General features: G+C 53.5%; 1 protein-coding gene across 1 annotated transcript; it reads right to left on the reverse strand.

Moving 5' to 3' along the window:
• Positions 1 to 33,981: 33,981 nt before the first annotated feature.
• TAFA5 (TAFA chemokine like family member 5) lies at positions 33,982 to 218,709 on the reverse strand. The gene is made up of 5 exons (XM_075552601.1): positions 218,598 to 218,709; positions 118,271 to 118,420; positions 72,232 to 72,359; positions 34,402 to 34,524; positions 33,982 to 34,086 (listed from the first exon to the last, which is right to left on the reverse strand). The coding sequence occupies exons 1-5, from the start codon at positions 218,707 to 218,709 to the stop codon at positions 33,982 to 33,984; spliced, it is 618 nt and encodes a 205-aa protein (XP_075408716.1).
• Positions 218,710 to 288,358: the final 69,649 nt, after the last annotated feature.

A 288,358-nucleotide genomic window follows, 5' to 3' on the forward strand; every position in this document is an offset into this window, starting at 1 on the left:
AGCCTGCTAACCACAAGGGCAGCAGTTTGAAACCACCAGCTGCTCCTTGGAAGAAAGGGGAGGCTTTCTCCTCCAGGAAAGAGCGAGAGTCTGAGGAATCCACAGAGCCATTCGACCCTGTCCTGCAGGGTCTCCATGGTAGAGTTTTGGTTTACAATGCCGTGCCAATGAAGTGTGCTGAAAGTGCGCTGGACTGCCAAACAGGCGAACAAATACTCCTTGAAACAAGCACAGCCAGAGTGCCCCCTGGAGGCAGGGATGGCGAGATCGCCCCTCAGTTACTCTGGGCATGTTGTCAGGAGAGCCCAGCCCCTGGAGAAGGACATCATGATTGCTACCGTCTAAGGTCAGCGAGAGAGGAGGGCCCTCGACGAGCCGGATGGTCACAGCGCTACACACGGGGCTCAGACGTAAGAACGATGGCGAGGACGGAGCACGAGCGGCTGTCGGGTTTGTTCTGTTGTGCTCGGGCTGCAGTGCATCAGAACGGACTCAACGGGGTCTAGCGCGGTGTCGAGGGTTACTGGTTGGGCTGCTCACCCCAAGATCAGCAACCTGAATCCACCAGGCACACTTGGCAGGAGCAGGTGAGGTGCTCTGCTCCCACACACAGAGATGTACAGTCTTGGGAACCCCGGAGCAGCTGGTCCCCATCGATGGGGCCGCTGTCCTCAGGAGGTAGTCAAGTACCAAGTACCGGTGAGCTTGGTTTATTCAGGTTTCTCCCCACTACACAATGCCTGGGTGAGGCTACACTAGAAAGCCAATGGAACTTGTGATGGCTAGCATCATGTGCCAACTTGGGGAGTAAGTGATTCCCAGCATCTGGGCTGCCCTCCATGATGTTCTTGGATGTAGTAATTATCCCCCAAATGACCCCCCATTTTGGAATGTGTTTAAATCCTAGCCCCTAGTCTCTAGGTCTGTTGGTCATGTTGGGGAGTGATTTCCCAGATATGTGAACGAGGCAGGGTAGGGTGGGATTTATCTTATGAGGAGCATGCCCTGAGCCTCCACGCGCTCCTTCACATTGATACCTTGACCCCTGACTGAAGGCAGGCCCTAGCTGGAGTGACACTCTTCTCTTGAAAGAGCTACGAGGAGAACAGAGGGACCTTTCCAAGCAAGAAAAACCAGGAGGGGAGTATATTCTTGGGACATGGGGTCCTGTACAGAGAATCTCCATGAACCAGGAGACAGACCCACACACAGAGGGCTGTGCATGGAGATGGGAGAGGCAGGGCGAAGCAGCATGAGACAGGAAGCAGAGGCCCAGGATCAGGAGGCCAGAAGGAGATGGCTTGGTGGCCTTCCCAAACCACCAAGTAATAAAGTCAAATGCCTCTGGGTGTGTGGCTTGCAGGGGAAGTTGGGTGCCTCCCGGAACTTTCTGATGGCACTAGGGAGCTTTGTAAAATTCGCTTTGGCAGGGTAGAGGCTGAGGGGACATGGGGCAGAAAAATCTAGGGCCAGAGTGAAGAGAGCATATGCATATAGTGGAGAAGAACCTGTCTTGACTGAAGAATTATATCCTGTTTATTCCTGATCCTGAGCTATAATCTGCCACCTCCCTAATCAACCCCACAACCATGAGCATGAGCATGCGTGGCCACTACAATGAATTATCAAAGCCAGCAGAGAGGCGGAGAGTGCCGGGGGAGGGGCAGCTCACCTCAGAGTGGATGCAAAGGTAGCAGAGAAGAGAGGCACGCCTGACCCTCACCTCATCAGAAATGACCTTGGGTCTGCGTTGACCTTGTTTCAGCTTCCTTCTTGTGGTTCAGAAGAGGTCCTCCATCAGTTATTACTTGATCCAAATGATTTCAGGAAGGATAAGCAATGGATATCAGAAAGAACATAAAAATAAACACATAACAATGCAAAGGAGCTGAAGCGTCATAAAAGGAGCCTCAACAAATCTCAAACAATGGAAACCATGCAGACTTATTTGGTGCACAGATACAATCGGCAGGATAACATTATGGAGAAAATGCCCACACCTTTAGGAAGGAAATAGCATGCTTCCCAACAGGTTGTTTGTCCAGGGAAACACTGAAATGGGAATTAGAAAGCATTTGCTCTAAATCACAATGAAGAGCAGACGCTATGCCACATGCAGGATGTTGGTCACATTTACAGGGGGTGTGGGGGGGTGGGGTTTACAGACTGAAGTGGATGTGTTAGCAAAACAGAGGCCGAAAATCCCCACGTCCTAAGCATCCTTCCCAAAGGGTCCTACAAGAAAAGCAACTTAAGCTCACACAGAGAAGAAAGGAAACAATATAATTGGGAAAATATCAGTGAGAAAGAAGACACGCACACGTGGCCAAGTGTTAGTTGTTCTGAAAACATGAGAAACCACCGATAGCCATCCAGCGAGACTGTTAAGGAAAGAGCATTGATAGGGGATGGATGCTGTATGCGGTGGAGTCCTCTTCCATTCAAAGCAAACCTCTGCCGCCGTCAAGCTCCCCCACAGGTGCCCCAAGATTGAAATCCTTATTATTATTTTAACTTCTTATTGGGAATTGTTTTGATGAAGGCTTACAGCGCAAATCCGCTTTCCATTAACAACCCATCCATGCTCCCCTTCACTGCCATCTCATGTCCATCTTCCCTGTGTTTCTCACCCCGAGTCTGCCTTTGTCAGTGGGCGAGTGCTGTCCTTTTGATCTCAGATGGTTGGCTGTTCGAAGGGAAGCGCTGTGTTCCCCTTACAACGCTGTCTACTGTGTGGCTGAAAAGTGAGCCATAGGGGGGATTCCGCTCTAGGCCCAAAGGTTGACGAGGGGCCGTGTCTCTGGGCTCCCATCAGTCTCTGCCGGCCAATAAGCCTGGCCTTCCATGTGACAGTGCACTGCGTTCCCACCTTCCTCCCACTCTATCCGGGAAAGTCTACCGAAGCCATTGCCAGGCACAGCCCGGCAGCCTTTAACTCTGCTGCACTCGGGTGTAGAGGCTGCTGCTGAGTGGGTCCATCGCTCACAGGACGAGTGGTTTGCGTGCATCGTACACTGTGGCCTTGGCAGAAGCGGGTCACCAGGTCTGCTCCCAGACAGACGTGCTGTGGGCTCAACTATGAGACCTTCTCGCCAGCAGGTGAGCGCTGCACTATTGCCTCCCCAGCCCTCGGGCATCACTAGTCAGTGATTACAGGAGAACCAGAGCGCACTGTTGAACCGCGCGGAGCAGTGTCATGTCGCCGATCCTAAGTGAGCTCGTTCAGGTCTGAAAGAGGAAACCACCACATAAGGACCAAAGTGTGACAGACTCGCCGTCACCTAGGAAGCACGCGGAAGCTCAGGAGTTCCTGAGGGAGACCAGAGAAGACTCGGTGCCTCGGGACTGAGGTGTTGGTGAAGAACACTGACCGTGCGTGGGCTGCAGGAAGAATGCAGAAAGCTCGGTGGGCAGCAATGCAGGTGGACTGCTCCCTAGGACGAGGACGACACGCCCTCGTGGCACGCACTTTGGGCACGGGATCAGGATGGACTAAGACCTGGAAGACATCACCACACTGCTCGAGAGTTGTTAAGAAAGAGGAAGACCTTCGGTGAGCTGTGTTGACACAGTGGCTGTGGAAGGATGACGTGACACGGGACGATCTCTGTTCTGTTGCCCACGAGATCGCGTGCAGTGGGGTGGAGTCCCTGGCACCCAACCACCACCACGACACACTCATAAACAAATTCCAGAATCTCTTCTGAAATATCTTTTGGTCTTTGTTTCTTGTTGTGATTTTCAGACTTGTTTCGATTTTCTTAGCTTGAACTTGGACTTGCATGCGAGCAATTGATGACCCATTCCATGGTAGATTATGCTTTCTCTGGTGCTATTGAGCTTCTCCGTAGTATCTTTGGGCGAATCACGGTGGATTAAATTTTTGTGTTACCTATGGTGAGGTCCACGGGCACAGTCGCCATATGATTTTTAGGAAAAGATATTTGCAGTGAATATGTCATTGGTCTTATGAAATTCTCAACTGCAGTGCAACACTGGTGGCCGTAAAACTAGGTATGCAACACTTTTTGAAAAACTCTCTATGAAAAACGAAAGGATGCTTACTTTGGACCCAACAGTTTCACACCTAGATATATGCTGGAGGAAACAAAATATAAATATGTTGACAAAAAGTGTTCAAAGCACTGATCTCCACACAATCCAAGTACCCATCAACAACAGGATAAATGGAAATTTTGGTTTGTTTATGCAATGGAGCACTGTGTGGGGGAGGAAAATGCAAATGATCATCACATACAACACACAAATAGATGGAACAACCATAGTTTCGAAAGACGGAAAATAAAGAAAAGGCTATTGACTAACTCCATGTTTATGAAGTGAAATGCAGACAGAATTAACTGAGCTGTTAGAGATTAGGGTTGACTGGCTCTCTGGGGTATAAAGGCTGGAGAAAGGGAGAAGGGACCATTGGGGGGCTGGAGAAATTCTATATTTTGATCTGGGTTGTGGTTGCAAGGGTGGTGTGTTGTGCTGAGTCTTCTGGAGAGGTACAACCTGTGGCACTTGTATGTGTGTGTTAGGAAGGGATTTCTATCAAGAAATGGATCACACAGCTATAGAAATGGATACATCCGAGCTAGTTCAAGTCTAAGGGTCAGATGCCAGCTGGAGGCTTCTTCTGGCTCCTGCAGTTGCAGGGGCTGATGGACAGGGAACCATCAGATGAAGCAGGAAGACAACAGGCTGGTGGATGCTGAGCTGAATTAATCCACTGATGGCTCCTGGATCATCAGGTGATATGACAGAAGATCTACAAGCCAGACGCAGAAATTCAGATCCAGCCAGAGGCATGAGCTCACTGCCACACACTGTCAAAGGGCACTGAGTCTGCCACACCCTGAATGAGGCCTCCCTCATTAGGCTGTGACCAGACTAAGGAGGTCTCTTCTCCCCACAATTCCACGTCTGCTGCTTCCCTTATGGAGTTGATCACTCTGTGTTAGATCACATCACAGGAGAATCCTGTCCCAGCCAACTTGGCATACAACCTAACCATCACAGGTGGATACACTTTCTTAACATCATGCTTTCTAAGGCATCTAGGGGTGGTTTGCATCACCAGTTAAAGTCTTGACCACGTGTACCTCTCAGCTACCAGAGGACTTGAAAGATATGAAGAACCTTGAACCCAAATGGTCCTCAAGGTCACTGGGGAGATTCATTGTTACCAGCAGGAGCTTCTGGTCCTGTGGACCAGTGGTTGAATCCAAATCTCCCCATGTGTCCATATCTGATTGCAATATGAAATAATTCCAAATTCACCTCTAGAAAAGTCCTGTCCAATACACTCTCATCCTGCCCCTTTTTTCTCACCTTAGCCACAGGTGCTGTCTGGCATAGCCTACCATGCCCACTGCCCAAGCCTGCCACAGATGACGAAGCTTTCCCTAGAATGCCCACCTGTGCCTCCAACAATGCGCACGCCACACCTCATATGGGTTTCTCTGGAGTCACTCGTGGCCAGATCCTCAGCCATGGATGCTCATTTTAGATGTTTCCTAACATCTGTCATCTGCAGTGCTCCACCCACACCTCCAAAGGCTGCCTAGCTCTTTCTCTCAAATAAATCACTGCACCTGGGCTCCGTGTGTCTTCAATGAGGAACCAAGTAGAGATGCCGGCTGCCTGGGCGACGGGCCCATGATGTCTACTCACCCTTCAGAACAGAAAGCTCGCTGCCAGGCCTATGCCTAGTGGGTGTGTATGTAGCAGAGAGCCCACGTCTTCTGACTCTGGAGCAGAACGGCACCCGTCCAGGTGGCCAGGCTCCCCCGCTGACAAGCTCTGTCCTCCGTGATCATCTGAGCTGCTAACATAAACAACTGTAAAGTCTCAGCCATGATCTGTGGTCCCCCACATGGAGCTGAAGGAGGGGGTCAGTTCCCAGCCACGCTCAGCACTGGTGGACCCTGTGTGTCTGGGTTTTGCCACGGAGGATAAGAACTCTTCCAAGGAGCCCTTGATCTCCATGCAGTGGGAGGCTTCCAGAAACCCCCTCCCAAAGTCCAGATGCTCCCGGGGCCCCAGAAGTCAACCCTAACGCTGCCATTGGAAAAGAAGGAAGGAGGCAGAAGCTAGGGGCCACATGACAAGCTAACCAGCAGGGACACTGGAAGTGGGCTGCAAGACCGGCCCCTCTGGGGGGAGACTGAGCTGGACACAGGTTTGGACGAGTCATGGCAGCACCCCAGCATCCCCTCCAGAGTGAGCTCAAGCCTTCCCATGTCTGCCGAGTCTGCCACTGGCTACGTCCGGAAGAGGCTGGTTCTCCTCTGAAGTAGCATGAGGTCTCTGATTTCTTGTTCGGGGCAGCAGATCCAGAGGCTGGAGGAGCTGGACCGGGTGGGTTGGGTGAATGTGTGCAAGCCAGAACCCTCCCCTCTCCCCTAAGCCTCAAACACGCAGGGGTCAGAGACCCTGGACTTCCAGGTCTCGTGCTCCTAACCCTGACCCTCCCTGTCTCTCTCTGGGTGGGGACCAGTCTCCACGGCCTGAAATCACAGGAGACCCACAGTTGGCTCAGTATCCAGAGAAGAGAGCTGCCGCTCTTACACACCGTCAGCAGAGTTGAGTTGAGTGGCCCGCGGCCATTAGCCCTCCTAGAAAACAAGTTCTGGGGCCACGTGTATGCTCCACGGTCCCAGACGAGCCTCTCCATCCAGGGGACACATTTCTGCCGATGGGTCCAAACGACCGAATGGCCACAACAGCAAAAACAACAGCTGGAGGACTGCCGAGGAGGACCGCGGAGCAGGCCGCCACCTGCCTCAGGCCTGTGCCTCTAAGGGGAAGCACTGTCCTTGGTCCTGGAGTAAGAGCTCCTCCCAGGCTAGTGCTTGGTCTGGAGGAGGAATTGATCTCCACCTTGCCCTTGGTCTTAGAGGAGGAGTTGGTAGCAACCCAGGACCCCATATATCCCATCCTCCTCCCAAGTACTGCAAAGGGGAAGGAAGCTGCCCCACTGGCCCCTCCAACCTTCCGGGACACTAGTGCCTCCCTGGGGGTCAAAAGCTAAGCACAGGAGGGCACTTTTCCAGAGTGTGCCTGCTGCCCGGGGGACAGAGGGCTGCTAGGCGGATGCATCCTGAGCACTGCTGGGCAGGAAGCTATCAGATTGAGGGGAGTGCAGGAGGCTGGGGCACTGCCAAGGAGGAACCCTGAGAAGGCAGAAGCCTCTGCTCAAGAGGTTTTGGAAAGGGCCCCTGGGGGAGACGAGCAGAAAGGATTCTGATGACTGCAAAATGCTCCCTGGTGTGGAGCAGAGGTCCTGTGTTCCGTGGCAGGGTGGCAGAACAGGTGGGACAAGTACCGGCCTCGGGAGACAGGAGGCAGGTGCTGTTGGGTCTTAGAGCCTCGCTCGGCACACCGCGTGGAGTCAGGGACCAGAACCAGGCCAGTGGAATGAACAAGGCAGAGGCCCTGGGAAGAAGCAGGGAGTTATAAAGGCAGGTGGGTGGGTGGGTGGCTGTCCGATCTGCAGGACCTGGGTTCCAATGGAAACAGGGACCCTGTGCCTTGAATGCGTGTGAACCAAGAGCAGAAGCCCCAGTCCCTGCACACTCAGTGGCCACTTACCCAGAGGAGGGGCAGGAGTCCTTGTTATCTGATGTCCATTCTCCGCCCTCTGAGGGCTGTCAGCCGGAAGGTGGCTTCACAGCGTTGCACGTCTTAAGATTCTTGGGAGGCAAAAACAGATCACCCAGATAAGAGGTCCTGAGAGTCTGCAAAAGTTTTACATGGAACATGGCAAGTGGGAAGGGGGATGGGAGGTTGACCCTACGTGGAGATGCAACATGGATACGGGGCTTTCTCTGGAAACCACAGTGCTCAGAATTAAAGTTCCCATTCATAGGACGTATTTAAGGCGCTCCACGGGCAAGAGTCCCGGGGACCGCGAGTCTTTGCAAGCCCAGTCGCCACTTACGCAGGTCTCCAGGATGGACCAGAGGCCAATGTGGGCACTGGGGTTTGCTGAGATCTTCAGCTCCGGAGATGTGGCCTGGGATCTCCGGGTTGTGAACCCACCATGGCCAGAGACTTGGCGAGTTATATGAATAGACTGCGTTTTTCATTATCAAGATATCAGTTTTTTTAATTTTGAAATTAATAATCCAATATTCCCCATGCATATTTTATGACAAACTCTATCGTCTGTTTAATGAAGTTCCATGTGGCTAATGAAAAATCAAAGCTTAAAAAGCAGGGCGACTTCGCTTGTAAAATGAAGAGCTGAGATGCAGACGGCCAAAGCAGAACTCTCTGGGTGGTGGTGGTGGTGGAGTAGGGGGTGTCAGTGGGGATGGTCTCTCAGCTACAGAGTTGGGTTGAAGAGAGATCTAGAGAGAACTTGGTCCAGCTGGAAGCTGGCTTCAAAGTCTGCAGGTCTTTAGAAACCTGGGAGACAAAAATGAATCACTCAGATAAGGGAGACTGGCAGCAAGAGGCCATCATGATGTCCAAAGGTTTCACAGCCACCTGGCCACTAACATAGAACAGGCCAGGTAGATGGTAGGGAGGGGGGCAGGGAGTGGTCACCACCAAATTGTGAATGGAAGTCTTAAGAGGTCTTCAGACGCCTGAGAGGCACCTGTGGGTTTACTGGCCAGAAGCTGGTGTGGGGCTCCTCGGGTGTCCACTGCAATGGCTCCAGGGGCGCATGACTCTAGTGTGCTCCCGTGGCTCCGTGGGCTGTCTGCAGCGCAGTACACGTTGGACCTCGAAGAGCAGAGGGCTGCCCTCCGCTCCCAGTGCAAGAATCGTGCTCATTTGTTGGCCGACTCTCTCCTACGTGTCCTGTTCACCCATCCCTGCCCTGCCCAGCAGGCACCCAGCAGTCAGGTGACCATGTCTCCACCTGCATTGGAGCTGCCCTCCGGTGTAGGGAACCAGGTGGGGGGCTTGTGTGGAAGTATGGGCCACCTGTTAGGCAGCAGCTTTGTTTGTTGTTGACTTCATTTTAAAGGCTCCTGAGCAGAGCGCCTGCTGTGCAGGCTGAAGTCTTTCATCTCTTGCCTGGAGCAGAGTTGCCTGTTAAAATGCAAATCTCCCTGAGTGGCGTCCTGGCCTAGCTCTGGTACTTCCTGTGGAGAGCTGTGCAGACCAGGGCTGGGCTCGGCTGAAGCTTGGCACTCAGCTGGCCAGCGCTAGACCCTGGGGCCTCACACGTCTTCCTGTCCCTCCCACCTGCTCCCCAACTATTGGAGGTGGCTGAGGCTTTCAGCGGCTGCATAAACACTAGGGAGGGATTTACATCCATGGCCAATAAACATATGAAAAGATGCTCAAACTCAACAGTAATCAGAGACGTGTGAATCAAAACAACAAAGGGGTTGATACCTTTTCCTGTTTAGCAAGTTGGCAGAGATGAAAAGGAAAGATAATCCCCTTCCCCAGTAGCAGTGTGGGAAACAGGCAGCCGCCCTCAGCCCCTGGGTCTTGGAAGCATCCTGAGTTTCCAGAGGGTAGTTTAGCAACAGGCAATGAATGTGACTCTGGACACACCTCTGCCCTCAGTTCCTCTGCCAAGGGTCCTTCGAAGGAAATGACCAAATGCCACCGCAAGGAGTTACGCACTAATGTAGTCACCACAGCCTTCATAACAGAACAGGGAGCCTTGAAGGAGTCCCTAAAGACCCAGGGCTCCCCACCACTAGGCACCCCGTCGCCATTTTCTGTCGGTGCTGCTGGATGCTGCCCCGTTGGTCCCCATTCATAACAACCCTGGGATCACAGAGCCCAGCCCTGCCCAGCCCAGCACCATCCTCATCCTCACTGATGCATCCTCTGGGTCCACCCAGCTTTTGGAGGGCCATCCCTTTTGTCCACTGACCCTCAGTTCTACCAAGCAAGATGTCCTTCTCCAGGGGCCACTCTCTCCTGGTAACCTGCCCAAAGTACCTCACTTCTCAGGAGATTCTGGCTGTACTTCTTCCGAGACAGATTTGTTGGCGCCCCTGGCACGACTTGAGGTAGCAGGGTGCACTTCTTTGTATTGAATGGAATGACGGCATCCTGATCGATGGTAAACGTAAGGGCATGAAACATTAGGGTAGGGCTTGCTCACTCGTGCTTGGGAAATTCAAGGTGCTGAGGTCACAGCCGAGAACAAGACAAATAAGGTCTTCTCCAGGAAGAACAAGTAAGGAGAAATGGTCATCATGTCTCATAATTTCTCATCTCCTATTAGCCAAGGTCGGTGGTTCAAACTCACCCATTGCTTCTCAGGAGAAAGATGAGGCCACCTGGTCCCCTCAAGATTTACGCTCTTGGAAACCCTATACAAGGTTGTTGGAGACAGAATTGAGTTGACCACAGTGGGTTTTCCCTTGGGTTGGCACCTAAAAGCAAGAATGCCTGTGAATGTACAGTAGGGTGACGAAATTGGTAAGAGGGTTAGGGTAGAAGTTAGGGGTTGGGGTTAGGGTTAGGATTGTTAGAGTTGGGGTTAATGTTAGGGTTAGAGTCAGGGTCAGGGTTAGAGTTAATGTTATGGTTAGGATAAGAGTCAGGGTTAATGATTAGGGTTAGGGTTAGGGTGAGGGTGAGGGTGAGGTTGAAAGTTAGGGTTAAGGTTAATGTTAGGGTTAGAGTCAGAGTCAGGGTCAGGGTCAGAGTTTGGTAAATGTTAGAATTAGTGGGTAGGGTTAGGGTAGAATTGGGTTAGGGTTAATGTTAGGGTTAGGGTTAGGGTGAGGGTGAGGGTTAGGGTTGGGATCAGTTTTAGGATCAGGGTGTGAATCTACCTGAAAGTGCCTCTGAAGAAAGACCTGGTGATCTACTCCCTGTGGAGCTAACATGTGTGGGTCCCATGAGTTCAAATGGACTCTTCGTGGAACTAGAAAAGCCCATGTTTCCCCCATAGAGATGCTGGTGGATTTGAACTGCCCACCTTATAATTTGAAGAGCCAAATGGGAACTGGTTTTCAAACCCAAATGTCTTGCTACAGAGGCAGGAGCAGGAGGGATGGCTGCCACATGGCAACCCTGGGGGAGCCCCTCTGCGAATCCCAGAGGGAAGGTGGCGGGCAGGCGGGAGCCTCTTGGATTCAAGCCCTTTTCCTGAGAGCGAAACACACCCAGGTGCTTTGTTTTCTTGTTTATTCGTTTCCCTTTCTTTCCTGGGAAACTCCGAGTTCAGGAACAGATGATGCGCCCTGCCTCCCCTGCCCTTGGTCACGCCTGGGCCACCTCAGGGAGCTGGTCAATCACAGGCAAGTCCCAGCCGAGCCGCTCAGGCCACTGCGTGGAGACAGTGTATGTGGACAGCCTGGGGAGGACTCCCTCACAGTCCAAGTCGTGAGATTTGACACTTTATGAGACGCCAGATCCCCTTCATCACTTTTCCTTTGCTGTCCCCCCATGCCTACCTCTCTCAGCACACACCTGGAGGAGGAGCCCCAGTTCCAATTGAGCCAAGTAGGGGGTGGCCTTCACCCAAATCATTGGCATTCTTTGCTCCTCGGCTTCCACATTCTACATTTGTTGGTTGGTTTAATTTTAATCATTTTATTGGGGGCTCATACAATTCTTATCACCATCCATACATCCATCCATTGTGTCAAGCACATTTGTACATTTGTAGCCATCATCATTCTCAAAGCATTTTCTTCCTACTTGAGCCCTTGGTATCAGCTCCTCATTTTTCCCTCCCTCCCTCCCATTCTACATTCATTTTATTGCAATTGATCTATATCCCTTTTGGGCTCCAGGACCTCTCTTCCAGGGGCCCCACTTCCCAGGCAGATGCAGGGAGACCACACGCAGCCCAGCCGGATTCCATTCTTTTTGGTTTGGTTTGTTTTGCTGGATTCCGTTCTTTTTGGTTTGGTTTGCTTTCTCCCATAATTGTTCATTTAAATGTGGCAAAATTACCCACAAGAAAGCGCTCTCCACTTCACCCACTTCTGCACGTGTGATCCAGTGCCATGAACCCTACTCTTCCTGCTGTGTAGCACTTCTCACGAAACTCAGCAGGATCTCCTGCCCTTACCACCGACTGGGGGCCCTGCCACCCCAGATTCTACCTCCCCCCTCCACCATGAGCAGGGTCATCCCAATTGACCCAGCCAAGGCCCCCATTGCTCACCTCGCCAGCCCCTGGATTTCCTGTGTCAAGGAAGCCTGGCATAGAGTCTCGCTTAGCAAACACAAAAACCAAACTCACCGCCAGTGATTTGATTCTGACTCTCACGCCAACCCTGTAGGACAGGTTACAGATACCCCCGTGTGATTTCAACATGATAGATAACTCTTTATGGGACTAGAAAGGCCCATGTTTCTCCCATAGAGATGCTGGTGGATTTGAACTACCCACCTTGCGATTTGAAGAGCCCAATCCATAACCATAATGGCACCACGGTCCCTCTGGAATCCCTCATCCCGGTGCCATTGAGTTGGTGCTGACTCATGGTGAGCCCCTGTGGCTTTCTGAGACTGAAACTGTTGATGGGAGTAGAAAGTCCAGTCTTTCTCCCTCAGAGCTGCTCGTGGTTTTGAACAGCTGACCAAAGGGATCGCAGCCCAACTCGTAACCACTATACCACCAGGGCTCCTCACAGGACATGCACACTCAGGCACCTAAGAACCGACCCATCCACTTTGACGCTCCCATTATAACAGAACTCCTCAGCCACAGTCCAGCTGTCTGGGAGGTGGTCCCCACCCAGTGCCTGGGTCTGGTTTGGCCTCTAGGCATTTACCTGCTACTTTTATTTTATTATAAACTAACCCACCTCCTGGATTTGCTTGCCAGGCCTCTCTTAACAGTGTCTTACTCTCCTACTGACTGTGTATGCCTCCCAGGTAGACAAGTCTAACCAAGTCAACCCAGCCAGATTTCTCTCTTTCATGCTGTAGTTCACCTCCCGTCCCCACCACTGATCAATGGCCATACCTGCTTCAGCCCCACACTTCCGCTGGCAAGAACACCACCACCCCAAACCCTGTCCAACACCACCCGGCCAAGCCCTTCCTGGGAGCACTTGGTGGGTGGTAGACTACTTGGGGAGTTGGCACAGGTCCCTGACAGCCCAAGCAAAAGCCTTCTGCCACTAGGGCAACTTCTCCTACACTTACTCTATCTCCTCTCTCTTTTGAGCCAGTGGTCTCACCCTCCTGCTGACAAATCACTTCCGGGACAGAATTGGACAAACTCAGGGAGGGGCCTCAGAGCACAGACTCGGCTGTGAGCATGCTCCCACAGCACGGGATTCCTTTACCACCCCAACCCAAAGACACAATCGCCCCTCCATTCCTCCTCCTTCTTCTCTGTTCTCCCCCATTTTCTCATTCTGACCCTCCCTGCCGGTCATCTTCCTTTCTCTGTCTCTTCCCTGATTCAGTCGTATGTCTTCTTATCCACAGACAAACAGATTTCTCTTCTTGCCGCTGGATTGTTTGCTTCCACTGTTTTCCTGCTCCACCCACCATTCCCCTCCTAGTGAAATGCACTTCCACATTCACTGTTAAGTCTGCTTAGTCCTCTGTCCCAATAGTTTGCAAACTTCCTGGCCTATGGAGAGGGCCACACCTGTTACACATAACGTGCTGCCTTGCTTCTCCACGACCCCTCACCCTGCCATGCACACACCTCCCGACTTCCCCAACCTCCCATCTCTCTTCCTCTGTCTTCATTTTCCATCGTAGCATTTCTGGTTCCCCAGGGGCCTCTCTCCCATAATTCAAAAGAGCCAGTGAGCCTACCCAACCCAGAAGCCCACACACCACTCGTAGCTGCACCACTGCCGAGGAAGCAGCAGTCAACTGCAGCGCCCCCAAATCTAGGAAAACAAAGTCACCCGACTGAAAAAGCACCCAAAGTCCATGGCATACTCTGGAAAAGAGGCCCCGGAGCTACTAAGAGTAGGTCAAAGCATGACGTTTGGGACACTTCCAGAGATGTAGGGAACAGCAAAACCTACTTAAGATAGGCTAGATGAACAGTCTGGAGGAGAAAACCATGGGACCAATGGCTCCGGGGGACATGGGAGAGAGGGAGGTGGGGGAAAGGAGGTGGTGTTGACCAACCCAGGGACAAGGTTGCAACAAGTGATCCAAAATCTGTGGCAAGGAGGGTGTGAGAGGCCTGGTAGGGATTCGGCAAGGGCAATGTTACCGAGAGAAATTACTGAAACCCAAATGAAGGCTGAGCATGATAGTGGGACAAGAGGAAAGTAAAAGGAAATAGAGGAAAGAACTAGGAGGCAAAGGGCATTTATGGAGGTCTAAATACAGGCATGTACATATTTAAATATATTTATATAGGATGCTGAGGAAATAGATCTACTTGCATATATTTATAGATTTAGTATTAGGGCAGTAGATGGACTTTGGGCCTCCACTCAAGTATTTACTCAACACAAAAACACTTTGTTCTATTAAATTGGCATTCCCTGATATACACCTTCCCAATATGATTACTGAATACAAATGTGTGTATAAGCAAATGTGGTGAAGAAAAGCTGTTGGTGCCTGGCTATCAAAAGATATAGCGTCTGGGGTCTTCAAGACTTGAAGATAGACAAGTGGCCATCTAGCTGAGAAGCAATAAAGCCCACACGGAAGAAGTACACCAGCCTGTGTGATCACGAGCTGTCGAATGGATGAGGTATCAGGCATCAAAGAATGAAAAATCATATCATTGTGAATGAGGGGAAGTATGGGGTGGGGACCCAAAGCCTATCTGTAGGCACCTGGACATCCTCTTACTGAAGGGTCGTGGGAGGAGACGAGCCATTCAGGGTGCAGTGTAGCAACAATGAAACATACAACTTTCCTCTAGTTCCTAAATGCTTCCTCCCCACCCATTATCATGATCCCAATTCTACCTTACAAATCTGGCTAGACCAGAGGATGTACACTGGTACAGATAGGAACTAGAAACACAGGGAATCCAGGGCAGATGATCCCTTCAGGACCAGTGACGAGAGTGGTGATACCGGGAGGGTGGAAGGAGTGGGATGGAAAGGGGGAACTGATTATAAGGATCTACATATAACCTCCTCCCTGAGGAACGGACACAGAAAAGTGGGTGAAGGGAGACGTGTAAGATATGACAAATTAATAATTTATAAATTATCAAGGGCTCATGAGGGAGGGGAAAAATGAGGAGCTGATGTCAAGGGCTTAAGTGGAGAGCAAATGGTTTTAGAATGGTGAGGGTAATGTTTGTACAAATGTACTTTATACAATAGATGTATGTATGGATTGTGATAAGAGTTTTATGAGCCCCCAATAAGATGATTTTTTAAAAATAAACAAAAAATAGAAAAAGGAACCTCAAACAAAAAATCCCTTCAGACTTCTTGGTTTCCCAAATTCAAAGAACATCCCAAGGGACCATGACTTGACTCCCTGAGTGTACCCAAACTGCCATTTGGACATAGTTTACATAAAAAAGCATGGAATTACTCAGGAAAAGGTTGACTTAAAACAGAAAGGCAAATCCACTTCTGTCCGTTCTATGGAAGCTCATATGCACCTTTCGGGACAGGGCAGAACTCCCCCTGTGGGTTCCTGAGACTGTGGCTCTTTAGGAGAATACAACACACCCTCTTTCTTCCTCAGAGGGGCTGGTGGTTTTGAACTGTTGACCTTGAAATTAGCAGAAGCCCAACTTGTAACCACCGGCCACAAAAAATGCTGTTTCAACAGGGGGCAAGTAAAAAAGTGTGGACTTTGGGGGGAACGTTAGATAGCTGTACATAAGCACTGCCCTCAGAGGCGGTAGAGACTCAGAGGCTATGGTGAGTTACAACAGCTTTAGGTTTGTGTATTTTTTGTTTAATAAAGCTTTCTATAGTTCTGTGGCTTTTAGAATCCCCAGACCAGGTCTTTATGTGAAACCATAGCTGTGTGAAGATGGAGGATGGTCACGTGGGATAAGGAACTGGAGCATGCGGGCGTCATTACACACCTGCCAAGCGGCATGGGCACCGCAGTGCAAAGCCCCTGGGAGCCGTGGCCCAGCCAACTGCTGCTTCGCAGCCAGCACGACTCTCCTCTACTCAGCATCGGCGACTGCCGGATCTAAGTCATTACTCTGCAAAGTAATGAGCTCTAGGGTTTTTCTTACTCTGTTCATAAAGATGAAGTGTCAGATGAGATCGCTGGTGCAGAGTGGGTGTAATCACATTTCGATAGTTGATGGGTTCGTCTTCAACATGCACTGATCTCTAGGACGGGCCCCTGGTAGAGTAGTGGATGTCCCGTTAGGCTTATACCTGCAAGGCTGGTGGTTCAAATCCACCAGCACCTCTGTGGGAGAAAGGTGAGTCTTTTGGATTCTGGAAAGATTTCCAACCTTGGAAACCCACAGGGGCCATTCTATTCAGTCCTATAATGTCTCGGTGAATCAAAACTGACTCACAGAAGGTGGGTTTATCTTGGTTTTGATCTCTTACAATAACAAAGGTGATGAGTTAGTTCATTGCTTATTCAACTTCCAGTTTTCTTTCCCCATTCTCCTTCTAGCCCAGGAATTAGGGAAGGGACTTACCTGTAGGTCTGACATTTCCGTGAAGTGTTCCCTCCTTTGACATGAGAGCAGAGCAATGGTCAGCCCCCCCCTCCCCACACATACACTGTGATGACTTGTTCCTGAATATTCTCAACTAAAGAAGAAATAGATGAGTAAAAAGGAGGAACAGATTAAAACATTTTAAATACAACCCTTACGGACAGAGCCCATTGAGACTAGAGAAACTGGTATCCATTGTCCTATGAAAATGCTTGACCTCTGAACCCCAAAAACTATGTCTTGAAGTCACCTTCAAACGAAGCCTGTAAGCAGAGATGGGATTATCAAGAGAAACATAAAGCCCAGCTGAGAAGGGTAGGGGCAGTTATTCCAATTAAATGGAAGAAAACATGGAAAGAACTAATGTGGAGGATGGCAGACGTGGGCAACACAGCTAATGCCGGTGGACAGTCGGGGTAAGAATTCTTGACTTCATGTATGATCTGCTGTGGGCATTTACACCCCCAAAATGAATATTAAGTGACAAAACACAACACAATACCCCCTCCAGCTGTTGATTCCGCCTGGTCGTACAGCAAAGGCAGCCAGTTAAGCAAGAGTCTGCTGTGGAATCTACTTGGAGTCATTTCCATTGGCTTGTTTTCAGCGGTTGGTCACCAGCCTTTCCTCCTTAAATTGTCCTCGTCTGGAAGCTCTCTGGACACCACGCTCCACAGGTGACCTTGCTGGTGTCTGGAAGGCCAAGGGCACCGTTTGCATTACCACCGCCTGGCACACTGACTACTGAGGAGAGGGGGGCCTGAAGCCACAGACCACGCTCTTGTCCCGGGAAGCTCGAGTTGTTAAGGAGGCTGGAGACACTGCGCAGTAGGCCATGGGTGGGAGGCAGTCCTGCAGTGCTGCGCCTTGGGGGAGCAGGGCTCCATTTCCAATGCAGAGCCAGGACCACCCTCACCAAGAAGGGGGTGTGCGTGTTTGGGTGTGTTTGTTTTTGTTGCCATTGTTGAGGGTCAACCAGCCCCTGGCACCCTCTTCATTCCATCTCACGGCTACCCTGCAAGACGGAGGAGACAGACCCCGGAGACTGGGCTTCCAACCGCTGCCCTTTCAGCTCTCAGCTGAGCACTTGACCCTGCGCCACTAGGGGCCCTTGATGTTAAGAATGTGCCCGTTCAACCATTTCCCCACGTGCAGCGCAACGACGACATTCTAGCTGCCCAACCACCTCCGCCTCCTTACAGAGCTCTCCTTCCCGTGAACATGAACTCGCTCAGGGTCTCCCAAATTGGTCTGGTCTGTCTAGGAGGCCGGGTGGCATCGTGGCTGTACGTTCAGTTGCTGATTGCAAGGTCCACAGCTGGAAACCACCAGCCTCCCTGGAGAAGAAAGACCAGATGTTCTACTCTCCAAAGAGGTACCGTCTCAGAAACGCACAGGTCAGCTCCATCCTGTCCTGGAGGATGGCCACGAGCCACCATCGACTGCACGGCCGCGTGTTGGGGCCTTGGGTTTTCCCGCCGCTCTGATCCCACACAGGTAGATCTTCAATGGGCGCACTGCTCAAGGCAGGCGGTTTTCCTTAGTGAAGCTAAACTATCGCTTGGCTTGGAGAAGTCTCCCGGGACACCTTTGGTTTAACGTTGAAGGATGATCCCAGAGCCATCGTTTTGGACTCTCATCTACTCTCCCTGTCTCCCAGGAGGCAGGAGTCCTGCGGATTTGAGGTGCTTTTCTGTGCTTCCCCTCTGGGGGATCAGGCTTGGCTATGGAAGAGACCTGTCGGAGATGAGGGAGGGAGACCTGAGGGCCTGAGGAGAGGGTGTAAGGAGCATCAGACTCGGCGGGTCTTCTGAGGGGTGCACAGGGTGTGTCTGGGGCTGGGGTTTGGGTAGGGGCCCAGGGGGAGTGGTTGGTGGTGATGTCTCAGGGGGCCTGGACCATTGTAGGACTGTGGCTGTCATTCTGCTGGACAGAAGCCAAGGTTCTGAGCAGAGCAGGGGCCCCCTTCTGCCTGGTGATCATGGGCTCACCCTGGCTACAGTGAGGTCCTCAGATCTCAGGGAGGCTGTGGCAGAGGAAGGGATCAGGGGAAGGTAATGGAGGCTAAGCCCTCAGTGGGTGGGGAGTACCAGCCAGGATACACAGACTAGGACACACAGCCTCACAAGAAACAGGGAGCCAGCCCCACCAAGGACAGGGTACCAGTCCCACAGGGACAGGCCACCAGCCTAACCAGAGGTGGTCCCAGGTCACCAGAAACAGAGCCCGCATGACCAGAAGTGGCCAGGGAGCCAGGATGCTCCCCAGGCCTGGAAAGGATGACATGGGTCCCTGGGGGAGATCAATCCACCCGTTTCCCCGGCAAGCTGCCCGCTCACCCTTGAGATGGTGGCTGATGGGGACATAAAATGGACCATTTGGCTTTATTTTCCTGTAACCTCGGACTTTGCAAAACTCTCTGAGTGACTGACTCAAAATCACGGAAAGATCAGCAAAGTGTCAGGCCCACACTGCCCATCCTCCCCACCCCTGCCTGGGGCAGGAGCTGGGTCTCCCCGCTAGGCAGAGGAGCACAGACTGGGTCCAGGCTGTTAGAGGGCCCCTTGGACATCAGGAGCAGGCTCAGAGGCCACTGTGTCACCAACACAGAGCAGGGGAGGATGGGCCAGCTTGGCTGGCCCTGTGGTCTGCTTTTTTACCCCTATCCCAACCCTCAAGGAGCCTTGGTGGTGCTGCGCGTTAGGTGGTGAGATGCAAAGTCAAGCCCCCAGCTGAAAGGTGAGACTGGGTGCCCCCAACAGATGTACCGTCTCGGAGACCCTGTGAAGGGGGGCTGCAAGTTGGGAATATCTCCATAGTCTGCACTCTGAGAGTCGGAATGCTCCCCAACCCCCTCCCCAGGGCTCCAGTTGGAAGTGGCCATTGGGAATCAGGGGTGGTTAAGGAGGAAAGAAAAACAGAAGATTGAGAATCAGGAAGCATTTTCTAGGAACCAGGCTGAGCTGGCGGGGAGAGGTCAGTGTGAGGGGCAGGTGCGTTGTCCTGGGTGTTCTGGGGTTCAGTAGAGACAAGCCTCTTCATTGAACCCCGACCTGCGAACTGGTGCCCCCCTCTTCATCCCATTTCTGGCATTTTTCCAGACTCTGAGCTATAGCTTGCAGTTACTTAACGCACGAAGGCAATGCCTGGTTACAGACCTCGCCTGGCCTAGGGCTGGATGTCCGAGGTGGGCAGTGTATGGGGGAAGGCATCACCTAAGAGAGGAGAGGAGCTGGGGAGGAGGGTGGACATGGGGTAGATGGAAACACGGGTTAGGGGACTGAGGAGGGTGGACATGGGGGTAGATGGACACAGGGGTTAGGGGACTGAGGAGGGTGGACATGGGGGTAGATGGGCAGGGGTTAAGGGACTGAGGAGGGTGGACATGGGGGTAGATGGACAGGGGTTAGGGGACTGAGGACGGTGGGCATGGGGGTAGATGGCATGCGGAGGTGGGTGCATGCTGGGTGCACTCAGGGGCTGGGACACCTGGGAGGGGACTCAGCTTTCTTCCTTAGCTATCCAGAGGAGTCCCTCCTTTGCATTGAGTTTGGATAATTTACTATGATTGTTTTCTGGACTCGGTCCTATCTGAAGTTCTCTCAGCCCCTTGAAGAGTCATGTTCTCCTCCTGTGTGACAGTGAGGAAATTCTCTTCCATCAACTCTGGTACTCTGGTTGTCTGTGCAATTTTGTCTGTCTGTTTTTTAGTGCTCTAGGGTCTCTGTCTCCTGACGGTGTCCCACCTCATTCTCAGCTTTCTTCGGGTTCCTTGGCTTTTGTGGTTAATTGCTGTCCTAGCTGGCTATAGTGGGAGGGATCTTCTCTGAGTTCACTAACTCCACTCCCCTTTCTTGCACCCTGTTGCTCCGTTCTCCTGATAGGTCTGCCACCTCATGGTTTATCTTCTTGGTTTCCTTTGGGTGTGGTGTTGTTCGCTTCTCAATTTATTCTGTCATTTTCTCTTTTTTTAAAGCATTTTATTGGGTGCATGTACAACTCTCATCACAATCCATACATAAATCCACTGTGTCAAGCACATTTGTACATTCGTTGCCATCATCATTCTCAAAACATTTGCTTTCTACTTGAGCTCTTAATATCAGCTCCTCATTCTGCCTCGCATCCCCGCTCCCTCCTCCCTCATGAACCCTGGATAATTTATAAATTATTAATTTGTCATATCTCACACTGCCCGACGTCTCCCTTCTTGCACTTTTCTGTTGTCAGTCCCCCCAAGGAGGAGGTTATATGTAGATCCTTGTAATCGGTTTCCCCTTTCTACCCCATCTTCCCGGTATCACCACTCTCACCACTGGTCCTGAAGGGAGCATCTGTCCTGCATTCCCTGTGTTTCCAGTTCCTCTCTGTACCAGTGTATATCCTCTGGTCTAGCCAGATTTGTAAGGTAGAATTGGGATCATGGTAGTGGGAGTTGGGGGGAAAAGCATTTAGGAACTAGAGGAACGTTGTATGCTTCATCATTGCTACCCTGCACTCTGACTGGCTTGTCTCCTCCTGGAGTCCTTTCTGTAAGGGGTGTCCAGTTATCTACAGATGGGCTTTGGGTCTCCACTCTGACCTCACCCTCATTTCCAATGATAGGATTTTTTTGTTCTTTGATACCTGATACCTCATCCCTTCTACACTTTGTGATCACACAGGCTGGTGTGATTCTGCCATGTTGGGCTTTGTTGCTTCTTTCTTCACCACATTTTCTTATGCACCCATTTGTCTTCAGTGATTGTATCAGGAAGGTGAGCACACAATGATACGATTTTTTATTCTTTGATACCTGATAACTGGTCCTTTTGTCACCTGTGGTGTGCTTCTTCCATGTGGGCTTTGTTGCTTCTGAGCTAGAAGGCCACTTGTTTACCTTCAAGCCTTTAAGACCCTAGATGCTATATCTTTTGATAGCCGGGCTCCATCAGTTTTCTTCACCACATTTGCTTATTCACCTGCTTTGTCTTCAGCAACCATGTCGGGAAGGTGAGCATCATGGAATGCCAGTTTAATAGAACAAAATATTCTTGCATTGAGGGAGTACTTGAGTGGAGGCCCAATGTTCATCTGCTACCTTAATACTAAACCTATAAATATATGCACATAACTCTATTTCCCCATCCTCATATATAAATATTTACATATATACATGCCTTTATTTAGACCTCTATAAATGCCCTTTGCCTCCTGGTTCTTTCCACCATTTCCTTTTACTTTCCTCTTGTCCCACTATCATGCTCAGTCTTCATTTGGGTTACATTAATTCCTCTCGGTTACATTACCCTTGATCATGCCCTACCAGGCCTCCTACACCCTCCTCACTACCGATTTGGATCACTTATTGGACCCTTGTCCCTGGGCTTGTTAACAACACTTCCTTTCCCCCAATGTCCTCCTCTCCCATGTCCCCCCCAGAACTGTTGGTCCCATTGTTTTCTCCTCCAGATTGTTCATCCAGTCTATCTTATTTAGCAGACCTGCAGAGATAATAGCTTGCACAAAAACAAGACAGAAAAAAAACCAAGCCACAAGAGAAAACAAAGCAACAAAAAGCCAATGACAGAAGAAAGCAAAACAAACACAACATAATAACAACAAAAAAGAGACGCTTGTGGATAGTTCAAGGACTGTCTGCTGGCCTTTAGGAGTGTTTTCCGGTCGAGTCTGATGGGGTGCCAAGACCTGGCACCCAAAGCCTATTTTTGGTATTCCCTAGACATTTTGTTGCTCGGTTCCCCTTGCTGCTCTGTTGCACACACTTAGTGTTTTGCCTCGGTGTGGCGTGATCAGATTGGGTGCAATTCCCACACAATGTCTCCAGTGTTGTCCCCTGTAGGGCTATGGGTCAGTGCGGGATATTTTATCTCATAGTGGGGCCGGCCATATGGTCTTCTCTGTGATTGGCTGCTCTAAGCAGGAATACGTCCTCAAGGATCGGTGGGCCAGAATGTGCTTCACTCTCTCTTCCTCCCCCTTCATTTGCTCCCATGTGCTCTGATCAGACATGGCCCTCTCCCTGAGTTGCAGCTTCAGTGCTGTCCTCTGAAATAAATTCTTCTGGGGGGAGGAACATCTGTCCACATAGTAGTTGGGATTGAGGCCGGCCCCTCAGACCTCTCCACTGGTTCCCTGCTTCATGTCGGTATGTTGCATTCACATCTTGGAGCACCGGGTTGACATCTGGTCTCTCTTTCCCTGTAGAGGTGTAAACAATACCCTCACCTTGGGTGAGTTAGTACCCTGTTCCCCTGCTACCCATTTCGTTTTTATATTTTTCCTCCCCTCCCCCTTTTTAGTTGGCTACATATGTATCCCTGGGTTTGGTCTGGCTCCTGCCATACTACCTGGTCCTCACCGGAGGAATGTTTGTGTACAGTAGTTTTTTCCCTATGTCCCTTTTGCATTTTTTTAAGCTTACCTCAGCGGGCTCATGTTATACTTGTCCTTTTGTGCTTGACTTAATTAACTTAGCATGATTCCCTCCATTTCTTCCCATGGGATGATGTGCTTCATAAGTTCATCGCTGTTTTTAGTGATGCATAGTACTCCATTGTATGTACATATCACCGTTTTTTAATCCACTCGTCAGTTGATGGAAATTTGGGTTGTTTCCAACTCCTTGCAATTGTGAACTGTGCCGCGATGAACATTGGAGCACAGATATCTGGCCTTGGTTTGTTTCTTGCCTCTTCTGGGTAAATGCACAGTAGGGGGATTGCTGGGTCATATGGTAGCTCGGCTGCCATTTGTTTTAGATATCGTCAGATTGATTTCCATAGTGGCTGTTCATACCTACAGGTCCACCAGCAGTGCATGAGAGTTCCTGTCTCCCCACAGCCTCTCCAACACTTGTTGATTTCTGATTTTTTTTGAATTGGGCTACCTTTGAGGGTATTAGGTGGTATCTCATTGTTTTAATTTGCATTTCTCTTATGGCTAAAGATCAGGAACATTTTCTCCTATGTTTATTAGCCATTCAGATATCTGTCCTTGTGAAACTTCTGTTCAGGTCCTTTGCACACCTTCTTAGTGGGCAATTCGTTTTTTGTTTTTCTTCTGGAAGCTAGCAGAGTATTATAGATTTTAGGCCTTTGTCTGGTGTGTCATTGCTAAAGATGTTTTTCCAGTCTGTGGCCTCTCTTATTACTCTCTTGGTGAATTCTTTTGATGTACACGGGTGTTTTATCTTCAGTATACCCCACTTGTCAATTTGTGCCTCCTCTGTGTTTGTGATTTCTGATGCCCCAATTTCTGTAGCCTATGTATTCCCTGAGCCAAAGTTTTCGATTTGGTCCCAATTCCCACATTGATGGCCCTAATAGTTTGGGGGTTAACTTCAAGGTCCACTTGAGCTCATTTTTGTGCATGGAGCGAGATAAGGGTCTTGCTTAATTTTTCTGCAGGTAGATATGCATTTTCTCCAGCACCACTTGTTGAGGAGGACATCTGCTTCCCATTGGATATTTTTTGGGGCCCTCATCAAAGATCAGTTGTCTGTATGCTGATGATTTTATCTCTGGGTTTTCAGTTCTTTTCCATTGATCTGAGCATCTGTCATTGTACCAATACCATGCGGCTTTGACAACTGTGGCTGTATAGTATGTGCCAAAGTCAAGTAAAGCAAGCCCTCCCACTCTGTCCTTCTTGAGGAGTTCTCTGCTAATTCTGGGCTTCTTCCCTCTCCTTATGAAGTTGGTAATCAATTTTTCCATTTCGTTGAAGAAAGATGACGGTAATTGTATGGGGATTGCATTAAACTTATATAGTGCCTTTGGCAGAACTGACATCTTGACTACATTGAGTCTTTCAATCCATGAACATGGGATATTCTTCCATTTGTTGAGGTCACTCTTGGTTTCTTGTAATAGTGTTCTATAGTTTTCCCCATATAGATCTTCTGTTCTTTTAGTCAGGTATATCCCTAGATATTTCTATTTGTGCTTGGCTATTGTGAAGGGTACCACCTTTTTGATCTTCTCTTCTGTGGTTTTATCCGATGTGTATAACAGTCCAATGGACTTCTGTTTGTTGATCTTGCATCCTGCCACTCTGCCAAACTCCTCTATTGCTTCCAGTACTCCCCTTGTGGAGCTTTTGTGATTTTCCATATGCAAAATCATATCATCTGCAAGTAATGATAGTTTCACCTCTTTCTTCCCCAGACGAATACCTTTGATGTCTTTTCTTTGCCTTATTCTGTTAGCCAAAACCTCAAATACGATATTAAATAGGAGTGGAGACAAGGGGCATCCTTGTCTGGTCCTCTTTTTCAGTGGGATTGTGTTAATCTTTTCCCCATTGACTACCACGTTGGCTGTTGGTTTTTCATCTATAGCTTGTATTGTCTTGAGGAACTTTCCTTCCATTCCTATCTTCTCAAGTGTCTTAAACAGGAGTTGGTGTTGGGTGTTTTCAAATGCTTTTTCAGCATCTGTCAATATCATCATGTGGTTCTTATTGTTTTCATGTCAATGTGGCAAATGACACTAATGGTCTTTTGTATGTTGGACCATCCCTGCGTCCCTGATATGAATCCCACTTGGTCATGGTGAATTATTTTTTAATATACTTCTGTATTCTATTGGCCAGTATTTTGTTAAGGATTTTTGCATCGATGTTTATTAGGGATCTTGGTCTGCAGTTCTCAATTCTTGTGGGATCCTTGCCGGGTTTTGGTATCAGAGTTATATCAGCTTCATAGAAGTGGTTCGGGAGTTTGCCGTCTTTTTCTAAGTTCTGGAAGAATTTGTGTAGGATTGGTGTTAGTTCTTCCCTAAATGCTTGGTCGAATTCTCCAGTGAAGCCATCTGGTCCAGGGGATTTTTTTGTGGGTAATCCCTTGATAACTTTGTCGATTTCTTCTATTGCTATGAGTCTGTTGAGATACTTGACATCCTTTGGGGATAGTCAAGGGAGGAAATGTTTTTCCAAGAATTTGTCCATGTCTTCCAGGTTGTTGAAGTCAATATAGTACAATCCTTCGTAGTAATGTGTAATTATCCTTTTGATTTCATTAGGGTCTGTTGTAATGTCCCCTCTTTCATCCCTCATTCTTGTCATTGAAATTTGTTCCCTCCTTTCTTTGGTTAGGTTTGCCAGTGGTCTGTGGATTCTGTTTATCCTTTCAAAGAACCAACTTTAAGCAGCATAAATTATTTCCATAGTTTTCTTATCTTCCCTCTCCCAAATCTCAGCCCTGATTTTTATTATTTCTTTTCTTTTGCTATTAGTAGGATTGTCCTGCTGACTCTGCTCTAGTTGTAAATTTGTGCCAGCATATCAATCATGAGTCTCTCTTCCTTTCTCGGGTGTTCATGTATTGCTATGAAACTTCCTCTGATCACTGCCTTTGCTCTGTCCCATAAGTTTCGGTACGTCGTGTTCTCATTCTCATTGGCTTCTAGAAATTTCCTAATTTCATCTCTGATCTGCTCCCGTACGCACACCTTTTGTAGTAGAGAGTCATTCATCCTCCAACTGTTTGCTCTTGCTAGCTTCTTCTTCCTTTTGTTGATTTCCAGCCTCCTTGCACAGTGGTCAGAGAGGCCTGTATGATATCAATGTGCTTACATTTATGTAGATTTGCCTTATGCCACTACATGGGGTCTATATTTGAAAATGTGCCATGCGGGCTTGAAATGAACGTTTTGATTTGTTTTGTCGTGTTTGTATTTGGGTAAAAAGCTGTGTAACTATCTATCAGGTCAAATTGTCTCATTGTAATGTTTAGATCTCTAGCCTCCTTTTTGAGTTTCTTTTTCTGTGATCTATCTTTCTCAGAAAGCAGTGTATTGAAGTCACCCACTATAATTGTTAGGGCTGTGGTTTCTTCCCCCCCCCCCCCCCATCTTTTGGAGTGTTTAGTTGATGTATTCAGCAGGGCTCTCATTTGAGGAATATATTTTTACAATGCTTAGTGGTTCTTTGTCTTCTGCTTCCTTGAGCATCATATGGTGTCCCTCCTTGTCTCTTTTTATTGATTCTACTTTGAAGTCAATTTTATCCAAGATTAGGATTGCAACCCTGCTCTTTTTAAATTGCTATTTGCTTGGATGCCTTTCTCCAGCCTTTGATTTGCAGCCTATTTTTGTCTGTAGACTCTAGGAAACAGGTTGATGGGTTGTGTTTTCTAAGCCAGTCTGCTACCCTCAGTCTTTCAATGCCTGAGTTAAGTCTATTGATATACAGGGTTATTATCTCCATCTATGGATGCTGTGATGTCATCTTATACCTTTTGTGTTGGGTGTTTTCCTATCTTCCTTTCTTATTAGTGTGTTTTGCATGTGAATGTGTGTGGCTCATTCTTGACTTCTTTCCATCCTTAAGCCAATGCTATTTTGAGGTCTGTTTTCATCTTTGTTGCTTTCTGGGTGAGGTTGTTCTATGTGGCGGTCTCTTATTTGTGCTTGGTGAGTGCTTTTCTTCTGCCCTTACTGGGTCAGCAGGGATCTTTTGTAGGACTGGGTTTCTTCTAACGTATGTTTTAAGGTTTTTTTTAAAAAAATATTTTACTAGGGGCTCATAAGGATTCTTTTCCCAATCTGTACATACATCATTTGTGTCCAGCACATTCGTACCTATATCTTACACCATCCAACGTCTCTCTCACCCACTTCTCCACAGTCCATCCCCCAGGGAGGAGGTTATATGTAGACCTTGTCATCTGTTCCCCCTTTCTCCCTCACCTTCCCTCCACCCTCCTGATATCGCCACTCTCATCATTGATCCTGAGGGGTTCATCTGTCCTGGATTCTCTGTATGTCCAGTTCCTATCTGTGCCAGTGTACATCCTCCAGTCCAGCTGGATATGTAAGGTGGAATTGGGATCGTGATAGTGGGGGGGAGGAAGCATTTAAGAACTAGAGGAAAATTGTATATTTCATCATTGAAACACTGCACTCTGACTGTCTCGTCTCCTCCCTGCTGTCCTTCTGCAAGGGGATATCCAATTTCCCCCAGATGGGCCCTGGGTCCCCACTCTGCACTCCCCCTCATTCACAATGCTATGTTTGTTTGTTTTTTGGTCTTTGATGCCTGATACCTGATCCTTTCAACACCTTGTCATCTCACAAGCAGGTGTGCTTCTTCCATGTGGGCTTTGTTATTTCATAGTTAAATGGCCCCTTGTTTATTATCCAGCCTATGGGACCCCAGATTCTATATATTTTGACAGCTGGGCACCATCATCTTTCTTCACTGTGTTTGCCTATGCACCTGCTTTGTCTTCAGTGCTTGTGTCAGGGTAGGATGATGTGCTTCTTCCATGTGCGCTTTGTTGTTTCTTAGCTAGATGGCCGCCTGATTGTCTTCAAGCCTTTAATACCACAGATGCTATATCATTTGATAGCTGGCACCATCAGCTTTCTTCATCACTTTTGCTATGCACCCACTTTGTCCTCAGCGATCGAGTCTGGGCAGGTTGGTGGGCTTCTTCCATGTGGGTTTTGTTGTCTCTCAGGTAGATGGCTGCTTGTTTATCTTCAGGTCTTTTAGACTTCAGGTGCTATGTCTTTTGGTAGCCGGGCATCATCAGCGTTCTTCACCACATTTGCTTGTGCACCCATTGTCTTCAGCGATCATGCCAGGCAGGTGAGCATCACAGACTGCCAAATTGTTAGAACAAAGTGTTCTTGTGTTGAGGGAGTACTTGTGCAGGGGCTCACTGTCTATCTGTTTTCTTAATTCTCAACCTATAAATTGCTCTGAGTTTTTCCTTGTCTGGAAAGACTCTTACTTCTTCATCTATCTTGATAGATACTTTGGCTGGGTAGGGTATTCTTGGGTTTGTGTTGCTTTCCTTCAGTTTTTGGAATATGTTACTCCACTCTCTCCTCTTCTTCATAGTTTCTGCTGATAGGTCTCAGCATATTCTTGTTTAGGAAACTATATGTGTGATTGTTTGTTTTTCCCTAGCTGCTCTCATGATTTTCGCCTTGTCCTCAAAATTGGCTAGGTTAGCTATTATGTAACTTGGTGACTTCTTCTTGGGATTCAGTCTAACTGGTACTCTTTTGGCCTCTTGATCTGAAGGGATTTGACCAGGGCTTCAAAGTGGATGGGATATGATTTTGCAAGGAACTTCCTTTCTGTCAGCCATGGCTACCCTGGAAGAGTGGGCAAACGCACTGTGGGAATAGAAAATGGGACATGTTCCTTGATGCCAACCTCCTGGGATTTTTCCTTACCAGTTCAGGTCTGAGTCTTACAACCTATTGTTCATAAAGGTGTGTGCCATTCTCCTGAATTCTTTGGGGAAAACCTATCATGATTACTCTTTTGGGGAGCTACCTCTGCCCCATAAAACCACCCACACCTTATGAATGTGCCCGTCTACTTTCAGTTTAACTGGTCTCACAGATCCCCTGGGAGCCTACTTTGGACCTTGCTCTGCGGGTTGTCTGGGAAAACCCCAGGTGTGTCCCCAGTTAGATTCATCTCATCATATTATTTTCATTAGCTCTGAGCTTGCTTCAGACATGCATGGAAAGAAGGGTGCTGGGAACTCGCTGATCTTCACAGGGACTTTTCATACCATTGACTCAGGAACTCGCAGAGACAGGATGTCTACTTAAAGTGGAAAACCCCAACCACGGGAGATTCCCAGCCTTGGTCACTGTTGCATCAATGGTGCCTCTCCAGTCTTCTTCCACCATGTCTGCACGTCGGCCACAGCCTCTTCATTCATGGAGATTAATCATCTTCCACCTCTTTGGTTCATCTTTGAGGCCTTCCCAACCTTCCTGAAAATGCTTGGTCCACCTAAAAGCTCTTGTTATTGTGAGGCCACATGCCCATAAATGTCTTTCAAAGCTTCGGTGCTTTGAGATGATGTCCACTTGAGTCTTATTAAAATGGAATTTTAACTCTGACCTCAACATTGTTCCCTCCTGTGGCCCCAAAGTATCCATTACTTGAAGGTGTACTAAGGGGATCATGGTCCGTGTACAGCTGAAGGAGCTTCTCTGTAGCCATCTCCTGAATGCAGAGACACGAGGCGCCATGTCTGGAGCAAGCCAGTGTGCATAGGCATGCATGCGCTGGTGCGCCAATCACCGTGCTTTTTGACTTGCCATCATATGTCTTCAGCTCAGCCCTCGTGCTCTGAGACTCATTGGCTTAGAATTTAATTTCCCACCATGAGTTAGTTAGTTTATTGTGCCAACCTGATAAACACATGTGGGGTTAATTGAAGGGCTGAAGGACAAATGGCTCGGTGAGCCTCACCTCTCTTGTTCTCAGGTCTTTTGTTTTCATGGTCGGATCAGGGTGCAGCTGCCTTAGCAGTTCCCAGCTTCAGCTTGCAAGGCTGACTTCCTGCAAGACATCCCCAAGGAGAAGCCACATGGACCTACCCCAATGCAGCTCTGGGTGCTGGAGCAGCCGTGTGGAGACCCCTGCCAGCACTGAGATACTTACACATTCACTGACTTGGCTTTCCTCTGTAGTTGGCGTCATTGCGTCTGCTTTGTGAGATGGAGGAGGACTTTGTGGATTGGTGTTGGACATATGGGTTAATGGGTTAATGTTGGATTTGTGGGCTTGGGCAGCACTGGGCTGAGATGTTTTCTTGATATGCACTTAACCTATATATAGAACCCTCTCTTATACATGGGTTTCTGTGAATGTGTTTCTCTAAAGTACCCCGACTGACACACAGCCATTAGGGAGACCAGTAAGACATCAGCTTGAGGCGGGGAGTGAGCATTAGGGAGATCAGTAAGACACCAGCTTGGGGATGGGGAGGGAGAGCACAGAGCTCATTGATTTGACAGGAGTCGCTCGTCTTCCCAGGGCACCCGGCCTTGCCCTCACTTGTCCTTTCGTCTCGATTTCAGGAATGCCTGCCTTTGGGGGCTGACTGCTAGTTCTCCATAGTTGTTGAAATTTGCACACACTTACACACACATCCATATACCTGCATTCACATATAGCACATCCATGCACACACACATATCCACACACACACACTTACGGCCATGTGCTCACATGCATAGACATGTACATATGTACACACAAGCACCCGAAATGCATGACATACATATGTGTAAACACACACACAAAGCTTTCTTCCAAAGGAAAGCAAATAAAGAGAGAAATAAATCAAAAGAACACAGTGAGCCTGTTTTTTTTAAATGGCACACCATGAAGTCAGAAAAGTCTTTAAATGTAGCAAGTTAGAGCAAATATAAAGATTTAATTTTAACCCAAATGCTAAATATGTGCGACGCTCCTACCATTTAAAAAGGCAATTTGCAACTGTCAAGGAGGCTAAAGCTCCAGAATCCTATGCATTTAAAATCGATAGTGGTATAACGAAACCAGGTGCCATCAGGCCATTCCCACTCACAGCCCGACCCTATAGAAGAAGGCAGAGTCAGGCCCCCTAGAAGGGCGAGCAGGACGCTATAGAAGAAGGCAGAACAGACCCCATAGAAGAGGGCAGTGCCAGATCCTATAGAAGAGGGCACAGCCTGGCCCTATAGAAGAAGGAAGAGCCAGGCCCCCTAGAGAGAGCAGAGCTGGACCCTATAGAAGAGGGCAGCACCAGATCCTATAGAAGAGGGTAAAGTTGGGCCCTATAGAAGAGGGCAGAGCCAGACCTCATAGATAGAAGAAGGCAGAGCCAGGTCCCCTAGAAGAGAGCAGAGCTGGACCGTATAGAGGAGGGCTGCACCAGACCCTATAGAGGAGGGCTGCACCAGACCCTATAGAAGAGGGCAGCATCAGATCCTATAGGAGAGGGCAGAGCATGTCCCCATAGAAGAGGGCAGAGCCTGGCCTTATAGAAGAGTGCAGAGCCTGGCCTTATAGAAGAAGGCAGAGCCTGGCCCTATAGAAGAGGGCAGAGCCTGGTCCTATAGAAGAGGGCAGAGCCTGGCCCTATAGAAGAGGGCAGAGCTGCTCCTGTGGGTTTCTGAGTTGCAGACCTTTGCCAGAGTTGCTGTGCTTGTGGTTACGTAACCCTGGGGGTGTTTCCTCCTCCCAGGGCCCCTTTCTACACCCGAACGAAACACCACCCACTCCTCCAGAATCCTCATCCGCTCCTCCAGCATCTTCACCCGCTCCTCCAGCATCCTCACCCTCTCCTCCAGCATCCTCACCCGCTCCTCCAGCATCCTCACCCGCTCCTCCAGCATCCTCACCCGCCCCTCCAGCATCCTCACCCTCTCCTCCAGCATCCTCACCCGCTCCTCCAGCATCCTCACCCACTCTTCCAACAGCCTCACAACAGCTGGCATGTTGGAGCCCACCATTGCGGGATCTTCCTCTTTGTTAACCCCCCACGATTCCTTTTCCAGGGACTGGGCTCTCTAGGTGAGGCATGGCTTCTTACGGGAGTAGGAAGTCCCACCTGGTGGTGAACTGGAATGGCTGATCGGGCAGCTCACAGCCTAAAGCACAGCCGCTAAGCCAGCTACAGACTAAGGAGACGAAAACTTATTAGAGACGAGGGGAATCACTGTTGTGTGAGAAAATTACACTCATCAGGGAGCATCTAATACTGAAACGCAGAAAGCATAACTTGGAGTTGCATAATGCTGACGTGAATGAGACTGGGAGGAGAAGGAGTGAGCTCCCGTGTCACCACGGGGGGGGGGGGGGAGGTTAATGGAGCTTGTTCAGTAAACCAAGAAAAACATGGCTATTTATAAGCATATAAAATACAGGAGCAACACGATTAGTAAATCAGATCAAATGAAAATATAGCGCGTCGGACTCTTCAGCTGCAGGGTTGCGGGGAACACTTTGTTTGCAAACGTGCCTTGGACACTTATAAGAATCCACGTGCATTAAGGCTATCAATGAAATCTTGACACAGTGTGAGACAACCTAAACAAACCACCCTGAGACGGAATATGTCTTCTGACGGTAATGAGTCCGGCTGCCTCGTGATGATAAAAGGCTCATTTAAGAGCCCATGCATCCAGCCCGGATCAGCGAGCACGGGCACTCAGGAAACATGGAATATTAATCACGATACAAAGAAACAAGCTACGGACACACTCAGCAAGTTGGCCAAATCCCCAGGGTGAGGCAGGGAGAGAACTGCGGAGGAGCACATACGGATAAGCACGAGTCTGTGTGTGTGAAACCTCTGTACGTGCAGAGATGTAGCCATGGAAGACAGATTGGCAGCTTCCTCGGGTTCTCAATGGGGAGGGAGAGAGGGAGGCGGTGGGGGGTACTCAGATGTGGGCTCTTGTGGCTTAGGAAGGGCTCAGGATACTGACTCTGGTGTTAGAACCCCGGGTCTCCTGCTGCAGCTGTGGCCGGGGCTGTCTGCGTGGGTCCGACTCACAGAAGCCCTGGGGGACAGGGTGGGACTGCCCCTGAGGGTGTCACACATTGCCATCTGTGCAGAAGCAGGGCACCAGAACTCCTCTGGCACAGACGCTGCATGCGTCCCAATCTCGAGTCTTTTGGTTACCAGCTGGCACTCATCCTGTGCCACCTCAATCCTTCCGCACGGCCCCACAAAGATGACAAGGACAGGGAGACAGACCAGAGAGAAATACATGCACGGGACACTGGGGACCCATGGCCGAGGCCAGTGGAGCTCTAGTTTTGCAAAACATTAGCCAGAGCGAAAATGAGGTAGAGCATGCAGGGGGTGTCTCTGTCCTGTTTCTTACAACCATGTGTGAGCGTCCCCATTAAAGTCTCAGGGAAAATCCCACACTTTTAGAATCAGCTGGAAGGCAGCCAGGGGAGCGGGCCGCAGGTTATCTTTGTGGGGGGCCGAGGGAGAGAAATCCGTGGAGGATTGGTGAACAACATACACGTGGGATTATCCAGCTGGTTAAAGGTGCATAATTGCAGGCATACTTGTTCTCCGGGTGCTTGTAGAATGGTCTGTAGTAAAGGTCTGCCAGGAATTCTGGCACGGAGACCCTGTGGGCCCAGGCTGTCCATCTTGCATCTGCCTGGCCCTCTGGGAGCAGGCTGCCATATCCTGCCTCTGCCGGATGGCAGAGGGAAGCAATTCCTTCATGCCCTGGGTTATTCACTCTGCGTGCCGCGCCAACAAACCCAGGAGCTGCCCTCCGCGAAGAAGGAGGGGACATCGGGTTGAAGGGAGGTGTGTGAACAACTTGAGGTGGACAGCTGGCATGGCAGCAAAGAGGAGGGGAAGCATGTACTGAGGAAGATCAAGGCCCACAGCCCACAGGATGGTTCACACCTCCACACGAAGGACGCGAGAATCCTCACGGCGCAACCGCCAATGCCACCGTAATAAAGGGAGCCGAGATCGACGTTGTCAGGATTTCATTGTCGTCTGCTCCACCGTGGACACTCACGAGAGCGGCAGTAGTGAGCCAAGCGACACGTTTCATTGGGCAAGTCTGCTACATAAACCCTCTTTGAGTTATTAGAGAACAAAGACAGCCCTTTGAAGACCAAGGTGCCCATGACCCACGTCGTGGTGTTTCCGGTCACCGGGTCTGCCCGTGGAAGCGGGGCGGCGCAGAAGAAAGACCTCCGAAGAACCGAGGCACCTTCATCGTGCTGCTGCAGGAGAGCTCGGAGGGCCCCGCGGGCTGCCAGCGGGCAGACACGCCTTCCAGAAGGGGTACGGCTAGAGGGGTCCCTTACATGCGAAGGTAGCAAGGCTTCATCTCGAGCACGTTGGACGCGTGCTCGGGAGAGACTAGTCCCTGGAAAAGGACATCGTGCTTCGTAAAGCGGCACGTCGGTGAGAAGAGGAACTGGCGCCATCGTTGAGCTGTGGCGTTGGCACAGGATTCCGAGCGTGGTGCGGCTGCCAGCAGAAGGAAGGCTTCTGTCTTGGAAGCAGCTGGATAATCCCAAAGCATGGTGCGGAGACTGTGTCTCACACACCCTGGGCATGTTACCGGACGCACCAGGCCTGGGAGAAGGGCGTCGTGGTTGGTAAAGGAGGGCTCGGGGTAAAGAGGGAACACGTTCAAAGAATGCACCTGTCCGGGGATGAAGCCAGGGACGCCCACGGGGCTGTGCTGCAGGAAGGGCCAGGGCTGGAGTCGATGGGACAGAGGGTTGCGGTGAGTGGAAAGAAACACCCTGTGGCCCGCCAGTGCGACCTCAACAACAGCAGCGCGGGTCTCGACACAGGAGCGGAAGGCTGCCGTGAGCAAAGGGAACTTTCCACCACACGTGGACTCCAGACCAGACACTCAGGCGACACGCACCTCGCGCCTCCCACAGCCCTGCGGGCCACGGCTCAACAACGCCACACAGGAGGTCACGGGGCCTCAGAGACAACTTTAAGGCCGCTGGTGGTTTGGGGCGAGAACTCAAAGAAAGACGGAAAGGGGTGGAAGAATCAAGGAGAAAGAAGCTGAGGGAGAGAGGCAAGTTGAAAGGAACCCAGGCCATGAGGGACCAGACCCATGGAGGACTGGGAGAGACAGGAAGGCGAAGTCGCAGGTCTGTGCGAGATGGTCTGAGATGGAGTAAGAGGTCTAGCTGCCCTGTTCCTCCTGGCCAAGGGAGAATGGACATGAAAGTTAGATTCTGTGTCACACTGATGGGACCAGGGTCCTCAGTGGTTAGGCAGTAAGCCCTCCCCACCATGTGACCTGGAAGAGAAAGATGTGGCCCCGAGGAGCAGGCAGGGCCGGATGACGTGTCCTTCCTAGCTATCCACAGAAAACTTGTTCTCTCTCTTCTTGCTGACGTGGGTACTACCTCTGCTGTATCAACCTCTGGTTCTCTGGACTTGAGCCAATGGTTTGCCACGTTGCCTGCCAATCCCAGGAGCTAACACACGCCGGCCACAACATCTGGTAGGCGCCCACCAGCTGCGTTCTTCCTGTGCCTTGGTTCGTCCTCCTGGTTCCCCAGCATCAGCAGCCTCATCGTGAGTCATGAAAGAACCCCAGCTTAACATCTGACCCACAGACTGGGACCAGACTGGACTGAACTGCGCCTACTGCAGTGTGTGTGAGCCACTTGTCTTGATGGCTCTCTCTTTGTACACATCTTCCAGGGTCATTGGTGTTGCTTTGTTGGAGAGCCCAGCCTAGCCCAATGGATATCCAAGGTCATGACTTGATTTTTAAGATGTTTTCCCTTACCCAGAAAATGTACTGTTACCTGAAAAGGATTCCTGACCACACATTAATCTTCCTACCAGCTGATTACATTGTCCCACTCAAATGAGTTACTCTTTGCTTTTTGGTTAGAAGCCAGACTTACTTAGTTTAAATCTGAAAAGGCTGTGTGGCTGCTGGTGGATGAAGTACCAGAGACCGCCTGGTGACATGCAGGCGGGTTATGTCGGTGAAAAGGAGAGGGCAGGTTTCCATCAGCATCCGACAAAGGGCCCATTCGCACGGCTGTTCCTCTCATTCTAAGCTCATTGTAATGAGTCTTCTTCCGGCCATCTGGTTTGTTTTCATTTTTCTCTTGGAACCAGCACGATCTCCCCTTCTGCATATAGAATCACTGCTCAGAATAAATGCCATCTTTCCATTGAGATAAGCTTTGATGGTCTGTAACGCACCTCCCAGCCGCTGCCCGCCCCCTGCTGAAGGCTGGAGCGGCACTGCCCACAGATGGCAAACTTGAGATGTGTGGGCTTTCACAAAGAAAGCACAAGACGCCAGGCACACCTTGACCTTTAAGCAAGAAGCCAGGGCACACTCTTTTGGGCTAGTTTCCACCATGACAAAGGGGTTGGGAGTCCCCACCGGATAGCCCATCCAAATCCCCCTGTGGTAAATTAAAATGCAGTAAGTTTCTCCCCTGTCCAAAGTGCCCCATAGAACTTCTGAGACCCGTCAATGCTCATCATCATGTCAGGACGGGGGCATTCTGGGGGATGTTGGACCATGGGAGAACAAAGCACACAGGGGAGAAGACCTTCCGAAGGGCCACGGAATCCCTGGGAGGAACGAGGAACTCTTGCGATCATAAGGCAGAAACAAGCAGTGCTTTCAAAGAACAATAACAAAATATCTGCTGGAAATTAAAACATGGCAGCCCAAATGAAAACGGGATCACAGTCCTCAAAGATAGCGTTGAGGCCACTTCGAAGGGAGACGAACTTAAAAAAAAAAAACGTTAGCAAAGACAAAGGCAAAAAGATGAAAACAGAAAGAATGAAGAACATGACAAGATATGTCCAGAATTTCCAGCACCCAGGCAGTGGAAGTTATGGAAGAGGAAATTGGAGGAGGAAGAGGAGGAAAGGGGAAGTGGGGGAAGAGGAAGGAGAGGGGAAGAGGATGGGTAGAAGAAGTGGAAAGTGGGAGGGGTTGGGGGAGGAGAGAGAGAAGAGGGAAATGGAGGAGGAAGAGGGGGAAGGGGTGGGGAACAGTGGGAGGGGGAGGAGGAGAAAGAGAAGAAATTCAAGATAATTTCCCAGAAGTCAAGCAGCTTAGCAGGAAGCAATTCTGTGAACTCATTTAGAGAAAAGACAGATGAGGTTAAATGATGGGGGGTGAAAACCATGTGGGCTCTCTCGGTAGTGATGTGGGCACGGCGGCATCAATGAGGCACCCGCGAAACCCGTAGGAAAAGTGCGTCCAGCCCCAAACCCTTCACCCAGGCAAATGCTTGAATCGGTCGACTTGGGATAGGACCGTCTTGAGATGCACGAGCTCTCGGCAGCTTGCCCCTCAGGTATGCGGCATCCACCGCAGCACTCTTCGCGGGGCCAGGGGCAGAAATGACCGAGATGCCATCAACACCCCAACCGATGCTCAACATGCGGTACACTCCCATCCACAAGGGGTGGCGTCAGGTAAGCACTGGACTGCTAACTGCAGGGCCCACGGTGCAAAGCTGCCAGCCATGTGAACCTCTCTGCTCCCATGAAGGTGTGCCGCCTTGGGGACCCTAGATGGCGTGGCTATGAGTCAGGATTGACTACGTGTCTGTGAGTTCTGTCTGGGGTGTAAAGAGGAATCAAGTCCGGGTGCCTGCCACAACCTTGAACCTGATGACGACTGGAGTAAGTTGCCTTTCAGGGCGTGGGGAACACTATGATCTCACTTGTATGAGAGAAGCAAGCCCATCGTGTGTGAGGCCGGCTGTCTGCAGAAACAAATCCGGGGGCACTCATCTGGGAATGAGAGAGAGCTTTAGAACAACTTATCATTGTGTGTCCAGAAGGAGTCCCAGCCCAGTCCAACTCGGGCCGGTCCCCAAGTCCCTCTTCAGAGCCACTCATGTAGCTGCAGGCTGGGGACACCGGAGGGTGAAGCAGGAAGATCACAGAGTCACGTGGATCCAAGGGCAGTGGGAACATGGCAGGGTGCCGACAGCTCTCAGGGTCTCATCAGGCAAGAAGGCTAGTAGGGTGGGGGTGGGGAGGGGAGGCTCCAACAGCTTCCCCAGGAAGCTGAAGTGAGGCTTCGAGTTGCTAATCAACATGCTTTCCTTGGATGTTTCATCCCCATCATAGCAAGACGATTCTTTCCTCATGGAGCTAGTTTTGCACTTAACGCTCATATTTCAAACTCAATGCTATCATGATGAAGGATGCATTCGCAGGTCATTAAGAAGTTTTTTAAAAATGTAAAACATTGCTTGTCTCCAAGTCAAGGCAATGCTAATCTGGGGAAGGGGCTGGGGAGAGGCCAATGACGATGCGAATGAGGGGTTTCAGGTTCTGTACCTTCACAGAGGTCTTCTCTGGAGAGCCTACGTTACTTGCCCATACCTAGACCCTTCCCAGGTTCCTGGGGGCAGGGGGAGCATGCGGGGCTGGGATGATGGTTGCTCTGCAATTGACCAGAATATGGGGGGCTTGAACCCCCACATTGGTACCTGGGAAGAGGGTCATCAGCTTCCAGAATATGACAGCTAGACCCCAGGAGACCCCAGGAAACTCCAGGAGTTCATTCTACTCAGGCAGACGCAGGGTCCCCATCCAGCTATGGGCACCCTGTTTGCGCGCAAGTCTGAATCAAGACACGCTCCATTCCACGGAAAAACAATAAAACTAGCAAAATGCTGTGGGGAAAAATGGTACGGAAAACCTGGAACAGATAAACCGGGACCAGAGACAAAGTGGTCTTTGATGTCAGCCCTGCCTTGTGCTGTGCTTATGGTTCCTGCACAATGAAAAGAAAGAGAAGACCACACTTAAAAAGGTTAACCAATACCCCCCCAGAAGCAAACTCGGAAACTACCTGGAACAGTGTAACCGCCCCCAAAGAAACAGCGAGCCTGAATAGACTCATAACCATTGCAGGAAGTGGGTCAGTGTCTGAAAGCCCACGCATACAGCGCTACACCACGTCTCCAACTTAAAATAGAGGCAAAGATGAGTTCATGGATGACTTCTACCAAACAGTCAATGAGCACATCATTGTGGTTTCATGAAGAGTGTTCCAGACAACAGCAATGAGCACCCTCGTTTGAGGAGGTGAGTATACTCTTGAACCCAGGCCAGGCAGGAGCCGTATAGGAAAAGGGCAGTGTCAGTCAATAGAGCCGATCAACACCGATTTTACAAAATCGATCAAATGTTAACAATGTCATGCAATACGCCATTCAGGATTACCCATGACCAAACTGAGCTTTCTTAGGAGTAAAAAGACCCTGTAACGCATTGCGCTACATCATCCACACATAAACATATATGCAATTCATGGGATCGTTACAGGAAAGAGTGCTTGGGGAAAAATCATTAGCCACGCTTTGCATAAAAAGTTCTGAGAAAATGCTCACTAAAAAACAACTTGCTGATCGCGGCAGACGCCATCATTAAAAAATCAATAGGAGGCATCCTACTTCAGGGAACAGGGCTCCACACACACTTCCAAATCTGAAACAAGTCAGGGACACGTCCCGCTCCATAAGACAAGAAGAAATAGCACCGATAAAGCTGGAATAGGAGGATGAAGATGAATTTCATCAACACCGTTTTTATTATATTCACAGGCAATTCATTCAAAAGAATTCCTCTGGGTTTGTGTATATATATTTTTAAATGTTGGAACGAACACTAAAGACACAAAAGAATTTGAAAGAAAAACAATACAGCATTATTAAGAGACCTCTCATTAGCTCTTGGCTCCTGGCGACCCCATGGATAACAGAAGTAAATGCTGTACATCCAACCCACACGCAGGGGAAGAGACAACATGAAGACATGGAGACCAGGGGGTCGGGGTCCTAAGAGGCCATCTTTGGGGTGGCCGACTGCAAAATATGAAGAGTTTCTTTGAGACCCTGCAGTAGGCAAAAGTCTTATGACATCTTCATAAGGAATAGCTACTAATTGGAAACAACTCTTAAATAGCCGTCAACAGGCAAATGAATTATGTACATCTATATCTATATATCTGTTACCTCTTCATTTCTATATATCTATGTATCTCTCCATCTCTGTATCTCATCTCTCTCTCTCTCTCTCTCTCTCTCTATTTATCTATCTATCCATCTATATCTGGCCCAGACAACAGAATGTTAAAAAAGCTCAAAACCAGACTCACTGCTCTGGAGTCTGTCCTCCCCACAGCACCCCCACGTACAACAGAAGGGAGCTCAGCTTGGTCTGGCATCAGATCCGCACTGTGCTCTTGGTTTGAGCTCACTGCTGCAGCCACCCTGTCAATCCGTCCTATCCAGGGAAGTCCACTTTTTCACTGCCCCTATACTTGACCAAGCATGATGGCCTTTCCCAGGGACTGGTCTTTCCTGACCATGTATCCAAGTGACATGAGACAGAATATTGACATCCTTGCTTCTGAGGAGCATTCTGACGGTCCTCCTTCTGAGACAGATGTGTTTTTCCGTCTGTCGGCCCCGGGCATATTCCATGTTTGTTGGCGGCACCACTGTTGAGGTGCATTTATGCCTCACTGGGCTTCCCTATTCCATGTCCGACGTTCCCACACGTAGGAGGGGTGCTCCTTAGTCTCGAAATAACCTCCATGCTCGCAACGCATCACGAGGTCTGTCCACCATCTGTCCCCATTGCGATCTGTCCTTGGATCCCTTGACTGCCGTTGCTGTGGGCATGCATTGGGGAGCCCTTGACAACGTCAATCTTTTCTCCATTTATCATGAGGAGCATAACCGTATTTTTTAAATGTGTTTTTGGAGAAATCAACTACAATTTTATATAGAACTGAAAAATGGATTAAACCAAGATAACCAAACTCACCGCCTTCAAGCAGATTCCAGCTCATGACAACACCGTAGGACCGTCACCACTGCCCCTTTCTGTTTGGAGGTTGTAAGTCCTTAGGGAGCAGAAAGCGTCCTTTTTCCACCACAGAGAAGCTGGTGGGTTTGAATTGCTGACTTTTCAGTTAGAATATCCAGGCAAAACTCACCATGCCACCAGACTGCGCAGTGCACACACATGAACTCAGTTCACCGTCACTGGGACCCTCCGGGGCAGGGTGGAAGTGTCCCGTGGGTTGTCATGACGACAGCTACTCCCAGGAGTGGACAGCTCACCTTTCTCCCGAGGCGCACACTCATCATAGGGTACTCTGAGCAGCCTTGCAGAAGAACAGCATGGCATGCCAGGGGCACGGTTTAGGGCAAAGCATCGGGAAGCAACATGTTGTCCATCGATCTGCCCCCAAGATGGACAAACAGACCCGTGAGACAGGACAGAAGTACAGAAACAGGTTCACCAACAAATGGCCAAGGGGTTTTTGTTTTACAACGATGCCAAGGCAATTTATGGAGCGCGTCTTTTCAAGACACAACTGTGGAACAATAGCACACACACGCCCATCCCTCTCACATGTGCCATGAGTCACACAAAGTGGGTCGTTGGCCTACATATAAAAATGAAGACGATGACACTTCTGGAGGAAGAAATCACAGTGAATGTCTACCCTGACCTCTTGTTAAGGCAAAGCTTTCTTATTTACAACACCCAGCCCAGGAAAGAAAAAAGACACAAGCCCCCAAACAAACAAACAAACAGTTGGCAACTTGGACTTCCTCAACATTAAAAATGTCTACTTTTTTCAGAAAACGTGCAAGACCGTGAAGTGACTGGCTATGAACTGGATGGCCAGAGACACCGTCCATAAAGAACGTAGGTACAGGGGGTCAGAACACTCAAAACTCAATTACTAAGAAACGGCGGGCTAAAACTCCGTTTGGATGGGCAACAGGCTGGGATGGGCATGACCTGGAGGAAGAGGCTCTGGGGACCAAGGGGCCATCCTGTAAAGATGTCCATTGCCACCAGGTCTCTTTGACAACATGTCAATGTAGGTAAGACGGAGTCTACCCATCCTCGCCTCTACGGAGCATTCCGCCCTGGTTTCTTCCAACTTAGATCGGTTGTCCTTTGAGCAGTCCATGGCACTATCAACATTCTTCTCCATCACCACGATTCAACTGCATCGAGTCTTCTGCCGTCTTCTTCAGTCAACGCACAGCTTTCCCGTGCACAGGAGGCAGTGGAGAACACCATGGCGTGGGTCCGGCGCACCCGAATCCTCAGAGTCACACCCTTGCTCGTCCACACCGGAAAGAGGTCTTTCGCAGTAGATCTCCCCAGTGCAGTGCGTCTTTGGATCTCTTGATGGAGGCTTCCACTGGGTATTAAGGAAATGCACATCAATGCACAACAAACACATCCCCACTCTTTCCACACGACGGAAAGTGACTTGAACGACTGAGATTCCAAAAACACGGATCAATCTCATTCTTCTTCTTGCTAAATGTCAGAAACTGCAAACTCATTTATTGTGACATGTGCCGTGGTTGCCTGGGGACCAGGGCAGAGAGGGAGAGCTTAGTGGGAAACAATGAGGGTGATGGATATGTTCATTATCTTAATTTAGCGATAATTGCAAGGATTTATGCCTATGTCAAAACTTATCAAAGTGTTCACTTTAAATATGTGCCATTCATTGCACGCCAGTATACCTCAGTAAGGTTGTTGTGTGTGTGTGTGTTTTAACCAGCTTTCCATTCCTGGGATCGCCTCTGCTGTTTGTTCCTTTACTACTACAGATCCTCGGACCCCCCTCCTCTTACCTTCGCTCATTCTGCTCCGCACTGCCTCGCTTCCCCAGGAAGACGCTTACGTCAACCAGGGCTAGTTATTCTTTTCTGGTTTCTGTTTCCAGCGCATGCTCTTGAAGAGCTCGATCCTCTGAAAGCATTGCGTTAGTACCACCACTCGGGTTTTTAATGTTGTGTTCCTCGCCAGCAGGACAAACAGACCCGTGTTGGACAAGGTACCTGCCGCCGGGTGGGCATGCTTTGTCTCCCGTGCTTCGGACATCTCGTCAGGAGGGGCTGGTCCCGGGGAAGACTTGGTGCTTTGCGGGGCCGGTGGAAGAGCGGAGGGCCTTGAGGAGAGGGCTGGCTGCAGCGGCTACTGCAGGGCATCCAGCACAGCTCCCGGAATGGTGCGGGTCTGGGCAGCATTGGCAGCACCGCCCGGCCCCGCTGCTCACAGGGTCCCCACGAGGCCGGAGGAGCAGGAAGGCACCTCGCCACAGCCACACTGCTATTTAGACACTGTCCACGGCCAATCCAATGACTTTGACAAATACTCGCGGACCCCTCCGCTTCTTTGCCTTAGCCATTCCTACTTCATTTCTATTGTGGTCAGAGTAAACACTCAGTAGGATTTTCATTCTTGAGGGAAAATCTGAAGATTTGTTTTGCTGTCCACATAGGGCCCATTCCAATCAATCTTCCCGACACACCTAGACGTCCGAAGTCAGGGCGAGGGCCACCACGGGACACGGATTGACACAGTGGCGGCCACAGCAGGCTCAAACATCACAGCTACCGGGAGGCTGGTGCAGGACCGGGAGGTGAGGTGTGTGCAGGTCCACATCGGGAGGCTGGTGCAGGACTGGGATGTGGCACTGGGCAGCGTTCCCTTTGGTGGCACATAGAGTGGCCATAAGTCAGAACAATAAGAGCAACAACATACCTCTCTACCCCACCTCCCATTGGCCCTAAGGGTCAGCTGGTGACCAAACGATGAAGAGTTCCCTTCCACCCAGCAGCTCCATAGAAGAGAGAGTGGGCCGACAGCCCCCAGGATTCCCATGGAGGAACCACTCTGGGTGGTTCTGCTCTGCCGTACCAAGCTGCTCCGAGTCAGAGCCAACCGTACAGGGCCCAGCCGCAGCAGCAACGACCACACAGACGGGTTCTCAGCTGCAAACCACTTAATGTCCATGATACGTCCTGGGAAATGGACACCACGGGACCTGGATGTGGTGTGAAACCTCAGGGGACCCCACTTCTGTCTGTCCCCCTGGCCAGTGCTGCCTTCCAGAAAACCCAGCGCTGGGTCAGGCACAGGGCAGTAGGGAAAGGCGAGTGGGCATGGTGGGTGTCCACGGCGTCCTGATGGTGCAGTGGGTTAGGCTTTGGCTTGGCAGTTCAGAGCAGCCCCCGGCTCTGCAGGAGAACGATGAGGCAGTTCTGTAAAAATGATGGCCCCGAAACAGCTGGTGCAGTTCCACTGTGATGACAGGGCTGACTGGGAATCGACTCCCTCGGAGTAGGTTTGAAGTATGTATTTGATATACCTAGATGTATATCATATGTATATCATGTATAATATCACATGTATTTACACACATACATGCATGCATACATACATACACAAGGCTCTAGCAATGGATGGAATACCAATAGAAATGTTTCAACAACCTGATGAAGCACCGGAAGCTTCCACTCGTTAATGCCAGGGAATGTGGGAGACAGCTACCTGGCCAAGTGACTGGAAAAGACCCATCTTTGTACCCCTTCCAAAGAAAGGGGCCCCAACCAGTGCTCAGACTACAGAACAATTTCCCAGACACCACGTGCTAATGAAGATCACGCAGCCAGAGGTTCCGGCTGGATTCAGACGGGGCCGTGGGAGAAGGGATGGCATTGCTGATGTCAGATGGATCTTGGCTGAAAGCGATGAACGCCAGACAGATGCTTCCTTGGGCATTCTACTGAGTGCATTGTCACAAGCAAGAGCATAGCCGCTATGGTCCTGCATGGTCCGCAGTTCAAAACCTCCAGCAGCTCCATGGGAGACAGACTGGATTTTCCACTCCTGTCGACAGTCACAGTCTCCGAGAACGAGGGAGTTGCCACGAGTCAGCATCCACTTGATGGAGGTGAGATTGGCTTGGGGATGGACAACCCAGAGAAGAAGGGGCATACAGACCACTTCTGCAGACACCTGTACACGAGTGCAGATCCTTACCCCGGGTGTTCTTCAGTCCCTGCATCTGCACGGGGAAGTTGGCCACGGAAGAAGGAAGATGGAGGGAAAATCAACGCATCTGAATGGGGGGTGGGGGGGCTTGGAGGAGAATCTTGAAAGTCCCACGGACTGCTGAAAGGCCACACTGACCTGTCCTGGAAGAAGCACGGCCAGAGTGCTCCTTAGAGGCCAGGGTGGCGAGACTGCATCTCACATGCTAGGACATGTTGTCAGGAGGGACCAGTCCCTGAAGAAGGAACTCCTGCTTGGTAGAGGGGTGGCCCCAAAGAGGAAGCCCTCAGGGGGCAGGACTGACATCATCGTGGCTGCAACAATGGGCTCAAACACAATGACTCTGAGGACGGTGCAGGACTGGGCAGTTTTCCAGTGTGCTGTGCATGAGGCTGCTATGGGTCAGAGCTGACTCAAAGGCACCAAACAACAGACACACACACACACACTCCTTACATTTGGATGCCACAGTTTTCTTTATATAAGCCACGGTTACTCTCTCTATACACACACACACACACACCACACACACATACACACCTATCAGATATACCTAATACAGATCTTCCACTATCCTTCTATCTCTGTCCATCCCTGCCATTGAAGACTCAGTGCTGGCTCACAGTGACCCACTCCCTGCCTGTTTCTGAGGCAGTAACTGTTGATGGGAGAACAAAGCCCAGTCCTCCTTCTGCCAAGCTGCTGGTGGTCTTGAACTGCCGACCTTGTGGGTCGCAGCCCAGCATGTAACCTAACCACTCCACCACCAGGGCTCCATATGCCTATGTTCATCTCCCTGGGCCTGCTTCTCTAGACGTTTCTCTCCCTGGTTCTCTTGGCAGCAGAGGCCGCGCCTTATTCCTGGTTGCTCTGACACCCCCAACCCCCTCGGATGCTCCTTAGGGAGAGCTCTTGGGAAAGGCATCAGCTTGATACCATGGAGTCCGTGCCAACTCACAGCGACCCTGCCAGACAGGGTGGACCTGCCCTGTGGGTTTCTGAGACTGTCCCTCTGGACGGCAGTCTAAAGCTGTGTCTTTCTCCCAAGGAACATCTGGTGGTTTCAAACTTCTGACCTTGTGATTCACTAAGATGTAGACCCTCTCAGCGCGCGTGTGCGCGCGCGCGCGCACACACACACACACACACACACATCAAAGTCTTTACAGAAGTAGAAAGCCTTCTCTTTCTCCCAAGGAGCTGCTCATGGTTTTGCAAGGTGCTAACTTTGCAGTCAGCAGCCCGATGCATAACCACTATGCCCCAGAGCACCTGAAAGCACCCTGCCATCCCCTCACCCCCATGCTCCGATAACCTCCTAGGAGAGATCAGGTGCAGACTCCCAACCTCGCTCACCTGTGCACTCCTGCTTACCCACGCCCCTCCTCTGGCATCCTGAGCTGCTCCAGGGACTGGGGACACCGTCATCTCTCCTCTCCATCTGGCAGGGCTGAGTCATTTTAAGACCAGCCTGGACAAGAAAGCCAGAGATGTGGCCATCCTGGAGACAGCAGGACCTCGCCCCATGGGCTCGCCCTTCCTGCCTTTTGTGAAGAGAAACCAAGGCCATGAGCACAGACTGGGAATCTGGAGGAGGCTGCTGGCCCTCGTGGGGGTCTGTACTCCATGCAGATGAAAGAGGCATCTTGAAGAGCCTGAAGTCACACAGATCCCCATGGCGACAAAGGCATTCTGAAGGAGCCCAGTGTTACCTTTTACAAGTACTGAACTCTCACAGACGGCTTCCTGACTCACCCAGCCGCCTTTATCTTCTGCACCCTGCATCTCAACAAGCTCTGCCCTCAGCTGCCGGGCCCACGCCACCCAGTGAGACTGAGGAGACCTGCCCCGCAGAGTTCTGAGGCTCCCGAGCCAGCATGGGCAGGAGGGCAGTGGGGGGAGTTTGCCCCATCGGGAAGCAGAGGGCTTGGATTTTTTTCTCACAGGCAGCTTGGGGACTCACCACTGACTGCTGGTTCTCAGTAAGCTCTTAACTATTATGTCTCCTGCAATCTAACAACCAGTTAACCAGTTCATAGCCACCATGGAGGACAGGCCAGAAAGATGAGGCTTTCTACTCCCATGGAGACTTACAGCCTCAGGAACCCACAGGGCAGTTCTACCCTGCCCGAGAGCTGTGTTAGGAATTGGCATTGACTCCAGGCAGTGAGTTGTGGGGGCGGAGCAGACCTGCCCCATCGAGCGCTGAGATGGCCATCCTGACAGAACAGACTGCCTCATTTCCGCCTGAGGAGCTACTGGCGGGTTCGACTGGCTGACCTTTTGATTAATCACCGATTGCTTTAACCACTGTGCCATCAGGGATCCTTAGACCCTACCCAAGGGTCTGTGCCAAGAAGTGTAGGCATGGCCAGACCACAAGGCCGCCGTGGGCCTTGTGTGCACTGGTCTGAGAAGAGGTGGGTGAGCCAATCAAGAAGCTCAGGCTGTGAGCTAGTCACTTCCCCCTCCTTCTCCTTAAAACTGGGTGTGCGGGCCTGGAAGGAGTCCCCGAATTGTTCCTGTATTCCAGTCCTGGTTTGCAGCAGGATGTGGATGACAGTGACAGCCCCAATCCAATTTCAGAGCCCCCACACAGAGTGCACTCCACCAACTTCCTTCTGACCACCATCTCCTGACCAGAGCTCCTGAGAGACAAGGATGGCAGGACTGCATGGGACGTGCTTTGGACAGGTGGTCAGGGGAGACCAGTCCCTGATGAAGGACATTGTGCTCGGTCCAGCTGAGGGGCAGTGGGAGAGAGGAAGGCCCTCAGGGAGGTGGCTGGACACTGGGGCTGCACCAGCAGGTTCACACCAAGGAACGGTTTTGAGGGTGACGTGGGACTGGACAGTGTGTCCTTCTCTTGTATGCAGGGTCACTGATGGCACCCAAGAACCTAGGGGTCAGACAACCGTGCCCTTAGGCAAAGGGTATTGGAAAGTGGGTTCCCTCCATCCATCCGGCCAGCCCAGGGAGGGCTAGTGTCTCCAAGAGCATTCTCTCTGCCTCTCCCAATGCGGGGTTCTTTGCCCACCGGCAGCGCAGGTGTCTTCCATGCTCTTCAGGGGCGCATTGCTCAAATGCATCCACCCCCGGTCTTCTTCCTCATGGCCTAGAGTTCACGTTCAATGGCTGGCACCTTAAAGAATGTCGCTGTGAGGTGCCGCCAAGTCCACTCCGACCTAGGGACCCTGTGGTGGACGACGGAAGGAGGCACCGCCCGGCCCTGCGCCAACCTCGCAGTCTTTGCTATGTGTTTGCCCGCTGTTGCCGCGGCGGCACCCGCTCACCAACTGGAGACTCTTGCTCTTTCTCGCAGGGCCTCTGCTTGACCATGGAGACGACAGCCCTGGACACTCTCTGCGACAAGGGGTCCCCGCGAGCTGAAATCGACTCGAGGGCACTCCCAACAGGGCCGTGAGTTAATGGCCCTTAAAGCATCCTTTCAGACGTGGGGGCGTCCTTCCCGTCCATATTCCACTGACCAATGCCAGCCCGTGCTGCCACCCAGCCAACGGGGGCAGTGGGGTGCTGCTCTCCAGGTGGGCAGGGGGTCCTCTGAGAGAGGCCATGGTCCCCAGTCTTCACGAGACAGGGGCTGGAGGAGAGAAAATCAGCCAGGGCACTGGTGTGGGCACGTGGCCTTTTCATTGCGCAACACGTGGGCTCTGACTGCTGACCTACGTGGAACAGAGGCCGCGTCGCTGGCCTTGCGCCAGCCTCACCACAGGTCTCAAACGAGCCCAAGTCCATTGTCGCTCGCAATGACCCTGCGTCTTGGGGCCGCGTGGCAGCCCTGCAGATTGTTTGATCACCACCTTCTCCTCCACAGCGAGTCAGTGCAGTGTCTGTGCTGCCACCGCCTGCCCCCCGGGACCCTCGCCATCTCTCCAGAGGTGATGAGCCCCTTGATTCTCAGCTTCACTACTGCCCGGGAATGCCCAGGTGCCCAGTTAGCAACAAGGACCTGCCCACCACCAGCCTTGTTCCGCGGGACTTTGGCTGCTGTCTCTTGAGCACGAGGGGTGATAACCAGAGGGAGGAGGCTGTGGAGAGTCAATGATAGGAATCTGGGGTCTCAAACAGGGGGAGCAGGTATGTAAACAAGGCTGAGGCCAGAAGGAGAGGCTGACCTTGGAGGACACCCCAGCACCACAGCCCACACCATGGCAGGTGGGCCCCCTCTGCCTCTGTGGTGAGGAGCACAGGGGCCCAAGGGTGGGGCTGCTTGGAGCGAGGAGTGCCAGGTTCGTTCCACTGGGGTGGGTTGGGCGACTGGGGTCCTGGGAAGTCCTCGGCAGCCAGCAGCCAGGCAATGTCCACGCAGGGCTCTCACGGCACTCTGCACAGAGGTGGGCTGTGTGGGTCAGCTCCTCAGCACCCACAGCCCGACGCCTGCAGCCACATGCCTATTGATCCTAGAAATGTAACCCCAGGAGGGCGATTTATCAGGTCAATGGGGGTCTTCTCAGAGCTCAGGGGGCTGCACGGCTCTCGGGAAGGCTCCCTCCACTCTGGACCAAGGTCCTTGTCTCTGTCAGTGGCTGATCCTGGGCTCCTGTGTCCTGAGATGAGACAGGACCATGATATGCTGCCCAGCCTCATCTCTGGCCAGGCGGCCTGTCTGTTGGAGCACATCTGCCCCATCCTCATGAAGCAGGTTCAGCTGGGCTGGCCCAGGTAGGGGGCAGGCACTCCCTCTGCTGCAGATTCCCAGCCCCATGGGAAGCTTGGGGGACACCAGCACCCCGTCAGTAAATACTGGTGGATGTGACTAGGCAGACCTTTCTCTGAATGTTGCGGCCGGCCTCAAGCTGGTCCTTGCCACTGGTTTCCCACCTACCTTTCCCAGACCTCACTCCCCTGGTGCTTCCTGTGTGCCTGCAACCAGCAGCGGCTACCTGCACTCCTCACCCCTACTTTGTGTGTTTAAAACAAACAAAGGAAAACAGAGTGCCTCTGTAGTAAAAGCACGTTGTCCCCCATTTAAAGATGAATGTCCAATGTGATGTCCCTAGAGAGAGCATGCAGGTAGCTCTATGACACTCTCCTGGGTGTGGCGGTGCCAGGTGCCCCCAGGGATGCAGGGGTGACACGAGGGGCTGCTCACCTTGAGGTCGGACGATTGAAACCACCAGCAGCACCGAGGGAGACAGAGGAGGCTTTCTACTCATGTCAAGAGTTACAATCGAGGATACCCACGAGGCTGTTCTGCCCGGCGCTAAGGGGTGGCTGCTGGGGAGAAAGGGACTCAGTGGCGGTGGATTTCCTTGTTTTGTGCCTTGTCCTGTAGTTGGTGGCCATTGGACTGCTAACTGGAAGGTCATCAGATCAAACCTGCCAGCCGCTCTATGAGAGAGATGAGGCTTTCTACTCCTGTCAAGGGTTACAGCCTGAGAAACCCATAGGAGCGGCTCTACCCTGATCTGTACGTTCGTCACGAGTCAGAATGGACCCGAGGACAGTGAGCATGGTTTTGGTTTGTGCAGACCTACGTATAGAGTACACACACACACACACACACACACACACACACACACACACACACGGTCACACTCACACACATACACTCAGAGAGCCCGTCTCAGGTGATCCTCACACCATGGTCTTCCTCAATCACAGCCCGTGCAGCAGGCAAAACTGCCTGTCGGACTCAAGACAGCTGCCTGGCCTGTCACCCCCGAGTCCGCGGTTGAGGCTCTGGGGCAGCAGGGTAGAAGTCAGGGCCCTGGGCAAAGGAGATTCTGAGGGCCTGGACAGCAGACAGACAGCTGACCACCGGGCCCAGAGCTGGGCGTGAAGGGGACTCCAGGATCCTGTGTCAGCCCTTACTGAGTGGAGACGCAGCACCTGTGTGGGCCAAGGCCTCATCCACCGTGCCCTGGCTTGGTGATGATCTGTGAGGGAGGAAGAGCACAGGAGGAGCGGCCCGTCCACATGGAGATGCCACCACCAGGTTGGGTTTCTGCACAACCCCTGGGCGATTAAGTCTGTGGCTCGTTCCCTGGGAGGTTCCCCTGAGAGTCAGTCCAGAGGTGCCCCAAGGGGACAGAGGGGGTCTATGTGCAGGCAGACAGGAGACCCACGGGACCAAGGAAGCTGTGCTGGGGGCTCTGGGGCTGGCTCTCAACTCCCATAAAGAGCTACGGTCTCAGAAACCCACATGGACAGGTCTACCTGTCCCCTAGGGTGGCTGTGAGTCAGCAACGGTGGGGAGTTTGATGTGGTTTGGAAGTGAGATGCAAGTCCTTCCCCAGACTGATTCCCTTCCATCTCCATTTCAGAGAGCCCTTAGATGGGCACCTGGGAGGCCAAGGTCCTGGCAGGACAAGGGACACAGGGTTGGGTTGACTGGTGTGGGACTGGGCACATGTCACACCATATGGGCCCAGTTGAGTCAGGGTAACCTGATGAGAAGAACTGGTCTGAAAAAGCTGTGTTTATTGTTCCTTTTGCCTCCCCCTCCTCAAAAGTCCCCCTGATGTCCCAGAGTCCTAGTATGTATCCTTCATTCCATCAGCTTTCTTTCTTTAAAAAAAAAGACTGGTGAAACTATGCAGAGTCACACATGACCCCTCAGGAGCATTGAGCACATGGGTCAAGCTGTGTGAATCTCCTCCTCGTCCTTCTGCAAATTTCCCTCACCACAGACCCCTCAGAGCAGCTCCTAAGCCCCTTATCTGCACCCCAAAATGGCTGCTGCAGATAATCTCTCTGGAAGAGCAGAGTGCTCAAGGCAGACGTCCTTGGCTCAGCAAGATGAGCACATCGCACCCTCAGCCCCACATTCCTGTTCGCTGCTCAAAGGACCTGGGAGGTCTTTTCCGTTCCAGGTCTGGAGATTCATTTCCCCTTGGGGTGATCATGTTGTGTGCACATCCAGGCTCTGAGGCTCCAGAGATGCTGGTTCCATTGAGCAATGCTGTCTGCGGTGGGACTCGGACCGGTGGTGTCTGTCCCCAAGGCGGTAATGGTCACCTTCCTTGCCGGATGCCGCTCCTTGGCAGCTTGTGAGAACCTTTGCCTATGTTCACAAGGGCCCTGGTGGCAGAGGGGGACTCTCCTTGGGCTGGTCACTGCAAAATCAGCAGGTTGAATTCACTAGCAGAACAGATGAGACTTTCACACGTCTCAGGTAGCCAGAAGGGCAGGTTCTACTCTGTCCTAAAAGGTTCTCAGAGTCAGAATTGACCCAAGGGCAACAAGCTTGATATTTCAGTTTTGTCTATTTTAATGGTGTCCCAAGCGATTTTTAATTTGACGAAGGGAAAGGGGGGTGGATGGGCACGGTTTCTTAAGGCTCTTTCTCCATGGAGTCACCTGACTGCCTCTGACTAGGGTGTTTTCCCTACAACTCCCCGTTGCTCACTGGAGGGAGCCCCCTCCCCAAACCTGAGTTACCATAAATATTTCCCAGCACCTCAAAGCCACCTGGACCGCAGTTGGGTTTCCGGGATGATTTAGGGGCCCTTACACTCTTAAATCTCACGAGGAATGGAAAGTGTATGAATTCAAAGCAGACAAGTCAGTCAAAGCCTTTGAATCTGAAAGCTCATCCCCTCTGGGGGAGCGATGGCTATTGACCTTGAGTCTCCGTGGCCAACGTGAGGACCAAGCGTGTTTCATTCTATGAGTTATATTCATAACTTGTTCAAATCGATCTCATTGGTGGATCTGTCATTTTCACTGACGCTGATGGCAAGGACAGACTGGAAAGTGACAATAGTCCTTGAAATGGGGCAGATCCGGGTGCTATGAGATGGGGGCTGTGAGTCTGAACGCTCCTTCCACAAGGGAGGAAGGAGAGCCAGAGAGTGGGAGGAGCAGGGGGCGGGGCTGGCTCTCCCACTTTCAGGATCCGGGAGAGGTTCTTTTGCCCCAAGCTTCCTTGAGGGCAGGCAGGGTCATGGGTGCCACCGCCTTCCCCCAGGACCCACTGAGGACCCAGGGAAGATGTGGAGGGACAGCAGGGTCTACTGTGTTCAAATGGTGGGTTCAAAGCAGCTCATAGAAGATTCCAGCAAGCCTGGTCTAGGTGCAGGGGACTAGAGAACCTTAAGAGAGGAATTCACCCAGGCCCCTCTGCCAGCCTCGTGATCACCAGCCCGAGCAGCTGGAACACGGACAGAGGATCCTACTCTGTCTGTATGTCCATTCTGGTGAGTCCTGCGGGCTGACTGGGACATCTGAGCTCATGGGCCCCATACTCCCTCCCCTCAGCCCGGCAGCCGTGCATGGCTCGCCTCACACTTCTCAGCTCAACAGAGACACGCAGGCTCCCTGGGGGTGCAAGACCGCTCACATTGGTCAGAATCTTCTGGAAGGTGTCCCAGCTATCCCATCTGCCCCGCTCCAGGAGACACTTTGTCCTGAGAGGTGCTTGCAAGCCGAGCCTGGGTGCTGGCAATGGGAGCCTGAGCAGATGGCGCCCCAGCTGTATGGCCAGGCCATCATGGGGGGTGGCCGTCCTGGAGGGTTCTGGGCTGCTGGCTCACCTGTTTCTGAGAGCCCCCTGCCCACAGCTGGGGGTGGCTCTCAAGGAAGGGGTCCTCCCTGGCCCCTTTTGGTGAACCCCTGTGGGGCCAGCGTCCACCCTTGTGGCCACCGGGTTCAGGGAGGTTGTGTCCAGGGTGGGGGAGTGTGGGGTCATGATGCTTCTCCCACTTTGGCGGTGACCCCCAGGTGTGGCTGGGCGGTAGGCGGAGCACAGACTAGCGGCCTGCTCTGTGGAAACTTATTCAGAAGATACCGCTTCAACTCTCTAGAGGCCTTGGGGACGGACAAGCTGGGTGGGCTGGAGTGGTGCTGCCCACCCTGCGGGGCTGATGCCCCTTCCTGAGGCCTTGGCCCTTCTGTGAGGTGATGGAGCAGGGGGTGCAGCTGGGGAGCAACCCCCATTCAATCTTTTTCCTGGAATCCCCTGGAGGGTCCATATGCTGGGGGTGTGTGTGTGAAGAGGGGTCCCATGCTCCAGCTGCCTCTCCTTAAACCTGCAGGCAGTCCCTTGGGGGCAGTGTTCTCAGGCGGAGAAAGAAGCAGGCAGTGGTCACGTGGGGGATGAATGAATGTGGTTACTACTTCAGACTGATTCCACGGCTCTGGGCAGAGAGGGGAGACTTACAGTTTCTACTTCAGATCAAGTCCATGGTCCTGGGCACATATGAGGCATTTAGGGTGGAGCAAACTCCCAAACCAGGTCACAGTGGGGGGGGGGGGGTGTGCATTAGCAGACCAGTCCCTGCTCAACCCTGGAGGTGCACAGTAGGGGGAGGAGGGGCACTCTAGTTCTACATTTCACGTCTAGTGACAGGGAAGGGGCTGAAGTGGGGCAACTCCCCTGAACCCGGAAAACAGTATGAGGGCCCTGGACACAGGCTGATCCTGAGCCAGTGAGAGGCCCCAGGGACAAGAAGGGGACCAGTCAGGCCAGGCCAGCTCCATGCCAGGCAGGTATCACAGTTGGGACCGCCCAGCACTGGTGCCCCCCGACTGTCCCCTTGGCAGGTCCAGGCTAGGCAGGCACAGGGTTGCTCTCTACAGAGCTATGGGGGCAGTTCAGGGTCCCAGGACTCACTGCCAGCGCCTGATGGGACGCTGATGAGCCTGGGCCCTGCCCCCACCTCTTTATTGCCTGCTCTGTTGGGCTGGGGCTGGTGACATGGGGGTGGGGGATGGGGAGGAGGTGTTGCAGGTATCCTCTTACCCCGGCTGACAGATACGCTCTGACATGCAAGTCACAATCTGTGCTACCGCGTGTCATCTCACCCCGCCTGACAGATACTCCGGCTGACATGAAGGTCGCCCTGTGGTTGCCGCGGCGAGAGCTCACCCTGGCTTCGAGCTACATCTGATTCGCAGGTGATTTCACAAAACCTGCTGGTTGGAGACCTTCCCCCCTTGCTCTCTGGCTCCTGGGACCTCACAGACATGCCAAGAATACTCTGGAACCGGGACACCTGGGGTCTCTGCGCATCATGCCAAGCCCCCCCTGGGGGATTTCCAGGAGCCAAGAAACCCTCCTCTATGGCTATGACCCCATGAAGCAAGGGGTGGTACCCCATACCTGGGAAGATACTCTGTCCCCCAAGGAGTACAGAGCAAGGCTGGCCCCAGGGGACCCAGGCTGGGTTCATTTCTATCCATTGCTCCACAGGGTGAAGAAGGATCCTTGAAATCCTGTGTGAGTCAGGGACCCCTCCAGCCCCTGTCCGCACTTTATGCAGAGCGCTAGTCTCTGCTGCCTACGTGCCCCTGGGACAAGGCCCTGCCTACTGGCCCCTGCAGGCAGGGGAGGGGTATTCTGGCCTCCAGCAGGCTCTGCTCTGGGAAGGGGCCCTGGAGGAGAGGAAGGCCCTGTGGGCGCTCCTGGGCTCGCGCTGAGGCCCTCTGCTACAGACAATAATAACCTAGAGCCCTCCAGTCTTCCCATGGCCACCCCTGGGCAGAACACTTGTGGTCTGTTGAGGCCACATGTACAGGAGACGGGCTGGCCTGACAGTCGGTCATCCCAGCATACTGGCATCAAAGCTGGTCCGAGACCATGGACAGACAGTTCACTCCACGACCCTGCCTGCGAGTGGGACAGACTGGGTGGCACTTACCCACAGCCGTGGACACTGGTGATCCTGGTGCACAGGAGGAGCCCACGCCCTGACCCGCTCTGGGCCCTGCTGCCCCAGGAGACCCAGGCTGTCCCTGAGCTCCTGAGAACCAGTTCCATTTGAGCAGCAAGTCGCTGTCCCCTGCCTTCTGTGTGGGACGTGCCAGTGACAGCCCAGGACACCACGGCCAGGGAACAAGAGCCATGCTTAGCAAAGGATTTTTTTCTTTATTTTCATAATTTAGCTGAATCAACACAAAATCGAATACTGTTTAAAACAAGAAAAAAAAATGCGGTAACATCTGAACTCTCCGGTCTCGGCCCACGAGGGTGCCCACTCTCCGCAGAGAGCCCAGCGAGGGAGAAGGGGCACTGACTGATCACGTGCCTGTTGGGGCCAGGGGCTGCCCCACCGGCCACCACACAGGCCCCCAGGAATGGCAGGGGATGGCCAGCGGCTGTCGGGGGCAGCCACGTCCCTGATCCCCTCCTCTGTGGTGGCAGACAGTGGGCACCTCAGCCCGTCTTCTGCTCGGGGGACAATTACCTGGCTCTCGGCGGGTGGTGGCTGGATGGCCAGGAAGTATTCATGGTTCCGGGAGGGTTTTAAATAAATGGGTCTTCGTTCCTATCTTTAGGCTACGGTTCAGGAACAGCATCTATATAGTTATTATGATGATTATTTTTTTTGTTTTTTCTGTGTTTTTTTTTAGTAGCATAGAACTAGCATAATACGCATGTTAATTGGACTCTTAGGTAGTTTACTTGGCAAAAACTCGGGGAGGTGGAGGGGCCGGGCCCCCGGGGGCCAGGATCGGGAGCAGGGCCAGAGGGCACCCCCTCTTTGGGGCCCCTCCTGGCAGGGAGGGTGGGCACACTTGTCTTCAGGAAGTGCTGCTTCTTCCCCTTTGGCTGCCACCTGCTTTCCCTCAACCTGTGGGCTCCAGGACAACAGAATTCTGGGGCCGAGGGGCAATGGACGCCCCAAGGCTGAGACAAGGCCCCCTGAGCGGCGCGGTTGGGACAGGGTGAGAGATGGCCAATCAGAGCCATGGGAAGAGGTGCCGTGAGGACACGCCCAGCTTTGACTGTGCACCCCCTGGGAAGCAGGGGCCAAGGCGCCCACAGGGACACAGGACTCGGCCCCACAGGCTGACTGGACATGGGCGTCCCGGCCCTCCACGTGCTTCTCCCAGTCAGGCCCCACACACCCGGCACCCTTAGGTCCGTCCTTACCCGCACATCCCCCGTCCTCCTGGCTGAAGCCAGGGGGCTCAGGGTAGCCAGCCCGCCCCCTTCTCCTGCTGGCCAGGGCTACCACATTAATTGTTAAATAGGATTTTCTACAAATATACAACATATAAAAACTGTTAAATATATAACTTTAGGCTTTGCAAAATACATTTAATGATCTCTTTCAAACAAGGGCTGCGTTCCTTTCCGTGATGAGCGTGTCTGGAGCGGAGTGGAGAGTCGGGCGGGCACAGGAGGCCCTGCATGCTCTTGGCATTGCTGGCGTGTCCGACTATCAAAAATGGGGTCGTAGAAGAGGCGTGTTTAACTGGTTAAAACAGAAGGTGATTTAGTACAATCAAGTCCATCCAACCAACACAGGGGAGACAGCGGCCACGGCGGGACCGGAGGGCGCTGTGGACGATGTCCTTGGGGCAGGCATTCTGCATGGGGTCCACAGGGGACAGGTCCTCAGGTCCCCAGCAGCTCCCTGCAGGGTCACTCACCACAGTGTTCGTGGGGCAGGTGTCCCCGCTGCCATGGGGACGAGGGCTCCTGCCTGCGCCCTCCCGCCCCACTGTCCGGCCCTGAGGGACGCTGACCATGGTGGGGGTGTGCCCACTCTAAAATAGATTTTTCTCTTTGGTCTATTGAATATACTGAAAGTATAAGAAAATAAAAGCGATTCGGACAGTCTGGGGCTCGGCCGGAGGCCCGCACTCATGCCGGAGTGTCCTTCCATCGGCAGGGGCTCCTGGGAGGCAGACTGGACCTCGGCCTCCCCTGGCCATTGGCTCGGCCCCTTCGCTCCTGCTGTGGCAGATGCCCGCCAAGCGGTGTCCGTCGGGCTGTGTATTGCTAACTCCGCTCTCGGCTCCTGGCCTGCGTGTCCCTCCCGACTCCTGGTGGTGGCCAGACGGTTGGGAGCTCGGATGCCTGGCGCTGTGCTGTCCAGGGTGGGCCCCGGGGCATCGGAGGAGGGGGACTGAGGGTGCAGGAGGGCACATCCACAGTGGAGGAGGGATGGTGATGGCCGTGGGGCCTCTCCACAGAGCCTAGCCCACCATGGGGCCCTCCCTTCTGGGGCGGCGTTTGTCAGGAGACCTGCCGAGACAAGAGAAGACACGCTGGTCAGCCTCTGTAGGGGATTCGAGATGGAGCTCACCAAGAGATGGAGGCCAGCCAGGAAGGCTCCACCCTGCCCCTGCTGTCCCACCCCTTCTGTGAATGCCCACCCCTCACTGCCCCCACTCCTCCTGTAAATGTCTACCCCTCACTGCCCCCACACTTTCTGTGAATGCCCACCCCTCACTGCCCCCACCCCTACTAGGAATATCCACACCTCACTAACCCTACAGCTCCTGTCAGTGGGCACCCCTCACTGTCCCCACAGCTCCGGTGTCTGTGCCACCAAGCTGCCCGACTCAAGGTGACCCTGAGCACGATGGGACACCAGGCCATCCCGTCCCCACGGTGACTTCCTCCATGGAGCTGCAACCACAGCATTTTCAGGGGCCGGTTTTAGGAAGCACATCACCAGCCTTCCTCTAGTCCAAGTCCGTCCTGTTCTGGATGCTGTGCAGAAAGCTGCTCAGAGCCCAACAAAGCCAGCGTCCATGGGCAGGAGGGTGGCTGTGCCAGGAGGTGCCCGAGTGGGCAATCCAGCCCCTTCTTCCATGGAGGTGAGGATGACAGCCCTGAGCCACCTCTGCCCCCAGGCCATTCACTCCAAACCACTCACTGGATGCCAACTTAGCCACCTCTGGGACAGAGGCGAACTGCCTGTCCTGGGGGCTTCCGAGGCTGGGACTCCACTGGAGTGGGAAACCTCATGTTTCCCTGCAGAGTGGTGGGTAGTTTTGAACCATTTACCTTGTGGTGAGCAGCACAGCCCTTAACCCACTGTGCCACCAGAGCCCCTCCCTGCTCCTTCAAATGCCCACCAAAGTGAGAACTGGGAACCAGAGTAGCAGGAGGCAAAACGCCTGCGGGATCCAGATAGTGCCTTCTGAGACTGCCACACGCTCCTTGCAGGAGGCCTGTAGTACGCACGGGGCTCCCGAAGGTGCAGGATGAGCCGTGAGCATCCCACTGCCCCAGGGCAAGACCACTAGCACATCCAGAGTGGGGGTCACCTCCAGGTTTGGTGCCAGGGGACCACACGGTGGCTGGGGATGGAGAAAGGACAGGGTCACCTCCAGGTCTGGTGCCAACAATGAAGAGCTCAGGGACCTTGTGACCAGACAGCAGGGCCTTCCAGCAGCCATGGCCTCGGCATCCGACGCTTGTCTCCAGCCCAGTCCCCTGCCCCGTCCCAGGAGTCCTTAGGCTCAGACTCTGGACTCAGACACTGAGAAGAGACAAAGTACCTAAGTGGTCACACGGTGCCCATGTCACCCGCCTTAGGCTTGGGAGCTCAGCTCTGGGGTTGCCCATCTGTAGGAGAACCAAGAAGCTAGCTATTTACCCGGATGCACAGGGAGTTCTTGGTGTGGGTACTGCAGTCATAGTCTTTGTGACTCCCCCCAAAAGGCCTTCCTCTTTCTGACGGGTGTGCGTGAGGAGGTGGGGAGGGTCCTGGTTCAACCTGATCCAGTAGTGGGCGATAGTGAACAGGATCCAGAGTGAGTGCCATCCCTTGGGGCATCAAATGAGCCAGTGCAACAGGGAATGGGGGCGTTCACTCACTGTCAGCTAGGAGAGGAGTACATCCTCTGGACCCCGGGATCCCTGCAGTGAGCCTTCTTGAATCAGGAGGCAGCTGTGACTCGAGAAGTGAGAGAGGAGCGGAGGACTTCCCAGTCCACAGACTACAGGAGCTGAGTGCTGGCTTGCAGAGTGGCATGCCTCTGGGCAGTGAATTGGGGGAGTTCTCTGACTCCCAGGGTTGGATTGAGTGCCTTTGGGTCGAGGTGTACAGGGGAGAGGTATGCCCTTGGGGCATTTATCTTTCTTGTTGGGTGCCCTCAGGTCAGTTCTGACTTGTAGCAACTCCAGGTACAGCCCGAGCAAACCACAGCCCCGCCCCGCCCCACTCACACAGTGGCTACATGGGAGCCCATTGCTGCAGCCACTGTGTCCATCAAACTCCTCAAAGGCCATCCTCACGGCCACTGCCCTTCTACTTGACCAAGGAGCCTGGCGGAACGGTGGTCACGTGCTGTGCTGCTCACTGCAAGGTCGGTGTGTGTGTGTGTGTCGGTGTGTGTGTGTGTGTGTATCTGTCTGTCTTCAGTGCATCCTCTCAGCTTTCTCTTGGTCAGGTCTATTTCCGATTTCAGAAAGTACCTACCCCTGAATGTCATGCCCTCCCCTCTCCTTCCGGGTCCTGTCCTTCCATCACGCCACCCTGTCGTTGCATGCTGGGCCCTACACTGGTCCAGTCTGCATGCCGACCTAGCCTGGGGCTGCCCTCTAACCACCACAGGTGACCCTGTTGCCACCTGAAAGACTGGCTGCAGCATGGGCGCCCATCTCAAAGCAAACTGTAAGCCACCACAGGGTGTGACTGAGACACAGACTGGGTGGTGCCTGCTCTGTTCTAAAGTCATTCAGGTGCTTCTACGGCTTGTTTGCTATTGTTGCTGATGTTGTTTTCTTGACCGGAATGTGGATTCAAGAGTTATGTTTCCATCTAAACCAAATATATTTCTGGTAATTAGATTCACTATGAATCGGATTGGCTCCTTAGCGACTATGCTATGCTGACAACTCCGTCTTTAGAGGTTTTTGTGATCGCCCACTTAACGTACACGCATGTGAAAGTGAGACATGGAAAAAGGAAGACAGAAGAACGGATGCATTTGGATGGTGGTGCCGGCCGAGACCGCCGACTGCTGAAGAACGGCTCTGTTTGGAAGTAAAGCCCGCACCGTCCTTAGAGGCAGGGCGGCACGACTTTGTCTCGAGTACCGTGCACATGTCGTCAGGAGAGACCCGGCCCTGGAGAGGGGCATCATGCCTGGTCACGTGGAGGGGCAGTGAGAACGCGGAAGGCCTGGATGAGCTGTAAGGACCGCGCAGGGGCGGCCAGGGTAGCGTTCTGTCCTGCACAAGGTCGCTGTGAACCGGGACTGACTTTCACCTCATTTCCTGTTTGTAGGAGACCACTTAGAAGACAGCACACACCTGGATAAGTAAAGCAAGTTGTCGGTAGTCTTTGCCTCCTAGGAATGCCATCACCACTGTTAACGCTTGGTCATAAGCAGGTCACAAAGCCCCACGCCCATCTTTTCCACCGTGCGCCCTGTGTGTGTTTCCCTACACACCTGCACGCGTTCATTTGCTGTCTCTCCACCTGTGCTCTAGCAATCCGGCCTGTCTTTCTATGGGCCCCTTTATGTTCACCGCACGCACCCTTCCTTAACCCTGAGCTGCCCTCCCCCACGCCCAGGCCTCTGTTCACTGCGCTCTTCACGAACGCATGGAAATTAAGGAGGGTTTGGAAAGGTTTGTGAAAGACCCCGTTATCCTTCAATTCCATTTTCCTACGGACTCCTTGAAGACCCCTTCGATTTGTCATCACATGAACAGAATGTGAAAGTTTCTGGATTGTGGGTTCGAGTTTGTCACCAGAGCTACCAACGTGACTTAGGCCCCGCCTCGAGTATGCCGTTGGTACCAAGGGTCACCACGACGTTCTTCCACACGACAACGTCCCAAACCCTCAGTTCCTGGTGTTTGCTTCTTCTTCCAAGATTGGTTCACTCTGTGTCGAACACACGTGGGCAGTGTGCTTTCAGAAACCTCGAAAACCGAAAGCCACTGTTTGATTCCTTTGGTCCAAAGCAACAGTGTGGATGCGGCATTCCTGAGGCACGCTATCTCCACAGTCCGTGCAGGTTAGCTGCTGGCTGGGCGTGGGGGAGCTTGTTGTGCCTGGGGCAGGCGCTGTGGGCGTTTGTCCTCTTGACTGTCCCTTCTGGATCGCAGGGATGCTTGTTAAATCTGCTCCTTTGTCCTTTCGAGCCAAAGATATGGCCCAGGAGTCCCCAGGCACCAGATGCTGTTGTTCTCTTTTAATTCGAGCGAGCTACACATCTACCTGTGATACCCACAGCTCTATATCCCCGTGCTCGCTCTGAGCCCCCACCTCACCTGCACGAGACAGCTGGACACTGGCTGCGGGAGACAGAAGAGGAATGCAGGCGCTGGAGTCAAGGGGAAGATACTGCCAGCGCCCGGGCTGCCCAGAGAACAGAGGCCTGTCTTGGAAGAGAGAAAGGAGGGACTTCATCTCCTGTAATTTGGAAGCCCTCATGAAGGAACGGTCCTGGGAAAGGCCCTCATAGTCGGGCAGGAGGAGGGTCAGCAAGAAGCAGGTAGGTGCTCGAGGAGCTGGACGACAGACAGAGGCAGCTACAGCGGGCTCAAACAGGAGAGCAGGGAAGGCCGAGTTCTCTTCTGTTGCACACAGCACACTGTGAGGCGCACTGAGTTGGAGCCAACTTGGAAGCACCTGACAACCAGGTGTCTGTCTGTTCAGAGAGAGGCTCGGGGCAAGTTTGGGCCTAGACCCTGTCGCACAGAAACCACCACCAGAACGTGCGTTGCACAAATAGGTTCGTTTCCCAGGGCGTGTAAGAGTTAGGGTTCCACTAGACTCCAGTCGACCCAGTGCACAACGCGGTGCTCAGGGGCCGAGCCCCTGCAGAACAGAGCAGAACACTGCCGGTCCTACCAGTTCCCACATGGGCCATGGTGGCAGCCACGACCTCAAGCCATCTTGTGGAAGGTTTAGGGCCTCCACGTTCCCCTCCTTATGAGCGCAGACTCCCAGCTCCCTCCCAAGTGTACCGCAGCCGGACCGACAAGTATTCAGTCCTGTGAGAGCGATCAAATGTGAGGCGGAAACAGGCAGTGGGCAGACGTCGTTGATGAAGGTGGTAGCCACAGGCCTTTCTGCCTCAGTCTCGTGACGCGCCCTATCACAAGGTGTGCATGTCTACACCTCCACTGACCGCCTGGGCTTTCTGTAGATTAAGGGAGGTCATTTCCCCCCAACACTAAGTGTTTTCACCCATATCTGTGTCTCTCCTTGTCTGCCCGATTCTTCCCTCGGGAGCACCCTTTGACTCTCAGGTGGGCCGTTTGCCCCCCTTTCTGTCCCCACAGACTCTCTCTCCTTGCTGTCTTGCTCTGGTCCCGCACCCGACTTCTCTCCTCCTTCAAGCCTGCCCTCCCCTACCGGCTTGGTTTTCTAGCATGGACAGCCCTGCTGTCTGCACCCGCCAAGGTGTCCTGCACCCGGCCTTGCTATTTGGGGTATCTTTGTGCACTTCTTTCATTGCAGCCCCAAACCTCTGGACCTCGGACGTCATCCCAGCATGCCTCTTCCTTCTGGTCCCTGGTCCCTAGATCACAGCTGCCAGCGCCTCTCCAATCCTTTGATGTTGACAGGGAGACATCTTCTGAAAGTCTTGCCTGCTTACTGGCGAAGCCTATTTTCAGAGCTGGCCCAGCCTTCCGGTCTCTGGGAGAACAGCTCCTTCCCAGACAGCACTTGCTTTTCCCCGGGAAGAGTCAGCGCTTGGGCTTTGAGGCTTTTACAGCCGCTTTGAAACCGACAGAGCTCCTCACTGGCCTGGAATGAGCCACAGGCCCGGGAGAGTGCCTCTGAGTCTCACACACACCACTCAGGTACCGGATGCCCTGTCCTGTCCGGGCTGGCCCAGAAGGTCTGGGTGTTGTAAGGGGAGTGGGTCATCATGGGGTGCCCCACCAGGTTCCAACCCACAGGAGGGGGCTCCCCAGCACTGGGGTCAGGTGGTCTGCCCACCACACTCATCTGGAGAGGAAGGGTCGAGTGGAAGGACTCAGACCGGGTGTGCTACACGGAGCTCCTCCCTGGGGGTTCAGTGCCTCCACCTCTCCCCCTGCTATGCTGAAGGCTTGGGGTCGAGTCCCCAGAAGAATTGGCAGGATCATAGCTGGGCCCGCTGGTTTGTCTGGTTCTCAGTGTCCCCATCCACTCAGCGTGGGCCTAGGAGTGGAGTTCGTCCTCGCTGCCCTGTCAGAGGCCGGGCCATCATTGGGCTTTGCATGGAACCCCCTAAAAGGTGTCTTCACCCAGTGGTCTTGAGTGGACCATTGAGTTGATTCTGACTTGCCGTCACCCAGTGGTACTACTTTGACTTGCCCATCGGGGTCTCCTGAGCGTCTTCTAGGAGAGCAGGTCCCCACGTCCCTCTCCTGCATCATCGCTGGACAGGCCAGCAGCTGAGGATACAAGCAGAGGGCACAGGGCTCCTAGGACAATGCTGCATGGGAATTTGTGTCAGTCCGGGTAGACGAGAGAAACAAATTCAGAGACACTCGTGTGTGTACAAGAAAGCTTTCTAGACAAGAGCAGTTGAAAAGTGAGAAAACACCCCAGCCCAGTCCAGATCAAGTCCGTAAGTCCGATATTAGCCCGTATGTCTGATACCAATTTATAAAGTCCTCTTCAGACTCACACAACACATGCGTGCAGGAAGATGACAGGCCAGTGGGTGGGGAGTCTTGTGGATCCAGTGGCGTTGTAAGCATCTCAGCACTGGCGGGGGTCTCTATGTGGTTCCTCCAGCTCAGGGCACTAGCATATGTCTTGTCAGCTACAATGTGTCTCGTCAGCTACATGTGTCTTGTCAGCTACAATGTCTCCCACAGAGTGAACTGAGAGAGAGAGCGTCTTCCGCCTTCAAGGAAGAAAACAAGAGTTCCCACAATCCTCAGGAGAAGACCATGCCCACACAGAGGCCTCAATGTTTATGCCCTGATTGACAGGCTAGACAGACTCCACCCCTCACTCTTCATCCTCTCATATGGACAAACGGTTGTAAGCGAGCACAGTAGTCTACCCCGAGAAGCACATAATGCCCAGCCCGGCGTTCTTATTTCCAAGAATATTTAAAACCGGGAGCTGGGCAGAGTGCTCCAGCATGGCCACTGGCCACCACACTGACTAGCACATTGGCCATTCCAAGAAGTCGGTGCTGGAAAAGCTGCCTTCCTCCCTGATCTGGAAAGATGATGTCACTGGGGGGTGACTTCAGGGTCTCATTACCTGGGACTACACTTCCCTGGACCATCTGTCCCACCTGCTGGGGCCACCATGACGGGTCTTGCAGAGAACCAGGTGGACCTTCTGAGAGATGCGGTAGTGTACCTGGTACATGGAAGTCATGCTTACTCCGGCAGGAAGCTTCCCAGAGGAGGCCGGGGGTCTGGCTTCATTCTGCTGCCCTGGTGGTCATGTGAGCGTGTGTGGATCCTCTCGAAGGTCAATGGGACATGGGGATTGACCTTTTCCACAAATGCATGCAGGAATGTGGGGCAGCATAGCAGGTCATGGAAAGTCTTAGACAACCAAACACCTTGACGGAATGAATGGCTGGGCCTTGGGGCTCGGGACTGTGGTCTGGGTGGACACCAAGGCCAGCTGGGATGACACGGTTCACAGGACAAGGTTCTACATCCTACTCTGGGGCGCAGTGACTGAGACCTTAAAAACTCATGAGCAGCCCTGTACGCCGCCACTGTCCACACCCAGAAGAAGACCAGGGATGGAAACAATCCGTCCAGTGGTCCAATGGGCCATGCAAATGGGAGTCTCACACAAGCCTGAGACCGGAAGGGCTAGATGGTGCCAAGCTACCTTGAGTGCCTGCTCTGAGGGAACCACGTTGGAAGGTCCCGGGTAGAGTGGGAGAAACCTGTGGAACCGAGCTCAGAGTCCTAAGAGGGACCATCCTGCTGGCCACATAGAAGCTGGGGGACCCTGGCCCTGAGTCCCCTCCCAAGTCTGGGACTGCACTCAAAGATCAGCCAGGAACTAGGTGTAGAAGGACAATCACACGGCGAGGTTCACACACTTTAGAACTAGTGGTCATCTGAGACGAAGGGGCAGCATCTCCCCAAGGGCAAAGTTCAGAAGGGCCCGGGCAGGAGACTCAGGGTAGGGGTGGGGTGCGCTACGTGAAGGTTCACCGAGGGATTGCCACGGGCGGTCTGAAGCAACGTGTGTGAGTGAGGTAAGATTGCAGGGCCACTTCACCATAACCTGTCACGGCCTGATGACATAGCCTTGCGGACATGACCTCCCTATAAGGAGGGCCCAGGCAACCTCCCTCTCCCCGCCTTCACCTCCTGCTCCAGAAACCATGAGCTCTGCCGCCCCAGATTTCCCCCATCCTGGGATCCACAGGACTTTGCACCCCCTGGCCTGTGATCTTCCTGCATTCTGTGCCATCACTGTGACTGCGTCAAGAGGGACTTGTGGACTAGCATCGGATTTGTGGTCTTGAGTTGGACCGGGCTGAGATGTTTTCTTGATATACGATTACTTCATGATATAAAGCTCTTTCTTACACCTTTTTAAAGTGCTTTTAGAAAGATTCTAGAAGGTGTCACATGACGTGCGATGTGTCTACATCGGGGGCCTCTCTGCATCATCCTAAAAGCCCATGAGGAGGGCAGCCTTGCTTCTTATAAGATGAGGAGATGCAGGCGCAGGGAGAGGAAGCGGCTCCTCCAAGGTCACCAGCCCAAATGTGCAGAGCAACCCCCCTTCCGGCCAGAGCGAGGTCCACACAGCAGTGCCTGCCTCTCCCACACATGCCTGAGAGCCACGGTGTCTGCCCCAACTCGGCGAGGGGACCGGGACAGCACGGCAGAGGTGGGGCGATGATGGCGTTGCCATAGAGAAGGTGGCAGAGATCCTGCCCAAGGATGCAAGCCAGCACTTTGCTCACCAGGTCTTTCATGGGCTTAATGGGGAGCTGACATTTGATGCCCTTTGTGTTGACGCCAATGTCCTGCCCTTCCACCCCAGCAGACTGCTGTCTACCACGCGGCATGTCCACTGCGGCCCATGGGAGCCTCTCCTGCCCGGGCCCCACCGCACTCACACAAGGCACGGACGGGGACAGGAGGAGTCTATGCCGTGTGACCAGAACCTGGCCCAGCGGGAGGTTGGGGGCCGTGCACCCAGCAGCGGGAGCTGGGCGCTGGGCTGGGCATCACAGGTCTTAAGACGTGGACGGCGCCGGGGCTTGTTTGCCGGCTTACACACAGGCTCTTCCTTCTCAGGGCTCAGCGAAGCTACTCGCATTTACCTCCGTCCTCTGGGGGTTGGGGGGGAACGCCCCAGGCAAACGTGTCCTGGAGAGCTGCGGGCCTTCCGAAAGACAAGGCTTCCCTTTCAAAGGGCTGAGCTTTGGAAGGGCACTCCTGCCGAGAAGAGAGAGGCCAGAGGCGCTTGGCTGCTCGTTGAAAGGCCAGCGGTCAAGCCTACCATCCGCTCTACAGCAGGACAATGAGGCAGCCTGCAGACGGAAAGGTGGCCGCCTGGGACAGCCTGTGGGGCAGCTCGACTCTGTCCTATGGGGTCACCAGGAGCTAGAATGGACTTGTTAGCAACGCATCTGCGTTGGGCGTGTGTTTGTAAGGAGCCCTCGTAGTTGAAGTGGGTGTTCGACAGCTCACCCACAGGTCCCTGGCCGGGTCCCTCTGTCTGTCCCACCCTATTTGTCTCCAGGCACCCATGACACTGTGGCCTTTGTCTTCATTGGGACATGGCATGTGAGAAGACTTGAATCCACCTCAAGGGTCAAGGGCCTTCCTGGGAGCCCATGAGGGGTTTGGCCTCTGTGTCGAGACAGGAAGGGCTGTCCCCTTGCCAGGTCGGCTCTCACAGCCTTTACCCAAGGGTCCATCCACCCTGGCTATGCTCAACAGCTGGGCTCCACTGGCTCAAATTCAAGATGGATGGTGCACGGAAGGCTACTCGGAGCCCTGCCCCAGGCTGCCGCTCTCCCCAAGCCCTGTCCTCACTGTGCGGCCCACTCCCCTGTCCAGGCCACCCGTGTGGCCACAGCCAAGTCAGCTGCCCGTGGCGCTTTACTTATCACAACAGGACCTTCTGGCTCACGGGACTGGGGCCCAGGAGGCCAGCCCAGGCGGGGCAGGCACTGGGCTGGGCGGCTTGCTCTCAGCGTCTCTCTTTCCTGTGCTCTGGACACCCCGGCCTGCTTGTTAACGACTCTCACAGCTGCCTGTCTTTCCCCACGGTGGCCTTGTCGCTGTCTCTCTGCTCTTGCTGGAAACTGCTGAGGCCCACAGAGGGAAGGAGGTGGCTACAACAGGCACTGTGAGGCCAGTGGGACCCATGTTTCCCACTGCAACCCCCAGGGACAAGTCAGCCCATGCTGAGTTATGTGCGTGTGTGTTGAGGATGTACATGCGTGTCTGTGGGTGAGTGTGTGTGTGAATGAATGTGCATGCGTGTCTGCGGATATGAGTGTGAAAGTGTGTGCGTGTGTGATGGCAGTGGATCTGTATGTCTATAGGTGCATTTATGTGTTTGTGTGTGAGTGTGCAACAGCAGTATATCTGTACATCTCTATATGTGCATACCTGTGTATTTGTGCGTCAGTATGCAAGTGGGTGAGAAAGGGGTGAGTCTATGTGTCTCTGTGTATGAGTGTATATACATGTTTGTGCACTCATGTATCAGTATATACCAGTATATGTGTGTCTCTGTGTGTTTGCATACATGAGTGTTTGTGATTTCACTATATATGATATTTATGCATGTCTGTGAGAGTTGGTGTTTCTCTGTGTATGTGTGTATATATAGTGTGTACATATATATGTCCATGTATGCATGTATATATGGTTATATGTGTGTTTGTGTGACATTTGGGTGCCATTGTAAACATGTACATATATGTTTATGTGTGTGCATACACATATGTGTGTATCTCAGAGTTTGTGTGTATACATCTGCGCATATCGCTGTGTGTGTGTGAGATTGTATGTCTCTTAGCCTATGTATGTCATGTGTGTGTCCATGTGCATGTGGGGGGGTATGTGTGTGTATCTGTGTGTGTATGTGAGTTGGTGTGTCTCCGAGCTTGTGTATGTCTGTGTGTGTCTATTGATTGTGTGTGAGCATGTGTGTATGTATCTGCGTGTGTCTGAACCTATGCATGTCTGTATGTTCTATGTGCCTGTGTGTGGGGTATGTGTGTATCTGTGTGTGTGAGCTTGTGTGTCTCTGAACCTCAATGTGTTTCTGCGTGTCTCTCTGTGCTTGTGTGACACTGTGTAGGAGCAGAATTGTCTTATGCACCTGCAGTGGGACCCTGAAAATCCAGACAGAGCTGTGGCCTGAGACTGGGATGGAGCTGGCATTCACAGGGCCAGGCTGGCAATAATCAGATTTCTGAGAGCCAGCCTCTGAGATAACCAATTCATGGCAAGGTGTGAATACCCATGGTGCTAATTCCCCGTCCATAAGAGAACAGACATGCAAACACAGGCTGGACATATAAGCTCCAATTATACAGGGCTTGGTTCCAGAGCTCAACTAACCTTTTACGAGAGCTTTGTACGCCGGTCGCCGCGGGCCACGGATTCTGTTAGGAGGCAGGCCGCACGCTGTTCCCAGAGAGGCCTCTGGAACTAGCTGGGGAGATTCCAGAGCCTGTGCAGGCCCTGGATGGAGCACGCAGCTCAGCCTGCCTAGCACCTCAGCTCCCGAGGACGTGACCTTGACGGTGGAAATGTCGCACCACAGGTCCACTCTTAGGAGCAGGGTTAGCAATCAGCCTGTGCCTCTGGGAGGAAGGTGGCGCCCCTCCAGGTGAACCACCACTCTGTCCAGAAAACCCCGACTGACAGTGACCCTGCAGGCCAGGCTGGAAAGGCCCTGTGGGTTTCTGAGATGCAAACTCCTTATGGGAGGAAAAGGACTCTGGAAACCCCAGCAAAGGCAGGGCCTTAATCTGCCCGGGTGCCGTCTTCCTCTCTTTGCTTCAACGACACCGTGCCCTGCTGCCCCTGGGCAAGGGCATGGGCTGCCAGGAAGTGGTCACAGCCGTGAGCACCCTGGGTTGGGCAGAGTTAAGACAAAGGTTTCAGGGAGTGGGCAGGTCTGCACGGCTCTGCCTCATGCCGAGGGTCTCAGGCGAAACTCAGGCCAGCTCTGGAGGTTGGCAGGTCCCATCTCAGTGACCATCAGGGTGGCCCAGCGAAACCCATGACTGTGGGAATCAAAGCCATGAAACCGGGACGAGAATGAGCCCTCAGGAGGTCAATGGAAACATGAGCACATTGCGTCAGTGCCAAGTAACTGCTAGGCAATGTGTCCCAGTTCCAAATGGCCCTGAAGACATGTAACCCTTCCAGGATCCTGGGGGCAGCGGGTAGCCCCGCCTCCCACACTGCTCCTCCGGAGCCCTCTGCCCCTGCTCCAGGCAAGCACCCACCTTGAACTGGGTTGGAGGTAAAGAGAAATGTTAGTTCTAGGGCTTCCACTGGCAAGATGTGGCAGACCTGCTGGGCAGGGAGAGCATGTCCTGCTCAGGGTGGGTGAGGGAGCCCCTTGATAAGAGGCTGGGAAGATTTGGGCCCCAAGGCCTAAACAGGAGGACGAGAACTTGGTGGCGTCAGAGGCGGGGCAAGTGGAGGCTGCAGGAGTGACTGGACTCTGAGTGTTGGACCAACAAGAACTTTAGAAGTGACACTACAGTCCCAACAGAGACAACAATAGAAGCAACATTATAGTAACAACAGAAGTAACAATGGAAGCAACATTATAGTAACAACAGAAGTAACAATAGAAGCAACATTATAGTAACAACAGAAGTAACAATAGAAGCAACATTATAGTGACAACAGAAGTAACAATAGATACACTCCCCGCCCCCCCCCAGGCTGCATCTTCCCCTCTGACTTGAGACGGGGGCTGGGGACACTACCTTGTCCCAGGGCTTGTCCGGTCTTGTGGGTGCTGCTTACTTGGGGGGTTTTCTGGTTGGTTTTGGAGCCCCTGGGCGGTGACATGTTGGGATGATAACCACAAGGTCAGCAATTTGAACCCCCTGCCGCCCTGTGGGAGAAGGCGAGGATCTCTTTTCCCACAAAGAGGTGCAGTTTTGGAACACCCCCCCCTCCCGGGGGGGATATTCTGTTGTGTCAGGTCGGACCGCTATGAGTAAGCATCAACTCAGTGGCAGCGAGGGAAGAGTCACGCACGGGGCACCTGTGCTCTAGGGGCCTCTCCCAATGTCCCATTCTTTCCAAAAGTGGTCACCATGGCTTTCTTTTGGAGCACCCAAGGATCTTGGGAGGAACCCTTCGGAGCACGGGTGCCCTGAGACACACACTTGTGGGGGCACCCTGCACTGGACTTCTTTTAGAAACCTTGTCTGAGGGAGCCCCTGAAAGCCTGGCCAGTGAAGAACCTCCAGGTGAGGACACATGCCAACCCCCTGCTCGCTTCCAGTCATAGCAGGGTGTGTGTGTGTGTGTGTGCGTGCTGGGGCTGGGGGTGCAGGTCTCCATGGGAGGGCAGCCTTGGCTAAGCCGCAAAGGCCAGCGGAGGTCCGGGTTCTCCCTACATCCCTCAACCCAGTTCCCAACCTCCAATGCCCAATTCAGGCCTCTCCCTACAAGGCCCCAAGTCGGGGCTACTCCATGGCCACCTGTCTGTGGTCCGGCTTGTGAGCTGGAGGCCGAGGAGCCTGGCCGGTCACATCTGGGCCCAGGGAGGGGCTCCAGGCCAAGCCCATGCAATCTGATTCATGGACACCCAGATGGGACCCCAACCCAGCTTCTTGGACACCCAGAGCAGGGAGGAGGCGACCCCCGCAGGGTGGGGACAATACTCCTTCCTGATGTGCTCAGACCCTAGTGACTACGTGCCAGCCAGGCCCTGCTCAGCTCACCAGTTGCAGACGGAACAAGGTGGCTTCTGCCACAGCCACCCCCCAACCCCCACCTCTCCTGCCAGGATTGTGCCCCAGGCAAGTGTACTCAACATGTTCCCTACCCCCTTATGCCAACCAGGGACCAAATCCTGTCTCTCAGCTTCCCAACAGGATGAGTAGGGTGCTAGAAGATGCGGGCCTATCCTGACACACCTTGAGAGATCCCACCCCTGTAAAGAAGACCAACGTGGGGGGCATTGCCCCCAACAAACTCTGCAGACCACCCCCAAAAGGAAACCAAGGTGGGAGAGTTCTCCCAACTAACCCTGTAGAGACAAGCTCCCAGAGGACTTGAGGGGAGGTCACACCCCCGACAACCACGGAGACCATCCCTCAGGGAAGGTGAGGTGCTAGAAGACCCTCCTGGGCCCTCCTCCAGGGCTAAGCAGCACTGCAGACTCTCAGCTACCTCTCCCAGGCTCCAGAGTCCCAGGTGGTGGTGGTGACAAGCCGGCACGGCCCCCCCACCCCTGCTCACAGGTGCCCCACACCTTTGCACGTGTGTTCACAAGCAGATGGCTCTGCTGTTACACATACAACAAATCAGCACTGTCTCTGATCCTCTGGCTGCACACAGCCAGGCTGCAGAGGTGTGCAGACCCAGCTGTGGGCCAGCGAGGGCCGATCCCCAGGAGGCAGCCTGGTGGGAAGTGCCTGAAACAGCCCCAGGTTCCTGAGAGGGCCCTGCCGGTCAGTGCCAGCACAGAGGGCTGTCTCTGTGCTCTGAGAAGGGCCGGCTGGGCTGCTCCCGGCTTCAGAAGAGTCCTATCTGACTCTGTGGCCGCGTCCAGCCCTCCGTCAGCAGTGCCAAACTGGCTGCTTTAGGAGGAGTAGGCCATGCACAGAGCCACTCAGCTCTCCCATCCCTCCGGGATGACCCATCCCTGGCACCTGCACCCTGCCCCTCCCGGCCTAGCATGCAGGTGAGCACCCCACTCACCGTGGTGGTCTTGATGCGCCCTCCGGGCTGCGTGCAGGTCCAGCCAGAGCGGTTGATGAGCAGGTCACAGCCCTCCCCCTCCAGGCACGGGAGCATGTCACACCACTGCTTCGTCTTGATGATGCGTGCTGTGGGCAGAGGACATGCACGGTCAGGGCTGCTCCCCTGGGGCCAGCATCAGGCCAACTCCTGCCCGGTGGGGGGTGGGGATGAACCTGCAGTCAGCGAGCCCAGCGTCCCCAGGGACAGGTGCTGACCACAGCTAGCGTGGCCCAGCCTGCCATCCCCCAGGTGGTCAGCACAGGGGCCAGGGAGACTCCGCTGTGGCGATCCCTGGTTCACCTGAATTCAGAATTGGGAACTCACCCTGACCAAAAATGAGAGAGTTTCCCATGTGAGGGTGGACACTCTCATTGCCTACCATACGGGGATGCCACTCACTACAGGCCATCAGGGTGGACGCCACCAACTGATGGCTACACACAGTGGACACCCCTCCCTGTAGGGCCATCTGGGTTTGAAACCACTCACTTCTGGCCATCAGGGTGGACGCCAACCGACGGTCATCCAGGATGGCCACTGTTCACGTCCGGGTCTGGTCTTCCCCGCCCCCATGCGTCCTGCTGCCTGTGGGTTGGGTCCCCAGGGTGTAGCAGTGATGCAAAGGGACTCGATGAGGTCAGGGAGCAGGGCTGGTGAGGGGCCAGACGCCAGGGGCCCAGGAAGGTGTTGAAGGGGCAGGCCCGGTTCAAACGCTGCCTCGGCCCCTTGGAACCTTAAAGAAGCTTTGTGCTCCCGGGGGCAGGGTGTGCAGTCAGGGGAGGCGAGAGGTCGGCCCACGCCGCACACAACAACACATATGTGCACATACACATACGTGTGCACAACCACACATGCAGACACGGCTATACGTGCACACATGGAAGTGTGGTGGGCACAGAGGTGCACACATCCCCCAGCACAGCCCCTCCCAGCATGCTAACCACAGGGCCTGGCACGCAGGAGCACGCAGTGGGCGCTCCTGGCACACAGACACCACGCACGCACACAAGCATGCATGCACACACACACGCACACACAACATGTCTGTGGAGCAGGCCGAGCACACTCCGCCTTTGTCTTCCACGGGCTCCTCCACTGGCCCAGCCCACTTCCTGCTGGGGGAGGGGCCGTGGGCTCAGGGTCCCAGGGACAAAGGGGCCTTTCATGCTGCCCTGACAACTTTATTTCGCCCTGGCATGGCCAGGGCGCGGCTTTGCCTGGGGTTTGCCTCCTGGGTGCCCAGCCTGCCCATGTCATAGCCAGGGGGCTCGTAGAGGGAAGGCAGCCAAGAGCAGGGCCCATTGCCTGCCAGGACCCCCGGCCTGGTAGACAGCTGACAGAGGATGGGAGCCGGCTGGGGGCCACGCCAGATGGGGATGCAGGACTAGGGGTCCTTAGGATCTCCACCCTGTTACCTTCCTGTCTCCCACACCCAGGCTGACCGAGACACACATGTGCACACTATTTCATTCAGGAGTGTGCAAACATGGTCCCTGCATACATGTGTGCATCTTCACACACACATACTCATGCGCACACAGTCACAGATGTGCGCAGACATGTAGGCCTCCCATATCCACACATGCAGACACAGGTTCACGCAGGTGTGCACGCGCACACACACAGACACACACTCACACAGGTGGGCATACACAGTCCCCGGGCACATGCTCACACGTCCATACATGCAGGTGAGAGGTGATGTGGAGGAGCTGCCCAGTCTAGTGCTCCCAAGTCACCTCCTCCTGTCCTTATACTCCTCCCTGCCCCGGGGCCCAAGGACCTGGAATACAAGAGCTGCTCAGCCTAGCCGGTGTGACAGGGGTGGGCACTAAGGTGGGAGGGCAGGGGATGAGGGCTCCCCGAGGGTGTGCGCAGAAAGGCAGTGAAGCACGGGAGGGAGGCCAACCCCGAGGCCTCTGCCACCCTGCCCAGCACTCCAGGGGCAACATGGGGATGGACCAAGCCAGTTCCAAGTCCCACGCCATCCGCAAGAGCTGCCTGCTGGCCAGGTGCTCCAACAGCTTCCGGCGAGCAATGCTCTCAGTCCCTGCTCTGAAGAGCGGGCTGCCCCCGTGGGTGGGCTGGAGGGTACGCAGCAGAGGGGACCCTGGGTGGGTGACAAGAACTGCGACAGAGTGGTCAGATGTGGGTGTGCACTGGAACTGAGTGAGGCTGGGTGCCTGAATGGTTGCTGACTGTGTGTCCATGCAAGAGGAGAGGACAGCTGACACCCAGAGGCCTGAGTGGTCACTCACGGTGTGCCCATAAGAGTTGGGGGAGAGCTGACCTCCTTGTGGGCACACCTGTGAGCTTGATGCCCCGGGGCTCCAGTATGGGGCAGGGACCGACCTGTTCCCCAAGCGTTCGAGTAACTTTCTCTGACCTCTCCTAGGAGCAGAGATGTGCCCACTGTCTGCAGAGTGACCACTCCCATGGCTGCAATAATCATGCCCATCAGCAGTAGGGTTTGTGGTACTCAAATGACAGGTTTCCAAGGGCGGGCAGCGCAGGCAGATGAGGACTTGACCCTGAGCGTCGGTCCTTTAGGCGCTTGCGAGAAAGGCCTATTGGCCAGCTCCCTCAGCTTCTCTGACCCCCCGCAGCTGTGAGTGCAGCTGATGGGGGCACCTGGGTCAAGCACCCCTATTATTAAGAGTGTAATCAGCAACTGGGGCTGCCCACAGAGGGGGCTCCCGCCAAGCCACCAGGCCCATCCCCTGACTCCCTGCCCTGCTGGCTACAGCGACCCTGGCAGCTAGGAAGGAGGAACCCTTCATATTGGGGGCCCCCACAGCAGGGCTCAGCTGTGCTCACCTGGAGGCTGAATGAGCACCCAGGCCCGCAGATAGCTCTCGCGACAGGCTGGGGACAGCATGGAGGCTGTTTTTCCACCCCGTGTGCCTAGAGCCAGGCTGAGAGCCCTCAAGACATATCAGTGCCTCATTGCCTGGTGGCATGGGGCCTCAGAAGCTGTATCTGAAGGAGGCGATGGGGAGGCAGGGCCAGGGAGAAGCCCCCAGGAGAAGCGGGTCTCTGGTGCTCAGGTGTGTGTGGGGGTGAGGCGGATGTATTTGGGTGTCTAAGCAGGGCTGGCCACTAAGGGGTGGGCAAGGGCAGGGGTAGGGGATGAAGGCAGCATCCGTGGGAGAAAGGCCATGCACCCCCAGACGTCTGTGAGGTGGGGTGGGGGACTCATGCTGGGGCACGGCTGCCTTTGGTTCCCATTTAAAGACCCTTTAAAATCAGGCTTCCTACCCAGCAAACCCTGGCAGGAGGAGAAGCTACAAAGGCAGCCAAGGTAAACCAACAACTGTGTGTCCCTCCTGTGCACACAGCAGCCACGACGTGCTGAGCCCAGTTCCTGGGGATGGACATCGTGCTGGGTAGCGTGCAGGGGTGGCGGCGTGACAATGGCTCAGGCAGAGAGGCCACTGTGAGTACGACACAGGGTTGGAAGGTATTGGTGCCGGGTACATGGTGCTGCTACAGGTTGGGACCGACTGAGTATCACCTTGCAACAAGGCCTACCCCCATGGGGCCAAAGCGACAGCTCCAAGGGCTGGATGGGACCCTAGGGTGTGGGTGAGGATTACCACTCAGAAAGGCAGTGTGGGGGGGTGGGGAGTGGTGGAGAGCAAGGCTCACACAGTGCCCCCACCCTGGGTCCCTGAATCGCACAAGTCGATGCTCTCCAACTGGTGTGTGTGTGCGTGTGGTTTGTTCTCCACAAGGGAAAAATATATAAAATACACGTTTGCTATGAAAGAGGAGAGCAGGATCCCCAGCCCCGTGTAGGACCAGTGCCTGGCATCCCTCTCTGGGCTGCAGCCCACTGCCCGGCCCCGGCTGGCACCTTGTATCTGCAGACTCTCCAGGTGCTCAATTAATTGAGATCTAATAAAAAGTCAAGCCCAGCGCGTGCGTCCAGTTCATTTACACTCCAGCGAGTTGATGGTCTTCGAACACAGTGCCCCGTTAATCTCCCACATCTCGGCCGCATGCACTGGTCGGTCACAGCAGCGGCCACTCCAACGAGGAGGCCCAAGGCATCTCTGCTCAGAAGCCTGTAGGACTGGTGTCGGACATGTCACGTGGACTTGCTGCAGTGCGTGTGCCTGGACAGTAGCTGGTGTGACCTGCAGGTCCACCCCGGTAAGGTCCAGTGGTCATCATGCCGGTACACATGCTGGAGAGGACGCTTCTGGGCCTTTCTGGGATGTGCTCCAAGTGACCACGCCCAGGCCATCCCTCTGCCTTCCCTGGCGATGTGTGCAAAGCGGTGAGACAGTACTCGCCATCTTTGCTTCTAAGGAGCCTCAGACTCTACTTCTTCCAAGAGAGATCGGTTTGTTCTGGAAATGCATGGTGCTCACAGCCTTCTTCTCCAGCTCCGTCATCCCAAGGCACGGATGCTTCCTTCAGGGGCACTTAGAGGACAACTTTCTCAGGCACAAGAGGGGCCGGAGTCACCGATCCAAGCCCCTGCAGGTGGGGTACTGGGTAGGGCACAGGGCTCCAGAGGGTGGTCTGAGATCTTGACACGCCCTTTTGTCTTCTGATCCTAGACTGGCCCCACCCTAGCAGAACCTTAGGGGGTTCTGATCCTCAGGGTTCCCATCCATAAGGAGGCTTGGTGCTTTGACCTGGAAGGAGGGCTGGGGGTGATGCCTAAGGTCATCTGTCAGGTCGAGGGGGTGCCATGGGGCAGGCAGGGCGTCAGGAGGGTCAGTTCTGCCGTATCTCTCCTTGCTGTTGCTCAGCATCCGGGACAGCTTGGAAAGCTTTGGTCCAGGAGAGAACAGAGGCAGCCTGCTGGCCCTGCCCAGGTGCCGCACTCAGCCAGCACGCACGCACATGGCGCTCTCCGCTGGACGCACCTGCTCTAAGCATCCCAGGACGAGGTCACCCCCCAGAAAATGAGGAGCTGGGAGGGGTCGCTCCTGCTGGGTCTGAATGCCAGGTCTGTGTCCTTGGTGTGCCCAGCCTCCCCTGGTCCTGACCATCTCGAGGACCCTGGTGACAGGTGGTGTTGCCCCATTCTCCAGGCTGCTCCTGCGGAATTACCACAAAGGGGGTGGGGTGGGTTTGCTGAATAGACCTGTGTTTTTTTCCCGTTTCAGGAGGTTGGCAGTCTGAGCTTCCAGAGCTGGCTCCGGGGTAGGTCCTGGTCTCCTTGGGCATCTGGGCCTCTGTTTCTCGGTGGTCTTCATGAGGTTGCTCCCATCCCCCCCTGTTTCTGTTGGTCCATCAAGGCCTACATCGATTGGATAGAGACCCCCGCTTTTGCGGACACAGCCCCTCATCCCAGGACGGTTGTTGGTGTAGAAGGTACCACCTAGGCGGGTCTGACTCAGAAACGCGGCCCAACCCTGAGCCAGCCTCACAGTCCTGGCGAGGCGAGCCCCTGGCCTCCCGGGATAGGGACTGGTGAGATCGATTGGAGAGCACAGTTCAACTTGTAACACACAGGAGGGCCAAGTCCTGTTGGCCTGCCTTATCTCCAGGGTGGTCCCCAGGACCCCAGCTTCTGTTCCTGTGGCTGTCAGCTGGGGGACATCCTGGGCTTGTGGTCCTGGCGAGGCTGCGTGTCTTTCCTCGCTGGTCTACAGATCATGAATTCCCCTTGCCTGACTTCATGGCAGGAAGTCCTTCGCTTGTCCCAAATTCTGCAGAGAAGGGGTCCCAGGTTTCTCCTGGGCACAGGGTAGCTGTCAGCAAGAAAGGTCCCCCGTCTACCACCTCGCCCGCTCCTGGACCATTTCCTCAGAGCTGGCCGTAAGAGCAGGCTTCCTGGTCTCCCCACCTGAGGGTTCTGAATCCATTCTGGTTTGCCTGTGCGCCTTGGGACTTGGCTCTGCTGTGGTCTGTTCTATGGAGTTGATTCCGACACACGGGGCCTCGCGGACAACAGCCAGGAGCGCTGCCTAGTCCTGTGCCACTTTGCTGACGCGGGAGGCGCTGCGGAGCCTGCAGTCGTGGCCCTCTGTGTGTCTGCTCTCCCCACGGAAGTGTCCTCATGTGGGGAGTGGTCCGTCCGTTCAGAAGCTGGTCCTGGATAAGCAAGCCCAAGACTCGGCACCAAGCCCACCAGCCTCACGCTCTCCACCTCTCGCCTTATTGTTGCTCAGAGTCCAGCTATGGCCCTGGTTCTGCTGTCGCTGCCTCTCGCACTGCCCTGGTGGAATTCTGTGTCCAGAACCAAGGAGGGTCACTGCCCAGGGCTCTCAGGTCCAGATGACATGCTCCACCCAGGCTCTACTCTGGGTGGTTGCGCTGGCTTTTGGCACGGCTAATTTGTCAAATGCACCCAGCAGGATGGGAACTGCACTGAACCCTGCTCAATCCCCTCACAGCTGATGGACCCTGTTCAGTCCCCTCACAGCTGATGGACCCTGTTCAATCCCCTCACAGCTGATGGACATTGTTCAATCCCCTCACAGCTGATGGACCCTGTTCAGTCCCCTCACAGCTGATGGACATTGTTCAATCCCCTCACAGCTGATGGACCCTGTTCAATCCCCTCACAGCTGATGGACATTGTTCAATCCCCTCACAGCTGATAGATACTGCTCAATCCCCTCACAGATGATGGACCCTGTTCAATCCCCTCACACCTGATGGACCCTGTTCATTCCCCTCACAGCTGATGGACATTGTTCAATCCCCTCACAGCTGATGGACCCTGTTCAATCCCCTCACAGCTGATGGACACTGCTCAATCCCCTCACAGCTGATGGACATTGTTCAGTCAACTCACAGCTGATGGACATTGTTCAATCCCCTCACACCTGATGAACATTGTTCAATCCCCTCACAGATGATGGACCCTGTTAAATCCCCTCACACCTGATGGACATTGTTCAATCCCTTCACAGCTGATGGACTTTGTTCAATCCCCTCACACCTGATGGACATTGTTCAATCCCCTCACAGCTGATGGACCCTGTTAAATCCCTTCACAGCTGATGGACTTTGTTCAATCCCCTCTCACCTGATGGACATTGTTCAATCCCCTCACAGCTGATGGACATTGTTCAATCCCCTCACAGCTGATGACCCTGTTCAATCCCCTCACACCTGATGGACATTGTTCAACCCCAACCCCACCCCCTTCGCAGTCCATCAGGACCTTTTCCACCCTCTCACCAAGCCCTGTCATGAACACTGTGGTCCTTCCAGAGGAGAAGCCAAGGCTGTGGCTCTGAAGGCCCCAGTAATTCTCTGCATTGCAAGCTGTGTGTGCGTGGTGTGTGCTAACATGTGTGTCCATACATGTATGTGTAAGTTCATGTTTGTGCGCCTGAGTACTTTTAGTCTTCTCAGGCACCTACATCCACTCCACACCAGGAGACCCTCCTTTGCTGGCACCAGGACCCTGTGAGCCCCTCTCTCTGGCATTTGCCCACTCAGAAAGACACCCAGCCCCCTTCATGCCCTGCGCCCCCCCGACCCACTGCCTCAGGCACATGGGGAGGGAGGAGCCTCTTGGAAAGCCAGCCTGTGCCAGGATGCACTTCCACAGCGCTGTGTCCACAGACGCTGCCCATGCTGAGCAGATGGACGGGGACACGGCAGTGCTAATGTGGCTGGGAATTGTGGAGTGTACAGAACTCCTCTCCACACGCAAGCACGTAGCTGCTCATCAACTTCACAGCTCCCTTTGGGGTAAACTGTTTCTTCATTTCCATTAACACATGGATCTGCTTACTTTACTCAACAGCATGGAAAAATGCGTCAGCCAGATCTAAGCCGTGGGGAGCCCTTCCCGAGAACTCTGACCACGCACTCAGCTGCAGTTGTGGAGGATCTTCTTTCTGGCAAAGCCTGACCAGAGAGGCAGGACATGACCCTAAAGGCCCCCAGCTCTGCCTGGGACGGAGGCATCAGCACATGCTACCCACAGTGACAGTGGGATTGGCGTGTGATACATGCCAAACAAAGAAACAACCTCACTTGCTGCCACCGAGGTCATGCCCAATTGCTGTGACCCCACAGGAGAGGATAGAACCACCCCTATGGGTTTCTGAGACGGTCATGCTTGACAGGAGTGGAAAGTCCTTTCACCCGAGGAGTGGCTGGCGGTTTCAAACTGCTGACCTTTAAGATCACAGCCCAATGAATAGCCATACAGGACCATGGCCCCATAATACATGAGAGGAAAAAAATATGTGCTCTAAGCTGAACCCATGCCATTAGATCTGTTCAGACTAAGCCTGCATATAAACACACACACACACACACACATACACACACACACACACACACACACACACACACACACACCTTGCAGTGACTGACATACAGGGGAGATATCCCACTGGCATTAATGACTAGCCGAGCCCCCACTGAGACCCATGCCCTTGACTCACGGCGCAGCCTCATAGGGCAGAGGAGTACTGCCCCACAAGGTTTCATGGCTACAGAGGGGACTGCCTCACCTTTCTGCAGGGGAGCGTCTGGTGGATTTGAAACCCTGGCTTTTTTGTTTACTGCCCATCGCTGACTCACTCTGCTCCGGAACCGGGCCCCTGACAGTTAGTGACAGCCAGGATCATGACAGAGCCCTGTAAGGACTCACACCCATCGCACGCACTGCAGGATTCCATGAAGGTGCATTCCCCCTTATGGTTTGGCAGGATCCACAGCCACGCTCCAGCCCGTGGTCTCCCACAAGCAAGCGGTCTGTTGAGAGGGAAGTTCCCCGGGGCTGTGGCCTGCATCTAATATACAGGGGTGTGCTGGCTAAGCTCTCACATGGGAGCCTGCCACAGACCACCACAGCTGACCTCTGCTTCCTGGGGGGTGAGCCAGAATGCTGCCTTGCCTTCTGAAGGGCTGTCACTGTGATGGTTACATAGGGCGTGACAGACACGCCTGGTGTGCTAAGGTCTCCATGTAGGAGACGGAGGGGCCTCGCCACTACTCTGGGAAGGGCCCCTGGAGGCTGCCTGGGTGCAGCTGGGGACACAAGTGCTGGTGACAAGGGGTGGTGTTGACAGGCCCCCCAGGAAGAAGCATGCCAGGGATGCTCTGGGACTGGGCATGGGGATACTAGCTGCCCCCTCTCAGTCATCTTATAAAACCTGCACGACATGAGCCCAGAGCCATCCCAGTACCCTCTCTTAGCCCCATCCCCACAGGGTGCACTAGAGAGGGTGACCAGGCATAAGAGGGGCTTCACTGATGGGCCTGAAGTGTCTGTATCAGGACGTCATGTGGCCACGTGATGACCCAGAGGGCCCCAGCCTCCACCCTATCCTGCATCTACTCTGGCTGCTCCTGGGCCCGGCTCAGGAGGGGCCTGCAGTCCATGCCCAGCACCAGGAGACCCCTGGGAATGGGCTCCATTGGTGCCATCTAAAGACTTGACAGTGACTCCTGACAAGACGCCTGTTTTCAGAGCTTCTCAATGCTTGGGGGTCTGGCATTCACGTCACTGTGCCGAGGTGTGGGGTGAGCCGGCTGACACCATTCCCATCGTCATATGTATGATTAACTTCCTTTCCTCAGTCTCCCCTCGAGTGGCAGGCTACGGTTGGCTCCCTTTTCAAAGACCAGATAAGCATTGCAGCAAGTGTCCACCATGAATTCAGTCCCTGCCCCTCCTGCCCAGCCACAGACCAGACGGAGGAAGTTACAGCAATGGACACACAAACTGACTTCCAGCCTGTGCTCTGGCCTGTGACATCGGCACGGTGGTCTCTCTCCTGGATGCTCAGGAGCAGGGTGGGAATTGACGTCTGGGGTTCACAGGCCTCCTGTCTCCCCCACCCCCCCACGAATGGTGCCCGTCCCTGGATTCAGAGCCTGACACATAGTTCCCACTTGGTGGGGCTGGGGCTGAGGCGCAGCCTGGTGAGTCAGAGTGTCAATTAGTGGTCACTGATAACAGGAGGGAAATGACATCGAGTGGGAAGGATCCTGAAAACTGGGACGAGGACACATGCGGAGAGACTGATGAATCTGGGGACACAGGTCCCCGATTCTGCTGAGTCTTCTGTCCGGGAGAAGCAGCGGGTCTTCTACCCCATCCAAGGTGACGGATGAATCCAGCTTCCCCCGAGGAGCCTCTGATGGCCACTTCTCTTGTGCCTGGTCCACTTCTGGACCCCCACCTCCCACCCTTCACGATGCTAGACCTAGAAACAGACTCAAGTCCCGCAGGATCTGACGGGTGAGGTACAGATTGTGTGTAGCTCACGGGGGATGTACTGCACCCCCAAAACACAACACTGCTTTTCTGATTTACATTGTCGGTCAGCACCGGTGAGTCATTTCTGACTCACAGTGATCCTGCTTACAACAAAGGAAACACAGCCCGGCCTTGCAATGTCCTCACCATGTGTCATCCACACAGACAGGAGCCCAGGGGGCTGTGCGGGGGCAGTAGCAGTCGGACTGCAGAGAGTCTGCTTGGTCTGAATTTATTGATATGGGGCAACTGAGCTGAGAGAGGTGCTCTGGTGGCCCAGTGGATAAGGCTTGGCTGCTAACCGAAAGGCTGGGGCGGTTGGAACCACCGGGCTCTCCACAGGAGACAGACACAGCAGCTTGCTCCCGTAGACATCACCGCCTTGGACACCCTGTAAGGCAGGTGTGGCAGTTGCACAATCTAGTGTCAACTTGAGACTATTAAGAGTGAAGGGGTGGAGTTTAATCTGTCAATCAGGTGGCAGCTTGATGATCTCATTTGGAGGCCCAATGTACATAAATAGCTCACTGGAGGCCAGACACATTCTCTCTGCTACACCTTCCCCTTGATAAGCCACATGGAACTGTGCTAATGGAGATAGAGCCCTGGAGCTGAAGGAGCCCCTTGGAGACCCACACCGGTGCTGAGATGCTTCCACTGCCACTGGATCACAAAACTCTCCACCCACTGGCCTGTGACCTTCCTGCAATCGGAGTCATTGCTTGTGTTGTGTGAATCTGAAGAGGAATTTACAGACTGGTATCAGACATATGGGCTAATATCAGACTTATGGACTTGATCTGGACAGGGTTGGAATGTTTTCTCAATATACAATTGCTCTTGGATCTAAAGCTCTTTCTTACACACACACACACACACACACACACACACACACACACACGAGTGTCTCTGGATTTATTTCTCTAGTCCACCCAGACTCACGCAGCAGGTCAGCTCTGTCGTACAAGACCGCTAAGAGCTGGGATCCACTCGATGCAAACAGCAGAAGTTCCGGATCCAATGCTGTGGCTCCAGCGGTTAGGAACGGATTTAAAAGTCTGTCCCTTTGGCTGAAGTAGGAGCCAAGGGGGACATGCACCAAGTGAAATCCAAATGCCAGGATTGTTGTGGCATGAGGCAGAAGACTAGAGTGTGTCTATCACATGGGCACCACCACCAACTCTCCCGGGGGTGTCCAGAGGACTGCACTCCCAGCGTGAGTGTGGGCAGTGCATTGCGAGGGGAGCCCTTGCTTCCCTGAAGTCAGCTGTCGCCTCTCTTCCCTGTAGGTCAGTGTGAGGTGCCATCACAGACCTGGGGAACCTCTTATGACGGGTGAGATTGAACCCCGGGGCACACAGCCCAGGAAGAGGTAGGTGTAGCTCTAGTTGTAAACTGCTGAGCCGGGGCAATAAAAAAGAAGTCTGACTCACATGGCCTTTAGTCACCTGGGCGAACAGCAGTGGCCATCCCAGGAGTGCCACCGAGGGGAGACCTACCAAACGGTCACTTGCTTTAGGCTTGTGCTTTATGCATGTGTCTGGCTCACATGAACAGAAGTGGGAGTGGAATCACCAAAACAGAGGCTCAGGGACCATCCAGAGGTCCCTGGACTTGGACCTGGGCTAGCTCACATACCAACAAGTTCTTTCAGGAAGGGATGGCGGGCAGGTCAAGGTCTCAGCCCACTGCCAGGGGTCATAGAGACAATCCTGCCCCACTTCCTCACTGGGACCTACAGCCTTGTGAATGCTCACTGTGGGAGAGGATGACCGGACTCTGGTACTAGATGGATTCCTGAAGATAGGAAACATCACCATGGTGTGCGGTCAGGCTGTTAATGGGATCCTGGCTCAGATCCGACTCCCAGTAGGCCCAGTGGGTCCCCAAGCCCATCACAGCGATTGCTTAGTCCCGGAATGCGTTATCAGGATGGACACACTGAACCAGCAGCAGAAGCTCCCCACCAGCTCCCTGAGCTGTGGAATGAAGGTGACGATGGCAGGAAAATCCAGTGGACACCACCAGGACTGTCTCTGTCCAGGAAAAGAAAAGGTGGCGCCAATCGACACCACGGTCTTAGAGAGACTGCAGAGGCTGGTGCTGCCAGCAGGGGTTTGAAGGAGGGCAGGGTGTCATCCCCACTGCACCCCCATCCAGCTTGCCTATTTGGCTCATGCAGAAAGCAGATGGGGAGCAGCAGAGGATTATCATCCACTTAACAAGGTGATGACTCCGATGGCAGCTGCAGATCCAGATGTGGCTTCTGTGCTTGAGCAAATTAAAGCCTCTCCTGCTACCTGGCAGACGACTGCTGGGCTGGCCGGTGCCCTGTCCTCTACCCCTGATTCAAAGCAAAACCAGAGGCACTTTGCCATCTGCAGGAAAGGCCAACAAGGAGCCCTGCTGGTGGAGGGAGCTAGGCCCTGAGCTGTTAACTACAGGTAACTACAGGTGTTAACTACAGGTGGAGCGCACCCGTTGCTCTGTGGGGAAAGAGGGGTCTGCCTCTTTGTGCAATGTGTTCAAAAAGGAGTCTCAGAAACCCAAAGGTTTCCGACAGAAGTTCACTCTGTCCCACAGGGGGCCTGTGAGTTGGATGGACTGACAGTGCTTATTTTCAGAGGGTGGGCGGGGCGTCAGCAAGGACATCAGTACCCCTTCCCTGTCCTCAAGGGTACATCCACTGTCCAACTCTGCGTCATGATTGAGCCCGAAGGGACTCTGGTTCCCTTCCCTTTCCGCAAGACCCTGTATTAGTCCACTAAGGGATGCCGTCACATTGAATGGAGCCGGAGAGACACAGCAATGACCCGGGGCTTAAGGGTAAGGCATTTGCCAGTTGTGTTTTGTGCTGCGGCTCCAGTCAATCTCGACTCACAGCACCCCTACGGAAGGTCGTAGAACTGCCACTGGGGCTTCCTTGGGCGGTGTCCACAGGAGCCATCGGTGGGTGCCAACCGCCAGCCTTCCGTGACCAGTAAACCATTTAACCTTGTGCCTCCAGGGTCCCTGGGATGCGTGTTGTGAGTGAGAAATGAATCAACAGACAACACAGGGACCTCCCACCTCTGGGAAAGGTATAGGGGTCCAGCGACATGAAATCCCCCTTCTAAAGTGGAGAGGCAGATCTTACAGCTAAAACTCAGGCGCACGACCCAGTGGGCCCTTCGGAGCTGAAGGCAGCACGGCTCCCCTTCGCATGCGCTACTCTAGCCCAGCTGCGGATGGACCGCAAAGGTGCTAGGGCACTAGTTCCGCACGGGCCACAGAACCCGAGAAGGCTCTGCACGGGGCCAGGCTGCTCTGCAGATCCAGTGATGCTCACCGTGGTCAGCGGCACAGAGAAAGGCTGCCTGGCGTCTGGCAGGCCCGTCGGTGGATCCCGGGGCAGACCCTTAGGGTCTTCAGGGAACGTCTGGCTTTTTGAGAAACACCTCTTGACTTGTGGCAACTGGGCTTTAGTGGAGACTGAACGCGTCGCCACGGACCAAGCCGGCGACTGTACCCCGTGGGCCGCCCATCACGAACTGGGTGTTGTTCGGCCCACGGCCATCATGCTGGGCGAGCGTAGAAGCAGCATTAAATGGGAGGGGTGGGTTCGAGATTGGACTTGAGAAGATAGCGGAAGGTACAAAGCAGTTGCATCAGGATGTGGCCCAAAGGCCCATGGTCTCCACTCGACGGCAGCACCCTCCTCCCAGCCTGCACCGATGGCCGCATGGGGAGTTCTGTAGGATCATCAGAGCGAGGAAGAGAAAACCTGTGCTTCGCTTACGGGGGGTTGTTGTCAACGGACAGCAGCAGCACTCCCTTCCGATCAGGGCACGTGGTGGTTTATTTTCCTCAGAAAGAGAAACAGCCAGGTGTGTGGCCTTCCATTGATTCATGGGCTGTGGATGAGGGTTAGGCCGGATGGTCAGGGACTTGGAAGGAGCGTGATTGGAAAATTGGCGACAAAGAGGTGTGGGAAGAGGACTGTGAATTTACCTCTCTGCATATGCACAGAATGCACAGATGTTTGTCTCGTCTGAATCCTCACCCAAAGTGACCTTGCAGAGGAAGATTATCATAATCAAGTACACGGAATGGTATGTCTGCAGATGCCACCGGCCCCTTCCCAGCCACTCCTGCCTTTGTCCAAGGAGCTCATGATCAAAGTCGCCATGGTGGCAGGGATGGACGTTACGCATGGGCTCAGCAACGTGGACTTCCACTCTTGGCATCCGCCATTGCTGAATGGCCAGTCTGCCAGCAGCAGAGACCAACGCTGTGTTCGTGAAAGGTCATCTTCCCTGGGCTGATCAGCCCACAACCTGGTGGCAGGTTGATTACATTGGACCACTTCCACTGTGGAAAGGGCAGCGTTTTGTTCTTACTGGAATACAGAGAAGCCTTCCCCTTTCACAATGCTTCTGGCAAAAGGGCCACAGCAGACGGTGGAAGAAGGTCCATGGAAACCAGAATGGCACAGGTGGAGGCACGCAGGTGCCTTCTCCTCCAATCCAGCTCACCTTGTTCCAAGACCCTCTGCTCAGCTGAGTCTGCTGCCCTTCTCTGCAGCCCCGTGCCCCCCCCCCCAGTGGCTGCCCCTCAATCCATGCCCTGAATGACAAGGGCAGTTCCTCCCCACCCTCCAGCGGGGCGAACGCTGTGCACACTCCTCATACATGTCCCTGTGGTTTGAAATGTCAGTACTGCAAAAATCACTCAGCCCGTGGGAGTGTCCCATTTTCAGCTGTAAAATGGGGTTCTTGACATTGATCACAGGCTCCAGGAGAGGGTGGGCTCTCACGGAGCTGTGTCAATCGTCAGGTCCCCGGAGTGAAGAGGCTCCACAGAGAAGCTGCCCCAAAGGACTCCACCACCAGTGCAGGTGGTCCCACTTCCCTCCCGTGGACCTGGGCTTCTCTGGACCCTGTGTGCGAAAACGCCACCCCTCTGGGAGTCTACAGAAGAGATGGGATCCGGGGAGTCACATCCGCACAGTGCTGCTGGCTAACAGCACCGCATAGATGGTGCAACTGCCGGACAGAACAGCTCGGTCTCAGAAGAAACACAACCCCGATGTCCCTTAGAAGCAAGTTGTAGAGATGTGGGGAAGACCAAGCTGCAAAGAAGCACATCACGTTTGGTGAAGCAGAGTGTTGGTGAACACCAGGAGACGCCCCCGTGAGATGTACTGACATGAACGGGGACTTCAACAAGGGCCCCAAACACACTGCAGGTCAACACAATACAATGGTACGGAACCAGGAGACGTGGCCCTTCTGTTTTCCCCAGGGTTTCTGGCGTGACACCCACACAGCGACACCCAGCCACAATAGCTGAGAGGCAGGGGGAGAGCTGGCCCGTGGTGGTAGGTCCCTGTGAAGGCTGAGCTCCAGACTGATTGGGGGTGGGGTGGGGGTGAGGAGGGACCACCTAGCCAAGTGACCTCCACAAGATAAATTCCAAGTCCTGATGACCACTCCAGGCCACTGTCACCCAAGAATCAGAAGCTGCCTGGTCTCATTGCCAAGGATGACCATGTGGGCCTGCTCCAGAGTGCTCTTCTAAAACACACAGCAGCTCAGTGTGGCTGCTCCCACTCAGCCCCCAAGGACCAGCAGAGAGGGTCCTACACTGGCCCCAAGCAGCCTCTGCTTGCCTTCCTCCCAATAGCTGTCACTTCCCAATTCTGCTCACCAAGGTTGAACATAACACAACGCGCCTTAGTCACAGCTGGCAGTGGGGAGGATCACACCCCCCCCCTTCATGGGAAGGAGGACACTCATTGTAGGGGGGCACGAAGAGGTCTCTGTTCCCCATCACTCTCCACAGAAACAACCTGCTTGGTGACCTGTGAATGAGTCCTGGCCCTTCGGGCATGGTCACCCACTTGCCGGCAGGGCAGTGGTCTCCCTATGGGGACTGGGGACAGGGAAGCTAGACTGCTGAGTGATAGCATCGGAGAAGCCAGGCGGTGTTCCCGGGATGCCATCCAGAAAGAGGACTGACCAAGATGGGAGGTGGGACCTTATTTCCCAGGGAAGCCTCACCCATTTGGAGGAGTTGGCCAGGGAGGCAGTGGGCAGCAAGGAGACATACAGCACTGAAATCCCCACTGAGCCCACCAAGATGGCAGCAGGAAAGGCTGACGCTGAGACTGGGCTACTGTCTCCCTTCTGACTCCACTGCTGGGACTCCTCCCTCCCCTGCTGCACTCTGTCACCATGCTGCCACCCAAACAAGCTTTGCCCTTCATGCCCAGCACTCAGAGGGCCCTCCCCTGTCCCGACAGTGGTGGGGCCTTGGCTACGCCTTCCGGAATGTTCCCTGGCCCTGCCCAGTCAGCACTCCTGGTTCAGCAAAGACGAGGCAGCTGGTGAGCTCAACCCATCACGGCCTCAGACACTCGGCCCTGACTCGCTGGTCCCTCACTGGATGGTCTGGCTGGGTTTTCGCAGCTCGCCCCCAGTCAGAGCCGAGCCAAGGGTTTCATGTGTGCCAGCGCCGGGCGGGCAACAGTGGGTTTCAGGGGCTGCCTCTCCAGAAGAGCATGGCCTGTCCTTTTGCCCCAGGAATGTCTGTCTGGTCGGACCTGAGCCATTAGGTGAGCTGCCCAGTGCTTGGCCATCATGGCCACCAGGGAGCAGAGCCTTGGTCATGCCCCAGCAGTGACAGCACCCGCCAACATCCTCAGACTGTCAGAGACCAATGCTGGTCTTAGCCTGGATGATCTATGGGCCCCCGTGGCAGGGTGGGCTACACGTTGGGCTGCTAGCCCCAGGCGCCCACCCCCACTCCCTGGGAGAAAGATGAGGCTGTCCACTCTGGTAAAGCTCTCTTGTTGCTGTCATTAGGGGCTCCGACGCGTGGCGACCCCAGGCAAACAAAACGGATCACTGCACGGGTCCGTGTCGTCCTCACGATCGCTCCCACGCCTGAGCTCATTGGTGCAACCACCGGGTCAGCTTTGTCACCACCAAGCAGGAGGGTCTTCTCCAGGGACGGGTCCCTGCCGACCACACGTCCCAAGTATGAGAAACAAAGTCTTCCAGCCTTGCCCCAAAGGAGCACTCTGGCCTTACTTCTTCCAAGACACATCCGTTTGTAAAGAATTACAACCTCAGAAACCCACAGGGGCAGTTCTGCCCTGTCCTGTGGGGTCTCTCGGAGTCGGGAGGCCATGGTGGCCGTCCAGAGTGAGGGAATGAGTGAGGGAGGGAATGGACAGTCTAGAGAGCCTTCCTGGACACGCCCTCCATGAGATGTGAGAACGGGGCAAGGAAGGCCCTTCCTGGTTCACACAGATGCACACGGCCCTGGAGGGCTGGCCCCTGGGAGCTGCCCACTGCAGGCTCCCTCAGGCCCGACCAGTTGCAATCCCTGGGGTCACCACCGTGTCTGCCTCTGCTGTGCGGCTCCCTCTCCTTAGGGGTGGGCTGGAGGACCTCCCTGGATGCTTCCTGAGTGGCAGCAATCTCCTTGGTTACTGGAAGCTGGAGGCACGCAGCACGCCAGCGCAGAATGCAAAACATCTTTCTGATTCTCAGCTTCCCCGCTCACAGGCAAACACTGCTGGCTGGCATTCCAAGAGTCTTATTTCAGAGACTCTGAAGGAATCCGGCCAAGCAGAAGGCCCCGAGTACCTCCCGAAGCCAGTCTCTGACGGTGTCTCTCACTCTGGGCGAAGCTGGAGTGGGCAGTGCTAGGTAGCCCAAATGCAGAGTTTAGGGGGGTTCACTACCCTCCCCACCCCCAACAGCCCCCAGCACCTCGGCATGGGAGGGTGCCAGTGATGTCACACCATACTGGGCCCGGGTCTGTCAGGTCAGCCAGCAGAAGCACATGCACTGTCACACAGAGAACCATGCATACGGCCGGAGACACACAGACACCTGCACACACGTGCAAACATACATACCCACAAACACATGCACCCACAGAGACACCAGGCATTTGGTCAGAGTCACATACCACACAAATACACCTGTATACATGCACACACACACAAATACACACATACCCACACAAGCACATACCCACACACCCATGCCGGTGTGCACACGCAGACATCATGCATATGTCCAGACACACACGTACCCCACAGATACACCTGCACGCACACACATGCACACACACACGTGTGCACAGGAGAGGGCTTCGGAAAGCTCATGGAAACGGAAGGCAGAGATTATGGATACTTCATATGTATGTCGGTTTTGGAGGAGGAGCAGCCAGTGCTCCTTGGAGGCAAGGATGGGGAGGCGTGTCCTCACGGATTGGGGACATGTTGTCAGGAGAGACCAGCCCCAGAGAAGGACCCCTGCTTGGGAAAGCGCAGCAGCAGCAGCGAAGGCTCGGACAGCCTCGGGAGATGGACGGTCCCGGGCTGCCGTGGTGGGCTCTGATATAGGAACCCCTGCGAGGCTGGTGTGGAGCTGGTCAGGGTTGTCTACGGTGGTCCTGGGTCACTATAGGTCAGAACCAACTTGAGGGTCCCTTTCCCTGGCAAACCTTGGTGGAGGAGGACTCTCCCTCCACTGAGGCCACAGGCTGTTTGAGGCCGGCCCTGTGTACCCCAGGAGGGCAGGGGATCAGGGCTAGGGGACACCCCGACCCACTGCAGGAGCCGGCTCTCAGCGCCTGGAGCGGAAATTAGACAGCATTTTCTCTCTACAACTCCCTGGCACCGGTGTTTAAGGGAGAGCAGGCAGGCTCCCCACTCCCCTGAGCAGAGGTGCAGTGGGATGTGGGAACGGCCCGGTCCCAGACGGGCTCTCTGATTTGCTGGCCCAGCTGGCCCACCCGCGCAGAGAAGAGGCTCGCCTGGTGATGTGCCTGCCAGGCGGTGCGGGAGCGAGCGCCTGAAATGTGGGTAATCAGATTAGATTGGGGGCGGTGGGGGGGTGTATCACCGTTGTCATGTGCTACCTGCTTCATGATTTCATTAGGAAAAAGAAATGTTGGTGGAACGGGGGAAAAAGACTGCCACTGGTTTTCCTGCAGCAAATACCTACCAATCGTCAGGAGCTATTTAAAAGTCATGAGCAGAGGCGGCGGCAGTGCTGAGGGGCTCAACTGCCACCCTGCCTGCTCTGAGCATGTTGGGGGGGGGCAGCCACGGGGCAGGGGGACAGCCGAGGGAGACATGAGCCACTGTCCTCCTCAGACGGTGCCCAGCAGGGTCAGGCTCTGGCAGTCTGACCACCGTCCCTGTGCACCAGGCTTCTTGTGGAAGAGGGTCTCCACAGGGGTCATCAGTCAGGCTACACAGGGTGCTGCTGGGGGAGGGAGGCCCCCAGCCTGTCTGCCCCCCTGCATATCCTCATCTGAGAGGAAAAGCCCACCCACTGAGAAGGCCCATGGACACCCCAAGGTGGCAGCATCACCAGACCTGGCAGGGCCCCCCTCCCAAGAACCTTCCTCAGCAGGTGTCTGCACTCGGACCTCAGACACCAGGGGTGTGGGAGCGTGGCTCCCTGCTGCGCAAACCCCACAGCCCGGCACGCCATGCACGCCGACCTGCTATCGCGGCCACTCACTTTACCGCGAGTGCCAACAGCTGCCTTTGTCTCTGTGTTAACAATTGATGGTTTGTGGCAAGCCTGGGTCCCCTGGCCTGTGGGCGTTCATCCTGACCTGTGTGGGCTGTTCTCCCCACGTTCCCCGAGTTTCCATTGTGCGTGTCCGATCCTCAGGGCCGGCAGTCCCTGCCACCCTCACTGTGCGTGCAGGGACTGAGTCAGCCAGGTGTACGGCTCACCTGACAGACACACTCTCTGAGCCACGCGTCTGGAGCCTATGCCGTGCTGCCTGCCGGCTGTGCCTGCCCGCTGTCAGGGCCGCCCTCACTGACGAAGATGTCCCTGGGGGCCTGGGAGGCGGGTGTGCATGTGTGTGCGAGCGTGTGTGTGTGTGTGCGCACGCGTGCACAATCCTGGAAATGAGTGTTGAGGGCCGGGGAAGAGGCACACAGAAACCTTCCATGGAGAAGACCAAGGAGCCCGGGGAACTGGCTCCACCCAGCTGCTAATGGAAGGCCAGTAGCTTGAAACCACTAGCCACGCCTGGGGAGAAAGATGAGGCTTCCTACTCCCATAGAGTTCCCCGGTGTCCCGTAGGGTCACCGTGAGTCAGAATGGACTCGGTGGTGGTGAGTCTGGTGTGGTTTGGGGGCTCTGAAGGAGGCCCTGGGGCTTGGGGAGGGCTGATGTCTGCCCCAGAGCTCAGCCAGGCCACCACGGGGCAACCGCATTGGCTCTTAGCATGAGACCACCCCTGCTGGACCTGGATTTCTGAAGAAGGGGTGTGTAGCTTGGGTGTATGTCTGTGGTAGGGGCTTGCATCCTCCTGGTTACCCAGGATGGGGGTGGGGTGAGATAGGGGTTGGGGGATGCTCAGGCAGGGTGGTGGCCTTGGGGTGTGGCATTTGATGAATGTCAAATAGACAGCTTGCTTTTATGTCAACGAAGCTTTTGTGAAGCAGGAGCTTAAATATCCCTGCACCCAAGTGAATCCACCCGAGGGCTTTGGTCTTCCCTCACCCATCTGACTTTCACTTTTGGTGCCAAAGGGCAGAGGTCAACAAAGCAAAACAAGAAAGCCTCCTACATCTTCCACTTAACTCTCCAGGGGTCTCGGGACTTCAGGTGAGTGGAAAGGGAGGGGGTCTTCAGTGAAGAGCAGCTGGCTTCTGGTTCATTTCGACTCATGCTGACCCCCAGCGCCACTTGGAACTCCAAGGCAGACCAGCCCCTTTCTCCTGCAGTGGGTGTGTGCGACCCCTGCTGCAGTCAGTGGCCCCGTGTTCAACTCACAGAGCCACGAGGACCCCCTTCAGCATCAACTGCTGATACTGTGGCAGGTGCCGCCCCATATCGACCCGACGCACAAGAGATAGAGAGGCCGCGCGGACCTGGGCCGTCCTCACAACGGGCCCTGTGTGTGCGCCTGTGGGTGCAGCCACGGCGCCAGCCCACCGTGTCCAGGGCCTGCCTCTTGCTTGCTGCCTCTCTCCTTTACAAAGCTTGATGCCAGCCTCCAGCGACTGCCCCCCAATAGCGTGTCCACAGCACAGGAGAGGGAGTTAATGAGGAGGCAGCAGTGGGGGGCTAGGGGGCTGCCTGGGCTGTTCAGGTCAGCAGTTCTAGCCCACCCGCCCCACCGTGAGCGCAGGGCAGATGGGCAGCCTCAGAGGCCCCACACTGCGTCACTTCACTGTGTCTCTCCGAGTGAACCCCATGGCAGTGGGCGGGCAGGCAGGCTCGAAGTAGCCATCACCATGGAAACCCGGACTCTTTCTGCCAACCACCAGTGTCTCTAGGGCTCTCTTGCCTGTGGAAGTCTTCTCCTGCGTCAGGAGGGACAGTCCCCAACTTGCAAATTGCTTCCCTCGCCACCAGGGGCCATCTGTCCCTTTCCCTGAAGATAGGATCGAGCTGTAGTGAGGATCTTGGGGTGCCTCCCTGCCCCCATGAACCTGAGCACTGAATTTCCACTGCTCTGGAGGAGGGACTCACACAGGCAGGGGCTACTGAAGGGGAACGGGACTCACAGGGAGCAGGTGGGCAGGGCTGTTACAGGGACGGCAACGTTAGGATTAAACTGTGAGTGGACCCAAACACAGAACTCATAAAAAGGACCAGGTTTACTGATCTCAGAGAGAACAGGGAACCCTCAACACCTTCCTTAGACACCCATCCAGGCTGGAAGTCAACACACCCCTGGAGATCAACTGCCAGCAAACAATTAGCAAGCCTATCATGAGAACAACACACTTCTTAGAATAGCCTGCCTACAGGAGGCCCGAGGTGCAGTGTTCACCAGGGGAGGAAGCTCAGAGGTCAGGGAGGGACAGGGACTCACAGGGAGCCAGTGGGAAGTGCTCGTGAATTACAGGGATGGCAGTCAAAGTCAGGGGCAAAATGTGAACGAGAAGTTCAATAGAAAATCAACTGTTGTCCATCCCCCAGGGAGGAGATTATATGTAGACCCTTGTAATCAGCCCCCCCCCTTTCCACCCCATCCTCCCTCCACCCTCCTGGTATCGCCACTCTCACTACTGGTCCTGAAGGGATCATCTGTCCTGGATTCCGTGTGTTTCCAGTTCCTATCTGTACCAGTGTACATCCTCTGATCTAGCTGAATTTGTAAGGTAGAAGTGGGATCAGGATATGGTGGGTGGGTGGGGGAGAATTTAAGAACTAGAGGAAAGTTGTATGTTTCATCATTGCTACACTGCACCCTGACTGGCTCATCTCCTCCCCACAACCTTTCTGTAAGGGATGTCCAGTTGCCTACAGATGGGGTTTGGGTCTCCAATCTGCACTCCCCCTCATTCACAAAAGTGGGTGAAGGGAGACATCAGAGAGTGTAAAATATGAAACAAATAATAATTTATAAATTATTAAGGGTTCATGATGGAGGAGGGATCGGGGAGGGGAGGGAAAAATGCAGAGCTGATACCAAGGGCTCAAGTAGGACGCAAATGATGATGGCAACACATGTACAAATGCACTGGACACAATGGATGGATGTATGGATTGTGATGAGTTGTACAAGGATATAGTTGTACAAGGTGAAGGATACTTGAACCTTCACCCATGTTCTGAGCAGGTGCTGAATGAAAAGAATGGGACGAGTCAGGCTTAGGGCACCCTCACCCCTGTCACGAAGCCCCCATGCATCTCTGTCACCCATGTCTGGGGCCCTGCATTGCAGTCACCCCTTTCCCTGTGCCCAGCCCCTGGCTGCCCACAGCCTGTGTGAGGCTTCCCTCCAGTGGACGGTGACTAAGACACTGGCATGGCATTTACTTGTATTCATATGGGTCAGGCCTGATGCCACCGATGGTCACGTGGAGGCCAGGTTTGCAAACAAGTCAATGTGCCTTGGTGGATGAGCTGACACATAGCCTGAGGCTCACCTCCTTTCCCAAACCGGGCTGTGTGGGACCCCCAGTGCAGAAAATACAGCCCATAGTACACTGGGTGTCAAGTGAGAGTCCTGTTCCCAGAGGGGCCTGTAGTGAGACTGGGGACACAGGTGGAGGTGGCAGTCTTCCAAAACTTCAGGGAGGTGGAGCGCCAGGAGCATCAGCCCAAAGCAGGCTCCCATGACACAGAGGTCAGAGGCCTCCTCTCGCCAGCCTTCTAACCTCCAAGGGGCTTTCTCCTTCTCTGCTGGACTTCACAAGTCACTGCAGTGACCACTCAGGACTCATGGCCATGGGGCTTATTAGAGAAGCAACAAATTCAGGATCAGGATCTACTTGGAGGTCACAGCAGAAACACAGGGAATTGTCCTTTGACTGAGAGGCTTCCTCTGGCCTGGGCTCCTGCTGCTGCCTCCTGCTTCAGCTGCGGCCAGTCTTACAGCTCTCCACCTCCCAGGTCTAGGAGGCTCTCTGCGCAGGGACCCTGAATCCAAGGATGCATTCTACTCCCAGCTCTTCTTGGGGGCCGTGAGGTCCTTGCCCCCAACTCTGGGATCAGCTCCTTGTTTAGCCTGGCAGATCGCAAGACTGATCAACTGCCTTGCTAGGATTCCATGAGCTTTATTTGTATCAGCAACATATCCAATCCAAGGATGGGCTCCACACACCTCATTTGCATAGCCCCACCCCCCAAAATAAATCATTCCGTGGGGCCTCAACACCATAGCTAGGATGGCCATAGACAACAATCCCTTGTACTGCAATGGACTGGGGGATAATTGTGATGAATTCTCAGGTGGTTGGAAGCAGGTGAGACTGAAATAACCAAGAGATGAAGACAGGGACGAGCATGTCCCCAGCGGTCCCGTGGGGAGAGGCCTGCATTGCCATGATGGTCTGAGAGTCCCCACAAGGAGGCAGGAAGAAGAGCCGGTGCAGTAACTTTAGGTCATGCATGGAATAGAGGCCGGTGCCTCTATTGGGAGTATTCTCTCCCAATACTCTTCTCGGCACCTGCAGACCAACCAGCTATCACAGGTGGCCAGATGAAGCCAGGAGAGTCAACGTTATTTAAGCTGTGATCTGTGGGCAGAGACATATTAGGAGGGATGTAGTAGATGAGGACTCCAAGTGGTCACCCGAGCCTACAGTGACTGGCCTCTAGGCAGCTTCGCCATCTCCCCACTCCTCCTGTGTCACACACAGGATGCAGATTCAGCTCAGGTGCTCACACAATAAAACCAGTGCACCACCAGAGTATGTCACACCAGAGCATCACCTGGTATCCCCTCGCTGATATCCACCCTTGTCTCCCGAATGGCCGCCTGCCACTCAACAGCAGAGGTGAGTAGTCATCCCTACAACCTGGGACCCAAACCACCCACACGGCTCTTCACATCCAACTCTTTCTCCTTGGGAAAGACACACAGAGAGCCACGGGGCCATGCCAAGGAAATCCAACAGCAGGAGAAAGAAGTGCAGGAAGAAAACTGAAAACTGACCTCAGAGGAAACAGAGGCCAACACAGGGCTGAGCGTGTGGCTAGCCCATTTCTAAGAGCATTCTCAGAGAGAGCCTTGAGGTGCTCTGCAGCACCTAGGAATAAGAACAAGGTGGCTATAGAAGCATCTGTAGTGTCTCCAATAGTGAGTGAGCTCAGAATTAAAAGAAGTGCGGCGGGAATAGAGGACATGAATAATAGAATGGATTCGGCTAAAGAAATAATTCAAAAATGGAAGGATGATAGAGTTGATGAAACCCCATCGAGCGCAGTGCCCCAAATAAAGGAGATGGCACAGAATTAAGGGACCAGGGAAGACTAATGGGGCAAAGCTTTTTCAAAGAGGTGCTACAGCCCTGGGGCAGGGTGGCTCGCCCTGGGCCCTCTCCTGTCTAAACTCAAAGATGCTTAGCATCCCTGGTTCAAAGAGGTCCTGATAGAGCACTGGTTAGAACTTAGCAGCTAGCCAAATGCATCAGCCACTCTGCCAGAGGGAGGAAGATGTGGTTGTCTACTTCTTTAGTGGCTTTTTTTTTAAACCCGAGGAGACAGGTCTTCTGTGTCCTACAAGGCCACTGGGAGTGCACTGATTTGATGCCAGGGGGTTTGGTTTGGTTTGACTCTTAATATAAGATGTCACCAAGACCTCCAGTCATCTAGCAAATTAAACACACTGCCACATGCTGGTGTGGGTGTTGAGATACAAGTCCCAGTTGATATCAGGTCTTTGGACAGGAATCCTGGTGGTAGAGTGGTTATGCATTGGACTGCTCAGCTCAGGACAGCAGTTCAAAAACACCAGAGGCTCCTTGGGAGAAAGATGAGGCGTTCTACTCCTGTGAAGAGTTAGAGCCCCAGAAACCCTCAGGGGAAGTCCTACCTTGTCTCCTAGGGTTGCTATGAGGTAGAGCCCACTCAAGGACCATGAGTTTATATTTAGTTATTGGTCCTAACAGGGGTAACAAGAAAAATATGGCCCATAGTGAGGGGCGTTAAGAAAACTCCTCAAAAAGTTCCCCAAGACAAACTTGGGTATATTTTCTACTCAAAATACCCAGAGGTGTCAACCCTTCCAGACCCCAAAGATGCATCTGAATCTGAATCTCTGTAGCTCAGCACCAACCTCTTTAAAAAGGAAACCTGGGATGACTCTGGGGCAAGGTGGGATCGGGGTGGGCAGGGGTGGGATGTTATCAACAGAGGCGTGAGCTATCATGCCAGCATCAGAATCTACAGTCCTCATGGGATGCTGGGAAGCCAGGAAGCGAAGTCTCCAAAGTGCTCGAAGAAAACAATAAACCTGAGCTCCAATTTTATACCCAGCCAAGATGTCACGCCCACACTCAACTGTGCTTTGAAGAAACCTTTATAACAGCTGATGACTGTGCCACAAGGTCTCTTTGGAGTATTGAAAAGCAAGGGTGTTACTTTGAGGACTAAGGTGCACCTGTTACTTTGAGGACTAAGGTGAACCTGACCCAAGCCGTGGTATTTCCAATTGCCTTACAGGCATATGAAAGTTGGATACTGAAGAGGAACAATTGACACATTTGAATTAGGATGTTTGAGAAGAATATTGGACGAACCATAGCCCTTCTGTTAGAGTCAGCCACTGGGTGCCCTAAGCCAGGTTTCTCCATGGGATGACCCCAGGGTTTAGGTTGGATGTGCCCTGAGTGTCTCCTCTGCTCTCAGGAGACCCGAGAGTTTTCCTGACAAGCCCTTGGGATTACGAGCTAGGACACTAATCCCCACAGCAACCCTACGTACAACATAATGAAACCCACTCAGGTCTCATTCCATCCTCATGATTGTACGTCTGACCCCACTTTGCAGCCACTGTGTCCATCTATCTTGCCTTATGCTCCTCTCCTTTACCAAACATGACGTCCTTATCCGGGGTGCAAGAGAGGAAGTCTCATCATCCTAAGGAGAACTCTGGCCATACTTCTCCCAAGACAGACTGGTCTGTTGTTCTGGCAGTCCATGGTACTGTCAATGTCCTTTGCCACCACCGTGGTTCAGATGCATCAGTGTTTCATCGGTCTTCCTTATTCAGTATCCAGCTTTCGCATGCACGCGAGGCATCTGGAAATGCCAGGGCTTGAATGAGGTGATCTCAGTGCTCAGAGTGACATCCTTGCTTTTCAACACTCTAAAGAGGAGATCCCACACAGCAGATGGACTCAGCTGCGGAGTCCATGAGCCCTGATTGTGGATGCAAGTAGCAGAAAGTCCTGGACATTGTCAGTCTTTTCTTGGTTTAGCATGATGTCCCCTACAGGTACAGCGTGACGGTGATATGACGGTTTCCTTTGTGATGCTCAAGAGACCAACCCCACCGAGAGAGTGGGTCCCAACCCCAAACTCTTCTGGGGTTCAAAAGCCAGAGCCCCAACTTTGTTAGGTTAAATCCAGCACATTATCGTTAGATCTCTCTTTTGACACATCTTAAACCTACTTCGTTTTTAATATTTTCTGCTCTTATAGATTGAGATTTCCACGTGTTGTTTTGTCGTTGTCTCTTGTTTGTGTTTCCTGTGATGTTCGGTATGTTAACTTCAGAACAGGGGAATCTATACAGACAGTAACTGGGTGCCTAATTGCCTAGGGGCATGGCAAGGCAGGATGGGGACGGGTGTGTGGGTGTGGATGGAGCGCTAACAACAATGAATAGAGAAGAAAATGTTCTGAAATTGATTGTGGTGATGATTGTACAACTTGTCTTAATAGGAGTGAATGATCAGATAGTAGGATATGTGAATTACATGCTAATAAAATGAATTTTCCCCTAAAAAGTCAGAACTGCTGACACACAGGCACATGGGGTCAGGCATGAAGGCAGTCAGAGGAGGGGTCCAGGACTCCCACCGACTTGAAAGCCAGGAGCGAGACCTGGGCCACATGGTGGGCCCTGTCAGCCTCCAGGACAGGCGGTGCCAGGTGCATGTCTGTGTTACGGCAGCCTCAGGGGACCCAGAGAGGCCACCGGGCAGAGTCACTGCCGGGCACTTGCTTGTCCTGTGGGGCATGTTCTCTGGCCCTGTCATGGATGCTGGGTGCTGGGTCAGGTCCCAGGGCTGTTGTTGGACACTAGCTAATCCTCCCAGGCTTGAATTTCCCCGACACAAAGGAGCCCCTGAGTCTAACAAAACCCAGGCAGAAGCCCCCAGCCTCTGTTGTCCCCCTAGCCCCTCATTTATGGGCACTAAGCAGTGGGCAGTTTGACTCCATGAGCTTGAGGGGGTTCACTCTAATGGCTGCGCTGGCACCAGCTGTCTGGCCTTTGGGCCCGCTGCATCCAGCGTGTGTCAGGGACTCAGTAAAGCCTGTGTTCATCATGGCCCTGTCCTGTTATCATGCCCTTCTGGAGCTCCAGGAGGCCCTGGCCACGGGGCTGGGGCAGGGCACAGGACAGGGTGCTCCCCACGTTCTGATGAGGTGGCAGAATGGCCAAGCCATTAGCCAGGCGTCCGGCATCCTCAGACATCCTGGGACACACCAGCTGACCCTGATGCATGCTCTGGAGAAGAGCTGTGGCCAAGGGTGACCTCAGCTGCCTCCCAGGAGCTGGACTAATGGAGGGCTGGCTGGAGCCTGTTCGAGGCCCGTGCCCAGCGCCTTCCTTGGTGAGAAGCTTCCTGAGCATCCACTCTCACCTCGCACGGATCAGCACAACCTTTCAAAGAAAGTGTCTGCCAGTGCATCAGTAACAAATAGAGCATTTGTTTACCCCGAAAGTTGCAGTTAGGGGCCATTAGCAGTCAATTACAGGGTGCCGGGTGGCAGGCCTGCCCCAGATCAGAGGCAGAGAAGCCAGCTGAGGGGCAAGCTGGTTGCCCCAGGGCAGGTGGCTTCCTGCAGGGGGCTTAAGAGGATGAGGCTCACTCCTCTGTATGCAAATGATTCATCCTGTGTCTGGGGGGGGGGGAGGGGGTCCCATATTGGAAATGGAGGAGACACAAGAAGCCTGGTGGCCAAAGGAGAGCAACAGTGGGTTCGTGGGGCTAAGGTGAGCGCAGTCTGCCATGCCATGCCACACCACCCCATACCAGAGATGGTGTTCTAGACCTCCGCCCAGTGCTGTTCTAGGTACCTGGTGGGGTCAGTCGAGGCTCAGTTTCAGCATTGCCTCCTGAGGAAACCCTTAGGAGAAGCATGGGCTGTCTGCTCCAGGAAAGAGTTACAGTCCCAGAAACCCACAGGGGAAGTTCCAGCATGTTCTGTAGGGTCGTTATGAGCCGCCATTGACTCCACGGCAGGGAGCTTGGTTTTTCTGGAAGGGAGAGAAGCAGGTTTGAGAGCCCGCCAGCCCCACTGTCGTGTTCTGCTTTGATGTGAGGTAGGTGTCTGCAGGCCAGCCTGCAGGGCTGAGACCAGAGAGAAAGGCCTGGCAACCCTCCCCAGAGGCAGCCACTGAGACCCCTGTGGATGACCACCCATGGTAGGGGCGGTTCATTGTGCACAGAGCTATGCCAACTCATGCGGGCAGCGATGATGACGACAAGGTGTGCGGTCAGCTCACATCCACCTGTCCACCCAGGGATGCTGGAGCTGCAGGCCAGGAGACCATGGGGCAGGCACTACCCTGCCTGCAAGGGTCCTCCCAAGACCATTCCCACCGGGTGTGGAGGAGGGGGGATAGTGCCACATTTGCTCCTCTGGGGGGCCATGATGGGTGGCGAGGACTGCAAGGACATGCCACACACACACACACACACACACACACCGGAGTGTCTGGGTGGAACATCACCCACCCCAGGGGTGGGGCTGGGCTGCAGCACCAGCTGGGGCTCTGGAAGACCCCCGTCATGCTGTTGCCAGGACCCTCCCTGCACGGGGTGGATGCGGAGTGGAAGGTCACAGGAGCTATCTGCCTGTGCTGGGGGCTCTTGGACACAAGTTTTAAGCACCTGGTCTCCAAGGCCACCTGTGGGTCAGCGGGGTGGGGGGCAGCATGGGGGAGGAACCAGGTGTTTTCTCCTGCATGCTGACCAGCCCATCAAATCCCAGCTAGCCTTCAGATCCAGAAGAACACCGGCCACCACCCCAGACTACAGGCATGGCCCTCAGGCGCGAGATATCGTACCACAACTAGCCACCTGTCTGTGCAGCCCTGCCCCCGGGCCAATGGGTTTTGTCAGCAGAGTAGGGCGCAGGAGGCACTCAATTAGGGACGCGATGTCACACCACGCGGGCCCCGAGCGCATCCCCAAGTTAAATATCTTTCCAGAGCAAGAGGCGGGGGCTGCGCCCAAGATCCCCCTAACGTGCGAAGTCCGTGTCAGAGTCAATAAGCCTGCCGGTGCATCACCATCAGGGCCAGCTATTTCAGGAAATGTAATTCCATTCCAAGCATTGCGACCGCTCCTCTCTCCGCCTGGGCTCCTGCGGCTCCCACAGGCCCAGGGCTTCTGACCCCAGAGCGCTCCCAGCAGTGGAGGGGGCAGGGCGGATAAATAATTCAGCCACTGGGCCAGGTGGCCACTGAGGAAGGCGCTCACCTCTCAGGTGCCTGCCTGGTGGTAGAGGGTACAGGTTCCATGGCTGCCAACCCCCACCAGCCCTTGGCTCTGCCCATCTGTCGTGGGAGGGGAAGGAGGGACACCCATGGCCCATCTTGCCTCTGTACAGGAGGAGCTGGCCAGCCTTCCTGAAAGGATGTGGGGCAGGCGAACGTGAAGCCAGTGCTCTCTGCCTCCTGTCTGGTCATTTAGTTTGGTTTTGCTCTGGAAGCATGCACTGGACCTTGGTAGATTGCATAGGCTGTCCTGTAGCAATCTGTCCACACTTTGCTGTGTGACATTGGCTACAGTGCCCACGACAAAACAGCCCTCTGGGAACTTGGGTCCTGAGTTTCCCATTTCCATGAGTCCTGAACCCCACAGCCCCCACCCCTTCCAGTCTCCTGGGTTTACTTCCTCAGCAGATGCTGCCTTTTGAGTGCTCTAAGGAGCGGGGACCTCTCTGGGTTCCCTGTGCACCACGTGGGCCTTCTCACTTTTGACCCAAAGCTGAGCCATAGGGGTGAACTCAGCCCGCAGGCTGGAGGCTGTCTGAAGACCAAACCCGTGTCTCTCCACCAAAGATTTAGGATTTTGTTCTGCATTCCCCCCGCCCCCGCTCCATCCAGGACCCTCCTAAGAGGGACAAAGTGACCAGTGCTTTGCAGGGTTCAACAGGTGCCCAGAGGCTGGGCACAGAAGAGGCTCTGATCTGCTAAGTGCTCCGTTTCTCCCCACCTTCACCACCGGAGCGTAGAGGCCACCAGAAGGCACCCTCAGGGGCCAGGGGTTGGGTGGGGGAAAGCAGCCCCAACTGAGATGTCTGTGAAGGTTTCAAAGGGAGGCTGAGACACGTGTGTTCCTGAATAAATATATGTATTTATATTCCCCCAAACAGCTCAACTCGTAGCTGATTAGTTAGTCAGCCGTGATTAGCTAATTAGATATAAGATCATCAAGAATCAGGACCCGACTTGCCCATTCCACCTCAAGGAAATGTGCTTAAGAGCGCCCAATGAAATCCTTATGAGTAACAGGAAAGAACTCAAAGGGAAAATCACACCGGGCGAAGAGAAACAAATGGAACTTGAGAACTAGCGCACAGAGTACTGAAAAATTAATCAGATATGGTTCTTAGCCGGGAGAATTAGTGTCCACAGAAGCACAGGGGAGCGCCCGGTGCCCTTGGAACAAGATGGTATTTCTTAAGCAGGACACGGGGGTGGGGTGGGGGAGGAGCCACCACCTCTGAGCAAGAAAAGATGGATAAATTGGACTTAATTAGAATGAAGAATCTCGGTTCTTCAAAACACACCACGAAGCGCGTGAAAAGGTCAGCCGAAGACTGGGAGCGGTTTTTAGCAGGCAAGCTCGACCAACACAAGACAGGAACGCAGAGCAGACGAGAGCTGCTCACATGGGCAATGAGGACGCTCCCATTCTCTCTGGACGTCAGAAAGGATGCGACCCAGGTGAGCGACGGGCAGACAGGTTATATAATTCCGTGTCAACTTGACTCACACATATAAACAGTCCCGTGGTTGGTGCAGGATCAGGCAGTGCCTTGCTCTGCTGGACACTGGGTCACCGGGAATCAGTACCCACCTGAAGACACCCAGCAACTGCACCCCGACCCATCAGTCTGGCTAAAATAGCAATCTCAGTAAAAGACTGCCAGTACCAAGTGTGAGCGAGGACACAGAGCAAACAGCACTTCCAGCCATCGCTGGTGGGAGTGCCACACAGTACAAACACTTCTGGGAATGGCTAAGACCACGCCCCGACTCTTCCCCTTAGAGGTATCTGCCTGGGTTCAAGGTGCGCGTATGTCAGCCCGAAGACGGGCCCGGTTACAGTCACAGTAGCTTGATGTATAGCAGCTAAACATTTCTTTAACAACCAGAAAGCTTGGCTCTGGTAGGGTAGCCCCTTCCGGAGCTCTGGAGTCACTGTGGGTTAGGGATCAGGCTACTGGCTGCTAACTGCAAGGTTGGTTGTTCAGACCCACCTGCTGGTCCTGAAAAAAGAGCCACTTCTTCCAGTGGAAGAAAAAAGGAGGCTGTCAGGTCCCATAAAGATGTACAGCCCCAGAACCTGCTGGATACGAATTGACTGGACATGGGGTTTGCTTTATGTTTCGTGTGTGATCCTGGTCAGGTGGGTGGGCTGCTTTCAGGAGTCGATTCCGCATCACGGTGGCTCTACAGCACAGAGCAGAGCTGCCCCCAGGGGATCCCGAGGCTCTAAACCTTCACGCAGATAGAAAGTCTCATCCTACTTAGATGCAATATGTAGACTAGGCAGGTGCATAGAGCAGCGCGTTTGTGAGTGGTGACGGGGTCTGGGGAGGGTGGGGAGGCCACGGTGGAGGGGCAGGCAGTATTTGTGTGTGGTGAGGGAGATGGGGCATGGGCACCAGAGATGGAGATGGAGTGTGGCGTCGCCGTACGGCTGATATGAACGATGTCGGATGGGTGAATTTCATGCTAAATCCATTCTTATCCAAATCAATAGTTTGTTCTTGAAGAAAATGGGTTCAAGCAATTTAAAATCAGAGAGACTGCAGAATCGCAATCCATCCCAAAGGCCATGCCCGGGAGCCTCTGTGGAGAGGGAGATGCTGCTCTTGAGTGAGCTACAGCAAGCCCCGCCCTGGCCCTTCTCTTCCGGAAGCTGGGCAGAAACAGTTCTGTGTTATTCCTCTGTCCCACAGTTGCAAGAAACAACAATAAAAGCAACAAAAATGGTGAAATGATACTAATAAACCGTGTTTCATTTTCACTGCTATGGAATCCATGCGGACTCACCGCACCCCAAAGGACAGGGCAGACCTGCCCCTGAGAGTCTGCAAGGCTGTAAATGTTTACAGGACTAGAAAGACTGGCCTATTTCCCTTGGAGTGGCTGGTGGTTTTGAAATGTCAACCTTGCAGTTAGAGGCCCAACGTGTATCCACTACTCAAATTCTATATTACCCCTACCCCATAAAAAGTCAAACTGACTGCACCCAGGAGAGGTTTCCGTGGATGTGGGGTGAAAGTGATGCTGGGTACAGAAAGAGGCCACCTGGGTCAAGTTCAGGAACAGACCACCAAGTCAGGATCAGGATGCTGCACTTCTCTGCCGGGGTGGCCCTGGTTGCAGCGGGAAGAGGATCCTTCTGGAGGCTGAGGAGCTCACTGTCCTGGCTGCATGGTGGCTACACTGGGGGGGGGGTGCATGCTACTGGCAGGGGCCGCTGGGTCGGGTCTGACTCACCGTGACCCAGAGCACTACAGAAGGAAGCACACCTGTCCTGCACACATCATTTTAGGAGCCTGGCTGGCACACTGTAAGAGGTGGGCTGGTAATCATGAATTCAGCCGCCAGCGGCTCTGACGGGGAGAGGTGAGGCTGTCTGCTCCTGTAAAGATTCAGAGTCTCTGAAACCCCAAAGGGCAGTTCTGCTCTGTCCTCTCGGGAAATGGACAGGGTGGCGGTGAGGTTGCACCTGCCCATTGGCTGTGTGCGAGAGAAAGCTTGGGGTGCCGCAGCTCCGGAACTGAGACATTCAGCCTTGACAGCCTTCTGTCAAGTGAAAACCCCCCAAGGGTATGAGCATCAACAACCAACCGACTTTGGTGACACAAGGACTTCAGGACTGGGAAGCTAACTGCAAGGTTGATGGTTCAGACCCGCCAGTGACTCCTTGGGAGACAGATGAAGCAGCTGTTCCCATACCAGCGTGGGATCTGGGAAACGCAAAGGGACAGTTTCACTCTGTCCTGCTGGAGTCAGAAATGCCTCCAGGGCAGTGGGCTCGATAGGACATTTTAGAATAAATCTATGCCTACAATTTACGTGTGTGACCAGCAGGAGGTGGTGGTGCCTGGGCTTATAGTACTTTAAAACTGTTCGAAGCTACACCTGCGGTTTTCAGCCAAGTATAAACTACACACAATCCTTCAGTCTGGATGACAACTCCATGTAAGGAAGATCAAGGTCTCATCATTGGACCAATAGGTAACAGTATGATAAACAGAGATACGGTGGAGGTTGTCAAGGATCTTGTCTTATCTGGATCCACAACCAATGCTCATAGAAACAGTAGTCAAGTGATCAACGGACACATTGCATCTGGTACATGTGCCGTGTAAGACCTCTTTAGAGTACTGAAGGGTGTTTCTTTGAGGACTAAGGTGCACGTGACCCACACCACGGTAATCTCTCCCCACTGCATCACGTGCATGTTTAAGTTGGACACTGCATCAGGAAGGCCCTAGGAGAATAACGGATGCATTGGAACGGTGGTGCTGGAGAAGCATATCGGAAGCACCACGGGGCTTCTGAAAGGACAAACATCTGTGTTGTGAGCAGCACGAGCAGCATGCTCCCTGAAGGCAAGGATGGCGGGACGCTGTCTCACATACATTTGACACGTGGTCAGGAGAGACCAGTCCCTGGAGAAGGACACCATGCTTGGGAAAGTGGAGGGGTGGGGAAACGAGGAAGGCCCTCATTAAGATGGACGGACACCGTGGCTGCCTCGATGGTCTCAGTCACGGGAACAATGTGGAGGTCGGCAAAGGACCGTGCAGTGCTTTGTTCACTGTGGGTCAGAGACAACTCAATGGCACCTGACGACAACATTATGGGATGTTACACAGGCATCCAGTGAATCCATGTAACTGGGCAGAGTTCCACAAAGGGCACTAGAGGTGTTGGCAGATGTCACAGATGTGGCCGAATCTCTTTAGCTACAACCTCCCATCATACTGTCCAGGTTTTGGAACCAGCACAAAATGGGTCTCAGCCTCTGATACATATGCCTGCAATTCCCGCGTGTGGCCAACAGGAGGCAGTGGTGCCTGGGTCTCTAGGTAGCAGATTACATTTGGTCTTCCCTGTGGCTTCAACTTCCACAATCACGTAGGGCTTTGCCACTCAGGAAGGCTGGACACCAACTGAGAGGTGAGTGGTTCAAAGTCCCTCAGGGAGTCAGACCCAGGACAGGCAGGTCATGTGCCCGCAAGTCTGGGGATCACACACCTGGCTCTCAGAGTGGAGAAATTACATCCGACTCTCTACTGACCCAGCATGTGGCACTGCAGCCTTCCCCACTGCAAACACGTGGCCTTTGCTCACTCCCAGGGGTCTGCTGTCAGCCAAAGATGCTGAACATGAGAGAGAAGCCAGGAGCCAAGCGGAGCAGGAGCTAAGGCTCATCCTTAGGGACGCCCTGCTGGCAGCGAGTCCCAGCAGCAGTCACGACCCAGGGAGCCCCTGTGCGCTGCGTCCTCAGTTGCTTCCGCCCCAGACCCACCTTGAGTACTCCCACTCCTTGTGGCTGCCCCGGTGCTCCAGATGTATCAACACCTAGTGGAGCCTGACAGGTACCACACACCTGCTGGGCCAGGTGGAGGCTTTCCGGTGGCTCTGTGCACAGGCTCTCTCAGCACCAAACACAGGCTCAGTCTCAATTGCTCCACCCCCATCCCAGAGGCAGTCACGTGAGTTCCAGCCATCCACTCGATCTCCCACTGCCCACCCTTCACACCTTCACACAGCTTCTGCCACCAGCTGGCTCCTCAAGGCCACGCTCACCCACTGCCCTGGAAAGACCCTGGAAAAAAACCATCAGCTCCTGTCCACTCTCCTGCCCAGCATGGCTCCCAGCAGACAACACGCCTCCCCTCTCCCCCCACCTCCCGGCCAAACTTTGGCTAGCTCCATTTATCCTGAGACTAGAAGACATGTATGGTGCTGGATATTAAAAAACTAAAAGCAAACACAAACAACCCACTGCCATTGGCTCATTCCCACCATGCAGTGTCCTCACAGGACAGGGCAGAAACGCCCCAGAGGACTTCTGAGTCTGCACATCGCTAAGGGAGCAGAGAGACAAGGCCTTCTCCCATCAACTGGCAGGTGGTTTTGAACTGCTGACCCTGTGGCTAGTAGCCCCAAGACGTAACCAATAACCCACCACTGAGGCTCCTATGTGGTTTACTACCAAAGTTTATTGCCAAGGGGGAATTGGGATTCCCCCCAACCCCTGAAAAATGGGCAGTAGATGAAATAAGTATGGAAACCTATGATTTCAATCAAGGATTCTAGGCTTAAAACAATACAAACAAACAAACAAACACCCCCCCCCCCCGCCCTGTCTAGATCCTGACTCATAGCAGCTCTCTGGGACCCTGGGGGTGGTACTAAACTGCTGACCTGACGGTTAGCAGCCCAGCACGTAGCACCTTAAGCCACAAGGGCCCCTGAGGATTCTCGAGGCAAAGGCAGATCAGAGTTTCTGATTATTATGGCAAACCAGACATTCTGGAACCACGGAGCCCAGGCGAGCCCCTGAAACTAGGGCTCTGAAGATGCCCTCACGTGGCTTTTCCCACACAAAACACCCCGTCTTGCTACAAGGAGGAAGCATGGCACCTTCAATTCACAGAGAAGGAAGCCAAGGGCCGGGCAGGTCACTAACCAGCTTAACCCACCCAGCCAAGGGCAAGCAGGACCATGGTGGGAACCCCAGAATGACCCCATAGCCCTCCTTCCTTCTTCATCCCTTATCATCATGTCTTCGACCACATTGCTCAAAGGTCCCTTCACGACACAAAGACACTGCATGAAACTGTCAACCAGACAAGGCTGTCGGCTCAACCCACTCAGCATCAGCGTGGGTGAAAACACCCAGCCGCTCGCTCCCTTAAGTAGGACGGCCAGGACGACTCCACAGACCAAGACCAGGGACCGACCCTCCTCAGTGGGGCCCGGCACCAACCACAGCCTTTAGCTCAAACACATCCTGTTGAAGACACAGTCGTGGTGTCAATTCCCTGATGCCCCACGGGGACCCATCAGACGGGAAGGACTCGTCTCTAGAGAAACATTGTAGCGGAGCTGACTCAGGTCCATCACCCGGACTGCGCCCGGCACCATCTCAGACGGCTGACTATCTTGGGTGGTTGCTGAGCCTGACCGGCTGTTGCAGCAGAGTCTGCTAGACCTGCTTGTGTGCGGCTTCTACCAGGGGCCGGACCTCTTGGTGGCAGGTTCCTCCCTGCCAAGAAGGGAAACCCCACAGCCAAGCACAGAGAGCCTACTGGTGACACGCTCAAGGTCAACGTCAGTTCCTTTGCTCACCGTCGGGAAGCAGTCCCTCTAAGGATCACGAGTGGAAGGGGCATTGCAGAGAAGGACACCGCACTCAAGTCCTCACGGGGCAAAGCGAGCTAGGACACGGCCGAGTCTAGAGGCCATGGCCCCACTCCATGAGCCGGGTTTCCAGGGCAGCAGCCAAGCGAAGGCCCTACAAGGGAATGCTGGGACTGGGGAGCGTGGAGGCAAGGCCATACGCAGTAGGTCCTGGGTGTGACCTTGAACCATCGGTTCTCCCATGGTTCAAGGAAGTGGGTGGGACCAGGCGTGCTTTGTGATCCCATCCCCTGACATCACCTGATCAAAGCATCCTGCAGGATCAAAATGGAAACAGTCCCTTCCTCCGAGTTGTCTTCCACCGACAGTGCTATTTAATTTGGTTTGAAATCTCCAAGCACATCAAAGGGAGCAGGGGAACTCGGTCCTCATCAAAGGAAGGGGAGATCTCTTGCCTGCAAGATGGTCCTCGGATGCCTGGCCCGCACCTCAGTCAAGTAGGTGGGTTCCAGCCCAGACCGCAGGACACCATCCCCCAGGCTCTTCAAGCTGAGACCCAGGACCCTCCCTTCTCTCGTCTGTGGTTCTCTCAGGTCAGCTCTGCCTCATGCAACAGAGTCAAACGAAGTCTCCACCCAGCCCCACCTTGGGTGCTGGCTCTGCCTGACGCACGGTCGAAGCCGCCGTGTCCATCCACTCTTTTTCGCCGACCTTCTACCTTACGTAGCACTATGTCCTTCTCCCGACTCGGGGGCTCACCTTCCAGCACGCTGCCAAACCCTGCTCTGTTGGGGCCCATAGAGTATCCCTGGAATCCGCCTTCTTTCCTTGTCTGGCTTAGTCTGGGATCTGTCCACAGTGGGTGACTGCTGGTATCTGAGATCCCCCCAGGGAACTGGCTTCCAGCATCACAGGGACAGGGAAACCTACAACAGCATGGCTCGCTGATAAGACAGGTGGTGGGGCCTTTGTCTCTGGGCCACCGAAGCAAGCTGGTGAGGTTCTCACCTGCAAACCCCTTCCAAAGGGGGCAGCAAACGAACCCCAGAGCGGTGCTGAAACACTCTACCCGATTGATAGGTGGCCAAGCTGTGGACGCCCGTCCAAAGTCAGCCAAGGAGAAACAGTGCTCTCAGGATGAGGGACACACCCGTGTCCATCCTTCCCTGCGGAGCCCACGTGGGTCTCACTCCAGCGAGGGGCGGCTGAGATGTCCCCTTGCTGAGCTATGGACATGGGGCTGGAGGAGAGAGCTCTGTGATCCCCTAGTGAATCAATGCCCACCCACCGAGCGTCCTTCACCTAATAACTCCAGGAGAAGCCCTGCTAATGGCCGCAATCAGAGCTCAGGGCTCGATGCCTCATGCTGGGACCCATCAGCTCTCGATTTCCTGGAGAGAATTTCCTCAAAGATTTCTAAAAGATATTTCTTCCTATAAAATGCTGATTATTCTCAAGCGCTGATTAAAATGTCTAAGATCAGGGCGGTAGCATTACCAGCAGAGCGTGTGCTGGGTTCTTTGGGCTCTTTAAGTAATTACACAAGAGCCCGCGTGACACCTTCAGACTGAAGAGCACAGGCATGCCTGTCTCCCCACCCCCCCACTCAGGCCCAGCTCTGCAGCGCTCACCGTCTCCAAAGGGCTTGGCGATGTTTGATCAGTACGGTGACGACTAGCTACTGCTGAGTCAGCTCCCACTCGCGGGAGCCCGTGTGGAACAGTGCAAAACAAATGCCCAAGGAGCGCCCCCTCCGGAGGTGTGTTTGATCTGGAGGCTGCAGCTCCCGGCTCCATCCATCTCGCCGATGAACTTCCTCTGTTCCCCTGACCCTCTGCTCTCCCAAGCACGATGCCTCCCCCGAGAATTGTTCCCTCCTGGTAGCAGACACCAAGTGTGAGGGATGAGTCTCCCGCTCTTCCTTCTGAGGGACCTTCGGGATGAGCTCCTTCCCAGACAGAAGTGTGTGCACCCCTGGCGGCGGCAGTGCGTGGTCCGCACAGCAGCCTTCCCAGGCGCCGTCGTCCGAAGACCAATTCACCTTCCAGCTCCCTGCACGCCGCCGCCCAGCGCGGGCAGAGGAGGTGCCTGGAAGCAGCCTGGCTGCGGGCAGGTGCACCGTGGCCGCCTGAGGACCCTGTGGCGTCGTGGCCTGTTGAGGCTAGAGAAGCCTTTTACAGCAGATTTCCCCAAAGCTACGGTCATTGCATTGCCTGGCTGTCGCTCCAGGCGCTCCGACTGTGGATGCAAGCAAAAGGAGCGCCGAGCCTCCAGCAGTTTCTTGGAGACAAGCGAGTGGGCGCTCTGCTCCCTTCGCAGTCGGCCTCTGGGAAAGCCACCGTGGTGGTGAGGAGTTGTGGTGAGTGCGTGCCCGGCAGCTGGGTGAGGACCACGATGCTGCTCAAGAAGACAGGGCGGCCTGTGCCCCCCACGACACACAGGGGGCCTGCGGGTGGAAACCCAAAGGGAAGGACAAGCTCGGGTTTCTCATGACGACTGGTTTGCCCGCATCCATTGTTGGGGCAACCCAGCCAGCCCTGCTCAATAAGAGGCCCCTCATCCTCATGAGCCCTCTGCTTCACCAAGCCAGACGTCTTTTCCTGGTGATTGTGTTTCCTACGGGGGTGTCCCATGGAGGGGCCTGAGTGTCCCCATCCGCCCTTCTCAAGGGAGCTCTAGCTTTATTTCTTCTCCGACTGATGTGCTTGGCCTTTTGGCAGCCCACAGCGTACCCAGTACCCTTCACCGACATCACAGATGGAACCACCAGTTCTTCTGCCCGCCTTTTCCACTGTCCAGCGACCCCCTCCCCAGGGGGATCAGAAAGCCTATGCTTTGGGTCAGGTGCACCGCGGTCATCAGAGTGCTGTCTTTGGTTTCTTTTTTAACTTCCAAGAGGTCTGTTACATTTCATCAAACGCTGATGAGCATGTTCAAGGTCACAGAGGTGGCATCATCTGGTGGCATGCCCACTGTAGTACTCTGAGTTCTTCAGTGTTGCTGCCATGAACGCTGGTTTTCAGCTGAGTAAAAGGAAATCATCTAAAACTTCAGTTTCTTCTCCATTGGTCATGATAAGGCCTATCCATCCAATTGAGAGATGTTCCACAGGCTCCAAGTTCAGTTTTAATCCATTCTGAAGGCTAGAGCCCTTGACCTTCTCCGGCAAGTGCTTCGAGCCATTGAAGAAGGCACATAGGTCAAAACAGAGGTATGGGTTTAGGCAAGTGGAGACATACACACAATCGTATACTGATCATAGATCCATTTTGAGGTTGAATGACTTGACCTATTGCTGGTGTCATTGACACGAGTCAGAGTCATTACAGGCCTACAGGGCAGACCCAGGGGCTGTCCAGGGGTGGTTTCTACACTGTAATCTGCAGGAGTAGACGGACAGGTCATTCTCCCAAGTAGGTGGCTTCAAACTGCCAACCTTTCAGTTAGCAGCAAGCACTTCAACTTTGAGACCCTGAGTTTCTGGCGGCTAACATAGTGTGAAGCAGATAAAGCTTCCCTCACCCAGGCTTGGTGCGCCAGGGTCGCACTGAGGACAGTACTGTGGCCAGGTATTCTTGCCAGTGTTGAGAAAGCCCTCATCCAGGAGGTCACAGGGACTAGCTGGGTTGAGAGACAGGCAAGGGAGGCTGGAGGATGCTTGGGGACGCGCCTGTGTGAATGAGGGACAGGTTGCAGCCCGGCCTCTGCCATACACCTTGTGTTTTGCTGTGTTCACCATCCAAGTCCTCTACTTCCTTTACATGTTACCCCGTGTCTCCTGCATTTCTTGCATGTGTCACTCGCTGCCTTGCTCCCTTCCACCATACAGAATTACAAGTGGGTTTTACCCATAGAGCCAGTATCCCGTGACGCTGGGGGGATTGCTTCTGAGTGCACGCAGGGTTTTGTTGTGTGGGCTCTTTAGGCACGGTGAGCAGAGTAGGTCCCACGTATTCCTTTCCAACCTGGGTGCTGCCCTTCCTTGGGCTTGTGTAGCTGCCTTGATGAGAGAGAGCTTCAGGACAGGTTGAGCAGATGTTGGAAGGGCAAGTGCGTTTGTTCAGTTCCAGATCTTCAAGGAAACATTCCCTGTCTTTTCTCATTGAGTCTGAGGCCAGCGTCGGCTAGGACATCCCTGAAGGAAAGCCACAGCTAGCATCATTCCCAATGGGAACAAGACAGAGGGCTTCCCCTCCAGGGCCAAGAGCAAGGCGAGGAACACGATGATGCCATCTGCTCCCGCCAGTGCAGGTGTGCAGCCCGGCAAGCCCTGGGGTGGAATTCAGCCGCTCAAAACAGACTCAGCAGCACTGGGCTTTTTGTTTTGTTTGAGGTCATGGAGGTGCACTTATTGCCCTGGCTTGTTTAGTGTTTTTACAGTAAAATATACAAACAACTTCCATTACAATGAGATCCGGTGGGGGTGGGGAGAGGCGAAACCGTCAAAGATGGGAACGTGCCAGACCCGGACAGACAACAGACCTCTAGAGTCTGGTTCTCACAGGTTTCACTGCATCGTGAGAGGTGTTGGGGTTTGGGCACCTGTTCTTTCTTGGTCTCCTGATAGCCGTCTAGGGCTGGTTCCAGATGCTGCTCCCTGGGTGAATCACATGGACTTGCATATGTCAAACCAACCTGGAATTCTTGGGATCCAGCCCACCTGCCCATGGTGTGTAATCCTTTTTACCTCTTGTAGGATCCCATTTATTTTTGGAGTATTTAGCTGTGATTTTTGTGTCTACACTCCAGGGTCTGCAGTTTGGTTTTCTTGTGATATCTTCAGGACTAGCTTGGATATCTTCAGGACTAGATGAACCCCGCCTGAAGAAGGGCTTTCCGTTGTGTTAGTGAAGCGCTGGTGCTAAGTCTTCTTTGATTGTTTGGCAGACAGGGCTCACCAGTGAAGCCACCTGGGCCGGGCATTCCTTTGTGGGTGGTTTGCTGATTACTCATTCATCCTTTTCAATCCTCATGGATCTGATGGCGTTTTCCATTCTTCTTGGGTTCATCTGTGCAGTTTGTGCATGTCACAGCCATTAGCTCATTTCTTAGCACCCGCAAGCTCATCGCCTCTCTTCTCGCCCTTTCTCACGTCTGTGCGGTCCGTAGCAACCACGTCTCTTTTGTTCCGGAGTGTGCTGTTTTAAGCCTCCCCCCATTCCTTCCTCACGCTCGATGATGGTTTGTCAACGGAACCAACGCTTCCGTTCATTGATCTTGGCTGTTTCACCGTCCTCGATCCCATTGCTTTCTGCGCGCTTCCTTATGAGAGCTTCCTTTCTCACTTTGGATTCCGTTGGCTCTCTCTTGCTTGATGTTGTAGCTGGCTATCATTGCCTGTAACAGAATCCATCTGAGTGTGAGCCTGTGGAAGCTCATGCTTCATGATGACAGTGGTGAACGGCTCACAGAACACCCCCCCCCCCCAAATGTAACATACACCAGCTGCCATCTGGTGTAAGCTAGTGCCTGGAGGCTCCACGGGCCACAGGGATCTAAGAGATCTCAAGGAACAAAGAAGGTCACTGGATGGAAGGGAGGGCATGGCTCCAGAAGGTGGGGAACCGTGTCACCACAGGCTCTGCCTTGCCTCCCCTGATGCTACACACAAGGAGACTGGAGGAGGACGCAGAGGAGACACTTATTTCTACATGGACACACACATGTGAACTGGCTTCTCTAGGTGTCTAGACACATGGAAGCCTCCTGCCAAGAGCCAGGCCTGTGGTCCAGTGGTCAGAGTCATGCAGCACGGTTTCCTCTCAAAGAGCAGGGGATGAGGGTGTGGGGTCCAGTCCCTGCTGGGCAAGTGGTGCTCCTTGTGTACATAGGTCGCACCCGCCTAACACCACCTCAGACATCGCTGATCTTTCTGAGTCCGAAGAGCTGAGCTGATGTGTCCTGTCCCTTGACCAGGTGAGGACACGCCTGCTAGGGCATCTCCATCTTCAGGGAGCTCCTGGGGGCTGGGATGTGGCCCCACAGGCTAGGCAGGAAGGCGTGTGGGCCAGTCTCTCTGGTTCCAGGTTGAGGGACCCGCATCTCCTGTGTTCGTTCTCATTGGCTGATGAAAATGGCTGATAAAAGGCGCCCTCTCTCAGTAACTGCCCTCCACCCCACCCCACTGATCAGAGGATCAACAGACTGCCTGACATAAGGATGTTACAGTCTACACCTGCTGCAGAGAGAGCTAACTTACAGACAATTCCCAGATACAGGGCAGGTAGGGCTCCAATGGAGGGCAGGGTCCCCGGGAAAAGGGAGTCTCCGAGACCCCACGTCAGCGAGGCTGGCCTCCTTGGACATCGCTGGCTGTTGCCACCATTTGTGTCAGAGAACGATGACCATGCACAATTCTCTTTTCCTGCTCACCAAAAATCTCAAGCCCACTGCGCACTGTGGGGCTCTTGTGCAGGGTTCCTGGAAATACTGGGAGCACTGGGACAAGACTAAGGGTGCAGGGACTCCTGCGCAGCCCCTGCCACCTGTAAGTCCATCCATGAACAGAGGCCTGCCTGACAGGCTTCTCTTCACCCATCAAAACCCTCCCCCAATGGCCACTTTGATGAAGCTCGTAACTCTCACTATCACTGAGTCAGTGCCAACTCATAGCGACTCTATAGGACACGGCTGAACTGCCCTTGTTGGCTTCAGAGTCTCTAACTCATGTGAGACTAGAAACCTCGTCTTTCTCCTGGAGAGCAGTTGGTGGTTGTGAACTACAGACCTTGCAATTAATAGCCCCGTGCCTAACCCACGCTGCTAGCAGGACTCCCAGGAGATGCATAGCAGTCTGTCTTTGCATCATAAGACACAGCCTCCCTGCTCACCCCCTCCCTCCAGTATCCATGTGCCCACCGGAACAAAGGAAGGAGCCAGTGAGCGAGCCTGTGAGTGAAGAGATGAGTGTACACACACACGCACGCACACACGCACGCACCCACGCGCGCATGCACACACACGCGCGCGCGCACACACACGCAGTCGACTTTCTGGTGACCACACTTCCAGATCCCAGGCATGGTGTCACAACCAGTCCCCACAGAGCCTCACCCACTCCTTCTGAAGCCCACCTAGCCCTAGCTGGGCACACACACACTGTTCCTGCAGCAGACACTTCATATACGAGGGGCCCGTTATGTACAAACAGCAAGAGTGGATGAGCAGAAATTAAATTAGGTGGCTGCCAGGAAAATGCCCACCGTGCAGAAAAAACACCAGCTCACTGAATGGTTTGGCCCTCCCTCCCCCTGAACACAGCGAGGCATTCGTCCTCGGCTCCTGTGGCATCCTGGGCAGGCGTGAGGGTGGAGGTCGGGGTGGTGGTGGAGGTACTGGGAGAGAAAGAGGAGGGGGCTGGGATTCAGCCCCAATGATGCAGTGGGTGACTGGGCTCCACCTGCCTCCCTCCCGAGACACACTGCTAGCCAGGGAGAGCTCGTGGGGGTGTGGACCCTTGTCCGGGGATGCATGCTCCTCATCTGTGTGGGGAGGGGAGGCCTGTTCTTGGATCAAGTCACCAAGACACAGGGCACTGCTGACTGGAGGCCCAGGGTCCATAGTGAAGGGGCTGCAGACCCCTGCTACCTGCAGGCTTATTGGGGTGCATGTGTTGGGGCGCCTGGTGGAAGTGGGGAGAAAGACAGAGCTTCCTATTCCTGTAGATAGTACAGTCTGGGAGACCCCAGGGGCAGGTCCGACATGAGCCTGCTTGGCCTGGAGGGCAGTGAGTGAGGGGTGTGGGGGTGGGCGGCATGTCTATGAAGGTGCACAGCTGCCCCCTCAGACACTCAGTAACCATACTGCAGGACCAGCTCAGAGTCCGTTGCAGCCCCAGGTGTGGGGCCCAGCACACCCATCCCATGTCGCTAGTCTGCCCTTGTGCTGGGAGGCCTTGGCTGGGCCTCTGATTACACTGCTGGCCGCCTTAGACACAGCCACCTTTCCTGAGCAGCCACGAGGAAGGCTGGTGTCATCGGACTGCTGGCCTTGGGGGAGCAGCCCTCCCGGTGCACGTGCAGGTCTATGAGTGTCGCACAAACACACCACGGTAAGTGCCCGGGCCTGTTGGAGGGAGTGAGGACATCAAGCTTGGTGAAGTCGAGGGTCGCCGGGAGAGAGGGAGGCACTCGGAAAGATGGCCCGATCGGGGGGAGGCTGCAACCACGGGCTCAGGTCTCAGCAATTGTGAGGATGGTGCCGGAATGGCCAGGGACCTGGGGTGTCCGTGCGGGAGCAGACTGGACACCACCTACCCATCGCCGTCCACCTTAAGTGGCCTCATCGCGGTGCACGCTCAGCCCCCGCACCGTGGCAAAGCCTCCATCACGTCCAGTAGCAACATGCACCCCAACTGTGGTCTGCTGCCTCCCTGAGAGCCTGAGGGCGCTGTTCAGGAGGGCAGCCCCCACCTCTGGCCTACTCACCCCTCAATGGGGGAGTCAGGTGGCCATAGAGTTATTGTTTGACTTAAGGAGGTGGCAGAGGGGTGGACCCTGGTCTAGCAGGTGACCCAGACAGGGTAGAATGGGTCACTGTGGACAGCCCAGTAAGGACACAAAGGTTCAGGCACCGGGCAGGGCAGAGGGTAGAGGGAGACACACCGTGCCACACAGTCCTGCTCACCGACACCATTAGAAGATGCCCTCAGCTGGCCCTGCCCTCAGGGCTCTGTCCAGAGGAGTGTGTCTGCCCCCTCCCACTGTGGCCCTGTTCAGGGCCCAAGGCCCTTACCGTCCACGCAGGCTGGCCGGGCTCTCGTGGTGCCTGCGATCTGTCCCTTTCTGCATGCGCAGCGCGCCGTCTGCCGGGCAATCGTTCTCCGCGGCTGGCTGCTATCACGGTCCAGGGTCACGATCTCACAGGTGCCGGCGGCCAGCTGACCTGGAAGACAGAGCAGACGCAGGCTGAGTGGCCAGCTGCCACCAGGTCACCCTGTCCCTGCAGCCAGGCACCAGCCTGTCATACAACAGAGGGGCCGGCCCTCTCTGGAGGGCGTGGCTCTGCTCACCTCCCAGAATCCTGGCTGAGCACCTCAGCCTTTCCTCCTCATCTGCTCCCCTGACAGGAAATTAAATGTGGTCTCATGGGGGCCACAGTGGGATGCTTGGAGGACTCAGGTCATGTGCCTTGGAAGCTGTCAGGTGTGTACAGGTGCCAGGATGTCGCGCCACACCACAGGCGGGTCCTGGGCTGGTGCTGGATGGCCAGTGCACAGGGGAGAGTCCACGTGACATGTTTCTTTTGGAGGTGGGGGCCCCCAGGTGGTACCTGCCTGGGACCCTCTCCAAGTACCTCTCACGTGCCCAGGGGAGGAGGCCCACAAGAGGGGCAGGGGACAGCGGGTGGCTCATCCGGTGCCTGAGGGCAAATGGACGCTCTGCCCACCCCGTCCGTGCCACGCGTTCTGCCACACGGATGAGGAACCTCCCCTGGGGCTACAGCCTCAGGGGAAGGGGGTGCACACTGAGGGACAGAGCGGTGAGCTCCACATCCCTAGCTCCTCCGGAAGGGACCAGCCCCCTCCACATACCTCTTATGGAGGTCCGCAGGTCGGGGGCAGCCCCTCGCAGCTGGGGTCCCTGAGGCCATCAGGGACCAGGGAGACAGCCTGGAGACCCTGCATACCAGGCCACCTCCTCTTGGCTCTTTTCCCGATGCCACCTCTCCATCCCTCTACCGGAGATGGTCTCTGGTGTGTGTGTGTGTGTGTGTGTGTCCAGCGTGTTAGCTCCTGATGCCTCCAACCCAAGCCACCCCAGACAGCTCTCCAGGACGCCACATACACACACTGTCACCAGCCCTTGTGCTGGCCCCGCCTCCTGAGCAAGGCAGCCTGTCCAGGCCGGATGAGAGTAGACATGGCGGGCAGCGCCGCATCTGTTCCGGCCACACAAGGACCACTGTGTGAAGACGCCTCTCCCCAGCCAGCACCGGCGCCCAGTCCTCGGGGCCCTCACAGCTGCAGGGCACAGCCAGCCCACCAGCCAGGCCTCCTCCTGAAGCCAGGCCTGCACCCAGAGCCCCGTGCGGCCTCCCAGCGCTGCCCTCCCTGCACTGCCAGTGCTCTTCCAGACACCACCAGGCCCATCTGCCTGCCCCACTCCTGGCTGGGGGTGCAGGGATGGGGTGGGGGCTCTTGGGGCCGGAGATTCCAAGTACCACTGGAGGTCAAAGCCTCTGCCTTGTATCCTGGCCTTCCTTCCTCCCTATTCAGACTTCATTTCAAATCTGAGCAGGAGGCTCCCTGCAGAGGAGCAGGGTTTACCTGGGCCCACGGTGTGGGTGCCTAGCCCCTGTGGGTCCCCAGGAGAGGGCTCCCCACAGGTGAGGCAGAGAAGCGGGGTCCACAGCTCTGTACTCACAATCTGGGTGCTTGGTCCCCCTGGGTCCCTGGGAGGGAGCTCCCTACAGCATGGGCAGTTCAGGGGGGTCCACTGCTCTGCTTCCATGGCCCGTGTCCCTGATAGCCGCCCGCCCCCGTCCGTCTCCTAATATATTTAGCTCGCTCAGCTATAGGCCAAGTTTGGCGAAGACACAGCAGGGCTGGATTCCTGGAAGCTCTGGTCGGGGCCATGTGGTTTCTCCAGCGGCCATTTGTCTTAGGGAAAGCACTCCTGTGGGGGTGTGAATGGACAGGGTGGCCCCTCCGCGTGGCCTGCAGCTACGGAAGAACATATGGCAATCAGGCAGCTGGGTAGGGGAGCATGTGGGGGCCCCAGAGGGCCCCATGAGGGTGCATTCAGCCTCCCACACTCAGTGGTCTTGGGCCTCCCCCAAGCCCCCATCCCAGTGCTCAAGAGGACATCGGACTGGGCACCAGCTCAGAAAGGACATCCGAGAGCAGGCATCATGGCTCCACGAGGCACAGAGGGGCCACTGGGTCACAGGAGGGGCATGTCCAGCACAGTTTGCCTCACTGTCCCTCCAACCTACTCAGCAGAAGAGCCATGAACTGGACCACTGGGCTGGAGGCAGGTTAGCAATAAGGGAGTGTCCTGGGGCTAGAAGTAGTCACCTAGGCAGAGGTCCAAGCAGGGCTGGGCAGTGTAAGGAGGCAGGAACAGGGGCGCGTGCTACAGGGCGGGGAGCAGGGCTCAGAAGGATTTAAGGACAGTCAGTGTGCAGGTGGGGTGGGGGGCGGGCTGGGGACAGAGTCCACTGGCATTGCCATGGGTGGGTCTGGGGGCACTGAACCTCAGCCTGTCCCAGGTTAGCAGTTACTCCTCTCATGCCAGACCCCGTGGCGGCCTGGGGAGAAGTCCTTCAGGGCCCACACCTGAGTGGTCAGAAAGGGCAGGCTGGCTGGGGAACTGGCTTGACTTCTGCCTGACACGCTGGACAGACATGGGTGGTAGTCTGCCAGGATGCAGAGACCCGTGCTGTCCAGCTGTGGTGGGCAGGGGGCAGAGGGGTCAGCTGGGAGATTCGCCGGATCCTGTGCTCAGTGATGGAGTTCCACGTGTCTCTTGGAAGTCTCTATGGCATGCACGCACGCATGCAGTCCACAGTGCACTGATCCTTGGCGGCCAAGGAGCAGGAGCACTTCGCGGCGGAAGGGTTGTCTTCTCCAACTGTTTAGGGGCGAGCTACATTCACACGAACACACAGCTCTGGGCCCGTCCGCAAAGGGACCCACACTCCAAGCCCATCACACTCCCGGGCCCAAGACGCAGGCTCTAGAATGACACCAAGAGGCAGGGAAAGCAGGCTTGGACGAACGTTAGAAACGGCTGCCCTGTGATGACTACAAACTGGAAGGGCGAGTGACCTTCTGTCAGCGGAGGCTGTGATGAGAGCAACAGGGAGGTAGCTATGCACACCGAGGGCAGCACCAGAACCCCAAACCACTGGCAGCACCAAACGCTTTGTCCATAGCCGACTGAGCCGGGAGTATCCAAGGCACCTGGGGGATGGACTTAAACTGTGCTGAACTTATGGAATATTGCTCATTAGAAGCCGTTGAGGTCGTGCCGACTCACGGCGACCGATGGAAGAGGCGGCGATAAAGACAAAGGAGTCACCAAGGGCTGCGATGATGGGGTGGGGAACCTTCAGGGGATGCTCCCAGTTGAGAGCAGCTCCTCTGAAAAGCCCCACGGGTCTGAGTCCATCCATCTCACAGCCTGGAGAAAGCTCTGGGGTGCAGACAGAGCCATCAACCCCTCTTGCTGGGGCTCCAGAGGCAGGGTCGGGCAGGAGCCGGCGGAGCCTGGGTCACTCTTAGTGACACTGTCATTTGTGACTCGATCCGACACGGTTGTCTGGGGTGGTATGGAGGTGGGGCCACGGCGCTGGCATGCCTCTAACCCTGTCGACCTAGAAGCCCCAACAACAGGCTCAAGCACCAGACCAAGGGTGAGCATGGTACAGGACCAGGCAGTGATTCCTCCTGGTCTACGCGGTTCCACTGAGTCAGAACTGAGACTTGATGGGATCGAACAACATGGCCCCAAAGAGTCCTGACGCCATGAAAGATGACAGCCAAGATAACCCAATGGACCCATCCTACTCTCCACACACAGGGCTAGAGGCAGAAAGATGGCCACAGGTTTAGTGTCAGTATCCGGAACTTCACAAGACCAAGAGTCAGCCTCAACGTAGGTAAATTAAAAGTTAGGAAGAAAGGGTGAGAGAGAAAGGAAGCTGGCACAGCTAACTGCCTCGAGGAGAACTGTCCCCGTGGCCCCGGGACCAGAAGGCCTGATGGTGCCCTGCATCCAGGACAGAGTGCTGATCCACTGAGCGGCAGGAGGAGCCCAGTCACCAAGGGGAAATCCCAAACAAAAAGCAACGTCACAGACTCCCTGCTCTGGAGCGATGCTGACTTGGAGACGCTCCAGGACAGGTGGGCACTCTCCTTGTGAGATGCCCAGATGGTAGCTTTTGATAGGAGTAGGGAACCCCGTCTTTCTACCCGAGGGGCTTTGGGTTTTGAACTGGTGACCGTGCAGTGAACAGCCAAAGGTGTCACCACCACACCACCAGGGCTCCTTAAAGGGAACATATGGAAAAGAATTGTAATTTATCATGAAACCCAGGCTTTGTGGAGCTATGGGGGCTGGGTGAGTCCTGAACCCTGTGGTCTGAGATGGCCTTAACACCTTAAACGAAACCTTCCCCAGAGTCTTGTAGAAAGAAGACAGTAGTTCCCAGAGCCGGCCAAGACTCTGCCCCAAGCACAACATTCTATGCAGGTCTTTGTCTATAGGCTCCAACTCGAAAGGTCCGAAGACAGCTTTAGGGGGCAGCGCGTCACAGGTGCTGCCATCCAGGACGGGGAATGTGGAAGACAGAAAGGAGTCAGCAGCTCCAGGCCAGTCTGAGTCCCAGTAGAACTTTGTCTCGTGTCCTTGGGAGAAGTTGTCAGATGAAGTAGAGGGGCAGCCAAGATGAAGGCCCTCAAGGAGACGAGCAGACAGAGCAGTGGCCCCAACAATGGGTTCAAGCATCAGAACACTGTGAGGTCGGTGCAGGACCGGGTGCTGCTTCCGTCTGCTGCCTGGGGTCTCTGAGTGGTGGCCCTCACCGCAGCAGGGATGGTGACACTGAATGGTGGCCCTCACTGCAGCAGGGACGGTCACTGAGTGGTGGCCCTCACTGCAACAGGGATGGTCACTGAGTGGTGGGCTTCACCGCAGCAGGGACGGTCACTGAGTGGTGAGCCTCACTGCAGCAGGGACGGTCACTGAGTGGTGGCCCTCACCGCAGCAGGGAGGGTTTCAGGAGGCTCAGAGACCTGGCCACGAGCCTTCTTTTGTCTTGGAGAGAGGTACGTGTTCCAGCTAAGTCCTCACATCTGCCAATTCTGTGCCTGCACGAGGCTTCTGGGAGAGCGATGGCCTCCCTTCACCGCCACCCTGGGCTCCTTTTCAGAGGGTGCCGGCTGCCTTTCTGCTGCTGCGACACCCTCAAGAGTTTCCTGGGGCTCCCATGCATGCCACGGGGATGCACTCTGTTTGACCAAGAGCTCCCCTCGGGCCTTTCCTGCATGCGCCCATCTTTACTTGTCCCTTTCCTGATGGTGGCCAGGGGACCCACACATTTCTGCAGAGTCCTCCGTGTGACCAAGCAGCCTGACACTGGACCCCTCCAAGGTAAACCACGCCCCTCCCCACAGGTAATCTGATCGTCCATGTTTGTACTCTGAACAGGCTGAGGACCGCCAAGCATAACATCCTGGCTTTGTGTGTGCTTGTGCATGTGTGTTCAGCAGGTCTTTCTTCAGGTCACCTCTTTCCACTTGATGACCACAGCCAGGAGTGTGCAGGCCAGGCCTTGAAGGTCCAGTCACTTGGGAAAGCTCAGTGAGATCATCGGATCTCTCAGTAATTAACTGCTTTCTACAGAGCAGCAGGACACAAGTTGGCCACGTCTCCCCATAATAAGGGTCCCCGACATCCACATTCCTACCGGTAGCTCTTTCTCTCTCCTCTCCCTCGCTCTCTCTGGCAAATGAAGCGTTTTCTCAGACACAGGCTGCGCCTCCTCCACCACAACTGCACCTTCCTCGCCGCCCTCACCGCAGTCTTCACTTCTAGTGACAACGATCCGCAGATCGCTGGTGTGCTTCTTCTCCCCACCGACTGCCGACCAGCTGATTCCCACTCAGACAGAATGGAACTGCCCCACAGGGATTTTGAGGCCGTCCACCATACAGCCTCAACTATTGCCCACAGAGTGGCTGATGGGTTTGAACCGCAGACCTTGTAGTTAGCAGACCAGTGCGTAACCCACCATGACACCAGGGGTCCTATTCTAACATGCTCCTTGAAGTACTTGGGCCATGTTTCCATGGCCTGTCACAGCCACGTCAACATGTATGGGGTCTCTGTGACAGGAGACCTCGTTTCCAGGTACCACAGGGTGCGTTTACTCCCTAAGGCTGTGGTAGCAGGGACCCACAGGTGGATGGCCACAGACAGCCCCATGGGTTCTCCTCATGTCCCAGACACAATTGTCCAGACTCACTGGGGACCCATTGCTGCTGGGGGTCCCATGGGAGGAGTCCTTCTCCATGCCTACTGGACTGCATGTCCCTCACCCTTCAGCTATCTCCAAAGGGATCTGCTCCCAACTCCACCTACAGTACCATCTCCGCCCATACCATCATCTCTACCATCGCCACCATCTCCATTATAACAAGCTCCTTAATTTCTACCCCCATCTTCATTGTCACTATTCTTGTCATTGTCTCCACTCTTGCTGTAATACCTGTCACCATCACCATTCTCCCTACATTACTATATCACCATCATCACTACTGGCATCACCAACACCAACATTATTATCACCGCCATTGTCCTCTCCATGAACACTGTCATCACCATAGCCACACTCACTATCACCATCGTCATCTGCACCACTACCATCATCTCCACCACCACCATCATCTCCACCACCATCATCATCATCACCACCACAACCACCACCATCTCCACCATCACCATCATCTCCACCACCACCATCATCTCCACCACCACCATCATCTCCACCACCACCATCTCCACCACCACCATCATCTCCACCATCATCTCCACCAGCACCATCATCTCCACCACCACCATCATCACGACCACTATCATCTCTACCACCATCGTCATCTCCACCACCACCATCATCTCCACCATTATCATCTCCAACATCACCATCATCATCATGTCCACCTGTGGGAAACGAACAGGGAAATATGACTAGGACCTATAACAGAGGGAATCTGGAAAGCTACTATTCCACAGTAGGAAAGGCACCACTTAAGTAAGTTAGAGATAAAAGTCCAAGTACATTATCCTGCTTTAAATATCATGCCCACAGATTCTTCCCTAACAGCTATGCTGCCTTAATGTGAGCACGTGGTTGATTATATCTCCCTATGGAAGCAGACATTCTTTGGTTATCTCCCCCTCCCCCTGACCTTGGCACCCATCCCCCCACACACCTTCCCTCAATGCAGGTATTAGGTTTCCTCACCTGTGAGCGCAGGGACTTTACTGTGGTTACCACCCACCTTGTGATGTATGTAACTACTGAATATGCATGTCTAAAGGTGACCTATAACTATCCCAAGATAGTAAAGATCCTCTCTCCTCCCTTCTCTCTCCTCCCACCTCCATGTGGACCACCAAGAGTGGCTGACATGAGCATGCTACCATAAAATGTGTCTAACTCCTTTATTTTATTCTCTCTCCTATCTTCTATGACTTTACTATGATCTTTATATATTATGGCTATACAACTGTGCCTACGAACCCCTTGGTGGTTAGAGGCTGGTTTCCTCTGACATCCACCCACACCCTCATCTTCACCCACCCCCCTGCTCCCTGGGCTGCCAGACAGCTTGGGATGATATTGAGGTCCAGCTTGGTGACCCAAGGTCAGGTCTCCACCCCAGGACCCTCCATGGAATTTCACCTGCCAATCCCCCACACCGTGGATGGCCTCAGGCACAGGGAGTCTGCACAGCTCCCCAGGGTAGGTGCCTGACAGCAGCTTCGGGCCCCGAGGCTGTTGCTGCTGAGAGGTACCATCGAGTTGGTTCTGACCCATAGCGACCAACCCCCATACAACTGAGGGAAACATCACCGGGTCCTGGGTCCTGTGGCAGCCTCCCCAGCATCCCTCTGCTGAAGCCCAGTGTTTCAAACACTGGGTCACTCCATCCTGGGGAGGACCTTGCTCTTTTGGCGGCCCCTCTACTGTTCCAGCATGATGTCCTCTCCAGGCACTGGTCTCTCCTGACAATGGGCCCAAAATATGGGAGACAATGTCTTGCCATTCTTGCTTCCCGGGGAGCCCAGGAGAAGGGTGGTGTCCACCCCCTGCTCCTGAGAAGGGAAGGGCACCCTGGAATGACCACCTCCCAAGAGGCTGGCCTGGGCACTCCCTGTCTGGCCTAGTCACTGAGACTAACCCAGCCTATATGACCATCAGGGCAGGGGACGACGGGGGCCTGGTCTTCAGTCTCTCCTGGAACAAGCAGAGATACCCTGGCTTCATGGAAATGTGCTCTGGGACCCTGGACGCCCACTCCCTGCTTGTCACCATGGGCTTGCTGCCTGGTAAAGTGCCTCCTCGCTGGACACAGGGCCATGCTCAAACTGACCACCTGGACTCAAGGGAGCCTCTGAGGGTGCTGACCCCCCTTCTGTGGACCTGTGTGCCGTCCCATCACCCGCGGACACAGCGCCATTGGAGCTTCTGCATGCCTCATGGTCAGGGATGGAGGAAGGGTCTTGATGGTCACCCCAGACACAGACCATGAGGCTGACAAGACCCGGAGGCTGACAAGGAGGGGCAGGCAGTGTGGACACAGATTACCAGGGTTTTATGACAAGGCACCCCTACCTGGACTCAAACTTCCTACCTCCCCATTGGCCACTGAGAGCATCCGGGTCAGCACCACATTTCCCACCCCCAGCCCCATCAAAAAGCCCTGGAGGGAAGGTTTCCCCCAAAGGAGAATGTCCCCTCACAGCCCGGACACCCAGGGACAGTCACAGGAGGACACAGAGACCAAGCAGACCTTTTTTAAATTAGCTAACCCTGGTGGCTCGGGAGTTACGTACCAGGCTGCTCTCCACAAGGTCCACTGTTGGGAGCCCCTGCCCCTCTCGGGGAGAAAGACGAGACTGTCTACTGCTGCCGAGAGTTACAGTCTCAGAAACCCACAGAGGCCATTCCACCCTGTCCTGTCAGGTCACGGTGAGTGAGCAGGGACCTGACTGCAGGGAGTCGGGCCTGGTTTTCAGGTCCCTTTATCTGGAAATGTCCTGACAGTGGCCTGCCCTGCCCACATGTGACAACAGGGACGGTCACAGAGGAAACTAACTCTGTCCTTCTCCCAGCATGCCCCTGGGACTGTGGGTGTGACCTCATGCAGAGGACCCAGCTGCTACTACTGCTCTTAGGGCTGGTCCTGATGGCACCGTGGAGCTGTCCCAGGATGACTTCTGGGCGGGGCTCTGAGGGACAGGTGTGTACACAGTCAAGGCTGTGGGCAAGGTCCTGGCCCTGCAGGGAGCCTTCCTTGGTGGGGGGGGGGGTTGACCACTGCCTCCTGCAGCCTGAGGGAGGACCCAGAAGGCCGTGTCCTCAGAGAGCATCTCTTGTGCTGACTCAGCACTCGCAAACCCTGTAGGAAGGGCACGTGTCCACCCAGGGTGGGGGACCTCTCTGTGATCCTGTGAGTGTCTCCCACACAGAAGACTCTGGGACCCCAGTGACCTTGTGGCATGGCCAGCTCAGCACTGTGTGAGCTGGGGTTGCTGTGTGAGGGGACTGTGGGGCCCGGGGACAGCTGCACCAGGTGCTAGTCCCTTGCTAGGTGCCATAGCTCAGCCATCTCTCTGTGACAAGGCAGCTTTCACTCGTCCCCGTGTCAAAGTGAGGTGGGCAGGGCCCGAGGGTGCTATCAAATGTGGGGTCTGCCAGTGACCAGCTCTGGAGCTTCCACAAGTCTCTAAATGCTCAGGATCTCACCTCAGGGCTTACAGGTGAGATATGGCTGTGCCTGTCCACACCACAGCAGGATGGTGGGAGCTAAAGTTGGGGTGAGGGGAGCCAGCAGGTGGGATCCTGGTTCAGTGTGTGGGTGCCATCAGAAAGGGCAGCAGTTCAAACACACCAGCTGGTCCACAGGGGAACGATGAGGCCGTCTGCTTCCACAAAGACAGAACAGCCCGGGAAACCCATAGGGGCAGTCTCCCTGCCCTAGAGGCTCGCTGGGAGCCAGAATCCCATCGGCAGCAAACACTGATGAGACATGAAGCTGTATCTAAATAATACCATTTAGATCATCATCATTATCATCTTATCACTGCCGCCACCACCACCACCACCACCACCATCATCACCAGCATAATCATCTTCACTAACACTGCATTGCCATTACCACCATCATGACCACCACCACCTTCACCATAATCATCTCCACTAACACTGCATTACCATTACCACCATCATGACCACCACCACCACCATCATGACTACCACCACCTTCACCATAATCATCTCCACTAACACTGCATTACCATTACCACCATCATGACCACCACCACCACCATCATGACTACCACCACCTTCACCATAATCATCTCCACTAACACTGCATTACCATTACCACCATCATGACCACCATCATGACCACCACCACCATCATGACCACTACCACCATGACCACCACCACCATCATGACCACCATGACCACCACCACCACCATGACCACCACCACCACCATCATCACCACCACCACCATCATCACCACCACCACCAGCACCACCACCATCATCACCAGCACCACCACCACCACCACCACCACCACCACCACCATCACCACCATCACTACCACCACCATCATCACCACCACCACCACTATCATCACCACCACCACCATCATCACCACCATCACCACCACCACTATCATCTTCAATACTGTGATAACTGTCGGCCTCACTGCACCATGTGGAGATGCCAAGTCAGATCCTCCCAGGCCCATCTTCTAGCTGCCCTGACCAGGACAGCAGCTCCTGACCCACAGCGCATCTGGGCATCCAAGAATCTAAACAAACCCCCCCACAGCAAACCACCCAGATCACCAATGGCAACACGTCCCTTTGCATGGGGGTGTGGAGGGTGCACAGACACACCCAGCGCTTGGGCGCTGGTGACTGTCTAACACGTGGCACCTAGGATTCACCCACGGCTCAAAGACAGCATTTCCTGGGCTGTTGACCCAGTTGCTAGGCCTTGGGGAGCCCTTGCCCGTGTCTGAGCCTCAGTCTCCCTGCCTGGGTGCACTAGCTAATGGATTATGTGTCCTGTCTCCATGGCACCAGGAACCTCCTCTAGGTGGTGCCAGTGAGTTATCTGGAAGAATGGGGACCCTCAGGGACCTATCGTGGGCAGTTTGGATTTCAGCACCATGACCTGTGAGAAGAGAGCATGGTGGGCATGCCAACTCCCAGAGAGGTAAACTGAGGGATGAGGGTATGGAGTGGTGGGGTAAGGTCACACAGCTAAGTTTGACCCCAGGACAACTGACCCTTAAATGGCCCTTACATAAAGCCACACCTCTGCCTGGAGCCAAGCACAGCCTGAGGACAGTAGACTTGACTTGGGCACACCTGAGACTCAGGGCCTGGGCCCCACTCACAATCCTCCTCACCTGCGCCTGCCTCCTCCACGGGACAGGGACAGAGCCCTCCCCTTTCCAGGACAGGGAGTCAGCACAGGGGTTAGACCAGAGAGAAAAGTCATTTGAAGGCCACCTTTTGATGTAAGCCGGAAAACTGGAATACAATCTTGAGATCTCGGATCGTCCTGCTTGCCTTTCATCCACTCAAAGCTTGGCGGGCCTAGTGGGCGCAGAGGGCAGCAGGGCGACAGTGGGAACCTCCAGCACTGGCCCTGCCCCTGAGACCGGGGCCGCCAGTCTGTCCTCAGATACTCCTCACTAGCCTCAAGACTTCAAGGCCAAAGACAGAGCTAGGACTTCTCGTCTACCTGCTGCCTAACCCCAGACTTCAAACAATGTGTCATCCCGTGCCCCAAGAAGATTTCCCAAACCCTGGGGCAGTGACCCACTGGCCTACTCACTGCAAGGCTGGCAGTTCGAAACCACCAGCTGCTCCTTGGGAGAAAGATGAGGCTTTCTACTCCAGTAAAGAGTGACAGCCTCAGAAACCCACAGGGGCAGTTCCACCCTGTCCTACAGGGTGGCTTGGCTCTGAATCACTTTGGTAGCAATGAGGACAGGGGTGGTCTGGGACTCCCTGGGGAGCCAGCAGACCCTCAGCTGCTTCTAGATAGGTTGGGCATTTGACTTCACGCTGGGGTGTCTCAGAAGAAAGGCCTGCCAAGCCGGGTCTGCACACACAGCCCTTGGAGATCCCTTCGGGGACCGTTTCACTCTGACACCTGAGGGGGATGCCCCGTGGACTTGACGGCCACCACGGGGCCACCTCCTCTGCCCAGCGCCGGGGGTGGAAAAGCAGAGACAGGGACTCTGGTACGCACTGGCCGGGGAACTATCGGGGGGAGGGCTGCAGACCCCCTCGCGGGACGAACTGGGGGTCGTTCCAAAACCAACCAAACTCCCTGCCGTCATGTCAGCGCTGACTCAGGGACCGGCTCCGGGTTTCTGAGACTAACTGCTGACTGGGTGGGAAGCCCAGGCGTTCTCCCTAAGAGCTGCTGGTGGTTTCAAACCGCCGACCCTGTGGATTGTAGCCCAAGGCACCACCCTGGCCTAGAGGGTAACTACTGTACCAGACAACTTTCACAACAGTCAGGGACGGTTTTACGCATGATGGGAAAGCAATGTTCCATCACGGTCATGCGTTGCGTGGCTAACCGCAAGGTCAGAGGTTTGAGACCACTAGCTGCTCCTTGGAGAAAGAGAAGGTGGTTTTACTCCTGGAAAGAGTTACAGCCTTGGAAGCCCACAGGGGCGGTTTACCCTGTTCTACAGGGTCGCTGTAAGACATGACTCAACGGCAGTGAGTGAGTGTATTAAAACAAGGCCCCCCCCCCTTGAAACAGCTGCAAAGGAACATGAACTTCTAAGAACAAAACTGGTGCTGCCCTAGTGTGGCGGCCCGCTGAGAGCAGATGTCGCGGAAGGGTCCAGGAGCCGGTGCCTTGCAGGCCCCAGAAGGGAGGGCTGGGTCCTCTTTTCCTCCTCTGCTCCCAGGCCACTTGGGTAATGTTTGGGAAAGCAGCGTGTTTGCTCCAGTAACTAGCCCTGTCCCAGCCCAATGCTCCCAATGTCCCTAGACTCACTGACCTTGAAAGTCTCTCATCCCCCAGGCCACCCACCCAGCATTAAAGCAATGGAACCCAGCCCCCCTTCCGGTACAAAAGCATCCAGACGCATAGCCTCAATGGCAAAGCTAAAATCCTAGAGGAGTAGGACCAAGTCCTCTGCCACGGGCTTCCAGGAGCAGAGGCAGCAGTCATGAAGATCCCCCCACCCCCCAAAACTCACCATGAGCTGCATCTCACCCCTAAGGATGGCGTTACCTAATCTCTCCCCTTAATAAGGCGACAGGATCTCGCGTGCCGCAAGTCTTCATGTATTCCGCTTGTAATTCTGATGTACTTCGCGCAATCTCGCTTCTGAAAGGATTAGAGCGCAATCCCAGGCCTGCGTGCTCTGCTGCGATGCTGGTGAAACATCCTCCCCAGGGGCAGAAGCTGCCGCCGGCGGGGCCCCACGCCCACGAGGACACCCCAAACCCCTGCTGAGAAGAAGGGCAAGCCACCCGTCAGCAAGAAGCGGTGGTGACGTACTCTGCAGGGCAGAGTGGTCCTTAGAAGAAAGGCTGGCTAGACTCTGGCTGCCCTGCTGTGGACATAAGGTCAGGACAGGATGTCAGGGGGTGTGGGGGCCAGGGTGGGGAGGAAAAAGCATGGAGAGTCCTCCATGAGATGGGGGAGCACAGCAGGCAGAATGGTGCGCCCCAACATTCCAGTGACCCTGAGGACAGCACATGGACTGGGTAGCACTTGGCCCCGTCACACATGAGGTCACTACATGCTGGACAGGACTTGATGACAGCGAAGGACCTTGCACATCTCCCAAGGGCAGGGCTGCCCCCTGCGGGCCGATCCCGTGGATGTCCACTACCAGGTGGTGTCCTCACCACAAGTCACCCAGGGTGCAGGGCCCTCGGCCTGGCCTGGCGCACTGCCTCCCCGCCCCACCGCTCGAGCTGCCCCGCCCCTCGAGCTGCCATGGGCCACAGGCAGCTGTGCACTGAGTGAGCAGCTCGCCAGCAGCCTCTGGGTGACAAGCACAGGCAGCGGGTGTCAGCTGCCTGCGCTCCTGGCACGCTCCAGCCGGAGTTGGTGGTGAGAGGGTGAGATGACACCCACCAGGGACGCCAGGCAGGGAGATGCCCCAGGGGCCCATGGCTCAAAGCGGCTGGGTGCTGGGGGTGAGGTCCCCCAAAAGCCCCTGGGCCCTATTCTGAAGCCCAGAGGAAGGACAAGAAACCTGAGCCATTCTGCAGCCCAGGGAGAACCGGAACTTGTCCCGAGGCCCAGTGGGGGGGCGGAGATATACCCCACTTCCTGAATCACTGTGTTGATGGTACCTCTCAGCTGTGCAAACTCCCCCAAACTCTCTAGGGTGGACCCATGCCCCCAGCATTCCCAAATCCAGGCCCACCTTAAAGATCTTCAGATGCCCCTCTCCTTGCCCTATGCCCATGTCATGGTGGGGATGGCTGGGGCCTGATCCCTGAGTTGGGGGGGGGGGGTTGGCTGGAATGAGGCGGGCACCAGCAGAACAGGCAGGGGGTGTCTCTCTACCCAGAACAGCTTCTTCTGCAGGCAGGCAGAGGCCCCAAAGGAGACTCAGCCCCAAGGGGTCACTTGGAAGCTGCAGCCCCTCCCAAAGGGGCTGGTGCCCCACAGGCGATGACCACTCAGCCATGGGGGAGCACAGAGGCCCCCAGCTGGCCTCACAACTATCCCCGCCCTTCCATTCAAGTGTCACAGTCTGATCATCTCCTCCCAGCCCAACCGCTGTCCTTGGCAGCGAGGCAGGATCTCAGTGTCAGTGGACCACACAGCACCCCCACCACACAAGGGGCATTGACATGCCCCTCGCCTGTCAATCCCCTCTTGGGAGGGGCCCAACGCTGACCCACAGCACCAGTAGGTCACAGGGTGGCATACCACTGCCGCAGGCGCAGGCCTGGCACGGGGGGACTGTCCATCGCCTGGAAGTTGACAGGTGGCACCGTTAACTACAAATAGGAGGTGACCATAAAACTAAATGCTGGGCCATTAGGATGAGGAACACCTATCTAGCTGCCAGTGGGAGTGCCCGGCACGCTCTGGGAGGCACCGGATCGATGGAAAAAAGGAGGTTGGGATCCCCAGATCAACCACCCAACCCTTGTCTCCATGGGAACATCTGCTGTCCCTGGAGGCCTGGCCCTACACCCAACCTCCCCAGTGAAGAGCATGCTTCCCCATAGCCTGATGGAATGCTGGCCCCAGCTGGCCACCCATGGGGCAGAGGGCCACAGCGGCAGCGACAACACCCCTCACTTCTCTCAATGCTGGAGTCTGGGGAAGAATTCAGTGCCACTTCTCCTGGCCTTGTGGACGACACATCCATCCAGCCCCTGCCTGTGGCCCCAGAGGATGTTGCTGGGCTCTCTTTCCATGGGGACAGCAGCCCCTGGCTTGTACCCCCCTCCATGCCCAAGTGAGGCTCCATCCCAAGGTTTGGCTCAGGGACAGCCCTAGGCAGAGCAGGGGACCAATGGGTCTCAGTAGAAAAGACCCAGAATGCCCAGAGCCAGCAAGGTGGGCAAGACTGTTTGCTCCCCTGAGGCACGCCACCACAGAAGGACGCCAAGGCTGGTAAAGTGGTGGGTCAGCAAAAGAGATGGGTGCTCACCACAGTCTCCGTGATGGGTGCAGCTGTGGGGAAGGTCCAAGGCCACCTGAGCTGGAGCTCCAGGGACCAGCACTTAGACCCCGCGACAGAAGAGAGCACAAGAAGTAAACACACTTAAACATGCACACATACATACACAGCTGCAGACACACACTCGCATGTACACAATCACACACACATTCATGCACACATGTGTGGACACATGGGCATATGCTTGCACACACACACAGAACCCTGGTGTGCACACCACAAGGCAGACACATAGGTCGAGTCTGAACTGTGCCTGCTCTGAGCACATTGGGTTCCTGGGTGCAGGTACCCATCTGACTTGAGCCCCAGCCAGGCCCACATTCATGCCTGTCGCCCACTGCCTGAAGTCCAGGCCTGGCAAGCAGCAGGCACTTACTGTGTGCACACCAGCCAGAGGCTGGCTTGTCTGTCAAGGCGGTCACCATGACGACAGTTCCCTCGGTGAGGCTTCTTCAGGGGACATGCTCTTCCTTGAGGACTGGAGGGTGATGAAGACACAGCGACTTGAGGCAAGGTGGGGCTGGGCAGTCACTGGCTGGGAACCTTTCCCCAAGGCCTGAGTAGATGTTGGGAAACCATGCACTTCTGGGGTGACTAAACTCTGCTAAACACACCCCTGGGGTGCCATGCATAGGCCTGGCAGGTAGGGAACCTTCCCACATCCTGAAGGAAGAGCCAGACTTCTACCATTTCCTCACCTGGAGTCAGCACCCACCACGCTCTGAAGAGCAGCCCTCCCCACCCCACCCACAAAGGCAAACGGGGCTCAGCAGGGAGAACTAACCCAAGGTGCAATGAGGGTCATGCTGTTAGTGTGTGGACACTGTGCCCATCCCTCTGGCTGGGAGGATGATCGCTGGACCCTGAGCCTGGGCCGGATGCTCTTGGCTTGCTGTGCCAACTGGGGCCCTCACTCAGAGGTACTGGGGCGCCCATCTCTCAGGAGAGCACCTAGAGCCTCAGAGGGGCTCTGCTCTGGGGAGAGGAAGGTGGTTGGGCATGTGCAGACCCCTTCCTTGTCTCACACCCTTGTGTCTGAGCGGAGGACTGGCATGAGAATGGCAAGGGCTGGAGTCAAGATGGGTAAGCACCCCAAGTTGAGCAAGGTCAAAGGGTGGGACTGGCTGGAGCTGCAGGGAAGTGGAAACTGAGTCAGCACACAGATTCCCACTGGTCTGGACAGCCCAGCCACGGCTCCGGGGCATGAGTGGGAGGCAGTTTCAGTGAGGGAGGTCAGGGGGCTTCCCTGGAGACCCCCTCCTCCCTCCCAGCAGCCTTTGCATCTGTCCACAGACACTGTCCTCCCCTGTGTCCGGCACCCAGAGGGCAAGCCTCATCAAGGGGATTCAAACAGGTCTCAAATAATGCCCTGCACCCCCCACCCTCCCCACACCTGAGTCCCACCAAGTGCTGCACCCACATGTACTCCCAAGCCTTCATGGTCTCCCTGTTCCCTGAGCAGGTCCTGGGCCACTGGGCTGGCGTGGGACTCCAAGTGGACCTGGATGGTCACTTGTTCCCCAGCCTCGCTCCTCCTCTGGGGTGGTCTTTGCTAATCTCCACAGAGATGGCTCTGAGAGGGCCACCAGTCACCAAGTCCACTCAGGGGAGAGGAAGGCAGGGAGAGGGAAGAAGATAGGGAGAGGGGTGCAGAGTGGGGGTGTGTTTCCTGTTTACAGAATCAAACGTGGGACTGGGGAGTCAATGCCCCATCATGGTGACTACGGGAGATAAAGGTTCAGGGTTTCAAGACCTTGGACAGTGGGTTTAAAGGTCAAGGGCTCACAGTTTCAAGGTCATGAATGCTCACACCAGACTGCCAGGCCTTTCCTCTGCGGTCTAACCGTCCACTGCGATGGGTAACCAAGAGCACACTGATGGAGCCTCAGTGCCTTTGGGACCTGGCTACAGCCCGGGACTGGGCTTCACCTCACTTGCTTGGGACCTGTCATCAGGTGGGGACAGTCCCCAGAGAGGGACACCTGCTGAACAAAGGGCCAGGGAGCCACAGGAAGACCCCCTTGAAGAGGCACGGACACTGCAGCTGCGTCAATGGAATCCCACATGAGAATGACTGTGAGTCGAGGCACAGGGCTTGGCTATGTGTCCTCCTGCTGGACGTGGGGCCCCTGCATCCAGTGTCACCTGGCCACATCCAGGTGCATCACTGGATACACCTGAGCTCTGCGCAGCTGCCTCTTGTGATCAGCGACTGTGTGTTTGGCATCTGCTCAGTGTAACACCCTCCCCGCACCGCCAGCAGGGCACAGCTCACTGGTCAGCTGACCTGCATGGCTACCCACCAAGCTCGGCACACACTGTGTCAGGGCCACCGTCTCTGCCAGGTGGACTCATGGCACTGGAGCCTCTCTGATCCTTCCCAGTCAGCCAAGGAGGAGATGGGGCCTCCCAGAGGGCCTGTGATTGGCACTCTATCAACCCACAGTCTGATTTCCTGGTCTCAAAGCCACTCTGGGGCCTCACACCAAGTTTGCAAGGCAGCAGTTCCTCTGTGGGCAGGAATCAGGTGGTCTGGGCTGAAGGGAGGGTGTGCAGGGAGCCAGGTGACCTGGGGTGAGGGGTGGGTGTGCTGGGAGCAGAGCTAGGTGATAGCTACACTGTTCCCTGGCCTTGAAACTCATGCCGAGGAGGAAATGCCTGCGGGAGCCTGGGCCCCCTGCTCATTGTGGGAGTGCAGTGCTGGTCCCCCACAGGCAGCACCCTTGGCTCCCAGCAGCAAGCTTGGAACAGATCAAGGTGAAGTAGAGGGGGGTAGTGGCTTAGAGGGAACAACCCTGTCCCCAGGACTGCCAGGACACCGGACTGCAAGCACTGTACATGGGTTGTTAGAGAACCGGCTGCCACGGGCTGGGCTGCTTGGCTGGGCCAGCAGGCCATGTTCAGGATCTCAGGGCCGCCCTCCTGGTGGCCTCCCTGGGCCAGTGTCCCCAGGACTGCATTCTGATGTGCATCAGCCAAGGTTCTGCTCCAGGGTACACCTCAGGGTAGTTTGCTGTGCTTCTCAGGCACGACGATTTGGGCTTGTTTGTTTGTTTTGTTTTGTTTTAAGATAATTTTATTGGGGGCTCTCACAGCTCTTACAACAATCCATACCTCACTTGTATCAAGTGCATTTGTACATCTGTTACCATCATCATTTTTTCAACCTTTGTATTCTACTTCAGCCCTTGGTATACGCTTCTCTTACCTCCTTCCCTCCCCGACCCTCATGACCCTTTGATAAATTATACATTATTATTTTCACATCTTGCATCAACTGCTGGCTCCCTTCCCCTGCGGTTTCTTGCCCCCTCCTCTCAAATGGAAGATGTTGGACCAGTCTACGCAGGCTGTCCCTGCTGCCATTTCCCCAGCACGATCCTCCTTCCTGCCCCGGAGTCCTCACAAGTCCTGCTCACAAGGTTTCTGATTCCCATGCTGCTCTGCGGTCCCTGACCTCAGGACGGTGTCACAGGGACCCCTGGACACCGTGGGACTCAGCTCATCACACAACCATGCTCTGGTTCTGGGGCTGAGCCTTGGGAACCTCGGGGTCTGCAGGCAGTTTGGCCTCTGGGCATGGTGTGGAAAGTGGGGTTTCCACACAGGGCCCCCTCACTGTAGGAGGGGGCCGTGCACTCTGGCAGATGCCCTACATTCATCAGGGCCTGGGCGGACTGAACGATCCACCCCGGTGCCCTGCAGTCTCCGTGGCCCTAAGGTATCGGCAGTGGTAGACTCTGGCTGCTGGCTCCATGGTACTACTGGTCTTCCGGGGCTGCGAGGTTTAGCCCACAGGCCAGAACCCATTCACAAAGCCAGCCAGCGGGGCCCCGGAGCCAGCTGTCACTCAGGCATTGCCCTGCCACTTCTGGCTGTGCTTTGTCTTGGATGACAATTTCCGTTTCAGACACGTGGGCCGGGCTGCCAAGTCCCTGCTGGGTCCATCCCAGCCCCGAGGGGCATCCAGTGCCTGACAGTTTGGAAGGAGACCGAGCTCCTGGCTTTTCTTCCCAAGCACCAATGGGGGGGTTGGAACCTCCAACCTTCCAGCTAGTCCTGGAGTGCTCTGTCCCGGAACAAGGGTGCACGGAGTCTGTGAGGATGCAAACAGCAATGGGGGAGTAAGCATGTACCTTCCCTAATGTCGTGTGTACCTGCGTGTGTGAGTACATGCATGTTTGTGCCTGCACACACCAATGTGTCAAAATGGCCAGCAATGGAAAGCTGTAGGAGCCGTGCGCATGCCTGGCCATGCCTCATTGTGGGGCTCCCTGGGGTCCCGTGCTCCCCACTGGGCCACAGGCACAGCCTGGGTACCCCGGAGGGCAGACTCTCCAATCTGCAGATGGCCTGCTTTCAGGACGAAAGCCAGGCCTCAGACTGGCCATTTCCTAAGGTCCCAGCAGCAGGCAGGGAATGCTACCTAACACAGTGTTCTGCCAGCTCCCACGCCACCTTGGGGTGCCCCCCACCCCCTCCAAGACACCCAGACTCCCATGTGGAACATTGGCCCGTCCCCTCCTGGGTCAGCCCTTAGACCTCGGTGGAGAGGGCCTCGTGACTGCGGGGAGGGTTTGACTCGGCGCATAGGGAAGGATGGTAAATGATGACAGAGGACGGGCTATTAGCAACATCTTCCCTTCCCTGGCCTCTGAGAGTCTCTGCCAGAGGCACACAAGGACACCTGACCCCCGCCGGCACTGCACCCCAGGAGTGGTTGGGGACACAGCCTCGGCAAACCCAGGGTCTCAGAAAGGAAACAGCGACCGGGTCCAGCCCCTGCCCAAGGCAGACATGCCAGCCCACACCGGGGCTGTAGGAGAACTCAGGCCTTCTAGAATGTTCCCTGCATTGAAATGCACTCTGGTCTCTTCAGGGCGCTGGGGTGGAGCTGACTCTAGCCCGGGCCTGATTATGAATGGCCTCCCCGCTCTCCAAGGCCTACACTGGGCTCAAGCAAGGCCTTCCCAGCCTCGGCCACAGACCCCCAGGCCTCTGCCTGTCAGCCAATCTACGCTCCAGGGCTTCGTCCCCGAAACCCTTTCCCACAGCCAGCAACTAACCCCGAAGGAGGCTGCGGACCCGGGCACAGCTGCTGGCCAGCCCTGAGCTCTCCGTGCCTGATGAGAAAGACACAAGTCCACTGGCCTGCAGGAGGGGCACTCAGAGACTGGTCGTCGGCGCCGGTTCCCGGGAGGCTAGGGCAGCAATGGTAATTGTGTAAGCCCCTGGCAGCATCGGGTACCATCCAGGCCTCACCCCCACATCACTCCACTCTCACTGGCTCAAGACAGCTGATGCTGTGTACGGCAATGCCAGGCGGGACGGCACAGGTGGTGGGCATGAGGCCTGAGCACTGTGTAACGGGTGTAGGTACAGCCAGCGTTTCCAGCCCACCAACCACTCCAAAGGAGAAAGACGAGGCTCCCTGCTTGGAAAGGTTTACAGTCCTGGAAGCCCACAGGGGCACTTCTGCTCTGTCCTAGAGGGCAGCTGTGAAGGACGATGCCCTGGAGGGCGGCCGGGAGTGCTGGGCAGGACTGGCTCCACACTCCCTGCCCCTCCTGAGTGGCTGAGTGTGCTCTGCTCTGGTAGCACATCCCCAGTGTCACACCCCACCTGCAGTCCCCGTTTCTCTCCCAGGGCAGTAGTAGCCCTGAGCTCCGGGAGGCAGCTGTCCTCCCCTGGGGTCCCTGTCTTCCGAATCTCCCCGGGTCCCAAGCCTGAATCCCTCTACTGTGGCCTGGAAGCCTGGCCTGAGCCTCCAGAGCCCTGCCTGCTTTTTCTAACGCTTCCTTCCTCCTGACCCTGTTACATAAAGCCTTCAGGAGCCTTCAGACCGCGGGGTCCCTGCCGGACCGGACACGCCCTCCACGACAGGGAGACAACAATCCGAGTCTGTAAAGCGGGGATGGGTTTTCCAATCGGTGCCTGCTGCCTGGCCTCTCTGCTTAGAGTCCCGGCACAATCGCTGAGACAGAGGGACGCTGCCTCGTCCCCGGGAGCTGCCTATTACCAGTCCTTGTCACCCTGATACAACAGCAGCCACTCACACCAGGCTCCTGAGCTGTTCCCCACATGCTCCGTGCATCCCCAAGCCCACTTTGGCAGCGGGGATTCACTCACTCGCCAAGCCTGGAAGGGGCAGAGTGGCCCTGGGAGGCTGTGCCCACGGCTACCCTGTCTGAGGAGGTTGCTCCCAGGCAACAGTGGCAGTGTCCAGCCGGGTCCGGCTGAGCCCAGCTGCCAGGCCAGACCCTGGCCGCCTCTCTAGACACCCCGTAGTCCTATTCATCTTGGCACACAGTGGAAGGTAGGCTGACCGGCCAGCCAGAGGGGGATGGGGTGAGCCAAGGGGTGACCTGTATCTCGGCACAAAAGCCCAATGTGGATAAATGGCTCCCCGGGTCCCCCATTCTTCACCCCTAAAAAAAACCCAGCTTCCTGGAAATGGCTATTTAAATAGCTCTTTCCCACTTATCCGCAGACAACAAGTGACAATGGTCTCCCTCCAGCCGGCCTGCCTGCCAACGAGCTGCTCAGAGACAGAGGGCCCGAGCCCGGATTCTGGGAGCAGGCACAGCCTCTGGAGCTCTCAGGGGGCGCTGATGCTCCCCAACCTCTCCTTCCTCTATCCCAAGTGTCCTTACAAGGGCTTCTCAGAGGGAAACTCGGGTACCAGGACACCTCTGAGGGACAGGCGGAGGGAAATGAGGACAGTGGTTCTGATTGGCTTTCCAGCACCCCAGCAAGTGAAACGGAGGGACTCCAATTTATCCCAACCTGCTGATGGGCAGAGTACTGGGCGCTGAGCTCCAACTGTTCACCTGCACACCTCCTTTCTCCCCACGGCCACTGACGGCCAACGACTGCCCCACATGTGTGCACTTCCAGGGAAATACAGGGCTTTGGAGCAGGGTGGAGACACAGTTACTCACGTCCCTAAGACCTCGCTAGGACCCCGGCATCCCCCAACCTGAGACCCCCTACCCTGGGTCAGAGCCAGGCAGACACCAACCCCTCTCCACTCTGGGGCCACTCCTGTCCAATGGCTGGGACTCCCTTATTGCTGGCCACTGCTGACACCTGGAGACAGACACAGTCTCTTTGCCCAGCATCCCCGAGAGAGGGATGGTCCCCAGGTGAAGCAGCGGAACACTCACCCACCAGTCCCCTCCAAACAGGAAGGAAGAAGCCAGTCGCTGGCTGGAGTGAAGCACTTCCCCCAGCCAGCCCTCCACACAGGCCTGGGGGAACAGCTGCTGGAGGACACAGCCACCAGCTGAGGCCAGCCTCCGGGCTCTGCCAGGAGCAGGAAGGCTGGGAGAGGCTCCGGGAGCCCCCAGCCCCTGAGGTGGACTGCTCACTCCTGGAAGTGGGTAGCCTGCAGCTGTTGCTCAGCGGGTGCCCGTGTGGACCTCAGAGGCCTGGCTCTCCGGAGGCCTGGCCCTCCCAGCCATTCAGGGTGGATAAAGGGAGCCAACCAAGCCCAAGGAAGCAGGGAGGGGGGTGGGGGGGCAGGGGCAGCTCTCCCGACTACCTGCTGCCCAGCAGCCTGAGGCCCAGCCTTGCAGAAGCACAGTCCTGAGGACACTGAATGGTGTCAGCCCCCATTTGCAGGAGTCTGGAGCTAAGGCAAGCCTTTCCACCAGCCCTCTCCTAGCTCCTGAGCCTTGGGGGTCTGGGGAGAACAAGCCAGCAGGCTGGCCAGACAGAGTAGGACCTGGACACCCTGGAGAACACTGCAGGATGACCAGAGGGAACCTTGAAAAGGGGCGACCCACCAAGGCCAGGAAGTTTCCGGAGTGCAACAAGGGGGGCTGGGGCTCACTATGAGGGCCGCCCACAGCGCACCCCCCAACCCACCCCCTCTCCTCTCCTGGAGAGTCCCACCATCTTAGGGTTCACCAAGAAAGAACCCGCGGCCCATGAGGCTGCACTCCCAGGCCTCCTGGAAGGGCAGGGGGGCCGAACTTGGTGCGGCCAGTGACCAGGCAACCACAGGCTCCCGGAACCCAGGCAGTGGCTGCTCAGCTCCCAGGCCCAGCCTAGCGAGCGCTGGGTGCTCTGCGCTCTGGCCTCTTCCCCCGGAGCAGAAGCCCCTGCACTCGACCCCCTACCCTGGCCAGGCCTCCAGCATGGAGCGCGGCTGCCATCTACCGAGGGTCGCGGCCGCCGGCCATGCAGGCCAGGAGGGAGCGGGCAGCGGGGCGGGGGCCTGGGATGGCCAGGCGGCGTGCCCCTCCCGCGCCCGCACCGCGTCCGCGCGCCGGCCGCCCGCCCGCCCGGGGCCCCGCAGTGGCGCCCGCCAGGCCGGTGGAGCGCGGCGGCAGATGCGGGCGGCAGAGGCAGCGGGCGGCCGGGGGACAATTACCTTCTCTCAGGAACTGCGAGTGGATGACCAGGACGAGAAAGCAGCAGAGCGCGGCGCCGGCCAATGCCCACAGCGCTTTCAGGAGCTGCATCGCGGAGCGCCCACTCGGCCGGCCGGGCGACGTCCCCAAGTCGCGCTGCTACCGCTTCTGCTGCCGCTGCTGCTGAGGTCCGGGCGCCGCATCAGCGTCCCGCCGGGTGCAGCCGCCGTGGCCGCCCGCCCGCGCCCTCCATCCGCCGCCGCCGCCGCGACTGGAGGCTCCGCTCGGGGCGGGGGGAGGGGTGGGGGGCGCGGGGAGGGGCGCGCGGGGGGGCTAGCGGCGAGGCTCGGGCCGCGGCGGCCACCGCTCCGGCCGCTCGGCCACCATCGCGGACTGCGGGGCGCCGCGGCCCCATGAACCGGCCGCGCCGCCCGTGGGCCCGGACGGACGGACGGCGGCCGCGGGACTGCGCCACCAGCGAGCCGAGCGGGCCGGCGACCCTGCTCTCCCCCGCGCGGCGCCGCGTTCGCTCGGCTCGGCTCAGGGGGCCCCCGCGCCGCGCTCGCGCCTGGCCGGGCTCCCGGGGGCGCGGGGGCGCGGCGACATCTCGCCGACTTGGCCCTGGGCTGCGGCGCACGAGGCCCGAGCGGCGGCTGCTAGTGGCGGCGGCGGCGGCGGCGGCGGCGGCGCGGAGCCCACAGGTGGGGCGGCGGGCGGGCGGGCGGCTCGGCCGCTCGGCTTTGGCGAGGGTGGCGGAGGGGCGCGCGGCACGGGGCGCTGGCCGCAGCTGGACCCGCCGCCGTCTGCGCTGCGCTGCGCCCGGCCCGCCGAGCCGCGATGCGCACTGGGCCGCGGAGGGGACCCCGGGGACCCCCGCTGCCCGGCAGCGCCCCCGCCTGGCGCGCCAGAGGGTCAGGTGGGGCCGGTCCAGCCCAAAATTGCGGGTCGGGCTCCACCTAGGTGCGCAGGGGCCTCACTGCAGCGCCAGGAGTCTGGCGCGGATAGGGGATCTTCTGCCTTGGGCCTGGCTGGCCTGCCTGCAGGGGTGCAGCTGAACCCGGGCCCCCAGCCTTCCCTGGAGAGGTCTGAGAGCTGGGTGCAGATGCGTCGCCAAGGCTCAGAGCTATGGGGAACTTGACGGGGGAGGGGAGCTACATGTGAGGAGGGGGGTGGCGCTCTAGGCCCAGTCAGGATATTCTCCCTGGAAACAAGCTGCACACAGGGGCACATCCTAGACCCTCTGGGGGACATCCTCTGGGCCAGCTGCCTGGTACCACTGCGTGGGTGGTCCCTGAATGCTCCTTCCTCTCCTAATGAAGAGGGGGCCCACCCACCAGCAGACAGAGGTTCCATCCAATGGCTGATAGGGGTCCCCCAGCAGCCCCACCCCCACACAGCCAGACCCTGTCCTGCTCAGCGGGTAGTCAGAAGCCACTCTGGGGCCAGAGGGCAGGGGGTCTCTAGGCACTTTTACAGGGGTTGCATTTCAAGTCCATCTTCAGTTGTGGTTCCTAGTATTCAGCGGACGGCCCACTGCCAGTAGACCCTCTGCTCGACCTGTGTCCTCCCTGTGCTGAGGGGAGAGGAGACAAGCAGTCCCTGACCCAGAGGCTCCTTATGGGAAGACCCAGATGTAGGGAGCATGGACTTGGGGGGTCTCACAAGACCTCACATGTGTTTAAGGATGCCCTCAGATGACTTTAAAGCAAACCTAGGCCAGGAGTCCCCTGGGACCTGAACCCCATACTTCCTGCTGAGCTTGGTCAGACCCCTGGGGCCTTGCCAGAGAGCGGGCTGGGGTTTACCTTTCTTTGCCTCTTGCTGGTACCACTCACCCACCCCCAGCTGCACCCTCTTCCAAGGGTCACCTAGAGGGTGGCTCACCCAGACATCTCCCCTGCCTGGAAGATCCAGTCTTGAACTGACCAGGCACCTGCAGGGCTCATCTGGAACACCAGCACACTCTCCTTCAGCCTGTGTGCGGCCCCTATGGGGAACCCAAACTTCTTTGGGCTGATCTCTCGTCCCCCAGCTAAGCCCATTCAAACCGCAAAACCCTCCACTCCAAAGGCAGCCACCAGGGAAGTGCCTGCCTAGCCTTGCAAAGCCTGACCTCCGCCAAGGTCACTGCCAGCTTGGCTGCTGAGAGCAGGGTTCTTGCCTTCTGAGGGCTTGGGGTTGCCTGGGGCGCTCTCTACACCTGGCCCCCAAAGGGACCCCGGTCAGGAACACAAGGCCTGCATGTGCAACTGGAGCTGCATCCCCTGAAGGTAGTGGATGCTGGCAACTGAGGAGACTGGAAAGGAACTGAAATTCACTTGGGGAGCTGACCGGTAATGACTCTCCGTGTGGGGAGTCAGAAAGAGAACTAAAAAAAAAGACACAGAAGTCCGCAAAGGACAGATAAACCAAGACCCAAAAAAAGCCAGACCCTGAGACCGGGTGAAATAGATGGTGCCCGGTGACCCCTACAGACCACACTGAAAAGGGTCACCATTGAGGGCCCCGGACTGTGTGGAAAGAAACATGTCACATCACCCTATCAACTATAAAAAAGACCAGGGTCAGTGGTCCGTGAGAGACTGCTGGCACCACAAGGCACCCTTCAGGTCTACAAGGGTTGGAACTCACCCCACACCTCCACTTTCAGCCAAACCAGAGAGGAATCCAGAAGGTGAACTCTCACTCCAGAGAGGTGCCCTTTCCTGACCACGACGATGTCCAGGAGGCCACCTGGGAGAAATGGCAGAGGACAGGAAGGGAGGAGAGGATGGCGGGAAGGGGACACACAGGGAGGACCTGGGAAGAGTGGTAACGATGTGCGGGTGGCAGTCAATGTCACCAACAACCTATGTATGGATGGCTGAATGGAAAATCAATTTGCTCTGCAAACGTGCACTCGAGTCACAAGGACAAGATTTGGAAAATAAAGAATGAGAAAGACAGATCCTCAGAGGACCTTTGTGTGTAGCATTATGGGGACAAGGAACAGCCTGTCCAGACTCCAGAGCCCCACCAGTGAGTGCACCCGCCGCCCGCCCACCTGGGTCTCGATGCATAAAAGCAAACAAATAAAGAGATAAATAAAGCTGGCATCCTGAACCAAGGTCAAGGCCAAGCCTTCCCAGTTGTATCCACTCTCATTCCCGGCCAATGGTAGTGTGCTCCATGTGTGGGGTTTGCCTTGCTCTGTCCATGGTGGGTCTCCAGGTCTCCCTTCCCCACGGCTCCACTGTCTGTTTCCATCTCCAATCACTAGGTCAGTAACCAAGGGTAAACCGCTTGCTCCACACAGGAACATTCCTGGCATCCTAAGGGCTCAGTTAACTCAGGTAACCAAGGGGGATCCTGATGCCTTGGGTGGACAGACTAGACTGGCAGCTCATGCACCCCAGATGGATACAACCCACCCACAATGCAGAATGTATACCAGGGGCCCCACTGAAATCGCAGGAAATACACACCCCAGATCATGGAACCCTAGCTGATCGGAGCTCAAAAGTCACCGACCACAGGCAGAGGCTGTGTCCCCAAGGGGGCACCATTGACACAAAGGACAAAGCAGCTTATTCCCAGGGGCCGGCAGGCCAAGTGCTCAGGGGAGTCCCAGGTGGCTCTGTGAGTTACACACTGGCCTGCCAACCACAAAGCCATCAGTTCAAATCCATCATCTGCTCCTTGGGAGGACAATGAGGCTGCTCCCATAGAGATGTACAACCTTGGTTGCAAAAGGTGGCTGTAAGTTGGAGTATATCTCACAGAAATGGTCTGGGGTCTCCCCGCAAAAGCCCTGTCTGCTTGTCAAAGAGCTCTGTCCAGCAGATGTCAGCCCACACCAAAGCCAGGGAAATGCTGCCCCCTAACGCAGAGGACTGCCCCTCCTCACCCCCACCCCCGACCCTGAGCTCCAGTGACTCCTTGTACAGCCAGAGAAAGTCCTCAGTGTCTTCACATGCAATTATACGCTAGGGGTGCTGCTGGTGTACCTCCTGACATCATAGTACACACCTCTTGTTAGAACCCCTGCTGCCAGTCAGAGGTTTCTGACAGTTAGGGTGCTTAATAACGAGGCAAGCACCTTAGTCCATCGGCATGTCTACTTGTAGCATTTGAGGCCCGCGTTTCCATGGGACTGGTTTCTTCATATTCCTTCGTACTTGATTTTGCAGAACACATTCACGGTCACAGACCACTCACCAACAGCTACCCTTAGTGGTATGGATCAGATCCTGCCAGCTGGGTGGACAGCCGAGTTGTCCTTCCTCCAAGTGTCCACCACCGTTGCCTTACATGCACTGCCTCGCTAAGCCTCCCGTCTGGCCTTGCCAGTTGTCAAGTGGATCCCAGGAGGGTAATTCCTTATATGAGCACAATGTTAAAGGCGGGCATACTTCACTTACAAAGATAAACCACTGTTTAGTTCAAACAGTTCTGAAGGGATGGCTCCAGATTAAAGATGCGCTCAGGGTCATTGTTTGGCGGATTCATCTAAGCTGGAAAGTTACAGAAATTCTGAATTCTGTGAGAATGTGGAACGGTGCTCTGCATTCTTTCCCTCTTTGATCACCATCATCCATAAGTTCTGGGACCAAAGGAGCCGGATTGTCTGATTTCAGCCTGAGAAGTGCATCATCCACTTCACCAGGCTGCCCACAAGGGTCCTGGTGTGCAATGGTGAAGACCCTCTTGTCCTTCCAAGAGATCCAGGCCTGAGAAGGATGAATAGATGGCCCGAGGATCCTCCACAATCAATAGTGCAAGAGACTAAGGGGAGGAGGGGAAGGAACAGAACAAACCCATACCCAGAGCATAGACTGCCTCGGAAGGGTGCATGCAGAGCCTGCTTGTCTAGCACATCCACACCCATTGTTCTTCCAAAGAGACTCACCTGTCCACACACCCCACCCATTCACAGATGACAGTCAACCCTGGCTGCCCACAAGCCCCCTGGGCCACACGGTGCCAGAGGGCACCCACACGGACTGGATCCTGATGTAGATACAGTTTCAGTCAGGGACCACCAGGTGACTATGGGCAGCTAATAGCATGACAGAGACCAGAGGCCAGCATCCTGCCTAGGTTGTTGTGAGGTGCTGTCGAGCTGGCTACAAGTCATCAAAACCCCATGTACAAAAAGAGTGAGTGAAACACCACCCAGTCCTGTGCACCCTCACAACTGTCCGTATGCTGAGGCCCCTTGTTGCAGCCATTCTGTCTACCTGTCTCGTGAAGGGCCTTCCCCTTTTCACCGCCCCTCTGTTTTACCTCTAATGGGCCTGCACCTTGTACTGGCCACAATGAGGTCTAAAGAGCTTGGGGGAGGGGGGCGGATATGAATGATGATCATAATAAATCTAGATGGCATGATGCTCAAAGGGATTTCAGGAAATGTGGTACCCAGGAAGAAGAGTTGACGACCACGAACAGAAACATGAACAGGAATCAGCAGAGAATCCTTGCCAGCCAACACGAATAATGTTCAGATTAAAGAGACCGTTTGGGAAATAAAGGTCATGACCAAAGGCTTCGTTTCTGCCAATGAAACCAAAGACAGTCTCCAGAATGACAGACTGACAGATCAAGGAGGGCCCCCATGTTCAGACAAGAACAGTTTCCACCACGTTCTGAACAGATGGTGTGCTCATCCGAGACCCAGCAAGACAAGAGCATCTTAAAACTTCCCGAGTCAAAAGAACACTCCAAACACACAAATCTGCTTCTACACAGGGAGAAGTAAAATGACAGGAGAGTTCTCATAGGGGAGCTGAAGTCAAGAAGACTACAGAGCCACCATAAGGGCTCTGGGTTCTGATAGAAAAAAACACCCAGCCCACAATTCCATACCTAGCTAAGATGTCCACAAGATCAAGGGTGTAGTCTTCAGTCAATATGGATTATAACTCAATGTAAAGAAGACCAACTGGACCAATAGGGAACATCATGAAAAAAGGAGAAAATGGTTGAAGTTGTCAAGACTTTTACCAAGTTAAGCTCTACAATTAGTGCTCATGGAAGCAGCAGTCAAGAGATTAAATGACACATTACAATGGGTAAATCTGCTGCACAAGACCTCTTAATCACCTGGCATGCAAGGGTGGCAGTTACATCATATCCTGTCAACTTTCAAAGGGGTGGAGTCTAGCCTGTCAGTCAGATTGCCGTTTGATGACCTCATTTGGAGGCGCAAAGGAGATAAATAGTTCACCAGAAGCCAGATACTCTCTCTGCTTGTCTCCCTGTGAGACATCCCTGTTGACAAGCCACATGGACCAAAGCTGATGGAGCCCAAGCCGTAGAGCTAGAGGAGCCACGTGAAGCACTTATATAAGATGCTTCCACCACCACTGGATCCTCAAGACTCTTCACCCACTGGCCTGTGATCTTTCTGCATTCGGCATCATTGCATGGCTGCGTGAGTCTAAAGAGAAATTTATGGACTAGTTTCTACATATGGGCTAATATTGGACTTACGGACTTGATCTGGACTGGGATGGGATGGTTTCCTTCTTGTGCAATTGCTGTTTGATATACAGTTCTCTCTTACACACATATGAGTGTCTCTGGATTTGTTTCTCTGGTCTACCCAGACTCACACAGGAAGGGTGTTACTTTGAGGATTAAGGTGTGCCTGGCCCAAGCCATGGCATTTTCAATGGTGTCCTATGCATGTCGAAGTTGGACACTGAATAACAGAGAATTGATGTGTTCGAATGATGGTGCTGGAGTAGGATGTTGCAAGCTCACTGGACTGCCAAAAGGACAGCACATCTGTCTCCTCAGGAGTGTAACCAGAATGCTCCTTAGCGGCCAGATGGAGACACTTCACCTCACATGCTTGGGACAGGGAACCAGGAGAGACCGTCTCTGGCGAAAGATGTGGCCCTTGGTAAAGAGTTCGGCGAGTGAACAAGAGGCAGACACTCAAGGAGATGGATTGACGGGGTCGGTGGCTGCAACAACGCGCTCAACCACGCGAACGAGGGTGAGGATGGCACAGGATCACTGAGTCACTGAGTCGGAACCAACTCGATGGCCCCTAACTGCAACCACAGTAACAACAAATTGTTCACAAAGTTGCTTTTCTTCCCTACTATTCTAATCACAGTTGCTATTTCTGGGATAATTAGCACTTAGGGAATAATTTGAGTCTTGTCATTTATTTCTTTCCAAGACTTAGGTTCAACATGTAGAGAAATCATAGAAAATGAACCCTAGAAGACTAAAAGTCATGATTGAATGTTGACAATTACATGTATAAATATAGGTACATATATGCATTAAATACACAAATATATGTACATACACACATGTATATAGACACAAATACATAAACCCAACTGACTCACTCCCATGGAGTCCATGAAGCTTCATAGCCACCCTACGAGACAGAGCCGCTGGCCCCATGCATTTCTGACACTGGTTAATGCTTTATGGGAATGGGCAGCCTCATCTTTCTTCCCAGAAGCAGCTGCCAGTTTTGAACTGGCAATCTTGTCATTACTAGTCCAGGGTGTGACCCACGGTGCCAGCAGGGACTCTATTTTCTGATAGAAAATACAGTTAAAGTTGTGTGTGAGCCTTTTGCTGTCCTCCCTGTGTCGAGCCGAAAGTAAGTAGGCATTGACGAGACCTGATGAACCCAGAAGAAAAGCTTCCTCCCCCGAATGACTACGATCAATCGGGCAGTCACAGAAAGCCACAGGTGTTGGCAGCTTGGGGAAAACTGGAACCCTCTTCCATTTCCGGTGGGAATGCCACTTGGTGCCACCACGGGGGAGCAGACTGGTGTTTACCAATGTGCTGACGACATTACTTCCAGGTGACCCACCGATGCCTGTCCCACACTACAAGCCACGAAGGCCGGGCCACAAACAGACTCCAGGGCGCCAGGTTCACATCCAGGCAGCGCTGTCCAGCCTTGCCATAAGAGGGAGATGGCTAACGGGTCCACCAAGCAGGGAAGGCGAAGCCAGAGTGGCACCACGCCGTGTAGTTCGGTGGCCTGCTTGGACACGGTGACCTGAGTCAGATGAACAAGGCTGCACCCTGCAAGATGGCCATTCTAGGATGGAGAGAGCGGCTCAAAGACTTGGGACAGTTTACCAGGTGGCACCGATCCCAGGAGAAGGACATCCTGCCTGGGAAAGGAGAAGGTCGGGGGTGGGGGGAACCCCAAGCAACAGAAGAAGCCCTCAAGGGGACGGATTGACACCATGGCTACACGCAGGAGCTCGAACGTAGCAACCATGGGGAGGCTAGCAAAGAACCCGACCTGTTTCCTGCGGTTCCAAACAGGACGACGGTCACCATGACAGTGCAGGCGACCAACACAGAATCAAAGCTGACTGATCCCAGAGGGATCCCGGAGCCAGAGGGAGGCGGGGTGGGAACGGGCACGGGGCAGCTGCAGTGACTGGGAAAGTCACAGTGATGGTAAGGGTTGTGCAAGAGGACACCCACCAGCAGGATTGCTGCATTCCAGGCGGGAACGCTGTCCCGTTGACTAGTGATTTGTGACACGTTCCACACAATCTGTACCAATGCTGCCGGGGGGAGTGTGTCCTGCACACAGCATCCATACGTGCACGGGACTCTGCAAGACAGGGCAGAACTGCCCCTGGGGGTTTCCCAGGCTGCAGCTCTTCCGGAGTAGAAGCACTCCATCTTTCAGTTGGGAGCTTGAAGGTAGCAACCCAGCGGAGAGTCAGGACATCACCAGGGCTCCGCAGGGTGGATCCCAATGAAGCAAATGCATAGAAATACTAGTAAGTAAAAGGAAACACAATAGGAAATAAAGAGTAAAATGAAAAAGTAAGTGAAAGGACTAGTACATAAACAGCAATGATAGTGGACAGGTGCACGAGGGGAGGAAGAAGCGACTGGCAGTTCTGTCCACCACTAACGGCAAGGTTGGTGGTTCAAGTCTACTCAGTGGCACCAAAGAGAAGACACTTGGTCATTTGTTTCCTGAGATGCCACCAAGAACCCTGGACGTGGCAGCTCGACTCCATAGCTCACCGGGTCACCAAGAGACGTGGGGGGCAGTGGGTTTCTCTGATGAAACGTCCCAGGGTGCCTGGGAGCTGGGAGCCCCGGTGGTGTGGTGGATCATGCCTGGGGATACTAATTGTGAGGATGGCAGTTTGAACTGACCAGCCACTCCAAGGGAGAAAGACGAAGCTTTCTATTTCCATAAGGATTTACAGTCTCAAAAACCCACAGGGGCAGTTCCATCCTGTCCTATACCGTCGCTGTGAGCCGGCATGGGCTCGATGGCAGTGAGTCTTGGGGTGCCTCAGACGGCCGGAGAAGAATGTGATGTCCGGATTGGAGGAAGGCTTCTTAACCGCCTGCAATATGTTGCTGACACCACCTTGCCTGCGAAAGCAGGGAGGGCCGCAGCCTTCAGTGTGGATTGCACCTCACTGAAAAGAAGACTGTTATCCTCAAAACCGGACCAAGAGTTGACATCATGATAGATGCAGGAAAGGCAGAAGTGGACAAGGGCTTTGTCTTACTCAGATCCACAACCAGAGCTCATGGAAGCAGCAGCCAAGGGATCGAACAACACATTGTGTCGAGTCAATCTTGCACACAAGACGCGTGTTGAGAAACAAGCGTGCTACTGGGAGGACTAAGGATGGCATTCTCCATGGCCTCACATGCATGTGAAAGGTTGAAATGGAGTTAGGAAGACGGAAGGAGAGTTGATGCATTGGAGAAGAATATTGGAAGTGCCGTAGACTGCTGACGGGACAAACCGATCTGTCTCGGTAGAAGTAGGGCCAGAGTGCTCCTTAGAGGCGAGGATGGCGACTTTGTCGTACACATTTTGGACGTGTTGTCAGGAGAGACAGTGCCTGGAGAAGGACAGCACGTTAGATGAAGTGGAGGGGCGTCACAAGCGGCTGCAACCATGGGCTCGTGCATAGGGACGATGGTGAGGATGGCCGTGCCGGACCAGATGGTGCTTCATTTACTCTGGGCCGTGTGCGGTCGCCCTGAGTCAGACCGACGGCAACTGACAACACAGCGACAGCAAGAGAGCGTTGGAGCTCATCCACTGAGGCTGATGGCGGGCAGCTGGGACCGTCCAGATGGGCTGTGGAGGGAGGAGAAACCCGGACATCTAGTCTTATGAAATGTTTAAACACACACACATGCACATTTATACATACACACACATAACACACCCTACACACATAGCACAGTCACACATGTACACATGCACACACACAAGCATATACATGCATGCAATATGACACACTAACACACATAAATAAGTGCACATACACTTATAAACACATATGTGCACATACACATAGATATACACACATACATACATGCACACATACATACACAGATATATGCCGACACACATACACATATGCACACCCACATGCATACACACACACAACACCATTTCATCCAGCAGTCAGGGTACAATGCAAGAGGCTGCTCCACAGGGTGGCCTGGTGGGGATCTTTGGGGACAGATGACCAGGAATTTGTTCTCCACCCACTGGTGTGAAGGGCACGTTCCAGCACAACCCACCCCCACCCCCAAGACCTTCTCCAAGGTCAGAGCCAAGGAGACCCTGTGGAGAGTAGTTCTCTCTGACACACAGGGAGCGAGGTGTCGGGTGTGTGTTTGTGCTGTGTGCCTCTGTGAGTATGTCTTCACCTTCTTCTCACACCCCACAATCCTCCAGGGCCCACCTGCTCCAGGCGTCTCCAGCACACACGGGCCAGCACAGAGGGAGAGAGCCTGGTTCACAGGAAGGCAGTGACAGCAGAGCCCAGCCCTAACTCCCAGCTCCACATAGGACCTTGCTCATGGACCTGTGGGCGTGCAGCTCTGAGACGGCTCTGCCCGGGAGGGACTTTGTCTGACTTGGGAAACATGTGGTCCGAGGCAGCGAGTCACCCAGAAAAATAAAGCCGTTCTCCAGGTGCTCTCCAAACCCTGCTGTCTGAAATTCCCAGCCCCAGACCAGGACACCCAACACTGCTGCTCATGGTGGCCTGTGGAGACAGCGCCCCCACCCAGAACTCCCGTACCTTGTCTCCTGGTCCTCTACAGGCACTGCACCCTAGCTAGCCCCTGCCACCCCACATTGCCCCATGGTCCCCTGTAGGCACTGCAGTCCGGGCACCCACGCTGCCTGCAGCCCAGAGCAGCTCCCATGGATGGGCACCCGGAACAATGTGAGGTGAATCCGTGTCTGGCAGGGAGGACTAGAGATGCAGGGTGGGCCCGTGGGGAATGAGTGAGTGGAGGGACAGAGAGGGCTGGGTTGTCTGGGTGGGGACCACACAGAGGAGCATCCAGGTGCCTGCCCCAACTCCCTGGGGCTACCTCCCAGCCTCCTATCCCCAATCCCCACCCACCCCCACCCCCAGCAGTGGCTGCTCCAGCCCCGCCTGTCAGGGCAGCATCTGCAGCTGTTCTTATCTACAGACCCACTTGTTCTCCTTTCGGAATTCTTATCTGTGCTCTGCACGCACCCACTCGCTCCTTACTGAGTGGAATGCGGCCCTTGTTCTAAGTGGGTATTGTATTACCAAAGCACTTCCTAAGGAGGTTGGGCCAGCCTCGGCCCCTGGAGGGTTCCCGGGGCCCTTGGTTTCCTGAGACAGACATGTGTCCAGGAGCCCTATCACTGGGCTCTGATGGCCATCCCTTCAGGACATGGTCAAGGGACACAGCAGGACAGAGCCCGCTCAAACTGGCACTGGATAATGCCAATATTTGGTATTTTGGATACATTTTTGTCCCACAAAAATTGTCTCCTTTCAAGGGTCCTAGAGGAATTGTATTCAAATTAAAGAAGTCCCCACCTTAAATCCAGAAACTACTGTTCTCAGCCCCAAGGCAGCACTGGGCCAGGATCCAAGGCCACGGACACGGAGGAGGTTGCAAGGGGCCATGAGCTTGGTTTCTGGCTCAACAGCAGCACAGGCAGCAGAAGGAGACTACCTGCCTCATCACCATCTTCACAAGCAATGCCGTGCTTGTGCCCATGGCTGCAGCCCCTGCGTCCATCCGTCTCACTGACGGCCCTTGTCTTTTCCGCGGCCTCTCTACTCCATCAAGCATTATGTCCTTCTGCTGCGACTGGTCTATCCTAAGTGCATGTCCAGAGTCTGGAAGATGAGTCTGGCCATCTCCCCTTGTAAGAGGCACCCTCTCCAGTGGCTGCTGGCTCCAGAATCTGGGTGCTAACAGCCCAGCGGTGGCAGCAGCCTGCATGTTTTCCTGCAGGGGAAGGAGTGGCTAAATGGGGGAGAATCCATGCATCAGAATACAGAACACTGAAGAAAAGGCATGAGATGCACCTGCAGGTGTCACCAGGAACAAGTCCCCAAACCGAGATGGACCACGCAGGGCCAGGAAAAGAGCGTGGACCAGATCCCAGAAAACGTGCAGGCACAGGAGGAAGAGGATGTGACCGAGGTCACAGAGGGGTGCCCTGCCCTGTGGCCCTGCTTCCTCACCTCATCTCATGTCTCTCTCGCCACGCCCTCCTCAGCAAGCAGCCGGGCCTCACAGATGCTCAGGGACTTGGATAACACAGCACAGGGAGGGTCTTTGTTGGAACTGAGCAGCCATCACTGCATCCCTGAGGATGACGTAACACCTTCACTACTTCCCTCCACCACTACACTCCATACATCCTTCCAATTTTCCGCCCAACCATCCTTCACCTACTCCCCAATCTTTCTATCCTCCCAACATCCACCCATCCTCTCACTCATCCACACACCATCCTATCATTCATGCATTCCTTAATTTTCTACCCATCCCTCTGTTCTCCTGTCATTCATCCATCCATTCACCCCTCTATCCATCCATCAATGCAGGCATCTACCTAGCTACACATCTCCCCGTCCGTACATCTACCCATCTACACATCTCCCCATCTGTACATCTACGCCTCTGTCTTAGGCTGGTTCTCTCGAGAAGCAAAACCAGAGAAACTGTGTATGTGCATATTCACAGAGGTGGATATCATGGGAATGGCTGACACAGTTTTAGAGGCAGGCACGTCCCACACCCACGGGTCAGATGTTAGGCCAGAGGCTTCTCCTGACTCATGTAGGTGGAGGGCTGATGAACTCAAGATCAGAGGGTCAGACAGCAGGTTTTTGGCTACAGAATGGATCCAGGGTTGGCAGATACGATCAGAGGCTGCTGCTAATTCCCAGAAATACCAGGCGCTATTGCAAACTGCTGGCTCAAGACCAAAGTACCAGAGGTCAGAGGACATGGCAGAAGCAGGATCCAGACTCAGGGAGGGACAAGCAAGCTTTTCCACCACGTCCAACTCTATTGGAAGCAGATCACAGCTCTGAGGGGATCTCGTCCTGGGGGATTACTAAGTGTTAACTACCCAAATAACGAGAAGCCTAACCTAAATCAGTTGATACAAAATCTTAACTATCACACCAGTTGTCTACCCATGAATCTATCCATCTGTCTTTCCATCAGCTACCTATCCATTTTTCCACCTAGCCATCCATTAATCTGTCAACTCATTTCATCCACCCAGCCCCTCATTCACTCATCTGTCTGCCTATCAATCCACCCACCCAACCTACTACCCAGTCATTCATCTATCCACACACTCAACCATGTGCCTATCCATTCACCTACCTACCCACCCATCCGTCTACCCAACTATACATAAATCCACCTGTGCATGCGTCTATATATTTACCATTCATAAATCCACAAATCCATCCACCCCACCTTCCTTCTACCCATTCATCCACATAACCACAACCTACTCATTCATCCATGAATCTATCCATCCAATCACCCTTCCACCAGCCACCTACCCATTCATTGATCCATTCACTGAGCAGACATACATTAATCAATCCCTTCATTATCTTATCCATTGTCCCTTGCATCAGCCAACTTTCATCCAGGTGTCTCTTTCTCCTTCCCTCCCTCCCTTACCTGGGTCTGGTTCTGGTGTAGGCATGGAACATCCAGTAAGAGACAAAACACAAAGCTTCCTCCTGTGCTTACTACCTGAGGGGACTTCTCCTCCTCCTGTTAGTTATGTCCCCGCCCTCACTCCAAGGCCACTCTGAGATCAATCATGGAGCACATGTGTGGTTGTGCGCATGAACACTGGGGTTGTGAGAGACCCTCCAGCAGCCCCAGCAGAGCAGCGGAGGCTCACCACGGTGGTGTGTGTGGAGAAAGCAAGATCTGAGAAAAACAAGGCTCCCCTGGTCACCTTGTGTGTGTGTGGGGGGGGGGGGAGACTCCCTCAGAGCAGGGAGACTCCACCTCTCTTCTGGAAGCCAGTCCAGTGTAGACCCAGCAGAGCTTGGGAGAGCTACAAGGTAGTGAGCACCGTCTTTGGGGAGTGGTTTTCCTTTCCTCCAATATTGCTGGGATGCTAGCATCCTGTGCTTTTAAGACTACAACAGGAGGATCACCCCACCACCTCTGCTGCCCAGATAAGGACCTGATTCTCCTAATCACACTGCAGCACTGGACCTGAGCTCCTGTGACCACACCTGGGAGTGCCACCACACACAGCCCACCTTCCGTCAGCATCCATGCAGAGCACACCTGGTGGCTTTCCTTGGGGGTCCCTGCGCCCATTTGGCACATTGCCATGGTCAGAAATTGAATTGTGCACCCTGATCTGATCCCCGCAATAAATAAACATGTCACCTTGGCTGGCCATGATTCTCGGTATTACATAGCCATCCTCCATTGTGTGAATTGATGTCATTATGCTATCAGATCAACTGCTGTGAATGAGGAAAGGTTAGAGGCACTTATATTAATGAGGATTAGGTTGTATCTTGATGTATCTCTTTTGAGAGGCAAAAGGGATTGAAGAACAAGCAGGGATCCCAGGAACTGACTACCACCTGGGAAAAAAGAGCTGGGAGCAGAGCTTGTCCTTTGGGTCTGAGTCTCTGCACTGAGAAACCAACCCCTGGGCTCGGGAAGATTGATACCATGACACACAGGGACCTCCAAGAAACGGCAGGTCCACAGAAGTTGCAATAAGACAAGGACCTTCTCCCAGCTCTCATTGAGAGGTATGTCTGCCCCTAGAGAACTTGCTGCTGAAGATCAAGGACTGGGGCCTTCGTTGTGGACTGGGGCTCGTTGTAAAGGAAACCCAAATCCTAGCACCTGGATCAACAGAGAACTTCATAATCGACCTGTGGCCAGATTGAGACAGTTAAGGATTTCATCTTGCTTGGTTCCACAATCAATGCTCGTGCAAACAGCAGTCAAGAGATCAAAGTACACATTACATTGAGTGTGTTTTCTGCAAAAGACCTCTAAAATGTGACGGAGCACATTTTTATAGGAGAGTCGCAGTGGAGATCCAAAGTCCATCTGTAGACAAGTGGATATCCACTCACGGAGGGTCACAGGAGGAAATGAGGCAGCCAGGGAGACGGACAGCACGAACGAAACACACAAGATTCCTCTAGTTCTTTAATGCTTCTTCTCCCCCACTATCACAATCCCAGTCTACCCTACACATCTGGCTAGACCAGAGCATGTACACTGGTACAGACGAGAGCTCTGGACACACGGAATCCAGGACAGATAAACCCCTCAGGACCAATAATGGAAGTGGAGATATCATGAAGGTAGAGTGAAGATGGGGGGAGGAGGGGGAGAAATGGGGAACTGATCTCAGTCATTGACATATAACCCCCATCCCAGGGAGACAAACAACAGAAATGTGGGTGAAGGGAGACAGTAGGCGATGTAAGATAAGAAAATAATAATAATCGATAAGTTATCAAGGGTTCATGAGGGTGGGAGGAGGGGGAGGAAAAATGAGGAGCTGATACCAAGGGCTGAAGTAGAAAGAAAAGGTTTAGAAAAGGATGATGGCAACATATGTGCAAATGTGCTTGATACAATGTATGGATGGGTTGTGATAAGAGTTAGAAGAGCTCCATTAAAATGATTTGTTAAAAAAATAAAATGTGATACAGCGAGGATGTCACTTTGAGGACTAAGCCGTGTGCAGGAGAACGTTGGATACGGAAGGAGGAAGACCAAAGACGAGTCCAGGCACTGATGGGGAATGACAGTGCTGGAGGGGAATCGTGATGGGACTGTGGACTGGCAGGGGAACGAGCGCACGTGTCTCCGAGGAAGTCCGGCCAGGATGCTCGTCGGAAGGGAGGACGGCAAGAGTCTGTCTCCGGAGCTTTGCCCACCTTGTCCAGAGGGAACAGACCGGGAAAGCACAGCATGCTTGGAGAGGCAGCAGGGCAGCGGGGAAGAGGCGCACCGCCAGGGAGCTCGATTGGCATGGCGGCTGCAACCAGGAACTCAAACACAACAGGGATTGTGACGATGGTGCAGGACCCGACAGTGCTTTGTTCTTTTGTACCCAGGGCGGCTGTGCAGCTGACAGCAACAACAAACAACAACAACAGCAGAGGCGACCTGGGGGATGTGGCCTTAGAGAAGGGGCTTTCTACTCCCACGGAGAGTGAGAGTTTCAGAAACTCACAGGGCAGTTCTACCTTGTGAGTCAGCGGCGACTCAACGGCGGTGGGTCTGAGTTGCCTAAACTGTGAGCGAACAACTCTCTGTTGGTCAAAACCATCCCCTTGTGAGATTTCTGCAGTGGCCCCACTGGAGTCGGTCTTGCCATCGGCAAGTGCATGGAGTCCTCCGAGCTGGCAGGAGGACTTGCTGTGCCATCTGCACAACGCCGCTCATCCGTGAGCCCCCAGTCCTGACCCTACATTCTCCTCTGTACACTTGGGTTCCCCACCATATTTGCTCAGCAAACTTATTAGCCACAGACGGCGAAATAATGTACCGCGGAGGCACACACACACTGCCTCATCGTAAAACCTTCCGCATCCCCTTGTGCAAAGGTCGGTTCCTCGGTCTTTGTAAGGATTCCACATGAGACCCTGGTCAGGTTGTCTGGTGCCGTCCAGCCGGGCCCTGGACGATAGCAACCCTGTGATCAACAGAGCCCTGCACTGCACAGCCCTGTGCCGTCCGCCATTGTCCCTATACCTCAGCCACGAATACAGACACTGCGTCAAGCCATCGTGCCAAGGGTCTTCCTCTTTTTTGCTGCCCTTCCACTCGACCCAACTGATGTCCATGTCCGGAGACTGGTTTCCCCGGACAATGTGTTCAGAGTAGGTGAGACCACGTCTTTCCACCCCGGCCTCTGAGAAGCCCTCTGGCCTTTCTTCTTCCAACACAGACCGGTTTGTCCTTTTAGCAGCCCACGGCACCTGCTATGCTCTTCTCCAGCACCACAGGTGGTAGTTCCATGATCTGGTGTCAACTTGACACTATTAAGAATGACGGGGTGGAGCTTAAGCTGTCAATCAGGTCGCAGCTTGAGGACCTCATTTGGAGGCACGATGGAGATACATTTCTCACTGGAGGCCAGATACATTCACTCCCCACGAGACCTGTGGACAAGTCACATGGAGCTGCACTGACAGAGCCAGAGACCTGGAGCTGAAGGAACCACATGGAGACCCACATCTGTGCTGGGATGCTTAGAACACCACTGGATCCACAAGACTTTCCACTCACTGACTGTGATCTTCCTGCAGTCATCGTCATTGCATGTGTTGTGTGGTTCTGAAGAGGAAATTACAGACTGGTATTGGGCATATGGGCTCATATCACATTTATGGACTTGATCCAGACTGGGTTGGGATGTTTTCTTAATATACAATGACTGTTTGATATAAAGTTCTCTATTACACACATAGGAGTGTCTATGAATTGTTTCTCTAGTCTCCCCGGAATAACACACCACAATTCAAATGCATCTATTCTTCTACAGTCGTCCTTGTTCAATGTCCAACTTTCACCTGAATATGATGCAATGGAGAATGCCATGGCTTGAGCCAGGGGCACCTTAGTGCTCAAAGCAACGCCCCTGCCCTTCAACACTCTAAAGAGGTCCTCTGCAGCAGATTCACTGAATACAACTCTTCTCTGATCTCATGACTGCTGCGCCCATGAGCATCGGTTATGGATCCAAGCAAGATGGAACCCGAGAGAATTCAACCTCGTCTCCATTGATTGTGGTATTGTCTGTGGTCCAGTTGTGGGGACTTGGGTCTCCTTGACATTGAGTCGTAGTCCACACTGAAGGCTGCCGTCCTTGATCTTCATCAGCAAGTGCCCCAAGTCCGCCTCACTGTCAGCGAGCAAGGTCGTGTCCTCTGCAGACTGCTCAGCCTTCCTCCCATCCTGAGGCCGCACTCTTCCTCATAGAAGCCAGCTTCCCGGAAGATTCGCTCAGCATACAGGTGGAACAAGTATGGTGAGAGGACACAACCCTGACACACGCCTTTCCTGATTTTTACGCATGCAGGATTCCCTCGTTCGGTTTGCACATTTGCCTCGTGATCCATGTACAACTGCCTCATATGCACAGTGCAATATCTGGAGTTCCCATTCCTGAAGTGGGCAGAGGGGACCCCTGACAGGGGGCTGTGCAGTGTCATGGCTGGAACCATCACTGACACCGAGCTTCTCCCTGTGTCACTCGGGAAGTGCGGTGGCCACCCCTCAGCTTGATATAGCCACTGGAGTTTCAGTGTCACTGCAGGTGGACAACGAGAGCACAAGGATCTTGTCTCCCAAGTGATGCTGAGTAGATACCATGGAGAGCTGCTTGCTGAGAGATGTCTGGACCCAAACTAAGACCAAGGTGTTCATCTGGGTTGACTAGAGAAACCCATCCAGAGACACTCATATGCCAGTAAGACAGAACTTTATATCAAAGAGCAACTGAACATGAACATCCCAGCCCCGTCCAGATTAAATCCGTATGTCTGACACTGGCACATATGTCCAATACCAGTCTGTAAATTCCTCTTCAGACTCACACAACACATGCAATGGTACCAAGTGCAGGAAGATCACAGGCCAGTGGGTGGAAAGTCTTGAGGATCCAGTGGTGGTGGAAGCATCTCAGCACTGATATGGGTCTCCATGTGGCTCCTCCAGCTCCAGGGCTCTGACTCTATCAGAATAGGTGGCCTGTCAACAGGAACGTGTAAGAGCGAGAATGTGTGCGCTGTCTCAGGGAGGAAGATGGGAATTTCCAGAATACTCAGGAAAAGGCCAGCCCACACAGAGGCCTGATTGGCTATGAACTGATTGACAGACTAGACTCCACCCCTTTGCAAGTTGACAGGAGATGTTCGAACTGTCCCAACCACTGTCAAGAAGGTTGTTCCCTCCACCCACTGACAGTCACACAGCATGCCCTGTGCACAGTGCCCAGGTCCAAGTGGTGCCAGCCCTCACCTCATCTCTGTCATGGCCCATTAATGCACTACCCACTCGGAACCCAGGCACTCAGTCTCCAGGAAGCAGAGGTGGCAGATTGGAGGTTCGGGGGCATTGGATGAGGCCCTGATGTTGCAAAGCCCAGCGGGAGGGGAGGCGAGGCGAGGGTGGGGCTGGCAGACAGAGGGAGACGTAAGGATGTATCCAGCCAGCCAAGGACTGACCGACCCAAGGATGGGTGACACGTCCACTTGAAGTGGACACACTGACCCCTGCATGCGGGACGGGAAGCGTCTGCGTCTCACAATGTGGTTCATGGGCCTCATTGTGAGGATGTGTTTGCTTGTTGTTTCACATGGAGGTGAAATCCACACTGAAGGGGATGCTCTTTGAGCTGCACCAGCAAGTTCTGCAAATCCTCCTTCCCTTTCAGCAAGCCAGGTCGTGTCGTCTGGACATTGCAGGGAGGAACTGGGCCTTCCTCTCTCCCTGCCGATGCTGCCTGCTCTTCACACAGTCCGCCTTCCCAGGCCATGGTGAGAGGATCCCACCCAGACGCACGGCTTTCCAGGTTCAACGTCACTCCGTTTCCCTTGGCTCCACTCACCCAACTCTCTCCTCGGTCTACACCCAGCCCCCCTACCCCCTCTTGGACACGATGAGGTGTTCCAAGAATTCCCATTCTTCTCCAGGAATGCAAGATCCACCCATTCTAGCACCTTTGCATAATTAAACACAACATCTTCCTGCTACTCTCTGCTTCCAGTCAAGACCCATCCGATGGCAACAGGACCAGCCCCTCCTGCCATGGCCTCTCCTGACTGGCTCAAATCCGCAGCAGCTCCCTGTCCATGTGCTGATACAATGGTTCACAAATTATCTTCAGCAACATTTGACTTCATGTAGCATTGTTCCCGAACCCCCTCTTCCATCGGACCCCCTTTCTTCTGAGTGGCTGCATCCAATCCTGTGGGCAGGACTCCCAAATTTCTTGGCATTGAGGAGTGCGTGCTTCCAGCATCACTATACTTTTTGGAAACATTTTAATTAGTGTTCCATCACCCCTGGAGCTGTGCCCACCCCCTCCTTTTTTATTTATTTACTTCTCCTTTTGGGAATGTCTTCAGGGCTGCCTGGACTTCTTCCTTCAGTTCCACAGGTTCTCAATCATATGCTGCCTCTTCACAATGGCTGGGATGTAATGAGCTCTGTCCGGCAAACAGGCTGCACGCCTTACTCCCGGCATCTTTGATTGCCCCGCAGCCTCCAGGCCCAGCCTGCTGCAGGAAAACAGAGCCTTCTGGATGCTGCGGGTCATGGCTGCCAGGTGGGCCCTCTAGCTCATGCCCACCTGGTTCTGTCACCCTCACGCGTGCTGCTATGTGAGCCTGCTCTCATGACTATTATGTTGACGCACTTCGGGGATGGGTCCCCTCATTTCTGCTCTATAAGACATGCCATCCTTTCCTGGAGACTGGCCTCGCCTCATCCAGGGTCAGAAGGAAGCAAGTTGAGGTCTCACCAGCCTCACTTCTGCAGAATGTTCGTGCTGCGTTCATGCTGAGACCTCATTGTAACCAACGACACCTGCAAAGACCCTCTGTCCAAATGAGGTCACATTCCAAGGTTCTGAGCTGACGCCAGTTTGGGGTGGGACGCTGGGCACTTGTGTCTGACACTTGGTAGGATCAAGGTGGATGGAACGCTTGCTCCTAAGTCTTGATTCCTTTTCCCATGTGTGAACTGGCATAGTATTTGTGGTGGATACATAGTTTCATGTCAGCTTGAAGATATGTAAAAGTGTAGGGGTGTTACAGCCTGATGGTGCCTCCTTGTGGGAGTGGTCTTCTCAGAAGGAGGGCCCTGGGACCCTCCCTCCCCATGTGTGCCTTCACCTTTCTGCTGGCTGGCCCTGATGGGAGCCAGAGCCCTGGACATGCTTCCACCGCCATTGGATCCACAAGACTTTGCACCCTCCGGCCTGTGATATCTCTGCATTCTGCATCATTGCATGAGGCTATGTGAGTCAGAAGAGGGAAAGATGGACTAGTATCAGACTTAGGGACTTGATTTGGACTGGGATGGGACGTTTTCCTGCTATATAATTACTTCTTGATATAAAGCCCATTCTTGCACATACATGGGTGTCTCTGGATTTGTTTCTCTACTCAACCCAGTCTGACACAACATCTGTTTCCGTTCTCTAGCAGACAAGACCCACTTGCTCCCTCCACACAGCTCCCAGCTCCAGGAGCTTGCCTCCCAGTAAGCAAGCCCAGAAGACGCAGAGGTAATGGCCATTGGTTTCAGAACGGGCAAACCAACACGGGGTGAAGAAAGACATCTGCCTGGGCCACTGGGCTCCTCCTTAGGGCCACAACACAGGCAACAGGGAGGAGGGCGAGGACACACATGGACTCGGCTTCTTGTGCCTCCGTGTTGCTAACCTGGGCCTATCTTGTCAGTAACTGACACTGCCTGGGAGCGAAGCCCTTTGCCGGCTCCAGGGCAGGACACAGAGAGGTGGGATGACCATGAAGACGTATCGCACGGCTTCCAAAGAGGGGCGCATTTGGAACAAGCTTTAATTTGCCCACGTGGAAAGTTCCAGGCTTCCAGAAGCACCGAGGGCCAGGCGGGCAATGAGCGTGTGCTTCGGGAATGCAGGCGCTGATTTGCCGTCTCCCGGCAAATTGGACGTAAGCACACATTAGAATGCAGCCGAGGAAAACCAGAGCCCACTGATGACTGCATCGGGATGCTGGGGCTGTGGGCTGAATGAAAACGGGTTGGCACAGGTCCGGATCATTACCCATCTGGGAGATCCCATCCCCTTCCTTGCTGCCACGGATCTGTGCCAGGGCTGGGCTCTGAGCAGCAGAAAGAGGGGGCACATGGAGGTGTCACACAGGCACCCCCCACCTATTCCCCTCTGCACCCATGGGCATTGAGTGCAGCCCCCTTGGAGGGCAGGGCTGGTGTTCCCACAGCCCCATAGTCTCAGGCAGTAGTGGAGAGGGCGTGGAGCCCACCCAGCATCTGGGAGCCAGCATGGTCCCCTGGGGAAGTGCAGCAGCAGTTTCTAGAACAGATGTGTCTCCACAACCCGAGTGGTGAGTGCGGGGTGCCCAGGCTCAGGGATGGGCCAGTCCGTCAATCTGACAGGCTCAGGGCTAGGCAGAGGGACCCTGAGCTCTGCTTCAAGGAGGAACGTGAGGGGCATGGAGTCATGCCCGAAGCACTGTTCCTTGGATCCCTGCCTCCAGACAGGCTGAGGAGGGCAGCTTCCCTCTGGGACATGCAGGAAGCCACTGCCTATCCTACCACCCCAGGCCTGGGCACCCTTGACCCTTCCCCAGCTGTGGACACATGGAATAGCCCTCAATCTCTCCACAGCCTGTCTTTCCCCCCCAGCCTCAGAGAAGGGCAGGAGGGTGCACCAGGAGACGGGTCACCCCCACACTGTCTCCAGCCCCAGGACCAACCACTTCCCTGTGTTTGTGTGTGTGTGTGTATCAACAGTAGAGGAGGAGGACCGAGCTGTGTTGGGGGGCTGCTGAGACCCAGCCCCAGGGAGCTGTCCACACAACCTTCTCTATGAATGTCCCCCTCCAGCCCCCGAGACCTAGCCACCATGGACCTCCCCATGAGTGTCTGCAGACATCCCAGAGAAGGCTCAGTGCCTGATGGGGCAGGCAGTGGGAAGGGCGTGGGGTGGACCCAGAGGACAGCAGGTGCACTCAGGGTCAAGCTCAGTGGAACCAGCTGTGCAGCCTGAGTTTGAGCTCCTCAGGGGCATATGTGGTGGGAGAGGGCCACCAGGGCCCTGAGCAGACACTAGCCCACCCTCCACAGGCCCCAGCCCACCAAACTTCTCCAGGCAGCTCTGTGAAGCGGGCAGGACATGCTGTGAAAACCACTTGGATAGGGTATGTGCCAGGGGACATGCTGCCTCTGCCCAACAGTGACCAAACAGAGGTTCTGGGCATGGAGACTCGGTAGGGTCCCAGTAGACACACAGCGTCCACTTCTGAGTGCTGGGATCATGGCTGAGTGTCCAGTCCTCAGAGGACCCCGTGCAGACAGCTGCTGTGGTGAGGCTTCAAGGACCCTGTCTTAGGGTTCAGCACCCTGAGACTAGAAGCTCCAGGCTGTCAGCTCCTCTCACACTTGCTGTCTCTCACCTAAGTGGGCCTGCTCCATCCCACTGCATCCGCCCCTCGCCCACTCACACTGAGCCTCTGGGTCTGCACCCTGAGTTCCCACGGTCCCTCTGCAATGCAGCGCATGTCCTTGCCAATGGCAGGTGCCACAGAGTCAGCTCAGACTCCTGAAGGCTCGGTGTGACAGGCCAACTGCCAGATGTCCTGTCCACAGAGCAGATCCCATGAAGTCCCTGGTAGATTTGAACTACCGACCTTTAAGGGAGCAGCTGAGCATTTAACCAGTGCACCATCGGGCACCCTGCTACTGCTGTGCATGCAGCTATCAACACAGGGCAGGCAGTGACCACAGGAACCAAGGGCCCCGCTGCCCCAACCTCAGGATGGAGACAATGTCCAGCAAGGCTGCTCTGAGAGTGGACGGCTGCCAGGGACCAGACGATGGGGTGAAATGTCATTGCCTGGTCACATCCAGTCATTTCCTCAGATTCGACCGCCAGCCCTACTGCCAGTTCTACCCCAGCTCAACCACCAGTTATACTAGCAGCTTGACTACCAGTTAGACTTAGCAATTCAACCAACCCCCAACTCAACTACTAGCCCTGCCACAAACTCTGCTACCACTTCTAAATCTCCCAACGCAACTACCAATCCTACCACCAGCTCTACCACCAGGCGTACCAGTACCATCGGTCCTACCATCTGCTCAGCCACCAGTTCTTCCTCTGCCCTGTCTTTGCTCCAATACCCCACAAGCCCACGTCACACCCCCCTCATCTCCATACCTGACTCCCCCCCACCCGCAGGTGGAGGCAGCTCTAGACAAGGGCTTGGCCTGAGCACCTCTCCTTCTGTACTCTGTCTGAGCTCTCCATGGGCTGGGCTACATCTGGACGGTCATAAGGGGCAGGGCCAGTGTGTGGGGACTCCGGGCAGTGCTGGGCACACTCGAGAGCCAAGGCCTTGCCTGTGGTCAGGAGCAACCTGGGGTCACCTGTTTCCTGAGCAAACCGAAGGTGTCTGTCCCCGTGTCACCACCTCGCTGCGTCTCCCCGGTGAGTACAAGCGGGAGAGCTGATTTAAACAAATCTATTAATGATCTGCAGCTTAGCCTGCGTGTGCATGTGTGTGAGCCACTGCGCCTCAATAATTCATTCCGGAAGCTGTGCATCTAGTGCATTTAATTGCTCTTCCCTGTGGGAGCGCATTCCAAGCACAGGGATCACCCCGAGGGTCCCTGGGAACTGGGGTCCAGGGGAGGCACTGAGCAGCACCCAAGGCCCTGCCCAAAGGAGGCAGTGCTTAGGTGCTGGGACCAGGGGGGTGCCCTTCTCTGGAGCCCACCTTTCTTCCCACGCTCCTTCCTCGGTGCTTCCTGGAAGCCGGACAGAGAGCATCCCACAGCTCCTGGACAGGTCCTCGGTCCCTGGCCACACTCCCCTGCCTCCAGTGACAGAACCAGGGCTTGGCCTTGCCGCCCCTTCCCTCCACCACCCACCGGAGCCTCCAAGGGCACCAATGAGAACCTCCCTGTGCCCCAAAGGGCCACACAGCCCCCAGCCTGCAGAGATCGCGCAGCCCTCTCTGACATCTAGAGAAACGCCCCACTTCCCCCCAAACAACACCCTCCCTCCCCAGAGGTTCCGAGCTCTTGGGATGCCAGCCCTTCTAGATTCCTAAATGTTCCCCGGGACACCTGGGACCCTGCGGAATCCTAACAATGGTGCCGGAGCCCAATCTGTTAAAACAATAGCTTTTAATATTCATTTGTTACCGGCAATAAGCAGCCTTAATAATTTGATGATGAAGCCGCTGCGACCTTCATTGAACCTTAGCGGTTTTCATTTGCATTCTCATTAAAATGACACTTTTCCGGCTCCTTCTCTGAAACCCAGCAGCCTCCGTCCCGGCATTCCCCAGCGCCTCCCCGAAGAGTAATTAACTCGTGTGATTAAAAATGTAATATGTTGGGAACATTTTTTACTTTTCAGAGGTACCAGGTTAAAACTTTTAATATGCGCCGCATTCATCATAAATCATTTTGATTTTCTCTTTCTTTTTAAAAGCCCACCTCGCAGAAACCGGAGAGGCGCGAGCAGGGGAGCCGCACTTGAGCGCAGGCTGATGATCACCGTGCTCCCATCCTAATGTTAACTAATGGGGAAGGGGAGGCGCCGAGCAGGCTTGGCCCGTCAGACTCCGCACCTTCAACGCCAAACAGCCTCCCACTCCTCACAGGTGCACCCCACAAGGCTGCTGGGAGGGGGCTTCTTCTTTGCAAGCCTTCCCAGAGAGACCCTGCAGGGCATGCCCCCTGAGTGGGCCGGGGGAGGGGGTTGGGTCAGAAGAGTGTGGCTAGGCTTGCCAGGGATCACCAAGCCTTCTCGGCCCTCATGTTTTGGGGACAGCATCGCAGTGGCCTGGGCAGCAGGGGAGGGAACTGGGAGAAGGGCAGGGGCAGCGCCTCCAGCCCTCACACCTGCCGGGCTAAGCACTAGGTCTTTCAGGCTGCCCACCCTGCAGCATCAGTCACGGTATCCGCCCCCAGGGCACAGCGAATCCTCCAGCCCAGGCCTGGGTCCGCTGGGCAGGGGACCGCTTGATGTCCCAAGGAACCCCCTCGGGGTGGGTCTGCCCGGGACCTGTCCACTGCCCTTTAAGAGCCTGCCCAGGCCGCATGTCAGGTGGTCAGCATTTATGTAAGGTTTCCAGCTGACCGTGGGACAAACAGGTTGCCTGTACCCATCACACTGTGGGGCTGTCCTGTCTGCATGGTGGGGGCCATTCCCTCCAGGAAGGAGTCTTAGAGGCAGGGCCATGGTCAGCGCACAGAGAGGGAGGAGCGGGCCAGGCCAACCCACATCACCAGACCTGCCCCCCCTGGCTCAGGACCCTCACACTGCCCAGAGACTACACCCACAACCCACCTCCTACACATTCCAGATACCATCCACCCACCCATATTAATAAGCCCCGTCCACACTGAGAGCCCTACCCACATTACTATGGTCCACTCACATGACAGAAACTACTTAGTCCTGCCCACATTGGCAAGTGCCTACATTGCCCAGTATTTCTCAGCCCCGCCCACGCTGCCAGAACTCACCCCAAGGACTTTCCCCTACAATGCCATCACTTTCCGCACAAGGCCATGCCCCACCCACAGTGCCAGCACCTCCCAGATACTGCCTAGCACCACCCACACTCCCATGCCTCACCCACACAGCCTCTCTGGCTGCCAGCCCTTCCCAGGGTCTCAGCCTGGCACCCAGCCTTCCTGCTGACATCGATCTGGGAAGCCTTGCATTCCCAGGGTTCCTAGCACAGGTCAGGGCAGTATCAGCACCAGGGGCTTCTGGGGTCCACAGTCGGGCTTAATGGAGACCCAGGGGGCTCTCACAGGGTCTTGTCCACCATCGTCTGTGGGAGGTTGTCCACCCCCACGCTGACCCAGCCAGGAAGTATCCTGTTAGTCAATACCAGCTCAGCTCCCTGCAGTGCTACCCAGGAGATGGCCAAGTGATGCCGGTGTGGCCACCCTGGCCTGGCCCAACCTGACTGCCCAGCCCTCCCTGCAGACCTGTGGCCACAGAAAGCTGCTGCTTGTCTGCAGGCTCGGCCCCCCCATAACAGTGAAAGAATGGCTACTGAGCACAGCCCCCGCTAGTGCACCCATGCCCATGGCTGCTTGCCCAGCAGTGGGGTGGAGCTGCAAGGAGACTACACACCCTGCAACGCCACACTATTGGCTATCTGGCCCCTCCGTGCTGAGAGGACCCATGCCCCATCCCTGACCCCTGGCCTAGGCTCCCTAAAGGCCCCATGCTGGGCTGCGGGAGCAGAGACTAGCCCTCAACACACTCTCAGCAGCCCTTGTCCTCAAGCATCCGACCAGCCAGGGTCCAGCTTGTCTCCAGCACCTGGCAGAGCAGCTGTAGGTGCTGGGTGACCCTTGCACACCCAGGCTCCAGGGAACTGGGTGAGCCAGACCCTCCATCCCACCAACTGCCGTTGAGTGGATTCTGACCCATAGCGAGCCTGCAGCACAGAAGAGAACTACCAAGGAAACTTGGGAGTGACTGGGGCCAGAGCCTGGTGCAGAATAACCCTGCCAGGCCCCGCCAGTGTGTGAAGCTTCAGACCATGCACAGGGCTCCAGAGTGGGTGTCACTGAAGTTGCGACTCCTGCTGGGTGCTGACTGTCGGGGGGAGGGGGGAGCAGCTCATGACACTCCTGAAAGGCGGCAGTTTGTACCCCATGCCCTGCAGTGCAGATAAAAGGCCTGGCAGTTGATTTCCCACAGTGCACAGCTTTGGGCACTGTGGAAGCCTTCTACTGTGCCCTGTGTGGTCAGCTGAGTCCCTGTGGAATTGGTGGCGGTCATTTCGCCTTCAGAGTGGTCCTGCCCTGGGGGGCGATCTTGTTGCAGGGTGGGACCAAGACTCTGTCCCTCACCCAAGAGCTTCTAGGAGGACACTGCCCACTCTGTAGCCCCCTATGCATCTCCATCCACAGCTGCCCTATGCATGGCTGTGGCCCAGGAACATTGTGGCCAGCCTGACCGTCCCCAGGTCATCAGCTCCCATCGAGAAGATTGTGGTCAGGGTGGACCTACTGCCAATACCGGCGCCAGCTCCCTGCTGATGGCCCACCCATGGAGCCCCCATGGCACGTGACACCTTCAGTGCACATGGTCCCCATGTGACTGCTGGCTGGCCCCACACCTTGAGCACACTGCTCTGAGTCTCACAAGGCATCTGCCATGGCCAGCCACAAATATTCACTTCTGGTGACAGTGGGGACAGAGGGAAAGAGCGGGGTCCCCATCCTGCGTGTGGTAGAGACGCCAGAGCGCCACTTAGGAGACAACTGTCAACCACATGGAATGCCATTTCCTGCTGGTGGGTTTATGTTTCCAATCAGAAATTGCATCTTCAGGTCAATTGGTTTCCGATGGATAATTTCTCTTCAGCCAGAAGGCACTCTGCCCTGTGGGGGTGTCGGCCACCTCGTTCCTTGGAGACGAAGGTTTCTGGGAAGCAGTGTTCCTGGTTTAGCTCTGAGCCCAGTGTCCACACCTGGAGAGCAGTGGACCCAGCTGGGCAGGAGGTGGGTGGACCAGAAGCCAGTCCACTGCGGGTGGGCACCAAGCCCAAGAGCTTCAGAGTTACCAGGACCCGATGGGACACAGGACATATACAGGGACAGATGCCACATGCAGCTGGCCAAGGGGCCTGAGCACAATGCTGCGGCTACGGAAGCTGAGACCACGCCTCCAGAGCCAACGCAGACTGCCAGCCTCCACGTCGGGGAGAAAACACGTCTGCGTGTTCTTTAAAACGAGCCCCTCCTGCTCCTGCAGCACCAAGAGTCCAAGCACCATTGTCATTCCTTTTACTAAGATCCTGGGGCGGGGGACGGACACAGTGGCTGCCACAGTGGGCTCAGGTAGAGCAGGGATGCGTGAGGATGGCTCAGGGCCAGGCAGGGGCCTTTCTCTCACTGTGAATCAGGACCAACAAGGCAGCTCTGAGTAACAAGGGCAGCGAGCGCTGCTAGCACTCCTACTGTACTGCTCAAGGACACGCTGGGGGTGCCAACAGCTCCGGGCTCAAGTACCTACTGAATATGTGGCTATGGGGCCACCTAAGGACACCTCAAAAGACAAGCCTGGTCAGACATTCATGAAGGGTCATGCCCTTGGGAACACCCAGGTTCAGGAAGAGTGGGCCAGCACCCACACCACGAGCCAGCACCCACACCACGAGCAGGACTCCTATCTGATCATTACAAGACAGACACTCTGGCTCAGACCCCTGGCGTTCTTATTCCTGTGACTGAGTTACTGTGACCACGACTATCACATGGACTCCTAGTACTAAGCCTGCGACCGGTCGTAGGACTAACATGAGACCCTGGCCAGCAGTGTGACTGTGACTGGAGCTCCTGTTACAGCCATGACTAGTGTAATTACAAGGATACTTTCTAGTACTGTGCTTACTAGCATTACTAAGAATGTGACTAGACTTACATCTTTGGCCACACCCAATGTTATTGCTCTGGATGTGCCTGGTATATTGCCTCTGACCATGACTGTTTGAATTACTATCGTTGTGACTTATTGTTACTCTGCCGGGGGCGAGTATTGTTACTATGACCATGGTCATTAGCAACTATTAGTATTGATTGTGACCATTACTATTAACACGGCTTGGGCAACCAGCATTGCTGTGACTGAAGCTGTGGTGGTGACTCTGAGGGTGATCATTACTGTGAGTGTGAGTGTGCACATTGCCACAACCACGACTCTTCAAGTTAAGACTGCTGTGACCAAATATCTGCTCAAACCACAAAAGCAACTGATGAAGAAATTGAAGAATTCTATCCATGTCTTCAGCCCCAAATTAATGAAATGTGCAATCAAAATGCATTGATAAATATTAGAGGTTTTGAAATGCAAATTTTGGAAACAAAGGGAAAAGAATAGTAGTTAGAATATACAGTCTTGGTAATAGAAATGATACCAAAGATTGCATGGTAGGATATTGTAAGAGTAACCATTTGTTCAAAACAAACACTATTTTTTCAACAACGCAAATGGCAACTATCCTCTTGGCCTCCTCCAGATGCCAAATTGACTACATCGGTGGGAAGAGATGATGGAAAACCTCAATATCAGCAGCTAAAACCAAGTCAGGGGCTGACTGAGGAATAGACCATCAATTGCTCATATGGAAGTTCAAGTTAAACCTGAAGAAAATTAAAACAAATCCAACAGGGCCACCATATGTCTCCCCCATCTGAATTTTGAGGCCATCTCAGGAATAGATTTGATGCAGTGAACACTAATAACGAAAGACAAGGTGGGCTGTGTGATGCCATCAAAAGCATCATTCATGAAGAAGCCAAAAGACATCAAAACGACAAGAAAGAAAGGAAAGGTCAAAGCGGATGCCAGAAGAAACTGAAACTTGTCCTCAATCATGGAGCCGCCAGAGAAGATGCAAGAAAGGATGACGTCAAAGAGCAGGAAAGACAATTTCAAAGGGCAGCTCAGCAAACCAAAGCCAAATAGTATATTAAAACGTGCAAAGACCTAGGATTAGAAAACCAAAAGGGAAGAACACAGTCAGCACATCTGACACTGAAAGAACACAGGGAAAAAATTCATGCTTCAAGTTGCAATATTGAAACAATCTGTGGATAAAATGGTGAACGGTGCAGGAAGCATCAAGAAGAAAGAAAGGAAAGAATACATAAAGCCACTGTACCGAAAACAACTAGCTGACAGTCCACCAGTTCAGGAGGTAGCATATGAACAAGAACCAATGGTGCAGAAGGAAGAAGTCCAGCTGCATTGAAAGCATCAGCCAAAAACCAGGCTCCAGGAGTTGATGGAACACCAACTGAAAAGTTTCAATAAGCTGATGAAGCTCTAGAAGCACTCACTCGTCGATGCCTGGGAATTTAGAAGACAGCTACTTGGCCAACTGGCCGGAAGAAATCCACGTCTGTACCCATTCCGAAGAGAGGTGACCCAACAGGATGCATGCATTATAGGACGAGGCCATTGATGATTTCACACATCAATCATTGATTGATTTTACACAAGTAGAATTTTGTTAAAGTTCATCCAACAACAGTTGCAGCAGTAAATTGACATGTAGTTGACAGGTTCAGGCCAGAATCAAAGGAGGATGCAGAATAAGGGATATCATTGCTGATGTCAGAAGGATCTTGGCTCAAAGCAGAGAACACCAGAGAGAGGCTTACTTGTGTTTTATTGACTGTGCCGAGGCATTTGACTGCGTGGATCATGACAAACTATGGATCGCCTTGAGAAGAATGGGAATTCCAGAACACTTCACTGAGTTCACGTGAACTTGTACCGGGATCAGGAAGCAGTTGTGTGAACAGAACAAGGGATTGCTGCTTGGCTCACACTCAGGAAAGTGCAGGTCAGGGTTGCATCCTCTCACCACATTTGCTCCATCTGTAGGCTGAGCACACCATCAGAGAAGCTGGGTGATGGGACAAGAATGCAGCAGGAAGGCTGATGAAGAACCTGAGACAGGCACTCGACATGACCATGGTGCTGAAACCCGCTGGCTTATACAGATCAAGGATCCTTCAGGACGGATTTCAACTTAATGTAAAGAAGACCAGAATCTTTACAACTGGATCAATAGGCAGCATCACAATAAGTAGAGAAAAAGATCAAAGTTGTCGCGGATTTTGTTTCTCTTGGATCCACAATCAAGGCTCACGGAAGCCACAGTCAACATTGTTAAGCGATGTGTTGCATTGTGTGAATGTGTTGCACGAAACATCTTTAGAAGGTTGAAAAGCAAGGTTGTTCTTTGGAGCACTAAGGGGAACCTGACCCGAGCCAAGGTATTTTCAAACGGCTTATACGCATGTGAATGTTGGACATTAATAAGGAAGACTGAGGGAGAAATGATGCATCTGGATTGTGGTGCTGGAGACAAATGTTGAAATTACAATGGGATTCTGAAAGGGCAAACATCTCTGTCTTGGAAGAAGTATGGCCACTCTGCTCCTCAGTGGCAAGATGGTGGGATTTTGTCTCGTGTACTTTGGACATGTCGTCAGGTGAGACCGGTCCCTTGAAAAGGCCACCAGGCTTGCAAAACGGTAGGGCGGCGCAAATGAGGAAAGGCCTTCACAGAGATGGATTGACATAGCGGCTGCAGCTAGGGGGGCTTAAACAGGACTACTGTGAGCATGGCCCAGCGCTGGGCGGTGTGTCCTTCTGTTGGGCTTGGGGTCATCGGGAATCGGGATCGACTGCAACATGACCATCAGTATTGCGGTGACCGTGCCTCTGCGTATTACTGTGGTTACCGTTACAGGATGACTACTGCGACTGTGACTCTTAGTACTGCCAGCCATGGGACGATTAGTGTTAATAGTGACCGCGCCTCGTAGTATCAAAGTACAGGGACTATTGGTATTGCTGTGACCGTGATTATTAGCATCAATACTGCAGCGCCTGTTAGTATCGATGCTGCAGTCCGTATTAGCATTGCTGTGTCTGTGACTGTTCACATCGAGGTTGCAGTGACTACTAGCATTGCTGTGACTGCCGCTATCATTATCAATCCTGTGGTGAGTATCAGCATGGCCGTGACCGTGACTCAGCATTCATGCTGCGGTGAGTATTAGTATGGCCCTGACCGTGACTCCTAGCATCAAAGCTGTGATGAGTATTAGCATGGCCCTGACCGTGACTCCTAGCATCAAAGCTGCAATGAGCAATAGCACTGCGGTGGCTGTGACTATCAGTATTAATGCTGCCGCATCAGCGTTGCTGTGGCCGTGGTCATTAGCAGCTACACGCGGTAAGCTTCGGTGTTGCCACAGCCATCCGTACTAGCATCAGTACTGCAGTGGCTCTCAGCATTTCTGGAACCAGGGCTATTAGCATCAATACTGCAATGAGTATTAGTATTGCGGTGAGTGTGACTACTAGTATTCATGCTGTGGTGACTATTAGCATTGCTGTGACCATGACCATGACTATCAATTCTGTGGTGAATATCATCCTGCTGTAACCATGACTAATAACATCGATCCTGTAGTGAGTATTAGCACTGCTATGACCATGACCCCTAGCATTGATACTCCAGTGAGCGTTAGTATTGCTGTCACTGTGACCACTAGTATTAATGCTTCAATAACAGCATTGCTGTCACTGTGACTATTAGTATTAATGCTTCAGTAATAGCATTGCCGTGACCGTGGCTAATAGTATTAATGTTACGGTGAGTATTAGCATTGCCATAACCATGACTCTTAGCATTCATGCTGCGGTGAGTATTAGCATGGCCGTGACCGTGACTCTCAGCATTCATGCTGCGGTTAGTATTAGCATTGCCATAACCATGACTCTTAGCAGTCATGCTGCGGTGAGTATTAGCATGGCCGTGACCATGACTCTCAGCATTCATGCTGCGGTGAGTATTAGCATGGCCGTGACCGTGACTCTCAGCATTCATGCTGCGGTTAGTATTAGCATAGCCATGACCGTGACTCTTAGCATTCATGCTGCGGTGAGTATAAGCAGGGCCATGACCGTGACTCTCAGCATTCATGCTGCGGTGAGTATTAGCATGGCCGTGACCGTGACTCTTAGCATTCATGCTGCGGTGAGTATTAGCATGGCCGTGACTCTCAGCATTCATGCTGCGGTGAGTATTAGCATGACTGTGACCGTGACTCTCAGCATTCATGCTGCGGTGAGTATTAGCATGGCCGTGACTCTCAGCATTCATGCTGCGGTTAGTATTAGCAGGGCCGTGACCGTGACTCTCAGCATTCATGCTGCGGTGAGTATTAGCATGGCCGTAACCATGACCGTGACTATGGTGATTACTCACTGGCTGTGTTCATGAGTGCACATGTAACTCCTGGGACCCTGGGGGTATTAATAGACGTGCGACTGTAACTACTATAGTTGCGAAAGTGGTGAATATTGCCTTGATCACTCCTTATGGTGACTATTTCCACTATCGTGTCAAGCACTAGGCCTCTGGTCATGACTGTCCGCTGACTGCACTGGGACATGATGTCCTCCATGACAGATGCTGGCACAGCTACTCCGATGTCACAAAAGCAGCCCCATGCACCCTAAGGCTGTGCCCGAGGGCACCTGGTGCTGAGCCCGCACCCCTGACCGCCCTCCGTTGGCGATGAGCAGTCTCCATGCTTGTTGGTGACATGGCACCGCCTGGGGACAGCACGGGGCATGTGCCCTGCAGTATGGCAGAAGCCCAGGAAACTGGCCCAAGGCCTGTGTCATGTGGAGCCCTGAGAGTTCTCTTGTTGGTGCTAGGATAGGGTCCCAGTGGCTCTCCCTGGGACCCCTGAATCAAGGACCTTATACAGAGAGGGGCTCTGAATCCACCACTCCCCAGCCACAAGACCCACCAGCGGGGTCCTGGACATATCGGCCCAGGTTGGGGAGCAGGACCCCCGCAGCAGCCCCGACCCTGCCGCGGTTGGCGGGCTGCTCTGTCCACGTGATGGCAGATGCCATCAGACACTCGGGCGGTTTCTATTTTTGTTTCCACTCTTCAGTTTTGGCAGTGTTCTCCTGGGAGAGGGGGAAACACAATTTTCTCTACCATTTTTAATCTTCTTTTATTTATCAAACTTAGCACCTCTTTTGGTGGATTAAAGCAGACTTGGATGGAGTTGAGAAAAAACAAATGCGTCCGAAATGAGAAAAAGATTGAATCTGGCCAACTGGCTAGTCGGAAGCGTTGCTGAAAGGAGCCAAGGGAAGGGGACTAATGGTCGCTGTGGTGAGCTGGTCACCCACCCACCATATGCGGGGGACGTGTGGACCAGGCAGCCCTGACAGGACCTTTCTGGATCCCCAACAAATGTCTGATGGATCATACCAAGGTGTGATCACAGGTGTAATACCGCACGTGTCTTCAGCTGTGTGCTCAGCTCACAGACGGCCAGAAGACTCAGACACGGGAGGTGTGAGACCGGGCTTCCCCCCGTACTCAGTGGACACTCCTGCTCTGTGTGAGGTCACCGGTGACCTCTGCTCCCCTCCACCAGCACTCACTGTAAGGCAGCTGTTCTCTGAGCAGCTGGCCCTTCCCCTCTCACAGGTTTGCAGCTTCGGGAGAGTGCCAGGTGGGACCCAAGTTTACCAGGCCATCCAGCATCCTCCCATACAGTGGGAGGACTCTCACGCTGACCCGCTGTCCAGCCGGGAGTGGACGTGTGGTGACTCCATGCACCAGAGAAGGATGCACTGCCTATTGGTGCCCGCCTGGGGATCTGTTGGAATCACACCATTGGGATTCATCGGGCTTTCAGCGGTTGACTGCGACAGGAGAGGGGCAGGCCTTTCTTCCTGGCCCCTCTCTGTATAAGGCAGCACCATAGCGATGTGCCACCTCCCCTGACAGCTGGTGTAGGTAGGGCATGAGGAGTCTGGGCAGGGAAGGAAGTTGGGGAGGCCCCTCAGGATGGCCCTCCCTGAGGGATTTGGGGGGCAGGCACTGCCAGCTGCTTTTGCTCTAATTCTGACTCCTAGTGAATCCCTCCCTCCTCAAGGGGGAGACCACTGACATTGCCAGCAGGAGGGTCAGACACAGGGTGAGGGTGGGTGTGGGTTTGTAAGTGGCAAGCACCAGGTGGCATCCCCAAGCTGAATGCCCTGTTGGGGACAGGACGGTAAGAGCGAAAAGCACTGGGTCTTGCCACCCAGGAGGGGCTGTGGAGGAGCCTGGCTCCCGGAGCTGAGGGTGGAGGAGTCTTGGGTCTGTGGTGGAAGGACTTGCAGCTGCTGGCCAGGGTCCTGAATACCACTGCCCCCAGGACATGGCCTGGACTTCAGGGAAGTGCCCTAGGGGTGGGGCTTCCTGGGAGCAGGGTCCCTGGGGGAGTGATCTCCTGTGGGTGGGGTCTCCTGAGGTGAACTTCTTGGGAGGGTCCCCTGGGGGATGGCATGGGGCCAGCCCTTCTGGGCTCCCAGTCCCCTCTGTGGAGCCCCAGGACCCTCCTGCCTCCAGCCCCCAGTGGTCTGAGGAGCCAACCCTGCTCTGATTTTGGGTGCCTGGCTCACTCGCTTTCCTGCCACCCCAGGAAGCCTGATACCCCCTGGGGGGGTACACTCAAGTCTCCCCCCATAGGAGGATCAGGACTTCTTATCCAGGGGTGGCCAGTAGGCCACCTCATACAGCAGCAGCCCGCCTGCCCAGAGCCAGGCTGTCCTGTTGTACCTGTCCTAAGAGAACTCAGTGACCTGGGCGGAGAGGCAAGAGTGTGGCCTCCTGGTTGACAGCGTCAAGGAAGACCAGAGCAGCTCACCCACGGTGTCTCTGGACTGGCCCCCCCTCGCCCAGCAGCAGTGACCGCCTTCTAGCCAAATGCCCGTGGCCAGGGTGCCCGTGGGAACAAGTGACCAGAGGGCTCGCTGTTCTGGGACACACCCACACTCCCTGCTGGTATTTCTCCCCAATAGTGGCCCAAAAGGTCACCTCCATGCCACTGGCCGCCGGCACGGCGTGATTACGTTTTATGAGCCCTTAATGGGGAGCTCTCTGCTCACGTTGCACAAACATTATTGCAGACAGTGCCTTGGCCGTCTCCTGCCCCAGGGAGGAAGGCGCGCTCTGCAGAGACCCATGTACCAGTACAAGTGGATGCCCTTGAATGTCCTCAGAGGAGACAGGTGGGAGACAAGGCCACTAAAAGGACAGGCACTGGGACGGCCCGGACAGCAGGAATCTGAGAGCAGGAAGCCGTGCTCATCAGGGTGATATGCAGGGCTTCTTCTGAGCAGACAGGAATAGACACAGAGCCGGGTCCTGACTGGCGGTCTGAGAACCGGGGGAGGGGGGCTGTGCTTCTGAGTGCAGAGACTGGTTATTTTTGGTAAGAAGGCGCTGACTGTGGATGCAGATAGGACCAGGGTGAAAATGAGGTCCGTGCACAGACTGGGACAAAAGGCACATGTGTGTCTGTAGGTGAGTACATTTGGGAGCAGTGACTGGTGCCACAGTGTCGGGTGACCCCGTGTCCAGCAGAGTGGCACAGTGCCCAGTGCTGCTCCATCCTCACTAGCACTGCTTCCCAAGCATTGAGCATATGCACACCATCTCACTGAAGACACAGAAACTTCTCAGGCATCACCAACAATGTCAAATGTTGGTTGTCTGTTGCCAACACTGTCCAACACTGGTCATCTCTAACCAACACTGGTCATCTACAACCAACACCATCCAACACTGGTCATCTCTAACCAACCTTTGTCATCTACAACCAACACTGTCCAACCCTGGATTAAAGCCATCACCAACCCTGTCCAACAATGGACATATGTAACCAACCCTGTCCAACACTGGTCATCGCTAACCGACACTTCTCATCTCTAACCAACATTTGTCATCTACAACCAACACTGTACAAGCCTGGATTAACGCCATCACCAACCCTGTCCAACACTGGTCATCTATAACCAACATTTGTCATCTGTAACTAACACCGTCCAATACTAGTCATCTATAACCGACACTTGTCATCTGTAACCAACACCGTCCAACACTGGTCATCTATAACCAACACTTGTCATTTACAACCTACATTTTCCAATACCGGTCATCTATAACCAACACTGTCCAACACTGGTCATCTGTAACCAACATTTGTCATCTGAAACCAACACCGTCCAATACTGGTCATCTATAACCAACACTGTCCCACACTGGTCATCTATAACCGACATTTGTCATCTATAACCTATATTGTCCAACACTGGGTAAAAGCCATCATCGACACTGTCCAACACTGGTTGTCAATAGCCAACACTGTCCAACACTGGTCATCTATAAACAACATTGTCCAACAGTGGTTGTCTGTCACCAATACCATTTAATGCTGGCCCTCTATCTCGGTGTGATGATTTAGGACATAGTCTCACGGGGCAGCTTAATCAATCGGTGCACATGACAAAGTGACACAAATCTGCCCTCTGAGACACATGCTAGGGTTCCATTTGTCAGCGCAAGACAACAGAAGAACAGAAAACTTAAAGAAGAAATGTGTCTACAAAGGCCTCAACCTCCTCTCTTCTGAGAACCCTGCCTCCTTGCCTACTGGCCTCACCTCCTCATCCTCCAGCCCCGCCTCCAAAGGACTGTCCCAGCCTCTTGCAGGCTGGGAACCAGTTGACTGAGGTCTCTCCTGCATATGCCCGGATGGACCTTTTCCTGAGTCCCCCAGGTCCCCCCACACCCCAGAAAGGACAGGGTGGTGGATCCCAGTGACAACCCCGTGAACACATACATCCTGAAGGATGGTGTCCTGAGTCTCAGGCCCCTCTCTCACCCTAGGGTTCACGGTGGGGCACCTCTCAGTGACATACCACCTGGGGCTCGGTCCCTGCCGGCCACCCCGAGCCCTGTCCATGGAGCTGCCTCTTGACCTCTCCTCTGTTGTCCCCTCAGATGAGCCACCCACAGGCTCCAGAGACGTGCCTCACAGGAACCCGGAGACCCCACAGGGTGCACCCCTCAGTTCACTGTCACACAGCAGCAACTCCATGATGGACAAATGGCCAGCGCGAGCTGCTAGCCCATCGCCCCCATCTCCCTGGGAGCACAGGAGGCTGTGGCAGTTACATCACCTGGTGTCAGCTTGCAGAGGGGTAGAGCCTCTCTATCCTGGCAAGCAGGTCACAGCTTGATGACCTCATTCAGAGGCTCCACAGAGATAAATAGATTGCTGGAGGTGGGAGACACACACTCCCTGCTTCGTCTTCTTGCTGACAAGACACATGCAGCTACGCTAGAGCCCTGGAGCTGGAGGAGCCATATGGAGACCCCTGCCAGCCCTGAGATGCTTCCACCACCACTGGATCCACAAGACTTCCCACCTACTGGCCTGTGATCTTCCTGCATTTGGCATCATTGTGTGTGTTTTGAGTCTGAAGAAGAATTTTTAGATTGGTACTGGATATATGGGCTAATATTGGACTTACGGACTTGATGTGGACTGGGCTGGGAGGCTTTCTCAGTAACAATTGCTCTTGTATATAAAGCTCTTTCTTGCATGCATATGAATGTCTATGAATTTGTTTCTCTAGTCCACCACCTGGTCTAACACCGAGGTCCTCAGAGGAAAGGCCTGGAGATTGGTCTCCGAAAGACCACCGGCGCCCCTGCCATCCCCCCACCCCATCCCCAGATCTTTGAGCTCCTCTGACGGGTCTCACTAGCCATCCCCATGGGTCCACCCTACACCATCCTGTACCCCATGATCATGACTGCTTCAGGGGTCCCACATCTAAGCATGGCTGTCGGAGACACAGAAACCAGCAAGAATGTGTCCACTAGCAGTGCACCACCGGGGATGACCGGCTGACCCTTGAGCTAGGTGAGGGGCTACAGAGAACAGGACTCACCAGCCCACCCCAGTCCCCAGCCTGCAGACCTCAAGGCCGCTGCCTGCTTCTTCGGGCTGCCACACAGACTTTGCCTTGACGGAGCCAGGGATGGCCTGGGCAGGTGGCTGTTGGAAGGGTCTCTCCTGGGGTTCCAGGCAGCCCCGCCAACCTTTCATGAAGCACACCTAATGTTCCTCCCAATGGATGGCCCTGCCCTGCCCAGGGACTGCCTGCCTTCAGCTTCTGGTGGGCTGTGGGCTCGCTGACCTGAAGCCCACTTGTCTCCATGCTTCAAGGGGTGGGGAGAAGCCCTGGGCAAGCAGTGGGGTCACCAGGACCCCCAGGGAGTCCGCTGAGCCAGAGCAGCAGTGGAAGGTCCGTGCACACTGACTCTGGTCTGTGCCCGATGCAGGAGCGAGCCTACTCTCTGTTGCTCCCACACCCAAATCCAGAGCTCTACCAGTCACTGACGATGGCCAGGGGTGGCTCAGCAAGGTCAGGGTGTGTCAGCACACTGGGCTCCCCCTTCTCACCTCCAACCACTCCCCTCCAACAGCTGTCTCCTGTCCCCCAGGCCCCTGTGGCCCAGCTCCGAGTCCAATTCTGTTATGCCTGCTACCCTTTCCACTGACCCTCTGTCACATCTAGAATCAGACCAAAGTCCTCTCTTGCCTCAAGGCTCCTGGGCCCCCCACATAGCACAGGCTTTTCTCGTCAGCGACGGCAGCGACTTGACTGCACTCTTGGTCTCCAGCCTGCGGCAAACAGGTCATTGTGGCTTGTGTTTGACTGCTTGAGCCAAGTGGCTCAATTCCACCCGGGTGTGCTGAGGAGGAAAGGTCTGGCAGGCAGGCTCACAAAGAGGACAGCCAAGGAAGCCCCAGGGCACAGCTCTCTTCTGCACGTGTGGCTACTGAAGGGTGAGCACCACCTGGCAGGACTGGGCTTGTTGTCTGTTCCTTTGGTGGGACTTCCATTCTCTCTGTGCATGCCTGGGTCAGAGGCATCCTGGTGGCATGGCAATTATGCACTGGGCTGCTAAACGGAAGGTCAGCAGTTCGAAACCACCAGCGACTCCTCTGAGAAAGACGAGGCTCTCTGTTCCCACGAGGAATCAGTCTTCGAAACCCAGTTCTAGCCTGTGCTATCGGTTTGCCATGAATCAGAATTGGCTCCTTGGCTGTGAAGAGTTTGGGGTGGGGTAGGGTGGGGTGGGGTGGGGAGGGTGAGTGCCTTTTGAAACACAGAAACCAACTCCGGGGGAAGAGAGGGTCGCCCTGACAGCATGCTCAGGTCTGGGGTGGGACGGTCTCAGATGTCTGTCCTGCGTGACAACATGACTCGCTCAGACCCAGAGCCCAGAGACACAGCAAATGGTGAGTCTCCTTCAGAAGAGGTGACAATGACTTCACAGTGACAACCCTCCCTAACCCCCAACCCAACCCGCCTGTTCAGCGACAGTGGATCCAGCCAGGAGCTGTCCCTCCCTGCTGATTATTGGGCAAATAAACCAGTCTGAGAGACCGAAGGGGTGTGCTGGCCACCTCTCCTGGACCGGGGAACAGTGGTGCCTCCAGCAGGAAAGCCAGCCCTGAAACAGGCATGAGGGCCACTCTCAGCAGAAGCCCCCTCCCCACATGTCCAGCACACAGGCCTGCACACCTCTCTGAACACACAACCTGTCACAAATGAGTCTGCATCTCCCGGGAAGCACATGTGCACACCCAGGACTAACTGTAGAAGACAGACACACAGGAGAGGTATGGACGCAAGAAGAGATGAGGTGACCATGGGAACACGCCAGGGTCTGCTCTGGGTGCCCCGTGGGTCTCGGTCCTGCCGGCTGTGATGGGGCAGGCTGGGGCGCTATCTTCCAGGTGAGCTGTGGCCCCCAGAGAAGTTCTAAGCATTGAGCTTCCAAAGTAAACACCAAATGCACTGCAGTGGACTTGCTTCTACTCCCAGTGACCCAACAGGACAGGTAGCACGGGCCCTGGGAGTTCCCGAGACACCAGGCATTTCTGGGAGGCAGAAGCCTCCTCTCTCTCACCAGGGGAAGGTGGTGGTTTCCAGCTGTGAACCTTGAGGCCAGGAGTCTATTGCGTCACCACCAGCCACTCCACAGGAGCCAGCTGAGGCGTGCTGCCTCTGTACAGTCACAGCCTCGGGAGCCCAGGCAGCGGTCCTCAGTGGACATGCAGGGTCACTGTGTGTGCGGTACGCAGAGGCAGTGGGTTTGGCTTAACCTGTGATCGAGGCCTGTGGTCTTGATCAAGGGGAGAAGTCGAGGTTCAGTCTCGGAAACCCAGGGGGACAGCTCCACCCTGTCCTGCAGGGTTGATGTGAGTCCCTATCGATTCAGCAGCGCTGAGTCTGGTTTCGGTGTGGCGATCATGGCCCTGTTTGGAAATAAGGTCAGTGGGCATGCGGCTCGGAGCTAACTTAATGGGGTCAGGGTTCTGTTCTGCTCCAAGTTGGGTCGGCTCCATCTCCACAGCAAACTAGCCACAAGTTAACATGCAGTCACACTGCAGTAGGGGTGGTCCCAGCACCCCCATCTGGGTGGCAACATGGTAGCAGGAGTGGGAACAGCCTCCGAGCATGCTGGTGGTGGGGGGGGGGGGCGGCGTCATCGGCTGCTGTGCAGCGGAATACTGCCAGGATCTTCTTAGGAAGGGTCTGCAGGGGGATGGAATCCCCAACCTTTTTATGAGCAGCTGGTTGCTTTAACCACATGTACCGCCCCCAGGGGCTCTCAACGGGTGAGCTGTTTACAGAAGGCAGGTGAGACTGTGGCAGACCCAGAGGGCGGGGTGGCCTTGAGAAGACTCGGGCAGGAGTTGCAGTGAGGTCCAGGCAGCCGGGGCACGTCGGAGGTGGCAAGCAGCTGAGGGCCCAGAGAGCAGAGAGGGTGGTTCTGTGGAAGCATCCGGCCTTGGAGGGGACCCTGGCCGTGTCCAAAGCCCAGTGGGTTCGTGGCCCTCGGTAGCCCCAGCTCTCCCTGCACATGCTCAGAGCCACTGGGCTCAGCCACACCACACAGCTGCCTGTGACCGATGAATGTGGCCTGATCTGGAGTGTGCCAGGAACGGCCTCTCTGTCCCCCACCCCCCCCCGGGTGTCCCCAGAGAAGTACAAGGAGGGAAAGCGAACATGCGGATCAGGAGGAGAGGGCAGGGCGGGGGCGAGGCAGAGACGGGACCCTGGAAGGGACCTGGGATGTGATCAGAGAGCACGTGGACACATGGTGAGAGACAGAAGCAGGCCCCTGAAAATGCTGCAGGTGCACTGGCCTCACTGGGCAAACTGTCATGGAGGGGGTGGGAGGGATATGTGGAGGGAGGAAGAGGGGCAGGGGACACCAGTGCCTGGGCACATTCAGGTGGCATCCTAGTGGCAGTGTTGTTTGGGGGCTGAGGTGGCTCCATTACCTTCAGATCTTGACAGGACACCCTGCAGAGCACTGGGTCAGGGCGCCTTCACAAGTGGCATACCCAGAGCCCCTGGGACCAAGCCCCTGCAGGGCCAACCCCTCCACCACAAAGGCCCTGCCAGAAGGTGCCAGCTACTTCCCCATGCACTGCAGGTGCACCTGTCATCTCCAAGCCAGGCTGAGTAGCCCCTGTGCATGGTCATGCAGACAAGGCTGAGTACACCCATGTGCCCGGCCCATGCGGACAAGGCTGAGTACACCCATGTGCCCGGCCCATGCGGACAAGGCTGAGTAGCCCCATGTGCAAGGCCCATGCGGACAAGGCTGAGTATCCCCGAGTGTGTGGCCCATGCGGACAAGGCTGTGTGTGCCCCAGTGTGCAGTCCATGTGGCTGAGGCTGCGCAGTGGCGCTCTGTGGCCCCTGCACAGGGACAGCAGGGGTAGAAGTCTGGGTGCACGGACCACCTAGAGCTCGCACTTGACAAGGAAACCCAGCGGTGGACCCTGCATCCGTCGGGAAATGTCAGCTCCTGATACCCAGGCTGCAGGCCTCGTTCCCTCGCAGTGAGACATTTGGCAAAATGGGCTCTGCTGTGAGTTTCTGACAACGTGTCAACGTTGGTGGGAGCCCAGCCAGCTATCCGCCTGGCGGAGCAGTGCAGGCTGTCAGCGCCGCGAGGCGAGGACACCCGCTGCCCCAGCGGGCCTCCTGTGGGCGAGCAACTTGTTCAGAAACAAGAGAGTTCTAATTGTTTCCTGTCGGGAAGCAGGGGACCCTTTGATGGACCATTCTCCCTTGGTGTCTCCTCACTGAGTGCCCTAGAGCCAGGAGGGGCTTCCGAGGCCTGGCTAATTGATGCGTGTGAGTGTGCGTGCGTATGCGTGAGTGCGCGCACACAGGGTGTCGGGGAGGCCTGAAGGAATATCCCTGCACCCACATAGGGATGGGAGCCTCTGCCACGTTAATCTCATGAAAGGAAACCCACCCAGTGCTTAGGGAGGCTACTGGCACCCGGTTAGCTGCTTCCCCCTTGAGCATCACTGGTATCTACTAGCATTACTGGTACCTGGACTACATCACTGGTGCCCCGAGAGCATTGCTGGTACCCAGATAATATTGCTGTACCCAGTGAGCATCACTGGTAGCTGGATAGCATCACTGGAACCCAGACCACATCACTGGTACCCAGAGAGCATCACTGCTACCCAGATCATATCCTGGTACCTATTTAGCATCACTAGTGCCCAGAGGGCATCTCTGGTACTCAGATCATATTGTTGATACCAAGTAAGTATCGCTGGTAGATAGCATCAGTGATACCCAGATTGCATCACTGCTACCCAGATCATATCGCTGGCACCTAGTTAGCATCACTGGTACCCAGATAGCTTCACTGGTACATGGGCAGCATCTGTGGTACCCCATTTCCATCATGGGGGCCACAATCAGACAGTTGACTGGATTGCTCAGGTCTGAGGGCTCTGGGTGTGGGAGGTTCTGTGTGTTCCACTCATTTACATGCACATGATGTAACCACTTCCTCATGTGTGGGTGCTTAGTGCCCACTTATGGAGCAATGGTGAGGAGTTGGGGGTCAGATGGGAACCTCGTTTTCTGCATGGGCCACACCCCTTTCCATCAGCAGGGCTCCCATCTGACTGTGATGCTCAACAGGTTCTGGCAGAGCTTGAAGGTGAAATTAACTAGGAAGAGAGGTCCGGGGACCTTCTGAAAATTAGACCACAGAAAACTGGAGGGTCAAGGGTCGGGTCTGCAGCCCATCATGGAGAGGACCCGCACTGGGAATTGTCTCTTGCCATAGTGCCCACCGCGTCACCCACATGAGCTGCAGCCCAAGCCCTGGGCGATTGGCAACGGCCTAACAACAAGGAAGCAGGCTGCTTGCATCCCTGCAAGACTGCAGTCAGGTATCTCTGTACCTGTGAACGCCAGACGTGTCCATCCACACGCATCCCACGCATGTTTGAGCATATGCCTGTGCTGTGGGGACACACTCGTGGGAACAACACAGACATGTGTGGTCAAGCCACAGCTCCAGCCGGCTTCATGGAGCCAGTGCCACTCTGGCCACCCTTCAGGGTGAAGGCAGCCATGCTGAGGGTTTCAGAGAGGGTGCATCTTCACAGGAGTGGGCGGCACCTCAGTACCCAGCAAGCATCATGGGCACCCGGCTGGCCTCACTGCCCAGCTGGCCTCATGGTACCCACAGGCCCACCAAGTCCCTACTAAACACAACAGTGGAGCTCATGTTAGCACAGGCCCATACACGGGTCTCACGCCTCCTGAATCAGCCAAGCACTCGCTCACAAATGCACACGTGAGCATACGCACACCCCCACAGGTATGTGTTGCATATACACATGCTCAGTGCAGGCATGAATACCCATCGAACCCCTGTGCACACAATCCCACACATGCACACACACCCCAGCACAAGTGCAATGCAAACCTCAGCTTTGCACACAGTTATACACACTTGCACGAATGCAGAGGAGCCCTGGTAGACTAGTGGTTATGCATCGGGCTGCTAACCACAAGGTTAGCAGTTCAAAACCCCCAGCCATTCAAAGGAAGAAAGAATGGGCTTCCTACTCCCATAAAGAATTAGTCTCAGACACCCACACTGTCCTATAGGGCCACCAGCAGTCTGAATCACCTCCATGGCAGTGAGGGTTTGCTTTTGCAAACATGTAATACCAACACAGGCACACAGCGTGAGAATCAGTGATTCACCTGAGGGCCTCTATTCTCTGCTGTGGGTTCCCCCAGGTCCTGACCCCAGTTCCCCCACCCACGTGGGCTACCCTATATTGGGCCAAGCCCTCAGGGGGCCTGCATAGCCAGCAGCCCACTGGGCATAGGTGGAAGGGGTTGCAGTGGAGGAAGGAGGGCGGGAAGTCAAGGAGGGAGAAGTGACAGGGGGCTGGCAATGCTGGGTGTCGAGACACAGACTGGCTCTCAGTAGGTTGACCCTACCCCTGATCAAGGCCCTCCCAGTCCCAGCCCCTGGACTGCCAGTCTTCCCAAGTTCATACTAATCACAGCCCACCCCCACCCCCACCTCCACCTCCATCCTCCCAGGGCCCTCCTGGGATGCTCTCTCCTCCATCTTAGGGTGCCCCCTCCCCAGGAAATGGACCATGGCAAGTTTCCACTGAGGCTGGCCACTCCCCTCTGTTGGCCCCTGGCCTTTCACCTTCCACTGCCTTGCTGTGCAGCCCATGTGGCCCTCCAAAGAAGGACACATGTGCCCTTAGTCATGGAGAGCAGAGCTCCGTGGGGGAAGGACCTTCAATGATCCCCCACCACCCAGCTGGGTCCTTGGGGGGGGTGGCCCCTACCAGCAGCACAGAGCACCCCTCCCAGAATGCAAACCACACAAAAACCAGTTGTCCTATTCGGTCTTGCACTAGAAAACCTAGTCATAACAATAAGACAAATAAAAGGAGAGCACGCAGCCAAAGAAGCAAGTGTGAGGCAAAATGATAGCCATGTACAGAGAATGGGATCCTGTACCTGCAGGTAACCCAAGACACTGAGAAAATCACCGGAGCTCCAGACACTGCTGCAAGGCATGGGGCACAAGAGCAGCAGAAAACCGTCAGCGAGGGTCTCTGGGGTCACCAGGAGGACTTTGAAATGAAGACCATTTGCAGGAGCCACCAAAACATACGACTCAGAGGGATCACCCGAGTACCCGCACAGAAGACAACCTTATGTGTGTGCGTGCGTGTGTGTGTGTGTGTGTGTGCATCCTTGCACAGCTATGCTCCTGGCCCCCCGAGAAGACCCTGGAGAAGAATGTATCCTTCCTGTGCCCCACCCACTCAGAGTGCACCAGGACACAGGGACAGGGTAAGCAAACAGATTTGGGTCCACCCCGTGTCAGGGTAGTTGAAGTTCTCACAGCCCAAGCAACCAGCCATGGCCCAAGATAGCCCCCACCCTTCCACAGAATCCAGTGCCCAACCCCCAGACTCCTGGTCCCTCCTGCTGCCCCCAGGTCCCTCCGCAGCCTCTGCTCCTGCTGTCTTTCCGGGCCCAGCGTGGGGAGACTCTGTGCTCTGTCTGATGTTCCATCCCCAAGAAGGAGGTCTCCATCAAACGAGCAGCTAGGTGACCCCTGCCTTCTCTGTCCTGGGACTACACCCATAGCACGACACTTCCTACACTACAGGACATCCGTCCACTCCTTTGTCCCCCGATACACACATGGCTCACATACCCATGTGTGCACTCGCCTGAGCCCACCCACCAAACTCACTGCCATCAAGTCGACTCCAATGCAGAGTCACAGTATACCCGGTCCTGTTTCCTCAGCAACCTCAGGGGGAAAGGGGACACCCCAGTCCCAGACGAGTCAGTGTCTGCCAACGAGTTCAGGGGACATGCGCGCCTCTCTGCCAGCACTGGCCACCCCTGTGAGGTGGTCCCAGCACCCAGCACCTTGCCCCTCCCAGAGCCTGTCCACATTCCTGCCCGCAGGGGCCTCACCCACCATGAAGGCATGGGGACGCCTGCCAGGACCCATGTGGTGCTGTCACTGCACCTTCAAGTGTGCAGATCCGCAGACCGCACACGCCTGACCTTGAGGAACAGAGGACTTTTATGGTGACGGAGCATAAGTTACGGGAGCACATTTAAGGGCAAAGCAATCCAAGTGCGCCATTCTCAAGGACGCTCCCCCGCCCCACACCCTTCCTCCTTCCTCTCTGGGGAAGCCCCACCTCTCCCCACGTTGATGTCATTGTTAATTTCTCCTAATGACACATTCAGGAAACAAAGCAAAACAAGAGAACCATCTAGTCAGCACTCGGAACACATTTTGACAGCGCATTTTTAACGAGCCCCTCTCAATGTGAGCAGCACCCTGCAATCGTGCACTGAGATTACCTCCTTCTTCTCCCCAGGAAGATGCCCAGAGGCATAATGGGGCATGATCAGCTTGCATTGTCTCCTCAGCTCCCCACCCCTGGAAGAACAGGGGCCTGGACTCACAGCGGGGCTCCGTCTGGCCCAGAAGTTGGGGTGACTCTTGGGGTGCTTGCCTGGCTGCGGGGGACTTCAGAATCAGTCTTGAGCATCAAGGGTCCCTGGTTGGCGGGGTCCCCAAGGCGTCCAGCTAGCCAAGCCCATGGCTGTCCAGTCGATGATTCTCACTCTCAGCGACCCGGTGGGGCTGAGCAGAATGACGCCAAAGGGCTTCAGAACCTGTACGTCTCTGCCGGAGCAGAAAGCCTCATCTTTACTCTGACGAGTAGCTGGTGGGTTTGAACTGGCCACCTCGTGGTTAGCAGCCCAATGCTTAGCCCACAATGCCAGCAAGATGCACCCCCAGACCTCGGGTGACATAGAAGACACGGAGACCCTGCAGCACCCAGGGGAATGGCTCCCGGGGATTCTAAGGCTGCTTCCCAAAGTAGCAGGGCAACGAGAGACAGGAGCCCCCATGAGGAGGCAGAGGTTACCGGGGCTGCAACCGAACCACGGGGTGGCACAGGCAGGACCGGCGGAGCTGCCTTTTGTGGTGTGCGGGGTCGCTGTGAGTCAGAATGGAACACTAATAAACCCACACGGACTCACCCCCGGGAGTGGACGGCGACACTTTGTTTCCTTTTTGTTTAGACTGTAATGCTTTATGGCAGGGGTTCTCAACCTTCCTAAGGCTGCGACCCTTTCACACAGTTCCTCATGATGTGGGCCCCCCCCCAATAAAATTATTTTCGTTTCTACTTCATAACTATAATTTTGCCACTATTATGAATGGGCCAACCCCTGTGAAAGGGTCACGACCCACAGGTTGAGACCCGCGGCTTTGTGGGGTCCCTGCAGACTCACAGTGGCCCTACAGGACAGGGTGGAACAGCCCCTGTAGGTTTCCAGGACAGCCACTCTTTACGGGTGTGGAAAGACGCGTCTTTCTCCCATGGGGCAGCAGCTGGTTTTGAACTGCTGACCGTGCGGCAAACAACTGCACAGTAACCACCCTGTCACTAGGGCTCCTTCTCAGGGCGAGAGTGAGCACCTCTTGCAGTGAGCATACAGCCTCATCTTTCCTCTGAGGGGCGGATGGCGGCTTTGAATCCCTGTCCTAACAGCTGTCAGCGCATCGCCTGACCCACTGCAGCGCCACAGGACAGGGCAAGGAAGTTCAGGATAAGGGGGCCCAGGAGGGGCGGGGGGAAGGGCAGAGGGCTGACCAGATATACTCCATGCAGCCCCTTCATGCGGGGAGCCCGTGGGTGAGCTCCACCCCTTCGTGCCCTGGGAACCCTAAGGATGGCCTTCTGCCCAGCTCACAGGGGAGGCTGCCAGGACAGGAGCATGAGACAGAGGGCCCTGGTATTCCTTCTAGAAGCTTCTGTTGAGCACGCAGGCAGTGGTCAGCAGGAGAAATGTCCCAAGAGCCATCATGGCCCAGTGCAGGGCTAAGAAGGTAACAGTCAGCAGCTGGTGGGGGAGGGGTGCGGGCAGTAGGAAGACAGGCAGCCTGCAGTGACGGAAGCTCAGGGAGAAGGGATTCCCACAGCAACCCCCCTCCCCAGGCAATAGCAGCTGACCGTCTGGGCTTCGAGCAAGTGGACCTTCTGGCCCAGCCAGGACCTGCTGAGTGGGGGTGTCTGGTGGGCAGCAGTCTGTCTGACAACCGAGAGAGGACAGGGAGGACCTTCAGGGAGGACTCTTCACTAGGGAGGGAAGTCAGATATCCAGGTACCATGAGGAAGGTGGGGGTCCTGGCAAAGGCCGAGAGGCTGCAGGTGAGGAGGGGCCCTGGTCTGAGGGGTACCGGAGCACCAGCCTGAGGGGCCTCACTCCTTGGTGGGTGTGGTCAGCAGAGCCACAGCCCACACCCAGGTCCTGGACTCTGAGAACATCAGCTCTCACTGGGAAGGCGGTCTGGTGTGGTTACTTAAAGGGTCTCCAAAGGCCAGGGGGCAGGGTCCTGCTCTGCCCTCCTGGGCCCGGTGTCACCACAAGTAGCTCTACAGAGAGTGGGGGGGAGGGGGGCATCAGAGTCACACAGAAGTGAGACCCAGACAGAGATGAGGCTGCACTGGTGGCTCTGAGCTGAGGCAGCAGCCCGTGGCCCACGACATGGGCCACCCACAGGCCCTGAGATGTGATGGCTCCCTGGATCCGTCAGGAGAGGCCAGCGCAGCTCCTCAGCCTCAGCCAGTGGACCTTGTGTCAGCCTCCAGGCTCCCAGACCCCTCAGAGCCCAGCTGCCCAACTGACTGACCAGTTGTCACAGCAGCCTGGGCACACAGGCACAGTGGGGCCTGCAGGCAACCCAGAGCCGAGCCCATCGTGCGCCAGGGAGGGACAGCGACTTTGGCCCCTGTGGTGGTCACCGAGCTGCAGACACTAAAGGCAGTGTGGCCTCAGAAGCTCAGCTGGAAACAGCCCTGGCTTCTCCTGCCGCTCTCCACTTGCCTGCAGTGACCAGTGCTCGCCTGAGTCATCTGTCCCTCCCCGGCGCACACAGACACACCCTGAGGGCTCAACTGCCCCAACCCAGGACCATGAGTGGTCGGTCACCTAGGGTTGAGCTCTTGCCTGGCAGTGTGTCTGAAATGCCCCAGGAAGCAAAAAATCCTTGCCAGGTGCAGATCAGAGCGGGTGCAGCCCCTCCAAGATGCCACGGCCCGGAGAAGACCACCATCACCACAGACGAGACCAGCACTGTGGAACCATCTTGGGGCAGCCAGGATGCTCTGGTTGTCACAACACAACTTGACACAGGGCCTTCCTGCTGTCACCGTCATCGCAGTGATGCAGACAGACCCTCCCCTTCACCAACATCATCACAGTGCCGACATGTCCTTGTCTGTCGTCACCATATGCACAGTGATGCATATGTCCACCTCCATCCCCATCAACACAGTGACAGGGACATGCGCCCCTATGACAACCATCAGTATTGAGAGAAACATCCTCCTCCATCACCACCATCATCATAGACTGACAGACAACCTCCTCCATCACCATCATCACAGACAGAAAGACAACCTCCTCCATCACCATCATCACAGACGGAAAGACAGACATACGTCCTCCTCCGTCACCACCATCATCATAGACAGACAGACACATCCTCCTCCTTCATCACAGACAGACACTTTCTCCCCCATCACCACCACCTTCATCACAGACACCTCCTCCTCCTCCTCTCCATCATCTCATGGGCTCCATGTCTCTTCAATCACCATTTTTGTCATGGGGCAATAACACTATTTTCCTCCCGAGCCCCGCACTGCATGAGACCCCTGGATCCTTTTCTCATGTTCTTGTCCCAACCCTGTTGTCCCGCCTCCCTTCCCCTGAGAGCCAAGCAGTGAACCTGACTACTGCCCCCTCTAAGTCTAACAAAGGCTGCCACCGAGATAGCCTTCCAAGATGCCATTCCCTCCTGGCTGTCCCCACTCCAGGGAAATCAGATGGCATTCATGTGCCCTTCGCCCAAGGTCAGGGACCTGGCACACTGATGTAGAAGGTGCATTGAGCCTTTGCCCAAGGCCTGGGTCGTTGATTCTGGTTGTGTGCAAATAGCAGAACTCCTTCTCCCGAGGCCGCCAGCGCAGAGGGACAAGTGCTCTCTAAGGCACCCTCTGCCCCAGGATCAACCTTTGGGTGCCACCTTCCAGTTTCCCTTACTGGGGAGGGTTACAGTGGGGATGGCGGGCTCCCTGGAAATGGGCAGAGACTCCATGAGGGAGCAGTGACACCCTCCCTCACAGGAGGCCTGGGGAGCAGGGCGCACTATGCAGACTGAGGCAACCACACTTCGGCAAGGGAGGGCAGAGTGTGTGTGTTGGTGTATCCATGTGCTCTGTGTTTGCTGGCCTCTTATGTGTCCTTTGTGTGCACATGTGCTGTGCACATGCATGTTCCATAAGTGCTGCTGTGTGTGCTCTAGACGCTGTGTGGTTCGGTGAGTTGTATGATTGTATTTCTTGTGTGTGTGTGTGCTGCATGGTGTGTTCTATGTGTTTGGTATGCTGTATGCATTGTGCATGTATGCTCTTTTTGTGTGGCATGATGTGTTCACGTGTTCCGTGTGTCATGTATAGTGATATGTGTGTTGTGTGCTTACTGGGCATGAATAGAAGCCACTCCAGCTGGTGTTGGGTGGCATGGTGTGATGTGTGATTGTGTGGGGTGTGGCACTGCATGTCATGGTATGGTATGACATGGCATGGCATGGTATGGTGTGTGAATCTGTGCCCCCCACACTGGCCCTCTGCAGGCTGTCCAGAAGGATTACCAGCTATGCCCGGGTAATATCAGCTATGCCTCAGGTGATTCCCTGGCTTTCCCTCTGTGCCACTCAGAAGCCCTACATTGTCCTCCCCTCAGATGCTCATAATGAAGTGTCATCCAACTCAGCATGACTCATCATGGGACCATCCAACATGACATCATCCAATACGTCCCATGTGACTGATGTCATCCAACACGACACCATCTGATATGATACCCTCCAACATGACATCATCCAACATGGCATCATCCAACATGTCCATCCAACATGATGTCCTTCAACATTGTTCATCTGACATGATGTCATCCAACATGGCTCATCCGACATGACGTCATCCAACATGGGACCATCCAACATGGCTCATCCAACATGGCTCATCCGACATGACATCATCCAACATGATGTCATCCAACATGACACCATCCAACATGGCCGCATCCAATGCGGCATCATTCAAAGCAGCATTATACCAGGTGGATCATCCAACATGGTATCATCTTGCATCATGTAACGAGGCTTCACTCAAAATGACATCATCCTCCAACATGCTGTCATCTAACATGGCACCAGTCAAGGCGCCACTACTTAATGTGACATCAAGGCATCACCCAATGACCTTGACCTCAGCATGCCATGATCCAACATGTTATCACAGAACGCAGCTTCACTCAACAAGGACCCTTAACTGTCACATCACCATGATGTCACTCAACACAGTGTCCTCCGGTGGGCTGTCATCCAAACAGCACTATCCAATGTGGCAACTTTCAACTTCGCATCACCTACGACCCCCCCCCCCCAAAAGTAGCTTCACTCAAAGTAGCTTTAATTAGCATGGCGTCAACCAAAGCGCTGAGACCCAGGGGAGCTCTCCTCCGCCCGGCTCCACCCAGCATGGCAGCAGTGCACCTCACACAACAGGCCTCACCCAATGGGGCGTCCCTCAACACAGCGTCACACAGCATGGCCGTATCCACATGGTTTCACCCAACAAAGCTTTGCCAAGGGTGGCATCACCCAGCCTAGCACCCTCATGGAGCTGCTTCCAAGGCAGCAGAGAGAGGCTTCCTGTGGGTCTTTCTTGTGCGGTCACTATGTCAGTGGGCTTCCTGCAGCTTCCTTTAGGCCTAGAAGACCAGGATCCACCTTCCACTCCATCTGAGTACAGGTGCCCCAGTGCCTGGAGCTGAGACCCCCAGACTGTCCACAAAGCCCCTGGGAAGACTGCCAGGAGAAGAGGGGACATCATGGGGCAGCCAATCCCAGGGGAGACTAGACCTGGCCAAGAAAGAGAGGCAGGCATGTGTTGGGGATTCTGGAAACCTGTGCTTGCCTGGTAGAAGTGACAGAAGTAACCAACATCACCTTCCCGCCAGCAGTCCAGAGCCTGAGCTGCAACAAAGCTTCACTGGCCTCCAGACCACACGTCTGGCGCTGAGAGAGGTGGGTAGAAAGATGGAAGGCCCCACATCCTGGCTGGTCTCAGTTATGTCTGTGTCCAGTGCAGGCATCCTATCTATAGCTGGGCTTCTTCGTCAGGAAAAATCACATAAACTCACTCATTGCCCAAGTCCCAACATGGGGCAGGTGGGGGAGGGGAGCTGCCATTACTTGCAGACCAAAGCACGCTTGACAGACAAACAAGGAAGCAACGGAACGGGTAGGAGGAACAATTGCTCCATAGGATGATGGGGCCATGCAAACACCCCTCCCTGAGACCAGAGGAATGACACCCACTGCCCTGAAAGGAAGCACATTAGCAGGACCTGGATGGAGTGGGTGTGCGTGCGCGTGTGGAGGAAATGGGCAGTGGAGGGGGGATGTGGGACAGGGCTCAAAATAGTGAACTCGAAAACTCTGAACTGACAGCCATTCCGACTCATAAACTGACAGCCATTGGGTCCATTCCGACTCGCAGCAACCCTGTAGGACGGAGCAGAATTGTCTCTGTGGGTTTTCGACACTCTTTCCAGGACTAGAAAGATTCACACGCACACCCCTCCCCAAGGAGGGGCTGGAGATTTTGAACTGCCAACCTTGCAGTTAGAAACCCAACCATACCAAACAGGGCCATCAGCGCTCCCTCTCAATATGAAACAGAGAGAGCAGGGTTATGGGTCTGAAAGAGACTGGTGGGACTCTCACAGGACAGCCCTTAGTCACTCACCCCCTGCTGGATGCATCCACCACTTCCTCTCCCAAGGGCAGCACTGGCTCAAGGTCAGGGGTGCTGAGAGGAGGAAGGATGGGAAGAGGAACTCTTGGTAGGAAGCCCGCAGAGTGGGGGTCCGCAGAGGGGAGCCAAGTGTAAACCGGATGCTCTGCTCTGCAAGCCTCCATTGGCATCACAATAAAAGGAGGTGTATTTTAAAGAGAGGGGAAGGTGAAAGGGCAGATGAACCAGCTTCTGCATCCTGAATGGCCAGGGGCACTGAGGACCAGAGTTGCATGTCTGTCTGGCAGAAAGCCCCAGAAATATATCTGCATTTAGGTTGGTTCCACCAGTACCACTTCCAGCTAAGACCTGACCACCCATCTGTTCAGAGAAAGCCGGCACTTAACTGGGGGTGGGCAGAGGGCACCTGCCTGTGGTCCCGGAGCCCTGGCAACCCCGAGACCCCATGCCACTGCTGTCGCCGCCAAGGTGGGTGCTGGATTGCGTGCTGATCCTGAGATCAGAATGATGTCTTGTGACACACTCAATAAAGGCCTGGTGCTTCCAGGAGGCGACGGAGCATTCCCCAGGGTTTACCCTACCCTCGAATGGATCAAACCTGTCTGCAGCCTCCCTGATGGATCTGGGGACGCCTCGTCCTCAGAGCTCCCCAAGTGCATTGAAACTGCCATCCGCTGCTGGCCCAAAGGCCATCCCAGGAGCAGCGCATGCAGGGGGGTCTGCTTTGTTTTTATCACCAGCTTAATGATGACTAATGCCTGGGTGATTATCTTGTGCTAGGAACAAACAGTATCATTAGCATTTCTGAAAGGGGAGCAGGAGAACGAGGGGCCCCAGGAGGAAGGCTTCTGGCTGTGGGGGGTGGGGGGTGGGGGCAGCCAGGCACAGGGCACCAGGCACTGGGCCCTCAAGGGGGCGGAGCATGCCTGGGTCTCAGGCAGCAGTCTGGGGCCTCCCTGCCTTCTCTCTGTGATGTGACCAAATAAAGCAAGTCCAAATTGGGGCTGAGAGCTCCCGGCATAGGTGCGTGGGCTTTGAACAGTGCCCAGACGGGCTGTTCAGAGCAGCCTCCTGCCCAGTAAAGGAATTGGGCGGAAGAGCATCCACCTGCCAGGAAGGGTGCAGGAGGGTGAGGGGGGAATGGGGCCCCGCTTAAGGCTCCTCAGACACCCTGGACGGCGTGCTCCACCACACCATGACGTCTGTGTGAGTGTGGCTCCCACACTGGCTCCAGGGCCCCTGAAAGGAGGGGCGGCAGTGGGCAGTCAATGCTGACCTATACACCTGACCACCTACTCTGCTCGGCCCCAGCCAGACCTCTGTGTCTCTGGTGGCCAGGCCAGCCCCTTGATGACAGTCTGCAGTCCGCATGGGCCAGTCCCTCCCCGATGCTTGTCTGCATCCCTCCTTCCTTACCCTCCCCTCCCTCCTTCCATCTGTCCTTCTTTCTCTCCTTCCCTTTCTCTTTCTGACCTACAAAGTTCTCCTCCTCTCCTTCTGAGCTTCAATCTCTTGTTTGTTTTCCTGTGTGCATCATGCTCTGAGGTGTGTCATGTGTGTTGGGCGATGTGTGAGTTTTGATGTGTGTATTGTGTGTATATGTGTCTGTTGTGGTATGTAGTGTGTGAAGTGTACACTGGGAGATGTGTGCATGTGTGTTGCTGACATGATGTGTGTGGCTGGTGTGATCTGCGATGTGTGTTGCAAGTGATGTGTGTGCATGCCTACAGTGTGTGATGCGTGTATGTCCTGTAGTCTTTGATATGTGTGCTACATATGATCTGTATGTTGTATGTGCATCTATGTGGAATGGTCTGTGATTGGGTGTGTGTATTGTACATGATATGTATGTTGTGTGTGCATATGTGCTGGCTAATGTGTGACATGCGTTGTGTAGGTGGTGTGGTGTGATGTGTGTATATATCTATAGGTGATATGGTGTGTTTGTATATGTGTAGGTGGTATGATGTGTATGCTGTATATGTGTAGGTGGTGTGGTGTGTATGTATTTGTATACACGTGTAGGTGGTATAGTGTGATGTGTATGTTTGTATACATGTGTGGGTGGTATGGTGTGATGTATGTGTATACACGTGTAGATAGTATGATGTGTGTGGTGTGCACATGTGTAGGTAGTGTGATGTGACGTGTGTGGTGCATACGCGTGAAGGGGGTGTGATGTGTGTGGTGTACACATGGGTGGTAGTGTGGTGCAGTGTGTGTGGTGTGCACTGACTGGGGGACTTCTGAAGTTGAAGACGCCCTCGTGGCCCAGTGAGTTAAGCACCACATGGCCCCCAAATGGACAGTGCTGGTGTCCAGCTTGCTTCCCCATGCAGCGGGGACTTAGCAGTGCCCGAGCCCCTGGTGCACAGAGAGGGGGGGCCAGGCCCAAGCTTGCACAGCTGCAAGGCCTGGCTCCAGATCCTCACCTGGACCCTGAGAAGAAGCTGCTCAGGATGTCCACTGGCAGATGGGGATGCGTGACTTACCCACAGTCACATGCTGGACTGAGGCCCAGCTGCCCATGGACCCCAGGTCCACAGCCACACCGCCTGTCCCTCTCAGGGCAAATGCCCAAGTGAGTGTGCCCTCTCAAAGGTGCTGAACCAGGAGTTCATCCCAGGCCATGCCAGGGGTGGGGGGAGGACAGGTATCCCCACCAGGGTGGACCCCAAGGCCAGCCCTGCCCTCATCCTGGAGTGCCCAGTGGGAAGGTGGGATTGAGGGCCAGGGTAGAGCAGGGGAAAGACGTCGCAGCAGTGAACCTCCCATAGCAGGAAGACCCTGAGCACGGAAAAGAGGGCGGGCCGCTCAGAGTTGCTAGCTCCTACAAATATATAATGAAATTTAAATGGAATCTGGTTTAAAATCATTTACCTTTTGACACGACGGATCAGTCTACTAAGCACTGGTTGAGAAAGCAAATAACCTTTCAAGCAGAAGGAAAAATTACTCTGTCTCTTTTGATTCAGTGTTAATTTTCAAATTCAAACTACCCCATGGCTCTGTGCTTGGGGTCACACAGGAAGAGGCCCCTGATGGCCCACTGGGCCGGCCAGCTCAGAGGCCTTCGGCCCCGGGTGCCCTCCTGGCCTCGTCTGATGGCGGGCACCTCAGGCCTCCCTCCCAGGGCCCTAGAGGAGCCACTGAAGGAAAGGTGGTATGGATGGCACTGCCAGCACCAGGGGACAGGGACAAGCCCAGCAGCCCAGGGAGAAGTGGTGTGGACTAGACAGTTCTGCACAAGCCAGCTCCTCTCAGCATGCCGCCAGGCTGGCACCATCGTCACAGGCTCTCTGGCCTGTCCAGGACACAGCAGTGGCCACAGTATGTGTGAGCCTCTTCCCACCCAGGGACCTGTCCTCGTGCCCCAGCGCTGATGGTGAGTGACTGGCAAGTGAACTCTAGTTCTCACACCGTCTGGCGTGACTGGTCACCCAGTGCTTGGTCACTGGGGTCCACCCACCTCACCAAGGGTCTCCCTTGCCTTAGCCAGCCCTTGGCTTCACCCAGGACTAACCACATCCTTCTCCAAAAGCCATGTCCAGCAGAAGCCAGTCTGTTGTGTCCCCTACAGTACCCGGGGTTGGTGTTCAGTGATAGCAGGCCTTTCCTCCTCGTCTCTTGAGGTCTGCCAGTGCAGCTAGAGCCTCTCCCCCTGGGGGTGACCCTGCCCAGAGGTGATCCTGCTGGAATCTGAGCTACCGCTGGACCAGTGCCCACCATCACAGTCACACATGCACAGCCCCGGCGGGGCGCGGTGGATGGGGTGCCCATGGGACCACTGCACAGACCAGGAGCCTGAGGCCCAGAGAACTGCTTTCCAGGAAGGGGCGGGCTTAGACTTGCTGTCTGGTCCTGCAGTAACCACGCCCTCCCTGGCCCCAAGAACCACCCACCTCAGCCCCCAGGGAGGAGCCAAAGACAGGAGCTTGGAATGGCAGGGTCTTTGCGGACCCAGGAAGCCTGCCTGGAATCCCTGGGCTCAGCCATGGCCAGCATCCAGGGAGGCTGTGGGCCTGGCCCAGTTTGAGGCTCTGCTATTTCTTAATTAGCCAGAAGGGACAAAGGGGCTTTTCAGGAGGCTGTCCCCACAATGTCACAAGTGAGGTCTCGGGACTGGAAAACAGAGTGTGCTGTGCCCAGGGATCTGTGCCTCAGAGCAGCCTGCAGGGAAGGGAGGAGAGGCCTGGGGGACATCTCACAGGAAAGGGGAGGAGGTGAGTCCAGGGTGTTGGGGTACAAGATCAGGGTGGGGGCCCGTGCCCAACTCGGGGGCTCTGCCTCTGAGTCTGCCACAGAGCCAGGCAGGTGTGTGTGCTTAGCTCCTAGGCCCAGGAGGCACCGTACTGCTCCCCTGAGTACCCCAGAGGGGCCTTCCCTGCACGATGTGAGGCTCAAACCAACCAGGGTCTGCACCTGGCCTTCCATCCTGCCAGGGGCCCATGGGTGGGGCAACCTCAGGGGTGAAGAGACCTGCCCCGTAAGCCTCACTGGTACCCTAGCATCCAGGCCTGAGAAAGAGCCAGGGCCCTGCAGGTCTGGTCAGGTCTCATGTGTCAGGTATCAGGGCCGCACTGCTGTCTGCTGTCTCTAGTGGACAGGCCACCACCACTTCCTCTGAAGCCCTGTCTGCACACAACCCTGCCTGCCCAGACTGTGTGGCCCTGGGCCCTGGGCTGGAGCTGAGGATGGCTGGTGGGGAGGGATGATTCTTGGACAGAGGAACCTGTTGCCCATGAACATCCAATCTGCCGCCACACACACACTGGGCGGTGGTTCTTTTTGTTGCTGGACCATCCCAGACAGAAGACACAGAGGGACGCAAGCCCGGGGTGGGGTGGGTGGGGGCTGCTGTTTGAGAAGTGCCAGCATAGCACCCCTGGGGACTGAGTAAGGCAGACACCAGACTCGCTGACAGTGCATTCCCACTCTGAAGGGGCTTTCTGCACCCACAGGAGTTTAGCAGTTCTCCCCCAACTCCCACCCCCACCCCACCCCCCACACTATGGGGTCGCTGTGAGGCAGTGAGTTTGGCTTGGTCACATTGTGCCCTGTGTATTTCACGTCAGTGAAAAGAAAGAAGTGTGTGTGCATGCAACCGAACTCTGTACCCTGAGAAGGGGGTGTTCCCGCCGTTCCTGCCCCGTGCCTCCAGGTCCCTTCTACTCCTTTGGGGCAAGCGTGTGGCGTCAGCACACGGCAGGAAAGCACTGCCCAGTCCTCTGCAGAGGCCAGTGCTGGCCACATCAGAGCCCTAACACCCATACCCATAGGTACCATGGCAACCAGCACACATGGGGGGTGCGGTGGGGGGGGGGAGCTTGCAGGCTCCCAGGCTTTCTCCTGAGACACCTAGTGCTGCTGTGAACCCCGAGGTCACCCCTTCTTCTGCACCGAGGGCAGTGGGGTCCCCAGCAGCAGCATAGATCAATCAGCTCCCCCCCCCACACACCGGTTAAACTCCCGGCCCCCCGCGGCCAGCCCGAGCCGGGCAGAGCGGGAGCAGGCAGGATGCCGCGAGTGTCGAGGGGCCATTGCTGAGATCATCAGAAAGAGGATTAAGAAAAGCCGTTAATATGTAGTTAAAAAATTCTTAATCTCCGCCAGCATATGCCGTTCCACCTAATTTTGATCAACTTAGACGTGAAAGTGCCTCTCTGCCTCCCATCGGGTTTTACTACCATCTGGTTTAATTAGTCCTCCGGTGCGCTCAGTAAAGTTAATGGCGGGAACGCGGCTGGGCCAATCAGGTGCCAGGACGCTGCGCACTAACTCACAGACTCTCCACCCCTACCTCAACGTGGGAAGGTCAGGACCAAGGGTGGGGGATGCAGGGCTGGGGCGCAGACAGTGTGAGAACCCTGGGTCTGGGCTGGGGGATCATCCCTGGGACCACCCCCTTAGAGAAGTTCTCCTGCCCACAGAGACCCTAGTCCTGGCTGGGGGCTTGAATGGAAGAGGCGGCTGAGCACGCTGCCAGAATCCTGAGGTGCAGATGCCACTACGGAGGGCCATGGGGTCCAGTGAGCACAAGGTGCCCGCAGAAAGGCCTGGCGGTCTCATTCCCACAGAAGGCAGTTCAACGGACATGTCAGGGCACAGAGGGCCAGCGTACACTCAGTGCCTGCAGTCAGGTACCACAGGCCCCAGACCCCCTCTTGCACCAGCACAGATCCACTGCCTGAACTCATGGTCAGCCCCTGCCCCCTGGCCCTGCCATGCTGAGGGCCCTCTCTGAGGCCAAGGATGCTGCTGCTGAAGTCGCGAGGGCAGCACACAGGTGGAAGCCAAGAGGTAGCATGGCCTGGGGGCCTCTCCCGGGCAGAGGTCAGCCCTCAGGGGCAATGCCACCTTGTGACATTTGGGGTGGCCCTGAGTCACAGCTGATGGGCCTGCCCAAGCAGCCAACCCTCTCCCTCTGCCAGGCTCCCCTGGTCCATCGTGGAGACCCAGTCTCAGGATGGGAGGGCAGGAGAGGATGGCCAGAGGTGACCTTGGCGTGGGAGGCCCAGAGCCAGAGGGAAAGGAGCTGGGGGATGGGCAGGTAGGAAGTGGTCCGGTGGAGGGGGGCTGAGGGCGGTTGGTAGGTGCTCCCAGCAGGAGAAGCAGAGGTGTGTGTGTGTCTCTGCTCTCTAAGGCAGGGGTGAGAGGAAAGGGTGGCGAAGGCTAGTGAGGGGGGCACCAGAGCCCACCCAATGCCCCTCCATCCTGGAACCTCAGAAGGCCGAGGCGTGGGGGTCCTGAGACCCAACCTGGAGCCTCCGCACCTCTGCCCCCCTCACTGACCGCTCTGTGGGCCCGGCTAGGCCCTCAGCGCCCCCACATGCCCATGTTCTCCATTAGACCTGTGCTGGTGTGGTCTCAGTAGTTTTATTGGCATGTAATCCACACGTCACAAGATTCTCTCACTCAAACATAAAGAACCTGGCCTTCCTTCTTGTTTGGGCTTCTGGTCCTCACAAACACAGTGTCCTTCCTGCCCAGACCCTGCCACATGCCTGCCGGAATGTCTGTGGGCCTTTCACTGGCTCTCTGTGGATTCCGGTGAAGACCAGAGACCTGCATGGTGAGGTGTGGCCATTATGTGCGTGGCCTTCAGGCCCTGTAGTGAATCTTCCCAATGTCCTGGGTGCTCCACTGGCCTGTGGGTAGGAACCAGGTAGTCTGCTGGGGCCAAGACAGGTTTCCTTCAATTTCCTTCCCACGGTGTAGCTGGACACCCCCAAGTCACCTGAAGCATGACCCTTGTCTGCTCCTGATGACCCCCCTCCTCACACTAACAACTACCGGCCATTGAAACAGAGCTCAGGTCTGGCCACCGAACTTCCTGGAAGGCAAGGTGAGAAGGGAAAGCCTGTCCACTGTGTGTGGCACCCAGCCCACTGCGTCCAGCTGCCGGCCTTATGGGTGATGTGCAGGCCCTGTGAGAGGCCTGCACCCTGGGAACTGCTGGTGGTGGTGGATGGGGGGCTGTCTGTTCATTATCCAGTGTCCTACCACATGCACCACCACCCAGCATGCCCAGCAACCCCCAGACCCTGCAATAACAATGATGGAGCGAATGCAGGGAGCTCGGGGCCTTCACACACTGTGTGCGGGGTGGGGTGGGGGCAGACATGTGCAGTTGCAGTGGAAAGCAGCATGGTGCAGCCTCCAACAGCTGGGAAGAGAACCCCACACCACACAGCCACCCTCTGCCAGGCACACACCCTAGAGGAGGAAGGGTGGGGCGGAAACATACAGGTGTGCCCCATGTTCACGTCGAGCCACTCAGAAGAGCTGGAAGACAGCAGAAGCCCACGGGCCCCTCGGTGGCACGGAAGGATGGGTGGGTAAAGAAACACTGGTGCGTGCGCAGAAAGGAATACACTGTGTCCCTTGAGGACCAGCGGGAAGCCATGCAGTGCCTTGTGGAGTGTCTCATGGCATGGACACACCGGGAAGAGATCTTGCCAAGTGAAGGTAGCCGATCCCCAAAGAGTGTCCCCTGACAGGGATGGAGGGGTGGGGGAAAGCAAGATGAAGACCACCATACCAGAGGGGACAGTGGGGGTGGGGTGAGGGGAGGGAAGACACAGCACTGGGGGTGGGTGTTACCGTGGGCGTGGCCAAGGACGAAGAAGGTCCATCCACAAGGGGAGGAGAGAAATCTAGGCGTGGAGGACGGATGAACTACTGGGGGGATAGATGAGCAGTTTCAGCCATTGGGTACGAGGTTGATGATCGGAGATGCAAACCCCCACCGAAATGGCCGCGCAGGAATGAAGGGAGAAAAACAAGCATAGAGGAAATGGGCACCTGCTCCCCCGTCGAACAACCGCCCCTAAGACAAGGCACTTGTGCAAAGCTAGCGCCGCGACCCTGCCCTGGCGGAGGCGCGAGTGCCCGAGATAAAGAGAGGCCGTATTCACCCGGCCCTGGTCTGCCTTCGGGCACCGAGCTGCTCCCTGGCAGGACCCAACCTCTCCGCTGCTGGCATCCACTCTGCAGTTAGAGGGGCAGAAGGACCCATGGCCGGCCGGCTGCCTCCTCAGGGCAGCAGGATGACAAAACCAACACACAGGGCACCACAGAGCCCTGCAGGTCAGCATGCCGCCTCTTCCTCCTGCTGCTGCTGCAGAGGCTGGCGGGTTTGAACCACTGACCTTGCTGCTACCAGACTGAGGAGTAACCCACTGCCCCACCAGAAATGCCCGGGAGGCATGTCCTGACTCACTCTCTATGAGCAGCCACACCCTCTATGGTCTGACAGGGATGCTACAGGATGCCACAGGGTGGCCAGCCACACAGCTGCATGCAGGATCAGAAACTTCCCACTTGGTGCTGGGCTTTCACTGAGGGCCTGCTATGGGCAGGGCCCTAGGGACGCCAAGGACCTGGATCCTGGCATCTTCCCCCCACCCCAGGAATGTGGTCTGATGGGGGACGTTGTTAGGTGCCATTGATTGGTTCTGACTCATAGGGATCCCTGCACGACAGAGCCAAATGCCCAGTCCTGCGCTGTCCTCACAGCTGTGGTTATGTCTGAGCCCCTTGCTGCAGTCACTGCTTCCATCCCTCTCATTGAGGGCCTTCCTCTGTCTCGCTGCCCCTCTGCTTTACCAAGCAGGAGGCCTTCTCCAAGGACGGGTCTATGCGGACAACCTGTCCTAAGGACCTGAGTCTCCCGCCCTGTTTTAAGGAGCCTTGAGGTCATTTCTTTCCTAAACACTTACTGTTACCACTGCTCAGGTGAAGGGCAGGGGGTGGCCGAGGCACAGCCACGCGGTGGGCCCCCTCAGGCTCCCCAGGCCCTGCTGGCCTCTCTCACCCAGGCCCACACCTGCACGGGTGCACGCTCACCTGAGGGCTGCTCAGTGTCTGGGGGTGGCTCCTCCAAAGAGGACGGGCCATGGAGAGCAGAGGGCAGTGGGAGCACAGGGCCTCCAGGGTCCCCTAAAATCTGGCCTTGTTCACCTTGGCGGTGGGGAGGGGCCAAGGATGGCAGGACCTGGGTGGAGGAAAGGTCGGTTGGTGGTGTTGGGGCTGCACCTCTGGGGCCACCTCACAGAGCCTTTGCTTCCCACCCCTTTGAATTTTAAATAAAATACTGTGTTTCCAGGACAGTTTGGGGTTTACTGAGAAATGGAACAAAAAGTGGAGACCAAGACCATGCCCTGCCCCCTGGCCCCAAGGGAAAGAACTGTACACATAGATAAACTGTTACTAAGTGAGAGCAGTACACATGGACACACTGTTACTAAGTGGGAGCGGTACACATGGACACACTATTACTAAGTGGGAGCTGTACACATGGATACACTGTTACTGAGAGCTGTACACATAGACACACAGTTACTGAGAGCTGTACACATGGCCACACAGTTACTGAGAGCTGTACACATAGACACACAGTTACTGAGAGCTGTACACATGGACACCCTGTTACTAAGAGGGAGCTGTACACGCGTGCACACAGGCCTGACCCCGCAGCCCGGTCTTCCCTTGAGGATGCATAACTGCCTGTTCTAGTCTCACAGAGGAGACATCACCGGGTCACCGGGACCTGCCCACTCAGACCTGTGGTCAGTCAGCTTGCCAGGCTCCTCTCCGACTGTTCGTGGCCGCAGATCATTTCTCAGGGTGTGGACAGACAGACCTGTTTGTTCTTCCGTGCACCCAGGGAAGGACATCCTGGTGGGTCCCAGATGCGGGTTTTATTACTTGGTGCAAGCTGACTCCACAGGCAGGGTGGACACTGGATGTGTGTCACAGCCAGGGAGAGGCCAGCAGTGTGATCGCGGGATCCCGTGAGGCCCCACCTGGAGCTGTGGAGCCAGCCGGCAAGAAGCAAGCCAAGGGCCAGCTTTCCCACAGGGTTGCCTCAATGGCAATCCCATCGCCAACGGAGGAGACCATGTAGCTCCACATCCCCACCATCAGTGGATGAGGGTCCCATCGCTCCAGGTCCCCATCATCACTGGGAGAGATGTGTGTGACTCTGAGTCCCCACCAGCCGTGGATAAAGGCTTCCTGTGTTCCCCAGTGCCCACCCTCAGTGGAAGGGACTTCCGTGGCTCCTCTTCCTACCAGCACGTCCTGATGTCCATGAGCTTTTGGGTCCTGCTTCTTTAAGGGTAACTTGGGTTGAACGTGAAATCCTTCTGGATGGCTTATGTGGAGCCAGCTGCTCCCTCCCAGCTTCTGATACTTCCTGCTCCTCCAGCGCCCTGGCTCCGGCCACCCCCACAGCTTTCTCTGGAGCCAGCACTCCAGGCCTCTCTCCTGAAGCTGCATGTCTTTGCCGGAGCGGACAGCCTTGCCTTCCTCCCTCGGAGCAGCTGGTGGCGGGCAGGTGAGCGCGCACCAGGCAGAGCCACCAGCCCCTCACAGGTAGGACCCTGAATGGTGACTCAGGGGTGGTGGACTGCTGACCCCATGGGCACCGGTTCCATCCACCAGCTGCTCGCCGAGAGAAAGACCAGCCAGTCTGCCTCCACAGTGCTTCCGTCCCAGGAACTGCACACCGTGTCCCATTGACCCAGAAGGAGGCTTCATGCAGGGGTCAGTGGGACAACGGTAACCCCACGATAGGTCAGTGATTCGAAGTCCCCAAGTGATCTGCGGGAGGAAGCTGAGGCAGTCTGCTTCCATTTGACTGCAGTCCCCCGTGGGGAGGGAGGTCCCACCGAGTGCTGGCTCCGTGGCAGCATGGCTGATGGGGGCAGGGGAAATGCTGACTCAGATACGGTGGCCAGGGAAGCAGCCCACCATGCAGGGAGCAGGACTCTCCCATGGGTCCTGCTCACCTAGAAAATGGCTCCTGGTGGTCCAGTGAGTCCACCGCTCCATAGTAACTGAAAGGTCAGCGGTTCAACCTCACCTGCTGCTCCATGGGAGAAAAGTCACTACCCCTGAAGCTGTCCTGCCTCGGGAGCCTGGTGGGATGGGACACCCCTTCCATGCTGTCTCTCGGTACCACATGTGCCAGCCTGGGGCCTGGTGTCTGGGGTTACGGGGGTCTTCGGTCATTCTGGTGAAAAGCCTTCAAAGTTGGAGCCCCTGGAGTGGCCCACGCTGTCTCCCGGTACTGCAGTACTGTCCAGAGCCAGTGCCAGAGCCCCTCACACTCCAGTGCACATAAGTGATGAGTAGGGGGGGGGCGCATAATGCGCTTAGTCACTTGTTTAGCTCCTCCTCTACGCAGGCCTCTGTCCAGGCTGTCCAGGGGAGCGTGAGGAGGACAAGGACACTCATAGAGAGTACCCTGGCCCCGATGCAGAGAATGCTGGGCGGTGAAGCCTCTGGGGCAGTGTGGCAGTGGGCAACTCTGCAGAGCCTGCTAGTGATGCTGCCACCTCCCTCCACCTGAGTCACAGCGTGCGGCAGGAAACGGACTCCAGGAGGCCCACGGAGCTGGCTGGGCTCCCCTGGCACCCAGAGGTCAGGCTGCCTCCTGGAAGCCACGCCCCTGGCCATCCTGTCCTCTGTGCCCCCACCCCACCTGCTGGGCTGGGCGCAGGGCTGCCTCTAACCAGCGGTTCCTAGCGCCACCTGTAGTCCATGTGCTGGGCTGCAGACCCTGCGTCTCCCTGGGACAGAGGCCAAGGAGCCTGCGTGTGTGCCCCCAGCCAGAGCAGGCATGCATCCTCCTTCATAGGGGTGGCTTTGCCCGCCGCCCCCCACCTCATGGGTACCCTGCGTACTCCCAGGGAGCTGTGGTGTGGCTGGGCCCCAGAACAGAGCTGCTTTTGCACTCAGCCTGGGGACAGGGGTGGGCATATCCCCTTCTGCCTAGCCTCTGAACCCTTATGCACCCCTCAGCCCTTCTCTGAGCCCAGCCCCTGCGATGGCCAGCCCCTGAGGAGACCCTCCAAGCCTCTGGGGACCTAGGATGCCTGGGTCCTCAGCGGGCCCTGCTCAGACTGCGGTCAGTATGAGTCATGGCCATCTCTGCCATGGGGGCCACGCTTTCCATCCTCTGCTTGGCCACGGCACCAGGCGTTTCGTCAAACACAGGCAAGAGGCTGCCAGGCAGGCGCTATGTGGGGTAATCGATCCTGTGATCCGTGAGCACAAGGACCGACCGATGTAGGTGCACAGGGTGGGTGGCGGCCAATTCCTGCCAACTGCCCACCCAGCCTATTCCTGGCCCGTGGTCTCTTCTGCTGAAACCGCTCACAGTGGGCAACCCTGCTGACATCTGAAATACCAGGGACACAGTCCCCAACCCCGTGGCAAACCACAAGCCACCAGGATACGAGAAACCGACGGGCGAGTACCACAGACTGCCCAGGGGAGGAACATGACTCTGAACAGAGACTTCCTCTCATGCACTTTGGGCATGAGGTCGAGAGACCAGTCCCTGGTAAAGTGCGCTTGGTAAAGTAGAGGGGCACTGAGAAAGAGGAAGGCCCTGGACGAGATGATGGACACAGCGCCCTGCAGTGGACTCCACCACAACAGCGGTGAGGATGGCGCTGGATCCAGCAGTGTTTGGTAGGTGTGCATAGGTGTGTGCATAGGTGTGTGCATAGGTAGGGTCCCTGTGTGGTTGGTAGGTGTTTGGCATAGGTGTGTTTGGTAGGTGTGCATAGGTGTGTGCATAGGTAGGGTCCCTGTGAGTCCGCACCAACCAACAGCAGTCAGCATTCCGGTCAGCGGGAGGCAGAGAAGAATGATTGACCACCATCATGCCAGTGGGCCTGACCCAATCAGCTGAAGGTCTTCGAGGTGAAGACACTGAGGTTTCCAGAGGCAGAGTCCTGGAACTCTGCCCCAAAACTGGTGTGTGGGCCTCCTGCTGAACTTTCTGGGCGGACCTACAGAGTGCAGCCGTGCGCCCCGACAGCTGCAGGAGCCACTTCCTTCAAGCAGATCCCGTCCCTTCCCTTCACTGTTCCCCCTCTGACCCCCCACCTCCCTCTCTTCTTTATTGGCCTGTGTCTCGGGTGGGCCCTGGTCAGGGCAGGGGTGGCAGGTTTAGGGTCGCCCCGGCGTGCTGTGAACTCTGAAGGCCTGCAGCCTGACCATGAAGAGTCTGTCTCTTCTCGGAGTCACCCGCTTCCCTCTGGACCTTGTTCACCGCCCACAGTCCTGGACACAAGCCGCCCAGGGGTCACCAGCCACTCCACTGCCCCACCCCAGCATTGATGCTGTGAATAGGCCATGAGCGCCCAGGCTGCTCCCCAGATTGTCCAGTGGAGAGCGTGAGGGTCCCTGTGATGGGCAATGTGACGCATCTGCTTGACTGCTAGGTGAACGTTAGTGGTTTGCAGAGAGTGGACGGAAGGGGTGCTCCTCCTCTAGGCAGTGCGATGTAATCATCTTCTGGGGCGTGCCCCGCTGTGAGCAGCCAATCAGGGGAAAGGGAGGTGCGGTCTCGGTCCAAACTATCAAGAGTCACTCTGGCAAAGTTAGCCATCTCCTGGCTCCTCTCCCCTCCCCCTCGCCCTCTCACTCACTCTCTCTTGGTCCTGCAGTCTCCTTGTCTCAGGAACTGAGATTTCTGGGATATGAGCTGCAGAAAGCCTCCTGCCTATGGCCTGACCCACGGATTTGGGGCTTCCCAGCCTCCACAATTGCATAACTCAATTCTTTACCCTCTTTTTCTGTCTCTATCTCTGTCTCTCTTTCTAGCTCTTTCTCTTTCTCACTCCCTATGTCTGCCTGTCTCTGTCTGTCTCTCTCTACACACACATTCACACACACACACACACACACACACACACACACACACACACACACCTCTCACTTGTTTGTCTCCTGTGTAGAACTCAGATGGCTCCTAAAGACTTCTGCAGGGTAACCGGGAAGACAGTCCCTGAGAGGAGGCCACTGCACCTGCACTTGGGCACTCAGAGCTGGTACCCGACACCTCAGGGCAGGGGTGTCCACTGGAGGGTCCCATCACACCACAGCGCAAGTCCCAGCCCCCTGCTGACCGCTCACGCTCAGCTGGACCATGCAGGGAGGCCCCAGACCATCGCTCCTTAAGAACCATGTCTCATTTCATCCCTGAACTCCAAGAGAAGACAGGGGTAGCACATGAATAAATCAATAAAAAGAACACACACACACACACACACACACACACGGTGCAGTGCAGGCCTCTCTGCTCACCAGGGAAAGCTGGCTTTAATCAGGATGAGTGTCTGTGTATGATTGGACAATGTCCCACAGAGGACAGCACCTGGGCCCTTGAGGCACCCCAACCAGGTAGTCCTGGTCAGTGATCAAGTCTGTGAAGTCATGGTGTTCACTGTGGGGGGGTCCCACCTCTGAAAACTCCCCAACCTCTGCAAAATACACCTGGTTTGGCCCGGGGACTCTCACCAGCAGGGTGGACACTGTGGGGGCAGCCAGGAGGACACACACAGGCAGCTGCTATGGAGAGCCTGTGACCAGTGGTGCGGTGTCCCCAGCCAAGGACACCACCTTCCACCCCAGACAGGAGAGGAGCCTGCAGGAGACAGAGGGGCAGTCTCCTTCGTCCAGCTTGCTCACATACCTGTGTCCCCACCCAGAGGAACTGCCCACAGGTCCCACATGGCAGGCCTCCCTGGCAGGCAGAGCCGAGACCCATGTGTTGTCTACGGTGTGTGCTTTCCACACTGGTGGAAGACACAGGACACAGATCAGGGTCGTTTGTTCACATGAAGACCTCTGTGCCTTTAGCTCTTTCTCCCTGCCACTGAGTCCATGCCGACCCACAGTGACCCCGCAGGATGGGGTAGAACTGAGTCCATGCCGACCCACAGCGACCCCGCAGGACGGGGTAGAACTGAGTCCATGCCGACCCACAGCGACCCCGCAGGATGGGGTAAACTGCTCCGGCGAGTTTCTGAGCTGGTCGCTCTTTTATGAGAACAGAAAGCTTCCTCTATCCCACAGAGCTGCTGGTGGATTCAAACTGCAGACCTTGTGGTTAACAGCCCCGCATATAAAAATGCGCTGCCAGGGGTCCTATAGATAGGTACTGGGGAGTGCCTGCATTGCACGGAACGCCACCAAACAACAACCGGTGAAAGTCGCAGGACAGGCCTCTCTCTCATGGAGAGAGGGCACTTGGGGAGCCCGCACGGCCTTACAGACAGTTTCTGCATCATACGCACTTAGTTATAACTAACAAATAGTGCAAGACAGGAGCCCTAGAGAGACCCCCTTCAGGTCTCCCCCACAAGGACACACCTGCCTGAGAGCAGATGTGGTCCCCGCAAAGCTCCTCAGTACCACATTCAAAGGCACCCCAAGAATCCCCGGACACAAGCTGCTCCCCACACCCCAGGAGCCTAGATGTGCTGAGGACACAGCCCAGGTCTCGGCCAGCTCCACACACACCTATGCCAAGCACAGCCAGCCAGGCGGGCCTCTCTGCTGTCCTGGTGAGCCAGTGCGATTGGCAATTGGGGGCCATCTCTATTGCTTTCGATGCAACTGGAGTCTTTGGGTGACCCTTGATCAAAAGGTGGGAGAATGGGGAAGAGGATGTCCAATGGTCATAGAATCCTGATGGCTTGGGGCCATGGAGGAAAGGTGACCCGAGAAATAGTGCCCTGAGGTCAACTTGAGCCTTCAAGCCTGAAAGCAGCACAGTCTGTGAAGGCGTCTCTACACCAAGCGGCATTTAGCTTCCCTGAACGGGTGGAGGAGTCTGTTTTTCACCGGCTGTGCTCTGCAGTGGGGTGAAGCAGACCACTGCAACTCACAAGGCTAGCTGGGTCTCCCAGGGCCGGGGCCACATGGATGGAGGCGGAGTCACGCCAGGACAGATGGCAGGAAGGGTTGTGAAATTTGAAGAACAATGTTATCAGCTGTTAAAATAATGTATCTATTTTACTGCTGTGTTTTCAACAAAAAATAAGCTTAAAAAAAGACTAAGTAAGTGTAAAGTTGTTCATCCATAGATTTTCCAAACAGAGAGCTACCACATATACTCACATATAAGTCGAGTTTTTTCCAGCACATTTTTAATGCAGTTTTTGTGGTAAAATTAGGTGCCTCAGCTGATATTCGGGTTGACCTATACTAGAGTATATATGGTAATTTGGAATGAGTGAAAGAATGAGACACCAGAGCCTAGAGACATCAGCAAGGGATCCCGGTGGCAGAGTGGTTACATGTTGGGCTCTGCCCTCAAGGCCAGCAGTTCAAACCCACCAGTCACTCTGAGGGAGCAGGGGGAAGCTTTCTGCTCTGTCCTAGGGGGCGTTATGATTCTGGTGGTACAGTGGGTTATGCATGAGGGAGGTCACCTCATGGTCATGTCCCTGAGGCTCAGAGCCTGTGCCATGTCCTGAGGGTGAGCAGTGCCAGGGTGCCCCTGGGCAGACACACAGGGACCCAGGGTGTGTTAACCTTAGAAGGAATGTGGAAGCCTGGAGGTCTGCGATATCTGGATCAAGCACAGGAGTGCCATGCTGTCCAGCAGTAGACAGCTCAGTGAACAGGTCAGTGGGGTCCTGAGGTGGGAACAGGACCCTGATCCCGTCCCTGAGACCACCCTTGCCTAGCCAGAGAGCAGCATTGGAACCTGGGCTGGCAGTCTGGGACAAGGCCAGGCAGGAAAAGTGCAGGCGGGGGTGTTAGCAATCCTTCCTGGCTTCGTGCGGAGAAGGACGAAGGATACAGACTCAGGGACTAGGACAAGGACTGCCCCCCCTCCACCCCTGCCTCCTGCTCTCAGAATGTCAGGGGCACCTGCAGGAGATGCCCTAGTGACCAGCTGAAGGATATGTCTGAGAGGCAGAACACGGTCCCAACATTGGTCGGCACACAAGAGATGACGGCCACCCTCCCTCACAGGGTGATGATGGCCAGCCTGCTGCCCAGCCAGGAGGGCCATAGTGCATCAGGGGCCTCTGGGCCAGGTGGGGGGTCAGGCAGGAAGCAACTCAGCCATGAGGGTGTACTGCTGGCCCCAAGGGGTGGAGGCCAGGGATGCTGACCAACATGACCCCACCCACACAGATTGTTCCCACCTCCAAGTCCTTGGTTTGAGGTCCAGGAGGTGCCATCAGGAGAGCGTCCATGCAGAAGACGGGCCATGGGCTCCCATGGGAATGGCAGGCCGGGACATTTCACCAGAGAGCAGCCATTCTGCGTGACCCAGGGACAGAACCAGAGACACAGAATAACAGCTGCCCACCCATGCCAGGGTCAGCACTGTGGTCATCGGGTGGTCTTCAGCATTAAAGCCCCAGCTGGTGTCCCTTCCCCAGTCACCCAGGCACACTCCAAGCCCACCTGGCCACAGCTGGGAGCTGTGGGGAGGTGTCTCATGGGTGGGGAAAGCCTCACAACTCACCTGTCACCTGCTCCAGGTATGGATACACCTGTCTGGTCCCCATGGGGACCAGGAATCCAGGGTGCCACAGGCCACCACTCAGCTGCAGGACCAAGACAAGGCAGCCGGTCCCTTCCAGGCCCACCAGACCCCAGGGACCCCAGGCATGAACACTCCTCCCCTGAGTCCAAGGGCTTCACCAAAGCTCTGCCAGCAGCCTGAGTGGGGGCTCTCCCAGGGTGGGCTTTCTGACAGCTGTCCCACTCGAGCCCAGGCCTTGGGGTGGCCTGCTGTCGCCAGAGCTCCTCCCCAAGCCCCGGGCACAACGAGGCCTGCTGGAGCCCCACAGCTGACACAGAGGCAGTGGCTGGGACCCTGCTGTCTCTGTCCCTGTCCATGTGTCCAGCACAGATGAAATGACCTTTCTGAAGACACAGATAGCCCAGGAGCTGTCTCCTGGGTGGCAGACTTCTCCACTCCCATCTCCCCCACCCACAGCTCCCCGACCAGGGTCTTTCCCACAGCCTCTGATGCTGACCACGCCTGGCTGCTGCACACAGCCGCTGCCTGGGGACAGGTGGCACCCCGCAGACACCATCAACTCCAGAGGGGCACAGCTCGGCTGGTAGGGGGCCGGGGGTGCTTCAACTCATGCTCCCCTTCCCTGTTTGAGTACAATGCTGTCATCACGTGTTTCCATCACTGTGCCCACACAAGGCACCCCAGCAGGCTTCACACCTCAAGAACCAAACAACAAACTCCCTGCTAGCCAGTCCCTGACGGCTCATGGTGACCCTACAGGGCAGGGTAGGGCTGCCCCGTGGGTTTCTGAGACTGTGACTCTTTACGGGAGTAGACAGCCTTGTCTTTCTCCCTGAGTAGCTGGCAGTTTTGAACTGCTGACCTTGAGGTTAGCGGCCCAGCTTGGCCCACTGTGCCAGCCGGGCTCCTCGCACATGCTCTGTGTGGTATACATTAAGCTATGGAAGCAAAGGCCCTAGACCAGTCAAAGGGTGTCTGCAGCTTCTGCCCAAGGCTGGACTGTCATGGAGACACCGTGCTGGAACGCGAAAGGTCCAAACCAGCAAGGGGTTTAGGATTGAGGATGCAAACTACCCACCTCCACCCAGCCTCTCCCTGCCAGGCATGCCAGCCCCCAGGCCACGACCTGGATTGCCCATTTTCTGGGAGACCCGCTCCTCCTGTTTCCTAGACTGACAATTTTAGGGGAGGCAGCTCACTGTCCGGGGTCCTTTTTCCTCTCTTCAAAGTCCTGGTGGGCTCAAACCACTGAGCTTCCAATGGGTAGCCCAGCACTGTCCCCGGGGTCCTCTCTCTGGGCCAGATGCTCCAACCCTGTTAGTCTCCCCCTCACTGTTAAGTCTACCGACAACATGCCCACCAGTGTGGACTGAGCAGCAGGGCAGCCCTGCCCGCCACAGTCATTCACTGTGCCCAGAACCAGCAAACCCACCAGCTCTCTCCAAGCCCCCACCAGAGACGAGACACTGCCACAGACCAGGAGGAAGGTCGGTGCCACTTTGTTCCCCCTTAAGGCCAGGAAGAGGGCACCCCGCCCGACGTGGCCGGCCACCTGCAGACGCACCAGCCGGACTGTATCATGGGCACTGGCCAGGAAGCCATGGGCCCCTTCCCACGGGTGGGTCTCTGGGCAAAGTCTTCCCCAACTGGAGAAAATGACAAGACGGCGTCACTATAGCAACTAAACTAATTGGTGGGCTGCAGGACCGGCTCCCGCCAGAGGGTGGAGCCCACCCCCTTACATCGATCTGCATCCTGGTGCCTACTGGGGCGAGGGCTAGAGAACACCCCCAAACTGAGAGCCAGGCCGGCAGAGCACCCAGATCCTTTCTGATGAACACACACTTTTCCCAGGCAGCAGCATCAAAACCCAACTGACAGTCCTGTCTCCCAAACCAATAAGAGACAACTATCATTGCTCCCTCACACCTACGGGGGCGCGCACACACACACAAACACACATACATTTTGTGGGTGCATGCAGCACTCCCTGATAGCAGAAGCAATTCCCAAACAGGGAGGCTAGTCCTCCTTTGTCACCACGGCTCACCCTGTGGAAAGGGGGGGGCTCGGCATGAGAGGGGCTGGGCACAGACACCGGGCTTCATCAAGTCTGAAAGACAGAAAGGTACCCCCCTCCTTCCCTCCCTCCCTCCCCCAGCAGGGCTGCAGTAGATCAGAGCTATACGTTACGAGGTCCCTTTCGTGTTATAGTGAAATGTTTTAATTTCTCCGGGTGCATTTCTGGTGTAATGGGCTGTGTCCAAAAACGTTATCTTATCGCCAATAATTCTGTTGCACGGAGACAGCTGCTGACGGGCATAAAGAGGAGGCGGCTTGCAGAGGAGGCCTCTATACGGACGGACGGTGTTCGTGGGCTTGGGGGGAGCCGGCGGTGGGGTTGGAGGGCTTCCTGAGGCAGGGGCAAGGGTGCCCAGACAACTCTCTGGAGTCTGAGCAGCTGGCGAGGCTGGGAGACAGCCGCACTCAGACACCTGACTTCGCAAAGCAGGCAACACTCCGTGGAGGTGGGGAGGGCAGCAGGAAGGAGGGCTGCTGGCTGGCGGGGAGGGGGCTCGGGGAGGGAGGGGGCTGACACTGCATGTTGTGCAGGCAGTGGGTGTGGGCACAGGGAGCAGGGAGGGCCCTGGCTGGCTGGGGTGTGTTGCGTGGCCGGGAAAGCAGGCCTGCGTGTCAGGTACTTAACAACAATTAGTCGCTGTTCTTTTTTCCACCTGGCGAGCTGCCTCCCAGGGCCAGCTGGCTGCCGCGGGCCCTCCGCATGGGCTCCAAGGGCTCTGGAGTTGCTGAGGAGCAGCGGCTGGGGCTCAGGGTACTCCTGTGCTCTCCAAACAAGGCTGAACGCCCCCCTCCCAAGGCCACCAGGAAGAACCTTCCAATGTGTCCCCCTGTAAGAGGCCCAGGGACTTTATCTGCCTTTAACCCTTCTTGCCATGTCACCGAGAAAGACAGGCTCCAGCTGGGCCGGGAACCTGTGAAGGAGGTCCCCAACAGCCCCTGGGTGGCTGGGGGTGCTGGCTGTTCCCAAGATGCAAATCCTACTCAATGGTCCCAGACTCCAACCCCTGCGGCATTCCCTGGAGCAAGTCCTCAGAGAGGGTACCGAGCGTGCACACGGCGATGACCAGGGCTGTCTGGGCAGCTCAGGTTATGACCCCACCAGGACCCCCTCTGCTGGACGACCCCTCCCTGCGAGGTGGCACACCCTTGCTGCCATTGCATGGAACTGACAGCCAGTAGAATCCAGGAAGAACAAGCCCAGCCCCGGCGCTTCCGCCCAAAGGGGTCACCAGGCTGTCCAAGCTGTCCCAGGAAAGGCGACTGGTGGCCCTGGCTCCAGAGTGGGCTGCAGCCTCCTTTGGGGGACAGTGGAGGGCAGGCTCGGGCTCAGGAAGAGAGAGAGAGGTCCGTGCTCATCCACCAGCAGCGAGGGAGCACGGCTTGCACTAGCTCTTTTATATTTATTTATTTTTATTTTTGGTAAAGAATCCATTGTTTTTTCTTCACCTCCCGCGCCCTTGGCAATTCTCCATGGCAGGTGTCCCTCCCCCCCTTCTCCTGGCAGTCATCCTCCCCTTTAGCCCAGATGGGAAGCATCCCGAGATGGTGCCTGGCCGCCAGGGACAGAGGAGCCTTGACCACCCCAAGCGGCACCAGAGCCCCGCGCTGGACACCCCTGCCCGCCCCAACCGGGCGTCTGCGTCTGGCGCCCACCAGAGGCAGCTCCCGCCTGCCCGCTGCGCCCAGGACTCCCTGTGTCTCCCATCCGCACTTTCCCCCTAAGCCAGAGAGCGCCCCACCAGCCCGCTCCCCAGAGGCAGCCACTGTGCGGCTCGCGCCGAGCCCAGCCAAGCCCCAGCGCCCGCCGCCCGCTGGCTCCGCACCTTCCAGGCAGTGTCGCTGGCGGACATCGCCGGGAGCAGGACGCTCCGCCCGCCCGGGACCCCCTGGCCGCCCTGGTGGCGATCGCCAGCTCTGCGCGCCGGCCTGGGCCAGAGCAGCGACAGCTAGCCGGGCAGCCGCGGGCACCGCTGAGCAGGGACACGCCGCACCACCCGGGGCCTGGCGCCCAGGCCGGGCCCGCCATCCCCGTGCGCCCCGGGTCCGCGCCCCGCAACTCGGCCGAGCCGGCGCGGTACTCACTGCAGTAGGCGATGAGCAGGCTGGCCAGGATCATGAACGCCCAAAAAGTTGAGGACATGCTGGGCAGGGCGGTCGCATCTTGCCGGCTGCCGGTCCTGGGCGATGGCGCCATTGAAGCCGCCGCGGCGCCCTCGCGGGGGGCAGCAGCGCGTCTCAGCAGCCGGCCCTGCCCGCGCCCCCGCGCCGGCCTCCACGTGCGGGCCCCGCGCGCGCCATCCTCTGCCGTTGCCGCCGCCGCCGCCGCCGCCGCCACCACCGCGCCCGGGCCGCCGGCCCACTGCGCCCCCGCGCCGGCCCGCCCCGCGCCGCGCCCGCGCCCGCCGCGCCCGCGCCCGTCGCGCCCACGCGCCCGCGCCCGCGAGACCAGGGACGCCGACCCAGCGGCTTGGGCGGCGCGGCGCGCGCGGCGCGCGTGCCCGACGACGGGGGGCGGGGGTCCCCGCGCCAGGCCCTGGAATGGAGGGGGCGGCTGATGGGACGCCGCGCCCCAGCTGCGCCTCTGGATGGCGACAGAGGCGGCGCGCACGCAGCCAGGGCTCTGGAGGTAGGAGGAGAGGGACCAGCAGGAAGTTTGTGGAGTTGGTGGGGGGTCGTGCTTTGGCCCAAAGAGAGCAGCTTCCAGGCCTGCCAGGGACGCTGAGGGTTCCAGAGCTCCCTGGGCCTTACTCCAACCAAGAAGGTTCACGGGTGGCCATCAGAGTGCCCCCAGAGAGTCAGGCCACTGTTCTGCGCAGGAAGCAGTGGCGTCAGGCCTGTCTGGATGCCTCCCCGCGGGAGCACCCTGGACAGCTCCACCTCTGCGCCCAGGCCAGAGCTGCCTGGAGTCTGAAGGGGGCCTCCCCTGCTCACTGCCCTTGGCGGTCCTAGCAGCCACTACAAGCCCCCCACTGTGGCTGCCACCCCTACCCACTGCTTGGAAGGTCAGGGACCCGGCCTGGGCCTCCTTCTCCGGGCGGCGGGGGTGAGGTGGATTTTCTGAGCAATTTCTAATGATGACAGTTCATTTTGTATGCAGAGTGAATTACATACGGCCAAGCAGCTTCTCTGCCAGCCATAAACTCCGGGAAACAGGAAGTAAGCCCTTAGACGTCAGTCTTCACAGCCCTGCCTCTGGGCCAAGTCCCCCGGGCAGCTGCCTGGGAGCCCAGGAGCCCAGGGCCTGGCCGGTCCTGCCAAGCACACTCCATCCCTGTCCTTTATCAATGGACAGCCATTCAGTGTGCTTCTCCAATGCCCTGCCCAAGGGGCAGACAGCCCTGAGCAGCCCCTTGGTCTTGCTAGAAGGTGCTGGGCAGGCAAGGAGCTACCAGAGGACTGCACCCAGTCTCAGAGAAAGGCACAGCTGGCCACCAGCATGAGCTGCCTGCCCCTTTGGGCATGTCCAGCCTGATCTCTAAGGGAGCACCGGCCAGGGCTGCAGGCTCCCGCAGGTCCTGCTGAATGGGATAAAGGACGGTTCTCCATGGGCCATCACCCCTCACACACCCCTGTTCTACAAGGGAAAACTGAGGCTGAGAAGGGCCACCTCATTCTCAGTCTCGGTGGCTGGTTCAAATGACCAGCTATTGCTGTTCTTGGCAAGGCTGCCGGAGGGCTGGGTTTTTTCCCCCCACATATTTTCGATTTGAGAGCATGCCAAATTCCCTTACTCTCTTCTCAGCTGCAGCTTCCTGAGTCCTCCCCAGCGGAGAGGGCACTCTGCAGCGCTGGGGGTGGGCTCACAGGGCCAGGGCTCCTGGTCTCTGAGCCTGCTCCCAGCCCCCCCAGAGGGCGTTTCCTCACACACATGCCACCTGGTCACTCACTGGATGCCTGACCCTCACCAGATACCTTCACAAGATGCTCCTTTGAGGACAGCCTTTCATCCTGTTCGAAGGGACAGGGCTTTCTTCTGGACCACAGATCCCATTGACATGATCATGCCCCCACCCTCAGCATTTTCTGAAACTGCCATGCAGCGTCCATGGGGGCTTCAAAAGGTCAGAGGGAAGAGCCTGTTACCTTTCATTCCCTTTGCCCGTGGACTTTCCCCTGCCCCCTCATATGTATTGGTGGCACTCACGCGTGGTCAGGTGCTGTTGACCATTCAGACCAACCCAGTGCCTCCTCAGAGGACAGACCTGGAGATCGACGTCCATCAAGATGGCAGCCGGGAAGACCCTGGGAACCCCTTTCTCCTCTGGAACACCGGAGGACGCCCTGAGGTGGAATGCATTCAGGACAGCCAGTCACCGCAGCCTGGTCCTAGATGCCGAGAGCACAGAGACGTGCAGGAGATGTCGCTCCCCTGTCCTCTGAGAGCGCCCCGATCCCCTGGGACATAGACAAAGAAGCAGCTAGCAGACTGCAGTGCCCAGTCTGTGACAGGGGCCACAGAGCTCGGCTGCAGTGCAGGGCAGGCGTTCGACCGCAAACCAGGTGGAGGTGTGGAGTGAGAGGTAAGCAAGGAGTGCATGCTTCACCAACATTTCCGTGATGTCATGCTGAGGATGCCCACGTGCCAACATGTGATCTGGAGCTTCACAAATAGTACTCATCCTCCCAGCTCCTGCTGATATTGGCCGCTCCACCCTCATCAGTTCCTTAAAATGCCAGTTGTCCACCCAATAATTGGCTTACTGTCATGCCCTTTGTCTGAAAGCAGTGTTCCCAAGGAGATTTTGGCTGGGTTGAGTTTGGGTGCATGGCTTGGGGCTGGTGTGGAAGGTGGCGGTGGTGGCCGGGGGTACTGCTGGAAAGACGCTTTGGGGCAGAGGGAAGGGAAGAGACAAGGAGGTAAACGTCTATTCCATGGTGGAACTCTGGTCACAGGCCGTTTGACAGCTGCGATGTGCATTAGCAATCGGGCGTTGGAGTGATTCCGCTCTGTATGCTGTGGCCTGAAAGCCTGTGTAAGAAACACTCATCGGAGGGCAGGTGTCTCTGTCTCTGGATGCTGCTATAACAGAAACCTCAGAGAACACATGCATGTTCCCCTGGGGCAGGATTCTGGAAGGCCAAGGTCAAGCCTGTGGGGCTCTTTCAGCATCTGTTCCTTGGGTCCTTAAAGGGGCCCACACAACTGCTAACTTCCCCTCATTTGTGGCTGGCTGCTCATACGAGGGGCCAATCTGTTCTTTTTCATAGGACAGCGCATGCCTTATCGTGAGGGCGAAGATCCTGCGCTCCTCACTCTTCTTTTCAATGCATCCTTTGGCATCCAGCCCTTGACCTCACACCCTGTATCTCGCCTGTTCTCTGCGCCCCCCCTGTTCCCATTCCTCCTTCTTACCTCATCCTCAGAGTTTTGCCCTGGGGTCAGCGTTGCCCTTTGCATGTTCAGTGACAGCTGAGTCTCACACAGGTCATTTCAGTTTCAGACGTGAAGGGTGACAGAGCGACCTGTCTCTACCTGACCCATAAGCCTGCTCTCCTTTCCTTCCGTCTCAAAAGTGATGAGGTCTCAAACAGAGCCTACACTGATAGAGTCTCATTAAAGCAGCCCGGAAGGCTCCAGTCCCAGATGGCATCAGGTGATCAGCTGTAGTGGATGGGCCTCCAGCAGGGATTTTAAGAGAAAGCATTCAAACTACGACCAAAGCTCTAGGTACTTATGTCTTATCATCCAACATGGTTGAGAGCCTGCAACCTAGAAAGTTGGACAAGTTCAGATCTCTACCCCAAGGTTACAGGAAGGGAGGATGGAAGCAATGAATGAACCAATGACACGAGAAGAGCGAGTGTTGAAGAACAGCGATAGCCCCTGCCTTCTCCTGCCTGAGCAGTCATGTCTGGGAAGGGAGCAACCTGGGGACAAGGCCAGCTGCAGGATGGGACCACTCCATCCCTGCCCACTTCTTCCAGGCACACCAGGGAGGCAGACCGAGATGGGGATGGGGAATTGGGGATGAGCAGAGTGCTGAATTCGGTTGCTAGGAAACAGAGCGCCCAGTTCTGGATCTCCACATGTATTCTCCGCTGACAGTTTTTGTTTGGTTGTTGGTGCTGATTGGATGATTTGATTATTAGCCGGAACAGACAGGGTATGAGATATTGAAATCTTAATAGGTTGGTTAAGAAGCTCTGGTGGCGTAGCGGGGTACAAGCTGGGCTGCTAACCACGGACTTGATGGTTCAAACTCACCTGCTGCTCCCAGGGAGAAAGGTGAAGCTGTGCGCTCTCATACAGATTGACCCCCTCAGAAACTCACAGGGCTAGCTCTACTCTGTCCAATAGGGTCACCGTGAGTCAGAATCCACTCCATAGCAGTGACAGTTTAAAAAAAAAAAAAAAGATGAGTTAGAGGATTGTCACATCACCTTAACACCAAGCCTAACTTACCAGGGTGGCTAAGGTCTCTGTGGTGAATTGATTCTAACTCGCAGAAATTCTGTGTTCAACAGAACCCAGCATGATCCACTGATTGGTCCACTCCATCCTCACCATCTATGTTTGCGACATCTCAGTCTATTGTTGCAACCACTGTGCCCATCCATCGTGTCCAGGGTCTTACTCTTTGCTGTCCAACACTCTACCGAGGATGACGTCCTTTCTTGGGTACTTCTGATGGCAGGCCCAAGGTGCATGCGACGAAGTTTCACCAGTCTCCTTTCTAAGGATCATCCTGGTGGCCTCACCTTACACAGGTTGGTTTGTTCTTCTGGCAGTTCAGGTATGACTCATAGTGTCCACCAGCACCAAAGGCCAAAGCCTCCCACTCTTGTTGGGTCTTCCTTAGTCACCATCCAGCTTCCACGTGCATCCGAGTCCACTGAAAACACCACGGCCAGGCTCAGACACACTCGGTCTTCAGAGGGACGATTTTGTGTTGCTGGATTTTGCCCTTCAGAGAGGTCCATTGCAGCAGATTTCCCTGCTTGCTTTGGATGCCTTGACTGCTGCTCACAGGGGTGTGTGCTGGGCATCCAAGTGACAGGAACCCTTGACCATTTTAATCTTTTCTCCATGTGCTGGGTCACGATGCTGCCCATGGGGCCACGGGGATGGCATTTGGCGCATGCGAAGACCCTCAGATCCCCACTGCACCAATGTCAAAAGCCAATGTCTTGAATCCCAGGGATTTCAATTGATGAGAACCTGAAACAGATATGAGAGCAACTCTCCCTGGAGCCTGTGTCCTGGAAGCCACCGTCAATGCTCATGAGCTGGGAGAGAAGAGACCGTCTGTATGTGATAGCAGCCACGAGGAACGGAGCCAGGGGCCCAGCGGCAGGGTGGCCATTGGAAACGGTGTGGACGGCGCAGTGAGAGAAGTGACACTTGGTGTTTCAGAGGCAGCGGCAGGGACAGAGGAGTGTCGATGGGCCAGCAGGCCTATCTTGTTGTTAGGTGTCCTCGTGCTGGTGGGGACCCAGTGACCCACGCACACAGGATGAGAGAATGCCCAGTCCTGCATCAGCGCCACAATGGGGCTCACGTTTGAGCCCAGGGCTGCAGCCGCTGTGTCCGTCCAGCTTGGCCTGACACTTCCTCTTTTGCCTTGACCCTGTACTGTGCCTAGCATGATGTCCTTTCCCAGAGAATGGTCCCTCCGGGTCACACGTCCAAAGTACATGAAGCACAACATCTTCTACACTTGCCTTTCAGGGGCCTTCTGTGGGTCAGAGCCGACTCGATGGCACCTGACAACAGACGCCGTTCCTGCTCTTCTTCTTCCAAGACAGACCTGTTTGTCCTTTTGGCAGATTGATATTCTTCCCTGGGACCACAGCGCAAAGGCATCGATTCCTCTTTGGTCTTCCTTACTCAACGCCCAACTTTCCCATGCCTATGAGGCAATAGAGAACACCATGGCTTGGGTCAGGGGCGCTTTAGTCCTCAAAGTAGCATCCTTGCTTTGCAACACTGTGAAGAACTTTTGTGCAGGAGATTTATCCAGGACAACTCATCCCTCGATCTCTTGCCTGTTGCTTCCATCAGCTTGATTGTCGATCCCCACAGGTTCACGATGCTGTCAACCTCCGAGGGAGCAGACAGACTCCTCTTTCTTCCCCAGAGCAGTAGGTGCACTTGAACCGCTCACCTTGCAGTGAGCAGCCGAAGATCTAACCCCTTCTACTACAAGGACTCAAACATTTCACTCAGTTACTATGTCATTTAATACCTTACACGGGCCGCTATTTGCACAAAGATGCCCTCCTGCGGCAGACCGTGTGGAAACTGAATGTCCCCAGCTCTGTACTGACTGTTCTTTATGGAGTCAAACTTTCCTCCCAAACCTTACTTTTGTGGCGACATAAAATTCCACAACACATGAATACCACCATGTGTTCCACAGACCTTGTTTCCATGGGATGTTTTAAACGCTTTGGAAACTAACATGCTCGCACGTAGGTATGTGGGGTAGGGTTCTGGTTGCTGCTGGTGAGAATCAGATTTGTCGAGTCAAACAATAAGGATGCGGTTTTAATGCTTTGCTATGTGTCACCAGACAGATGTTCACGGAATGTTACATGAATCTGCATCCCCACCAGCAGCGTGGGAGAGCGCCTGGTTGCTGTGCCCAAATCCACATAGGGCGCGACTGGTGCACCTCTCAGACCTTTCATAAGTGATGCATGGTTTCCAGAGTTGGCCTCGGCTGCGATCTGTCTCATGGTGGCTACAAACGTCAGTCCGTCCGTCCGTACCGTGGGGCTATCTTCGGCAAAGCTGTTCTTATCCGCCTCCAGGGTTTTCTCTGGCGTGTTCATTTTATTTCCTTCCAGGCGTGTCATTGTCCCATGCTCCTTACCCCTTCCTCCTTTGTTTCTTCATTTCACTGTGAACAAGTAAGAACGCAAGTCTTCCTCACTTTCAGCCAGCGAGGCGGTATCATCTGCTTCCCGCGGGTGGTTAATACGCCTTCCTCCCATCCTGACGCCACATTCTTCTACAGAGAATCATGGAAGTCAGGAGTTCTTGAAGCGCTTGCTGATGACGAGCAAGGATTGCGCCCGTCTGTAGGGGCTAATAAACGCAAGGCAAAGAAAATCAAAGTCTTCCCAGCTGGACCAACAGGTAGCATCTTGATAAATGGAGGAGAGGTTGAAGTTGTCAAAGATTTTGACTTGCTTAGATCCATATCGATGGCTCGTGAAAGCAGGAGTCACGGAATCAATGGACACATTGCTTTGGGTAAATCTGCTGCCCAAGAACTCTTGAAAGTATTGAAAAGTAAGGATGTTACTTGGAGATCTAAGGCACATCTGAACTCAGCCACGGTATTTTTAAACACATGGCAAAGTTCACTATTGAATAAGGAAGACCAAAGAAGAATTGGTGCATTTGTATTATGGTGCTGGTAATGAATATTGGAAGTACCATGGTACCAAGAAAACACACAAATCTGTTTGGGAAGAAGTACAGCGAGAATGCTCCTGATAGACAAGTATATCAAAACTTGGTGTTCCAGGCACTTTGGACATGCTGTCAGGAGAGACCAGTCCCTGGAGAAGGACACCGAGCATTGTAAAGCAGAGGGGCAGCGAGAGAGAGGAGACCCTCGACAAGACGGGTTGGCACTGTGGCTGCACCAATAGGCTCAACAGGAGAGCAATTGTGGGAAGGCGCGGGGGCGGGGAGTGCTTCATCCTCATGCAGGAAGGGTCTCCGTGAGTTGGAACCACTGGCAGCACCTGACAACAACAGCAGTACAGACTCTTTTCTGTTTTGAAGTGAATTCTATCTTTATGTTGGGGGTAGAAAGCATGGGAGAGCACTCCCACTACCGTGCATGTGTCAGTCCACAAAGCCAGGGACAAAGCTGTCCCGCTCCGGCGCCATCCGCATATGTCTGAGTCCATGCCTGTAACTGCTGGGCACACGCCACTGGAGCCAAGTCCCCCAACGTGGCTGACACCATCCCCGGAAGACACTGGAATTATTCAGGGGAGAGGGGGTGCAAAGGCAGACACCCTTTACCCCGAGTGATGGGCTACCACACAATATTTTTAAATTGTCCGGGGATGTGGAGTCATTTGTTTGTTTTTTCCCGAGAAGTGAGCAGAAGGCCAAAGAAGCTTAGGAACCTGTGCCACAGCCAGGAGCTTTACAACTCTTCCCCCTACCACCACCTTTTGCCCGAGAAATTTGCAATATGGTCTAGCCTGCCGAAAGCCCTCAAGTCAGTTTCTGACTGTTGCTTATTCAGAAACCTCTTCCTGTCGCCAAGTTTTTCACAGCTCCCACGTGCCACCACATAAGGGACTTTGGACCAAACCAGCAAAGAGACGTCGCCCAAGACAGGGCGAGTCAGTATCCCAAGCTCTAGGACTCAGAGACAATGCTCAGTTCTTCAAAGTCGCCTGCTTTTAATTTTTATTTTTAAGGGCAATCCAGGAAGCTAAGCTATATTGTGTATATTGTTTGCTTTCTTCTTTTCTCTGGCTTTGTTCACTCAGACTTCAAGACTCATCTATGCCATTGCATGGGTCAGTGACGGGTTGGCTCCTGTTTCTTCCTAAGTGGGATTCCATTGCAGGAGCCAGATGCTGTATCCACGTGCCTGCTAATGGAGATTTGGGTTCTTGGTTGTTTGAGTTATTACAATTGAAGCCATGTTGGATGTGTTAGTCCGGGTAGACTAGATAAACAAATTCATAGACAGTCATATGTGTATAACTGAGAGCTTTATATACAAGAGCAATTGAATATTGAGAAAACATCCCAGCCCAGTCCAGATCAAGTCCGTAAGTCTGAAATTAGCCCATATATCAGAGACCAATCTATAAATTCCTCTTCAGACTCATGAAAACACATGCAATGATGCTGAATGCAGGAAGATCACAGGCCAGTGGGCGGAAAGTTTTGTGGATCCAGTGGCAGTGGAAGCAACTCAGTACTGGCGTGGGTCTCCATGTGGCTCCTCAGCTCCAGAGTGCTGGCTCCATCAGCCTCTCTCCATGTGCCTTCTCAACAGGAATGTCTCCCAGGGAGTGAGCCCGTGTCCTGTCTCCAGTGAGCCATTTATCTCCTTAGCACCTTCAAATGATGTCATCAAGCTGCGACCTGATTGAGAGGCTAAACTCCGCCCCTTCCCTCTTCAGTCTCAGATTGACCACAGATGATGCAACGACCACAGCGGGCAATGCGCTCAGGCATGGGATGGTGGTGAGGGTGCAGTTGGACCGGGCAGTGTTTCTTCCTGTTGTGCCGAGGTTACTGTGGGTGGAACTGACTCGATGACACCTAACAGTAACAGCAACAGTGGATGTGGATGCGCATGTGTTTGTACGGGGACCTGCTTAGACTTGTTAAGTGACCAGACAGGAATGGCTTGGTTGTAGCATCAGTCCTTTGTGATTACGATTTAGCACAGGTGCAAGCGTGTTTGCGTTCGGCTACTAGCCAAACGGTCGGGCCTCCGTGGCTGTGAGACCATAAGAACTAGATGGTGCCCTGCTCTCACTGCCAAACATTTAGGTGAAAGATTTAATAAAAGAATCCTGGTCAAAATGGGGTTAGGGTGGGTGGGTGAGTAGGTGGGACACAAAACAGAACATAAAATTCTTACGGACGCTAGACTTTCTGCAGTCAAGGAGTCTGAATGAGCTCCTGAAACGATTGCCCTGAATAAGTCTTTAAATCGCAACTCCAAACTATCCCCAGAAATCTTCTTAAACCCCACAATCATCCCTCTTAGCTAGTGAAGACTGACGGCCTTGGGCCCTGCGCTCTTTCAAGAGTTATCGCAAGGAGATGACAGGGGAGCAGCAGCTCAATGACTGGTTGGGAGACGTGGGGACAGTGAGTTTACATTTGGGGAGGGAATGGTCCATGCGGGGGGAGAAAGAATGGTGTCAACTCAAAGACAGCAGTCGCCATCGCTGAACTGCTCTGCTGAATCGAGGCAGAGCGTTTTGGATGTCTTCTCAACAGCAACCAAATTAAAACCCTCAAAGATGAGCAGCCGGCACCCAGTCAGCAGCACTGCAGAAAAAGACGTGGTGATGGGCTTCCACAAAGGCCGCGGCCACAGGCCAGTCACGGGAGGCCGGGTTCTTCTTGGCTGCAGGCAGGGTCACCCTGTGGAAGGGCTGCCACAGCAGTGGGTAATGGATGGGAAGTCGTAGGCCGCGCGCCTCCACGGCCATGTCCCCAACGACTAACAGTGGCCAGCATCTTTTCACGGCTTCTTTGCTCTCTGCACACATTGTTTTGACTAATCATCCAGGCAGTTTGATGGGGCATTTTGGTTTCCCATAATTGAGTTTTGTGAGTTCTTCGTATATTCTGCTTACAGCCGATCTGTTCTATCAGGCGTGTGATTTGCAAATATCCCCCGCCCCAGCCTCTGACTTGTGCTTCATTCTGCTAACAGTGTGATGTTTAAACGCAGAAATTTATGTCCTTTTCGACAAAGTCCAACTTAACAATTTGTTCTGCTTCTCTCGGCATCATAGTTGAGAAATATGGCCTGACCCAAGGTCATAAAGACTTCCGCTATGTTTTCTTTTAGGAACTTTATAGTTTTAGGTTTCGTAAATGGCGTCTACAGAATGTTTTGTATTAATGTTATTACGTACTATGGCATGAGGGGGAGCCCTGGTGGGGTAGGGATTATGCTGTAATCTGCACGGTTGGCAGTTCAAATCCACCAGCAGCTCCTCGCGAGAAAGATTGGGCTTTCTCTTCCCGAAAAGAATTTCAGTCTTGGGAACTCACAGGGGGTAATGATGAGTCACTGTTGACTAGAGAGCAGTGAGATGCGTTATAGATATAAGCCCCATTTAAAAAATGTAGACATTTAATGGCCCCAGCACCAATTGTTTAAGAGATGTTCTACTCTCCAGTAAATTCCCTCCGTATCTTCATCAACAATCCCTTGGAATTTGTTTGGGGCTCTTTCTGATCTACTCTGTTCAACATTTCCCTTTATGGCAACAACACGCTGTCTTGCTTATAGAAGCTATGTAAGTCTGACAATGAAACACAAGCTGAACCCATACCACTGCCATCCATTCGACTTTGACTCACATAGCACAGAGTATGGTTTCTGAGGCTGCAAATCTTCATGGAAACAGATGAAGTCATCTTTCTGCCATAAAGCAGCTGAGGGGTTTGAACCACTCATCTTCAGTTGAACAGCCCCAATGCTTACCTCATGGAGCTACTGGGTTTCCAGTCTCCGAATTCTGAAACCAAACACCCAAATTCACTGCCACTGAGTCAACCGTGACTCAGGGCGACCCTCCGGGAGAGGGTAGAACATGCCCTGTGGGTTTCTGAGACTGCAACTCTTTATAGGAGTAGAAAGCCTCCTCTTTCTCTCTTGGAGATGCTGGTGGTTTCAAACTCCTAACCTTGGAGTTAGAAACCCAAGCCTAACGACTGCTCCACCAGGGCTAAAACGTAGAGGGCATTCATTCTCTAAGGAGCCCTGGTACTCGGTAGTGAAGCACTCAGCTACTGATGGAAAAGTGGGCAGTTCAAAGCCACCAGCCACTTGGAAGAAGGCCACGGCTGTCGGTTTCCGTAACTATTGCAGCCTTGGGAGCCCTGTGGGGCAGTTCTATGTCGTCCTTACAGCGGTGAGTCAGAAGTGACTCAAAGACAATGCACTTGATTTTTAATCCTTTCTCTCTGTTTTTTCTCTTTAACTAATGCTTGGACTCTTTTAGTACATTTGCATTCCCATATGAATTTTGCAATCAGCTAGCTAATTTTTTCTGAAGACTCCAACTGGGATTTTTCTTTCTTTCTTTCTTTTTTTTGAATTGTCATTCCTCATAGCCTATAAATCAATTTGGAAGATAATTGACATCTTAACGATATTGAATCTCTTGGCCCATGGATACTGTGTGTGTCGCTCCCTTTATTTAGAGTGTAATTTATCTCAACAATATTCATATTTCTTCAGTAAACAAAACTTTCTCCTTGTAGCAGTTACATAATCGCCTGTCAGCTTGAGTGAAGGGGTGGAGTCTAGCCTGTCAATCAGGTCACAGCCAATGAGACCTCTGTGTGAACCTGGCCTTCTGCTGAGGAGTCTGGGAATTCTTGTCTTCCTTCCTGCAGGCGGGACACATTCATTTGCTGTGAGACATTCCTGATGACAAGTCGCGTGGAGCTACGCTGGTGCAGCCAGGGCCCTGGAGCTGGAGGAGCCATGTGGAGACCCCTGCCAGCACTGGGATGCTTCCACCCCCACTGGATCCACAAAACTTTCCACCCACTGGCCTGTGGTCTTCCTGCATTCAGCATCATTGCATGTGTTGCGTGAGTCTAAAGAGGGATTTATAGACAGGTATTGGGCATAGGTGCTAATTTCAGGCTTATGGATTTGATCTGGACTGGGCTATGATGCTTTCTTAACATATACTTGCTCTTTGATATAAAATTATTTCTTCTACACATAGGAATCTTCTGGATTTGTTGCCCTAGAAAGCCCAGACTCACACACACATTTAGTATGAGTCAGAATCGACTCAATGGCACTGAAGTGTTGTTTTTTTAAAAAAAACTTATTCCTAAGTATTTTGCTTCCTTGTTACTAGTTTAAGTGATACTATTTTACTTTTATTTTTTCCTTAATATATAGACAGCTCATTGATATTTTTGTATTTTTAAATTCAATATCAGATTTTTTTTATTAGTTTCCCTGGGTGCTGTACGTCAACAATGAAGACATCTGTGAACAAAGACAATTTCACTTATTTCTTCCTAACCTGGCTGACTATCATTTCTAATTCTTGCCTTATTGCATTGGCTAGCACCGCTAATGTCGTATGGAGTGCCCTTGCTGGTCACAGATATCACTGAGATTAGAGGAGGGCCTTTCCATCATTTCCATTATGAATGATGACACCGCGGGATGTGAACAAAGGCTCCTTCTCAGGATGAGAAAGTTCTTCCCTCCTAGTTTTTTTTTTTTTTTTTTTTTTTACTGTTTGTGTCTTTTTTAATGGGAAACCCATCATGGGTCTTATAAAGACTTCTTTCTGTGTATCCTGAGATCACAGTGTGTTATCTCCTCCCCATATATCGCTTTAACTGTATTTTAACTTCTACTACGCTACATTTAACTTGTAAGCGTTCTAATTTGTCCTTGACAACCTTCTTTGGCCACTAGTTACTTAGCTTTCAAACATTTTGGAGACTTTCTTTCGTTTTATTTTTCGGCCTGTGAATCATTCAGTCTCTTAACATTTGGTGGGTTTTCCATCTCCCCCAAACCCATTGTCCATGGAATCCATTCAAACTCACGCTGTTTCTGTTCTGAAAATCAGTCCCATAGAGCCAGTTCCAACTTGTAAGGACCCTACAGGACAAGGTAGAACTGCCCATGTGGGTTTATGAGACTGCAACTCTTGACAGGTGTAGACAACCTTAACTTCGTCCTCTGCGGTGGCTGGTGGGGTCTGTGGCCGAGCTTGGGGTGCCATCAAGTGAAACCAGGGGCCCCTATGGCACACTCTGCTCCTGGCTTTTCTTCCTTGCTGGTAGTAAGTCCCTTCTTCTCAGCTTACCTCTTTCTCTTTTTAATCTCTGGTAGTGTGCAGGCCACACACCGGAAAACGCCTCCCCGTACACTGACTTGGGGCTGCGCTTTCCATAAGGGAGATTCATCCCACCGGAATCCCCTTACAAGGCATTGGCTGTCACATCAGATCACATCATGAAGGATGCCGGTCTCATTACAGAACTGCCAGATCACTAAGAGTCCTGCTTCAGCCAAGTTGACAGGTGTTTGAGGGTGGAAATAATTCAACCCATGATATTACATCTTTGAATTTAGGAGCCCTGGTGGCGTGGTGGGTAGGTGTTGAGCAGTGGGCCACAAAGTCAGTGGTTTGAAAGTAGCAGCCCCACTGTGGGAGAACGATGTGGCTTTCTACTCCGGTGAATAGTCACAGATTGGCAAGCCATAGGGGCAGCTCTATCCCTTAGGGGGCTATAGGATTGTGATACATCATAATTTTTTAGTTTAAAGACAATCAGCAGGTAGATTTTTCTTTTTCACCCCTCTAGATAACTTCTGATTTTAATTGGGAGGCTTAGATATGACATATTTCATGACTTCTTTATCTGGTTAGATTTAAATGTCGTATTTCCCAATGTTTTTTATTTACCTAAGTGACTCTTTGTTCTATCTTTTCATCATTTTCTGCCACTTTTGTAGATTAATACCTGTATTTTTGCCTGTCCATTTAATGCTCAAATTTTTAAAATATTTTGCTCTAATGGTTATATCTCTCTGTTTTTACAGTCTGCCTTTAAGAGCTATTATTTCACTTCTACTTAAAGCCTGAAGAACAAATGTAGCCATGATTCCATTATCCTTCATTATTCTAAGCGGCTCCATTTTTCATCTGGTTTAATTTTTCTTTTGCTTTGAGGACTTCTTTGGACATTTGCAGATCTGCTAGTAATCGCTTCTTCCACTTTTTAATATGTTTGAAAAAATGCTCATGTTAACTTCTTTTGTTGTTGTTGTTGTTGTTCTTGTTGAGCGTGGTCTGTAGTTTGAGTGGAAGTTCACGGACAAAACTCAGTTTCCCATTCACCGATGCCCACACATCTTGTTCCGTGACATTGGTTGCGATCTTTCCAATGGGACTTTGCTCTTTCCATGACCTCTTTGGGTTCCTGCCTCCACTCACCCTGCTCCTCCCTGCCTGCTAAATTTTGGGTTTTGGTAAATGCCGCCCTTCAGGTCTAATCTGGTTGGTTGTTCTGCAAAGCATCCTTCTCATGGGTGCCATGTTCACTTTGAAGGCCCACCAGTTGGTTCAGCCGTGGATTCACAGTGGGCCCACTGTCAGGGCCACAGTCGGGAGGTGAGGGTCTTGAATTTTGTCCTGCATCTTGCTCCCACCCTGTGCAGGGCCTTCCATTGTGATCGGGATTCGAGTGACTGGTAGTGGGGACCGGGCGCCGTCTAATTCTTCCTGCTTCAGGCTAGCGGAGACTGCACTTGCCTACGGACTGTTCAGTCCTTTGCCCTCATTGTTTTTTTGGGTTTTTTTTACTCTTTCTTTCATCACTTTTCTTTGCTACATAAATCGAAAGACCAGTAGTGGTCGCACAGACGACAACCACTCCAAAGCCTTTAAGTCCCGAGTTCCACTCATGAAAACATGATGTGGTACTCTGTCTTTATGGTCTGTCAGCCCATCAACATGCATGTCCCCGGAGACTGTGCTCTTAAGCATGCAAGTCCCGGTGAGTCAGCTCCTCAAGGTGTTTGGTTATGACATAGAAGTTCCTAACATTGCTCTCTCTATAATCTACTACATACCACTAAATACATATATATACACACCAGTGTGTCTGTGTATTTATAGTAGATGTAGTGTATTCTGCATAAGCTTTATGCACATACACACGCACATATACATAGAGAGAGACAGACCCTCTTCCCAGCCTGTAAATGCGTGTGGGTGTACTGCCGCACGCCATCCCACACCTGCTCAGCTTCAGGTTATGGATCCACCTAGCACCTATGCAGTCAGTTATTGTTTATTTTTGCAGGATTATGTCTGCCATGTTTGCCACTGTGGACTTTTGCTCCTGCGCCCCTTGGGGGTCTTCCTTTGTACCGGCCACGTTGTGCTGACCACCGCCCTCCTTGTGTGCTTTGCCTTGCCCTTCACAGAGGCTAACACCCGTGTACAGGCTTGTCAGTCGGCCCTCCCCCTCCCTCCTGAGATCCATCGTGGAGCGTTTGTTTCCGTGCACAAAACTTTCCTTGGCTTTTTGCCATATTGGCCTGTCCTTTTGTGGCTGACTTTATTTCACTGGGCCCACTGTCGTCCAGGTGCCTCCGTAATCGGAGGTGTCTCTCGGATCCATCGTTATTCTCTAATACTGCGTGGCTCTCCATTAGGCACTCTCACCGCCCTTTATCAATCCATTCTTCTGCCGATGGGCACTTAGATTTCTTCATCTTTATGTTATTGTGAGCACCGCTTTGGTGAACGCGAATACCTACGTATCTGTTTGTGCCACGACTCGTATATGAGAAGCCCGAATCCCTACTGTTTTAGGAAGGCCGTGTCGTTTCCCCTGCAGTGTGTACGAGTCCCAACCTCCCCACAGCCTCACCAGCATTTGCTGCTTTCCAGTGGTGCTGCGGTTGCCTTCATCCTGGCGGCCATGCCAGAGTGGGAGGAAGTCTCGTGGTTTATTTGCATTTCTCTCCCGGCTCAGGATCACGAGGGGAGTTTTGCATCGTATGTGTTGACCCTCTGAGCCCCTTGTTTGGTGACGTGCCTGTACAAACGTGGCTCCTTGTTAAATGGGATGTTTTGTCTTTTTTATGGTAGGTTGATAGAGCTTAAGAATAGGTTTGAGCGATTCCCCATTTGCACAATATGTCCTTGCAGAAACCTCTCCTCCGTCTGTGGGACCTCTTTCCACTCCTCTGCGGAACTCGTTCGACACGTGCAGAACTGTGGAGCACGTAGGCAGCCTCCGTCTTCCAGTTTATCTTCCACTGTCCGTGACTTTAGAGTTATGTGTGCTAAACTGCGCCTTAAATAAGGGCTCCTGAGATCTCCCCCGCTTTCCCCTCCACAATGCTCCTCTTTTAGAGTCTACGTGTAGGTAGTTGATCCATCCTCAGGTCTTAGTCGTGTACAGGAAGAGCTGTGCACCGTTTCATCTTTCTGATGATGGCTATCTACTTTTGCTTGCACTCTTTTTAAAAGAGTCAGTTCCTTCCCTGCTTAATGAACTTGGGTCCACAGTGGAAGATCTTCTGTCTCTAGGTGGTTGGGTTCTCAATCCAGTTCCATTGGTCCTGTGTTTCTTGTGATACCCTTTCCACACAGTTTTCATCTTCTCTGGTGATATTGCAAGTTCTGAAGACGGGTAGTTTGAGATCTCCTACATTTTTCTTCCTTAACTGGCCTTTGCTTAGCTGGGTTCTCTTTCCATTCCATGCGCAGATGGCGATTATTTTTCCAATCTCTCTTAAAAATGCCGATAGAATATGGATCAAGATTTCATTATGTTTATAGATTGATTTTGGCCAGAAGCCAAACCAAATTCGAACTGCAATTGAGTCAATTCCAACCCATAGCGACCCTCGAGGACAGGGTGGAACTGTCCCCATGGCTTTTTGAGACTTTGAGCCTCATCTTTCTCCTGAGTAGCAGCTAGTGTTTTTGAACTGCTGATCTTGTGGTTAGCAGCTCAGTGCATACTCCAGACACAATGAGGGCTCCTTTGCTTTGGGCAGTACCAGCAGTTTCACAATGTTACGTCCTTCTATCCATTAGCATGGTGTATTCTTCCCTTTGTGTGGGCCTCTTGGCTTATTGAGTAGTGTTCTGTAGATTTCTTGGTTTTGTTTACATCTTTACGTCCCTCCGTAAGTTGATCCATCAAGGTTTCCTCTTTTCCTAGCTCCTGTAAATGGCACTTTTTCCTGGTTTCTTTTTCAGTTCTCTTCTCTACTGGAGAGGAATCTCAGTTTTCAGTCCGATGTTGACCTAGTACTCTACCACTTTGCTGAATCCTTTGATTAGACCACGTTGTTTTGGTTTTAGTTAATTTTGGAAGGGACATATCTAGCGTTTTCTACACACAGGTTCATGCCATGTGGAAACAGGAATCATTCAGCTTCTTCCTTAGAAACTTGGATGCTTTGTGTTTCCTTTCCTTACCTGACGGGACCGGTAGTAAAACATCGGACCTGGATAGTGAGAAATTGCTTCCTTGTCTGGTTCACATTCTCAAAGGCAGGCTTCCAATGTCTCCTCGTTGAAGCAATGCTGGCTGTTCAGATTATATATATGTCCTTAACTATAATGAGAAATCCACTTCTATTTTCTTGAGGATTTTTCTTAGAAAAGGAAGCCGGATTCTATCAAATCCCTTTCCTAAATTGAATTGATGTGACCATATGGTCCTTGTCCTTTGTATTGTTAGGCAGTGGGTTAGATTCATTGATTTTCCTGGAAAACCGGGTATTAATCCCACTTGGTCATGATGTTTTGTTTCCTATCATTTTCTTTTTCCTGTGGTCTTGGATACTATTGGTTATTATTCTGTAGGAAAAAAATCGCATCCATATTCAAGAGGGATATTGGTCTTTGGTTTTTCTCTTTTAGGGTGCTTGCCCATCGTTTGTATCTGGTTATCATGGCTCCAATACAATGAAGGCAGCGTGCCTTTGACTTGTGTCCGTTTATCCTATGTTTCCACCTGGAGCACAACCATTCATATTGTTGCTGCTAGGTGCCCAGCAGCTGGTTCTTAATCATCGTCGGCCCAGGTGCCACGGAGGGAAAGACTGCCAATCAGGCACCATCCTACACATGTCTTAGCCACTGTGTCCATTCACATCCTGGAGCCTCTTCGTCCTTGCCCAGAGGCCCTCATGTTACTAAGCATCGTGTCTTTCGCTAGGGACTGGTCACTGCAGTCATCCCCCCAGAGAGCATGTCCTAAGTGTGCGAGATGAAGCCATGCCATCTGGCTTCCAAGGAGCCTTCTAGCTGCAGCTCTTCCAAGACAGATTTGTTCGTTCTTCTGGAAATCTGTTATCTATTTAATATTCTTCTCCAACACCATAATTTAGAGGCATTAATTCTCCCTCCGCCGTCCTCATTCGCTGTCCAGCCTTTGCATGCATATGAGGCTATTGGAAACACTGTAGCTTGGGTCAGGCGCTCCTACTCGGGTCAAAACACCATGGGTAACAGATTCAGTTGCTATGCAACTGGCCTGTGGCGCTTGTTTGCCCGCTATCAGTGATCAATTTGCACTGGCTGGAAGCCCCGTTTTAAACGCAGTTTGGCAAAGGGGGCAGAACCCCTGCCCCTCCCTGGATGCCAGGGGAGTGAATGGCTGACAGCTGTGTGTGTAGAGGAGAGGAGTGTGGATGGTGGACCAGCATGCATAGGGCTTTCTTCTGGTCACCCCTTCCCAGGTGAGGGAGCGGATGGATGGAGGTGGGGCGTGGGTTCAAAGGTGGCCAGGTGCGCATGGGGTCATGCTGTCACTGCCTTTTCCTGGGAGGGCCGTGCGGAGGTGGGGGGGGGGGTCAGCTGTGTCTGTGTCCAGGAAGGGCAGGAGGAGCAGCTGGCATGGCCTCACATCCCTTGGTGGAGTCACTGGGCATGTGGAGAGTTGGCGGTCAGGACGTGGTGGTGGTGATGGCATGGAGCTGAAAGGATCAGGGGTAGGTGCTTGTTTGCTGGTTCTCAGACATTGGGGCCAGAGGGATGTGTGGGTGTGTGCTGCTAACCAACAGGAGTGTTGGGGAGAAGGGGACACACGTCTGTGGTCACTGGGCAAGGAAGCCTGGGCGCTTTCTGTTGGCTGCAGGCAACAATTGGCACCTTAGTTAACTCGAGGGCTGCCTACACGGTCACTGTATGTCCTGTTGGAAATTTTGGGAAATTGGCTTCCGTGACCATCCCCTGAGATTTCTGTGGTCTTGGTGTCCAGACGGCCACACTGTGGGGCCAACCGACAGGGTCCCTCTGCTCTGTCTCCTTTGCCGACAGCTTCTAGTTGGTTTCTCCTTCCTGCGCAAGTTCAGTCTAGGTCTTCCTTCTTTCCTTTGGGTCTCAGGGTTCTAGAACTCTCTTTTGCATCTGTTTCGCTTAATTTCTCAGACCTTTGCTATGAAAACAATGACATACTGTGCCTGATAAAGCTGCCATTTTCACTACAAGTCCCTTTACCGTAATTTATGAAATACAGGCTTTCTGGGTATAGAATTCCCGGCTGGCATGTAGTTTGTTGGTGTCCCTTCAGTGTCCTGGTGATGCATGCTGGCAGTTTTCCTGCTTGCAAACTTTTCACGAAGCTGTACTGCCATCCACCACATTGTGTCCCCTGGAAGTGGCATTTCCACCTTCTAAGGTTACCCTTAAGAATTTCTCTGTTCAGTGGATCCCGTAATTTGATTATACATCGATATGTTAATAGAAACACTGCTATAAAATTATGTTGCTGCTATTAGGTGCCACCAGGTTGGCACTGACTGAGAGTGACCCAAGAGGAACAGATCTGAGCACTGTGGGGGGTGATTAGCCCCAGGGTCCCTTGCTGAACTGCTCTGCTATACACCATGTCCTTTCACAGGGACTCGCCTCTCCAGACAACAAGTCCCAAGTGCATGAGGAGAAGGCTCCTCATCCTCATCTACAAGGATCCCTCTGGCCCCATTTCTCCCCAAACGGATGTGTTTGCTCTCCAGGCCGTCCATGGCACTGCCAGTACCTATTGCCAGCACTGTCATCCAAATGCACCCGTTCTCCTTCAGCACCCCTATTCACCGTCCAACTTCTCCATGTCTATGAGATGATTGAAAGTGCCATTGCTTGGGCCAGGGACAGTTGCGTCCTCACAATGGCATCTCTGTCTGTCCAACACTCGTAACAGGTCTTGTACAGCGATATATACCATATACACTCGTGTATAAGCCGAGTTTTCAGCACAATTTTTAATGCGGATTTTGTGGTAAAATTAGGTGCCTCGGCTGATATTCAGGTCAGCTTACACTCGAGTAGCTACGGTAACATAATTCCTTCACCACTGCTTCCACGAACATCGGTTGTGCATTCTAGGAAAATCTAGTCCTTAACAACTTCAAATTTGTCTTCGTTTATCAGCATGCTGTCTCCTGGGCTAGTCGTAAGCACTTGGTTTGTTTCTTGGCTTTCACATTGACTTGAAATCCATGCAAAAGGCTCTTTGATCTTCAACGGGTAGTGCGTCAAGTCCCCGTGGCTTTCACTAAGCAAGATGGCGCTGTCTGCCTAGCGGAAGCTGTTCGTGTTCTTCTGATCTCTGTGCCCCATTCTTCTTCATCTAATCCACCTTTCAGGTGGTCTTCTCTTCACACTGAGCAAGTAGGGCACAAAGACACACCCTGACGCATCCTTTACTGATGAGAAGCCGTGCAGTGTCCTCTTGTTCTGCTCAAACACGGTTCCTCTTGATCTGTGTTGAGAGTCGGCACGGGCAGAGAAGTGTTCTGGAAGTCCCCTGCCCTTCGATGCTACCCTTACTTTGTTGTGATCCACGCAGTCAAATCCCTCGGCGGAGTCCAGGAAACATGAGTAAGCCTCTTTCTGAAATCTGCTTTCACCCAAGACCCATCTGGTTTCCTTTTCCCTGACTCTTCTGCGTCCAGCTCAGATCTCTGGTGATGTGTTGATGCCTTCAACATTTCACTTGAATGTTATATAAAGGACGTTTTAGAAAATGTCTGCACCATGCAGACCCATCCTTCTTTAGAATGGGCAAATACGTGGACCTCTTCCAGGCCGTTGGTCTGGGAGCTGTCTTCCACATTTCTTGGCATCAGACTAAGGAGAGTTTCCAGTCCTGCACCAGCTGTTTGAAATATTTCAATCAGAGATTTGTTTCATGAGAATGTCTTAAGTGCTGCTTGGATTTCATCGTCTGTCACCATCAATTACTGATCATACTCCACCTCTTGAAATGGTTGGATTTTGACCAATTGTGTGTTGGATTTTTTTGGCGGGGGTACAATGATACTATGTATTCCTTCTTCTCCTGGTACGTCTCTCTTCCTGCAATAGCTCGCCTATAGAATTCTTCAATATTTCAACTCGAGGGTGTCCCCCCCACTTCAGTTCTTTCGGTTTGAGATAGGCTGTGTTCTTCTCTCTTGATTTTCTAGCTCCTGCTATTGGCGCAGTGTGTTATAATACTTTGCCTTGCCTTCTTGAGCTGCCCTTTGAGTATTTCTCATCATCCCCTTTACTTCATGATATTATCCATTGTCCTTGGCTACTCCAATGTCCTAGACTGGGCTCTCTAGGGACGCAAAAGCAGTGACACTCATATATGTACATGCATAGACGGATCTGTATCAAGAAAATGGCCCACATGGCTATCGAAGAGGGCAAACCTAAGTCCAGGAATGTTCCAAGAATGTGGGTCAAGTGCCTAGCTTGAGGCTTTTCCCGACTTGCCCAGCTGTTGGTCTGATACTTGGCAGGAAGATGTCAGGCTAGTGGCTGCACAGGACAATAACTCCAAGGTCTGTAGCTGCAGGGGCGATGAATCCAAGATTGGAAGCTCAGGTGACAGGTCTCTGTAGTTCTTATCACCTGCAGGCAACTCGACAGGCCATTGGCCCTCCAAAATACCAGAGGTCGGTGAGGCAACTAAAGGGTCCAGATGCAGAAAAAAGCAAGCAAGCTCTTCCACAGAGCATGGCTCTATAAGAAGCAGGTCACACCCCAGCCAAACTTAATTGCATTGGTGGTTAGATTTGAGTACAGGTGTTGTAGCCCACCCTAATCTTACTCTATTAACAACAACAACAACAAACCTCTAAACTCACTGCCATCAAGTTGATTCCAACCCAAAGTAACCCTATAAGACAGGGTAGAACTGCCCCTGTAGGTTTCCAAGACTGCGGCTCTTTCTGGGACTAGGGAACATCTTCTTTCTCCTATATGCCATTATGGAGGCTTAGGTTTTAGCACATGTGCAGGTTAGCTTTGGGGGCATCATTTAACCAACTGACAGAGAATCCTAGCCCAGCCAAGTTGACGCAAAACCTGTTACATCTGTGTCCATAGCAAATTTCAGAGCCTCTTCCAACATCCATTTTGGTCTTGTCTCTTTTTTGTTTCTTTTTATTGGCCTTTTGCTTTTATCTTGCATGATGTCGTTGATGTCATTCCACAAGCCATCTGGTCTGAGTGTTGAATGTGTTCAGTGTGTTCTTTAGAGGGTCTCTAAGTTCAGGTGTGAGGCACTCAAAGTTGTCTTGAACTTGCTTTAATTTCCAACCTGAACTTACATAAGAACAATCAACGGTCTGCTGCACAGTAAGCCCCTCGCCCTGTTTGGGAGACGATTTTGTCTTCTCTCCAATCTCTTCTCAAAGACATAGTCCATTTGATTCCTGGGTATTCCACCTGACGATGAGGTCCACGTTCACAGTTGATGTTTGTGTTACGTAGGACATATTCACAATGAAGAAGTTACTGATTTTGGAAAGGTTTGTGTTTATGTTATCTCCAGTTTCCTGTGATCACCAAAGCTATATTCTCCAACTACCGATTCTTTCTTTCTGGTTCTAACTTTTGCATTCCAATAGCACGTAAATGTCAATGCATCCTGATTTCATGTTTGATGAAGTTTAGAATGAAGAAGCTCAGAGTTCTTCGTTTTCTTCATCACTGGGTTTAGTGATAAAGTGCCTTTAGTGGTTGATGAATAAATTTGAATAATGGTTTATTAACTGGTCTTACTTATAGGCATATAAAAACTATCTTATCACTGACAACATGTGTTCAAGAAAAATCTTGAAATATTATTTTTGGTGATGAATGTGAATCCATTCCTCTTGCATTTGTCATCCCAGCAGAGTAAACCATATGATGATCCGATTCAAAATAGCCAGTACCAGCTCAGACATGCTTTACTGGTTCCCTTCACTTTTCACGAGTTCCAATTTTCCTTGATCGAGTCTTCATGCATCCCATCTGTTGATCGTGAGTGGGTGTTAGCGGCTGTTTCTACTCGCGGCGAACCAGGCCCCTTCAGCAGATGAAGGTCTCAAGGCTAGTGTGCCGGCCACATCAATAGGATCAACTGTCTATTGAGGAGGCAGTCCTTCCTCGATCGCATCTTGAGGGTCTTGTGTGAGTCTAAAGAGGAATTTATAGATTGTTATCAGACATATAGGCTAATATTGGACTTATGGACTTGATGTGGACTGGGCTGGGATGTTTTCTCAATTTTCAATTGCTCTCGTATATAAAGGTCTTTCTTACACATATCAATGTCTATGGATTTGTTTCCCTAGTCTACCAGGACTGACACATGGCCAGTACCAGGATATTTTTACTTCTGTGGATATTTAAAAGTTTTGAGGTACATCCTATTTCTTTCCTCTTCTTAAGAAGTCTGCTTATTTTAGCTCTCTTCCCTCTCCATAAAAAAATGAGTAATTTTATTTTTTTCCCTTCTGTTAAAGAATGGAGTTGGGATCTGAATTGGACTTGCTTTTTATTTATATATTCCTTTGGGTAGTAATGGCATTTTTAAATGTTAGGCCTTCCTATCTATGAACATGGACTATTCTTCCATTATGTAGGTTTCTTTTAATTTCTTGTAATAATCTTCTGTACTATTTTTGTTTTTGTATAATTCTTCTGCTTCTCTGATTAGATGTATTCCTAAATATGAGATGTTGACCATTAGTTTTTTGGGGGGTTTTGGTTTTTCTTTTAAATCTATGACCTTTACTGTGTTGATAAATTTCCCTTCTGTTTCCATTTTGACAAATAAAAGTTTTAGGAATGGATGTTGAGTTTTGTAAAATGCCTTTTCTGTGCTGCTTGATCCAGTCATGTGATTATTATTGGCTGTTTTTCCTTTATGGTAAATCACACTGACTGATTTTTCCAAAGTTGTAAAGCTGGCATGAATCCCAGTTGATGACCCTGAACTTATGATTGACTGTGGGCTCTACTGGCCAGGATTCTGTTGAGAATTTTGTGCCTGGGTTCATAAGGGATATCGGTCTGCAGTTCTCTATGTTTGTGGTATCATCGTCTGGATTTGTTATCAGAGTTACATTTGCTTCATAAGAATGAGTTCAGATGTCCGTCCTTTTCTATGTTCTGTAATGGTCCCTGTGGGTTCTATTCTAGAGAATGTTCTAGGCGCACTTGAAAATAATGTATACTGTGCTGTTCTTGCCTGGAGTACTCTGTATATGTCTAAATAGTCAAGTTTGTCAGTTGTGCAGTTTAATTCTTAGTGTCTTGATTGAGCTTCTTTCCAGATGATCCACCTGTCCTCGAAAACAGTGTTCTGAAGTCTCCAAGCAGTACTGCAGATGGCACAGCCTTGCTCGTTGAACATGGGGAGGAATTGAAGATCACGGGTTGGAGCTTTCAGTGTGAATTACAACTCAATGTAAACACGACCCAAATCCTTACAACCGGAAAAACAGGCATCATCATGATAAATGTGTGTGTGTTATCGAATCGATGTCTTTGTTCTGACTGTATCTCTATGCTGTTTTTAATATTGTTTTATTGTGTTGACTTCTGAGTGGTCTTGTCGTGGATGCCGCTCTCAGGTCTGTCTGTTGATTTTGTTGATTCTTTGTCCAAATTGTTTCATTTTCAGATTTTTAATTGTGATTTTAAAAAACAAATCTTTCCATTTTTATTGTCTGGGAATGCCCTTCTCTCTCCCTCATCTTTGAGCGATCATTTTGCTGGATATTTAGTTCTCGGTTGGTAAAACCCTCCCTCCTTAGGATTTTATATATATCACTCCATTTTTTTACCTTTATAGTTTCTGCCAGGAAATCTGAGTTTATTCTCATTGCTTTTCCTATATAGATAATTTCCCCCTATCCCTCCATCCACCCCCACCCTGCACTCCACTCTCAGTTGCTCTCAGGCTTCACTCCTTGTCCTTGACATTGGAGAGTTTGAATACGACATTATGTCACGGTGTCTTTCCTTTGGGGTCTATCCTGTTAGGAATTCTCTCTGCTTCTTCAATACTTATTTTCTCCTCTTTTATGGTGTTGGAGAACTTTTCTTGTACTGTATTTTCTTGTCCTATACTATACTACTATTTCTGGTACTATAAAATAATTTCTTATACTATTTTCACTAGATTTTTGTTTGTTTGTTTGTTTGCTTGTGTGTTACTTCCTGGTTTGGAATCCAAATGAGAAGTTGGTTGTTCTTACATAATTATTAGGCTTTCTTCAGATTACTGTGCTCTTTGGTGTATTGTTTTCTTGGTTGTTTTTGAAGGAATTCTCTTTTAACTATTAATTGTTTCTTTGTTTGTTTTAGAGGGAATTATCTTCAAGTTCAGCTGTCCATTTCTTTGATTTTAGGACTCGGCTCTCTTAAGGTAGTGCTTAATTCTGGTATCTTATTACTTATCTCCTCTAATTCTTTTTTCCTATTGTGGCCTAGTTTTCCCTATTGTTTCTGTTGCCCTCAAACACTCACTCCATCTGTTGAAAGTACTTGAATATAATTCTTTGGAATTCAATTTCTGCTAGTTCTAGGGTCTGTTCATCAGAATGTACATATAGATCTGGTTATTGTTTAGGTTTCAGTGCCTTCGTACTTGTGAGTATGCAAATAGATGGACCACTGTTTCAGCAACACTACAGTGAAGTTGGGAGTTGGAGGGGCTCCAGTGTCATATGGGAGAGGTTTGTTTGTGTTACTGGGGGGTGCGAATGGCTGAGGAATTCCTTGTTTGGTGCCGGAGCAGCCAGGACCTTTGTGCAGGGAGGTGAAGAGCACCCAGGGCCTTCCGTACTGGGCCTCGGGGGTTAATAGGGCCTTTCTTACCAGGGTGACCTTCTTTGCCAGTGGGTAGAAGAGCTGGTCTAAAAATCTCTTTATTTTAGGACAGTTTTGGATGATGGGGAAAATAGTGGAGGTGGTTTAAAGAGTCCCAATATACCACTCATTGGACTTACCCGCTCATTAACATCTTACATTACTACGGTGCATTGAGTACAGTGCAAGCCCTCCTTGTAGACAGTGTGAGTTCACGCCCCAGGCATCTCCGTAGAGTGAATGTCATAATAAAGTGACGGACACAATATCCTTTTGGTGCCCAACTCATTAAACATTATAGTTTCACCACATTGCAGGCTAGCACGTAAGCAATCCCTCATCTCACTGCCATTGAGGCGATTCCAATTCAGAGGAACCCACTGGGACAGGGTAGAAATTCACCCTAAGGTGTCCAGGACTGTGACACTTTCTGGAGAGAAAGCCTTTCTTTCTCCCTGCCCGGTGAGTCCCCACTACGCCCCAGCATCATGGACACGTTAGGAATCTCATGAGAAGGACCAGACCGGGACGCAGAGACACGTGATGAGTACATGCGGTGGAAAGGATGGTGCTAATAAACCGGATCGACGCAGGGTTCCCAGTAATCTCGATTTGTAAAATTGCAGTCTCTGTAAAGTCCAATAAAGCTAAATAGAGTGTTTGTCCATTGTTTTAAACATACAGCCTTCGTTCCAATTTCCTCCCTGCATCCCTCTAGTGTTCTCTCTGTGTCCCAGAGCCCTCAGGAATCCATGTCCCAGCGACTCATTGAATCGCATTGAACTCTTTTGGGCGAGGATGGTCTCTGACACTGTCCTTGTGTGTAGTGGTTTTGCCAGTTTGCAGCTGTGTTTGTCAGTGAGCTGCTCTGGGCTCTGGGCTCTGATTGAAGGTGACCCCACTAGTTTGGATGGGGTGCTGGTCAGGTGTCTTGTAGAATGTCCACTCATTGGGATTTGTCCAGTGGTCTCCTCAGGATTGAGCCAAGGTTACTTGTCCTTGGGAGAAAGAGCCCTGAGGCATACGTCTCTCTCATCGCATCACAACAAATATGTTTACTGACAACAGGGCTCACCATGGACATTGACCTTGAGAACGTGCCGAGGGTGTTTTTGTTAAGTTTCTCTACTTCTTGAATCTGTTTCTCCTCTTTGCAATCAAGTCGCTTTATACAGCGCACACTTACAGAGGGGGTGATATGCCTCTCCCCAATGGGGAATAACTACCAAGTCATTTACAATTCCGCATCAGTTTTGTCTCTTCTCTATTATAGTTCATCAATCATGTGACAGGTTTTGTATCAATTTGGCTGGGCTGGAACCCTCAGTTGTTTAGCAATAAGGTCACCCCCGTAATGTGACCTAACATATTGTCAACAATTCCAGGTGCTCACGTGGCAGTCTGTTGATCTCTCCTTGGGGTTGTGGCCTACTTCATAGCTATACACAGATGACGTGGGGAATCCTCTCTCTGTCTTCCAGACAGTGTGCAGCATCCTGCATCTCTTTCACCAGCTTCGGCTCCTTCAGAGTTTAGCCCATGATCTGCCATCTAGTCCTCCCACCCTGGGAGCCATCAAATCCTAACATCGCTCCTGCTGATCTCCCTTTGCATTTGCCGGTTGTGGTCTTCCTGTTTTGTCTTCTTACTCTGTCCTCTCACCTCCTGGTTTTTCTTCCCGATTTCTGGTTTTCCCAAACCCAGCAGCTTGGCAGCTATGTGCGTCAGGAAAGACTTCCAGCTTACCATGAAAGCCCTGAACCTGAACCACTCCTACATGGGTGTGAGGCATTTATTGATATACATTTATTTATATTTACAGACACACACTAGTGTCCCTGGTTTGGCTTCTCTAGAGAGCCCGGGCTAGCACAATCATTTATTTATATCAATATAGCATGTGCACATTATTTTAAGCATTGAGTTATTATTGTGTGGGACTTAATTTCCTTGCTGAAATGATTTCAGCATTGGTCACTGGAAGCTTTTTTATTAGTTCCTTTATCTTCCTGACATATCTCACCTGTGTGTGTGTGTGTGTGTGTGTGTGTGTGTTTTATTTTAAGGACCATTTTAAATGCCTATGACTGGTAGATCCTAGCTAAAGGTTTTGACCACATAGGATTAGACTGTGTGAGTGTTAGGTTTTTTGTGCCATCCTGGCCAACAGGAGCATGTGAGATTAATCAGGTCAAAATCTGATTGGAGGGCTCTGCAAGGCCCACCCCCACCTCTCTTGTTCTCTGGTGATCAGACCAGCGTGCTGCTGCTTTAGCTAGTTCTCTGTCTTAACCTGTGAACTACACTACCTGTGGGCCAAGCCAACCCATAGATCCTATAGCTGGAACTTGAGGCTCTTTGAGACCCGCTTCATAGCACTCCTGGTGCATACATTGCTTGAGCTTGAGGATGGTGGATCGTGTCGACTTGCATTGCTTGAGTGTGATATCCCATTCAGACCTGCTTTGCTAAGTGCCCGAGCTACAGACTATTGTTGACCCAACCTGCTGTTTGCTCCATGAAAGTGAGTTGAACTGAGCCCTCTATACTGCTGTGTTGACTAATTAGTTGTTATCATCCTTCTTGCTGTATAAACTTTATATATATATTCATAAGTGTCATAGTTTTGCTTCTCTGGAGGACCCTGCCAAACACAAGCTGCTTTCAGATGCCAGGCAGCCATGCTGCAGGGTGTGACTTTATCTCCTATTTGGTTGTGTCACCATGAAATCATGCACTTAGCACCACAACAATGCCCTGTGTTGCATTCAGAGCTCTGGCCAGAGCTGGCATCTCTGATCCTAAAGTTCTGTGTGCCCTTTCTTCCACCCAGCACTGATCCCCTTTCTGGAAGCACCATCCCTACTTGATTCTCGATCCTCCCTCTTCTTTGCACCTGTAGACCATGTGACTCACGTCTGACCAATCAGCGAGGCCCATTCCAGGTGCATGTAGATAGCCTGGCTTACTGGAGAAGCCTTCTACACTGCATCATTCTAGTCCAACCCTTCCAGGATGCCATTGGCTTCTGTATCTCAGGGGGCTCAGGTGGTGACAGGTCAGGGAATATCTTCTCAAAACAGCCCAATAGAAAACAGAAACTCAGAAACTCTCTGCCTTAGATCCATGTCCCCCAGACCTCAGAGGACACCCTCATCCCCTGAGCCCAGCTATCTGTAAGACTTGACTTGTCTACCAAGCAAACTCCATGACCATGTCCTCTCTGGGTGCTTTGTGAGGGCTAAGATGCTGGCACAGGGACTTGGCCAGACCAAGCTGGGAGGGAGACTCAGAGTTCCTCTGCCCAGAATGCCCAGCCGTGACACTGGTTTCTTGAGCTTCCCATTGCACTCAAGTGAAGCCTGCTGCAGAGAGCAACTGTGCTGGAGCCAGGCAGTGCCCGCCAGGCCACCGTCCATCAGGGAAGACACATCCCGGACCAACACCACCAAGACCCAGTTAATTCATCGCCAAGAGCCTGGAACTCACTCGGCAGAATCTGTTTCCCTTCTCAGACTTTGAGGCCAAAAGATTTATGGGCAGGAGTGTTTTTCAAGGGAGCTGTCTTTTGAATTATCGTGTAATTAAGATGCTAATGGCTGTTTATAGAACCTTCTCTCCTCAGTCCAACTGCTTTCTGAATAATAAGAAACGTCCCTTTGTTGTGGTGGAAATCGTGCAGGGAGCAAAATCCTTCTTTAAATCACTGCATCATTAAAAGAAAACCCATGAAAAACTTACACTAGAAAGGAATTTGCTAATGCTAATTAATTTTTGCATTGTGTGTCTAAATTGTAAGGAAATTGTAGGCTTACAACCCATTTCCTTGGTGAAATGAGGATAAAACACCTTAGTTCCTGATTGGGCCACTCAAGTGTGCCCCAAGACAGCAGCTTCTTAATCAAAGTCTTGAACAAATGCTTGGCAAACCTCATTCACAACAACATTCTGCAGGCTCCCAGCGCTGCCTTGCAGTCACTCTCTGGGCTCCACAGTTCTGGACTTGGCAGTGAAGTCGCCTTCTGCAACCCTCCCACCAGAGCCTGGCTGGGCTTGAGAGCCGAGAGTTGCTTTTGGAGACTGAAGGGTCCAGTCAGCTCTTGCTCCTGATGGGGCCTGAACCTGAGAGAGGAGAGCAGTTCGCTCAAGGTGGCCCAGTGGGACACAGGCAGGACTGGGCCACGGCTCAGTGTGGTGCCCAAGCTGCGGCTCCAATGCTGCGGCCTAAAGTGCCTGCCCTGTTGTGTCCCATGCAACAACACAGACTCCTGTTGGCGTCCTTCCCTTCTACCTCTCAGTCGATTTGATTTCCCCTCTGGCAAGGCAGCCTGTGGGCACCCCGCAGCACTTTGGCCACTTGACAAACAGAAAATGGTCCACTCCTGTGAACAGAACCCGTCGTCCCCCAACACGAGGCTGCTGGAAAAGGGGAGGCTGATCCTGCCCTCGCCCCATGGACCTTGATGTTACTCCCTGCAACTGTTCCCCTAGAGGTGACACGTGAAGCTGCCCATTTTCACCTGGTCACCAGATAAAAATTCTTCCCAACATGGTTCTGAGCCAGGAGCTCCCCACCCAGCTCCCCACTCTGCTGACCTTCCCAGGTGTCTGTCTGACCACCGATATCCACTCTCTGTCCAGGAGAGTTGAATGGATTCAGCCTCAGGAAGGCCTCATGGACTGCAGAGTGCCGCCATCCTCCAGAGGATGCTCTTGGCAACATCTTTATGGAGGAAACGCTCCAGGTCTTGCTTCCCAAGTGTGGATGGGTGGATTTGAACTACTCACCCTTCGGTTACCAGCGGAGTGGGACTTGGTTGCCCACTCAGGGCATTTAAGAAGGACACAGGAAACCAATTGACACTGAGGTGTCTTCAAAGCAAGATGGCCCTGTAAGGGTCAGCGGACAATGGCGATCCAGAGGTTTCAGTGGCTGGAACTTCCGACGCCGACCCACCTGGTTGTCCTGTGATTGTGCAAGGAGAAACATCGCCTGGAGCAAATGGTGCTGCTTGCATCGGGTCCGAGCAGACCCGGAGCTAGTGTAGACGTGGCAACCTCATTCTGAAGGAACGCGGGTCCCATCCTCTTATTGCCCACAGACATTCCGTTGTTGGGTTACGAATAAGAGAACACACAAGCCAACACTTAGCAAAATGAGATTCTTGTCCAATTTGGGGCTTGGCATTTTCAGGTACTGATATTGGAATGACTGTCCTGGGGCCATCATAACCAAAGGCCACAACTTGGGTGGCTTATGAGGTGCGGGATCTCAGGGGGGCCTCTTGGAATCTCCTGTGTGTAGTAAGCAAGAGGGAATACCATCAGAGATACCTGGAAACAATCCAATGGGCCAATGCAACGTGCTAACCTCGGCCTCATGAATCTGGGCCAAACAGAACCAGGTGGTGCCTTGCAACCGCTACCAACCGCTCCGAAAGGAATCACCCTAGGGAGAAAGATATGGATCAAAGCTCAGACTCATCAAAAGGAAACTATCAGGTTGACTGCTTTGTTGGAGACTGGTGGGATCCCTGAGAGGATGGCCCTTCCTTACCCTGGAGTCTTGGAACGGAAGGTCAATTCTCAACCTGACAACAGACAGGTCTGCAAAGAGAACAATTCCACTGGCGAGGTCTGCACTTCTTAGCACCATATGAGATCAAAGGACAACCTTTGTCCAAGGGCAAAGTTCAAAAAACAGGAAGGATTCAGAAAGAAGTCTGAATGGAAATGGGAGACACAGAGAGGGAATAAAATCAATGATGTTAAAGAAAAATCACTGAAGTAGCAGAAATGTGTTGACTTACAGCTCTGGAGGCCAGAGGCCCACTTGTAAGATTTTGGCACGGCCACGGTTCTGTAAGAGGCTCACGGGGCTTATTTGGAGGTTCTAGCAGAGGAGCATTTATAGAGGTCTAGACAAAGAAATGTACATATGCAAATATTTATGAGGATGGGGAAATAGATCTACGTATCTATATTTATAGGTTTTGTATTAAGGTGGCGGAAGGACCTTGGGCCTCTACTTAAGCACTCCCTCAATGCATGAATACTTTCTTCTATTAAATTGGCACTCTATGATGCTCACCCTCCCGACACAACTGTTGAAGCCAAAGCAGGTGAATAAGTAAAGGTGGTGAAGAAAGCTGATGGTGCCCGGCTATCAAAAGAGATAGTGTCTGGGGTCTTAAAGGCTTGAAGGTGAACAAGCAGCCATCTAGCTCAGAAGCAACAAAGCCCACATGGAAGAAGCACACCAACCTGTGTGACCACGAGGTGCCAAAGGGACCAGGTATAATGCATCATCCAAAAAAGAAATATCATAGTGAATGAAGGGGGAAGTGCAGAGTGGAGACCCAAAGCCCATTTGTCGGCCACTGGAGATCCCCTCACAGAGGGGTCTAGGGGAGATGAGTCAGTCAGGATGCGATGTAGTACCGATGAAGAATACAGCTTTCCCCCAGATCCTAGATACTTCCTCCCCCCAACTACCATGATCCGAATTCTACCTTGCAGGCCTGGATAGGGCAGAGGTTGTACACTGGTGAAGATAGGAGCTGGAGGCACAGGGAATCCAGGTGGATGATCCCTTCAGGACCAGGGGTGTGAGGGGTTATACTGGGAGAGTGGAGGGTGAGTGGGTTGGAAAGGGGGAACCGATTACAAGGATCTATATGTGACCTCCTCCCTGGGAGACTAACAACAGAGAAGGGGGTGCAGGGAGATTCTGGATAGGGCAAGATATGACAAAATAATAATCTATAAATTATCAAGGGCTCATGAGGGAAGGGGGAGCGGGGAGGGAGGGGGAAAAAGAGGACCTGATGCAAAAGGCTTAAGTGGAGAGCAAATGTTTTGAAAATGATTAGGGCAAAAAATGTATGGATGTGCTTTATACAATTGATGCATATATATGTATGGATTGTGATAAGAGTTGTATGAGCCCCAATAAAATGTTAAAAAAAAAAAAAGAGGCTCACGAGGCTAACCCTTCACGGTCTGTGCCAGCGTCTGGTAGCCCTGGGTACCACTTTCTGTCCCTTGGCTTCATATGGGCTCAATATTCCCCTTGGGTGTCTGGCTGGTTCTCTTCTCCTCCTTGATAAGGGCATAACTGAGGTTGGATCAGACCCACCCTACTCCGCTAAGTGGACCAACAGATGGTGTCCTCAAAGACTGCTTCCAAACAAGGTCAGTATTCAATGCATGACAATACTCAAAGTAAGAGTCTACTTAAAGAAAGTAAAACGAATTGCTTTCAAGATGTGCATCTGTAAAGAACAGAGATCAATGGATGGAACATTGATGAATGGGCAAGCTTCTTAATAAATGGCCACTCCTGGCATCAGGGACAGTCTTTTGTTGAAACAGTGGCAGAGAGCAATGGACAGAAAAACCCAGTGGAAACTCCCTGGGAAGCAGAATGAGCCCAATCAGGCACCACGGGTACCAAGGTAAGGGGCCCTCCACCTGGCCAAGGAAGCTCAGTAACACGCGGCACTAGAGTGACCCTATGGGCAGTCCAGAGTGGGGTCTGACAAGGACGGAGATCAGTGCGGTCTCCTCCCTCCAGATTAAACACTCCTAGCCTCCTGCACCAGGGCCTGACACGGAGAGCAGGCTTGGGAAGATGTGGGTGCTAATCTGGACTCCCTTCCCCCAACACACTCTGAAGCTGCTGGAAATGCCCAGAAATTAGCTAGCAGGCCTGGCAGTAGCCAGAGATGAGTGGAGAAGGGGTCCTGGCCCTCCTGTTGGGACTGGTTAAATGACACCGAGTCTCCTGCGACATTGCCTTCATAGTGTACAGAGTGGAGCCTCGCGTTTGTTCATATAATGGTGAAACCTCCTCTTTCTCCACCTGTGCACACAATTAGGAAAGACCCAACCCTAGAGAATCTAATTTTTCTGGTTGAGTCGAGGGCCAGTTGAAAGCAGAGAAGCCTGTCATGAGACAGATGGACTCAGTGGCTGCAAGAATGGACATACACCGAGCTGGGGTGGTGAGCAGGGGCCCGGGCAGGACAGTGCTTTGTCCTCGGTACATGGCTGCACTGTGAGTGGGCATGGACGTCACGGCAACCAACAGCAGCAGCATCTGCATCCCCACAGAGACAGGGACATTCCTGATTAGGGCTGTCAAAGGTAGATGCCATCTGAACCTCAAGGGCTAAATTCCTTGAGGATCTGCCTTTTGTGTTTCTTCCAGCCCTTTAAGATGTGGCCTGGGACCCTCCCCTCCACGTTGGCCTCCAGTGGGCCCTCCATCCCCTCATCCCCTTTGACTTGGGGCTCACTCTCAGGCTCGGTTTGCCATGGACCGTGGTGTCTTGGTCCCCTCTCTTGCTTTGGCTGGACCACACTGGACCTTCGGGGCCTCAGCACAGTCCATGCTCCCATGACCCCACAGCAAACAGCACACAATGCCTTTCTTGGAACAAACTCCCCCGGCTTCACCTACGGTTTTGTTAAAAATACAATTTTCCCTTTCAAATGTTAATATCTTTATTTACTTTTTTCCCAATATAAATGCTGAGTTTCTTCTACTGCCTGTAGACTTGACCTATTTCTTACAGCTAATAAAAAATAAAATACAAAACAAAAATCCCCAGCAAAATGCTTAATCATTAGCTACAATTATGACTTCATTCTTCTATCACCTTAATCTTCCAAACTATTATATGTTCTTGATTATTATAACCTTAGTCAACACACTCAAAGGAAATTTATCCAGCATACTCTCACACCACCCATTAGATGTCTTAATTTTAAAAAAATTCTGTTCCCATCCTTGTCCATAAACTGTCATGAGTCTTACACGTGGTCCATGAATCGCACCTTATTTTTCCCTACTCAGTGGCCCAACATAGACATTCTTTATCTTATGATATTGTGTTTTAGGGAGGGAAATCTGAATAAAAGACAAAAATGAAAATAATTTAAAATATGTCTAATTAGAAGTGATTATCCAGATCCCTACTAAGGCAAAAGAAGGAACTCATGTAGCAGTGCCCCCCTTTGCTCATGGACAGGAGGCACAACATCTGAGAAGAGCAACCCTGCCAAGATGCAAGGCTGCCCTGAGTTGACACCGCCATCAGTGACCCAGGATGGGGAAAGCCGGAGACAGCAGGAGCAACTTGCCTCCTAGTCCAGAGAAGATGCAGGTGGGCGAGCTCAGCGGTTTTAGGTCATGGGGACCAGTATGCTCCAAGGTAGCCTCAGACCAGAATTTGCTCATCATTTATAGCTGCGAGGTGAGCAGCATCCCCGAGCCCATGAACCGAGACTGAGAACGACTTGCTCTAACACTAGGGGCTGTACATTGAGGAAAAAGCTTTGGGGCACCACGATTCAATGCTGGGTGACTAACTCCCTAGACCACCTCTTAGAGATACTTAATTGGTGGTGGTCATCGACTATCAAGTTGTTATGACTCAGCGTAATGGCCCCATGACATTTCTTAGGTTGCCCCAATCAATTACGGAAGGTTGTTTTTGTTTTTAAATATGCCAGGCATTTTTTCCAAGAGCTGTTGGGTAGGGTCAACCTCTGACTCTTTGGTTAATGGAGAAGTGGTTTGTCATTGTCCCACAAGGGCACGAATTCAGAAAGGTGACATTTTGGGGCAGTTCTAGTCTGTGGTGTAGGATCGCTATGAGTCAGAGCCAACAACTGCAACATATTCTGAGGGGGTGCCGAATTGGCGCAAGGAGGGGACATGGACAGAGCTATGGGATTGGGACCTGTCTCATCCTTGTTGACTGTGAATGGACCATATCTCCTCTCTTCCTACTGGGACAAGGTGGGTCCCTGCGACCCAATATGGCTTTAGTTACATCTCAAGGGTAGACTGAAGGCACCATCTTTCCTTAGGCAGAGAGACTAAGAGAGAGAGAGAGAGTGAGAGTGAGAGTGAGAGAGAGAGAGAGAGAGAGAGAGAGAGAGAGAGAGAGAGAGAGAAAGCTCAATCCAGGGTAAGGAGACAGGCTGAGGAGAATGAGAGGGACAGGGAGAAAAAGAGAAAACTTCCCCTTGTCCCCTGAGGGAGCCTCGTGGTGCACACCCACAGGGCATTCTCCTGTGCCCTCTCGTTGTTGTCTATGAGCGAGAATTGATTGAATGGCCATGTTTTTCTTTCTTCTTTTGAATCTCTGACCACTGACATTTGGCTTGGAGATCAAAATGAAGAAATATATAGATAACTCTCATCCTGGGAAATCTAAATAGTGGAATACACCTACTGGAATATATTGACTTTAAGTGAAAAAAATTGACAGCAAAGAACAGACTTAAGAATACGTATGTTGGAGTTGTTTGAAGAGAACACAAAAGTACTATTTGAGTTTAAAATGAAGTAAAACAAATGGGGGAGGAACACAAAAAATGCCGCAAGAACTTGCCATCACGGAAAATAATTAATTGGGAATCTTAAAATATGGACTCTAATACTGAGTAGAACACCCCCCCCCTCCAGTGGAGTTTCTGAGACTGTCACTCTACATGACAATAGAAAGCCTCATTGTTCTCTCATGGAGTGACTGGTGGGTTAGAACAGATGACCTTGTAATTAGCAGCCCAATGTGTAATCCACTCTACCAGCCGGACTCTGTGTTAAGTGGTAGTGGGCCTCAATACAGTCGAAGTGGGGAGCAGAGAACACAAGGGTGTCGCAGGAGATGCTGAGATAAGCCTGCTCCAGTCACCAGGAGACACAGAGGTTGGAACTTCTACTCTCACAATGAGACCCCACAGACCCTTCCAGTGGAGCACCCATGATCATTGTTTTCAACCACCACCTTGCATACTAAAGTCAGAGAAGAGAGGATGGAAGAGGGACTTGAAGCGGCTACTTGGAGAGCTTGGCAGGTTTCTTTTACCCCGAGAGACCCAGAGGATGGTCTGTCACCCTTGCCTAGGTGGGAGATGGGTTGGTCAGGGTGGAAGGTAGGGTGACATGTTCCCAACTGTCAGAATTTGTGGGGACTCACTAGTCACAACAGGACCAGAGGAAAGTGCAGATTCTGTCAGAAGAGCTACCTGATAAGCCAAAACAACCTGAAGCAATCAACCAGAACAATACCTTCAGCAGAAGGAGCCTGGGGACAGCAGGTTTATAAGGTCTGAGGGAGGAGGGTAGCCAGAATAGCTAAATCATCAGGCGATTGAGGAGATTGCGGGGGGGGGGGGCGAGGAGGGATGGAGATTTCTTGAAGAGCCACCCAAGCTTGAGTATCCCAAGGGGCACAGAGCACAAAGAAGGCTAACAACCATGTCCGCTCAGTGAGACTTTCCATCCCTCTGTTCTTTACTTTGTCTCTTAACTCTAATCCTAGAAGGAGTGGAGCACAGTTGGTCACATGTAAGGGAGGGTGGACAATCTGGCGGAGAAAGTCGGATTAGTTTCTTTGGATCCAATAGGAAGGTAGAGCTTCAAATTGCTGGCATAGACTCAGAGGGAGGATGGCAAGGTTGTGTCGTATCCATTCTTTGGCCACAGGAGACCAGTTCCTGGAGAAGGACGTCCTGCCTGGATGAGGAGACGACGGGGCACTCCCAGGAGACGGCTGCAACCATGGGATCTGGCACAGGAACAACTGTGAGGATGGCACAGCTGGGTGGTGTTTTGTTCTGTGGTGCATAAGGTCGCTGTGGGTCGGAACCAGGTCAATGGCATCCCTGCAGTGTAAGCTGGCTTGGATCCCGGGTTCTATTCAAGGCCGGGTGGAATGTGCCACCGTAACACAGACCTCGTCAACCCTTCGGTGGTCTTCCTTATTGATTGTCCAACATGTCTGTAAAGCGATTGGAAACACCGCGACTTGGGTCAGAGGCGCCTTACCCCTCCAAGTGACATCCTGCTCTCTAACACGTCCAAGAGGACTTGAGCAGCAGATTGCCCGATGCGGTACACCTTTTCATTTCCTCACCGTTGCTCCCACGATCATGGATTGCGATCCAAGAAAGAGGAAATCCTTCACAACTTCTGTCTTTTCTCCGTTTATCAGGAGAGATTCTCTACTGATCCATTTTGAGAAGTATCTGTGTTGTTTTCTTTGGCTGCGCTGGGTTGCCATCCTTTCTGAAGGCTGCGGTCGTGGGTGCAGCAGGCGCTCCTCACTCTCCGCTGGGAAAGCTTTGCCATCTGCCCATCACAGGTTATTGACATGGCTTCCTGCAGCCCTCATGCCATGTCCTCCTTCATACAGTCTAGGGTCATGGGTTATTGCTGAAGACGTATGCTGGAAGGATACATGCCTGACACACACCTACCCTGGTTTTAAGTCATACGGTATCTCCTTGATCTGCTTGAAGGACTGCCTCTTGGTTCCACATGAGCAGAAAAGAATGTTCTGGAATTCCTATTCTTCTCCAGGATGTGCATAAGGTTTTATGATCCCCAGAGACAAACGCTTTGGTCTAATCAATAAAACACAAGTAGCGTCTTTGGGATGTTTTCTGCTTTCTGCCAAGGTACTTCAGACATCAGCAATGATACACCTTATCCCACGTCCTCTTCTGAATCCTGCTTGGCCCTCTGGCAGTTCCCTGTCAATGTACTGCTGCAGCTGCTTTGGAATTGTCTTAAGCAAACTGTCATTTGCAAGTGCAAAGGATTCTGTTCAATAGTTTCCACTTTTTTTCCGGGTCACCTTTCTTTGCAATGGGAAAAGATAACACAGCAAGGAACATGATTGGGCTTAGAAATGACAAGAATAAAAGAGGAAAGATAATATTTACTTCTAGTTCATACAGATAGCTATGTGAACATAAATCAAGGTAGTTCTTGGCTATCTAACTAAAACCTAGCAATAACAGACAAAAACAATAAAATAAATTGGTAATTCAATAAGAAAAACAAGCTCATTTACCTTCCTCCAGATATGATAAGCCCCCAAAGATTTCCCAAGCCCCTATGGAAAAGATTATATATATCAAATGATATACATAGATACCTGAATAAATGGAGAGGTCTACTTATAGATTTAAAGTCTTATTAGTGGAAACAACTCAGTAACTTCCCAATTAATCTATAAATTAAATGCCACTCCCGGCAAAGTCCCAATGATATCTTTCATGGAGCATGGCAAGAACATTCCCAAATCTGTTCAGAGGAGTTAGGAGTGAGGACTAGTTGCTTTCACGGGAAGAAAGGGGTAGGGCGTGTGCCACGGATCGCTGCACAGCAGGAAACTTTGGAATGAAGGCCGTTGGTTGAAAGTACCATGACCGCAGTGGTTAAAGATGATGTCAACTGGGCACTCCTGGATGACGGCAGAAGAGGAGCCCGACCTCCTAATCGGGGAGCAGCCAATGACATCGCCTTGGTGTCATTTGTAATTTTTTTTTAAGAGAGAGGGAGACAGATCAGAGTCGCCTCCTCTTTGGCCCTTCTCCTCCTGCCAGAGCTGGATCTGCATCTGGCTCCTCCGTCTCCTGTTGCATCACCTGCTGTGTCCAGGAGCCCTCAGTGGACGGCTGATGGCGGATTCATTCAGCTGACCACAGACCTCTGGCACCAGCCTGTGCCCCTGCAGTATCTGCTTCTTCATCTCTCAGCTGCCAAGAGAAGCTGACTTGAGCTGGACTGTACTTACCTATTCTACGATTGTGCATGCCATTTCTTGAGGGAAAGCTCTGTCTTTATGCAAACGCCTCTAAGTGCCCCTGGTTTTGCCTCTCTCAAGAAGCCCACCGGATACAGTGACATAGACACATGGATGGATGGCAGGAATTATCCCGTGAATGGATCCAAGAAGACAGGTGGTGTGTTAGTCTGGGTTGACTAGAGAAACAAATCCAGAGACACTCTTATGTGTCTAAGAGAGAGCTTTAGATAAAAAAACAATTGAATATTGAGAAAACATCCCAGCCCAAGATCAAGTCTATAAGTCTGATATTAGCCCACGTGTCAGATACCAGTCTATAAGTTCCTCTTCAGATTCATGCAACACAGGCAATGACGCCGAATGCAGGAAGATCACAGGCCAGTAGGTGGAAAGTCTTGTGGATCCAGTGGCAGTGGAAGCACCGCAGCGCTGTCAGGGGTCTCCACATGGCTCCAGGGCTCTGGCTCCATCAGCTTAGCTGCATGCATCTTTGTCAACACGGAGACAAAGCAGAGTATGAGTCTGGCCTCTCGTGAGCTATTTATCCCAGTAGCGCCTCCAGATGAGGCCATTACGCTGCGACCTGATTGACAGGCTAACCTCCACCCCATTCACTCCTAATTTTCTAAAGTTGACACCAGATTATGTAACTACTACAGGTGGCATCAATATATGCCAGAGGTGAGTCAATCTCAATAACAAATATTCTTAAAATCTTAAAATGAATGGTCTTGGAGCAGCTGCTTACTGTGATAGGGAAACATAATACGCTATTACACCATCATTTCAGACCACGCTTTAACGTGGCATGCAGTGGATTAAAAGCAGAACTTTACAACTTTTAAAGGAGGAGACTTCTGTTGAGAACATTGTAATGAACTAAATATCCTGCTATAATAGGCCTCAAGGTGACGGGGAAGGAATAAAATAAATCCTCTTAAACGCCTGTCTGTGCTCGAAATGTAATATGGAAAAAACTGGCAGGCAAATCCCCGGAAAACCCAAAAGCAGCCATGAAGGCATCTGTTGATTACAGCAGCTTGTAGCTTTGGCTTTTAACGAGAGTGTCGGAGACAGGGCCTCAGCTGAGAAGACCAATAAACATCCTGGGTACATCTGAGAGTCTCCAAGAGCTCCTCACTTGGAGTAAGGGGAATCCAGAGAAAAGCAAAGCTTCCCGGCAAAGCAGAGGGCAGGACCATTTGTCTTCATTGGCTCCGGTTGTGGTTGGAGGCTGGAGTTCAGTCCTCTGAGACACCATACTCAAAAATCCATGGAAGCTTTAGGTCTTGAATTCATGTTTTCTGTATAGTTCAAAATCCCTCAAGTGAATCATCGTTGAAGGGGCCTCAGGCACATGAGTCTCACAGGCATGGCTGAAGAAAATGACTTTCCTCTCCAAAGCCCAACAACGTTACAAAGATGTCATTTTGAGAACTCAGGTGCATCTGACCCAAACTATGATATTATTATAATTATTTTAATGTCCAAGAATGCCTTTTTTGAATTAATTGGGAATTAATACATAAATCATATCATTCCATAGTTCAAGCACATCCAGCAGAATTGTACATTTGCTGCCAATCTGTTTCCAAACACTTCTTATCTACGTGGAGTCCCTGACCTCTTCTCCCCTTCCCCCTGCTGCCACCACTGCACTCCCTCCCCAGCCCCTTGTTATACCCGCTATCTCTATAGGTTCATCAATCCCTGGGTTTCATATACTGATAAATGAAAACACATATAACACAACTTCAGGAGGGTGATCCCAATGACCTAACTCTTCTGAGATACACGCTAATATGAACCAAAAAGCCAAGACAAGCGTGCATCAGAGGAAGGAATCAATGGAAAAGTGTTAATTGGTCAAATCAGATGTATGCCTTTGATCTTCTATACTTGACTCTCTGATGCTCTCTGTTTAGTGACCACTTTCCTCCTATGTGGGAAGAGGAGGTTGCCGGGGGCATATTGCCCATGTAGTTCTGCAAATGGGTTTGGGCATCCACTGTCATCCACAGCCTTCTGCACACCAGATTCTCAGACTTTGGGCTCAGATACTAATCCCTCCTTCGACTTCAGATTGTGTGCTTCACAATTCTTTGGTCCCTGATGCTGGAATGCTTCTTCCATGTGGACTTAGTTAACATCTCGCTTAGATGGCTGCTTGTTTGGAGACAAGCCTTAAGAATCCCAGATGCTATTTTATCTGATAGCCGGGCACCATCTAATTTCTTCCTCACATTTTGCTATGGCACCTGTCTCCTCTGGGTTCCCTTCCTGAGGGCAGAGCCATGATGTAAGAGGCAATTGTTCTTAAGTTGGAACTGGGATTTAGGGTAAACCCCAAACCCATCCCTGGATCTCTGTTTTGGGATTGTTGTTCTTGCATTGATCATTACTTGGGCATTAAAACAGACGCCGTGCATTTTTCAATCAGGTCAAGCTGAATTGCCATGGTGTTTTCTGTCATCTCATATGCATGTGCAAACTGGACAATCCGTAAAGAAGGCAGGAGGAGAATGGATGCGCTAGACTTGAGGTGAAGGGCAATGACTAGACTGTGGCCTGCCAGAAGAACAAAGAGCTCCGACGTGGAGGAAGGGTCGGCAGAATGCTCCTAGAATTGAGGATGGCAAGCCTTTGTCCCCTACACTTTGGCCATGTTACCAGTCCCTAGAGCAGGATGTCGCACTCAGTAAAGCGGATCAGCGGTTAACACAAAGAGGAAGACCAAGCAGATGGGTTGCCACAGAGGCCGCGGCAGTCGGTTTAAGGATACCCACAGTGGCGAGCATGCTGCAGGGTCAGGCCATGTTTCCATCTGTTGTGAATAGAGCTGCCATAAGTGGGGGCTAGGTCAAGGGCACCCAAGGGCAACAGCAGCCAGCGCTGCACAGCCACACAGCAGGTGTCAGAGATCGCAGGGAGCCTGGCTGTGCCCACATACATCAGGGACAAAACACTTCCACATGAGGAAGCAGAGATCTTCAGCCTCCCATCATCCCGGGGAAATCTCCACGTTTGGATGAGCAGACGGGGGTTCATAAAAGTCCCTGTCCGATGTTTGAAACTAAGAGGGAATCGAAAACATGGGGAGGGACAAAGTAGCTATTCTAAAGGAAACAAAGTAGCAAACGACAGGAACCCACAAACTCGCTGCTCCCAGGGACCCCACAGAACAGCGTAGGACAGGCCCTGTGGATTCCTAAGACTAACTCTTTACAGAAGGAGAAAGCCTCGTCTTTCTGCCTTGCAGGAGCGAGCAGTTTCAAACTGTTGCCCAATGTGTAGCCCACTACCCCAGTGGGGCCCTTTTCAAAAGGAAAAGTTACTTTGAAAATGGCTTAATTGCTAGGATTGCTTTTTTTTCAATGCTCGAACTGAACTTACAAGGCTCCAGGGAAGAGGCAGCATGGGGAATTTGGGAAGCGGATGATGAATGGGTCTTGTAAAGGGCGAGTGCAGATCAAGTGTGACGCGAAATTTCACATCTTCCGCAAACCGCCAGGACTTGATGAAGTCGAGGAAAGCCACCCTTGGCCGAATCCCAAGAAACCACTGACAGGCCAGGACGTGTGGAGACTTGAAAGAGTTAAACACCGAGGGCACGAAGCAAAGCCCCGCTCACTGGCACGGAGCAAAGCTGACTCACACCGGTGGACACTCAAGGAAAGGACAGACGGACGAACACAGTGTCCACCCGGTTAAAAAGCACCAAAGCACAAAGGAAGCAAACAAACAACACCCGAAAAAGCAATCGAAGAAGCCAGTCATCCTTGAGCGAATTCCAACTCACGTCGCCGACCCCTGTGTCCTGAGTCGAGTGGGATTTCCCTCGCCCTTCTCCTGAGCGCCTCTGGATGGGTTTGCAGAGCAAGCCAAGCATCTAACCATTCCCACCACCGTGGACCCCGTTGGTGTCCGCGTCGTGGGCTCCCTTCCATGTCGCAGAGCCAAGACGTCCCATGCAGTTTGCTAGGTGGCTGTCCTTGGGGGTGGACCTAGTAATGGTGGGCCCCTCACAGAAAAGTCGGTGGTATGAACTCTGCAGGAAAACAAAGCTGTCGGTGTCCCTGACTAAGGGAGATCATCTGGGAGACCCTGCGGGGGCCCCAGAAGTCCACAGCAGTGGGTTTGGGTTTCAATCACCAAGGAAGCGGCTAGCCAAGGAAGCGGCTAGCGAAGGAGTCCCCAGGTGGATCTGAACAAGCGTGTGTCAGCACTGCCCGGCGGGGGCTTCCTAGGGCAGTCCTAGGCGAGGTCAAGGAGGATGAGGCAGATACCAGGGAGAGGGGTGGCCGCGAGAAAGCGGGGGGCACTCTTGAATATTTTGTGAAACTCAAGCTCTGTTTGCTCCAATGACGGGAGAGGGTTTTCCAGTGCCCCCCGAGAGTTTGTTGTTGTTGTTGGTGGTGGGTGCCATTGAGCTGGGTCCTACTCACAGCGACCCCGTGCAGGACAGAACGAAGCACTGCCTGGTGCCGAGGCAGGCCCACAGTCGTTTCCAGGCTTGCGTCCACTGTGGCAGCCGTGGTGGCGACCCATCTGCTCCTTCCTCTTCCTCTCTGCCTGCTACTGTATTAAACGTGGTGTCCTGTTCCAGGGGCGACGCTCCCCTGAGAATATGTCCAAAGCCTGGGAGACAGACGCCTCTGAGGAAAGCGGTGATCACCCACTGGTCAGAGTGCATGAGGCTACGTCTCCTCACCCTTGCTTCTGAGGTGTATTCTGTCTGTTCTTCTGCCAAGACAGAGCTGTCTGTCCATTGGTGGCCCATGGTCCAAGGTCCTTTCCATCTTCTTCGCCAACAGAATTCCAGTGCGTCGGTTTACGTAAAGAACTCCCATCGGAACCGCCACAACCAAGACTCGACTCCTTTCTTGTTCAGGGCACAGAGTGGAAGGATAAACTTTGTTTCACAAAACACAGTGTAGCATAAAACCGCTTCTTAGTTTTTATTCATTTTTCATGATTAAGCCCAAATTAGATTTCACATGCTTCTGCTGTGTTATTCTGGGTTCTGTTTTGTAAGGAGTCTGCTGTTCAGATTGGCCCTTTCTCAGGCCCCATTTTTCTTGGCTACATGGACTGTCGGTGCTGACCAATTATTCTCTCCAGAGGTTCTTCAGTTTTACATTTTCAATTTCCATCTCCGCCCGCAGGGGAAGAGAATGACTCTCCCTGCTCACCCCAGCAAGCTCTTGAATCACAGGCTGTCCGGCGATGCGGCGAACACATCTCCATCCTGGTTTTGATCGGAATCTCATTCCTCACGAATCATGCTGGCGCCCTTGCATGTGTTTAATGGGCATTTGCAAGCCTTGCTCTGAGCCCTGCTCGTGTTTGTGCATCTCCTGGTTGTCTCTGGGGGTTGCTCCTCTTTTGTACTTGAATTTCTACAAGCTGAGTGCAAAGGAAGGAGCCCTGCTGGAGCAGGGGCTGTGCTCTCAGCTGCTAACCAAAAGGTCAGTGGTTCAAACCCACCAGCAGTTCCGGGGGAGGAAAGCTCTGCTGCAAAGATGGCAGGTTGGGACACCCTTGGAGACAGTTCTATTTTGTCACCCAGGCTTGCCCTGAGTCAGACTCGGATGGCCAGCAACCAGCAATGGTGTGGTCAGTGAGGGGACAGCCACGTGTCTCCCTGCTGTGCCCACATCACAAAACAGCCCTCTTGCTGTTGTTTCTCCGGTGTTTGTTGCATTTCTGACCTTCCTTGGGAGCTAATTAATAAATAAATAGGTAGTTTATTGATAATCAATAAATAATAAGTAGTTGGCAATAACTAAATAATTATGTAGTTAAGAGACACAATGTAACATCTTCGCCACATCTCCTTGGTATTTCCTTGGAAAAAGCAATTACCCATACGATCGTAGAAAACAGAATGAAAATGGAAAGCTACTGGAATATTTCCATGAGCTTTGTGAAGGCCCCTTGCATGCCTCTGTTAAGCCTAATTCTGGATCCTCTTTTGTTTCTGGGATCGAGTCCTCATCCTTCATCTCCCCATTATAAGCCCCTGATGATCGTGTCTGCAGAGGGTGTCTTGTGTTTTAAAGCCAGGTCAGGTGGTTCCTCCAGTCTGACCTGTTCTTCAAAATGGCTTTAGCTGTCCTAGCTCCTCTGCCCTCCTGTGTGAATGACAGAATCAGCTACAAAGGAGTCCTGCTGCCATCATTCCATGAAATCCATAGACTGTTTGGGGGAAGTTGACATCCTATCAGAATAGAGATGATTGGAGTTGTTCGGAATGGCATTCTGCCTGGATTCATCTCCATGGCGCAGGGAAGCAGTCAAGAGCTCAAATGGTGAATAGTTTGGGGCAAATCTGCTCCCTAAGACCTCTCTAAGTGTTGACGAGCAAGCATGGCACTTTGAAGATCAAGGTGTACCTGTGTCAAGCCATGGTATTGTCTTTTTAAATTTTTTATTATTATTCTTTTTATTAAATACTTTCATTGGGAGCTCTTTCATCTCTTATCACAATCCATACATTCATCCAGTGTGTCAAGCACATTTGCACGTGTGCTGCCATCATCATTTTCAAAGCATTCTCTTCCCACTTGAGCCCCTGTTATCAGCTCCCCATTTCTCCCCCTTCCCTCCCCACCCTCCCTCACGAACCCTTGATAAGTTATAGATGATTATTTTCATATCTTATATCATTCTCCATCACCCTTCACCAACTTTTTCATTGTTCATCCCCCTGGGAGGGGTTATAGGTTGATCCTTGTGATCAATCCCCTCTCTTCCCCCATCCTCCCCTAATCTCCTGGTATCTCTACTCTCCTTGTTGGCCCTGGGGGTTTTAGCTATCCTGGATTCCCTGCGTTGCGGGGCACTTATCTGTAGCAGTTTGCATGTTCTGGTCTAATCTGATTTGTAAGGTAGAATTGAAGTCATGATAGTGGGGGGAAGAAAGTACCAAAGAACTAGAAGAAAGTTGTGTGTTTCATCGGTGCTATATTGCACCCTGACTGGCTCTTCTCTTCCCTGTGACCCCTCTGTGAGGGGTTGTCCAATTGTCTACAGATGGACATTGGGTCCCCATGCCCCCCGCCCCTTTACATTGGGAATAATTTTGTTCTGGGTATTAGATGCCTAATACCTGATCCCATCAACACTTCAGGATCATACAGGCTGGTTTTATTCTTCCATGTGGGCTTTGTTGCTTCTAAGTTAGATGCCACTTGTTTATCTTCAAGCCTTTAAGACCCCAGCCACTATGTCTTTTGTTAGCCAGATCCCATCACCTTTCTTCACCACATTTGCTTATGCACCCATTTTGTCCTCAACGATTGTGTCGGGAAGGTGAGCATCACAGAATGCTGGATTGTTAGAACAAAGTGTTCTTGTGTTGAGGGAGTACTTGAGTCGAGGCCCAATGTCCATCTGCAACCTTAATTCTTAACATATAGATCTGAATATATATATTTACATATGTATATGCCTGTATTTAGACCTCTGAATGTCCTTTCCTCTGTCTCTTTCCTCTATTTCCTTTTACTTCCCTCTTGTCCCACCATCATGTTCGGCCTTCATTTGGGTTTAGTAATTCCTCGTTGCTATGTTGTCCTTGATTAAGCCCCACTAAGCATCCTATGCCCTTCTCTCCTCTGATTTTAGTTCTCTTGTTGATCCCTTGCCCCTGGGTTGGTTTCCCCCAACCTTTACTTTCTCCTACCTTCCTCTCTCCCATATCCCCCCAGAACCATGGTCCCGCTCTTTTCATCTCTGAATTTTTTGTCCCACCTATCTTATCTAGATAGACATGCAGATAAGTGCAAAAACCAAGCCAAATAAAACACCACCATGGATTTTCAATTGCCTCGAACACACACGGAATTTGGACAATGAATAAGGACGACTGTGTGAGAATCGCTGCATTTGGACCATGGTGCTGGCAAAGAAAAGTGGAAATGACTGTGGACTGGTCGCGGAACCAGTGCATCTGTCTTGGAAGAAGTACAACCAGAATGCTTCTTAGAAGTGAGGATGGTGGGACTCGATCTTATGTACTGTGGACAGATTCCGGAGATACTAGTCCTTGGAGAGAACCTCATGCTCAGGGAGGCACAGGGTGAGTACAACACAGGCCTGTCAGGAGGTAGACTGACACAGAGCCTCCAAGCACGGGCTCAATCACAGCCACCACTGCGAGGGTGGTGCCCTCTCTTGTTCATATAGTTGCTGTGCGTGGGACCCACCTGGGTGAGCCTCATGAGCATCATCATCATTTTGCCTCTTCCAGCCCATAAACGAATGTGTCCATTTATTAGAAGAAGTGGGTCTTCTTTGTTTTCTTGAATCTGCACTTCACAGTTTTCAGTGGAGAGATATTTCATACCCATTGAGAGATTTATTCTTAAATACTTTAGATCTTGAGGCCTTTGTAAATATTACGTTCAATTTCAAATGTTTATTGCTGGCATATAAAAACTTAATTGATTTTTTTGGTATACAGGTCTGCTATTTTTCCACCTTGCAAAACTCTTATCAACATTCCTGTGGTTGTTGTGTTTAATTCTTTGATGGCGCCATATTTTTTTCAGCTGAAAGGGGATTTCTTTTTCATCTTCAGTTTTGAAAGCTATTTGCATTAGATACAAAAATGTAGTATATCCCCTTTCCCTCCCTCTTTTATGACTGTAAGATAGTAGCCTATTGACTACTCTCTTGCATTGTTCTTGATGAAAAATCTGCTGTCATTTTTATCTTTGTTTTTTGGTTTGCAATATGTCTTTGAAAAAGATATCTGGCTGCTTTCAAGGCTGAATTTTTATATGTTGTTTGGATCAATTTGTTAAGGATATTTCATACTTACCTTGTAATGCTCTCCTTATTTCTTGACCTCAAGGTTCATTGAGCTTCTTGGATCTGAGCCTATAGTTTTCAGGGAACTGGAAAAATAAAAATCTAGCCATTATTTCTTCAAATATTTTGTGTTTCCTGTCACTTCGGGGACTTCAAGTCTATGTGCATTAGCTGTTAAAGGAATTCCCACAACTAAATTATTTTGGGGATCTTATTTCCATAGTTTGGATTACTCCTATGATTATGTTTTTAAGTACACTGATAGTTCCTCCTATGATGCCTAATCTGCCACTCATTCTATTCAGTGCATTTGCCTCTCGGATGCTGTAACTTTCGCCTTTCAGTGTTCGTTGACGTTCTTTTTAAATTATCTTCCACATCTCACATACTTTGCACATGTCATCAGCAGAGACCAGTCCCTGGAGAAGGACACCATGCTTGGGAAAGCAGAGGGACAGTGAGAGAGCGAGGAGACCCTAATGTGATGGAAGGGGACCGTGGCTACACCCATGGGTGCAGACCTGGCAGCGGTGCTGAGTGTGGTGCAGGACCACGTGGTGTTTCATTGTCTTATACATCAGGTCTCTAGGAGCCAGAACCTACTCCCATCAACAATGACTCACTAGATGCTGCAAATCCACCTGTGGCCCCGAGGGAGAAAGGACTGGCAGTCTGTTCATCTGGAGCTGACAACCTAGTCTGTCAGGACTGATGGGTCCCCCATGACGTGCAACAGAGGCGGATAAGCGCAGGATGCTGGCTTGGTTTTGGGGCACACCTCTCTGTGGCCCTTTTCTAAGGGAGCCCTTTGCTCTACCGCCTCCTGCCTCCCGCGTTCGAGCTCATTTTCTTGTATTTCCCCAGTTTTGCCGTCGTTTAGGCGAGTGAGAAGCTGCGCTCCTCTCCCTTGGAAAGGAGTGATCCATCTCAGTCAGACATGGACACCGACCACCTGTCAGCCAGAATGTTAAGAAGCCGACAGTGTCCAATGAATACGCTGGCATCCGGGTTAGAGGAAGCCAGGATGGTGCTCTGATGGAGTGCCGGGCTGTTCCCCCCAAAGAGCGGTGGTGTGAAGCCCCCCACAGCTCGGTGTGGGAACAGTGCGGGTCTGCTTATGAAAAGATCTCAGTTGTGGAAGCCCTATGCGTCCATTGTACTCTTCCCACGGAGTCGCTGTGCGGTGGAATCGATTCCATGGCAATGGGGTTCCTGGGCGATATAAACAAAGGACTGAATAAATAAGTAAGTGGATGGGGAAACGATAAGTGTTTGCTAGAAAAATTCCGAACACTCTTCGCTCCCGGTGATAGAAACTTACGGCACTCCTCCATCTCCACACATGAGGGTGGGCCAGACTCAAGGGTCTGCTTCCAGAGAATGTCCTTGTTGCTAGCTAACCTCCACGTGATGGTGACCTCCTGCCCAGTGGAAGGCAGGGTCGCCCGGCGCCCCCCCTGGCTCGGATTGGCTACACATGGGGCAGCTGTGGTCCAAGGGGTTGTCATTGGCTGATTTTCGGAAGCAGGCCTTGATTCCTTGTCTGTCTTTGACCTGAAACCTGCTCAGTGTCATGGCAATCCAGCGTGGAGAACAGGTGAATCCTAAGACACCTCGAAGATACTGTGTCATCCATTTGGCTCAGCTGCACCTTTCCAGGGATGCCAAACAGATGTTCAACCTTCCCTCCCTCACCAGTGGGATGTGAAGGACACCTCACTTCTGTGGCCTTCTTTCTAAAAGCATGCAACCTCAGTCTAACCAGGGTAAAATAAACCAAACTAACTAACGTCCACAGATTAGGGGATATCAGGCTATTCTATAGAACACCTAGCCAACAGCCTTAGCAACTGTCAAGGTCACGCCCATCAGGATGGAGTGGGAAATTGGTCACAGGCCGGAAGAGCATCAGGACGCAGAGGCCCAAATCCTACGTGGTCCTTGGAATGGATCCCTGAGCAGAGAGAGGATATGAATGGTGAATAAGCCTGTTGTTCTTAAAATGGAAACAAAACCAACACATTGCGGAGCAGAAGGGATGGAGTCGTCCATCAATGGCGTGAGATCAATTGAATATCTGTGCAGAAAAAAAAAAATCTTGATCCCTACTTTTTACCTTACAGAAAAATCAATTCCAGATGGATTACAGGTCTTAATGTGAAAGAAGAAAGCTTTTAGAAGAAAACAGAGGAGTGTATCTTTGTGACCTTAGTATAGACAGATTTCTTAAGTTAGACTTAAAAGGGAAAATGAATACATTAGATTATATAAAATTAAAATGTTCCATTTATCAATAGACACCATTAAGGGAGTGAAACAGCCACTGAAATTGCTGAAGGGAGTGATCATCCACGTGGACTTACCGAGGACTCAGTCCAAAGAGGGAAGCACAGCAAAGCAAGAGGGCAAAAGGATCAGAAAGCAGAAAACCGGGCAACCTGTTTGAGTACACACTCCACAGAGCACTGCTCAGAGGTCCCTGTGCTACGTTGCCCCTCTAGCGTTCTCGCTGTGCCCTTAGCGAATGAGAACACAACACAACAGCAACCCAGGAAACCCAGACCCACAACGTCACAAGTGATGCCTCCCACTAACCACGACTGGGGTGTGTGTTGTGTTCCCTTGGGGAAACCGCGTGGCTCTTGCCCAGTGCCCTCGAGTCAGTGCTGAGGCCCAGCGACCTCCAGTGCTGCACGCCCTGCCTGATCCTGAGTGCTGCCCTCCACGGTGGCTGTGTTGGAACTCACTGCTGCAGCTGCTGTGTCAGCTCATCTCCACCAGGCTCTTCCTCTTTTTCACGGTCCCTCGACTTTACCCAGGGCCTGCTCCCTCCCAACCACACACTTACAGGATGAGAGACCACGTCCCGCCAGCCTCCCTCCTAAGGAGCCTTCTGCCTGTGCTTTCTCCAACAGGGATTTGTCCGTTTTCCTAGCAGTCCGTGGGAAAGTTATTGACCTTCACTAACACCATAATTCAAAAATGGCAGTGCATCTTCCCTCATCCTAGCCACGGCCCAGCTGCTGCACGCCTGTGGCATGGCTGAGACGATCGCAGCTTGTGTCTGGCATGCCTTCGTTTTCAAAGGGACACCTTCGCGGAATCCAGGAATGAGTTCATCCCACGCAAAGGCGGTTCCTCTCCCAGGGATGGCCGCCGTAGAAGTGTGGGCATATGTGTGCCAAGAGCCAGTTACTGGAATGTTCAAGGCATCTCTTCCCCTGATAAGCCCTGGTTGAAAGCTACCTTCATACCCATGGCCGCACTTACCTGTTGCTGTGGTCTGATTCAGCTGCCCGGCAACGCCATGCGTGCACACGGCCAACTGTGCGCCAAAGGGTGTTCAGTGGTCGTGAGCTTTCAGAAGGAGATTACCAAAACTGTTCAGTGTGCTTCTGGGTGGATTTGAACTGCCAACTATCCACTAGTAACCAAGGACTTAATCATTGGTACCATCCAGGGACTCCCACCAGTGGAATGGACACATCAATGTTGGTGTCTAGCATCGCAGGGTGAAATGCTAGACACCAACCATGAGAACGGACGAGTCCCATCCTCATGGAACAACATGGAGGAGTTTCACAGCCAGAGGAAAGACACGTGGGTCTGATGCAAGTTTCGCAAGATGAAGAGGCAGAAAAGGAGCCCCTGGTACCAACAGCAGCCTGGCAGGTGAGCTTGGGAAGACGGCCATGACCTGAAGAGAGATCAAGAACCTTCTCCGGGATGCTCATGTTTGCTTTCTTCACAGGATGTGTTTACATGGCTGTGTTCTGTTTGTGACCTTTCAGCGAGCTGAACATGTTGATAGGTCCACTATCCCGCAGCAAAGACAATATATTATAAGAGGGAATTCCAAAGTCTTACGGACCGTAGGCCTTCAGTGAGCCCCTGAAAATATAGCTACTTTTAAATACAGGAAAGATAGGCATCAGGATTGTATGCTTTTAGCATACTTGATCAATTCGCCTCTCCCCTGTCAGTTTTTCTTACTCGGGTGGCATGTCCTGGGTGGCTGGGAGCTACATCTCTGGATTTCAAATACAAGTCGGTGACCCATGATGAACAAGTTTCAGTGGAGCATCCAGATGAAGCCTCCTCAGGCTGTGCGCTTCTGAGGGGTTCGCCACCGACACCCTCACGAACAGCTGCAGATCCTTGTCAGACGCAGTGCTGGAAGGTGACCTTCGGCTTGGAAGGCACTCCACATACGACCAGGGAAGGGCTGCATCTTCAGAGCAGAGTCGACTTGAATCATCTGTCTTGTGCCTGGCTTTGGGGACCTTCACATGCTGCTGAATGTCTCACCAGGGTAAGAAACACCTGAAACATCCATTACGGATCTGAACATGGCATAAACGAGGTACAGCTCCAGGAGACTGGGAAGTAGTCAAACATGAAGTGGAACACATAAAGATCGATACCCTAGACACCGTTGAGCTGAAATATATTGGAATTCACCATTTTGATTCACACAGGCATTTGATATACTATGCCAGGAATGACACCTTCTAGAGGAATGGTCAAAACAACATTTCAAGATTCCTCTTGAAATACAAAGATGCGCGAGATGGGATGGCATCTGCACACTTGCAGGGAAATCAGCTAATAGAATTCTATTCAAATTTCCACACTGGCCACGAAAGTCAGTGATGAAGTAATAGGAGAATTCTAACTTCTCCACTCTGAAATTAATCCAACAAGCCATCAAGACGCACCTATAATCACTGGAGATTAGGGTGTGAATGCTGGCAGCAAAGAGGAAGGACCCATTGGTTGATGGCTTTGGTGATAGAAATTAAGCTGGAGATAATATGGCAGAAGTTTGTAAGATCCACGACTTCTTCATTGCAAATGGTTTTTTTTTTGTCCTTTTCATTTTTTTACTTTTTTGTGTGATAACAGTACAGGTATGACACAAAGCTTGACACTTCTGCCATTTTAAGTGTATGATTTAGTGACATTCGTTACGTTTGCCATCATCACGGTCCTTTTCCAAAAGCTGCTCATCGCACCAAACGGAAACTCAGGAACCCTTCAGCGGTAATTCCTAGTCCCTCCTTCCCTCGGTCTCTGGGCCTCACGGATAGAGCTCTGTATCCACGCACTTACCTGGTCTAGATATGTCACAGATGTAGGCCACCCAATATTTGTTCTTTGATGTCTGGCTTACTTTACTCAGTTAAATTCTCTTATGGTTCATCCAGGTTGTAACCTGAATCAGAACTTTATTTTTCTTTTTGGCTGAATAATATTTGATTGTGTACATTTGTCCATTTGGCTGTTGACAGGCACTTCAGGTATTTCCACCTTTGGGCATCTGTTTGAGTCTCTCTTCTCTGTTTTCAGGGCTTTGGGCTACTTACATGCCCAGGGGTGGAATTGCTGGGTCATGTGACAATTTCATTTATGTTTTTAAGGATGCTCCAAAGGAGCGCCACTCTCTTGCCTCCACCAGCAATGTTTAGTGGTGTCAAATTCTCCATATCCTTGCCAACTCTTACGATATTCCATTTTTCTGGTAACAGCCATACAATTGAGTATAAAGGGGCATCTCATTGTGATTTGGATTTGCATTTCCCTCATGACTGATGTGTTGGTCATCATTTCTTGTGTTCTAATTGTCATTTTTATTCCTTCCCTAGAAAACTGTTTATTTGTGTTTCCCCTTTTCCTTTGCTCATTTTAAAATCGGACTATTTTGCCTTTGGATGATTGAGTTGTAGGCATTTATTCACACACGTTCAAGGCACTAAAGCTTCCATGGACACACGGTTAACGAAAGTTTCCCCCAGGACGTAGGTTGTCTCTTTACTTTCCCGACAACGTCCTGTGATGCACAAAACATTTTGACAAATTCCAGTTTATCTAGTTCCTCTGTTTTGTTCACGATTTGGTGCCCTGAGAATCTAAAGGGGCATTCACCCATATTTTACACTGTATTTTCTTTCAGCAAATATCCTTTTTCAACGAGTTGACCTCACCAAATAGAATCCATAGGAATCAAATGGAGTGCATCTGTGGGAACAAACCATCAACAAGTTCAATATCATTAGTCCAGAGAAGGTCAGAAAATACTCGATCATATGCAATTTAGGACTGAAGCTGAAGAAAATCAAAGCAAGTTCACAAAAGCCCAAATATTTCCTTGGGTCCACCCCATCTGGATTTAGGGACCTCCTCAATAACAGATTTCATGCATTGAGTGGTATTGACCAAAGACCAGATCCGTTGTGGAAGACATCACGAACACCACACATGAAGAAAGCAAAGGTCATCACAAAGACACAAAAGAAAGCAATGTCCAAAGTGGATGTCAGAAGAAAAGTGCTTTAAATCTATAGAATGGCTAAAGCGAATGGAAGAAAGGATGAAGTCAGAAAGCAGAACAGAAAATGTCAAAAAGTAGCCCAAGAAGACAAAGTAAAGCATTCTAACGAAGTGTGGAAGGGCCTGGAGTTAGAAAACGGAAAGGGCAGAACACGCTTAGCACATCCCAAGCTGAAAGATCGAAGCAAAAAACCAAGCCCCCAGTTGCACCATTGAAGGATTCTATGAGCAAACATTAAATATCAAATGATGTTGGTAGTGTCAGAAGAAGATGGAAGGATTACAGAGTCCCAGTACCTAAAGCAGTTAGCATTCAAACATTTCAGCAGGCAGCATATGATCAAGGACTGAGGGGACTGAAGGAAGATGTCCAAGCTGCACCGAAAGAATTAGCCAAAAGCAAGGCTCCAGGAATTGATGGAATCCCAATGGCAAAGCTCAACAACATGAAGCAGCATTGGAAGCCCTCACTGCCTTTGCCAAGACATTTGGAAATCAGCTATCTGGCCGACTGCCTGGAAAAAATCCATATTTTGAGCCGCTTCAAATAAAGGTGGTCCGTCGGAATGTGGAAATTATCAAACAATATCATTAATAGCACATGCAGGTAAAATTGTTTCAACTGCAGAGAAAGCAAGTAAGCAAGTCGTGCCCTCAATCTACCAGGCATGTAAGATGAAGTCATTCTCCACGACGCGACTGCCTGGGGTCCTTGTTCATTCTCTGAGAAGACTGACTTTCCCATAAACACCTGATCTGGGGGACCTAGCCACGATGACCAGTGAGGAGTGGGTATAAAGGTGGAAGTGTTCACACCGAGGGACCTAAGGACAGCAGGGAAAAATCATGGGACATTATTCTGGGATACTGAGCTTCAAGTGACAATGTGAATGAAACCACATTCCTAAGAAGAATTAACAGTAAGGACACTGCTAATTCTGCTATTGAGCTGATCATAACCCATTGAGACCTGGTAGGAATAAGTATGAATTTCCATATGAGGTTTTCTTTTCCAATATAATTTTCCATGTGGTTTCCCATTGTAATCTTTATGGAAGCTAATAACTGTGTCTTTCTCCCATGGAGAGGCTGGCGAGTTCAAACCTCTGACCCTTTGCTTCATAGCTGAGCTCTCATATCATTGTGCCATCACGACTCACTGTCATTAGAATAGCCTGATAAAATCCCGGAGTAAATTGTAGACTTGTGTGTAGAATGCCAGAAAGCTTGAATGCACAGTGTGGTAGAAGGAATTACTGGACAGGGAGGTTAGGGCACTCGGGATGGCAACGAACATGTTACTGCCCAAAGAAACGATGCTATTTTTCTTCTGATGAGAGGGGGATAGTGCATTTGGTGTTCATTCCACCAGGCCAGAGTGTTAATCAAGTTTTCTATTTAGAGGTTCTGAAAAGATTGCATAACAGTGTGTTATAAAAAGGTCTGATTTGTGGCTGATGAGGGACCGGTTTGGCCACCACGGCAATGCACCTGCTCAATGCACCTGCCATCTCAGTGTGCCAGCTTCTGGCAAAAACAGCATGCTCCCTTGCCCCATGCACCTGACTCACCTGACTTTGTGCCGTGCAATTTCTTTTTGTTTCCATGAATGAAGAGGGCATGAAACAACAGTGATTTGACAACATAGAAGAGGTGAAGAAAAAACAAGGTGCTCTCAGCCATCCAAACATTTGAGTTTGAAAAATGTTTCCAAGAATGTAATCAGAGATTTGACAAATGTATTAAGTGTCATGGAGGGTAATTTGAAGGTGCTAAGCTAGTTTTGTTTTTAAAAAAATTAAATACATAGATTTGAAAGAAAATTTTGGAATTTTTAAAGGGTACCCCCTCATAATTCCAGAAAACACGGGTATGGGCAACTAGGGTGCTGACACCAAGGTGCAGCGTGCTCCTGACACCACACTCTCAGCCACATGGTGTTGAGTAGGCTCTCCAGCACCGACTCCCCTGGCTGCACCAACCATTGAGGGGAGTGACTCCTACTTGAAGAGATGGCAGTTCATGACCCCAAAGGTCACAGCCTTGAAAGTCCCTAGGAGCAGGCCTTCTCGGTGCACAGGGGGGAACCCTGCTTTGGAATGGACTCCACCAGTGTGGGCATGATGTGGTGTGCACTTTAATCTGTCTCCATTGAAAATAGTAACCCTGATGTGGCAGTTACATAATCTGCCACTTGTGAAGGGGAGCAGTTTAGCCCGTCAATCAGGCCAGAGCCAATGAGGCCTCCATGTGAGCATAGCCTTCTGAGGATTCTGGGAACTCCTGTCTTCCTCCCTGGAGGCAAGAGCCACTGGCTACTTCATCTTGTTGCTGACAAGCCACATGGAGACACACATGCAGCCAGAGCCCTGGAAGTGGAGGAGCCATGTGGAGACCCACACCTGCACTGAGATGCTTCCACCTCCACTGGATCCATAAGACTTTCCACCCACTGGTCTGTGATCTTCCTGCATTTGGTGTCATTGCATGTCTTGTGTGAGTCTAAAGAGGACTTTATGGACTGGTATCAGACATATGGGCTGATATCAGACTTATGGACATGATCTGGACTGGGCCGGTTTGTTTTCTTAACGTCCTACTCTCTTTGACATAAAGTTCTCTCTTACACTCATGTGAGTTTCTGTGAATTTGTTTCTCTAGTCTGCATGGACTAACACACTTTGCCCTCTGCCATGTTTTTGTCTTTCAGAGGGGCTGAGGTGGGCGATCAGGAGGGGCTGAGGAGGGAGTGAGTGCTCTTGAAGACGTCGTGTGGTCTACGCAATGTGGCTCTCCTGCTGTGCACGCATCGCTGTGGTCCGGAACAGACTTAGTGGCACCAAACGACAACAGCAGCAAGAAGAGCAACCTTATATCGCGGCTTAGGGCGATGGGACCCGCCTCCCACTGACCTGTGCACACACCTGCACATCCTCTGTGACATACCAGGTGCACATCGATGCCTGTGTGTGAGGGCTGCTCCTCATTCTGGGGACCCTTCCTTGTCACATCTTGGGAGAAATGTGTGCTGCTGAACACCTCCTGGCAGAGGCCTTTCTGGAATTTTCCACCAGCACATTCCCTCGTGGAGGCTGCAACCGGCACACCTGCTCTCCCCCCGACCCCCTGTCTCCTTAACATGTAGGTGACTGAAGCAGACTGGCCGGTTAAACACACATGAGGGGTCCGGCGCCTGGAAAGCAGAGTGGATGTGGGCGCAAAGGGCCTTCCATTATTCAGGTGACCCTGGGCCAGTCACTTAACCTGCAGGGGAGGGTGGGCGTGTGTGCTTTGCAGACTCAGTTTCTGTTCACCATTGGGGAAGATGGTGAGGATCCTGATGGCGGAGCCGACGAGAGCGGAGCAAGCACCCTGGCCATCGTGACGGAGGTTGTCCGCCCACTCCGCGGCTGGGGACACATGATCATGTCCAGTGAACAAGAAAACCACCGAAACAGGCAGCTATCTCCTGCAAGTGCCCTCAGTGGAGGGATCCGGGGTGGAATGCAGAGGTGGCTGGGGGCTGCAGGAGGGCTGGGCCCACCGGGCATGGCGAGAGGGTGGGGGGATGCCTGCCGCCTCCCTGCCAACCTGCTGCAGGAAGCGAGCTGGAATATATTTAATCCTGGGTGATAATAGGATTCGGCGCTCATGATTCACGAGCCAGAGCGAGTTCTGGCCCGCGGTAATTATTAAAATTATGTTTGTGCCAAGTAAGGCCACCAACATCACCTACTGTTGACCCGGCGGCTCACAGGAGGTGGGGAGCGATGTTCTGCATCCTATCAATTGGAATTAGAGCGTGTTTGCGCAGCAGAGTGATTAGAGCTGGGGAGGCTGGTGAGGGGCTGGGGCCTGCCCACCCTGTGGGGAGCTCAGGGCACCCACCTCCTGCAGGGTGCTGGGGACTGGTCCCTTAGAAGTGGTGCTGTCACTAGAGGGGGTGCGAATGTGCTTCATGGTAGTAGTAGTCTAAACATCAGCAGTACCCCAACTTTGTATCATAAAGGCCATCCTTGGGGGGGGTGGTGAACAGCCAGCTGTCACCAAACCACTCCAATGGCTTAGAGGATGCCCAGCGAGACCAAGTGGACATCATGTGCACTGGACTGTGGACATTATGACTGGCCTCACCCCTCAACCCTGCCAGGACCATGGCCCCTTCTTCCCAGGCCTGGCTGCCCTGAGGGTCTGCACAAGGCATCCGGGTCCTGCAGTGGGCATCCAGACAAACGGCCACTCCTGGCCTGTGAATAGTGAGGTCAGGGCAGGGCCAAAGCCCCACTGAAAACACAGGATGAGGTCTTCATCTGTCCTGGGGATGCTTCATGCCTCTGTCTCCACAGGCCACTTGTGACTGCGTTCTGCTCTGCTCTGGTGAGAGACCACTCACCCCAGAACTGAGCTCTCATGGTGCCTGAGCCCTGCTGCCTTCCACCTCCTGAGCCTGGGGTTCGTCGTCATGTGACTGATCATGGGCCTCACCCATCCCCCTGGGCTGACCTGTCAGACCTGAGATCAGAACCTCAGGATGCACGGAGGGGTCCCAGCACAGGGACCCCCGAGATGCCTGTGTTTGTAGCTCCCACGTTTGCAGGGGTCTTTTCTGGTATTTCCCCCTGTGGGACGCCAGCTCCCAGCTATAGGTAACTGCAGACGATGGTCCACAGAATAGAGGTGCCAGTAGACCCTCTGACCAGACTCTCCACTTGGGACATGTCCTTCTCACTCAGGGGACCGGCTGAAAATGTGTCCCCCCAAATTCCTGAAACCTACCCCTGTTCTGTGTCAGTCTTCATGCTGATGGGGGCCCGTTAGCTGTGCTGGAAGGATCAAACCTCTGATTAGGAACATCAGCCTTGCTGCCGACCCCTGTGTCTGAAGCCGCGTTGAGAGCGGGGAGGAGGCTGGGCAGAGTCCCCGAGCTGACTGACCCGAGGACGCGGGCATCACACGTGTGCCCTGTTTCTTTGGTGTCCTCTGAGCCCACCTTCCTGACAGTCATGACATTTTCCCGAACCAGCTGGGCACCAGGACAGAAAGCCCTGGAGACCACACTCCCCCATGAGAGCCGCCTGAAGGCAGAGAGCTGGGATGTGGGATTTCAGGCTGCAAGGTCCACACTGCCCAGCAGGAGCTCTGTGTGTCCTGTGCCTCCAGTCCTGGGGAAGCCACTCATGCAGCCAGCAGGGTAGGGGACAGCATGGTGGAACCCAGAGGGAGGGGTGATGACATGGCCCTGTGGCTGCAGCCAGCTCTAGGCCCATGTTAGTGACAGCAGGCAGGGACCGTGGAGGAGACCCCTAATGCGGGCTTGTCCTGCTGTGTGACAGCCAGCAAGAGGGGGCCTGGGGGCAGGAGGAGTGTCCAGACACAGAGCCCAGGCTAAAAACTGTTGTCCAGGGTATAACAGCAAATCAGCTTCTGCCCTTGCCAGCTTCCAAAGGAGCCCAGGCCCTGTGACCTCATGTGAGCCCCAGTGCCCACCCAGGTCTTGCCCCCATCCCCCGTGTAGACACCCCCCACCTTCTGCCAGGCTCACCGCAGGGCCAACCCAGCCCTGCCTTGCCCCACTGTGCGAACCAGGAGTTTCTCAGCTCCCTGTCATGGCTGCTTGTGGAGGGGCCTAGTCCCTGCCCAACCATTCATAAACCCAGGGCTAACCAGGCCTTGCCCCCTCTGAAAGGGCCCAGGAAAGTCTAAACTGCCCTGCGCTGTGACCCCCCTGGAGGAGTGGTTTCCCCTGAGGGGAGGATCCATCAGTGTGTTCCACTGGTGACTCCAAAGTGGGAGACCTTGGGGTCCTGTCCTGGGACCCCCCTTCTCACCCATTGTGTCATAGAAACTTCAAAAGGAGCCTGTTTGGAGGATGGCAGTACCCATACCTGTATGACAGCCCTCACTCTGTGAATGGTGCTTCTGCCCTCTCCTTCCGGCCCTCTGGCCACCCACGCCAGAAGCCACTCACCCTGTCTTCCAGCGAGGAAGGGAGAGTGATTGCTGCCCCCGCTGGACGCAGACGCCTGCCCTCCAGCCTGGCCAGCATGGCCCTGGCGGGGCCAGCTGCTTTCAGTCCATGGCTGGACTTCCTGTTGATCCTAAGGCCATCTCAAGACATGGGGATCCTGACTGACCTGGCCACATGCCCCAGGAACATGCTAGCAAAGATACCTAGTTTTCGGATGGCTCAGTCTGGCTGAGGTGGGCAGCACCATCAGTGTGGCCTGGGACTGAGCCGTCTTCTGAGATGCACATGTTGGTGAGCTCACACCAGCAGGGTCCCAGCTGTGGGCCTCTGTGTTTATACTTGGCTTAGCCTTCCACCAGGACAGAGTCCAGCAGGAGCCCTGGTTCCCACACCTTGTCATGGACTCGGCTCTCTCCTGGAGGCCACCTCATAGCCCAGCCCCAGGTCTAGCAGACCTACATTGACAAAGAGGCCCTGGTGGGCCTCACTCCTTAAGGCTTCTCTCTTCCCCATGGAAGGAACCCAGGTGGCATGGTGGTTATACATTGGGCTGCTATCCATAAGGTCACAAGTTCAAAACCACCAGCTCTCTGGAGAAAGACTCAGTCTCAGAAACCTGCAGGGGCCTCTGTCCCCAGTCCTGGGGGGTTGCTGTGGGTTAAGATAGATGCGATGGCAGGGAGAGATTTTTCTTCCCTGTGAAAACCTTTAATGGGAAGAGAGTGAGAGCGAGGAGAGAGAGAATAATGCTAACTATAGACGTCAGATAGAGCAGGAAGAAACCAGAGCGCGTTGCTGATCAGTAAAAAGTTCAAAAATAGATAAATATTATACATTCCATCAAAAATTTACAATTAATTACCATTTTAGTGCCACTGAAGTTGTCAACGCATTTGATTACTAGCCTCAATTATAGACTTTCCAGATTAACCCCGCCCCAATAAAAAAAAAGGGAAAAGTGACATCTCTAATTGCTGATCTAAGACTCTGCTTCCCGAAATAGAGAGAAGAGACTAAAATAGGCGAGGCAGATAATGCTGTTTCATCGCGCAGTGCTGAGCACACCACTAGGCACCGGCAGCACGCAGGGCGCGTGAGTCCCCTGCCAGCCCTCGCTGCATGGCGGGGCTGTGGCCACACACCACCCCTTGTCAATGCCTTGACCAGTCAAGGATAGGGCTCCTGAGCTGTCACTTTGGCCCCAATCGTCGAAATGCTCCAGGACAGAGTAGAGCTGCCTCGTGGGATTGGATCCCTCCTACAATACCTGGAACATCGCTGGTCCCGCAGCACCCTCCGAGCTGGGTGCGGTGTCCATCCATCTTCCACTCGTTCATTGCCCTTCCACTTGGCCAAGCATGACGTCCTTCTCCACGTACTGGTCTCTCCCGACAACATGTCAAAAGTAGATGAGACGAAGAAGCCTTGTCCTCCTGGCTGCTCGGGAGCATTCTGGCCGCAGTTCTTCCAGGGCAGATTCGCTGTTCTCTTGGCTGCCCGGGGGCTTTCCGTATTCTCTCCCACACCATGTGAGGCCACCATCATTCCAAGGGCGGACCTCCATGCCTGTCTCCTGAGCCCCTCTCGGTGGACTCAGACCCTCGACCTCGTGGGTAGCGGTGGAGCCCTGCAGCTCCATGCAGGAGCCCCTTCCTGTACAACTAGGTCCCAACCCCTGTGGGCATGGCCTTCTGGGAGGGGCAGCAGAGCCCCTTGGGAAGAGTGAGACTCCATGAATTTGAATGTTGGCGCTCTTAAAAAAATCATTTTATTGGGGTCTCATACAACTCTTATCACAATCCATACATCCATCCATTGTGTCAAGCACATTTGTACATTTGTTGCCCCACCATTCTCAAAGCATTTGCTTTCTACTTGAGCCCTTTGTATCAGCTCCTCATTTCCCCTCCCTCCCCGTGTCCCCTCCCTTATGAACCCTTGATCATTTGTAAATTATTATTTTGTCATGTCTTCCACTGTCAGATATCTCCCTTCACCCACTTTTCTGTTGTCCATCCCCAGGAAGGAGGTTATATGTAGACCCTTGTAATCTGTTCCCCCTTGTCACCCCACCCTCCTTCCACCCTCCTGGTATTGCCATTCTCACCACTGGTCCTGAAGGGATTATCTGTCCTGGATTCCCTATGTTTCTAGTCCTATCTGTACCAGTGTACATCCTCTGATCTAGCAGGATTTGTAAGGTAGAATTGGGATCATGAGAGTGTGGTGGGGTGTGGGAGTGGGAGTGGGGAGAAGAAGCATTTAGGAACTAGAGGAAATTGTATGTTTCATCGTTGCTACACTGCACCCTGACTGGCTCGTCAACTCCATGCGACCCTTTTGGAAGGTGATGTCCAGTTGCCTACAGATGGGCTTTGGGTCTCCACTCCACACTCCCCCTCATTCACAATGATATGATTTTTGGTTCTTTGATACCTGATACCTGATCCTTTTGACACTCCACGGTCACACAGGCTGGTGTGCTTCTTCCATGTGGACTTTGTTGCTTCTGAGCTAGATGGCCACTTGTTTACCTTCAAGCCTTTAAGACCTCAGATGCTATATCTTTAGATAGTTGGGCACCATCAGCTTTCTTCCTCACATTTGCTTATGCACACATTTGTCTTCAGCGATTGTGTCAGGAAGGCGAGCATCATGGAATGCCAGTTTAATAGAACAAAGTGTTCTTGCATTGAGGGAGTACTTGAGTGGAGGCCCAATGTCCACCTCCTATCTCAATACTAAACCTATAAATATATGCACATAGATATATTTCCCCATCATCATATAAATATATTTACATATGTATATGCCTGTATTTTGACCTCTGTAAATCTCTTTTGCCTCTTAGTTCTTTCTTCTATTTCCTTTTACTTTCCTCTTGTCCCACTATCATGATCAGCCTTCATTTGTGTTTCAGTAATTCCTCTTGGTCTCATTGCCCTTGATCAATCCCTACCAGGCCTCTTACACCCTCCTTGCCACAGATTTGGATCACTTGTTGTTCCCTTATCCCTTATCCCTGGGTTGGTTAACACCACTTCCTTTCCCCCGCCTCCCGCTCTCCCATGAGAATGCTGGCTCTCTACTTGCTTTTGGAGGTAGCTTCCTCCCTCCCTGGCCTCAGTCTATTCTTCTGTAAAATGGGCAGCTGCTGCCACATCCTCAAAGCGCCCCTGTGGACAGGAACAAGAGCGCATAGAGTGGCGGCCACCTCCTCCCTGGCTAGGAGGGGCTCTCCACTCATAACTGCTGTGGAACAGGCTGAGGGCTCAGGACCGATGTCCATTACCAAGCTGTTGCATGGCTGTCCCCAAGGCTGGGAGCCCAGGTGACTCTATCCATGTTAGAGTCTGATCTTGTGGAGGGTCTTTGTCTGGGGTTTGTCCCTGGCACCATCACCCTCTGCAACCACCAGCCCACTCCACCCCAGCCACCTCACAAAATACAACGATCCATCCTCCTCCTACCCCCAGCCTGTGTCCAGCCTGTGACCCCACTGACACCGAGCCAGGGTGCTGGCTGGACCTTCCCTGTACTCCATTCCCCAGGCAGCCCAAGCCTCGTAGGTTTAGTGCCCTAACAGCTGCATCACCACTCTCGCAGACCCCTGCCTTCCCTGCTCTATGCCTCTACTGGGTACATGCCCTGGCTTCTCATTGCTGCCTGGTGTCGGCCTGTTCTCTGAGGAGAAGTTAACTGGGACTGGGGAGCTCTTGGGGATTGCCGAGGGCCAAGGCCAGGGGAGATGGAGTGAGCTCAAAGCCTTTCTCAGAGCAATGCCAGGGAGCGGGGGCTCCCCTCTCTACACCACTGGGTATCAGAACCAGGCATCGTGGGAAGTCCAAGTTTTCAGGGCGAACCGTCGTGGGAAGGAAAATAGAGTCTCTCCAGGATATAGGGAAAAGCATAGTGGGAAGGAAAGTCATGTTGGCCAGGGTTATAGGACAAGGTATCATGGGACAGAAAACCCAGGTTGTCCAGGCTTCAGGACAAAGCATCCATCGTGGGAGAGAAAGCTGTGCTGATGGAAGGGTTGACGATGCATCATGGAAATAGGGCCGTGGGGGCAGAAGGGAGCTGGGGAGGAGAAAGATGCCAGGACAGGTGGGTGTGGCTGCTGATGCTCTAGCCAGGTGTCCCTAATTATCATGCTGAACCATGACTTTGGGGTGACCTGGCATGGGGGGGAAGGTGGCTGCAGATCTGGGCCTGTTCCTTGAGTGGCCAGCTTCTTGGGCACAGCCGACAGCTCCCTGGAGGCCAGCTTGTCCACCTGCAGCACAAGGGTGGTGATGCGAATGAGCTCAGCTCCCCAGCTCCAGCTCCGGTAGAATCTGTGGTGACCCGTGTCCTCGCGTGCACTTGGTGAACCTTTCCACGGGGCCCATTTGCATAGGTCTCAGGTCTGCCTCAGTTCCTTCACCACCTGTCACTGTCCCCAAAGTCAATGTCCAGAGGTCTTCCTGCAGGCTTATTCTGACAGAGGAAGTCCCAGTGACTTTGGGTGACACATGGAGACATGAATAAGTCCACTCCCACCGGCGGTGGGTGGGAGTGGGTGTGGGGTGGGGACAGCAAGGGCCCAGGATGCACATCATGTCATGAAGACCCAACAGCAATCCGACAGAAGAGCTCTCCTGATTGGCACTTCAGGCCGGGAAGCACTGTGTAGGGAAGCCAAAGGAAGTCCTGCCCTCTATGTGGTTGAGGCCCCAGGGCCGCTGCTGGCACAGTGCTTACAGTGCTGAGCTACTGAACCCACGTGGCTGGGCAAACCCACTGGGTGTTCCGCAGGAGTAAGGCCTGGCATTCTGCCTACTAAAGACCCAGCCCTGGGAGCCTGGGAGCAGATCTTCTTGGCTATAGGAGAGGGCGACTCTGAGTAGGCTTTAGGGTCTTTTGGGGGGGACGAGATGGAAACTGGCTTGAGCCAGGGCTGAAAAATTCCCCTGATCACAGGCTCTGCGTCTGCTACCAAGCACTGCAGCTGGTTCCCCTGACAGAGGCATGGGCTGGCTGGGTCCCTGTTGAAATGGTGAGTGGAGTAGATTTCCAAGTCGCCAGCTCTTGTTTTGCATGCTGTCTACATTGTGTGTGTCGTCCTCTGGACAGGCGCGGTGTGTCCATATCATCTTCAGCACGGGTATATTTGCCTCTCCATGGATTAGAGTCTAACCATCTGTCTACATTGTGTGTGTCGTCCTCTGGACAGGCAGCGCGTCATATCTTCAGTACAGGTATATGGTCTAGGGGGCACCGTGAGGGAGAGTCTAACCATTTATCCACATGGTGTGCTTCTGCATCTCCAGTGCAGGTGTATTGTCTGTCTGGGAGGTACCGCGGGCTAGAGTCGGACCAGTACATGCTGGGCTGCCAACCACACGGGTGACAATGCCAGTCCGGCAGCAGCCCTGCAGGAGACAGGAGAAGCTGCGTGCCCCGCTAATGGTCCACGGTCTCAGAAACCCCGTATAGAGTCCCCGTGAGTCATAATCAATGGCTGTGGGTGGAGAGCTTGGTACTGGGTGCTGAAGACCTACTGTGCTCCAAGGATGGGTCCCCAAGGAAGTACACCGCCCTGCCCTGGAGAGGTGCTAGAAGACATGCAGTGGGCCCTGCCCCTCCACATGGTGGGATCTCAGCTGGGAGTGAGTGGACTCCATGGGGCAGCACGGGAGCCCTCAGGTGGCCAAGGACAGAGTCACGGAGCTGAGGCCACTTCGCAGAAGGAGCAGTGACAGCTCTCTCACAGAACACGTGGGCAGGATGGTCTCTGATCTTTTATTACTCAGCCTGGGTCAGCGATTTCATTAAACATTAAAATTCTTGCTTAATCATTTTTGTGGCTCTGACTCATATCTGATGGAGGCATTTCATGATCACCCATAAATTTGAGTGCTTATTTAAGAAAAAAAACAGTAGTGGGAATTTATGATTAGTCGCATAATTTTTTAGGGCCCAGTGCTGAGCTGCCAGAGATCTTGCAGGCCCATCTTTCCAGGGGAGACTCAGGACGGAGATCCTGCTAGGGAGCTCAGAGGGTGCCATGTTGCTCTGCCATCAAAGCTCCAGATCCCCGAGGGCTTTCTGGGACCCCCAGGTTCTGGAAGTCATTGGGAATACCACTTCAGAACAGGCCCACGTGGGCAGGAAGAGCCCAGGAGGCTCAGGGTCTCCCCAGGCCCAGTTGGAATCATCTGCAGTGTTGGTCCACTGGGAGCCCAGACAGGAACTGCATCAGGAATTGCTGCCCACAGGGAGCGCAGGAAGAGGGGTTCAGGGGAAGTGGTCTCACTTACCCTCCCTTTCCATGAAGAGATCCTCAAGGATGCTTCCTTAACCTGACCATGGATGCTGCTCTTCAGGTTACAGCAGGTGGCCTGTGTGAAGGGCTGACAGACTGGCGGGCAGAACTCCTTCATCCTGCCTTGTTCCTGGGGCAGCAAATCTGCCGTGTTCTCCCCAGCTACTTCCTGCTTTTCACTGCAGGGTCAGGACACTGCCTGCGTGGGCAACCAGGGCAAGCATGTCATTTTCTGGGGTTTGGTGTGGGGGCGCTGGTCACTGATGCTGAGATGAGAATACCCTCAAATCTGGCTTATTAGTGTCTTATATATCATCCATGCATCTATCCATCCATCTATCCAGCACCAATTTCCTATATATTCATCATTCATCCATCCATCAATTATTTATCCCACCTTTCCATCCTCCCATTCATCCATCCATCTATCCAGCCAGCACTAATTTTCCATCTATCCAACTATCTACCAATTGATAAATTCTATCATCTATCTATCTATCATCTATCTATCTATTTATCTACCTATCATCTATTTAAAAATCTGTTTATCCTATCTATCTATCTATCTATCTAGCCCCAATTATCTATTTATCCATCAGCTATCCATTAATCAATCCATCATCATTTATCATATATCCTACACCAATGGGTTGCCATTAGGGTTTGGTTTGGCCATATCAAACTATGGAAAACCTTGAGAAGAGCGGGAATTCCTAAACTTTCCAGTGTGCTCGTGGAGAATCTATACATGGATTGAGAGGCAGCCATGGGAACAGAACAGGGGGACCTGCATGGTTTTAAATCAAGAAAGCTGTGCATCGTGGGTGTATCCTCTCACCAATATCTGAGCACTAACCAGAGAAGCTGGCTTATATGAAGAAGAATGTAGCATCAGGTTTGGAGGAAGACTTATTAACAACCCTTGATAAGCAGATGACACAACCTTGCTTGCTGAAATTGAGTAGGACTTGAAGCACTTGCTGATGAAGATCAAGGATGACAGCTTCCAGTATGGGTGACACGTCAATATAAGGAAAACAAAATTCTCAGAAATCAACCAGTAGGTAACCTCATGATAAATGGAGAAAAGATTGGATTTGTTAAGGATGTTGTCTCACTTGGATCCACAATCAAGCCCATGGAAGCAGCAGTCAAGAGATCAAAGGATGCATCACATTGGGTAAATCTGCTGCACAAACAAACCCCGCATGGAAGAAGTGCACCAGCCTGTGTGATCATGAGGTGTCGACGGGAACAGGCACCAGGAGTTCAAAAATAAACAACCTCATGGAGGGGAAAGAGAGGGGTCAATGTAGAGACCCAGAGCCCATCTGTGGACAAGTAGACATTTCCACACAGAGGGGCCGCACAGAAGAGAAGATACATCCAGCGGGCAGCTTAGCACCAATGAACAATGAAACACATAATGCTCCTCTAGTTCTTTGATCCTCCCTCCACTATTATAATCTCAGTCCTACCTCGCAAATCCTACTAGACCATCGTTCATACTTAGGTACAGATAAGAGCTTTCAATATACAGAATTCAGGATAGACAGACCCCCTTAGAAACAGTAATGATTCCAGGAGGGTAGGAGAATAGAAGTGGGGGGGGGGGAGGGAGTGGGAACAAATGGCAGGGATGGCAGCTTACACCCCCTCAAGGAGGACAAATACCAGGGTAGTAAGTGTAGGGACAGAATGGGTAGTGTGAGACATGTATAAATAATAATAGCACACAGAACACATAAAGGGCTTGCGAGGATGGCAGGGTTGGTGATGTATTTGAAGTTGTTGATGGCAACATTTGTACATGTCCACATGATATAATGGATCTGTGGATTGTTATAACATATGGAAGAACCCCCAATAAAATGGTTTATTAAAATAAAAATATTTTAAAATAAAGAAAAAATGATCATTAGAAACATTAAAACAAAACAAACAACCAACAAAACACCCCCAAATCCAAACCTCTTTAAACTGTTGCAAAACAAGGATCTTACTTTGAGGTCTAAGGCGTGGCCGATTCATGTTGTGGCATTTTCATTGGCTGCATGAGCATGTGAGAGATGGACATTGACTAAGGAAGACTAAAGAAGAATCGATGCATTTGAGGGATGTTCTTGGAGAAGAATGTTGAGATGATCATGGACTGCCAAAAGAATCAACAACTCTGTCTTGGAAGAAGCATGGCCAGGATGCTCCTTAGAGGCAAGGGCGAGGACGAGGAGACGCCCTCAGGAATGCCCAGTCTTTGGAAAAGGACATCATGCTCAGCAAAACAGAGGCGCAGTGAACAAGAGAAAGGCCCGGATATGATGGATCGTCACCATGGTTGCAACCGTAGGCCCAAACATGAGGACAATTGTGAGTGTGGAGCAGGGCTGGGCGTGTTTCATTCTGGTGTACACAGGGCTGCTGTGAGTTGGACCTGGTTTTAGGGCACCTAACAACCAAACAACACCCA

The sequence above is a fragment of the Tenrec ecaudatus genome, chromosome 6, assembly GCF_050624435.1.
Source record: "Tenrec ecaudatus isolate mTenEca1 chromosome 6, mTenEca1.hap1, whole genome shotgun sequence".
Classification (NCBI taxonomy): Eukaryota; Metazoa; Chordata; class Mammalia; order Afrosoricida; family Tenrecidae; genus Tenrec; species Tenrec ecaudatus.

Coding starts and splice junctions, on each gene's coding strand:
- TAFA5 (XM_075552601.1), bottom strand. CDS start 218,709: ATGGCGCCATCGCCCAGGACCGGCAGCCGGCAAGATGCGACCGCCCTG. Junction 72,360..118,270: donor CCGGCCAGCCTGCGTGGACG/GTAAGGGCCTTG, acceptor CTCTGCCCACAG/CACGCATCATCAAGACGAAG. Junction 34,087..34,401: donor TCCCAGGCCTGGTGCGTCCG/GTAACATGCCCA, acceptor GCCCGCTGGCAG/CCCGCGGGGCCCTCCGAGCT.